The sequence below is a fragment of the Schistocerca nitens genome, chromosome 6, assembly GCF_023898315.1.
Source record: "Schistocerca nitens isolate TAMUIC-IGC-003100 chromosome 6, iqSchNite1.1, whole genome shotgun sequence".
NCBI lineage: Eukaryota > Metazoa > Arthropoda > Insecta > Orthoptera > Acrididae > Schistocerca > Schistocerca nitens.
This window is the reverse complement of record NC_064619.1, coordinates 677,502,272-677,746,064: the sequence shown is the minus strand read 5'-3', so window position 1 is coordinate 677,746,064 and position 243,793 is coordinate 677,502,272. Positions and strand designations below refer to the sequence as shown.

Genomic DNA, 243,793 nt, shown 5'->3' with positions numbered 1-243,793 from the left:
ACATTGCTATCCACCCTATCCAAAAGATCATTTATGTAGATAGAAAACAACAGCGGACCTACCACGCTTCCCTGGGGCACTCCAGATGATACCCTCACCATAGAGGACACTTGCCGATCGGAAATCGTAATTCTATACGAAATCGTGTTGATCGGTACTTTAGTGAGAATGAGTTGCTGACACTGATAATAGCGTGCCTCCTCACACCTCCCTGCCACCGCGGACGTACAAGTCCTAAATACTTGACTGTCCCCTATGTGCTCCGCGGATGTTTTCGTGGCTTTTCACTAGCTTCTACCCGCGACCTCGTTCCGTAGTATGAACCAACACTGAAAATTATCCTACGCGATCATTTTATGGGTATGAAAGTATCCTATGTCCTACCCAAGCTGTATACTATCCATGCGCAAAATTTCATCCAAATCTAGCCAGCCGTTTTTGAGTGAAAACGTAAGAAACAATCACATTTATAATAGTCTTAGGAAGTACGATTAAATGGTGATGCTGAGGGAATTAGATTAGGAAATGAGACACTTAAAGTAGTAAATGAGTTTTGCTATTTGGGGAGCAAAATAACTGATGATGGTCGAAGTAGAGAGGATATAAAATGTAGACTGGCAATGGCAAGGAAAGCGTTTCTGAAGAAGAGAGATTTGTTAACATCGAGTATAGATTTAAGTGTCAGGAAGTCGTCTCTGAAAGTATTTGTATGGAGTGTAGCCATGTATGGAAGTGAAACATGGATGGTAAATAGTTTGGACAAGAAGAGAATAGAAGCTTTCGAAATGTGGTGCTACAGAAGAATGCTGAGGATTAGATGGGTAGATCACATAACTAATGAGGAAGTATTGAATAGGATTGGGGAGAAGAGGAGTTTGTGGCACAACTTGACCAGAAGAAGGGATCGGTTGGTAGGACATGTTCTGAGGCATCAAGGGATCACCACTTTAGTATTGGAGGGCATCGTGGAGGGTAAAAATCGTAGGGGGAGACCAAGAGATGAATACACTAAGCAGATTCAGAAGGATGTAGGTTGCAGTAGGTGCTGGGAGATGAAGAAGCTTGCACAGGATAGAGTAGCATGGAGAGCTGCATCAAACCAGTCTGAGGACTGAAGACCACAACAACAACAACATTGAAGGCTTGATACGGTTGCTCATGAACCGGCTTCATGATGAGTTCTTGTGCTACCTTTGCTAGCTCTTGGTCCATATTCGCGAAAATACGGCTTAGTTTGTCACTGTCGCTGTTCACATTATATTGCTGGAAAATGTTCTCGGTTCTTATAAACAACTCTTTCGGTAATGTGGTCCAAAATTTCGGCAAACGTAATGTTGTAGTTGCACTTCCGGTTGCTGTAGCGGAATAGTTCATTTTTACGCTCGTATCTTCCCGTTGATCTGCCATCGTTGTGCTACACTGCTTTTTATTTGTGATTTGCACTGTATTCTTTTCCGTTCGGGGACACCAATGTAGCCGCTAACTATTATCCGACGCACTTGCGTCGACTCCAAAAACCAGTTGTTTATTATTACGCTGATGAACACTTAAACTATGACAACCGGTTAATTACAAAGATAAACAACGGCGGTGAACTTCTTATCCGTCTCAACTATCGACTCCGGACTACTGTCACTGTAATACTGAAATCACTGCTATAATACGTCGCCACAATGTCATTAGTCAAAGGCGACGAGTTGTATCCCATTCTTCAGTTGCCCCGAGTAACCTTACTGTGTTTTTCAAGAAACGTTCAAGAATATAACTGACATAATATGTAATGATGACACTCGCTCCACTCCCGAATTTGTGGCAGGGAAAAAACGTATATTCAACGGTAAATTTATCTCTGGTAGGGCGGCAATGGTAGTTGTCGGTGGTTGCTAGGCAACGTGAACCCGCAAACAGAACGCTATTCAGTGAGCGAAGTCAATGTTTTGGTAGATATCTTGTGAATGTTGTTATTGCTACAACGCCAGTAACGTGCGTGTTACACATTTTAGATTTTAATTGGTGAAGAGTCATAAATAATGAATTCTGTAAATACACATCATGGCATACCAAACGGTCGGCCCAGTGTTGGAATATCAAATTCAGCGCGAGTGTCAAGCGTCGCCAGAAGTGGTGTGGGGAGACAGAGAAAAGGTACGATTGATTGAAAATCTGTTCAACTGCATTTTTTAATCTGTTGAGAATTTTGATTTTGCAGTGATTAACCACTTGGTAGGAAGGACGTAAGAGTTTGTTCTCCCACGTTTTGTTCTCACCAGTTTTCATGTTATAGTTCCAGATTGCCCGTTAATTGAAAGTCGTAATTGGTTAATACATCTACATTACGCACGAAAGGAATTCGGGATATGTAAAATATTAATCCAAGAAGAACTCGAGAAGAGCAAAGGATTCTCTGAATTCGCAAACTATATGCAGGTATCAACAAACAGTTATTTTCATAGTTGTAGATTTTGCAGATCGAGATTATCGTATACACATTCAAAATGTTATGTGCAGAATATTCAATTTTACAACTTATAATAACATGACAAACATGAATTAAAAATGTATTTACGCCTTGTAGGGTTTAATACTGAGGCACGAAGGAAGAATCCAAGATTCCCTCGAGTATTTTCAAACATGTCATGCCATTAATCCCATGAACGTGGACAACATCAAGCAGGTTGCAAGATCTCTGTAAGTAATATTTTGAAGCATTTGAATGATATAACTCTTTTTATTCTAGATTTCATTTCATAGTATCTACTACAAATTAATTACTTACTTGCCTTCGTACATAAAGTTGTGTTACTTACTGCATGTATTGAATGGTACATTATTAACAGAAAATAGTCCATTTTCAAATGTGTAATTATTTATTTTCAATTAGCCCACACATTTATTCATCCAGGTATCATCGTACAATGATATATGATTTATAAATTATAGAGTGCAGCAATCAGTCGTCCTTTTTTATATTTTATTATGCAAATCCAGATTTCGGCTAGTAGCTGGCCATTCTCAATGCACTATTTTCTAACCTCAATGCATGTACGTCCCTGTTGTTCGGGTGTCAGTCTAAAAAATGACAACTGATTGCTGCACTCTGTAATTTATAAGTCACATAACACTCGCTGAGTGCACCCACTTTCCGAATGGAAGGTGACCTGATATTAGATTTGTAACCAAAATACAATTAGATTAGATTACATTCAGTTTTCATTCCATAGACCTTTATGAGATAATTCTCGTGGGTGTGGAACAAGTCAGAAAGTATAAAAAACATAAAACATTTGAGTATAATACTGACTACCCTGATCATTTGTCAGGTGATGGTGAAAATAGGTAAATACATTACAGTAAACTGGATCTTCTTTAATAAACTGTCAGAATGAAATGTAATTATGCACTTTTAATAAATTTATCATACACGAAATATGTAATTATTACTGTTGTGGCCCAATACTGTCAAAACTGAAATGTAACAAACTTTTTACTGAAGCTGGTCTAACACTCCCTGTTAAGATATTCATCTATTGAGTAGTGGGGGTTTGCTTATCAAAAAGTCTTTTAAATTCTGTTTAAACTGTGCATTACCTGAAACCAAAATTTTAATGGTTGCTGGCAATTTATTGAAAATATGTTTTCCTGAGTAGTGGACTCCCTTTTGGACCAAGGTAAGTGATTTTAGATTTTTTTTTTTTTTTAGATTGTTCTTATCCTCTGGTATTGATACTATGTATTGGACTATTGGGTGGAAATAGAGATAATTTAGTTGCAAAAAATTTCATTTAGAAATAAATATACTGAGAAGCAGTGGTTAGGATATGAAGTTCCTTGAACAGGTGTCTACATGATGTTCTTGAATTTGCACCACAAATGAGTCTTATTACACGCTAAAAGCTTTTGCTCGGTTTGTCGGGTTACCCCAGGATATGCCCCTGTATGATAGAATAGAATGAAAATAAATTGCAAAAGAAAGTACATATACACCAGATATAGGGGCCTAAGTATGCTTTTATGAGGAAAGAAGAGATAGTCAGCTGTGACTCTGATGAAGGAACCATCCTTGCACTTGTCTGAAATGATTTTGGACTTAAATCAGGATGACTAGACTGACAGAGCAAGATACTTTCTCCAGAATATGAGGTCAAGGTATTAACAGCTGCACTGCCTCATTCGATTGGTCCCTTTTGTACAAAGTACTTTCATATAAACACTGTTTGCCCTTCATCACTGCAGACATCAGAAACGTCTGCTGATGATTTCAGAACCATGAACTTGCTGCGCTGTGCCCCTGCACTAACTCCAGTCCATAGGGAAAACTGATTCCAGGCTTGTAAACATGCCACTACACTATTCCCCATACATGTCTTCATATGCTCACCTCAGACTGACATCCCCCTTCCCTACACTATTCCCCATACATGTCTTCATATGCTCACCTCAGACTGACATCCCCCTTCCCCTCCACGATGAGTGTGATGCTGGACGTGGGACAATGACAAGACAATACTATCATGCATTATAGATCTTTTCACATGATTGTATTGCAATAGCGTTACAGTATCATAGTGTGATAAGGAGGTTTTGTTAACCCTCCGTTATTAACCACTATTCTGAATCATATAAGTAATCTTCTTGCTAAAACATTACATACAAAGAACACTTTAGCTGCCTTTTTAAACAGGTGTATCTTAGTAATCTTTTCATCTGCTTGGACACTTTATTATACAGCTTTATTCCATGATAGAATATACCATTTTGAGATTTTTGTTTGTTTTTCCTTGGTAATTGTAAGTCCAGACTGGCTCTTGCTCCATGAGTACTCTTAATGAAATACTTAGCAATATTTTCTCTAACATGCATAACAGATTGGAAGATGTACTCACATGGCACAGTATGTGTACCAGTACCCACATTTTTAAAAAGGACTTTACAATGGGTCCATCTACTACTTCTGATTATTATGTTGTTATTCTTTTGGCCCTTTTCTGCATTTTAAAAACTGTATCCATCTTTTGTGTCTTCGATCCCCAGAAAAGAATCCCATAGCCAAGATTTTAGAGTACAAAAGTATGCTACCACAAAACATTTGCTGTTAAAAACTGAACATGCTGGCGACTTTTTTTTTCCTACCCTCTTCGTGTGTTTGTCCCATGTTAATTGACAATCAGTATTCATCCCTAAAAATTTTTGTTACGCTATCAGTAAATTTATTAACTATGCGTAGCGCAACAGAAGTGTGTTCTCTCTATAATTCTGAAGTGCATACTGTTTGTTTTATTTATGTCCACTGCCAGTTTATTACACACTAACCAATCGTAAACAGCCATGAAGGTTTCATTTTCTTTCTTTCGTAGCAGTTGAATGCCTATAATGTTGTTGTCACCAGGAGAGAGAACTTGTCCTTAATTATAGGTTATGGGGAGTTACTAAGAGATTACGGAAGTTAACATTTTACAATTTGAAGCTTTAAAAAGTTGGAAAAGGTACTGTGTACATTTCACTCACCTATGCTACTAAAATGTTTTATAGGTTGTAATGGTTTCCTTCCTGTGTACATAGTAAACTTGTCTGTGAATGATTTTGTCTCCATATCTTCCTAAGTGATGACAAAAAATTTTCATTGTGCACATGTCTGCTTAGAAGTTAGGAATAAAACTGCTTTCAGATCAAATCACATCGCAAGTTCAAGGCATTAATGTGTAAGCTGTTGTGGTTTTTCTAATCAGGTGATGTCACAAGATACACAGTTCACCTATTTATCCATACTAAATAATAAACAGCACACTGATGCTTTCATAGTAATGCCCTTCTCCTTTAAAAAAAAAATTGAGCTGGGAGTAAATTTCATCTGACTGATGAAAGATTTGATAATTTTGTGTGGTTGGCAGTTTTATTTGTCTTTTTACAATTTAGGTACATTATTTACGTGGTGTTTGCTGCTTAGGATTACTTTAACTTAGTTTTTTGTCAAAAAGGCAAGGAATTATAATTTTTTTGTTCCTTCGGCAACTATTAAGTTTCTGAAAAGACAAGCCTGATACAAATGAATGCAAAATTAAACAGTGCAAATGATATTTGGAGTGAAATTGGGGTAAAAATGAAAGTAAAAGATGATTGCAGTAATAGGGTACTGCAAAAGTAGGCCTAAGTACTGTAGCAAATTCAGATACTTATATTGGGAAGCACCAGAGTGTTAATACAGTGGATGGCAGAGTAACAAAACAATTTACAGCTGGACTGGGAAGGGCACCCTCCAAATTTGCCGTGTGGTTACTGACAGCCTCTTCTCAAGCTTGACAGCTATGTGCTGGGAAAGTTATTTATATATATTCAAAACAGATTTGAAACCAATACACTACCCTATGTTTATGTGTTTCTTGTCTGACTTATTTTACTAAAAATTTATGACCACTGGATGTGTGAACTCTTTCTACTTTTTGCACATTGTTTTCCAAGTAAGAGTGGAAGCGCTTGTACTATATTCCTCTTATGCCTCGTGATCCCACTTTGTTTAGTAATATTTTATGGTCAACTGTATCAGAAGTCTTGAACAAGTCAAGGACTATGCCTGTAACACAGCCATTCTTATCAAGAGCTTCAAGTACCAGTTTTGTGAAATCTGTAGTGGCCAGCAGGTGTATTTCACCACTTTTGAAACCACACTGTGCAAAAAGTTGTTTTTGTTCATGCAACTATTTAGTCTTTCCTTAATGACTGATTCAGTTATTGCTGTGAATACAACCATAGTGAAACTGGCCTGTATTTTCAATACCCTCAGCATTATCTTTGTTTAGTAAGGGCACAACTCGTAGGCACACTGGAGAAATACCCGACTAAAGGGCTCATTTTTTATGTTTGTTACTGGGGATTTTATGCTGTCTATGTACAACTTCAGAACAGAGAGTGAAACCTCATCTGCGCCTGCTTACTTCTTATTTTTTAATTTCTGCAGTGTCTTCCTGGTTTTAAGCTCTATTGTGGCCTGATCATCTTTTGTGAAATCCTTGCACATAGGCCCCCATTTTCTGTCGCATGATTCAGCCCAGCACTTGACTTGAAATGGCTGGTGATAGGATACTCCTCCCATAACTTCTCCTGTGCCATCACTGGTACCTACCAGCAGTGCTCTCTTCTTCCGTACTGTGTTACCCTGATTGATGCTTTTTGTGGTTTTACTAATTTGGTGATGGTTATTTTGAGTAGTATCTGCTTCCTCATCCTTCCTATTGGTGTGCAGAGTCTGCTGTACATTTTCTTCTACTACACCATCTTGATGTTCCTTTCCGCTCAACTCCGACAGATGGAATGTGTTGCTAGTAGACACAACAAAATTGTCAGACTGTGTCCTCCTCCTGTTAGCCTTCCTACCACCTGCCAGCATGTCTTTTATTTTTTCCTTTCTTGTTGCTTCATCATTTACAACTCTGACAGTCTTTCAGGGACATATTTTTTCAGACATTCAGTTTCATTATTCTTTTGTTCCAAATCTCCTCACATGAAGACATCAAACCCGATGTTACTGTATTTCTTCTGTCTCATTAACTGTATTTTTTATAATGTGATCTCAAGCCGAGATGATACCACCAGGATGAGGACAGTAACTTGTCTTGAATGCCAGAGATTAACAACTATTAAAACAGTTTGTATAAATTAAATATTCTGTCAAATCTTAATTTTTGTGACATAGGTAACCCACAGAAACTTGCCATGTGTAAAGTGAAATTCATGTTCCTACTTTTTGTGTGAGACCATTCATTTTTGGAGATCGAATGACACATTTTTTATGTCATATTGGAGAGTAATGTTGCATTCCCAAATCCTCTGTGACCTTCTTTCCACCATCATCAATATCTGTCTTCTCACTTCTATCTTATCCCCACCCTCCATATTTACCAGCACTTGAGATACTACACTCGAATAAGGGAGAAATGGAGTTCGAATCCTCAACTGGCTACCTGGATTGAAGATTTTGTGGTTTTGCTAATTTGCTGATGGGTATTTTGAGCAGGGCTCTGTGAATTCACTTCCTCATCCTTCTCCAATACAAACTTGGGCACCAAATTTAATGGCCATGTTTTTGATGCAGTGTGAAACAGTATAGTCTTCTCCTTTCTTCTCTCCATATTTGTTTTTCCCTCTCTTGTATTGAACATAGATTTCCCTGTGTCCTCTAGGGCTGATGTAAATATTCTGCCACTCATTTCTATCAGAAAACAAGCTTGAGAAAACTTGCACTACAACAGTTGAACCTGTTGTAAATGACCCAGCATACAAAGAGGTAATCAGCAGTTTGAAGGAAAAAAAAAAAAAAAAACTGAAAACCACAAAGCAGCAGGAACAGATGGAATACCAAGGAAATGCTGAAATATAATGATCATAAAATTCATGAGAAAGTATTTCATCTTATTCTTAAAATTTGGCAAGATGAAAAAAATACCTGATGATTGGAAGGAATCAATCATTGTCCTTGTACACAAAAAAGCAGATAAACATAATTGCAGGAATGTCCCTATTAGTCATAGCTTACAAAGTACTGTCAGATGTAATGTAGCAAAGACTCGTCGCCTATACCAAGGATATAATAGGTGACTCCTAGAATGGTTTTTGGAAAAATAGATCAAAATAGAAAGCATATTATACATCAAACTTGACAATGGGAATATAACAAGAGCATCTGTTCGTTGTGTGTTCATAACTTTCAGATAGCATACAATTCACTGCACAGAGAAATGGTATGGGAAATCATGGCAGAATATGGAATCCCCAAGAAACTCATCATCTTAGTCCAAGTGTGTTTGGAGAAGGCAGTAAGCTGGGTGACACACTGTGACTCCAGTTATTTTGAGAACAAAACTGGGCTGAAGCAAGGTGATGCTTTAACCCTATTTACCTTCAAAAATGTCATAGGAATTGTGGTAAGATAAACCAAATGAGCAACAAATGAAAACATCACAGATAAACACCCAAATATACTGATGTATGCAGATGAGATAATTTTAAGAGGAAATAACAGTGGTGAAATTGACACACTGTTCAAGAAGCTAAATAATACTGCCCTGAAAGTAGATTTAAAACCTAATGGGGGGGGGGGGGGGGGGGGGAATACAAGATCCAGAGTGAAATTTTCACTGTGCACTGATATGAAATTTCCTGTCAGATTAAAACTGTGTGCCAGAGTGAAACTTGAACTCAGGACTTAAGCCTTTTGTGGACAGGTGCTGTACCAATTGAGCTATCCAAGGATGTCTCATGACCTGTCATCACAACTTTACTTCTGCAAATACCTCATCTGCTACCTGAATCCAAACTTCACAGAAACTCTCCTCTTCACAGATATCACACTAACAATTTAAAAGAATCTGGCTGTGATTTCAGTCACAACTAGAAGTTGTAAGTCTATGAAGTTTGGAATGTAAGAGTTGGGGTACTGTCAGAAATAGAGCTGTGAGGATGGGTTGTGAGATGTGCTTGGGTAGCTCAGTCAGTAAACAATTGTACGCAAAAGGCAAAGGTTCCACTTTGAGTTCGGTCCAGCACACAGTTTTAGTCTTCCAGGAAGTTTCAGAACACAAGATCATACTAGGGGAAAATATGACTGCAGGACAGTGTGATAATCTTTGCATAGAAAACTACACTTTCAAGAACACTCCCAACCTCAAACACCTTAGTGTAATTATAAGTGATTGCAATAGAAGACAAGTTGAATACCAAACCAGACTACAGACTGCAAAGTTTACTTTTCCCTCCAATAACTTCTATCCTCCAAACTCTGGACCAGGAAAATCAAGCTGGAACTCTACAACACCATCACCTGGCCAGCACTGCAATACAGATCCAGAACACAGGGCATGACCAAAAGCAAGGAGCACCAGCTCTCAGTCTTCGAAAATATAGTGTTCCAAAAATGTTTGGGCCGGCATTTGACTAAGCAACATGAAGATGGGTTTGGAGATTCAACAAAGAAATAATTAAGCTAGTCAACCAACCCATGGTAGTGAAAATCTCCAAAGCAAGATGACATTTGCAAAGGGCAGGCCATGTTGTCAGAATGGAGAAAGGCAGAATAGTGTGTCAGATATATGTTAAGAAGGTGGAAGCTGAAGACCCCCTGGAAGACCAAGAAGCAGATGGCGAGATGAGGTGACTGCAGAATGCTGGGTTTCACTGAGTGGGAGGAGGTAGCATAAGAACTGGAGGCAGATTGTGTCAGTGCAGGATCATCGCGTCCCAAAGAAACAAACAAAGTGAGTGTTTTCTGTGAGACATATTCCTTAGTGGTGATTTTCATGCTACTAATACACTACTTATTTTCCTTGCAACTTGACACTGATGACTTACACACTCAAATGTCTCTCCTTGTTAGCTAGGGGGAAAAACATTCCTGGACATAATACTTTAATTTGATTCCTGTTGCATATTTTTTTAGCATTTTCATTTAACCATACAACTGTGTGGTGTTTATACTGATTGTTAGAATCCTAGCACTTCCTCAAAACTGAAAATGAAGTACTGATTTATGTGTGTGAAATTTAGAAAATGAAGTGAATAACTGAAGAAGGGAGAGAACTAAATAGGTAAAAAATTAAGGATAGCTTACCTACTGACTTGTACTAGCCAAACAAACCACAGTCAGTTCTTGGCCTCACTCATTCCAGCCTTCCATACCTTCTTGTCAGCTGCATCTTCATCTCCCAGACCCAGTATCTGGATGTCTGCCATGGCATTATCCTTCCATTTCATTGTCAGTCATCCTAATGGTCTCGTTCCTTCGGCTTATCCATCCATCACTGCCTTTATTACTATGTTCTCTCCTCTACACTTCACATGTCCATACTCCTGGGTCTTTTGGTTTTCACACTTGCTATGATGCCAGGTAGTGTGTATAATTGTCTGGGTTCTTTGCTTTTCCTTGTTCTGCACTGTTCATTTTCTTTCACTTGTCCATATATTTTTCTCAGTACTTTATTTTCAAAAGTGATGAGCTTTTTCTCTGCTTTTTTCAGGATCCATGCCTTGCTTGCTTAGTACACTATTGCTTTGATGATGGTCTGATATATTCTTATTTTTGCCTGCCTAGATAGTAACTTAGATCTTATAATGTTGTGTATTGCTCCTAGACATCTTCCCCTGGCTTGAATTTTCGAGCTAGCGACTGTGGCTGAGCAGTTCTAGGCACTTCAGTCCGGAACCGTGCTGCTGCTACGGTTGCCGGTTCGAATCCTGCCTCGGGCATGGATGTGTGTGATGTCCTTAGGTTAGTTAGGTTTAGGTAGTTCTAAGTCTAGGGGACTGATGACCTCCAATGTTAAATCCCATAGTGCTTAGAGCCATTTGAACCATTTTTTGAATTCTCGTTACGATCTTAGGCAACTGAGACTTCAGTCATGTGTGTGTGAGTTATAATTGCATGTGTGGTGCCACAGCCAGACACCACACGTGCTAGGTGGTAGCTTAAATCGGCCGCAGTCCTGTAGTACATGTCGGACCCGCGTGTCGCCACTGTGTGATCGCAAACCTAGCGCCACCACGAGGCAGGTCTCGAGAGACTGACTCGAACTCAGCCCAGTTGTACGGACGACAGAGCTAGCGACTAGACGTACGAAGCCTTTCTCTCTCATTAGCCGAGAGACAGAATAGCCTTCAGCTAAGTTAATGGCTACGAACTAGCAAGGCGCCATTAGCCTTACAGTGATTGTAATTAGAGTCTCACTTGTGTTCACCATAGAGATGTACAAGAAGAAATTAAAGATAAGTATATGAGAAACTCCGTTCTTTTCTTCATAGCATTAATTACGTATCCTGTTCCAGTACTTCACGCCCGTCTGCGTTAGTCTAGCGTGCCTTAAGCCACCTCTATCTACAAGGTGTTGGCCCAGCTGCCGACACATCAGCATGAGTATACAGGGTGTTACAAAAAGGTATGGCCAAACTTTCAGGAAACATTCCTCACACACAAAGAAAGAAAATATGTTATGTGGACATGTGTCTGGAAACGCTTACTTTCCATGTTAGAGTTCATTTTATTACTTCTCTTCAAATCACATTAATCATGGAATAGAAACACACGGCAACAGAACGTACCAGCGTGACTTCAAACACTTTGTTACAAGAAATGAATTCGCAGAAGTGTACCTGTGGAGGCCAATCAGCTGCTGATAGTGCCTGCACACGCTGTACATGGTACGGAAACAACTGGTTCTCCCGTAGCACTCTCCATACAGTGACATGGTCAACATTACCTTGTACAGCAGCAACTTCTCTGACGCTGACATTAGGGTTATCGTCAACTGCACGAAGAATTGCCTCGTCCATTGCAGGTGTCCTCGTCGTTCTAGGTCTTCTCCAGTCGCGAGTCATAGGCTGGAATGTTCCGTGCTCCCTAAGACGCCGATCAGTTGCTTCGAACGTCTTCTTGTCGGGACACCTTCGTTCCGGAAATCTGTCTCGATGCAAACGTACCGCGCCACGGCTATTGCGCCGTGCTAATCCATACATCAAATGGGCATCTGCCAACTCCGCATTTGTAAACATTGCACTGACTGCAAAACCACATTCGTGATGAACACTAACCTGTTGATGCTACGTACTGATGTGCTTGATGCTAGTACTGTAGAGCAATGAGTCGCATGTCAACACAAGCACCGAAGTCAACATTACCTTCCTTCAATTGGGCCAACTGGCGGTGAATCGAAGAAGTACAGTACATACTGACGAAACTAAAATGAGCTCTAACATGGAAATTAAGTGTTTCCAGACACATGTCCACATAACATCTTTTCTTTATTTGTGTGTGAGGAATGTTTCCTGAAAGTTTGGCTGTACCTTTTTGTAACAACCTGTATATGTGTGTGATGCTGTCTAATTCTGACAAAGGCCTTACTGTCCGAAAGCTATCATTTGTGACAGTCTTTTCGTTGTGCCTATCTGTGACTCAGCATCTCTGCTATATGGTGAGTAGCAACTTTCCTTCTCGCAATATTGTTTTCGCTCTTCTGCGTTGGTTAAGTTTCTGATTGAAACTTCCTGGCAGATTAAAACTGTGTGATGGACCGAGACTCAAACTCGGGACCTTTGCCTTTTGCGGGCAAGTGCTGGCAGAAGTAAAGCTGTGAGGACGGGACTTGAGTCGTGCTTGGGTAGCTCAGTCGGTAGAGCACTTGCCCGCGAAAGGCAAAGGTCCCGAGTTTGAGTCTCGGTCCAGCACACAGTTTTAATCTGCCAGGAAGTTTCATATCAGCGCACACTCCGCTGCAGAATGAAAATCTCATTCAGGTTTCTGATTGTTAGATGGTTTGGTCCTAACTGAGCTCTTCTTCCTATTACAATGAACTTTGTTTTATTTTCATTGATACTTAGACCTATTTTCTTAGCTTCTTCCATCAATACAGTTTCCAGTTTCTCCATGTCTTCCATGCTCCTTCCTATCGCCAAAATATTATCTATGAAAGTCAGAACATTTATTTTTTCCCCTATGATGACTCCTGCACTTTCTTGTATTACTCTCCTCAGGATGCTGTTGAGTGCAAAATTGAACATCTCCCTGTCTCACTCCTGTTTTTACCTCAAATGTTTCTGAGAAGTCCCCCTGTACTTTCACTCTACACTTTGATTCTATTACACACACTTTAGTTAGATTTGTCGGCATGTCCGTATCCCACACTTTGCCATTATCCTCCACATCTCCTATCTTACTGCACTGTCATATGCTTTGTTGAAGTTATAAACATACAGAAGGTATCCTGATCAGTTCTTATCTAGTATTTGTCTTAGTGTGAATGTTTGGTTGGCTGTTGACTTACCCTTTTGAAACTCCGCTTGTGCTGTGTCTAATATTTCTTCAGTGTATGCGTTGAGCTTGTTCAGTATAATTCTTGGGGTTATTTTATAGCACATGAATGATAGAGATATCCCTCTATAGTTCTATGTCAATATTTTGTCTCTCTTCTTGTATATGTGAAATACAGCAGCAGTTTTCCATTCCTCTGGCATTACTTCTTTCCTCCACTCCTCTTTTATGAGTTCGGCTAACCATTCCTATGTCTTGTCTCCCCCTTCTTTGGTGAGCTTTGCTGATATCATTCTGTGCTTGAGGCCTTCCCATTTCAGTCTTTTTACTGCCTCATTCCCCTTCATCAGAGTTGGCTCTTCGACTAGTGGTTGTACGTTCTGGTTGTTTTCTGCCCTGTTTTCATTCTTGTAGGTGTGTACCAGATTGTTCAGTAGTTCTTTGAAGTATCTTCTCCAGTTCTCTAGATTCCCTTCATTTGTAGTGATCAGTTTCCCATTCTCATCCTTCATTATTACAGGCTTATCTCTGTACTCCTTTCTATAGCTTCTCATTGTCCTGTAAAACTATTTACTATTTTTCTGGCTGTAATCCTCCTCTACCTTCTCTATCTGTTTATTTATGAGTGATGTTTTCTCTCGGGTGATTGCTCTGCTCATTTATCTCATGGCTGTCCTGTATTTTATTTGGTTTTCATAGTTATTATTGCTCATCATTGCCTGTGTGGCTGTCTTCCTGGCCTGAACAGCTTTTCTACATGTTTCATTGAACCATGGTTTGCGCTTAATATTGCTATTATTGTTATCTCCTAATAGTTCCTGTGCTGTCTCCTTCTTGTTCCATTTTGTACTGATATCTTCATCTTCTTTCATATTGCTTTCATTCCATGACCATGTGAATCCATTTGTAACCTTAATCTTAAACAGTTTATTCACTTGGTATTCTTTTGGCCTACTCCCATATACTCTTTGGGCTCTTTTGCCACAGTTGCTCTTACTTCGTTCATCTTTATAAGCACAGGAGAATGTTCTAATCCTATCTCAGCCCATCTCATTGTCCTAACATCAGTTACTACCTTTTTATGTTTTTTCTCTATCAACATGTGGTCTATTTAGTTCCTAGTTAGATCATCTGGTGAGGTCAATGTTTCTACACTCCTGGAAATTGAAATAAGAACACCGTGAATTCATTGTCCCAGGAAGGGGAAACTTTATTGACACATTCCTGGGGTCAGATACATCACATGATCACACTGACAGAACCACAGGCACATAGACACAGGCAACAGAGCATGCACAATGTCGGCACTAGTACAGTGTATATCCACCCTTCGCAGCAATGCAGGCTGCTATTCTCCCATGGAGATGATCGTAGAGATGCTGGATGTAGTCCTGTGGAACGGCTTGCCATGCCATTTCCACCTGGCGCCTCAGTTGGACCAGCGTTCGTGCTGGACGTGCAGACCGCGTGAGACGACGCTTCATCCAGTCCCATACATGCTCAATGGGGGACAGATCCGGAGATCTTGCTGGCCAGGGTAGTTGACTTACACCTTCTAGAGCACGTTGGGTGGCACGGGATACATGCGGACGTGCATTGTCCTGTTGGAACAGCAAGTTCCCTTGCCGGTCTAGGAATGGTAGAATGATGGGTTCGATGATGGTTTGGATGTACCGTGCACTATTCAGTGTCCCCTCGACGATCACCAGTGGTGTACGGCCAGTGTAGGAGATCGCTCCCCACACCATGATGCCGGGTGTTGGCCCTGTGTGCCTCGGTCGTATGCAGTCCTGATTGTGGCGCTCACCTGCACGGCGCCAAACACGCATACGACCATCATTGGCACCAAGGCAGAAGCGACTCTCATCGCTGAAGATGACACGTCTCCATTCGTCCCTCCATTCACGCCTGTCGCGACACCACTGGAGGCGGGCTGCACGATGTTGGGGCGTGAGCGGAAGACGGCCTAACGGTGTGCGGGACCGTAGCCCAGCTTCATGGAGACGGTTGCGAATGGTCCTCGCCAATACCCCAGGAGCAACAGTGTCCCTAATTTGCTGGGAAGTGGCGGTGCGGTCCCCTACGGCACTGCGTAGGATCCTACGGTCTTGGTGTGCATCCGTGCGTCGCTGCGGTCCGGTCCCAGGTCGACGGGCACGTGCACCTTCCGCCGACCACTGGCGACAACATCGATGTACTGTGGAGACCTCATGCCCCACGTGTTGAGCAATTCGGCGGTACGTCCACCCGGCCTCCCGCATGCCCACTATACGCCCTCGCTCAAAGTCCGTCAACTGCACATACGGTTCACGTCCACGCTGTCGCGGGCCATCTACCAGTGTTAAAGACTGCGATGGAGCTCCGTATGCCACGGCAAACTGGCTGACACTGACGGCGGCGGTGCACAAATGCTGCGCAGCTAGCGCCATTCGACGGCCAACACCGCGGTTCCTGGTGTGTCTGCTGTGCCGTGCGTGTGATCATTGCTTGTACAGCCCTCTCGCAGTGTCCGGAGCAAGTATGGTGGGTCTGACACACCGGTGTCAATGTGTTCTTTTTTCCATTTCCAGGAGTGTATATGTATGTCTCTATGGGGAAATGATGTACTGACTATTTGCATGTTTCTGGCTGTGGTGAAGTTGATGAGGCTTGTATCATCATGAAATAGAATGTACAAGCTTAACATGCATATATATGGTTACCATTGATGTTCTTACCCAATTTTGGCATTTAAATCTTCCGGCACAATTCTGATTTCGTACTGTGATAATCTGGAGCACATCTGGTGTAAGGTATCATAGAATTCATCTTTTATGTCTTCCTTCTTGTCCTCAGTTGGGGTGTGGACATATACTAATGAGATGTTTCTGTATTTACCTTTGATTCTGTGTCCTATATTCATAAGCTTGGGTTGTTTGCCGTAACATTCATTCCAGTCCGAGGCTGGGTGTGAGCGTAGAGGAACACTCCAGTTTTTTTACAATGTTGAATGGTTAGTCCAACGATTAACCTTCCCACTTTATCTGGACTTGGGACTGGATGGAAGGCTATCTTCCTCCCAGATGTTGTTAATTAGGAATAGCATGGCAGTAAAAAGAAAAATAAATGAAAGGATTGTGCTAGAATTTTTAGTATAAAAATTATCTGTAAAACTGTAAATTTAATAAGGAAAGTAATGGCAGAATGTAAATAATTTGGAATTAAAAGAGGCCACTCACTGAATAGCAGCAGTGTGAAGTCATTGCCAGATATACATAAAAGAGAAAGAAAACATTCTAGAATAAATCGTTTGTCAAGTGAGAGAGTATGTTCACCCCTCCCCCACTCTCTCTCTCTCTCTCTCTCTCTCTCTCTCTCTCTCTCTCCTGTGGCCTTGTGTCCTTACCCCAGAAGCTAGCAGGTTTTCTTTCACTTTTGTGTGTATGTGAAATATACTGAAATGTCTTTCTAATGTTGCAATATTATGAGAGGAAAGAATTGTTTCTCTAATTGCACTCTATAATATATGTCTATTGATGGAAGTTCCAGTATATTAACATTACAGTGTTATAGAAAGGAAATGAGAATCATGTTGCAGATGAGATTGGTACTTGCATATATATATATATCAGTTTTCATTTTGTGAGGTATCTGCTTGAAATTGTGTGATAAATATGAGGTTATTTAATTATTTTAATTATCTATTGCACTCTATTGAAAAAACACATTTCCATTCAAAATCAACTGAAGCTGCACAGAATGATTGCTTATTTGCTGTGTTGTCAAACTAGTAGGCACAGCAGTGCCCGTTGTCAGTACAATCAAAATATAGTAGTTTTTATTTTGTATTAATGTTGATTTTGTGGTATTCCAATAATCGTTTTAAGGTAGTTCATTTTTGTCTTCTATAACTTTTGATGCTGCTGAACATAGGTACTTGTCCTGGCAATTGTTTGATAATATTATGAATAACATTAATTTTGTGCAGCTTTAGTTTACCATGAATCAATACATTACATTTTAGCAGTATCAGATGCAAAAGATATGCCATTGTCATGTGTAACTAATTTGATTATTGTATGCCATACATGACTCTTATTCCCTTTGACTGTTATGTTCTTGTATGTGAACACTCAAAGTATGTATTAGATAAATGTGAAAAAAACGTCTCATGGCAATTTCAGATATGTTTTACAAAAAAATTTCTGGTAACTGTGCTACACCCAGCCTTTAAACTGTATGTTTATATATACTCATTCATTGTGTAATTTAATGTAAACATTCCAATCATAGGTATCTACTTGGAAGGCACAGATTGGCCTTAGAGGCGTACCGAGAAGCAGAAAGTCTTGTTCTCAAGCCTGAATGGGATATTTATCATAACTTAGGTATTCCTTAGAAAAAAAGCCTTTCCAGTTTTCGTCTCAATTGCTGGTTTCACTATTTTGCTAGCACATTTTTGCTTGAAATATGCTGAGAAAATTACAGTACAGATTTTTATGAATTATTTTAATTACTTTCTTGCACTTCTTTGTTTGCTACTGTTTTTGCAGTGATATACAAGTATATACTGAAACCTTTCAAACTTAACAGCAAAGAGTACAAAGAGCACCACACTGCATGTTTGCACTGTAGTATGGCATGAAGTTCCTTACAATACGTTTTCATTTTGAAAATGTGCCATAATTTTAAGTGTACATAGCTGAAATATGTGCATTGTGAATAGCAATACAAAAGGGAAAAATAAAAGCTGCAATGTTAACTATTGAAACTGAAAGTTATTTTCACTTTTAAAAACCTCTCTACCTAATATACTGATTGGGCTACAGTCGCATTTCTTTTTATCTTCCATAGATGTAGCCCCCTTTTGTTTATTCATTGTGCGTATGCCATTCAGTACACTTTGCTTTGTATTAAGGTGTAACAAAAGTTCTTCCTTTGTATTCCTGTGCCTGAATTTGAATTCCGTAAACCCTATTTGGTTATGAGCCCAGTCAAAATTTCATCACAGAAGTTTCTTCATCTTGCTTTGCTGTTTGACTATGAGGAGCATTACCTTCTCCATTGTGCCTTAATTATGTATAAAATAACTGTAACATATACATATTCTGTATTTTGAGTTCACGCAAAGGTTTCAGTGAAACAAGCTCATCCATATTTAGGGTCATTCCATCTTAAATCAATACAGAAAAGTACAGTTTTCAACCTGACCATTCCCTGTTTTTATCAAGTTTGGTGTGTTCATTGCACAAGAGGAGAGAATGAAAAATGTCCAATTTCAGAATTATAGCACAAGTATGACAAAAGTAATGGCTGCCTGGAGTTCTAAAAATACGTGGAGTATTCAAGTAACACCGCTGACAAAGGCAGCTGCAACTTGTGTTCTAATAGAGATAGAACTGTGAATCAGATAATTCTAATTTCAAGTGATATCAATCATGGTCATATCCAAATTGTGTACTTATTTAAGATCAGTTACTTTAACCTTATCACGAAGCATGTCACCTTCAAAATTTCTGGAAAAAATGTATTTGTTTTTCATCTTATACCACACAACATAGTAAAAAGTCAAGTTGGGATGACATTTGGCTTAGGAGATATAAATTAGTATCTACGGCTGTGTGATACAATAAAGCAGTGTAAATCGAATGCAAACTGCATTAAATGACGTAAAGTAACGAAAAACATGTTAACTGTTAAAAAGATGGTGTGATAGCAACACACAGTCAGGTAGCAATAGTAATGCACCAACAGCAATCATTTGTGATACGCAAAGTGAAAATGTGGATGCTTGATGTGGTTAATGGCATAACTACAGACCACAAAATGTGTGTTAGAAGTAGAAAAAAACACACCAAAGCAAGGGCTTGTAGCCTCAGATGTTGATTTAGTTGCATTAAATGACAGTCTGGGATTCATTGGTGAGTCACTGGTGGAAATAAAAAGACAAAGAGAATACATATGTGCAGATAATGTTCGAGAAAGTGTCTGAAGTATTCCAGAAAAAAAGAGGAGGAGGATGAAACAACTATGGAATCTAAAATTATAATGCAATTGAAACAGAAATTCAAAACCAGCACCACAAGTGGGGGAGAAGATCCAAATATTGACACTTTTTCTGGAAAGTTGGAGCATTTGAAGGATTGAAAATGAATTTGGAGCCTCAAACCATTTAGGAAATGGTTTACATCTGATACTGATTGTAATGCATACAAACACTGTCTTGTTAAGGTCATTTGCAATCTTGCACAGCAAAAGCGTTCTATGCCAACATGTGAGAACTGCCCACGTACACATTCTTCCTTTCTTTAGGAGTGTTGTATGATGATAATGGACTTGATGATATAACATACAAACCATGGATTTGTACGGATAGAATAACTTTCCAGATTGATCTATTTTCTGTGGAAGTCTTCTTGGAAAACATGTTGAAAAATTGAAAAAAAAACTCCTGCTGCACTACTTTACAGTCATTCAACCGTCCAAATTTCTGAAACACCTGGAAGAGATGTTTTGTGACAATGAAAATTTTTTACGTGTGGCTCTGCAGAGAATTATGCATTTGTCCTGCAGGATGAGCTCCAGGGGTCTCACTGGAGCAATGCACAGGGCGATTTGTTGTTTATTATACACATGCAGAAAACTGATCGCATTTCATTTATGAGGTCTGTCCAAAAAATCCTGGAACCTTTTTAATTTAGTAGCAGTGGTGTGTTGGATTGGAGTGAAATGTGGTTGGCATTGTGGCACATGCGAAATTGTGCATGCCAATTGAAGAATGACTGTCTGAGAGATTACAGAAGAATGTAACATGTCAGATGGATCATGTCATGAAATACTGACACAGCATCATGCAATGCATCATTTGGATAGCAAGTTCATCCCATGGTTCATAAGTGAGGACCAGAAAGACCTTCACGTTGCAACCTGTGAGGAGCTATTGGATCACGCAAATGAGAACAAGATGTTTGTTAAGAGAATCATAACTGGTGATTCTTTGTCATGAATTTGTGCTACAGGGACAAACCGTTAATCGATGGTACTGTCGGTACATATTGTGACACCTGTGAGAAAAAATTGTGAGAAGAAAACGGCCTGAAATGTGGTGAGACAATTCATGGTTCTTGCATCGTGATAACACGCCCGCACATTCATCCCTGTTTGTGCATTTCTATTGTACAAAAAACGAAATCTGATTAACTTCATGATGTACCATTTCCATAGAACAACCCAAGTAGTTTTATTACTTCTCAGATGGCACTGTAGCCTATACAGACGCCACAAAAAATTTGCAAACATACCTTTTCATCAAAGTGATTTCAATAACTGTGCATAGTGGCTAAGGACCATATAACTGTCGCTGGTACCATCAGGAGACTTGCTCCCCATACCAGTCTGCAGTGCATTTCAAACTCTCAGATAATAACACCCAGACAGTTATTTGAGTGGTGTTTCAACAACATTGCAGTGTGTCACTTTTATGAAACTGAAATTGAGTATGATGAAGCATCTCTCCTTCAAGAGCGGTTATAGCTCAGATTTGCACAGTTGCAGGTACTTTACTCACAAGTTACAATGAGTTATTCCCACTGCCCATAACAAAATCCAAATGAATATTTTCCCCAATTCATCATACACCAGAAATGAATATTTGACACAGATACAAGACTCATACCTTGGTGATATCACTAGGTTTGCTGTATGCATGTACAAAGATCAGTGCTGTCTTGGATGTGTTTTAATGTTAATGAGGATACCAGTTAGTTTCCTACATCCTCAAGACTGTTTACTTTTATTTGTATACCCCAAGAAATCTGAATCTTTACTGTGGACAAGGAAGGCATTCGTACAAAGGTTGATGTGAGAACTGCAACAGACCAAATGTTCACCAAGAACTGCATTAACAGTGTTATATCTTGCTTCCCAGTATTGAGGCATGGTAAGTCCTGATGATACATTCGTCATTTCATTTGTTTATTTGAACCTGTTTGCCATACATTCCACATGTTTTGCTAGGATGGTTATATCATGTTTTCCATCACTAAAGCTCAGATGTTGTAATCTGTTATCTTGCACATTGCAAATGCTTGCTATTGTTGTATTTGTATTGCTACCTTACTGTGCATTGCTATTGCACCATCTTTTTAACAGTTAACATTTTTTTCAGTATTTATGTCATTTTATTGCAGTCTGCATTCAATCTGTATTGTTTTATTCTATCACATAACTGTAGATTTTAATTTATATCTCCTAAACTAAATGCCATCCCAACTTGATTTTTACTATGTTGTATAGTATAAAATGAAGAAGTAAATATATTTTTTCAGAAATTTTGAATGTGATGTATTTTGAGACATTCAGGGTGAAGGTCTAGGTCACTGACCTTTATTATGTACATTGTTTGAATATGGCTATGATGGATATCATTTGAAAGCTTGTTCCTAGCCTTTTCCAAAATTACATTCATGGTCCCATCTCTGTTAGAACAGAAGTGGCAGGCATTTTTGTTAGCAGTGTTTATTGAATTTTCCACACATTTTAAGAACTTCATGCATGTCTCTGACCTCTGCAGCCAGAATGCAGCTCTCACATTGAATGAAAGCAGCAATCTGGAATGGTGCAGGGACGGGGGAGGTGTAGCTGGTTGTTGGTTGGGTGGGGGCGAAGAGGAGAGAGAAGAACGCTGTTTGGCAGAGTGTACAGGGACAAGGTGGAGCAGGACAAGGCTGCCAAGTGCAACATCTGGCGGCTGTAGGGGTGTGAGGGGGTAGGGAGGGGAAGGGGAATGGGGTCCAAAAAAGAGGAGCAGCGAAGGGGAAAAGATTGGTGGATGTGTTGGACACATTATCCTTGTTCCTCCACAACCTCAACACCTTCTCTCCCATCTGCTTCATCTGGTCCTCCTCTAACCAGCAAGCCACCTACCTGGACATTACCTCCTCCTCTCTGATCGCTCCATCCACACGTCTGTCCTTATTAAATCCATCATCCACCAACAGTATTTGCATTTTGACAGGCGCCATCCCTTTCTCACCAAAAACTCCCTCCCATACAGCCCTGCCAAAGTAGGATGATGTGTCTGTGGTGAAAAGAATTCCGTTGCTCAATACACTGAGGGCCTTATAAAGGCCTTCATAAACAGGCACAATCCCGTAGACAAACAAATTTTCCATGCCATATCCCGGCACACCCCAAATCCACCCAACACCCCTCCTCCCACCGCCCCCAGGAACCAACAACAAAGAACATGTTGTATAACCCGGGACAACTGTGAGATCCAGGAAAAAACCTGGGAATTTTTTCATCCAGGAGAAAACCAGGAAAAACTGGGAATTTTTTAGAATTTTGAGAATTTTTCATTGTTTTAGTTTTCAGTTAAATTTTGTAATTTTAACTGGTAAGAACTAATACTCTAACAAAGGATATTACTGTATCTCACTACAGCAGAATAATACTGCAGCAACAAAACATGAACAAGAGGAAAAAAAGAACTTAAATTGCAAAGGAAATGCGCCATATACAGCTGCAAAACACAGTGCTCATACAAGCATCTGCCAACAGCAAAATGTGTCAAAGGCTTTAGGAAGTCTGTGCAGTGCTTCATAACAACAAATTGCCTCCGATGAGCATGATGTCACAACTGTTTACATTAGATTCATTTGAGTAGTTGCGAGCGAACTCATGCGCATGCGCAGTTGAGTCGCGTTTGAGTAGTACCTTCTCCCACTTCTTAGCTACAGAAGTGTGGTGTTATAGATGTATAAGCAGTAGCAGCAAGCAGTCAGATGCTACCTGGAGAAGTTTTGCTGCAAGATTCATGCACGCGCAACAGTCCCGGATCAAGGGGCGGGGGACCAAACAGGGGTATCTGTCCTGGGGGGGGGACCAAATTCATATTCTTGAAGAAAAAAAACCTTGTTACACAAAGCGCCTAGCGTCCAGTGCACATGGTCTATCAATTATTCATACGATTTTGAAATGCACCCCTGTTGGACTTTGAACATTTTTGAACACATTCTAAGTTGATTTCTGAATGAATCATAAGTTGATTTTTGAATGTGTCGCATCTAGAAATAAACTTTCCTGCAGACAAAAGGGGACAGGGCTATTTGAGCTAAGTGGAATAAAGCCAAATGGGTGAATGCTAACTGCTGTTTATGTGGTTCACTGAGTTTGCGAATGATCAGTATTGTTATAATTACTAGCAAAATCTATAGATTCAGTCTATCAGAGTGGAAGTAAATGACCAACAGGGATAACAGGTTCGAAAGATTACGTGTTATCTTCTCGATGTATCCAAGAAAATGAAATTTTGACACCAAATTTTTGGCCGGACTGCTAAACTAGTAAGGGCCAGTTGTACAGTCCCGAACTAGCATCCACTTAAGTTCTGTTCTGGGAGTAGCACTGAAAACGCGTTGTGATAAACCCTGACCGGAGAATAAATGGGGATAACTTAAGTGTTGACTGTGGCAGGATTAGTGAAGTCAACCGGAGAAAGTTTTGACACTGGCAGGAATAGTCACAGAATTAGTGATGACAAGATTGTTTGTTAGAACGAGAAAGGAGAGGAAACGAGGACATCACACAAATTATGGAAGAATATGACTGTTCCAAATTTATATAAAAATTTTATACTACTACTTTTCGATCTCATGCTTGAGAAGCTGCAGCATATGAATGAAATGTGAAACTATTTCCTAATATAAAGCTTTTTGCTTGTAGTAGGCCTAATAGGCATTTGATATTGGTACTTCGTGAATTATATTCTGTCGTGTTATAAAAATGACCATTTGTGCCAAAACAATCTTGTTTATTTGGTGTGCGTTACAATTACTGCAATATTAGGCAGGCCTATTTCGTTTTATCTAGCAAACAGTGACAAACTACATGTAATCAAATCGAGAAACCATACCAGTCTTTGGTACTATTTTTTCAGTATTAGACGATGACATTTCATTTTTTGATGTAGCAAAAAGTTTTACAAAGTTTACACCATGTAAAGCTGTAGCAATATTAGAAAGAAAAAAAAAATGGTAGGACTTAAGGATTGAATAAATCTGTACTGTCTTGCTTGTCTTGTCTTTACTGGTTTTATGTGTGCTATATTTAATTTTATGTCACACAAAACAGCAAGTTATTAGCTAATAGGTAATAAAGAGTGCAAATTTTCTGAAGAGTTCTTGCTCTCCCAATTACAAGTAATACCATCCAGTATTAATTGCAAGGGATTTTCTTTTCTTTTTTTTTTAAAAAAAAAGAAAGAAAAAAAGCAAAGAAAAGAAAAGGGCAGGAGTCAAACTAGCTGACTGGGAGCAGGAGAGACACCACAGGAAATTTTAATTTCTACTGTCCTGAATATAGTTTGATGGCATCCATTACAAAATATTACACGTTTGAATTCCACAGAGCGAAATACAGTGACATAAGATAGAAGAATACTTTGTGAAGAAGCATGGCACTGCACCTAGGCCCACTTAAGACCAAATAACATGTCTTACGTTTCCTCGAACACATATGCTTTATGTATCAGATTCTTCAGAAAGATGTGCGCTACGAAATGAACATATTTTTGAAAAGTCGATTTTTTTTAAAATTTTTGGCGTCCTACCTCAAACGCTTGAGGGAGGGATCATAGATATGGGGCTGATGCAGAGGACAGTCTTAGTTCTAGTGGGGAGGTGGGTGGTCTCCACATTACCCGTGTTTACGTTTAGTGATTTTGCTGCTTCCTCTCCGTTTATTGTTCTCTCGTCAAATGAAAACAAAACGGATTTCTGTGGTCAGGAGCTTTCAAGTGAATTAAAATACATTCATATAATTATGGAAGGCTAAAATATGTTATTAGTTTGAGATTTTATTTTATTTACATCTTTCTGATAGTCAAGCAATAATCGCCTTGTAGAACAATGAAGTTATTTTTGTCAGTTTTCTAAAGAAATTTGGCTTTTATTAATCTTTTCTGCTGAGGCATTTGAAACAAAGTGTTTAATTCCACACTATTGGCCTGTTTTAACTGTTCACTGTACGTTTTTGTCTTCTAACATGTATAGCACTATGCCATAATAAAGAACTAAACACGAGACAATACACTACTGGTACTCCAAGAAAATTTATTCCCGTATCTAGACATACAAATGTGCACTTTAAGCCAAAATATGCTTTTTAGTATGGTTCACGAAATTCCGATGCTCTTTTAGTATCATCTAATGTTTTGTTTCTTTTATGAGATAATGTAAGATCTTTTAATGTTTTAACGTACCAACATATGGGGTTCCTGTGTCATCATAGCTACGCAATCGCGGTGACGCCAGTTATGTGGCGCTCTCCGGCAACTGCTGAAATGAACATATTTCTAACAGGTCGCAGGAAAATATTGCGAATGGTTATTTGAGAAAAGCTTTACTTAAAGTAAATTACCTTTCCTGCAAGGCGGACAATGTGCAGGAATGTACGATGAAGTTTTCAAATCATAGAGTATTTGACTCTCATTTAAAAATCAACTCTTTGAGGATGACCATTTACAAGAATTTCAAACTCAAAAGGTCAGACATTTATGTCGTCATTAAAAATTTAACTGGCATGTTTCTGTGATGTGTCTTGAAGTGCAAAAAAATAAAAAAATAAATAAATAAAAAAATCAACATGTGTGAAAGCTTAGCTTCTCTTGCAGCTTATTAATTTTTGAAACCAATGTTATGTGTGAAAGCTTTTCTGTTCCTGTAACAACACTATGTATATTAATTTAAACCATTAACTTTTCCTATTTGTGTACTTAACAGTGATGTTGCTATTGGCTGACTACATCTTGTGTCCTATGCTCTGAATATCTTCTGTCATCAGCTGGTGAGATCACGTGACATGAGCTATGACTGGCTTACAAAAGCACATCACAATCTCGATTTCAATTCTTTGGAAAGTAACATGCGGTGTTCGGTGGAATTTGAATATATACTTTCGTAATATGAAAATATGCAGTGTACCTGTTGCTGTCCTTCAAAGATCTTTCCAAACGTGTTTTTTTCCCGAGTTTCATTTTCTAAAGTTCCAGGAAATTCTACGCCGGTGTATAAAACCATAACCATTCAAAGGATTGATGTGTTTTACAGTTCTGAGGAAAATTATACTGTCACTTAACAGGGAAAAAGTGTATTTTCACCCAGGAGAAAGTGTATTTTTAACCGGTAAATCTGGGATTTTTTTTTTTTTCCTTGTCTGTGTATACACCCTGAAAGGAGTGCCCCCTTTGTCACCCAATACCACCCCAAACTGGAACATCTGAACCACATCTTACATAAGGGCACTGATTGTCTGTCATCATGCGCTGATTTGAGGGACTTCCTTCCCAACTCCACAACATCCAAGTCCATCCCTGTGCCACTCTCAATCCCAATCCCTTGCCACAGGGATCATAAATATGTGGAAGACCCAGTTGCAAGACCTGCCTGATCCAACCGCCCAGCACTTCTTATTCGAGTCCTGCCATGGGCTTATTCTACACCATCAGAGGCTGGGCGACCTGTAAAAGCAGTCATGTCATATACCAGCTCTGCTGCAATCATTACACAGCTTTTTGTGTTTGTGTGACTACCAACTTAATTTCCACCAGGAAGAATGGCCAGTGACAAACTGTGGCTACCAGCAAAGTGGGCCACCCTGTGGCACAACATGCACCTGAACATAACATGCTTGATTTCAATTGCTGCTTCACAACCTGTGCCATCTGTATCCTCCCCTTCACCACTAGCTTTTATGGACTTCACAGATGGGAGTTATCCTTACAACACGTTCTCCACTCCCAAAATTAACCGTTTTTCAACTTACAGTAACCTACTATCTCCACATCCTCCACCCAACAGTTTCCACCCCCTCAGTCCTATCACCTCCTCCCAGTTCACATCCCCTCACCCTCATTGTGTGCTGCTACCCGCCAATGCACCGACTGGTCTTATCCCCCTTCTCTGCTCCTCTGGTTTTATGCTCTCCATACCTGACCCCCCACAGTCTCCCAACACTGTGCTTGCTAGCCTTGTCCTGCTGCCATCTACCGTAGTCCCTACACACTTCACCAGACAGCATTATTCTCTCCCCCATCTGTACTCTGCTGTCCCTATCCCTTCCCCACCCCACTCCGGATTGCTGCTTTTGTTCAATGCGAGAGTTGCATTCTGGCCACTGTGTGTGTGTGTGTGTGTGTGTGTGTGTGTGTGTGTGTGTGTGTATGAGTTATGCCTGCTTGTGTGAATGTGTGTGTATTTTCATTTCTGATGAAGGCTTTGGTCCCAAGTTCAATGTGTGACAGTCTTTTCATTATGTGTTCCTGCAACTTGACATGAAATATTTATGTTGTTAGCCTGTTCTCATTCATTTGGTAGAGGTACCCAATGAAGATTTATCTTTGCTTTGCCGTTACTTCTGATATTTTCATAGCTCTCCTTGTTACATTTTCCAACCATTTATAGTTTGTGTGGAAGCCACTATTTTTCTAGTAATCCAGCTTTCAAGTATTTCTATTCTGTCCAGCTTATAGTTCATCCTTAGCATTTACAGGCACTTAAATATGCTGGTCTTACTGCTGTGGTATAGTGTTTTAGTTTTGTTTTTCTGGATATGCATGTTTTGTGCAAGATATTTTTTGTCAAGTAATATAGTATACTCTTCCCATTTTGTTAGCTCTTACCTATTGCAAATTTTTCTAGTCCATCCTGCTGTATGTTTTGTCCAAGATATTACGAATGATGATGGAAATAGGATCACACTTGAGGAAGTGGAGAAAATGGTTAATAGATTGCAGTGCAATAAAGTGGCTGGGTTGGATGAAATTAAGTCGGAACTCATCAAATACAGTGGAATGTCAGGTCTTAAATGGCTACACAGGATAATTAAAATGGCGTGGGAGTTGGGACAGGTTCCATCAGACTGGACGAAAGCAGTAATCACACCAATCTTTAAACATGGAAACAGAAAAGATTGTAACAACTACAGAGGTATCTCTTTAATCAGCGTTGTGGGTAAAATCTTCTCAGGTATTGTTGAAAGGAAAGTGCAAGTGTTAGTTGAGGACAAATTGGATGAAAATCAGTGTGGGTTTAGGTCTCTTAGAGGTTGTCAGGACCAGATCTTTAGCTTACGGCAAATAATGGAGAAGTGTTAAGAGTGGAACAGGGAATTGTATCTATGCTTCATAGATCTAGAAAAGGCATGTGACCGGGTTCCTAGGAGGAAGTTATTGTCTGTTCTACGAGATTATGGAATAGTAGGCAAACTTGCAAGCAATTAAAGGTCTTTACATAGATAGTCAGGCAGCAGTTAGAGTTGACGGTAAATTGAGTTCATGGTTCAGAGTAGTTTCAGGGGTAAGACAAGGCTGCAACCTGTCTCCACTGTTGTTCATATTATTTATGGATCATATGTTGAAAGCAATAGACTGGCTGGGTGGGATTCAGATATGTGAACACAAAATAAGCAGTCTCGCATATGCGGATGACTTAATTGTGATGGCAGATTTGATTGAAAGTGTGCAAAGTAATATTTCAGCGCTAGACCAGAAATTTAAGGACTATGGTATGAAGATTGGCATCTCCAAAACGAAAGTAATGTCAGTGGGAAAGAGATATAAACGGATCGAGTGCCAAATAGGAGGAACAAAGTTAGAACAGGTGGACAGTTTCAAGTACTTAGGATGCATATTCTCACAGGATGGCAACATAGTGAAAGAACTGGAAGAGAGGTGTAGCAAAGCTAATGCAGTGAGCGCTCGGCTACGATCTACTCTCTTCTGCAAGAAGGAAGTCAGTACCAAGACTAAGTTATCTGTGCACCGTTCAGTCTTTCGACCAACTTCGTTGTATGGTAGCGAAAGCTGGGTGGATTCAGGTTACCTTATGAATAAGGTTGAGGTTACGGATATGAAAGTAGCTAGGATGATTGCAGGTACTAGTAGATGGGAACAATGGCAGGAGGGTGTGCACAATGAGGAAATCAAAGAAAAACTGGGAATGAACTCTATAGATGTAGCAGTCAGGGCGAACAGGCTTAGATGGTGGGGTCATGTTACACGCATGGGAGAAGAAAGGTTACCCAAGAGACTCATGGGTGCAGCAGTAGAGGGTAGGAGGAGTCGGGGTAGACCAAGGAGAAGGTACCTGGATTCGGTTAAGAATGATTTTGAAGTAATAGGCTTAACGTCAGAAGAGGCACCAATGTTAGCACTGAATAGGGGATCATGGAGGAATTTTACAAGGGGGACTATGCTCCAGACTGAACGCTGAAAGGCATAGTCAGTCTTAAATGATGATGATGATGATTTAAATTTACTAAATCATTCTATTTTATAAGTTTGTGTTTGTGTATTTTGGTGGATTTTTTGTATGAGTTTTGCTTTTCCAGTTGAATGTGTGACTTGTGAGACTAGTTCTACACTGTGTTCTTTGCAGAAGATGGATTTATTGATTTTTTTCCATTTTATTTGTTTATTTTTAAACATGTTCTGCTGGCAAGATATTACTGTTTAAAAGACATGTTTTATTTAATCTGTCATAGAAAGTAATGTGTAGAATAGCAACAACCTTAATTCTTATGTTTCATGTAGGCATGTGTCTCCTGCACCTAAATGAAAGGGTTAAAGCAAAAGAATGCATTTCGAAGGCCATTGATTTGAGCCGCCAAGAATGTTCCTACGTAGCACTTGCAAAAATATACCTGCTTGAGAACGATATTGGTGCTGCAGTTAATGTATATAATGCAGCATGCAGGTAAGCATTTCTTGTTGTTTATAACTAAGTATGATACAGGGAGAATGGTAAACATGTAAAATTTGGTGGGTATAAATTACTAATGAACATCTGTATCTTAAAAAATCTTGTAAATAGTAAGCATGTAGCCATATCTGCAAATGAATGTGTAATGTGAGTGTAAACTGACTTGTTCTACAGCATTACAATTCACCTTACAAATAGTCCATCGAACATGAAACAAACAAACTAACTAACTTATGAGGTGGTGGTTTGTACTAATTAATACACTCACCACAGCATTCCTCGGACAGCTGACAAGTCCTACAGTTCCAGAAATGCTCTGCCAAGCCTCTAGGCCATCACAATCTGTCCTCGGTCAAACTCAGATAGATTGCGTGCTTTCCCCTTTCTACACACAGACAGCATGCTCACTGATACTACGTGCACTGTGCATGTGTGTGACTAGCATTCATTCCTCGCCAGATGGTGCTGCTATCACCTGGGTGGGTTTATGTCGCTAGTAGGTTGGTGGTCGTAATGTTCTGGCTGATCAGTATAAGTAGATGGTGCTATAACTGAGTAATCAATTCAATCCCCCAAATTCCTCAACATGCAAACTAAACTTGCATCCCCAAAAAGAACCACAATCCACCACCTAAAAACTGATCCTGACCTTATAATCCTACCTGATGACAAAGGCTCCACCACTGGTGATTCGACCACAAAGATTTCCTGGCAGAAGGACTTCATCACCTGTCAGATTCATCCACCTACAATCCCTGCCACAGTGATCCCATCCCAGAAATCCAGCAGGATCTCCAGTCTCTCCTCAAATCCTTAGGCCCATCCCAGAACCTCTCCCCAGAGTCCATCTCTCTCCTCACCCCTGCTATTCCCTGCTTACCTCCTACATGCTTCCTAAAGTCTATAAACCCAGCCGTCCGGGACATCCCATTATGGCCAGTCACTGTGCCCCCACTGAGAGAATCTCTGCTCTTGTAGACAACACCTTCGGCCTATTATCCACAACCTATCTTACTATATAAAAGATATCAACCATTCCCTCCTCCAACTCTCCACAGTTTCTGTTCCTTTACCACACGGTGCCCTCATCATGACTATTGTGAGGCCTCCATTTACACTAACACTCCTAATGCCAATGGCCTTACAACTATTGAACTCTACTTTTCCAAACGCCTGATGAATTCCAAACTCACCACTCACCAGCTCCTTTGTAGTCACCATGACCAACTATATTCTCACCCACAATTACCTCTCCTTTGAAGACACTACCTACAAACAAATCTGGGGTATGACCATGGGCTCCCATATGGCACCATCTTGCGCCAACCTATTCATGGCCATCTAGAGGAATCTTTCCTAAACACCCAGCATCTGGATGAGGGTAAGGATGCCCTATCTACATTCCTCCAGAACCTCAACCTCTTCTTCCCCATTCATTTCACCTGGTCCTACTCAACCCACGAAGTCACCTTCCTCAATGTTTATCCCCATCTCAAAGATGGCTATATCGGTATCTCTGTCCATATCAAACCTACCAACTACCAGCAGTCTGTCCACTTTGACAGCTGCCTCCCACTCCATACAGCCTACACACCCATGGCCATCCCATCTGTAGCAACGAGCGGTCCCTCTCTAAATAAATCAAGGGTCTCACTGAGGCCTTTACAGATTGTAATTATCCTCCCAACCTTCTACAATCTTCCGTGCATTAGCTTTCCAGTTAGCCAACACCTCCCAAAGTCCCACCATTTGGCTACAGAGGAGCATTCCCCTTGTGACTCGGTACCACCCAGGTCTGGAGCAACTGAATTACATTCCCCACCAGGGTTTTGACTATTTCTTGTTGTGCCCTGAAATGAGAAATGTCTTACCCACTATCCTTCCCACCCCTGCCACAGTGGTATTCCACCGCTTGCTGAACCTACACAATGTCCTCGTCCATCCCTACACAACCCCTGCTCCCAACCCCTTGCCTCATGGCTCATATCCCTGTAATAGACCTAGATGCAAGACCTGTTCCATACATCCTCCCACCACCACCTATTCCAGTCGGGTCACAAACATTACCTATCCCATCAAAGTATGGGCTACCTGTGAAACCAGTCATGTGATCTACAAGCTAAGCTGCAACCACCGTGCTGCACCCTATGTGGGCATGACAACCAACAAGCTGTCTGTCTGCGTGAATGGCCACTGACAAGCTGTGACCAAGAAACAACTGTACCACCCTGTTGCTGAGCACACTGCCCAACATGACCTTCATTTCAGTGACTTCTTCACAGCCTGTGCCATCTGAATCCTTCCCACCAGGACCAATTTTCTGAATTGCGCACATGAGAACTCTCCCTGCAGTATATCCTGTGTTCCTGTAACCCTCCTGGCCTCAGTCTTCGTTAGCCATTGTTCTTACCCATCTAGCCCCCTTCCCTGTTCCCTCTCCAGTGCTACACAGCTCTCTATTCCATCAATGCACCCAGTCTTTTTACTACTTCTCTTCTTTTCCACTACGCCCCCCCCCCCCCTCCCCCACTCACCATCTAACTTCCCAATTGCATTTAGCTGCCCTAGTCTCCACCTCATCCCTGCACGCTCCCAGCAGCACTGTGCTGTCCCCCACCTCTACCCAGCCATCTCTCCCCCTCTCCTTCCCAGCCTTCCTTGCTCCTACACAGTTGCCTCTCCCATAATGCACTGCTGCTTGCTGTCTGGCTCTATGGCTGCAGCTGCCTGAGACTGTGGTCATATGTGTGTAAGTTGTGTTTGCATAAGTGTGTGTGTTTTTTGTCTATTTTTGACAAAGGCCTTGTTGCCTGAAAACTAACATTCTGACAGTCTTTTTGTTGTGCATTTCTGCGATTCTGCATCTCCGCTATATGGTGAGTAACAACTATCCTTTTCATAATATTATTACAGTAATCAAACACATTTACTTATCTTTTGAGAGGCAGTCATGTGGAACACAACATGCATTTCCAGTCTCTGAATAAAGTCTTTTGTCAGCTCAGTACTAAACTATCTTTCTAGCTGCTCTGGTTCTTGTGGACCTAACTAGCTATGACATCGACAGCCTCTGTCCAGTGAAGCCGAGCTGTCGAACTGAGGAGACGATCTGCACTGACGAACTCACCTCTGAGCACTGCTGTTGACGTCCTTTATGTGAGTGCTGGAGAGGGCATTGTGTAGTGTAGTCTTCCCAGAGAGGGGAAGCGTGGCACCAGATTTGCATATACTGCCATGCTGGCACCACCACTCGGTGTCCACAGATATTATTGTTTATGCTGGCAAGCATCTGACAGCCAGTGCACGAGTGGTGTCATTTGATGACATGACAAAAACTGTAAAGGGGTGAAGTCCAGGGACCTTGGTCTTCAAGAGAAGTGACCATTACTGACAATTAATCTTCCGGGGAATGTTAGGTTTACATGATCTGTCACCTTACAACTAGAACATACAGAGACCTATATGCTGGAAGAACATACCCATCCTCCCAGTTGAACGAACTCCTTCCAATAAGTATATTATTCTAGAATACCAGGTACACCAAGATCGCTTGTAACAACCAATCTTGTCATCTCTGATATTTCAGAATAATGAAACACGTCAGATCACCCCCCAGCAGTTGACACAATGTCATCTTCCAATAATGATGGAAGCTCATTTTCAAGTAAGTCTGGGTAACAGGACCCTGTAAGGTGATGAGATAACACATCAAGTCCAATCTACAGGTTGCTTATCATCACACATAACACATTTACAGAGAAGTGTTCGCAGAAAATGTGTACCCATAAGCATTTGAGTTTTTTTCGGACCACAGATTTGAGTTAGAGTGTAATTGATACCATCATGGATGAAAGAGCAAACAGTATTAATTGGGCTATTCAACCATTTGCAACTAGCCAGTGACAAAATTCCAATTGTATACCTTCTCACTGTCAAAGGTACTGAATACACTGAAAATGATATGGGTGGACACCCCACATACATAATGTCCACTATATTCTTTTATATGTGTAGAAATTCTGCACATGCTTGTTGAAGGACTATGTTCTACCAACTAAATAATGTCTTATGCGTTATCAATGATTAGTTCATTTGAACTCTCAGATAAAACATGATGCAAGGTTGTGCATCAATCTGTCACAGTTTAGTGAAAATACAAGTAAACACTCTTGAATCTGATCAATCTAGATATAGTAGGGGTCAGTGAAGTGAAGTGGAAGGAAGACAAGGATTTCTGGTCAGATGAGTATCGGGTAATATCAACAGCAGCAGAAAATGGTATAACAGGTGTAGGATTCGTTATGAATAGGAAGGTAGGGCAGAGAGTTTGTTACTGTGAACAGTTCAGTGACCGGATTGTTCTAATCAGAATCGACAGCAGACCAACACCGACAACGATAGTTCAGGTATACATGCCGACGTCGCAAGCTGAAGATGAACAGATAGAGAAAGTGTATGAGGATATTGAAAGGGTAATGCAGTATGTAAAGGGGGACGAAAGTCTAAAAGTCATGGGCGACTGGAATGCAGTTGTAGGGGAAGGAGTAGAAGAAAAGGTTACAGGAGAATATGGGCTTGGGACTAGGAATGAAAGAGGAGAAAGACTAATTGAGTTCTGTAACAAGTTTCAGCTAGTAATAGCGAATATCCTGTTCAAGAATCACAAGAGGAGGAGGTATACTTGGAAAAGGCCGGGAGATACGGGAAGATTTCAGTTAGATTACATCATGGTCAGACAGAGATTCCGAAATCAGATACTGGATTGTAAGGCGTACCCAGGAGCAGATATAGACTCAGATCACAATATAGTAGTGACGAAGAGTAGGCTTAAGTTCAAGACATTAGTCAGGAAGAATCAATACACAAAGAAGTGGGATACAGAAGTACTAAGAAATGATGAGATACGTTTGAAGTTCTCTAATGCTATAGATACAGCAATAAGGAATAGCGCAGTAGGCAGTACAGTTGAAGAGGAATGGACATCTCTAAAAAGGGCCATCGCAGAAGTTGGGAAGGAAAACATAGGTACAAAGAAGGTAGCTGCGAAGAAACCATGGGTAACAGAAGAAATACTTCAGTTGATTGATGAAAGGAGGAAGTACAAACATGTTCCGGGAAAATCAGGAATACAGAAATACAAGTCGCTGAGGAATGAAATAAATAGGAAGTGCAGGGAAGCTAAGACGAAATGGCTGCAGGAAAAATGTGAAGACATCGAAAAAGATATGATTGTCGGAAGGACAGACTCAGCATACAGGAAAGTCAAAACAACCTTTGGTGACATTAAAAGCAATGGTGGTAACATTAAGAGTGCAACGGGAATTCCACTGTTAAATGCAGAGGAGAGAACAGAAAGGTGGAAAGAATACATTGAAAGCCTCTATGAGGGTGAAGATTTGTCTGATATGATAGAAGAAGAAACAGGAGTCGATTTAGAAGAGATAGGGGATGCAGTATTAGAATCGGAATTTAAAAGAGCTTTGGAGGACTTACGGTCAAATAAGGCAGAAGGGATAGATAACATTCCATCAGAATTTCTAAAATCATTGGGGGAAGTGGCAACAAAATGACTATTCACGTTGGTGTGTAGAATATATGAGTCTGGCGACATACCATCAGACTTTCGGAAAAGCATCATCCACACAATTCCGAAGACGGCAAGAGCTGACAAGTGCGAGAATTATCGCACAATCAGCTTAACAGCTCTTGCATCTAAGCTGCTTACAAGAATAATATATAGAAGAATGGAAAAGAAAATTGAGAATGTGCTAGGTGACGATCAGTTTGGCTTTAGGAAAAGGAAAGTGACAAGAGAGGCAATTCTGACGTTACGGCTAATAATGGAAGCAAGGCTAAAGAAAAATCAAGACACTTTCATACGATTTTTCGACCTGGAAAAAGCGTTCGACAATATAAAATGGTGCAAGCTGTTCGAGATTCTGAAAAAAAGTAGGGGTAAGCTATAGGGAGAGACGGGTCATATACAATATGTTCAACAACCAAGAGGGAATAATAAGAGTGGACGATCGAGAACGAAGTGCTCATATTAAGAAGGGTGTAAGACAAGGCTGTAGCCTTTCGCCCCTACTCTTCAATCTGTACATCGAGGAAGCAATGATGGAAATAAAAGAAAGGTTCAGGAATGGAATTAAAATACAAGGTGAAAGGATATCAATGATACGATTCACTGATGACATTGCTATCCTGAGTGAAAGTGAAGAAGAATTAAATGATATGCTGAACGGAATGAACAGCCTAATGAGTACACAATATGGTTTGAGAGTAAATCGGAGGAAGACAAAGGTAATGAGAAGTAGTAGAAATGAGAACAGCGAGAAACTTAACATCAGGATTGATGGTCACGAAGTCAGTGAAGTTAAGGAATTCTGCTACCTAGGCAGTAAAATAACCAATGACGGACGGAGCAAGGAGGACATCAAAAGCAGACTCGCTATGGCAAAAAAGGCATTTCTGGCCAAGAGAAGTCTACTAATATCAAATACCGGCCTTAATTTGAGGAAGAAATTTCTGAGGATGTATGTCTGGAGTACAATATCGTATGGTAGTGAAACATGGACTGTGGGAAAATCGGAACAGAAGAGAATAGAAGCATTTGAGATGTGGTGCTATAGACGAATGTTGAAAATTAGGTGGACTGATAAGGTAAGGAATGAGGAGGTTCTATGCAGAATCGGAGAGGAAAGGAATATGTGAAAAACACTGATAAGGAGAAGGGACAGGATGATAGGATATCTGCTAAGACATGAGGGAATTACTTCCATGGTTTTAGAGGGAGCTGTAGAGGAAGACAGAGATTGGAATACGTCAAGCAAATAATTGAGGACGTAGGTTGCAAGTGCTACTCTGAGATGAAGAGGTTAGCACAGGAAAGGAATTCGTGGTGGGCCGCATCAAACCAGTCAGTAGACTGATGACCAAAAAAAAAAAAAAAAAATACAATGGGAAAGTCTACATAGTCACATCAAACGTCAGAGGAGTTTCGTCCACCTTCGCTGTTTGGCTTAGTTCCATAACTGGTTTTCTTTCGATGTTGAATGATAAAGAGATGGAAAGATAATATTTTCTCTTCATACTCTTGTGGCATTTTTTGAGATATTTGGGTTTTTGTTCACATGCTAAGTCCATGACACTTCATAAACCTGTAACACCAACCAACTCCACCATTACAGTCTGTTAAGTTCCATTATGGTGCTAGCTTATAAACATGTATTTAAATCATTTCTGTATTAATTCCAATGCCATATAGACAGAGTCCTTGAATCCATGTCAATATTGTGGGGCGGCGGGTGGAATTAATTGTAGTGGCTTAAAATGTTTGTTTTGTGGAATGTAGAAACACTGCATTTCCCGGCCGATGCACCATATGTGGGGCGGCGGGTGGGAAAATATGTTGCTGTTATATGATTATGTTTGAATGTAGAAACACTTCATTTCCCGGCCGATTAACCATATGTGCGGTGGCGGGTGGAATTATTGTTGTTAAATGTTCCTATTATTTATGCTGTCTTTCGCCGTTCTCAACACTGGCTCTCTAACTACAATATTGGCAACCAGAAAGTGATTAGCAAAACGTGAAGCCTGTAATTAGAATTCCTAGTGCCCACTTCATCTGAGAATACACTTATAGTTACAGCTTATAGCTCTGAGGAATTAGGAGATTGTCCGGGATTTATAATCAAAAACGGTCGTGAAAAAAAAAAAGTTCTGTATTCTGAAAGTCACAGATGAAAACAAAAGAATCCACACAATCTAACTAACAGAGCAGTTCAGAGTCTAATGCGCTGATGCCACTATAATTGTCCAAATTAAATGTTTAAATGAATGCTCACCAAAATTTGATGATTAGGTTCATCAAACACCACGCTAAATAATGGTAGAAGGTTTGTCCCGCGGCTGCACGTGAAAATACGACATACGCAAACTGAAAATCGATAATTAAAGTCATCCCAGAATTAACACTTCACTCAAAATTGATTTCATGGTTACACGTACCCGAGTAACTTAATACGGCATCCGAGGCTGTTTCTAGCAATGATACCGACGCGACGCGATTCCCGACACAGATGGCGTGCTATTCAGCGTCTGGAGAGAACTGGGGCCTTCTTTCCTCACGCAGCGTTCTTATATATAAAGCCGCGGTGCGGACGGCTAAGGGAACGCCTGATCAAATCGGCTCCCCCCCTGCGGGTTCGGGGGTAAGAATAGGCCCGCGGTATTCCTGCCTGTCGTAAGAGGCGACTAAAAGGAGTCTCAAACTTTTCGGCCTTCTGTGATGGTCCCCTCTCAGGTTTGACCTCCATCTTTCTAAATTATTCCGAAGAGCGAGCCAATTGGGGAAGGGTGCCTTACATGGTGCACTGTATCCGTCGTGCATTGAGACCTTTAGCCGGCTTTTTCGTTGTTGCAACGGTGTCCCGCTCGTTGGCGAGGATACGTCCCTGGGTGCGATTACCACGCTGCACTCTGCAGTGTTGCTTTTAACTGCGACGACGACCTTGGACATTTTTGCACCTAAGATCCAGCACGGTAGCCAGTCCATTGTGGTGGGGCCGCCATGTACCCTATTGGTTGTAGCCCCCTGACAACACAGGGATCGCTCTACTGATGCCTGCGCCGTTAACTCCCCACGTATGCCAAGGAGTAGATGCCTATCCCCCTGGGGTATCGGGACACCCGGCAACGGCCATCCTGCCAGGTGGCCTTTGCTGTGGCTGGGTGGCGCCCGTGGGGAGAGCCCTTGGTCGGAGTAGGTGGCATCAGGGCGGATGACCCGCAATGAAGCGTGGTACATCGTCTCTCGCTGGTGGCCAGCCGCCAGCAGTCTCTAAGCGTTCTCGGGCTCACTTTAACGCTCAGAAGCACGATCCGAAAACGTTCCCGTCCCTGGCCTCACCGTGGGAGGAACGTAAATCTCAGGATGGCAGTAGCAGTTATTCGCCCCGATTCTTAGTTTGTACGAGAGCTGATGGGGAGTCTTTTCTCTCCACGAAGCCTCAGTTCTTCGTCGAGCATTTAGAGGACAAGTTTGGGGAGGTGGAGGGCTTGTCCAAAATACGCCCTGGATCGGTCCTGATACAAACGGCATCCTCTGCCCAGTCACGACGGTTACTTGCTTGTGACAAGTTGGGGGATGTTGCTGTTACGATCACACCGCATAAGAGTTTAAATATGGTCCAGGGAGTTATTTACCATAAGGACCTTCTTTTGCAGTCTGATGACGAGCTGCGCGCCAACTTAGAGCGCAGAGGTGTACATTTCGTCCGGCGCGTTCATCGGGGTCCGAAGGAAAATCAGATAGCTACTGGTGCCTTCATCTTGGCCTTCGAGGGTGATACGTTACCGGAAAAGGTCAAGGTGATGGTCTACCGATGTGACGTCAGGCCCTATATTCCTCGCCCGATGCGGTGCTTCAAGTGCTGGAAGTTCGGCCATATGTCTTCCCGCTGCACTTCCAGCCTCACTTGTCGAGATTGCGGACGCCCATCTCATCCCGATACTCCATGTGCCCCGCCTCCCATCTGTGTCAACTGCGGGGAGCACCATTCACCTTGTTCGCCAGACTGCAGAATCTTCCAGAAAGAACGCAAAATCATGGAATATAAGACCCTGGACCGACTGACTTATACTGAGGCCAAAAGGAAATACGACCGATTACATCCCGTGAGAATGACATCTTCCTACGCCGGTGCTACAACACCTGTGCTCGCCCCATCAGTTTCGCGACTTCCAGCCGGATCGATGAGTGGTACAAATCCTCCTGCCCCCTTGCCAGTGGGGGGCTCTACCCACCGGGTTGCTCCTGCGCCACCTACCTCAGGAGCAACGCCATCCCCCCCATCACGGACGTCCGTCCCTGCTTCTAAGCTGGAGAAGTGTCCAACTTCTCCGGCTTCTCACGCTCGCAAGGGGTCCCTTGGGTCCCTCCCTTCCCAGGTTTCCACCAGTGGGAAGGCTGACGACCGACAGTGGCGTAAGTGCCCACAATCAGCTGGTCGAAGGGCTTCACGATCCTCTTCAGTCCCAGAGACTGAATCGGTGAAGCCCTCCCAGCCAGTTAAACCCAAGGAGCAGCGTGAGAAATCCAAGAAGAAGAGCTCTAAGCCCAAGGAACTCACGGTGGCAGCCACCCCACCGCAACCTTCCAGCTCTGCGTCTGAGGACGAGGTGAAGATTCTGGCATCCGCTGAGTACCTCGATCTCGCCGGTCCCTCAGACGCCATGGATAGCACTAGCACGGGTGCTCGATCGGAGGCAGCAGGTGACCCAGCGGCCTAATCTGCCTTCCCAGTCCCGTCATGCCTTTCACAGACATGGAAAATACCATCCTCCAGTGGAACTGCAGCGGTTTCTTCCACCATCTCGCTGAGCTCCGGCAGCTTATCAGCCTTCACCCTTTCTTCTGCATTGCTCTTCAGGAAACTTGGTTTCCAGCGATGCGAACCCCCGCCCTCCAAGGCTATCGGGGTTATTATAAGAACCGAGCAGCTTATGAAAGGGTGTCTTGTGGCATCTGCATCTATGTCCTTAACTCTCTTCACACCGCGTCTGTCCCTCTACAAACAGCTTTAGAGGCTGTCGCTGTTAGGGTGTGGACGCCACAGGCTATTACCATCTGCAGTCTTTACCTTCCACCGGATGGTGATGTCGCGCAGCATGAGCTGGCTGCACTGCTAGCCCAATTGCCGTCACCTTTCTTCTTACTGGGCGACTTCAACGCCCATCACCCTCTGTGGGGTGGGTCAGTGGCAACAGGTCGAGGCGCCACCATTGAGCATTTATTGGAACAGCTCGATCTTTCACTCTTAAATGATGGTTCCTTCACACACTTCAGCGTGGCGCACGGCACGTACTCCGCCATCGACCTTTCGATCTGTAGCCCTCGCCTCTTACCGTCTGTCCAATGGAGTGTGCATGACGACCTGTGTGGCAGTGACCACTTTCCGATCCTTCTGTTACTGCCACAACGTCACTCTTCTGGGCACCCCAGCAGATGGGCTATGAATAAGGCTGACTGGGATTTGTTTTCCTCTACTGCCGCTATTGAGCCTCTCTCTAGTGATGACATTGATGCGGTGGTTCAATCGGTCACCACCGGCATCGTTACTGCCGCCGAATCTGCCATTCCCCGTTCTTCTGGGTCCCCTCGGCGGAGGGCTGTGCCTTGGTGGTCACCTGAGATCGCTGAAGCGATTAAAGATCGCCGGCGGGCTCTCCAGCGTCACAAGCGACATCCCTCCATAGACCACCTTACTGCCTTCAAACGGCTGCATGCGCGGGCCCGCCTCCTTATCCGCCAAGACAAGAAGGAGTGCTGGGAGCGGTATGTGTCCACCTTTGGCCTCCATGTCACTCCATCGCAGGTCTGGGCCAAGATTCGACGCGTCTACAGCTATCGGACCCCTGCCAGCGTCCCTGCGCTCTCACTGAATGGAGCAGTTTGTACTGTCTCCGACGTCATTGCAAACCGCTTAGCAGAGCATTTTGCTATGAGTTCCGCTTCTGCGAATTACCCCCAGGCCTTCCGCTCCATTAAAGAGCAGATGGAACGTCGGAGCCTTTATTTTCGCACAAACACTTCTGAATCCTACAGTGCTCCATTCAGTGAGTGGGAATTTCACAGTGCCCTTGCCGCTTGCCCTGATACCACTCCCGGGCCCGATCGCATCCACTGTCAGATGCTGAAACACCTTTCAGTGGACTGCAAGCGACGCCTCCTCGACCTTTACAACCGTCTCTGGGTCGAGGGTGAGTTTCCGTCGCAATGGCGGGAGAGCATTGTCATCCCCGTTTTGAAACCGGGCACGAGCCCTTTGGAGGTGGACAGCTACCGCCCCATTAGCCTCACCAATGTTCTTTGCAAGCTTCTTGAACGGATGGTGAGCCGGCGCTTGAATTGGGTACTGGAGTCTCGGGGCCTTCTGGCTCCGTCTCAGGGTGGGTTCCGTAAAGGCTGCTCCGCCGCCGACAATCTGGTGAGCCTGGAGTCGGCCATCCATACTGCCTTTGCCCGCCGTCAGCACCTGGTCGCTGTCTTTTTCGACATGCGGAAGGTGTACGATACGACATGGCGTCATCACATCCTTTCTACGCTTCATGGATTGGGTCTTCGGGGCCCTCTGCCGATTGTTATCCGCAATTTCCTGTCGTATCGTACCTTCTGCGTGCAAGTCGCAGCCTCATATAGTTCCTCCCACGTCCAGGAGAACGGCGTGCCGCAGGGTTCTGTTTTAAGTGTCTGCCTGTTTTTAATAGCCATTAACGGGCTCGCTGCGGCCGTGGGAAATTCTGTCTCCGCTTCCCTGTATGCTGACGACTTCTGCCTTTACTACAGCTCTACTGGCATTGCAGCTGTTGAACGTCAGCTACAGGGCGCTATCCGCAAGGTGCAGTCTTGGGCTGTCGCTCATGGGTTCCAGTTTTCGGCAGCCAAGACCCGCGTTATGCATTTCTGCCGGCGACGTACTGTCCACCCGGAGCCGCAGCTTTCTCTTAACGGCGAACTTCTTTCAGTGGTGGAATCACACAGGTTTTTGGGGGTGGTTTTTGATGCCCGGTTGACTTGGCTGCCTCATATCCGGCAGCTCAAACAGGCGTGTTGGCAGCATCTCAATGCTCTGCAATGTTTGAGCCACACCCGCTGGGGCGCCGACCGATCTACCCTGTTCCGGCTCTACCAGGCGTTAATCCAGTCTCGTCTGGATTATGGGAGCCTGGCTTATGGCTCAGCTTCCCCATCTGCATTGCGGGTGCTGGACCCAATCCTCCATAGCGGGATACGCCTTGCCACTGGTGCTTTCCGCACCAGCCCTGTGGACAGCATACTAGTGGAGGCAGGTGTCCCTCCACTGCGGTTACGACGCCAACAATTACTGGCTGCTTATGCTGCCCATGTTTTTAGCTTGGCCAGGCATCCAAATTACCGTGTCCTGTTCCCGCAGTCGGTCGTCCATCTGCCAGACCGTCGGCCCCGGTCGGGTTGTCCGATCGCCATACGCATCAAGGAGCTTCTCTCCGGGCTTGGGTTTTTCCCTGTTCCACCTCCTTTCCGGGCACCTCTGGGTACACCCCCGTGGTGTGTTCCTAGCCCTTGCCTTCGGTTTGACTTGGCACAGGGCTCGAAGGACTCAGTCCCTCCAGAGGCCTTCCGCCGCCGCTTTTATTCCAACCTGGCCACGTATCAGGGCTCTGGAATTGTTTACACTGACGGTTTGATGGTTACTGGTCGTGTCGGGTATGCGCTAACTCTAGGGGACCATTCCGAACAACGTTCCTTGCCGGATGGCTGCAGCGTTTACACTGCTGAGCTGGTCGCCATCTTTCGTGCCCTAGAGTATATCCGCTCCTGCTCAGGTGAGTCATCTGTAGCGATTCCCTGAGCGGTTTACGAGCCCTCGACCAGTGTTTTCCTCGTTCTCGTCTGGTGATGGCTATCCATGAGTCCCTGCATACTCTTGCGCGTTGCGGCCGCTCTGTGGTCTTTGTGTGGACCCCCGGTCACGTCGGTATCCCGGGCAATGAACGTGTTGACCGCCTGGCCAAACAGGCCACCAGTGAACCCACCCTGGACATTGGCCTCCCGGAGACTGATTTGCGGGCAGTCTTCCGCCGCGAAGTTCTCTCGCTTTGGGACACTGAATGGCGCAATCTGCCCACGCCAAACAAACTCCGTTCTCTCAAGGCGATGACGCATGTGTGGCAGTCATCCATGCGAGCCACTCGCAGAGATCAGTTGTTCTTTGTCGACTCCGCATTGGCCACACCCGACTGTCTCACAGTTATTTATTGCGTCGTGAGGACCCGCCTCTCTGTCGCTGTGGGGCGGTTTTGACGGTGGTGCACATTTTATTAACTTGTCCGCTTTTAACTGTGCTCAGGCAGACATTTGCACTGCCTGATACGCTCCCTGCCCTTTTACTAGATGACTCTGCCATGGTGGACTTAGTTTTGCATTTTATTCGGGCAGGGGTTTTTTATAGTTTAATCTGAGTGTTTGTTTTTTAGTGTTGTTTCTGGCTTTTAGCCTCTGATTTTAAACTGAGTTTTTAATGTGTTCTTGGTGGTTGGCTTTTCCTCTTTTTTTCTCTATGGTCGGCCAACCACCGTCACACTCTGTGTGTTTTAATTTGTTTTGTCTGATCTCTGTCGGAGTCTTTCTCGTCCTGTGTCGTCTGACGTCTTTCCTGCTGTTCGTTTTTTATTCTCTTTGGGCGGTTTTAATTTTTTGGAAAAAGGGACCGATGACCATCGCAGTCTGGTCCCTTTAATCCCACAAACCAACCAACCATCAAATCGGCTCACCCGACTAGCCGCTGGGCTAGTAATGCACCACATCAAGTTATTGAATAAATCATAGCTTCTTTTGCTGATGGCCGATGAAGCTCTCAATTTAAATGTGCATTCAGCACACAGGTAAGTAATCTTAATAAAAGTTTGACGTGGCTAAGTTAAATCTTTTGGGCGAGAGAATTAATTTAATTACACTGCACGCAGTAGACGAGCTCTGAACTGGCCCTTTGGAGATACGCTATTGCTATAGTTTTATAGTTATTCAACTGAAATTTCTCACATCTTTATGGTTATAGTGGATCTCCATTCTACTTAAATATAAACATCCTAGCCATATTTATTAGCCTACTTAATCTATCTTGCTTCCTTAAGTTTTAAGACGAAAACCAGAAAATCATGAATTTCCACTAAAATTTTAATTTGTGAAATCCAAAGTACTGTTTTTATTAAATTATTATGAAAGATGAATCTACATATAAATTTATAACTCTCTAGCTCTTTTCTGTTGCGCCAATGATTTTTACAGAAAAACGTCCCAATTTCGAAAATGGTTAAAGTTATCGAACTGATATTCAACACACATTAATTTAGTATTACTCCTGACATGCTAGAAATGTTTTAGGTTATTTGCTTGATTTTTAAAGTATTGCGCAACATTTATGACGTCGGAGCTAGTTACAGCGGACTGGGTGGAACACAACGGAAAGACTGATGTGAATTTACTACAGCGTGAGTAGGCTGCTTCCCTACAATATGTCACCTAGTTTTGGCCATTTTGCATTCAGTCCTCTATTTGTACATGTATTCTTCCTCCTTTCTTCTTCTTCTTCTTCTTCTTCTTCTTTTTCCTAGCCTGCCAAATTGTGAATAGTTTTTCCTGTTGGTGGAGGACCAAATTGTCCCTCAGCTGATCTGTTTCCAAGTTCTTCTGCATATGCTATTACTTTCAATTTATAGCCTGCATCATATGAATACCTTTTATTTTTTTCCATTACAAAACTAGCTACTAACAAAAATATTGTAGTGTTACCGATAACACAAATCACTTTCAATTCAAATTCACTGGCACCGTAGACTGCAATGACGCATTATAGGGTAGACAGTGTTCTGGGTTTGTGACAGTGGGGTGGGAGGAGATAGTGTTAGCAAGCTTGTGAATCCCTGCAACTTGTGTTGATGACATTGGTTTACTGTTGCTGTCAGTTGAATCCAATGTTGCCAGATTGAGATAGGTTTCCTGTGGCATCGAGTATATGGCCCTTGTAAGACTGACAGGAATTTTACATGAAACACTGGACATTTTTATATTAATTTCAAGCATAAGATGCACCTGAATTTTGGTGGCAATTTTCTAAAGAAAAAAGTGCGTCTTATGGTCCGTAAAATATAAGTAAAAGTCATTTACTTAACTCAAGGAGTTGCTGAACACAAATGCAGACCGATCCACAAATGCAGACAGATCCAAACTGAGTATCTAGAAGATTCCAGGTCCATAGCCAAGCCATAATGCACTAATCACTAAGAGAGAGGCTGAGTACTCACATACATAGTAGACACCATGCTGAAGGGGACTGATGATAGCTTGTGATGGCCTCTTATTCATTTTTATTATGGTGCTGCCTGCAATGGCCAAGGAGGACAAGTCCTTCGAGAGACCATTGGTTGGCAGCCATGGTTGCTGCATAGCTGCCTGTAATGGTGGTAATAGGAATGTCTGGTGCCAACTTATGTTTTACAAATTGAGACACTCAGCTTGGTGTCTGTGGCAGACAACACTACAGTGATCAGTGATCTTATTCCTTTTCCTGAACAGAAATAATTCACTTATCTCACTGAGTTCCTCAGAACTATTGCCTTCCCTGAAACATATAACATGGTTCAGCCTGGAAAAGCAGTTTAAAAGAAAGGATTCACTTATATGTTTCAATGGGGTGCATAAAATTTACTCTCTCATAGCTGAAAAGAGAGTTCATTCTATCTGGTCCGACTTAAGCTACTAAATAAAGCAAGGTCTTGGTTAAAGTCTGTACTACTTTAGCAGTCCACATACCACTTCCACGTCTGCCCTGATGTGAAAACATACAGTACTTGATCAAAGTTTTACTATTCATGTCATTCACACAGCATATTACCTAATTGGAAGTCAGCGTAAGTACGGTACTCATGGCCAGTTATCCAATTGACCATAACTTTAACCAGTCAATAAACAGCTTTAAATTCCACACAGTATTCTTCAGTGTAGTGCAGTGCTACACACTTCAACACTAGTCAGTAATCTAAAGTTTCTGAAATATGATTGGCTAGTATGTTAAACATCCCCCCCCCCAATGGATCATGGACCTTGCCATTGGTTGGGAGGCTTGCGTGCCTCAGCGATACAGATAGCCGTACCACACGTGCAACCACAACAGAGGGGAATCTATAGAGAGGCCAGACAAATGTGTGGTTCCTGAAGAGGGGCAGCAGCCTTTTCAGTAGTTGCAGGGGCAACAGTCTGGATGATTGACTGATCTGGCCTTGTAACATCAACCAAAATGGCCTTGCTGTGTTGGTACTGCAAATGGCTGAAAGCAAGGGGAAATTACATCTGTAATTTTTCCTGAGGACATGCAGCTCTACTGTATGGTCAAATATTCTGGAGATAAAATAGACTTTCATTTGGACCTTTGGGCGGGGACTACCCAGGAGGATGTTGTTATCAGGAGAAACAAAACTGGTTTTCTACAGATCGGAGTGTGGAATATCAGATCCCTTAATTGGGCAGGTAGGGTAGAATATTTAAAAAGGGAAATGGATAGGTTAAAATTAGATATAGTGGGAATTAGTGAAGTTTGGTGGCAGGAGGAACAGGACTTTTGGTCAGGTGAACACAGGGTATAAATACAAAATCAAATAGGAGTAATGCAGGAGTAGGTTTAATAATGAATAGAAAAAACAGGAACACAGATAAGCTATTATGAACAGCATAGTGAATGCATTATTGTAGCCATGACAGACACAAAGCCTACATCCACCTCAGTAGCACAAGTTTATATGCCAGCTAGCTCTGCAGATGGGGAGAGATTGAGGAAATGTATGATGAGATAAGAGGAATTATTCAGATAGTTAAAGGAAACAAAAATTTAATAGTCATGGGGGGGGGGGGGGGGACTGAAATTTCATAGTAGGAAAAGGAAGAGAAGGAAAAGTAGTAGGTGAATATGGACTGTGGGAAAGGAATGAAAGAGGATGCTACCTGGTAGAATTTTGCATAGAACATAATTTAATCATAGCTAAAACTTTGTTTAAGAATCATGAAAGAAGGTTGTATATGTGGAAGAGACCTGGAGACACCAGAAGGTTTCAGATTGATTATATAATGGTAAGACAGATTTCGGAACCAGGTTTTAAATTATAAGACATTTCCAGGGGCAGATGTGGCCTCTGACCACAATTTATGAACTGCAGATTAAAACTGAAGGAACTGCAAAAAGGCAGGGTTTTAAGGAAATGGGACCTGGATAAACTGAAAGAACCAGAGAGTTTCAGAGGAAACATTAGGGAATGATTTACAAGAACAGGGGAAAGGAACACAGTAGAAGAAGAATGGGTAGCTTTGAGAGAAGAAATAGTGAAGGCAGCAGAGGATCAAATAGGTAAAAAGAAGGTGGCTAGTAGAAATCCTTGGGTAACAAAAGAGATATTGAATTTAATTGGTGAAAGGAGAAGATGTGAAAATGCAAAAATGAATCAGGCAGAAGGGAATACAAATGTGTAACAAATGAGATTGACAGGAAGTGCAAAATGGCTAAGCAGGAATGGCTAGAGGACAAATGTAAGGATGTAGAAGCATATATCACTAGGGGTAAAATAGGTGTTACCTACAGAAAAACTAAAGAGACCTTTGAGAAAAAAGAACCACCTGTATGAATATCAAGAGCTTAAACAGATAACTGGTCCTAAGCAAAGAAGGGAAAACAGAAAGTTGAAAGGAGTATATAGAGAGTCTACACAAGGGAGATGTACTTGAGGACAATATTATGAAATTATGAAAATGGAAGAGGATGTAGATGAAGATGAGAAGGGAGATATGATACTGCGTGAAGAATTTGACAAAGCACTGAAAGACTTAAGTTGAAACAAGGCCCCAGTCATAGACACTATTCCGTTAGAGGTACTGATAGCCTTGGAAGAGCAAGCCATAACAAAACCCGTCCATCTGGTGAGCAAGATGTATGAGAAAGATGAAATACTCTCGGACTTCAAGAAGAATATAATAATTCCAGTTTAAAAGCAAGTGGGACAGGTGTGAAAATGACCAAACTATCAGTTCAATAACTCACTGTTGTAAAATACTAACATGAGTCCATGACAGAAGAATCGAAAAACTGGTTCAAGCCAACCTCAGGGAAGATCAGTTTGGGTTCAAGGTAAATGTAGGAACACATGATACAATACTGACCTTACAACTTCTCATAGAAATTAGGTTAAGAAAAGAAAAACCTATGCTTATAGCAGTCGTAGGCTTAGAAAAACCTTGTGACAATGTTGACTGGAGTACTCCCTTCCAAATTCTAAAGGTGGCAGGGTTAAAATACAGGGAGCAAAATCCTATTTATAATTTGTACAGAAACGAGATGGCAGTTATAACAGTCGAGGGGCATGAAAGGGAAGCAGTGGTTGAGAATGGAGTGAGTCAGGGTTATAACCTATTCCTGATGTTATTCAGTCTGTTTATTGGGCAAGCAGTAAAGGAAACAAAAGAAAAATTTGGAGTGGGAACTAAAGTCCAAGAAGAAGAAATAAAAACTTTGTGGTTTGCTGCTGACATTATTTTGTCAGAGACAGCAAAGGACTTGGAACAGCAGGAACAGAATAGACAGTGTCTTGAAAAGAGGATATAAGATGACCATCAACAAAAGCAAAACAAGGATAATGGAATGTAGTCGAATTAAATCAGGTGATGCTGAGGGAATTAGATTAGGAAACAAGACATTTAAAGTAGGAGATGAGCTTTCCTGTTTGGTAAGCAAAATAACTAATGACAGTTGAGGTTGGGAGAATATAAAATGTAGACTGGCAATGAGAAGAAAAGCTTTTCTGAAGAAGAGAAATTTGTTAACATCAAGTATAGATTTAAGTGTCAGGAAGTCTTTTCTGAAAGTATTTGTATGGAGTGTAGCCATGTATGGAAGTGGAACATGGACTATCAATAGCTTAGACAAGAAGAGAATAGAAGCGTTTAAAATGTGGTGCTACAGAAGAATGCTGAAGATTAGATGGGTAGATATATAACTGATGAGGAGGTACTAATTAGAATTTGGGAGAAGAGAAATTTGTTGCACGCCCTGTTTAGAAAAGGGGGATCGTTTGGCATTACACATTCTGAGGCATCAAGGGATCACCAGTATAGTACTGGAGGGCAGGGGGAGGGGGGAGTAAAAATCATGGAGGGATACCAAGAGATGAATATAGTAAGCAGATTCCTAAGAATGTAGGTTGCAGTAGTTACTCGGGGATGAAGAGGCTTGCAAGGATAGAGTAGCATGGAGAGCTGCATCAAACCACTCTTTGGATTGAAGACGACATACACACACACACACACACACACACACACACACACACACACACACACAGTATGCCATGCTGAATGTTAGCTCACTGGAAGAAATTACAATTTGCACTATAAGTACCAAAACTTCTAGAAACATCATTTACAGCAGATCTTAGTTTCTGAACTACTCAGTTTCTCAGCAAAATTCATATTAGGATATTTAATGCAAAACAACTAGAGCACTGAGAAGTATGTTGTCATGTTACTTAAGCTGAATCTGTACATCTAGCATATTCAAATGTCTCCTGCTTCCAAAATGCACATTCGTTCTCCTCTCCAATTGGCTGTAGCCAATCAGCTTTGTAGCTATTCTTGAACAACATGCAAAATTCCCTCCTTGATCAATCCTCAACATCAAATTTAATGTAGTCATATGCCATAATATGTATTTTTCAAAAAGCAAAGAAACTCAAACAAACCCCTCTTTACTTATATTAAGTACAGAAATAAATATTTAGTTTTCAAAATAGCTAAAGTGGCTATTTTACATTAAGCATTTCATGCCTTATATGTGACTGACTACATGATTACATAATTTGATTCATGGGCTCATTCATTAATTATTAACACCCCCTCATTCATTCTGACAGTGTAACAGATGAAAATAATAATGTCAAAATCAAACAATGGAAACTCCAGGTAGGAATATCAACAATGCAGGAAAAGACAGTTTGCTTCTTTTTGTACAGAAGACATGTAAGTTGCAGATAGGCACAATTAAAAGACACTTACATAAAGTTTTCGGCCACAGCCTTCATCAGTAAAAGAGAAATATCACACCATTCATGCTCACAAGCAAGCACATCTCATGCATATCTCAGCCCGAGATGCTGGAGTTGGTGGTTATGTATGCTTGCTAGCGTGTATAATGATATGTGTGTTGTTGTTGTTGTTGTTGTTTGTTTTTGTGTGTGTGTGTGTGTGTGTGTGTGTGTGTGTGTGTGTGTGTGTGTGCATGCAACTTAATGTTTTAATATAATATAGGGAAACATTCCACGTGGGAAAAATATATCTAAAAACAAAGATGATGTGACTTACCAAACGAAAGCGCTGGCAGGTCGATAGACACACAAACAAACACAAACATACACCCAAAATTCAAGCATTCGCAACAAACTGTTGCCTCATCAGGAAAGAGGGAAGGAGAGGGAAAGACGAAAGGATGTGGGTTTTAAGGGAGAGGGTAAGGAGTCATTCCAATCCCGGGAGCGGAAAGACTTACCTTAGGGGGGAAAAAGGACGGGTATACACTCACACACACACACACATATCCATCCACACATATACAGACACAAGCAGACATATTTAAAGACCATATGTCTGCTTGTGTCTGTATATGTGTGGATGGATATGTGTGTGTGTGCGAGTGTATACCCGTCCTTTTTTCCCCCTAAGGTAAGTCTTTCCGCTCCTGGGATTGGAATGACTCCTTACCCTCTCCGTTAAAACCCACATCCTTTCGTCTTTCCCTCTCCTTCCCTCTTTCCTGATGAGGCAACAGTTTGTTGCGAAAGCTTGAATTTTGTGTGTATGTTTGTGTTTCTATCGACCTGCCAGCGCTTTCGTTTGGTAAGTCACATCATCTTTGTTTTTAGATACAACTTTATGTTTTTCTTTACAGTAAGTAGCAGTCTGTCTTTTCCTACAGTGTTGTAAATAATAGTGACAGACAGCTGAAAATAATAATTACTGCTGGAAACTGACACCATGACAATAAATATAGTTTTATCAACATTAAATTCTGGGGATAGTTTATTTACTGCTGTCTGACACGCAGTTGTATGCCAGCCCAGGTAATCCTCCTCATTTCACATTCTGAGCTTGGGACCAGATGGCGATGCAATTATGAAATAAATTGCCTAAAAGTTAATGCTGCAGTTGGAATATCTGGAAGTGAGTGGATTTAGCTGTGAAGGAGTTCTTAGTGACATACTAATGTTTTGCAGATATGAGTACAGTACTTTTATTATCTAGCCTCTCAGATGCCATTACAAATGACTGAATTTTCTAATGAGAAGGGCAGAAAAGTACAGAGGACTAGCACCAATGTTATTTATTTCATTTATAATGATTTCAGTCAAGATCTAAGTGTTGTGATTTATGTTTTCTGAGTGCCTGTATTAAAATTTTCATTAAACAGTGTCATGGGGAATTCTGTTATTGATACTTAGATTTCAGAAACCCTCAGTATGTTTTGTAACTGTGATGTTTAATCTTGGCAAACATGTTTTGTCATTGCTTGTAACAATATAATTAATTTGCCGAAAAATTGTTAATTGTTTTTCAGCATATACCCAGAAAATTCTGACCTTGCTACAACTCTTGGTTTACTTTACATGAAACTTAGGGAGTATCAGAAAGCATTTGAGAAGTTGGGTTCCGCTTTAGCACATAACCCATCTTCAGCAAAGGCATTGTTGGCAATGGGTTCTATAATGCAGGTAACTACCGTAATTTGTATGATGTTCATGTTATTGGGCGAATCTCTTTTGTTTGGATGCAGTCTTTAGTGATCTGAGACGTAATTTTTTTTTTTTTTTTAAAAAACATTAACCTCACAATATCAGTATCATAATCTAACCATGTTCTATATATTTTAAATCAAACAACGGAAAATCCAGGATGGAATGTAACAATGTTAGGGAAAGGAAATTGCTACTCACCATATAGTGGAAATGCTGAGTTGCATATAGGCACAACAAAAAGACTGTTAACAATTAAAGCTTTCAGTCAACAAGGACTTTGTTGAAAATAGATCACACACACACACACACACACACACACACACACACACACACACACTCACTCACTAACACAAACACAACTCACTCACACATGACTGCAGCCTCTGTGTGGCTTCAGTTGGCTATATGCAACTCAGCATCGCTGCTACATGGTGAGTAGCAACTTTCCTTTTCATAATATTGTTATTCATATTGTAAAATTTTTAAAAAATGTTTATTGCTTTTAATGATTTCTTATACCAGATTCCACAACTATTTCAAATTTTTCAGAAAAACTTAACCCAAAAATTTAAGGATTAGTGGTGAGCCTGACTTTCAACAGCAAATGGCATATTCAAATTTTCAGATTCAGGACCTTTCTTACACATCTACATGCCTTTAAAAAGTATGTTGTGTCAATGACAGTTAATTAATTTTTTTAGCATAAAGCAATCCCCCACCCCTTCTTGGTAGTACATGTTATGCAAAATGCACTCATATTGCTAGGGTTAATGAACTCAGAAGAAAGATGAAACAGGAAAGATGAAGAAAAACAACTACTTTCATAAAGAAAATGAAAAATTTACAAATGCAAAATTAACACAGTAAAAGACAAAACTGCTGTATGGGTACTTGGATAGGGCCTTCCTGTGGAAATCCATGACGAAGGAGAGTGTTTTTGGAGTAGTAGTAGCAGGCTCCATTGTATTTGTTACTAGAGTGTCCCTCAAAACTATGTTGTTTAATTGTTTTGTGTGATATTGTAAGGCATAATCTGCAGACATTTGTCTTTGTTTTGTGAAATGTGTGGCTGTCAAGAAATATCAAGTAAATAATTGTACACACTAACAATTTTGCATATTGGAATTATATTTTTCTCGGATAAGAGATGGATGTTAAAGGAAACAAATACTCTTAACTGTAGCTAAGCATAAAATTGTAATGACAAAGAAATGCAAAGCAAATGATCGAAAATGGAATAAAGTAAAGGAAATAAAATAAGAGAAGCCTCAAAATGGTGCAGGCGTTTGTAGTATGAGATGCGCGAGTCTGGGCACCATGTAGGTCCCTGTTTCCAAACAGCCAACAAATGTTGTTGTGTACATTGTGTGATCACGGTCTGCAACTTACTGTTCTAAAGACAGATTGGTATTGGATGTCAAAGATACATTGTGTCGTGGAACAGCAATGTTCCATCAAATGGTGAGGTCGCCAGACAAAACATTAGTACCATGCCACATCACAGTGCAGAGTGCCAGACTGTGAAAGTGAGTTTATTAGTGGCCATTTATAATGCAAAAAGTTAATATGTAGTTTCTGCATTGAGGAATTAGCAGTGACAGTAGCTGAATTTATTTATGGCCAAATTCGTATTTGTAATACATATCCTTGACAAAAGTTACATGGTATGTGTTCTAACTGGGAACACAAGGAAACAAAGGTGTAAAAGAGATACAATTTCTTTGACCCTCATAAAGTCACTACCCACATCAGGTGTTGCTTGTGTAGTGCTGCACAGCAGACCTGGTGACGGCGGTCCTTGACTAAACTGCTTCTAGGGGCCACTTCGTGTAGTTGTGGGCACACTGTTTGAATGCCAGTGTGCACTCCATTTGTCATAGTGACCTGACTTATGTGTATGCTATGAACAGTAGGTGTAATAATTGGTGAGTTACTACACGTCTCCTTCCTTGTGGGGTGTAAGACCAGGTGTCACTGTCTATAATGCTGTGACTGAAGAGACATCTGTGGCATCTGTAGTGGTGCCAGGGGCAGGAAACAAAGGCACAAGAAGTTCCCGATCTGCCAGGACCAGCGAGTACAAATGAAAGTGCACAGGACCGGCAGCAGGGGGCAGGAGCCATATGGATGTCAAGAGTCTATGATAAGGGAACCTTGCACACAAAGCGATGATGATGGACTGCAGTGGAGAGTTTCTGGTGATAGAGACCCAGCTTCCATCCCTACTGACAGTGTTACCTGCTCAGCCCAGTGAGAGGCACTGGCGACAGGAAGCAAATTGTGCCATCGGTGCTGACGAATCCCTCACTGTCAGGGTAGACGGGCACAGCCAGGCCCATTCGACACCCAGAGTGCCCACGGCTGACAAAGAATGGGGCATCGGGCCCGAGGAGGGGATCTTGTGCCCATCTCAGGGAGCAGCTGGTTCCGATAGCATACATCGAGGATCTTTGGTGTGAACTGTGAGGATGAGGCGACCGTGCTGGCAGTGGATGAGGACTTGAATCTGGGGTGGGCACTGTCCAAATACCCTGGCATAGAGTGGTGTGCCAACTGTGATGTTGGCAAAACTGGTGCCACTGGGACATGCCTGCCTGGCAGCAAGAGGTTGAGTAGTGTCTGTGGCTGACAGCCATGCAGGAGCTCAGTGGGATTCCTGGCACCAATTGGTGTCGCTCTGTAAGAGCTTAAAAAATAAATGTGAGGGCCTTATTGGCTGGGAAATTTTCTACATATGTACACATCTGTTTCTTAAATGTTTGGACAAGGCATTCTGCCCCACCATTCGACTGCGATTGGAAAGATGGCACTGTGATGTGGCAAATGCCATTGTGTGTATGCAGGTACTCGAAGGATTGTGCCACAAACTGAGGACCATTGTCTGAAACTGTAATGCAAGGCAAGCCTTCTGTGTTGAATATCTTCACCAGGACCTTGACATGCATCTGCTGTCACAGACGAATGATGAATAACATAAGGAAAATGAGAAAAAGCATCAATTGCTAATAACCAGGGAGTGTCTAAAAAGGACTGGAAAAATGTTAGTGGATTTTTTCCTAGGGCTGTGTAGGGGCCATCCATGGCAAAAAAGCATTGCTTGGTAATGCCTGCTGACCCAAACACTTGCAGCAGGCTACAACAAAGTGTTCCACCTCTGGATTGCTACCCGACAGAAGCACATGGCAGCATGCTGACAGTTTTGTGTGAAAGAGCCCCTCATTGACCCTCGTGTAATAAACAGAGGGTCTCCTGCCACAGAGCAGCTGTAATCACAATGCAGGGAGTAAATCCTTTGATCGACGGGAAAATAACGCCATCCAAGAGGGAGGTTGTGGGATTGAAGGGACCAGACTGCTACAGTCATCGGTCTACAAGAGGGAGAGGTGGTGGTGCAACTCATAAAATTCCAAAGTGGGTTCAATGCCCAGCCCAATAGATAGTTGGACAACCTATGTTGTGTACTGCATATTACCTCCCGGAGCACTGGATCCTCCATTGTAGCAGAGCAGTATGGGAACTGGTGATGGGGAGCCATTCACCATGTGCCTCATCTCTGCATCTAGTTGAAAACCAAGCAGTCCCTCCTGGTCAGACGAGTGATCAGGGCGCATGGTGAGCAGGGAAAGAGCATCCATGTTTGCATGTTGTGATGTGGGACAAAAATGGATTTCGAAATTGTACCAGGATAAGAATAAAGTCTATCACTGCAGTGATAAGCAGCTTTGTCCAGTAAGAACACCAATAGGTTAAACAGAGAAACAAAGGGCTTATGGTCGACAATTAAATGAAATTTTTGCACCATACAACAACACATGAAATTTTTTTAAATCGTAGAGCAAGAGCAAGAGCTTCTTTTCCCCCCTGAGAATAATGTCACTGGGCCAATCTGAGTGTTTTCAACACAAAGGCAGTTGATTCAATGCCATCTGAATGGTGATGGGCCAGGACAACCCCTACCTTGTACTGGGATGTCTCTGTGGCCAGGTTGAAATTTTGCAGGACATTTTACAGTGTGAAGACTATCCTTAAGCCACACCAAAGCATGCTCACAGGGTGCACACTAAACAACAGGAGCACTTTTCCAAAGCAGTAGATACGAAGGGTGGGCGATAGTAGCTGCTCTGGGAATAAACTTGTGATAGTATGCCACTTTTCCCTCAGGGGCTGAGCATTCATTTGGTGGGTATGGATTTGGCAATCCCAGGATTCCTGAGGTGGGGACTGGTAAGTGCTGGCAGTCCTCTGTCGCCATGAGCTACGGACATGCTTCAGAGACCACTATATGGTGTGTCAGAGGGACGTTCTGTCTCATAGGCAATGGGCATCTTGGCTTGTCTGCCTGGACCATGAAGAAGGAAAAAACCTCTATAAAAAGCCCTAAATATCAAGGTATGAGGTGCATGGCTGTGGGGATGGAACATTTGTTAGTGGTAACCTGCCATTCTTCAGCTGTTAAAGCTTACTCAGACATGCAGGGCTCTGTCTGAGCAGACCTGTATTTCCCTAGCTGCTCATGTGACCAAGATAGAACCCTCAAAATTAAATTCTTTCACTCCCAGTTGAATGGGAATCGGCACCCAATCCAGCAATAGGGCTTATGTGGCCCATCCTCCTGACTCAGGGATCTTTCAGAGTACGTACGTTAATGGTAACAGAACACATGTTGCTGGTCAGAATGCATTTTATAATTGTTAAGAGGAAGGCATCTTCGACAAAGTTTCCCTTTTTACATTCAAAAAGGTTTACAGGGAATTGCAGTGAATTTAAAATCTGTCAAGTGATTGTGCACTGAAACACTTGGTAGAAACTTTTAATTTCCAACAAGTAAAAAAAAAACACCAGAAAGTCAATCAGACAATTGTGTTGTGGAATGCTGTTGGTAGTAACTGTTAGTTTCCAACAAGTAAAGAACTTCCAGAAAACTCAATACTTGGGGAGTATGCAATAGAAACTGAACTGCTCAATACCTTGAACTACAGCAAAGGTGTTGTGCCTTGGAGGGATCTGATTGAGATTCTGAGGCAAGAACTGAAAGCTGAGTGGGCCAAAGAAGGCATTGTTGACATGCCAAACATAATGAAAAGGGTGGATGGCAATCTGATCAGACCAGACTCATTTATACTACATTTAACAGCACAAAACTTCCAGACCATGTCATGATAGATTTCCTTTGCCTAAGCATGTGGCCTTATTTCTGCAACCCAGTGTACTGTTTCAAGTGCCAGTGCTTTGGGCACACTATTCTTAGTTGTAAAGGAGAAACCACTTGTTGCAACTATGGTAAGGCCACCCACAAAGGAGTTGGTTGTTCATCTCCTCCAAAGTGTGTCAGCAGCTCTGGGGATCACACAGTCTTGAGTAGAGACTGCTTGAAGAAAGGAAGAACCAGGAGATAAAAACAACAAAGTGCATCCCTTATAGAGAAACCAAAAAGATCTAGTAGGCCATGCAGCTACCCATTTTTGTTGCCTCCTTTGCTTCCATTCTCAAACAGCCAGTACAGAAAACCAATGCTGCTACACAAACCGATGTTTCTAGTGTCATCCCTAGTACCCGCATTTGTCAATGCACTTCTGTACTGCAGATTGCAGATTCAAGATGGTAGGATACCTGCCATCATCAGTACATGCCTCTATCATATAAGCTCCCTGATATTAAGGGAGATTCATGGCACTGAAGTAATCTATCTGGAGCTGAGTGGCTTAACCGTTGTTTCAGTCTACAAACCACTGAATATCCAGTGGCCACTCCAGTCTTACCCTCTGTACCTCAGCCATGTATATACGTAGGTGATTTCAACAGCTGTCATGCCACTTGAGGTTATAAAACGATGACGATAATGGAGAGCAACTAGTAGAACAGGTAGAAGGAAAAAAACTTAGTATTAGTTATGATGCCAAAGAAATGAAAACCTTTGGTTCTGCTAGGTGGCAGACTGGTACCAAACCTGACCTGTGCTTTCTCTCCACTGATTAAAACACACTTCCTTTGAGTCATACCAGAAAAGTCTTAAAAAGCTTCCAAAGAAGCCAGCACCACCCTACAATAATAAATACAGGGCTTTAGATACCTATAATAAATTCCACTAACAAGCAAAGATGGGTTCCAGGAAAGTTAACTGGGATCAGTACACTGGAGGTTGACAGCAACCTATGTTGGATAGCCCCAAAAGTAGAAAGCTACAAGAGATTTGTGGGAGTCATCATTGGTGCATCCAAATGCAATGTACCACGAGGGCTCAGGAAACATTACATCCCTTGCTGGGATGACACAACAAAAAACATATATGCAGAATACCAACAGACTGAAAACCCTAGAGCACTGAATGAAGCCAGAAAGTGGAAATGGATGGACTTGACTTCCAGTTTAAATTTCATTCGTTCAAGCAGAAAGGCATGCACATTATTAAGGAAACTTGGAACTGCAATGAATTTTTGCTGTCAGCAGCCAAAGAAAACACCACCAGAACTAGCATTACTCATCGGATCAAGAGCTAAGAAGGTCTCTATGGACACAACCACCAAAGAAAAGATAAAGAATGAACTGAATGAAGAAATAGCTACCTTCATGATAACACCACCTTACCAGGTTCCTTTAATGAAAGAGAGATAAATGAGGCTATCAACGCAGCAAAATTGTGGTAAGAAGCAGGACTGTATGGGATATTACATGAATTTATAAAACAGACTATGCTGGGGAACATGGAAGAACTTGGGTGAAGAGGTTCTACAGTGATGCACTCAAGTCTGGAAAAGTAGCTCAACAGTTCAGAATTGCACATAACACTAACAATCCTCAAGTGTGAAAAGCAAGTAGACGGCCCCTCAAGTTTCAACCCAGTTGCACTGCTAAGCACATCCTTCAAACTAATGGAGTGACTTATCCTTAGCAGAATTCAAGGAATAATAAATAATATAATTCCAGCATATCAGGCTGGCTTCAGAAGCCAGCACAGCTGCTATGAACAGGTTTTAGCCTTGAGTGCCTACATTGAGGCTCGATTCCAAAAGAAACTAAATACATTAATGGCCTTTGTTGATCTGTTAGCAGCATGTGATACTGTGTGGCTAGCTGGACTACTGGTGAAACTAAAAATCATCTCCCAAGCAGAAACTGACAAAACTTGCGGGCAGTATGTTAACCAACCATTACTTCATGGTTAGTGTTGGACAAAACAGAGTAAGTTATTTACCATAAAAAATTGGCTTCTCCAAGGACAGGTTCTCTTCAACCTGTGTACCAGTGATATGCCAAACACTACTAGCAAAAAGTTTTGCCATGCTGATGACCTCGCTATAGCCACACATACCAGCACACTTCTCCAAGAGTTTCCCTCTTGGGTGACCTTTTCAATCGACTCAACCTCATGTGCCTTAATGCTGGAGCACCCATGTTCCTTACAGGCTCCATGCATTCCTGTTCCCATTTGGACCTCCCACTCTGCACTGCCAAGCTTCCCCATTGTCTCAAGTGGTCCTTTCTCTCCTACACATACGTGAGCGACCATTTCCCATGTGCTATCCATTTGCTGACTCTTGCCCCACCAGCATGTAAATCCAATTGGCAGCTTTCTAAGGCTTACTGAAACCTTTACTCCTCCCTGGCGACCTTCGACGAACGTTTGCTCAGTTGTGATGACCAGGTAGATTACCTTATGAATGTTATCCTAATGACTGCAGGACATTCCATACCTCGAAACTTCATCTTTACCGTGTTGTGTCCTGGTCCCGTCATGAACTGAGGCATGCCGCGATGTGATTTGCATGCAGGAATGTGCTCTCCACGCTTTTAACCATCATCCTACTATGGTGAACGGTCTTTTTTTATAAACAGTTATGTGCATAGTGCCATTGAATTCTTCAGGAGAGCAAAAAAGCTAGCTGGATTTCATTTGCACATTCTTTTAGCAGTTTCAGTCTCTCTCCCGTCATGTGGGGCAACCTCCGTCAGCTCACTGGAACCAAGGTCCATTCCCCAATTTCTGGCCTGATCATAGCAGGTGATGTTATTGTGGAGCCTACTGCTATCTCCAACACCTTGGACCAATATTTTGCAGACATTTCAAGCTCCACCCACTATCACCACACCTTTCTCCCTCATAAATGAGTGGAGACTCTGGTGATATCCTTGTCCTCTCAGGTTTTGTGAATGCCACACTGCCGCCATTGCTATGAGGGAGCTAGACCATGCTCTTACTTCCCTCCGATCTTCCTCCCCAGGTCCAGACCATTTTCAAATTCAGATGTTGTAACACCTTTCACTTGCCGGCAAGTACTTTCTCCTTCATACAGTCACATTTGTGCCTCCCCAGGGGCTCGCCACTCTTTAGCGAGTTTGTGCTTGACTACCATGGGGCCCCAGCCTTTGCAGCATTTTTTTGCCTTGCGTGCTGCATGTCTATCCTCTTTTTTTTTTTTTTTTTCCCCCTTCCTTGGGGAACATGTCAGGGCTATTTTTGTAAATGTATTCTGCGCTTTCGGTAGTTAATATCATAATACTCTCCACTGTTTTTCATTCCTTTTTCCTTTCTTTGTTCACCTTCTCCTACTGTTCCTCCACTTTGGCATTTGAGGTTCCTCTTTTTCTTCTTTCTCCCTGCGCACTCCTGAAGGCTGGCCCACGAGTCTGATGCGTAACAAGTGACCGGGTAACGCATAATTCCCAGCCACAGGCCAACAGGTAGGGTTCGCACGTACCCCCTGGTACAGGCCAGGCCCAGGGAGGCTGGATTACTTGAGCTGATAAGTTCTCAAATTGCTGATTGGTCCCTCTGTCAGCTGTTTGGGAGGTGTGACCTGAGGTGTGAACAGTCACCTAAGGTGGGTGTGCCCTCTTCTGAAAAAGGCCCCCATTTGGAAGGAGCACACCATCTGGCAGTCATGGGGGATTTTCTCACAATGAACCAATCATCTTCACAGTCAATAGCTACGAAACATAAACGGAATGAGGCTAACTATTCAAAGATCCTCCTAGCTGCACCATGGTTCCTCATGGCTTCACATACTGAAGACGGTCAGTCCTTCACTACAGTAAATCAGTTTGTTATTCAGAAAGGTGTTGATGTAATTGCTGGCCCTGTGAAATCCTGTTCTCATTTACATAGTGGCACTTTGCTTTTGGAGACTACTTCAGATTTTCAAGCACTACAGCTGTTTGCACCTTCATTCCTCCATGGGTGTCCCGTTTGTATTGAGGACCATAAAACGCTGAATTCGTCCTGTGGTGTTATTTACACTAGGCTGCTCAATGGTCTGGCCGAGGCTGAAATCCGAATGTACCTCTCTAATTAGGGTATATAGCAATCCATCGGGTGATGAAAAAAGTAGATGCCTCCTTAGTACCCACACATACTCTCTTGCTCACCTTTGATAGACTGGTTCTTCCATCAAAGATCAAAGGAGGTTATGAAGTATCACAGTCAGACTGTATATTCTGAACCCGATGTGCTGCTACCAGGGTCATCGTTACAGCCACAATTGAGAGTCATGTTGACACCTGGTCAAATGTGTAACCTGTGGTAGCAGTGCTCACAAGGGTGATTGTCTGTCTCCTCCTCCCACTGCATCAACAGCAATGGCGACCATGCCGCCTCCTCTTGCAATTGCTCCATGTATCTCAATGAGCGGGCTGTCCAGGAGATCTGGATGAAGGAAAAAGTGCCTTATCCAGTCGCTCACAAGTTGTTGGCTCATTGGAAACCCTGTGTTCTACCATCTCACACCTACAGTACTGTTATTGCTACATTTCCTTCCACAAAGGATGTGGCCATGCAGACATGCAACCTCAAATTTAGCACCGTGGTTGTGAAGTCACTCAGCATCACGGTGGTGTCCCTGTCTCCTCCTCCAGCTGTTCAACACACCACCAAACTTTTGGCTCACAGTGTGAAGTCACCAGCTACACAATTGGCAAGTTGGAAAGAACAGAAGGAATATTCACATGAAGACTTCCTAAGTCCCTCCAGCTAACCAACATCTGAGTCTTTCTCTGCCAACTGGAAACACTCCAAGAAGTCAAACAAATGCAAATGGTCTTCTCCTTCACAGACTTGGAGAGCTTCTTCAATGGTATCACCACGTGATACCCTCGCCTGGCCAACCTCCATGTCGTTGGTGCGCATCATCAACTTTTTTTCTCCCCTGGCCTCTGCAGACCAACAGAAGGAGAATGCCGACACTTCTGTAGATATCATGGAGCAGGACCCTCCTGCCTCCGTGCCCTGCAGCAGCAACTCATTGAAGGCTGGCACTCGGCAGCTGCTGAGGTGACATCCCTTCATTTTTTCCTCGTCATGAATCTCCTCCAATGGAACATTCACAGTCTTCGATCCAACAAAGAGGATTTATGGCTGCTCTTAGAATCACAGTATCAACTTGTTCTCAGGAAAAAAAATTCTGTCCCATGACTGCTTTGAGCTGTCACATTTCTTCCCAGTTCATTTTGACCTTCCCCCTGAGGACGGCATTCCATCTGATGAGGGAGTCATGCTGCTCATAAGACATGATGTTCATAGTCATCCCTTCTCCCTGACTACCCACCTTCAAGCTGTTGCATACATTTTCCTTCCTCACTTGACCTTTTCCCTTTGTACCATTTACATCTCTCCGTCATACGATGTCATCAGGGCAGACTTCCTCCAGCTTATTGGGCAGCTACCTCACCCCTTTCTGCTGCTCGGCGACTTAAATGTGCTCCATCCCCTTAGGGGTTCTCCCAGAACCTATCATAGAGGTGCCCTCTTGGCTGATCTCCCCGATCAACTTAACCTCTTCTGCCTTGACACAGGAGCACTCATGTTCCTTTCAGACTCAGCGCACGTCTGTTCCCATTTGGACGTATCCTTCTGCACTGCCCAGCTTTGCCCATTGTCTTGAGTGGTCCGTTCTCTCTGACACATACACAAGTGGCCAATTCCCATATGCTATCCGTTTGCTGACTCCTTCCCCGCCAATGTGCACACCAAAATGGCAGCTTACTAAGGCTGACTACAGGTTTTACTCCTCCCTGGTGAAGGTCAACGAGCAACATTTCTGCAGTTGTGATGACCAGGTAGAATATTTTACAAATGTTATCCGTACCATCAGAGAATGTTCCATTTCTTGCACTTCCTCTTTACTACGCCGTGTTCTGGTCCTTTGAGGACTGAGGCACGCTGCAACACAATTCAAACACTGATGTGCTCACTGTGTTTTTAACCATCATCCTACGATGGCAAACTGTGTTCATTATAAACAGTATTGTGCACAGTGTTGTCACGTTCTTCGGGATAGCAAAAAAGCTAGCTGGATTTCATTCACTAGTTCTTTTAACAGTTACACTCCTTCTTCCATCATGTGGGCCAACTTCCGACGGCTCTCTGGGACCAAGATCCATTCCCCAATTTCTGGCCTGACAGTAGCAGATGATGTCATCGTGGACCTTATTGCTATCTCCAACACATTGGGTCGCCATTTTGCGGAGATTTTGAGCTCCTCCCACTGTTGTCCTGCCCTTCTCCATCAGAAACGAGGGGAGGAGGCTTGGGCAATATCATCCTCTTCTAAGAATCATGAGTGCTACAATGCTGCCTTTCCTATGAGGAAGCTAGATCGTGCTCTCACTTCATCCCGATTCTCCACCCCAGAGCCAGACGATGTTCACATTCAGATGCTGCAGGCAAGCACTTCCTGCTTAATACATACAACCATATATAGGCAGAGGGCATGTTTCCCAGATGATGGCATGAAGCCACTGTCATACCCATACCTAAACCTGGTAAGGACAAACATCTTCCTTGTAGCTACTGACCCATTTATCTCATCAGGTTTGTTTGCGAAGTGATGGAATGTATGATTTATGTCGAGCTGGTATGGTGGCTTGAGACTCGCAATTTACTAACCACTACAGTGTGGATTTCGAGTCCACCGTTCTGCAGTTGACCACTTTGTCAATTTGTCCACCCATGTCATGAATGGTTTTCTGTGGAAATCTCAGACTGTGGTCATGTTTTTCGGTTTGGAGAAAGCCTACAACACTTGCTAGAGGACTGGTATCTTTTGTACTCTCTACACGTGGGACTTCTGTTTTTCAGGAATTTTTAAAAGACCGAGTTTTCAAGGTATATGTGGGTTCTGCCTTGTTGGACACCTTTATCCTGGAAAATGGTGTGCCTCAGGGTTCTGTCCTGAGTGTTGTTCTCTTTGCTGTCGCCGTTAACCCTATAATGACCTGTCTCCCACTGGGCATCTACAGCTCTCTTTTCGTTGATGATTTTGCCATCTATTGCTGTTCTCCACAGATCTGTCTCATTGAGCGGCATCTTCAGCGGTGTCTTGATCATCTTTACTCATGGAGCATCAACAGTGGGTTTCGTTTCTCCACCGACAAAACTGTTTGTGTGAATTTCTGGTGGTGCAATTGGTTTCTTCCACCATCTATACGTCTTGGGTCTGTTGCTCTTCCGTTCATTGAAACTAAGAAATTCCTGGGCTCATGCTTGATAAGAAACTTTCATAGTCCTCCCACATGTCTTACGCAGCAGCCCACTATATGCAGTCCCTCAGTGTCCTAAGTGTCCTCAATGGTACTTCCTGATGTGCAGATCGCAGATCAAATCACCCTCCTCCATTTGTACCAGTCCCTTGTCCATTCGAAACTGTACTATGGGTGTTTCGTTTATGCATCTGGATGTCCGTCCCTTTTACGCCGCCTCAATACTATCCACCATCGTGGCATCTGTTTGGCCACTGGTGCCTTTTACACTAGCCCAGTTGAGAGTCTGTATTCAGAAGCTGCCAAACTATCACTGTCCTAGTTCCTTGACTTTCTCCTCAGCAGATATGCATGTGGCTTGTCTGCCATGCATAGCCACATATCCTATACCTCTTTCTTCAATGACTGCTTTGATCGTCAATATGGGGCACGTCCTTCTTCTCTGTTACCTCCTGGAATTTGCTTTCAGCTCTCTCTCAGGCAGCTTAACTTCACACTACTTTCAACTTTTCGGTGGGTGCAAACCTTTCACTGCCTTGGCTTTGTGTGTCAGCCTGTGTTCACTTTGGCCTTCATTCGCTTGCTAAGGACACCACTCCAGCCTCTCCCTTTTGCCTTCAGTTTCATGACCATCACATCGAACTGATGGCTCTTTCACATCTAACTGATGGCTCTTTGACTGACCGTGGTGTCAGGTGTGCCATTGTCATTGGCATTGACGTTTTTCAGTTTTGGTTTCGGAACATTGCTCAGTATTTACAGCAGAGCTCTTTGCCCTTTATTAGGCCATGCAGTACATCGGGTAACACAGGCTTTACAATTGTGTCATCTGCTCAGACTCACTCACTGCCCTTCAAAGCCTCTGTGTGCTGTACACTGTCCATCCCTTAGTGCAATGGGTCCAGGAAAGCTGTCACTTTCTCACTCTTGATGGAGCCACTATGATGTTCATGTGGGTTGCCAGTCATGTCAGTCTGACAGGAAATGAGGCTGCTGATGTTGCTGCCAATGCTGTAGTCCTTCTACATCAGCCCGCTAGTTCATACATTCCTGATGTTCTCCTTGTAGCCATCTGTCAGCAGGTGGTGTCACTTTGGCATCACCACTGGTCCTCCCTTCATGGTGACAAGGTCCGTGTTATTAAGTCTCTCCCAGCAGCTTGGACGACCTCCTCTTGACTGTGTCACCATGAGGAGATCATTTTAACTAGGCTGCGTATTGTGCATTGTCTTTTTAGCCATTGTCATTTGTTGAGTGGTGGTCCCCCACCACTCTGTGCACATTGCACTCAACTTTTGACAGTCCATCATTTCGTGATGGAATGCCCTTCCTTTAACCACTTACCTTTCATTTATGTTAGCCTTCTGAGTTATTGGCTGTTTTAGTGAATGACACATGAGCTGTCAACCACATTTTACTTTTTATTCGTCGTAGCAATATGGTGAAGGCCATTTAAATTTTAGTTCTGGACCTCCGTTTGTTTATGGCGTGGTTTATAGACCTTTCTCCCTGTTTTTAGCTGTCTTCACTTCTGTCGATTGAGATCGACATGTAGTCGTTTTGAACTCTTCTTTGTCTTGGTGTTCCACAGTTTTGACATGAGCACATATGAAACTAGTGGTTTTTGTGCCCTAAAACAAAACAAACAAATAAACAGTCGCATTTGTGCATATGGTACGTTTCCCAGATGCTGGCATGAAGCCACTGTAATACCCCTACTTAAGTCTAGTTAGGACAAACACCTTCCTTCTAGCTGCTGCCCTATCTCTCTCACCAGCTGTGTTTGCAAGGTGATGGAAAGTTTTATTCATGGTCAGCTGATATGGTGGCTCGAGTCTCACAATTTACTAGCCATTGCACGGTGTGGATTTTGAGTGCGCCATTCTGCAATGGACCATCTCATCACTTTGTCAGCCCATGTTATGAACAGTTTTCTGCAGAAATACCAGACTGTGGTTGTGTTTTTGGATATGGAGGAAGCCTACAACACCTGCTGGAGAACTGGTATCCTCCGTACTCTATACATGTTGGGCCTATACATGTGGGGCCTCCATGGCCACCTGTCGCATTTCCTTCAGGAATTTTTAAAGTACAGAGTTTTCTGGGTACGTGTGGGCTCAGCCTTCTTGAACACCTTTATCCAGGAGGAAAACTAGTGGTTTTTGTGCCCTAAAACAAAACATAATCTTCTTTGCTATAGCCATTGACCCTATCATGGACGGTTTCCCGCCAGGCATCTCTGGCTCCCTTTCCATTGATGACTTTGCGACCTGTTGCAGTATACCACAGACCTACCTCCTTGAGTGCCATCTTCAGCAATGTCTTGATCATCTTTACTCATGGAGCATCGACAATGACTTTTACTTTTCCACTGACAAAACCGTTTTATGAATTTCTGGCAGTGCAACAGGTTTCTACCACTGCCTTTACGCCTTGGACCTGTTGCTCTTCCATTCACTGAGCATATGAAACTCCTAGGGCTCATGCTGGACAGGAAAATTCTTGGTCCTCCTATGTGTCTTACCTGCCTCCACGCTGTACCTTGTCCCTCAGTGTCCTACGTGTTCTAAACGGTACTTCCTGGGGAGCGGATCAAACCACCACCCTCCTCCATTTGTACTGATCCCTTGTCCATTCAAAACTAGCCTATGTCTATTTCGTTTTTTCATCTTCACATCCATCCATCTTACACAGTCTTAACAAAATCCACCATTGTGGAACATGTTTGACCTCTGGTGCCCTTTACATTAGCCTCGTTGAGAGAGTATTCAGAAGCTGCTGAACTGCCACTGTCATATTGGTATGATGTCTTCCTCAGTGGATACACATGCTGTTTGTCAGCCATGCCCCACCACCCGTCCTACGCCTTCTTCTCTGATGCCTCCCTTGACTGCCCTTGACACAGTGGGGCAGGCTCTTCTTCTCTGTTACCTCCCAGAGTTCACTTTTGACTACTACTGCTTCAGAAACTTAACTTCACACTACCTTCCAAGTTCCCAGTGGGTGTGAACTGTTCACTGCCTTGATTTTATGTGGCAGCCCATGTTTATCTTGGACTTCATTCGCTTTCTATGGACACTACGCTGAATTTGATCTGTCACTGTAAGTTGATCCTTGCATGCAACTTAGTGATAGCACCTCTCTGTACATTGATGGCTTTAAGACTGGCTGTAGTGTCAGGCATGCCTTCATCATTGGCACTGACCATTTTCAGTGTAGGATTCCAGAACATTGCTTGATTTTTACAACAGAGCTCTTCACCCTCTGTCAGGCCACCCCCTATATCTGGTGACACAGGCTTTTCAATTTTCATATGCTCAAATTCTGTCAGTGCTTTTCAGAGCTCTGTGTGGTATACACAGTCCATCTCTTAGCACTGCAGGTGCAAGAAAGCTTCCACTTGCTTGCTGTTGAGGGAGCCACTGTGATGTTCAGGTGGGATCCTGGTCACGTCAGTCAGTCTGACAGGAAGTGAGGCTGCTGACTCTGCTGCCAAGGCTGCTGTCATCCTACCTTGGCCTGCTAGTTCTTCCAGTCCTTTGGATGAGTCCTACGTTGTTGTCTATTTGCAGGTGGTGTCACTTTGGGTTCATCACTGGTTTTCTCTCCATGGAATAAGCTCTGGGGAACTAAACCTCTCCCAGCAGCTTGGCCAACCTCCTCTCGGCCCTCTCATCACGAGCAGATCATTATAGCTAGTTTGCATATTGGGTACTGTCCTCCTAGCTATCACCATTTGTTAAGTGGTGATCCCCCACCACTTTCTGCTTATTGTCATCAACCTTTGAAGGTTCATCATTTTCTGACCAAATGCCTTTTTTTTCTTACCACTTATTTTCCAGTGTATAGGTGCTGTCTGAGCTATCAACTGTTTCAGCAAATGTCACGCTGGTTGTAGTCCACATTTTACTTTTTATCCATCATAGCAATATGGCGAAGGACATTTAATCTTTGGTTCAGGACCTCTGCTGTCTCTGAGGTGTATTTTGTGGACCTTTCTTCAAGGGGAAGTCTTTGTTTTTAGCTCATTGCTTCTATCGATTGGGCTTAATGTATAGTCGCTTATTTAACTTCTTTTACTTATTCGCGCTTTAAGGTTATGACATGGGCACTTATGACTTCAGTTATTTTTGTCCAATTAAAGAGAGAAAGAGAGAGAGAGAGAGAGAGAGAGAGAGAGAGAGAGATGCTGTTTTGATTCCGCGCCTAACAGGATCCAAAGGTAGGGTTCGACCAAGTTTATTTCTGAAAAGTATTGATGCCAAGAACAAGGACGGGCAGAGGGTTGAGTGTGATATGTGCCATGAAATAGTTTGTGCAACTTAACTCTCGGGCAAACAGATCTGAAAACTCAGAAGACAAGGGACCCATTTCATGAAAAGACATGTGGTCCAACACTAGATGCATCGCATCCACGATAGAAAAACTAAAGGAAGCAAAGGCACCTAACCCAAACAGATTTTCAGTGCTCACATCATTAACAATTATGTGTATAATGGAATGGACTACTGACTTGTAAACTGTGTCAGCTGTGGCTTGGCTGAGAATAATAGGAATCTGCTGTTGGTTATAGCTTGCCAAGTGACACTCGACACATGTCAGTGGTGGTGGGGACCCCAGCCTGGTGTACGTTTTTATGTTGAGTAGGAGCACTGGTGCCCCCACGTCAACTTCTAGGATTAATGGCTTATCCATCACCTGCGCTTCAATGAAAAATTTGAAAAATTGTTCTGGCCTGCAAACAATGGTGAATATAACAATGAAACATTATGAATATCATGCCCATTGATTCCTGCAGTGACTCTTTGGGGGGGGGGGGGGGCTTAAAGATTGACGTACCGTTGCTATGTGACCTTTTTTTGTTTGGGGCAAGATACCCAGTACTTGGGTCAAGCCACGAGCTCATGCTGTAGGAAACAAGGAGGACACAAAGAAAGTGGTGTTCACTGTTCCTGTTGCCGACAACATGTTTGTCCATATCAGCCCAATTGATTGGCTTGCACACTATCAACAATGGCAACATAACTCCAACCCTGTAACTGGCGGCCCACAGCATGGGAGACATTGAACGACTGTGCAATGTTCAAAACCTCTTGTAACATAGGATACTCAAACTGAAGGGCAAGTTGATGCACCTCCTTATCTGAGCCAGGATGAAAGATTGCATCTCTGATCATTGTGCACACATAACACTGAACTGGCATGACTGTGGCCATAAAGCTTGGTCACGTAAGCTTGATACAGTTTCTGTTTGTGACATTGTTAGAATTCACCACGTGCAGCAACCATATGCATATGCTTGTGGTAATAGGATAGGAAACAACACACAGTGCCAAAGAAAAGTGGCACTGTTTCTTATAGAAGAGGTAACTGGCACAGCAAGTGATACATATGAGGCGGTATCCACCATAAGGAAAGAGCCTCAAAGACCTCTGTGGCGGCACCTGAGTCTGTGTCAACATAGCTAACTACTGATCCAACACAGCTGTTGCAGAAGGGACTGGAATAAAGCCTCCATGGGAGAGTCGAATGGCAGAAAGACTACAGAATCTGAAACCTGCAAAAATTCTACCCTTGATGTAACTACTTGTGTTCTAATTAGTTACACAAGGAAACACATGAAAAAGAGGTACAATTTACTGGGTCACAGGATAACACCCATAAGAAAACAGTGAAAGTAGTTTACATTTCTCGAAGACATTAATAACTGAGGTCCTTGAGCCCCATGCACGCCCATATAAAGATGCTATCCACATTAGGTGTTGCTGGCATGGAGCTGTGTGTGCAGAGCAGACCTGGTATGGTGGTGAGTGACAGAGCTACCCCTGGTGACCACCTCAGGTAGTTGCAGGTACACCGTTTTGAGTGTTGGTGTGCACTATGCTGCTGGCTAAGCGGCTTGACTTACATCCGCTTTGGGCAGTAGGTATAGTAATCAGCGTGTTACTGCAGTATGTTCTACACAAGGCAAGGACCTGAGTGAGTGGAAGAAATATTGAACAAACCTTTCACAACTTCAGTATTTAATTGTTCAAGATAACATATGCATATAAACAGTATAACAATAATTAGAAGGCAGCACACACTTCCTTTACATATCATTTTCTTTTGTGGCAAATAACTTTAAGGGGGAAAAAAAAAAACTGAAATTCTATCCCTTAATGTAGCTAGCTCTTTCACTATTGAAACAAATTTTGTAATAAAAATGCTTTAGGATGACCATGTGCATTGTTGGATTTTTTGTTAGCCTGTGTATTGTGAATATTTCTCTTTCAAATATTGACTCCATCCCGTGGGAGAACACTTACAGGAAAACCATTGACACAATTGAGTCAAAATCTGAAACAGAATTGTCAGTGAAGTACAACACTTAGCACTGAAAGCACATTTGTTCAAGGCATCAATGTATAGATAGAACAGAACTGCCCCCGGGATGGAGAAAACTGCTGCTCATACAAAAATAGAATATTTTAGAGTAGCAAACATTACAAGCAGAAGAAATTTTGAGAATCTTCTAGAAATGGTAAATACTGAATAAAAAATATTTGCCGGTGATCAGATTTGAACTGGCAACATACAGCACACCAGACAGTGATGGTAACCACTGCTTCTCACTGTGTGCAGTACAGCTCATGGCAGTATCTAATTCTCATGCAACCTTCATATGAAAACAAAGAAAAAAATTAAATTAAGAAGCCCAAAAAACTCAACGTACTTGACTATAACGTAAGTGTAGTGAGATTAAGTTCAGTCACTCTCATTATACCACTGTTTGCTATGTTCCATGCCATTCTATTCCATTAATGTTTGTTGTGAGACCCACCATTTCAAATACATTGTGGGCTGTTTTGACATGAATGTCTAGGTCATAAACAAATGTTCAGTGGTAATCAGCTAAAGTTGATTCTTTAATTTGTCATACACACAAAGTTTGGACCTGTATCACTCATTTTCTCCCAAATAGATTTTTTCTGTGTTCACAATGTAAGCACTGACCAAGGTGGCACAGAAGTTAGTATAATGAACTCACATTCAGGAAGATGACGATTCAAATTCCAGTCAGGCCATCCAGACTTAGGTTTTCCATGATTTCTCCTAATTACTCAAGGCAAATGGCACGATGTTCCCTTTGAAAGTGGATGACTGAGTTTCTTTCTCATCTGTCCTTGATTTGAGCTTGTACTCTGTCTGTAATAACCTCATTGTTGACAGGATGTTAAACTCTGATGTTCCTTCCTTCCTTTTTCACAATTTAAATGCTGAGCTTTCAGTAAGAGTTAATGGTCACACACAGTCTATACTGATGATACTCAGTATGCGATAGAGTATACATTGCAACACAATAGTTACTTCTTTGATTCTGGCTTGACCATGTGATCAGTTTGGATTCTGTGCTCCTGAACCTGCACTGTGTAGCTACACTGGTACAGATCTCTACTGCAGGTTCTTGACTGCCATGATGCACCACCCATAACTGATCAGAATTTCTTCTGTTATTGTGTAACTGCTTTCTACTATACTGCTCCCCACCCCATTTTGAAGCATTTCCTATTCTGTTTCCATTACTTTGTCTCCTTCATAAAAATTTGCTTTGTGTCTCTTTTATCATTCTCATATTTTGCTTTTCTGCAGTTGACATTTTTTTAATGTTTATCCCTTATATCTGATAAATAAATCACATTCTATCTTCATTTGATTGGGTTTTCAAATCTCGTCTGATGCAGTCTCCAACAGTCAGTCTTTCTTTCTCATCCTGCCTGGTAAGTCTCCCCTGACCCAGGATTCTGGACAACTTTTCCGAACTCTGCCCCCTTTCCTAAACCAACTCTGCCCCTTTTCCTAAACCTCACCAGTCCTTTTCCTTCACCTCTCTTCCTTCCTCTTCAAGCCTTCTGCCAGAAGAAGGAGCGAGCCACTGGCTCCAAAAGATTGCCCACTTTAATACCCTTACGTGTGTGCTCCCCTGTGCTTTCTGAGTAGATTTTTTTATCTATCCAATACATTACATTTGCAAAAATTAATTGTTTATATTTGATGATAGCAAAGAAGGGAAAGCAGAAAGGTGGAAGGGGTATATAGAGGGTCTATACAAGGGCGATGTACTTGAGGACAATATTATGGAAATGGAAGAGGATGTAGATGAAGATGAAATGGGAGATACGATACTGCGTGAAGGGTTTGATAGAGCACTGAAAGACCTGAGTCGAAACAAGGCCGCGGGAGTAGACAACATTCCATTAGAAGTACTGACGGCCTTGGGAGAGCCAGTCCTGACAAAACTCTACCATCTGGTGAGCAAGATGTATGAGACAGGTGAAATACCCTCAGACTTCAACAAGAACATAATAATTCCAATCCCAAAGAAAACAGGTGTTGACAAATGTGAAAATTACCGAACTATCAGTTTAATAAGTCACAGCTGCAAAATACTAACGCGAATTCTTTACAGACAATTGGAAAAACTGGCAGAAGCCGACCTTGGGGAAGATCAGTTTGGATTCTGTAGAAATGTTGGAACACGTGAGGCAGTACTGACCTTACAACTTATCTTAGAAGGAAGATTAAGGAAAGGCAAACCTACGTTTCTAGTATTTGTAGACTTAGAGAAAGCTTTTGACAATGTTGACTGGAATACTCTCTTTCAAATTCTTATGGTGGCAGGGGAAAATACAGGGAGCGAAAGGCTATTTACAATTTGTACAGAAACTAGATGGCAGTTATAAAGAGTCGAGGGGCATGAAAGGGAAGCAGTGTTTGGGAAGGGAGTGAGACAGGGTTGTAGCCTCTCCTTGATGCTATTCAATCTGTATATTGACCAAGCAGTAAAGGAAACAAAAGATGAGTTCGGAGTAGGTATTAAAATCCATGGAGAAGAAGTAAAAACTTTGAGGTTTGCCGATGACATTGTAATTCTGTCAGAGACAGAAAAGGACTTGGAAGAGCTGTTGAACGGAATGGACAGTGTCTTGAAAGGAGGGTATAAGATGAACATCAACAAAAGCAAAATGAGGATAATGGAATGTAGTCGAATTAAGTTGGGTGATGCTGAGGGAATTAGATTAGGAAATGAGACACTTAAAGTAGTAAAGGAGTTTTGCTATTTGGGGAGCAAAATAACTGATGATGGTCGAAGTAGAGAGGATATAAAATGTAGACTGGCAATGGCAAGGAAAGCGTTTCTGAAGAAGAGAAATTTGTTAACATTGAGAATAGATTTAAGTGTCAGGAAGTCATTTCTGAAAGTATTTGTATGGAGTGTAGCCATGTATGGAAGTGGAACGTGGACGATAAATATTTTGGACAAGAAGAGAATAGAAGCTTTCAAAATGTGGTGCTACAGAATAATGCTGAAGATTAGCTGGATAGATCACATAACTAATGAGGAGGCATTGAATAGAATTGGGGAGAAGAGGAGTTTGTGGCACAACTTGATAAGAAGAAGAGACCGGTTGGTAGGACATGTTATGTGGCATCAGGGGATCACAAATTTAGCATTGGAGGGCAGTGTGGAGGGTAAAAATCGTAGAGGGAGACTAAGAGATGAATACACTAAGCAGATTCAGAAGGACGTAGGCTGCAGTAAGTACTGGGAGATGAAGAAGCTTGCACAGGATAGAGTAGCATGGAGAGCTGCATCAAATCAGTCTCAGGACTGAAGACCACAACAACAACAGCTTCATTCTTCAATCATTTTTATTATTCATGTAGTCTATAATGTGGCATACAGGCATAAGATCCAGTACATTCCTCTATGGAATTTAATGTTCATAGCAAATTTTTTGCTCATTGATTTTTGTTGTGTTAATGCAGCAAATTTCTGATATTGGTGTGGGAAGCTCAGTCAGTTGAGCATTGCCTGTGAAGGCAAGGTTATGTGGATTGGAGACCCAATCTGGCACACTGTTTTAGTCTGTCTGGAATTTCCAAAACTGTGCACACTCGATTGCAGAGTGGAAGACTCACTGTGTAATTATAAGATGCACTTTACATTTGATGTAAGGGTAGAGGTACGACTTATGTAAACAAGGGTAGTCTGCTATGGGAGCAGCAACATATTACAGCTTTCCTTGTGTCATTTGGTTGCTGATATTTCAGGCTATGTAGGACTGACAGCAACATATTTATCATATTTTTCTAACCAAAGGAATAAATACATTGATGGGTGAGAAGGCAATCATTCTTATCCAAATGAGAATAGCGTTGTGTGTGAATAGTAGACTCCATTGAGATGGCCTGATGATTACGAAAGTAATCTGTCCATCATCATCAAAACAATCAGGAACAGTTTCCACCATTGTTTTGGTCTGTTCAATATATTAACCTCACAATTTTCCTGTATTTTCTGAAGTGCTGTTCCACCACCAACCCGTTCCAGTCCTCTCCTTTTTTCTGAATTCTTGGTCTTTTGCCCTAGAGCTTCAGTTCATGCATTTTTCTTGAAATTCTATCGCATGTTATTCTCTTAACACATCCGTACTGCTTAAGACTTGCAGGTTCTATCCACTGTTTCTAAGTGTTTCTGTACCATCTCCCAGTTTCTTAATTTCGTTGAGTTCATCCTTGATACTCCCCCTCTGCTACTGTGAAATTTAATTTTATATGCCTGTATCTTGCTGAAGGAGATCAGATGTGGAAGTGACCACAAAAACTGAATATTTCTTTCATGCCCCACAAAAATAGCAATTTCCCCCACTTTCAAAAGTGTTGGTTTCTTAATATTTGCACTTTTACTTGCCTTAAAATGTGCGTAGCTTGTGGCCTCTTGCTGTAGTCACTTGCTCTTTTGGTTCAGTGATGCTTGGCAACCAGAAAAATGGATTTTTCTTGAGTTTTGTCAGTCACTTTGTCAGAAAGATTCCACATATATGTTGAAGAAAGCCGTGACAGATAACAGAGCTTATAAACACACTACTTTATTTTTTGTTGTCATGAATTAAGATTTGTAAAGATTGCTTTCTCCATTCCTGATAATATCAGACATTACTACATATGATGTCTGTGACTTTAGCTTTTCAGTTTTGTTTCCATGTTTGTGGTGTACAAAATAAAAAGAGTGAAGAAATTTAATATTAATCTTAAGTTCTGTAGCAATCAGTTTAAAACTGCAACAGTTACCAGGGATGCTGTGGAAGATTGATCTGTGCAACAAGAGAAATCGCCATGTAATAGTATCAAATGCAAACTTCCTTTTATGTGGAGACTCTTTTGGCCGTTACGTGTAGTTAAAGACAGACAATATTTTAACATTCAAATAAGAAAGCTGAAGTGAAAAGGTCATGTCCAGAAGTGAATCGGAACGAAGTAAAGACATTAATGGAACCACCTTTCAAGTGGAAAATGTATAAAATGGCCCCAGCCCCCTCCCCGTAAGAGGCAGTCATATTGTGAAAGTTAATAAAATATTGTTTATGGTAGTGTGTCATAAAACTTTCAGGAGTGTTAATTCCAATTGCTTTATTGTTACTCAAAAAGGCCTTACTTTCATTTGTTTCAGGACCATAAAGACTGTGAGGTAGCACTATCAAAATACAAAATTGCTACTCAGTATGCACCTGAATCAGCACCATTGTGGAGTAACATTGGAATGTGCTTTTTTGAAATGAAAAAGTTCATTGCAGTAAGTCATTGTGGTATTACAAATACAAAATGCAAGTTCAGTGTACTGTTCTGTTCTCATTTCTTGTCTTTTCTTCCTGCCCATTCATTGCATTTTGTACAACCTTCACAGAGCACAGACTAAACACCTCGACCTTGTCATCGTGTATTAATATTTTCATCATACCACCCTAATTTTGATTTTCTTTGATTTTCTGAGATCAAATACAGGTAATTTGAATAGCAGGTTGGTCCTTGCAGTGAAACAATGCCCAAGGTTTCCACTATCAAATGTCAGTTTGCATCTGTGCTTCATATTTAATGACCTTATTGCCAACGTGACATTATGTGGTAAAAGTTTTTCCATTGTTTTGTTGAATCTTCTTATTCTGTCAATGATCCCAATTCTAAATTATTTTCTCCATTCTCTTCTCAATTGTTTTTTGTCCCTTCTTATTTATTTAGTGTTATTTTTCGTCTCTGTCACCATCTTAAAAATCTTATTGGCTCCAGTATAAAGAGTACTACCCTTTTTTCCTCCTGCTTAATAATGTGTAACTAATTTCCATTGAGCACTATTTGTAATTTGGTTTGCCACTTCTTAACTCAGCACATTACTTTCTTTTTACAATTATGACTTATGTATTTTCAGGCCATCAGCTGCCTTAAGAGAGCAAATCACCTGTCTCCTTTTGATTGGAAAATATTATACAACCTTGGACTGGTTCATTTAGTGACACAGCAGTATGCATCAGCTTTTCATTACTTGTCTGCATCGATAAATCTCCACCATAGATATGGGAATGCATTTATGCTGCTTGCTCGTAAGTTTATTATACTGAATTAGTTATCAAAATATTCAATGAATTGTACACTATTTATAAAAAGCTAACTAGTGGCACACAGTGACATTGTTTCAAGGAATATGAATTGTTCAAACTGTATAATTTTGTCACAGAAAAGAAGGGGAATCTGAAATGTAGTGGAAAAATATTGGCCAGCTATGAGTAGGACTCCATACAAACTTTATTATGTATATATTATAAAATGGATAGATTGCCACTCACTATACAGTGGAGATGTTAAGTCGCAGACAGGCACAACAAAAAGTCTGTTTGTTTAGCTGTCTTTTTTTCTGTCTGCAACTCAGCATCTCCACTATGTGGTGAGTAGCAATCTATCCCTTTCATTGTATTGTAATTATGTATACAGACAGTTCATCCATCCTGGGAATTGAGGATACTGACAGTTTTTGCTTGTTATTGACATTCATACTGGCAAGATATTGGTCCTGAAAATTCAGTTTTTTGAGAATCTTTTAATTATAATTTTGAAATAAGACAACAAATGACAAAAAAATATTGTTTTATATGACATAATTACATATTTACACTTTTCAGATGTTTTTTCTTTACTTGCACTGTAAAACATTGCTGTTTCTGTAATATTGATTCTAGGCCAGTGGGAAGTACCCTATAGGTTTTGATGAGCAAATTTCTGGCTATCAAAGTATGTGACATAAATGGCCATATGTTGTGATTACGTTGACTTAGAAGCTTCAGCTTCAATTTTTTGCAACAACAAACGATGTGTGACAAATTTCAACTTGATTCAACTACTTGTTCCTGAGAAAATGGGTTTGTAAGAGTGATATAACTACTTATTCCTTAGAAAATGGGTTTGTAACAGTCTGACAGACAGATGGACGGAAAACAAAGTCATCATATAAGGGTTCCATTTTTACTGATTGAAGTACAGAGCCATAAAAAAGGCTAAAAAGCTAATAACAGACTTCTGTGGATCAGTATTTGCTCCCAAAAATTTTTATATATCCAAGAAACTAATACTTATGACAGGATAGCAAACAGGATTGTTTAAAAACTGACACAAATGGCAGCTTTTAGAACTAGAGATTTCTTCATTTGAGAAAACTGTGGAATTGGACTATTTGGGGATTAAGTGAAAAGTCATTTGATATCCTGTGTGAAGACACTGGAGTTCTTTCCAGCAGTGGTTCCTATTTTCTTAATTGACAGGAATCCTCGGCGTTTGCTTCGAATTACAGGCTTTAGCCTGGCAGTAAGGATCTCACTGTAATGTACACTGTATATTGTTGTGCCCCTTTCCCTATAATGTTCCAGTACTGGACCTTGTGCATCTCAAAAAACTTTAAGCATCAGTTTTTCAGGGGATGGTTGGGTCTTGCACTTTTTCTTGCACGGTGAATTTGGATGTTTCCATTCCATGTTCTGCCATTTACTCTCCGGCTTGTTATGATGGATCCATTTTTTGTCACTTGTCTATTTTTTATATTACAGGCAATCCTAGAACATTGGCTCATAGGACCTGTATAATGCCTGAAGCTGACAGCTTGCTTAACAAACTAATGTACCTGCAACTGGTATTCAAGAAACTTCAATATTCGTCACAACGTTTAAGAAAGTCTTTAAAGAAATAATGATAACACTGGGCAACACTCATTTTCTTGCCAAGGATATTTGAGTGGCTTTAGGATGGGTTAGTGGTGCTGAGGACGAATATAGCAACCATTTATGCAGTTTGGCTCTAGTTTTTGAGATAATGCACGATCTATTCAAAAAATTAGAAAAAATTGCTAATACTGAACTCGAGCGCTACAAACTACAATGAAAAAAGAAAATAATCTTTATAAATAGCATCTATGAAAACCTGATAGGCATTTGTCCACGTATAAAACATAATTGAAAAGTTTCTCTATAAGTATATCATTTTCCGTCCATGACGAACCGCTTCCTGCACGCTTTCCATTTATAGGTCTCTTCAGAACAGTCACGTTGCAGATTCCAGCAATAATCTGCCATCATATGCCTGTCCCATCTTCCTTTATATCTTTCCTCTATTCCTTTCATATCTTGATGGAACCGCTCTCCTTGTTCCTCACTGAAATCACCTTGATTACGAGGAAATCGATCCAAGTGGCTGTGAAGGAAGTGCAATTTTATGCTCATGTTAGCTCCTAAGTTTTGAAAGTTAGTGAGCATGTTTTTGACCAGTTCCTCGTAATTGGGAGCTTTATGATTGCCCAAAAAACATTTTACAACAGCGACAAAACTGTTCCAGGCCGATGCTTCAGTGACAGTCATGACACTTGTAAAATTGGTATCGTTGATGAGCCTGCGAATTTGAGGACCATCAAATATTCCTGCCTTAAGTTTTTCACTACTGAGTCCAGGGAACGTATTGCAGATGTATGTGAAGCAATTACCATTTCTGTCTAAAGCTTTGGTGAATTGCTTCATTAGTCCTAACTTAATATGTAATGGTGGAAGAACAATCTTGTCCCTACTAACCAGAGGTTCATTAATGATGTTTTCTTCACCAACAGCCATATGTTCCCTTGGAGGCCATGTTTTCTGCTTCCAATGTTCGTGCTTTGCCCTACTATCCCACATGCAGATAAAACATGGGTGCTTTGTGTATCCACTTTGTTGTCCAAGCAAGAAGTTCACCATTTTCAAATCAACACAAATCAACCACTGGTGCTGCATATACTGAATTTTCTGCAGAACCATCCTGATGTTAGCATATGCTTCACAAAGTTTTGTTGAGTGGGCAATTGGAATAGATGCGTAACGATTGCCATTGTGTAGGAGAACACATTTTAAACATCTAGTGGAACTGTCTATGAAGAGACGCCAGTCCTCTGGTCTATATTCCGGCAGCCCCAATTCAAGTAAAAGTCCAGGTATATTGCTGCAATACACTATAACCTCTTCTTGGTTGAAGTATGGAAGTAGGTTTTCTTCTCTCGTCCGGTAAGCTGTTATTTTAACACTTGGATGAAGACAGTTCTTTTCCTTAAGCCTGGATGCTAAGAGTTCTGATGCTTGCTTTGAAAGATTGAGTTCTCGTATCAAGTCACTGAGCTCCTTCTGGTCGAACTGCTGGGGTTGTGTCTCACGTCCTTCGTATTCCGAACCACTACTTGTACATTCCTCGCCGTGCACATCGTCATCTGATGATGTTAGCGTGGGTAATGTTGTGAAGGTTGGTACAGGAACATCGTTGCTGTGCACCACCGGTCTTCTTGCTGACTCCAAATCGGGATATTCCCACTTTCGTTTTTTGAACCTATTAAAACCTTTCACATTAACAATGCAAAAATAGCAATCATCTGTATGGTTCTTCTGCTCTCGCCATACCATAGGCACTCCGAAGTTTAAGCTTTTCCTTTTTCGTTTTGTCCACTGCCGTAAGCACTCCACACAGCATTTACAAACTTTATGGGGTGCCCACGCCTTGTCTTGATCTCCAAGTTTAATTCCGAAATATGCCAGATACGCTTCCTTCACAAAAGGAGTGATATTCTTCCTGTTCTTTTGAAGAACGTATTCACCACAAATGTAGCAGAACTCATCTGGATGGTTCACGCAAAGACGGCGTGAAGAACTCATGTTTTCCTAAAACAAAATTGCACAAATACTACATATTATACAGAACTTTCTTGTATTTGCATGTCAATCACATTCAACAAACATCATTAATTGTTTTGTGTGAAATGAATACTCACCTCTTATTTGCTACGTCACGATGAAAATGTTCTATCTCCTTGAAGCTGCACTGCACATGTGTGTGACTTTCGACCATCGCCATTTTTCTTGTTTACACTGAACGCTACCTATCGGCTGTTGCGGGGATTACCTCGGTCAACAAATGAATGTCGAGTACCGCCGAATTCAAATCTGCACAACCCTCAATATCTTCAACACACGCACCGCACAACAGGACTGAACACATGCTGACAGTGTGATGTTTGCATGATGTAATCCTCAACCACACAGATGCACTCCCTGAGCACAATTGTTTAATAAATATAGTACAATATCACTAATTAAAAAACAGGTAGCAAATACATTACACCATATATGGACCCTGCAGTCGATATTATCCACATGAAACTCTCATTTCCACAAATAACCTATATCTCAAAAACCAGAGCCAATTTGGAAAAAGTACAAATATACTCGGAATGAGTATCATAACAATATCCCATTTTCGTTCAAACTTCCCTGGCAACGAAAAAAAAATTTTATTTTGTAGAGCTGTGTAATCAACCATGGGAAAATGTTAAATAGTATTTCTTGCATGTGTAAGGAATGTTCCTTTAAAAGTGCTAGATTCATGAAAATGTTTGAACAGAGGTTCTCTTCAGCCAATTGACCAAGATGGAAACCTTTGTGAGGGCTGTGAAGGATGAATTTTTTGGTAAACGATAGGAATCTACAAAGTTTTGTGTGACTGTGTACAACAGACATCTAGCATACTAAAAGAATCAACAACATAGGAAAAGATATATTGCTACATATTGTAAAGAACACATGTCAAGTTGTGGACAGGCATGATTAAAAGACAATCACCTGTAGTTTTCGGTCACAGCCTTTGTCAGTAAGGAGGACACACACACAACATTCAGACTTCCACACAAACAAGCACACCTCATGCACTCACGACTGCCAACTCCAGCGTCTCTGGCCTCACACATCGTAACTTTAAATTACTTACCAGACTGCAGTGTAATATTTGGTGTCCCACAGAAGAAAGTAAGAACTGTCCAGTTACAATCTCATCATTAGCACCATAAAATTTTTGGCCTATAACCAATAAAATAGTTACTTTAATACCAATAAAATTTATATTGTAGCTCTTCACTCCACATCTTAATCAGGTTTCCAAGTTAATGTTACCCTGAATTGTCAATAATTATACAGAAATAGAAATTCCATTACTGATACTGAGCAGGTAGAAATGAAGAATCAGCTAAAAATCATTGTTTCTGAAGGCAAATTGCAGACATGAAAGGCTATTTTGCTGAATTTTAATATCTGGATGAGCTGGCAAATACAAAATCCAATCAAAATCACTGTGCTCGCATACTGATGGTAACATGTATTGTCACTCTTGCATTGTCTCATACTCATATAAATAAAAATAAATAAATAAAGTAACAACATCTTACTATACTTCAATACTGACACTGTCTTGCTCTGCTCATCTCACATTTCACTTGCCATATTTATTTCTGACACTCATCGTTTGTGTATTTATTTCAGATGCCAGACATTCATCGTGATTTATGAGTATAAATTAAATTAGTAGCCCAGTCAATAATTATATTCACACATTAACAAAATAATATTCTGCAGTGCAACTGTCTACACTCAGCCCAGAGCACATCCCAGCAACAATATTACTTGACAAGAACTTCCTCATTTCTTACGCTAATTACATGTTGGAACAATTTAGCTCACCTATACATTACTGAACAATGCACAGTTACAGGTATCAAGGAATTAACCCTTTGACTACTGTTGACAACTTAACTGAACTTGCTCTTCCTCTCCCCAGGTGCTGTTATTAAGTGGAGCCTCAGGGTTGTTCTTCAGCACTATTGACAAGTCAACTAAGACTCCCCCGGCTAACCCGTCAGTGTTGATGAGAGGCACCTGCGTTCTGTTGAGTTTAAGCATACAGCGAATTTCTATCCTGTATCTAAGTTTTATTTTGGTACTTTGTCTGTTGTGATCTCATTTTGTTCCATTCAGCTTAGGTTTATGTCTTATTGTTCATCAGAATTGCATCACAGTGTGTTTCTCATCATCTGTTCAACAAGGAAAACTGTGGTTGCACTGAGGCAGAGATTATGGAGATACAAAGAGCAACAGTGAGGATCAGTTATTCATTGTTGACAAAAGCAGTAACTCCTCCACAGATTCTGAAACTGACTATTCTGCACCATCTGTGTCAGCAAGGGTGAAACTACAGTCTTATGACTCAACTAGAGCTGTAATGATAGTTTTTATCAGTCCAAACAGTTTGAAAGTTTGGATTTTTTGGAGTGGGGTACCAAAATTGATTTGAAAACAGTTGAATGAGAAGTCCTCTTTAAATCTCTGTAGATTTCTAACATCAGTAACTTTGCAAAGAAGTTTCAAAGTTAGAAACTAATTTTTTTTACAACTTCAATAATGTTCATTTCAGTGGTGACAAATCTCAGATTGACTGAAAGAGACATGACAAGAAGCACTTCTGAATTAATTAGCACAGGGCAAGGCAGGCCACTTGCTTCATCCCAGCCCAATGAAGGTTACTTAGCACAGATAGGTGGATTGGCTGATTAGATTAGATTAGTACTTGTTCCATAGATCATGAATATGACACTTCCTAATGATGTGGAACATGTCAGTTTAATAAAAGGTGTCTATACAAGACATTACACTACACAAAATATTACATGACACTTAATATTTTTAATTTTTTTTCTTTTGTTTCTTTTTTTGTGGGGGTTGGGGAAATTACCCACTTACTATATCCAAAAATTCATCTAATGAGTAGAAGGAGTTACCATTAAGAAATTCTTTTAATTTCCTTTTAAATGCTATATGGCTATCTGTCAGACTTTTAATGCTATTAGGTAAGTGACCAAAGACTTTTGTGGCAGCATAATTTACCTCCTTCTGAGCCAAAGTTAGATTTAACCTTGAGTAGTGAAGATCATCCTTTCTCCTAGTGTTGTAGCCATGTACACTGCTATTACTTCTGAATTCATTCGTATTGTTAATATCAAATTTCATAAGTGATGATATATATTGTGAGGCTACAGTGAAGCTCTCGAGCTCTTTAAATAAGTGTCTGCAGAATGATATGGGATGAGCTCCAGCAATTATTCTGATTACACGCTTTTGTGCAATGAACACTCTTTTACTCAATGATGAATTACCCCAGAATATGATGCCATACGAAAGCAGAGAATGAAAATAGGCATGGTAAGCTAATTTACTGAGATGTATATCGCCGAAATTTGCAATGACCCTAATAGCATAAGTAGCTGAACTCAAATGTTTCAGCAGATCTTCAGTGTGGTTTTTCCAGTTCAACCCCTCATCAATGCATACACCTGGAAATTTTGAATATTCTACCTTAGCTACCGATTTCTGATCGAAGTCTATATTTATTAATGGTGTCATTCCATTTACTGTGTGGAACTGTATGTACTGTGTTTTGTCAAAGTTTATGAGAGCCCATTTGCAGAGAACCACTTAATGATTTTCTGAAACACATCGTGTACAATTTCACCAGTTAATTGTTGTATGTTGGGTGTGATAGCTATACTTGTATCATCGGCAAAAAGTACCAGCTTTGCATCTTCGTGAATACAGAATGGAAAGTCATTAATATATATTAAGAACAGTGCAGTGTTCATCTCAGCGTATAATGTACATGTGTGCACCAACCAACTCGGTAATATAACAATTTACACACTAGGGGATATAATTAAACATTCTTAACCCTTCACTATAACAGTTAAACACAATCACTGTTGTTCATACAAGGCACATAGCTTTCATCAAATTAGTTTTAAAATTGTATCCTGATCCTGCATAGTTAAAAAAATGGATGCCAGGAGTCACTATTATGCAGGCTTACATAAACATCAGATCCAAAGTTCTCCTATATTGATACCAGGTGGCAGTGTTATCTCAAAACCTCCATGACTGTGGGTGAACAAAGAATAGATTATCAGCAGTTTTATAAAGTTCAGAGGCATTTCTGTCACTGTAGCTGAATACTATGTTTCTCACAGCAACTGCATGAATTATGACTTTCAAATGTTTAGCATTTCCTCAGTTTTTAGGATGTTTTGGTAAAGGGAGCAATGTAAATGCCTCTGGAAGACAACATAACCCACTGGGATGATGACTTCCATTTTATACCATTCCTGGTGTCCACTAATGCCTTAACTCTAAAAACTATGGACAGACATTTTTGGAAGATCATTGTTTGGTATTCTGTGACTTGTCACCAGTTTTTATGGATATCCATCTCCTCATGAACAATGGCATGCTTGCACCTTATACTGAGCAGCAATATGGTTTTTGTAATAATAATAATAATAATAATAATAATAATAATAATAATAATAATAATACTTATGCTATACCAATATTGACCTATTCATTTGGAGTAGTGAAATGGAGTTACACAGAACTAGAAGCACTCAGTACACTTACATGATCACAATGCCACAAATGTAGAATACATCACATACATTCAGCAACAGAAAGATTCACATTAAGCAGAAAGGAAGGAGGAAGGGGATTTATCGACATAAAAAAACCTACATTATGGACAGGTACCGTATTTACTCGAATCTAAGCCGCACCTGAAAAATGAGACTCAAAATCAAGGACAAAAAATTTACCCGAATCTAAGCCGCACCTGAAATTTGAGACTCGACATTCAAGGGGAGAGAAAAGTATTAGGCCCCACCTCCAAATCGAAACAGAGTTGGTCCATTGTAATATGAGACACAATTTAGGTTGAATGACTGATGATACAGCTACAGTAGTCGTAAGCTTAGCAGTTAAGCTTTACCAGGTAGCCATTGCTATGTGTCAGGTGCTCCGTCCGTATTTATACGGGTACCCTTCCTTTTTCATGTGCTTCGTCTGGTTTGAATTGATTGCTTATTTTCTTTGATCTGATAAGTGCCATTCTCTTTGTTATAGTTGTTTACGTCACTCTAAGCTGAAAATGCATTACTGTACTGTGTCATGCATTGTTGATCGCATTCTGATAATGAGTGTTCATGGCATGTCGCCACTCGCGGCATGACTTGCTTTTGTGCGCGCTGCCACCGCTTACAATAAAAAAAAAGAGAGTTCTGAATGAGAGTTAAGCGAAAATTTTTCTCCGTTTGAAAATCTTTGCAGACGCCTCTTTAGTACATTACATTCTGCTCAGAAATTAGTCATGTTAGATTTAAAAATCTAGTGAATTACCGTGCTTCATTTCTGACTGTATCACTATTAGGCATAAGAATAATACGAATATAAACGTGACATGATATGTATATTCTTCCGCGTTTGCTTTTGTCTCACTCTACTGTCATAGTTTATTAGGCAGACAGGATTTAAATGATATAGCAGCAAACATGAAAGAATACATAGCAAAATGTTTATATTCATATTATCTTATGGTGAAGAGAATACTGCATGTGATTCACAATTCATAAAAGTTCCTATTAGCAACTATCTCTTCTCACAGGTAGGAAAAAATTCAGTTGGCCATATTGACAAACATCCCAAACAGTCTTGCCAGTCAGATTTTCGTAGTACAGTGAAATGCTGCTACATTCGAAAATGAAAAATACGGAATTTGTATTTACTTCGTTGGATAGTGTATGAACATGCAGTTTTCGAAACTCGGGGCGGAGAAAAAAGCTCGTCTTCCACTTTTTTTTTTTTAATTTATTTACTGACACAGAGGTTTTCGTGCTACATATATTCGACGGCAGAAGTTAGTTGTGGTGGCACCTACCAACATTTTTCAGAACTTCCGCTTACTTTGCACTCGATTCTAAGCCGCAGGTGGTTTTTTGGATTGCTAAAACTGGAAAAAAAAGTGCGACTTAGATTCGAGTAAATACGGTAGACAATTTAAGAAAATTCTTTATAGAACGAGCAGAAACTAGCAAAATACACAAAGCAATCACTCATATAAATATATCGGCTACACCATTGCAATTTCATAACCACTTCTACAACCCTTTAGATCACATAACATCAACAGATACAAAGAAAGTAAATTGGAAAAAGAAAACACTACATGGCAAGCACCCCTATCATCCAACACAACCGCACATCGATCAAGACGCATCCAACACATGGCTAAGAAAAGGCAATATATACAGTGAGATGGAAGGATTCATGATTGCAGTACAGGATCAAACAATAAACACCAGATATTACAGCAAGCATATTATTAAAGATCCCAATACCATAACAGATAACTGCAGACTTTGCAAGCAACAAATAGAAACAGTAGATCACATTACAAGCGGATGTACAATACTAGCAAATACAGAATACACCAGAAGACATGACAATGTAGCAAAAATAATACGTCAACAACTTGCCATACAACATAAACTAATAAAACAACACATTCCCACATACAAGTATGCACCACAAAATGTACTGGAGAATGATGAATACAAATTATACTGGAACAGAACCATTATAACAGATAAAACAACACCACATAACAAACCTGACATCATACTCACCAATAAAAAGAATAAATTAACACAACTAATCAAAATATCCATACCCAATATAACAAATATACAGAAGAAAACAGGAGAAAAAATTGAAAAATACGTCCAACTGGCTGAGGAAGTCAAGGACATGTGGCATCAGGATAAAATTGACATTATACCAATTATACTATCAACTACAGGAGTCATACCACACAATATCCACCAGTACATCAACGCAATACATCCAAACGTATATATACAACTACAGAAATCTGTAATTATTGATACATGTTCAATTACCCGAAAGTTCCTAAATGCAATGTAACACATAGCGTACAGTTAAAAGGAAGTCGCGCTTGATCAAGGTCCACGTCACTTTCCATTTTTAACCAGACATAATGTCTGAGAAAGGAAAGAAATAATAATAATAATAATAATAATAATTATTATTTATTATTTATTCTGTGTGTTTGTGCAGTTTCATGTATGATGCATTTCTTGCCTCTGATTGTTGCACTTTTTCTGTTGACTCTGTCATCTATGATGCACATGCTCTGATATTTTACTGTATATTTGTATATCACATAATTTTACAGTGTCATGTGATAAACAGTAATGAATTTACACTCATAAGTCTGTCACTGCCTCACCTTAACAATGACTTGAAGGTTTTCTATCAAAATATCATATGAAACGATGAGTTCCCAGTTGCATGCTCAAAAGTTAGTAACCCAGACAACTTGTTAAAAACAACTGTTATATTTACTTTGCATCAATATTAGTCAGTGAATAGTTTCAGCATCTTATGGGTACCCAACTACTTTCCATATTTTCAGAGCAATGGTGAGGTGAATGCTGCAACAGTTTCTGATGGTTTGAGAACAGATTACTAATATCATTAGAGAATGGGGACGAAACATGAAGAAGCCAAAATAACCTCACTACAGAGATTACTTTGCAATCCATCTACATGAACCTGTGTTCATTTACCATTATGTTCAGGGTTCCAACAATTTATTTTATTTCAAATAATCTTATGTTGAACAATATATGAAAGATAAAGGGCAAGAGGTGTTTTGTGCATAGAAATCCAGACGTGGTTTGCAAATATTGTAAATTACAGTGATAAGTGAAATAATGACATTATATCACACAGCTCAACAAGAATTATGTAATTTATGTGTCAGACTTACATGTAACAAGTGAGTAATTCTGTAGCATTGCAAATAATGTTCTTGTGGTCTTTAGTCCTGAGACTGGTTTGATGCAGCTCTCCATGCTACTCTATCCTGTGCAAGCTTCTTCATCTCCCAGTACTTACTGCAACCTACATCCTTCTGAATCTGCTTAGTGTATTCATCTCTTGGTCTCCCTCTACGATTTTTACCCTCCACGCTGCCCTCCAATGCTAAATTTGTGATTCCTTGATGCCTCAAAACATGTCCTACCAACCGATCCCTTCTTCTAGTCAAGTTGTGCCACAAACTTCTCTTCTCCCCAATCCTATTCAAAACCTCCTCATTAGTTACGTGATCTACCCACCTTATCTTCAGCATTCTTCTGTAGCACCACATTTCGAAAGCTTCTATTCTCTTCATGTCCAAACTAGTTATCGTCGATGTTTCACTTCCATACATGGCTACACTCCATACAAATACTTTCAGAAACAACTTCCTGACACTTAAATCTATACTCGATGTTAACAAATTTTTCTTCTTCAGAAACGATTTCCTTGCCATTGCCAGTCTACATTTTATATCCTCTCTACTTCGACCATCATCAGTTATTTTACTCCCTAAATAGCAAAACTCCTTTACTACTTTAAGTGTCTCATTTCTTAATCTAATTCCCTCAGCATCACTCGACTTAATTCGACTACATTCCATTATCCTCGTTTTGCTTTTGTTGATGTTCATCTTATATCCTCCTTTCAAGACACTGTCCATTCCGTTCAACTGCTCTTCCAAGTCCTTTGCTGTCTCTGACAGAATTACAATGTCATCGGCGAACCTCAAAGTTTTTATTTCTTCTCCATGAATTTTAATACCAACTCCGAATTTTTCTTTTGTTTCCTTAACTGCTTGCTCAATATACAGATTGAATAACATCGGGGAGAGGCTACAACCCTGTCTCACTCCATTCCCAACCACTGCTTCCCTTTCATGCCCCTCGACTCTTATAACTGCCATCTGGTTTCTGTACAAATTGTAAATAGCCTTTCGCTCCCTGTATTTTACCCCTGCCACCTTCAGAATTTGAAAGAGAGTAATCCAGTTAACATTGTCAAAAGCTTTCTCCAAGTCTACAAATGCTAGAAACGTAGGTTTGCCTTTTCTTAATCTTTCTTCTAAGATAAGTCGTAAGGTTAGTATTGCCTCACGTGTTCCAACATTTCTACGGAATCCAAACTGATCTTCCCCGAGGTCGGCTTCTACCAGTTTTTCCATTCGTCTGTAAAGAATTCGCGTTAGTATTTTGCAGCTGTGACTTATTAAACTGATAGTTCGGTAATTTTCACATTTGTCAACACCTGCTTTCTTTGGGATTGGAATTATTATATTCTTCTTGAAGTCTGAGGGTATTTCGCCTGTCTCATACATCTTGCTCACCAGATGGTAGAGTTTTGTCATGACTGTCTCTCCCAAGGCCATCAGTAGTTCTAATGGAATGTTGTCTACTCCAGGGGCCTTGTTTCGACTCAGGTCTTTCAGTGCTTTGTCAAACTCTTTACGCAGTATCTTATCTCCCATTTGTCTTCATCTACATCCTCTTCCATTTCCAGAATATTGTCCTCAAGTACATTGCCCTTATATAAACCCTCTATATACTGCTCTGCAGATGATGAAGAAATTGAAGAAATGTATGACGAGATAAAAGAAATTATTCAGGTGGTGAAGGGAGACGAAAATTTAATAGTCATGGGTGACTGGAATTCGTCAGTAGGAAAAAGGAGAGAAGGAAACATAGTAGGTGAATATGGATTGGAGGGAAGAAATGGAAGAGGAAGCCGCCTGGTAGAATTTTGCACAGAGCATAACTTAATCATAGCTAACACTTGGTTCAAGAATCATAAAAGAAGGTTGTATACCTGGAAGAATCCTGGAGATACTAAAAGGTATCAGATAGATTATATAATGGTAAGACAGAGATTTAGGAACCAGGTTTTAAATTGTAAGACATTTCCAGGTGCAGATGTGGATTCTGACCACAATCTATTGGTTATGAACTGCAGATTGAAACTGAAGAAACTGCAAAAAGGTGGGTATTTAAGGAGATGGGACCTAGATAAACTGACTAAACCAGGGGTTGTACAGAGTTTCAGGGAGAGCATAAGGGAACAATTGACAGGAATGGGGGAAAGAAATACAGTAGAAGAATGGGTTGCTCTGAGGGATGAAGTAGTGAAGGCAGCAGACGATCAAGTAGGTAAAAAGAAGAGGGCTAATAGAAATCCTTGGGTAACAGAAGAAATATTGAATTTAATTGATGAAAGGAGAAAATATAAAAATGCAGTAAATGAAGCAGGCAAAAAGAGATACAAACTTCTCAAAAATGAGATCGACAGGAAGTGCAAAATGGCTAAGCAGGGATGGCTAGTGGACAAATGTAAGGATGTAGAGGCTTCTCTCACTAGGGGTAAGATAGATACTGCCTACAGGAAAATTAAAGAGACCTTTGGAGAGAAGAGAACCACTTGTATGAATATCAAGAGCTCAGATGGCAACCCAGTTCTAAGAAAAGAAGGGAAGGCAGAAAGGTGGAAGGAGTATATAGAGGGTTTATACAAGGGCGATGTACTTGAGGACAATATTATGGAAATGGAAGAGGATGTAGACGAAGATGAAATGGGAGATAAGATACTGCGTGAAAAGTTTGACAGAGCACTGAAAGACCTGAGTCGAAACAAGGCCCCGGGAGTAGACAACATTCCATTAGAACTACTGATGGCCTTGGGAGAGCCAGTCCTGACAAAACTCTACCATCTGGTGAGCAAGATGTATGAGACAGGCGAAATACCCTCAGACTTCAAGAAGAATATAATAGTTCCAATCCCAAAGAAGGCAGGTGTTGACAGATGTGAAAATTACCGAACTATCAGTTTAATAAGTCACAGCTGCAAAATAGTAACGCGAATTCTTTACAGACGAATGGAAAAATTGATAGAAGCCGACCTCGGGGAAGATCAGTTTGGATTCCGTAGAAATGTTGGAACACGTGAGGCAATACTAACCTTACGACTTATCTTAGAAGAAAGATTAAGAAAAGGCAAACCTACGTTTCTAGCATTTGTAGACTTGGAGAAAGCTTTTGACAATGTTGACTGGAATACTCTCTTTCAAATTCTGAAGGTGGCAGGGGTAAAATACAGGGAGCGAAAGGCTATTTACAATTTGTACAGAAACCAGATGGCAGTTATAAGAGTCGAGGGGCATGAAAGGGAAGCAGTGGTTGGGAAAGGAGTGAGACAGGGTTGTAGCCTCTCCCCGATGTTATTCAATCTGTATATTGAACAAGCAGTAAAGGAAACAAAAGAAAAATTCGGAGTAGGTATTAAAATTCATGGAGAAGAAGTAAAAACTTTGAGGTTTGCCGATGACATTGTAATTCTGTCAGAGACAGGAAAGGACTTGGAAGAGCAGTTGAACGGAATGGACAGTGCCTTGAAAGAAGGATATAAGATGAACATCAACAAAAGCAAAACGAGGATAATGGAATGTAGTCAAATTAAATCGGGTGATATTAGATTAGGAAATGAGACACTTAAAGTAGTAAAGGAGTTTTGATATTTAGGGAGTAAAATAACTGATGATGGTCGAAGTAGAGAGGATATAAAATGTAGACTGGCAATGGCAAGGAAATCGTTTCTGAAGAAGAGAAATTTGTTAACATCGGGTATAGATTTAAGTGTCAGGATGTCGTTTCTGAAAGTATTTGTATGGAGTGTAGCCTTGTATGGAAGTGAAACATGGACGATAACTAGTTTGGACAAGAAGAGAATAGAAGCTTTCAAAATGTGGTGCTACAGAATAATGCTGAAGATTAGCTGGATAGATCACGTAACTAATGAGGAGGTATTGAATAGGATTGGGGAGAAGAGAAGTTTGTGGCACAACTTGACCAGAAGAAGGGATCGGTTGGTAGGACATGTTTTGAGGCATCAAGGGATCACAAATTTAGCATTGGAGGGCAGTGTGGAGGGTAAAAATCGTAGAGGTAGACCAAGAGATGAATACACTAAGCAGATTCAGAAGGATGTGGGCTGCAGTAGGTACTGGGAGATGAAGAAGCTTGCACAGGATAGAGTAGCATGGAGAGCTGCATCAAACCAGTCTCAGGACTGAAGACCACAACAACAACAACATATACTGCTTCCACTTTTCTGCCTTCCCTTCTTTGCTTAGAACTGGGTTGCCATCTGAGCTCTTGATATTCATACAAGTGGTTCTCTTCTCTCCAAAGGTCTCTTTAATTTTCCTGTAGGCAGTATCTATCTTACCCCTAGTGAGACAAGCCTCTACATCCTTACATTTGTCCTCTAGCCATCCCTGCTTAGCCATTTTGCACTTCCTGTCGATCTCATTTTTGAGACGTTTGTATTCCTTTTTGCCTGCTTCATTTACTGCATTTTTATATTTTCTCCTTTCATCAATAAAATGCAATATTTCTTCTGTTACCCAAGGATTTCTATTAGCCCTCTTCTTTTTACCTACTTGATCGTCTGCTGCCTTCACTACTTCATCCCTCAGAGCAACCCATTCTTCTACTGTATTTCTTTCCCCCATTCCTGTCAATTGTTCCCTTATGCTCTCCCTGAAACTCTGTACAACCCCTGGTTTAGTCAGTTTATCTAGGTCCCATCTCCTTAAATACCCACCTTTTTGCAGTTTCTTCAGTTTCAATCTGCAGTTCATAACCAATAGATTGTGGTCAGAATCCACATCTGCACCTGGAAATGTCTTACAATTTAAAACCTGGTTCCTAAATCTCTGTCTTACCATTATATAATCTATCTGATACCTTTTAGTATCTCCAGGATTCTTCCAGGTATACAACCTTCTTTTATGATTCTTGAACCAAGTGTTAGCTATGATTAAGTTATGCTCTGTGCAAAATTCTACAAGGCAGCTTCCTCTTTCATTTCTTCCCCCCAATCCATATTCACCTACTATGTTTCCTTCTCTCCCTTTTCCTACTGACGAATTCCAGTCACCCATGACTATTAAATTTTCGTCTCCCTTCACTACCTGAATAAATTCTTTTATCTCGTCATACATTTCATCTATTTCTTCATCATCTGCAGAGCTAGTTGGCATATAAACTTGTACTACTGTAGTGGGCGTGGGCTTCGTGTCTATCTTGGCCACAATAATGCGTTCACTCTGCTGTTTGTAGTAGCTAACCCGGACTCCTATTTTTTTATTCATTATTAAACCTACTCCTGCATTACCCCTATTTGATTTTGTATTTATAAACCTGTAATCACCAGACCAAAAGTCTTGTTCCTCCTGCCACCGAACTTCACTAATTCCCACTATATCTAACTTTAACCTATCCATTTCCCTTTTTAAATTTTCTAACCTCCCTGCCCGATTAAGGGATCTGACATTCCATGCTCCGATCCGTAGAACGCCAGTTTTCTTTCTCCTGATAACGACGCCCTCCTGAGTAGTCCCCGCCCGGAGATCCGAATGGGGGACTATTTTACCTCCGGAATATTTTACCCAAGAGGACGCCATCATCATTTAATCATATAGTAAAGCTGCATGTCCTCGGGAAAAAATACGGCTGTAGTTTCCCCTTGCTTTCAGCCGTTAGCAGTACCAGCACAGCAAGGCCGTTTTGGTTAATGTTACAAGGCCAGATCAGTCAATCATCCAGACTGTTGCCCCTGCAACTACTGAAAAGGCTGCTGCCCCTCTTCAGGAACCACATGTAAGAATTGTAATACTAACAATTAGTGCAATGAAGGTTTCTGTGATTTTAATACAAATTAGCCTCTAGATATTCATCAACTGAAAAAAAGGTGTACAAGTAAGTAAAAATATTCTTAACTTTGTTGCTAAATTACTTAGTTGTTTCTGATTCACTTTCCAAGAGTGGAGCTTTTCTTGACACAGGCCAATCTGGTGTAATGAAGGTTCATTTAGTCATAAACTTCAGTTATCAACAGCTGAACCAATCCATTATGTATCATCCCAAAATATATCACTCTCTGTATAAATTATGAGAAATGTGCAAGTTTCCTGCATAATGTGCTCAAATACATGGGGAAACCAGATGTATCCATTGAACAGAAAACAGAGTAAATTTTTATACCAATATTTAGAATTATTTTAATGGCACAAATGATTTCAGTCATGAAAGAGAGTAATTTCTATTCCATCATCTTTCAGGCATTCATCTGGCTTAAAATTATTTCTTCTTCCGATGTTTGGCTGAAAACATTACAGCCATCTTCAAAATGAGTAGCTTGCTAGATTTAAACCACTTGACACAATACCCTGGAGTAAATGCGAGTGCTTGGGAGACAACACTGTCAGCACTGCAACAAGAGGATCAGTCATAGATAAAATTTTATGCATCTAAGACTAAAACACAGACCATCCATTTTAATAATCACAAGTGTGTGTGTGTGTGTGTGTGTGTGTGTGTTGTGTGTGTGTGTGTGTGTGTGTGCTCCACAGTGTTGTCAAGTGGTTTAAATTCTGCCAGCAATTCACCTGGAAGATGGCTGTAAGGTTATCAATCAAAATATTTGAAGAACAAATTATACTGTCCCAGATGCACACCCGAAAGATGTTGGAATGTTCTGTCGAGTGGGGAAAAGGCAAGAAATAATGCAAGTTCTATTAACAATGGAGAGAGAAAAACTAGTTTCTTCTGTGAGTTGTCCACAGCTTTTTAGGCCATTTCTCGCCACATCGTATCCAACCTTCTTGGTCCATGTATAAAGTCTTTCAAATTTCTTCATTGCATATCTCCTCCATGTGATTTTACCATTCTGCACAGGATCTCTGGTATGGAGGTTGCCAACATAGTACTATTTTCGGCCATATGCCCAAACCATTTTAAATTCCATTTTCCCTCTCTTCAGTGATGTACATGGCAGTTTTCATTCATTTCCTGATTTCTTTTTTTAGGATCTTCTCTTGCCTTCATACTCTATGACTTCTTCTCAAAAAACCAAGTTGCACAGTTTCAGGTCTTCTTGTATCTCGTTTCGTTATTTCTCAGGATTCCACTCCTTATAAAAAAGTTTTGTGTTCTTGATTCATAAAACCTTTTTCTTTTTGTTAATTTCATCTGGCCAGAAGATGTTTTTCAGATTATTGTTTGCTTGTTTAGCTCTGCCTTATTTCTTGCTTATGGGAAACTTAATCTGAGAGTACAACTCCTAGATTTTTATATTTTTTATATGCCTCAGTAGTTTTTCCATTTGTGATAATCTTGTTTTAGGAAAACGGATATTGTTAGTCCAGCTTTATTGTATGTTTCTAAAGTTTTGTCCATCATGTACTCTGTATCATAGTCCTCTGCAGTCAATATTAACTGATTATGAGTGAATAATAAATTCAGTAGGAAATCTCTGTATATATCAAGAACCATTCCTCCACACTTTCTGATCCATTCCTTAAGAACTTAATTCAGATAATGTTTAAACAATGTAAAGCTATTGCTTGCTCATATTACTTGGGAGATTTCATATTGTTATTACTGGATCACTGTTTAAACTTAATACATAAGTGTATACTCTGATACTGAGCGCTGCGGGTTTCGAATCCGCACCAGATGGCCTGGACCTCGATTACCACTAGAGGTCTCTGCAGCCGTTGCGCCGTAAGCCGTGGTTGCGCGCGCTTCTGGCCCGCGTATAACCTGAGGGCACCATGGTGGAGCACATGGTCCCAGCAGCCAATAGCGATGTACCGTATCCTGTGTATATGCACCTGCCTCTCGCTCAGCTAAGCAGTTTGATGTTCGTGTGAGTCTGTCGGCATCTCGGCTACAGACAGCGTGTTTACTGTACTTTGTTTTTGTTTACGAGTGGACATTGTAGATTCCTTTAGTTGTCGCTTATGACTGTTGCTTCTTGCGTGTTGTTGTCGTAAGGTCTTACTCGGTCGTCCGCTGTTGTTCATGTCCGTCCTTTCCCGTTCATATGTTTGTTGACGGGCCACTCCCGTTTGGTCCCACCTCAGTTCGTTCTTGGCAATCCCACGACTGGAACGGTCGCAGTTACAACATATACAACACTAAACAGTGATTCAGTTTTGTTTAGTCAATTGAATAGTAGCAAAATTTGAGTCTCAATTTGCTTGTTGGTACTTACTAGAAGATTTTTGGTGTTACTCCACATCATCATTTACAAACTCATACGTTTGCACTCCTACATATCAACTTAGCCTCAGGTATTCCGCCAGTAATTGTTATGTGCAGTTGAAACTATTTATGTTCTTCACCCAAGGAGTAATTTGTGATCCAGGTGAGAATCTTACATATGTGATAGTACATGCTGGTTTACTAAGGTTTGTGCTGATGTTGCAGAAATGTTGGAAATAAACTATTCTCATTATTGTGTGAAATATTTGTATTTGCTAAAATATGCTTAAATTTTTTTATATGTGCTTAAGCACAAAATTTTCCAAATGAAGATGACTCTACAGTTGAAACTGCAATTGTGACAAAGAAATAAAGCTAAAGCAGAAATTTTACCCTACAAAAAGCGTAAATTATTTGTTAATGTGATAATGGAAGAGCTTTGATGGAACATAAATAATCGGTTGATGGAATATGAATTACTTGTTAACTGTTTTAACAAAGCACTTTGTTGTCTGTTTGAAATACTGTATGAAATTATTATTACATTTAACTTAAAAAAAAAATCAGATGTGCCTCAAAGAACCACAGACAATTAATGGTTATCATTTATTTGGACTTGGACTTTGCATTAATATACCTGAAGTCCCACAGGTGATAAATTGCGGGTGTGAAAAAAATATATAAAAATGATAGTTTTTGTACTCCTGTTACAATATGACATTTCTTGAATTGTTTTGTGGTCCTCTCTTACTTATTCTAAAATTATTGCAGATGCTACCTACTTTTTCTTCACAAACTTAAGGACTCAATAAACATCCTTTTAAAAGCATTGACAAAATCTCTTTAACTGTTTGAGATCAGTTGTCTTAATACAGGCAAAATAATTTTCTCAAAACCAAAAAATGAGACTAAAACTGTACAAAAATATGTTCGAAGTCTAGTGGCACTGTGTTCAATCTGTGGATCATGTATCTGAGAGCAGCTTGTTTTTGAGACTGTGGGTGGTTTTAGGTTTGGTGTGGTATTGTGTCTATTGTGGTGGTTTTCTGTAAATACTGAATGAGTGTTGCCTATTTTTCTGTATGATATATTTAGGAAGTTTATTTGACCTGCTTCTTCCTCTGAAGTGATCTTCTCTTTTATGTAGTGTGTTTATCTCTGTGTGCAGTTGTTCTGTCTTCAAGTCTGGAGTATCTACTAAGCAGAGGATGTCATTTGTGTATCACCATCACTATAGTAGATTATATTTTCTTGGTAGAATTTTCTGAAATATAACATAGTGAAGACTTTCACTTGCCTTTCACACTAGTTATTTCACTTGTTGATTTAATTTAATGTTCCTTCTTAACACTAAGGATGTAAGGAATGTGATAGGGTATTGCAGTTCACAACTAGTGCTGCACCGTGTTCACAGTTAGTGCTGTACTGTGTCCTTTCTCTTATTTTTTCATATTATCTTACTTTATACTTATAAGTTCATTTAAAAAGTACATGCTACAATTTTCTCCGTTGGACAGTTACCTTGAAGAAACTGGGAGATCCAGACAATGCTCAAAAGGCTTTTGAACAGGCTGCACGCCTGGACCCAACAGATGCTTCCATACCTTTGAACTATGCCATATTTTTGGCTGCTAATGGAAGAAAGGAAGAAGCTGCAGCTCAACTGAAAAGCTTCCAAGATTTAGCACAGCAAGGAACAGTTAACCAGGAGGTGAGAATAATTAGTCTATGACAATATATGTCTCAGACATGGTTGCCAGATCCTTCTTTGTCTTTTTATGTTAGAACAGTTTTGCTATATTCATAGGCCAAACAGATAATTGTGGTGGAAATTAAGAAGACAGTGGGTGCTTATTCTGGAAGCATCTAAAAGAAAGTAGAATGAGGCAGAATTGGACAAAATCTTCCTTTAATCGATGCCTACAGTAGGAGTGTTGAGGATCTTGTAACTGAATACCACTATTAATTCACCCAAAACATTCATGGAAGCATAAAAGTGGTTTTACTGCAAAAGCTCTTTTAAGGTGACATATCATATGTTGATAGGTATCAACTTACACAGGCTTCACTGGGCAGCTCTAGAACAGAAATGTGGCAAAACAATAAAGAATAACCAGTAACATTTATTAAGAGTATGTCACAAAACAGCACTTATCTTTAGTACAATTGGTGTACAGCACTTGATATGCTATACTTAATACAGTGAAATCAGAATAAATTTATTGTCTTTTAGCAGCCCATAATAATGTCATTATAACTGAATGTAATATTGTAGACACTCACGATTGTCCCACTACTCTGTAAATAGCAACTGCTAAGTTGTAACATTGTCTTCTCAGTGGATCTCACAGAACTGCGCTCCATTGCATAATTGCAAGAGCAGTATTGAGCTGGCTGCGGTTACTGAACTGTCAGACTGCTCGATCGTAACTGTGAGTATCTGTAGTACATAGTGTTTTGTGTCTGGTGGAAAGATATCCATCTCTGCCAGTACAAGGCAGAACCAGTGTAGTCAGCACTCCCTTTGGCAGCTCTCCACATTATTGGCAGATGTGTGCAATGTGTAGGTGGACATGGCATGGAAGCAGAAAGTGATCTGAATTTGTCAGCGCCATCTGGAGGCTGCTTCTCGGAACCGAGAGGTGCCGGGTGAGTGGTTGTGCTTCTGTTGGTGGCACCCTCTTGTATTTGTTGTGTACCCTTAAACCTGACATGACAAAGAGATATTGTTTTTATGAGAATCCACAGTAAAACAAATTTGGGAAATTAATAAACCCAGTCTTTGGATAAATGTAGATGACTTCTTCTATGTGCATCCAGAGTTAGTACATTTCATATATGTGCAGGAAACAATGTATTGATGTGACCATAGAGTAAGAATATCTATGGAGTGAGCATTCAGAAGCGCAGAATGAAATTTTTGTTGCAAACACCTGAAAGTCACATGGCTGTAATGCTACTACAGGCAGATACCACTCAAATGCACTATGGGTTTTGTACACATGTTCATTGTCTGCAGCTGGTGATCAAGTAGTTAGCATCACTGCCTGTAGATCACAGGGTCCTGGGTTCGATTCCTGGCTGACTCAAATTTTCTTCACAACTGGGTGTTTGTATTGTCTTCATCACAAATATGTGCAAGTCTCTGAAGTGGCACCAGATAGAAAGACTTATACCAGGCCCAGGCAGCCAAACAACCCCAGAGGCTAGGTCCTAGCTATTAATGCCATATGGTCATTTCATAAGTATACTAATAATTTTTGTTTTATAACTGGAATGAACTCAATTTCTTAGACTTTTCTGGCGATTTTGTGACATCTTGTTGAATCGGGTGGATTGTTGGTGGTCTGCGTTTTTCTAACACAATATTTCGATTTCGTACCTTGGCGTCTTCATCAGGTGCTTTCTGCGACTGAACAACAGGCTGACCATGTCCCGTATTTATATCTGGACCATGTCTGGCGTTCCCTACACCATCCATTCCCACTGTGACCATGTCGGTTGGTCGCCAGATGTTCCATCTTCCGTCCGCGCCCACCTTCGCTGTTTTCCCTGGTGGCAGCCATTTCATGGCGTTTCGTACTAGGTCCGTGCCAGCCAGGCTCATTCCTCGCACTGTTGACAGGCTGCGTTTGTTGTTGGTGACTGTTCCGACTTTCTCCAGTGCCCCTGTCATTCTTCTGGTCTTGTGTTTTCTTCCATTGTTTTTGTAATAGGTCCAAGGCCGGGTTCCACACCATGCCGAGTTGGTATCCAGTTTCCCGGTTTATCAAGTTCTCTGCAATCTCGATTTCAATTGATTCAGTGATGACACTATCCCAAAATATGGGGGTCTGAGATAAGATCCTGGTTTTATCATAATTCATGGTGTGCTCAAGTTCCAAGCAGTGTTCTGCTACTGCTGATTTAGTGGCTTGTCATCGCCTGGTATCTCTTTGGTGCTCTTTACATCTTATGTCTACGGTCCTGGTGGTCTGGCCAATGTGAGACATACTGCATTCATATGGTATATGGGAGATACCAGGTTTTCACAATCCGAGATCATCCTTAACCATTCCAAGAAACACTTTGATGATCTTGTTTGTTGGGCAGAACACGCTCTTGATATTGTACTTTTTCATTATTCTGCTGATCTTAGCAGATATAGGTCCTGCTTATGATAGAAAGGCTACCGTCCTGGTCTCTTTATCTTGTTCTTCTCCCTCAGTATCAGGCCATGTGGAGGGGTTTAGCGCCTTGCAGATGTCCCTTGTTGAGTATCCATTGTCTGCGAACACTTGCTGTAGGTGTTCTAACTCTGCTGCAAAGCTGTCTGAGTTGGACAATGTTTTGGCTTGGTGAACAAGTGTTTTCAGCACCCCATTCTTCTGTGCTGGATCATGGCAGCTGTCAGCTTGTAGGTATAAGTCGGTATGTGTAGGTTTTCTATACACACTATGGCCTAATGTGCCATCTGTCTTCCTTTTCACCAGGACATCCAGGAAAGGAAGTTGACCATTATTTTCTAGTTCCATTGTGAACTTAATGCTGGGGTGTATCAAGTTCAGATGGTCAAGAAACTCATGCAGTTTTTTCCGACCATGTGGCCAGATGACAAACGTGTCATCAATGTACCTAAAGAAATAGGTCGGCTTGTAGGCAGCGGTCATAAGTGCCTCATCCTCGAATCTCTCCATAAACAGATTTGCAACTACCGGAGATAAGGAACTACCCATCGCCACTCCTTCAGTCTGTTCATAAAATTGACCTCCACATAGGAAAGAGGTCGAGGTTAAGACATGCTTGAAAAGGTCCAAGACAGATCCACCAAATTTTTCACTGATTAATCGAGTGTGTCCTGAAGTGGTATCCTAGTGAACAGAGACACAACATCAAAGCTGTCCATGATGTCTGTGTTAGAGATTAGTAGGTTTTTGAAACGTTCCACGAAGTCTGATGAGTTACAGATGTGGTGGACGCACTTTCCCACATACGGTGCTAACATCTTCTTAATGTGGGTGACTGTAGGATAGGTGGTTGCACCAATATTGCTTACAATAGGATGCAACGGTATACCCTCTTTATGGACCTTGAGCAATCCATGTAATCTAGGTGGTACTGGTGCCTTAGCTTTCAGTTACTTGACAACCTTCTCAGACCATCCTGTTTCCTTGACCAGAGCTCTGGTTTTCCTGTCTACTCTATTGGTGGGGTCATTCTCTAGTGGACTGTAAGCAGGTTCCTGTAAAAGCTGACTGATCTGCTCATAGTCGGTCTTCGACAGTACGACAGTAGAGTTCCCCTTGTCTGCTGGTAAGACCACTATGCTTTCATCTTCCCACAAACTCTTGCGGGCCATCCTCTCATCTCTTGAAATGTTTGTTTTGGGTGGTCTGGCTTTGGTGAGTGTCCTGTACATCTCTCTCCAAATCTCTTCTGCAACACTTGATGGTATTTCCACAGAGTTGATGAAGCTGGGGATTGGCAGGTTTCTAGGAGTGACTGCAAAGTTGAGGCCCCTTCCGAGCACTTTTAAGGTGGCATCTTCTAATGGGCAACTGCTCAAATTTACCACCTTGTGAGTATCATGTGCCTGTTGCACTTTTTTTATTCATGCTCTCAAATTTCGCCAGTTGTCGAGCTGTACCATTGTGTTTAATGTGTGTCATCAGCAACCATGTCATACCGTCCATCCTGTACCAGTCCTCTGGTACTAAGTTGTTTGCCAAATCCAGGTGTAGTCGAAGCAGATCCCTAGAGGTAACGTCCAGTCTATGCCGCATATCACGGATCCTTTCCCTTACCAGGCCCATACTGGCGCAATGCTGGATTCTGTTAGCAGCCTTAGATGTTATATGGTGTTTAGTTTTGGCAAAAAAAGACACCACATCATCTTCTCTGCACCTAAGCAGGAAACTGAGCACGCTCACCATCCTCTCTTTGCACTGTCGTAACTTCTCCAGTAACTTCATCTTCTTGCATATTTCCTCCCCGTAGAGTCTTGCAATGTAATTTCTTAGACTTTCCCGGTGATTTTGTGACATCTCGTTGAATCGGGTGTACTGCTGGTGGTCTGCGTTTTTCTAACACAATATTTCAGCATCGTATCTCGGCATAAAGGGGTACGCCATGAAACGGCCACCACTGGGGAAAACGGTGGAGGTGGGCGCGGACGGAAGATGGAACATCTGGCGACCAACCGACACGGTCACAGAGGGAGCGGATGGTGTACGGAATGTCAGACATGGTCCAGACATACATATGGGACACGGTCTCAGCCTGTCATTCAGTCACAGGAAGCACCTGATGAGGTCGCCAGAGGACAAATGTAAGGATGTAGAAGCTCATATCACTAGGGGTAAGATAGACATTGCCTACAGGAAAATTAAACAGGCCTTTGGAGAAAAGAGAACCAATTGTATGACTATCAAGTCATAAGCAAACAAAAGCAAGTGGAAAGGTGGAAGGAGTACATAGGGAGTCTACACAAGGGAGACGTACTTGAGAGCAATATTATGGAACTGGAAGAGGATGTAGATGAAGATGAGATGGGAGATATGATACTATGTGAATAATTTGACAGAGCACTGAAAGACCTAAGTTGAAACAAGGTCACAGGAATATACAACATTCCATTAGAACTACTGATAGCCTTGGGAGAGCCAGCCATGACAAAACTCTTCCAGCTGGTGAGCAAGATGTATGAGACAGGTGAAATAACCCACAGAAGAATATAATAATTCCAGTTACAAAGAAAGCAGGTGCTGACAGTTGTGAAAATTACTGAACTATCAGTTTAATAAGTCACGATTGCAAAATATTAACATGAATTCTTTACAGACAAATGGAAAAACTAGTACAAACCGACATCGGGGAAGATCAATTTGGATTCCTTAGAAATGTTGGAACACATGAGGCAATACTGACCCTACGACTTATCTTAGAAGACAGATTAAGGAAAGGCAAACCTATATTTCTAGCATTTCTAGACTTAGAGAAAGCTTTTGACAATGTTGACTGGAATACTCTCTTTCAAATTCTGAAGGTGGAAAGTGTAAAATACAGGGAGTGAAAGGTTATTTACAATTTGTACAGAAACCAAGTGGCCATTATAAGAGTCGAGGGGCATGAATGGAAAGCAGTGGTTGAGAAGGCAGTGAAACAGGATTGTAGCCTATCCCCCATGTTGTTCAATCTGTATATTGAGCAAGCAGTAAAAGAACCAAAAGAATAATTTGGACTAGAATTAAAATCCATGGAGAAGAAATAAAAACTTTGAGGTTTGCTGATGACACTGTAATTCTGTCACAGACAGCAAAGGACCTGGACAGCTCAACGGACTGGACAGTGTCTTGAAAGGAGGATATAAGATGAATGTCAACAAAAGCAAAATGAAGATAATGGAATGTAGTATCAGGCGATGATGAGGGAGTTAGATAAGGAAATAAGACAATTAAAGTAGTAAATGAGTTTTGCTATTTGGGGAGCAAAATAACTGATGATGGTCGAAGTAGAGAGGATGTAAAATGTAAACTGGCTATGGCAAGGAAAGCGTTTCTGAAGATGAGAAATTTGTTACCATCAAGTATAGATTTAAGTGCCTGGAAGTCCTTTCTGAAAGTATTTTGTTTGGAGTGTAGCCATGTATGGGAGTGAAACAAGGACTAAAAACAGTGTAGACAAGAAGAGAATATAAACTTTCAAAATTTGGTGCTACAGAAGAATGCTGAAGATTAGATGGATAGATCATGTAACTAATGAGGAGGTACTGAATAGAATTGGGGAGAAGAGGAGTTTGTGGCATAACTTGACTAAAAGAAGGCATCAGTTGGTAGGACACATTCTGAGGCATAAAGGGATCGCCAATTTAGTATTGAAGGGAAACATGGAGGGTAAAAATCATACGGGGAGACCATGAGATGAATACACTAAGCAGATTCAGAAAGTTTTAGGTTGCAGCTGTTATTTGGAGATGCAGAGGCTTGTAGAGGATAGAGTAGCATGGAGAGCTGCATCAAACCAGTATCTGGACTGATGACCATAACAAGAACAACAATAAAAAGGGTAAAAATGTTATTTAAAAAAAAAAAACCTACTTGAAAATTAAGGTGTGTCTTATAATCTGTAGCATATTATGGTCTATAAAATACTATATGTAACTTCATAAAAATACTGAATTTCCTGCAGAAGGTGACTGAAAAAGTGAGTCCTTTCTTCTGCTTACTTTCTTAACAAACATGTCAGAAATTGTATCAGTAATTGTTGTCCATTGTTGCTGTTAAAGATATTTATTGCTATTGGACACTTAATTGTCGTGAATGCTATCAGAACATCAGATATTTAAAGTTTACTGTTGCTAAATGTAAGTATTTTTCACTGATTATGTTTACAGCAAGCTCCCAATTACAAGGGATAATGTATATCTGAGACTGCAACAATCAGGATACTGAAAGCTGCTATTTACTGTATTTAGAGAACATGTTACATGCCATATTTGAAAGCTCACTGTATAAAACAAGATATAAAACCTAATGGGAACAGAAAAATCAGACTAGGATTCATTTCCGAAACACTCCAGCAGAGTATAGCCAACAGCAAACAGGTGGGTCAGGAACAGACGTCTCCCAGCACAAAAGCAAGTTGTAATATTACATATTCATATCGGTCGCCAGCCTAATTTGACATTCTTGTGTCAAGCAATATAATAAAGCAGAAGGCAGTGCTAAGACTAATCTAACCTTCCTTGACACACACACACACACACACACACACACACACACACACACACTATATCTATTTACACTACAACACAGTAACCTAACAATGCAGATAAATGCACTACCAACTTGGAAGTCAGACAAACAACTGGCCAATGACATAGCAAACAGTAACAACGTGTACCTTAAATGAACTAGATGCAGCAGTTTATAAAACTAATTGCCAACACACATGAAACTAATAGCAATACTAAACAGAGAAGAGCATAAAATGATTCTGACTTAGATCAAGGGATCATACTCAGTAATGATCATACTCTATAATTCCCATGCAATCATACTCTATAACATCATTGCTTAGTACAGGGTCTTTATGCCTGTGCATTAACCAACTTGCAATAGAATCACTAACACATTAAATATTTCTTTCTTACGATTAGTTTGAAGCAGTTAAACAGAAAGCAAATCTAACTACACTGGCTCTGAAGGAGCGTTTGCTTTGCTTCATTAACTAAGTAACATAGCACATGAGGGCCCTTAAACTTTCATGGTTTGAAGAACCATGCTCATTAACAAAACTACTCAAGTATGTGTGAGAAGTGGTAAATATTCTCATTAATAATTATTAAGTAAAGCACAACTAACTATAACTCTTTAAATAACAAATGTGTTTTGATAAGCACTCTTTTTAACCTACTCAAAGTATAGTTGGCTGTGCAAATATCAGCACAACATTACATTCAAGTTCAAACACTTTCTCATGAAATGAACCCTCATAAAACTGTAATTCTGATCAAAGTGCATAAATGCAACAATTAATAATCTTCTTCACTTCTAATCAATATTATTTTTCTTTAAACTAACAACTTAACTATTTTCAGGCAGCTTTTCAAGTAAGGCAAATTATTCAAGAAAATGACTGCAGATTGATTTTAAATTGTGCTGGAAGTGGTGTATTTCTCAAACTATAAAACTGAACTTTTAACACTATCACTCCACACATTAGGAAATAATCACAACTATTTTTACAGCTGTTGATTAAGTCTTTCCATAATAAATTAGGATACTTAAATTCACTAGGATAGGATTCCTGTCCAGGTTTGTGGTTTGGGATAATCATGGACCTTGCCGTTGGTGGGGAGGCTTGCGTGCCTCAGCGATACAGATAGCCGTACCGTAGGTACAACCACAACGGAGGGGTATCTGTTGAGAGGCCAGACAAACGTGTGGTTCCTGAAGAGGGGCAGCAGCCTTTTCAGTAGTTGCAAGGGCAACAGTATGGATGAGTGACTGATATGGCCTTGTAACATTGACCAAAACGGCCTTGCTGTGCTGGTACTGCGAACGGCTGAAAGCAAGGGGAAACTACGGCCGTAATTTTTCCCGAGGGCATGCAGCTTTACTGTATGATTAAATGATGATGGCGTCCTCTTGGGTAAAATATTCCGGAGGTAAAATAGTCCCCCATTCGGATCTCCGGGCGGGGACTACTCAAGAGGACGTCGTTATCAGGAGAAAGAAAACTGGCGTTCTATGGATCGGAGCGTGGAATGTCAGATCCCTTAATCGGGCAGGTAGGTTAGAAAATTTAAAAAGGGAAATGGATAGGTTAAAGTTAGATATAGTGGGAATTAGTGAAGTTCGGTGGCAGGAGGAACAAGACTTCTGGTCAGGTGACTACAGGGTTATAAACACAAAGTCAAATAGGGGTAATGCAGGAGTAGGTTTAATAATGAATAGGAAAATAGGAATGCGAGTAAGCTACTACAAACAGCATAGTGAACGAATTATTGTGGCCAAGATAGATACGAAGCCCACACCTACTACAGTAGTACAAGTTTATATGCCAACTAGCTCTGCAGATGATGAAGAAATTGATGAAATGTATGACGAGATAAAAGAAATTATTCAGGTAGTGAAGGGAGACGAAAATTTAATAGTGATGGGTGACTGGAATTCGTCAGTAGGAAAAGGGAGAGAAGGAAACGTAGTAGGTGAATATGGATTGGGGCTAAGAAATGAAAGAGGAAGCCGCCTGGTAGAATTTTGCACAGAGCATAACTTAATCATAGCTAACACTTGGTTTAAGAATCATGATAGAAGGTTGTATACATGGAAGAACCCTGGAGATACTAAAAGGTATCAGATAGATTATATAATGGTAAGACAGAGATTTAGGAACCAGGTTTTAAATTGTAAGACATTTCCAGGGGCAGATGTGGACTCTGACCACAATCTATTGGTTATGACCTGTAGATTAAAACTGAAGAAACTGCAAAAAGGTGGGAATTTAAGGAGATGGGACCTGGATAAACTGAAAGAACCAGAGGTTGTACAGAGTCTCAGGGAGAGCATAAGAGAACAATTGACAGGAATGGGGGAAAGAAATACAGTAGAAGAATGGGTTGCTCTGAGGGATGAAGTAGTGAAGGCAGCAGACGATCAAGTAGGTAAAAAGAAGAGGGCTAATAGGAATACAAATGTCTCAAAAATGAGATCGACAGGAAGTGCAAAATGGCTACGCAGGGATGGCTAGAGGACAAATGTAAGGATGTAGAGGCTTATCTCACTAGGGGTAAGATAAATACTGCCTACAGGAAAATTAAAGGGACCTTTGGAGATAGGAGAAAGACTTGTATGAACATCAAGAGCTCAGATGGAAACCCAGTTCTAAGCAAAGAAGGGAAAGCAGAAAGGTGGAAGGAGTACATAGAGGGTCTATACAAGGGCGATGTACTTGAGAACAATATTATGGAAATGGAAGAGGATGTAGATGAAGATGAAATGCGAGATACGATACTGCGTGAAGAGTTTGACAGAGCACTGAAAGACCTGAGTCGAAACAAGGCCCCGGGAGTAGACAACATTCCATTAGAACTACTGATGGCCTTGGGAGAGCCAGTCCTGACAAAACTCTACCATCTGGTGAGCAAGATGTATGAGACAGGCGAAATACCCTCAGACTTCAAGAAGAATATAATAATTCCAATCCCAAAGAAAACAGGTGTTGACAGATGTGAAAATTACCGAACAATCAGTTTAATAAGCCACAGCTGCAAAATACTAACACGAATTCTTTACAGACGAATGGAAAAACTAGTAGAAGCCGACCTCAGGGAAGATCAGTTTGGATTCCGTAGAAATACTGGAACACGTGAGGCAATACTGACCTTACGACTTATCTTAGAAGAAAGATTAAGGAAAGGCAAACCTACGTTTCTAGCATTTGTAGACTTAGAGAAAGCTTTTGACAATGTTGACTGGAATACTCTCTTTCAAATTCTAAAGGTGGCAGGGGTAAAATACATGGAGCTAAAGGCTATTTACAATTTGTACAGAAACCAGATGGCAGTTATAAGAGTCAAGGGGTATGAAAGGGAAGCAGTGGTTGGGAAGGGAGTAAGACAGGGTTGTAGCCTCTCCCCGATGTTATTCAATCTGTATATTGAGCAAGCAGTAAAGGAAACAAAAGAAAAATTCGGAGTAGGTATTAAACTCCATGGAGAAGAAATAAAAACTTTGAGGTTCGCCGATGACATTGTAATTCTGCCAGAGACAGCAAAGGACTTGGAAGAGCAGTTGAACGGAATGAATGGTGTCTTGAAGGGAGGATATAAGATGAACATCAACAAAAGCAAAACGAGGATAATGGAATGTAGTCGAATTAAATCGGGTGATATTAGATTAGGAAATGAGACACTTAAAGTAGTAAAGGAGTTTTGCTATTTGGGGAGCAAAATAACTGATGATGGTCGAAGTAGAGAGGATATAAAATGTAGACTGGCAATGGCAAGGAAAGCGTTTCTGAAGAAGAGAAATTTGTTAACATCGAGTATAGATTTAAGTGTCAGGAAGTCATTTCTGAAAGTATTTGTATGGAGTGTAGCCATGTATGGAAGTGAAACATGGACGGTTAATAGTTTGGACAAGAAGAGAATAGAAGCTTTTGAAATGTGGTGCTACAGAAGAATGCTGAAGATTAGATGGGTAGATCACATAACTAATGAGGAAGTATTGAATAGGATTGGGCAGAAGAGAAGTTTGTGGCACAACTTGACCAGAAGAAGGGATCGGTTGGTAGGACATGTTCTGAGACATCAAGGGATCACCAATTTAGTATTGGAGGGCAGCGTGGAGGGTAAAAATTGTAGGGGGAGACCAAGAGATGGAATACACTAAGCAGATTCAGAAGGATGTAGGTTGCAGTAGGTACTGGGAGATGAAGAAGCTTGCACAGGATAGAGTAGCATGGAGAGCTGCATCAAACCAGTCTCGGGACTGAAGACCACAACAACAACAGCTCTAACGTAGTAGGCGAGTGTCAGCAATATGTCTTGTGGTCTTATCGTTGTGTGTTTATCTTCTGCCGTTAGGTCAGACGATAGAAATGCCACTTGCACGCTTAGAGTAGCAGATTGACGGTGACCAACTTTAAATAGAACTTGATTAATTTTCACACACATTTATTAAAATAATAAAAAGCATAGACATTACGTAATTTGATTCTGGATGCTGTTTACAATTGACAATCTGAAGTTCCTTTGGTCCTGGTACGTTAATCTTATTCTCACATACCTCTGATACTGGACAAAGTGTATATTCATTTATCTTCATGGCTATGTGGAGGAATTTGATAACCTTATTAGGTGCAGACTGAAACTTGACTATAGACTAGTACGGACAAATGTAGACTGGTACAGACAGGTGCAGGTAAATGCAGACGCATACAGACTAATGCAAACTGACTGATCGGAGGTCTGTACACTCGTTATAATACCTCGCGTGTTCAGGTATCACTGCGCGAGTGTGATCCGCGAGGAGAAAAGGTTCTACGTTAGCAGCAATCTCATTGGCTGTGTTACATATTAATACGCAGATCGGCGGAAGCAGAATTTGGTCCGTCTCTAAGGCAGCGCCATCTCGTAGTGCGGAGATGGACGAGAGCTGCGCCTGCGCTGTTGTGCTTAGCGCGGCACGCTCTAGTGGGAAAGTTGTGTACGCGCTGACTACGTGGAACTATGTACACAACAATTCCCTAACTATGGAACAAGTCATTTACAGTACATTATATAACAATCATTCCAGTAATTACTTAAATCCACAAGCCCAGTCTAAACAACAATGTTCAAAAAATTCACATAACTGAAATATGTATTCTTAGTCAAAGAATTTCCATGACAGATATGTACAACACTCACAATAAATTGACATAGAAATATCGATACAGATACAAAATAGATCAAAAATAGGTGTTACAATGGTATTCAGTAGTAGTCTGTAAAAAAGAATTTAAGGTCAAAATTCTTCTGTTGCAATCCATTTAAAAAAGAAAATAATGCAAAAGTATAGAAGAATTTGAAGAATGTTGAGTGGATGCTAAAAAAAGTCCATGAAATGTGTTCGCTGTTGCAAATATGAACAACCATCAGCTGTATAATGGAATGGTGACAAAATGTGTGCCAGGTTGCAACTTGAACCCGGATTTCCCACTTATCGTGAGCAGTTGGCTTACCATTAGGCTATCTGAGCATGCCTCATGCCCAATCAACACAGGCATACATTGTCAACCACATGTCTACAACCTTCACTGGTAGATCCATTATGTACATTCCCATACAGGGAGACATTTTAATTGATAGTCGCTTGCTCGGTGTCGGTGGATAAGCTGGGCAAGTGACTTTCAACTTTTCTGGTACCATTTCTCATGGTCCCAACGTAGGTCCTGTACACGGCAACTGATCCTGCATACAAAACTGTGACTGTTTACATTTGTCACCCATCTTCTGTTCTGTTCACCATTCCTTAAACTAATTACTTAGTATTTGCAACACTGCTACTTTCCTGTATTTCTTTCTAGGTTTATGTATAACATGAAAATCAACTTTACTCAATTGTAATGCCCATCATGTCAATCTACTAGATGGATCCTTCAGCCTCCCCAACCATTTCAATGCTGCATGATCTGTTCGCACCCAAAACTTCTTTCCATAGAGAAAAACACTTGATGTAGGTGATTCAAACAATGGAAAATCCAGGATGGAATGTAACAATATCAGAGAAGGAAAGTTGCTGCTCACCATATAGCGGAGATGCTGAGTCGCGATAGGCACAATAAAAAGATTCACACACTCATAGCTTTTGGCCATTAAGGCATTTGTCAGCAGTAGACACACACACACACACACACACACACACACACACACACACACACACACACACACACTCACGCAAACGCAACTTGCACACACATCTGCAGCCTCAGAGAGCTGCAGTGTAGTTTCAGCTCTCTGAGACTGTAGACGTGTGTGCTAGTTGTGTTTGCATGAGTGTGTGTGTGTGTGTGTGTGTGTATGTGTGTCTACTGCTGACAAAGGCCTTAATGGCCAAAAGCTATGAGTGTGTGAATCTTTTTATTGTGCCTATCACGACTCAGCATCTCTGCTATATGGTGAGTAGCAACTTTCCTTCTCTGGTATTGATGTAGGTGATTCCATAGATATGGCTCAACATTACCATTGTGTGGTATTCTTTCTCGATGCATAGGCCACAGGATGTTCTGCATCTTCAGCCACCTTCCTCAGCACACACTGAGGTGGGGTTGGTTGCATTGCATGACTGAATGAATTCCTTATTTAAATTTGGAGACACTAAGACTGAACTCACTCTCAAAATTTCTTTCAGTTTCCCAAACTCGTGACAATCTTCCAACCATATAAATCTTGAACCTTCCTTCAGCAATTGTGTTAATGAATTGGCAATATCTGAAAGTCCATTTATGAACCTTCTATAATAATTCACAATGCCAAGGAACGATTGCAGTTCCTTCACTAACTTAGGTACAGGAAATTCACATGTAGCTGTAATTAACTTTAGGTCTGTCTTAACCCTATCCTTATTTACTATGCAACTAAAGTATGCCACCTATTCTAGTACAAAATTACACTACTCTGTACTCAGTGTTAAACTTATAGCCCTTAACGTCAAGAATACGTCTCTTAGGCATTGTATGTGCTGCTCCATGTTACTCACAAACATGATTATGTTATCAAGATACACCATGCACTTGTAAAATGTACACTTTCACATCAGGAAATATCACAATTAATAAAATGTTCTGGGCTCTTATGCTGTGGTCAAATGTATTTCACATTTAAACCTAATGTTTTGTCCCTATCTGCGGAGTACATTTTCAAGAGGGATTGTAGTTCCTTTGAATTCTGATTCACACCTGGCTCGCTGCTGAATGCAGCAAAATTTCGTTTACGTATGCTTCCACACAGTGGTGTGACATCACATGTCTTGAATACCTGAGTGCTGTTGGCTGCCCATCTGCTGTTTATAGCACCCCATGGTAGAAGACTGGTACACATCTTCTTCAGTAGTGGGATTCAAATGTCATTCAGTTTCATGTTATCCTTCGTGTTCAAACACCTGGGTTATTGTACAATCTCTATGACCTCTCCTATTACCTTTCATGGTATCTGCTTGTGGCTGCCAGTACTTGAGTCCTATCAAAATGAATGTGGTGATCTCCTGGCAGCAAAGCATGTTCAGCAACAGCTGATCTGTCAGTCTCCCCCCCCCCCCCCCTTCTGCAATTGCCCTTGTGCTCTTCTAGACATTTTTGACCATTCTTTTTATAGGATCCATGTACACCTAGTCACAACTACATGGAATCCTATAAATTCTTCTGCACATGCCTCATCTGTATCTGTCCACATATATAACACCTTTAATTGGTCAAAAAAAAAAAAAAAAAAAAAAAAACCCATTTAACTTGCAGTCCTGTTGACATGTCAAATTTCCTTGCATTCTACTGCTGATCTGACAGCTGCGCACAATTAATTGGAACCATCATACTTTCCTTGACATTTATGAAGGCAAGACTCTTAAAAATGCGTCAAGCGCCCTCTACTCAGCTTCATGTAAAATTAATTCATTCACCACAGCATTCTGTCCCACCCATACAAGCAACCATTGATCTTCATTATCCAGTCAACAATTTATTCCACTAATTCTCCATGCCTCTTTATTACCATGCCCTACTGTTGTCTAAAATGCCTGACACTGTTCTGATTTCTGTATGTTTAAATAACTGCCTTTCAAATTCTTCAACTGTTTCAGCTCCTTTGAGAGCCTCCGTATAAGCATTAACATTTGATTTTCCAATTAATTTTAATCTTGGTACCCTAAAAGACCATTTGTCCATCTGTCTCAAACTCCTAAGGGCCTCCACAAATGCTTGAACATACTCAGTTCACTTACCAGATAAAGGAACAGCTAAACTTGCAATTGACAAATCTATATTTCATGGTACTCCAAGTTGGCCACATAACTCCCTATTGCCAGATGTCAGTTGTGCTACCCTTTTCAAAAATATATGTACTGCCCCTGGTTCTGATACTCCTTGCAACTCTGACTCTGCCAATGCCTAGCCCTTCTCCATTCTCATTTTGGAATACCAGCAATTACAAAATGTACAAATTGAATTACATGAACTTAATTCTTACACCTAATCATCAGCCATTTATAATTCCTGCCACTGTCTAGCCATGTATCTGTAATGCTTAAACGGGAATCATACTACTGCTACTGACTGAACATGGCACTGAATGACCATCCAAGTTACACTGCGTATATCTGACAGGTACTAACCAATCATAACCCCATTACCTCTAAAGTGTGACAAATCCACCAGATCCTTACTTTTAACAAAATTTATGTTACAAAAAGCATTGTGGTCAAGTTTTTTTCCGTGACAAATACACTTTGATGAAAATTAAATTTCTTGACTCACTGTAAAGTAGGTTTAGACGTTGAGAAAGGTGATGACAGTAGTCTGATAGCAGTTGTAAGCAGACTCGTGGAGATGAGATTGGGGGAGAGGGACACCTCCCAGTGCCAATTAAACAGGCTGCAGTTCCAAATGCTTTATTATGGCACCCTGCCTTAGCCCAGTAAAGGAAGCAGCAGTGGCAGTCAGTGGCCTCGTGCATGTTGTTGTCCCACAAAGCTGTCAGAGTGCAGTGTCAGCTGGACAACAATGCACGACCCAAGTGTTTTTGCTTGGTTCATGAACTGTCCAGAACACGGCAGACCGGTAATTTAATGGCAGTAATACACTGCTGCCTAGTCAATGGCTGGCAGGCTGCCAGCCAGGGCCAATACTGGGCTATTGTGGCAGCATCTCCAAGTCCTGTGGTCTTTGAACACATTGCCCTGATCCTGAGTTGAACTGTGGCCCCCAAACAACATTCCAGGTGGCAGCAAAGTGATGATGATAGCGCTGTGATACTAACAGAAGAAATGGCTAGGTATTGAGCTGCTCTTGTTTGGGGTATACTATGCCTTGTGGATCGTGTACTAGACATTTCAGTGGCTCCTTGTGTGGAAAGGCTTGTGGCATCTACCACTTGTCTATTGCTGTGTCAACTGTTTCCACACCCTGCCAGGCCGGCTCGCCTCACAATGCTATGATGGCTGTGTTATATTTCGTAAAGCGTAACACCCGCACTTGACTGTGGCTGGTACTGCTGTAATTCACCTCCAACTTCGCACGTCTATGACCAAAAACGGCCTGTGCACTATGTTGAGGATGGGCAAGTGTATTGTAGGCAGTGTCTTTAGTAAACCTGTTGCATCTTCTTAGTGTTATGCCAGATTAGATTGTTACTTGTTCCATTGATCATGAGTACGACACTTCGTAATGATGTGGAACATTTCAGGTTAATAAAAGGTGTCTATACAGGATATTACATTACACAAAATATTACATGACACTTTTTTTGTGGGGGTTGGGGAAATTACCCACTTATTGTGAATGTATGCTTTCCCGGCGTATACAGCTGGCGAAGAGTTCTCGGGCTTCCAGCCAGGTGGCGGTGTCTTCAAACTGCGACGTTTCGACGAGAACTCTTCGCCAGCTGTATACGCCGGGAAAGCATACATTCACATTTACGACACCTCTACGGGGAGGAGATGCTCTGTAGCTTCAAGCTGCTGCAGAAAGAACGCAACAGGAAAGCCAAATTGCTCAGCTCATTGGCTTTCCTCCAACGTTGCCGAGACAAAAACATCTTGCCACGATTTGCGGAATTAAGACATCCTGTGAAAACGAAGAAAACCGAACGTATTTTACGGCGAGCAGGGATGGCGATTGTCAGGGAACGCATTCACTAGACACGGCAAGAACTGGACAAGAATGCACGCATCCTGATCGCATGTCACCTGAAAATGGCAGAAGCATTACCGGCACACACTTGGGATTGGGTTGACTGCAGCTCTCACGCCAACAGTGAGGTGCAGAAACGACATGTTGCCGCAAAACAGATCAACAAATTCGGCAGACTCTCTGGAGCTCAGTCGACCCAGAAGGTAACAAATAGCACCAGAGCTATTGTAAATTTGCAGATAAGGTGCTAGATGCAGCCACAACTTCTGTCCTCACGAAAGGGTTGAACTTTGCACCTGTACCAAGGACCATACCGAAATGGGACATCATCAGCAGCATAGAGGAAGCAATCCGGGGCCTACCCAAGGAGGAAGCTGAGCAGATCCGAAGGGAGACCTGCAGGATCATCGACAAGTCACGACTCCCTAAAGCTAACATTACTGCGCCGGAGCGAGAGGCTATCCGCGCACTGAGGGATGATGCTGACATCATGGTCCTCCCAGCAGACAAGGGAAATGCGACGGTGCTGATTCGCACAGTCGACTACCAACAGAAAATCTGCTCTGCTGCAAGACCCAGCCTACAGGAAACTCAACAAGGACCCTACATCGACGATGACCAGGAAAACCGTGGCGCTACTGAAGGACTCAGATCTACCAGAGGCAGTGCAGAAACGGCTGTATCCCAGAGCGCCAACGACACCGCGCCTGTATGGATTGCCCAAGATTCACAAAGATGGGGTGCCTCTACGGCCGATTCTGGACACTATCAACTCGCACAGTTATGGACTGGCCAAATACCTGGCGACACTATTGAAACCACTGGTGGGACACTGCAGTCATCACGTGAAAAACTCCGCGGATTTCGTTAGAATACTGAAGGACATCCGAATACAGAGTGATGACCTACTCGTGAGCTTCGACGTCACCTCCTTGTTCACGAGAGTACCTCTACAAGACGCCTTGGCGCTCCTTAATCAGCACTTCGAGCCTGAAACAGTGAAGCTCTTTGAATATGCACTTACGGCCACCTACTTCAAGTGCAATGGAGAGCATTATGAACAAGTGGATGGAGTGGCCATGGGATCTCCCCTTGCTCCAGGGATTGCGAATCTTTATATGGAACACTTTGAGGAGGTGGCACTACGAACTGCTCACCGTAAACCCAGGCACTTCTTCCACTATGTGGACGACACTTTCGTGATTTGGCAGCATGGCAGGCAGGCACTGGAGGAGTTTATGGACCACCTAAACGGCATACATGAAAATATCACCTTCACGATGGAAGTAGAAGAGAATGGCTGTATTCCATTCCTGGACATACTGATCAGGAAGAAAGCGGATGGCATGCTGGGCCATTCAGTATATAGAAAAAAGACGCACACAGACCTGTACCTCCATGCAACCAGCTGCCACCATCCGGCGCAACGCCAGTCAGTACTGACCACCTTGGTACATAGGGTGCATGTCATTTGTGACAAAGAAAGCCTCTCAGACGAATTACACCATCTAAGAGAGGTATTTCGGAAAAACGGGTACAGTGAAACACAGATTGACAGGGCCTTCAAGAGGAGACAGGCTGACAAATTTCAGGAAGAGGAAGAGGAAGTTAACAAGAGACTCGCCTTTCTTCCATATGTGGGGCCCACATCAGCCAAAATCGGGAGGCTATTAAGAAAATCTAACATAAATACCGTCTTCCGACCACCACCGAAGACGAAAGAGCTGCTGGGCTCAGCTAAAGACCCACTCAAACTAAACACACCTGGTGTATACAACTTTGCCTGCGAATGTGGTGTGCAGTACATTGGTCAAACGCAGCGCTGCATCTCTAAAAGGTGCAAGGAACACATCACGCATGTTCGACTTGGACAGATAGAGAAATCTGCTATAGCTGAACATAGCATCAAAGAAAACCACACCTTTGACTTCGAAAACACCAGGGTGCTGTGCCGAGCCGGGAGCTATTGGGATAGCGTCATTAAAGAATCAATAGAAATACGGGTCCACGAGAATCTTGTGAACAGGGACGAAGGCTATCAACTGAGCGTGGCCTGGAATCCAGCTTTAGCCGCAATATGCCAGGAACGCAACAAGAACAGTCCAGCTCACGAGACGCGATCAGAATGCTCTGACGGAGACACGAACGGCGCACCCGCTTCCCCCTCCACCTCGCCCGCCGGCTCCTCTGGACCCAGCCTCCCGCGGCCAGGTGGTGGGGGGCACACCGCAGGTATAAAGGGACTGGCATCTGCAAAGTCTCGGCACTTCGCCAGAAGATGATGAGTATGTCACTTGTCGAAACGTCGCAGTTTGAAGACACCGCCACCCGGCTGGAAGCCCGAGAACTCTTCGCTACCCACTTATTATACGCAAAAATTCATCTAATGAGTAGAAGGAGTTGCCAGTAAGAAATTCTTTCAATTTCCTTTTAAATGCAATATGGCTATCTGTCAGACTTTTGATGCTATTAGTTAAGTGACCAAAGACTTTTGTGGCAGCATAATTTACCCCCTTCTGAGCCAAAGTTAGATTTAACCTTGAGTAGTGAAGATCATCCTTTCTCCTAGTGTTGTAGCAATGTACACTGCTATTACTTTTGAATTCATTCGGATTGTTAATAACAAATTTCATAAGTGAATATATGTATTGTGAGGCTACAGTGAAGACCTCTAGCTCTTTAAATAAGTGTCTGCAGGATGATCTTGGATGAGCTCCAGCAATTATTCTGGTTACACGCTTTTGTGCAATGAACACTCTTTTACTCAATGATGAATTACCCCAGAATATGATGCCATACGAAAGCAGAGAATGAAAAAAGGTGTGGTAAGCTAATTTACTGAGATGTATATTGCTAAAATTTGCAATGACCCTAATAGCATAAGTAGCTGAACTCAAATGTTTCAGCAGATCCTCGGTGTGTGTTTCCCAGTTCAACCCCTCATCAATGTACACACCTAGAAATTTTGAAAATTCTACCTTAGCTACTGATTTCTTATCGAAGTCTATATTTATTAATGATGTCATTCCATTTGCTGTGTGGAACTGTATATATTGTGTTTTGTCAAAATTTAATGAGAGCCCATTTGCAGAGAACCACTTAATGATTTTCTGAAAGACATCGTTTACAATTTCACCAGTTAATTCTTGTCGGTTGGGTGTGATAGCTATACTTGTATCATCGGCAAAAAGTACCAGCTTTGCGTCTTCGTGAATATAGAATGGCAAGTCATTAATATATATTAAGAACAGCAGATGACCCAAGACCGAACCTTGCGGCACTCCATTCTTGATTGTTCCCCAGTTTGAGAAATCAGTTTTTTGCATATTATGTGAACTGTTTATTTCAACTTTCTGCACTCTTCCAGTTAGGTATGATTTAAACCATTTGAACACTGTCCCATTCATACCACAGTACTTGAGCTTATCTAGAAGTATTCCATGATTTACACAGTCAGAAGCCTGTGATAGATCACAAAAAATCCCAACGGGTGACTTCCGGTTACTCAGAGCTATTAATGTTTCATTAGTGAAAGTATATATAGCATTTTCCGTTGAGAAACTCTTCTGGAAACCAAACTGACATTTTGTTAAAACTTTATTTTTACAAAGGTGTGAAGCCACTCTACAATAAATTACTTTTTCAAGAATTTTGGATAAGGCAGTCAGAAGAGAGAATGGGCGGTAGTTGTTGACATCAGACGTATCTCCTTTTTTATGCAGTGGTTTAACAATGGCATACTTCAATCTATCTGGGAAAGTACCCTGCTTCAGAGAGCTACATATGTGGGTAAGAAGCCCACTTATTTCTTGGGAACAAGCTTTTATTATCCTGTGGGAAATGCTATCAATTCCTTGTTAGCTTTTATTCTTGAGAGAGTTTATTATCTTCCTAATTTCAGAAGGAGAGGTGGGTGGAATTTCAATTGTATCAAATGGTGTGGGTAAGGCCTCTTCCATTAACTGCCTTGCTTCTTCTAATGAACATTTAGATCCTATTTTCTCTGCAACATTTAAAAAATGATTATTCAAAATGTTTTCGACTTCCGGCTTGTTGTTTATCAAGTTTTCATTCACTTTGATAGTGATGCCGTCATCCTGTACTCTTGGTTGCCCTGTCTCACTTGTAATAATATTCCAAATTGTTTTGATTTTGTTATCAGAGGTATTAATCTCAGACGTGATGCACATGCTTCTGGACTTTTTAACAACCTTTCTTAATGTAGCACAGTAGTTTTTATAATATTTGGCTGTTTCTGGGTCATTACCCTTTCTTGTTGTTAGATACAGTTCCCTTTTGTGGTTGCAAGATATTTTTATTTCTTTAGTAAGCCAAGGTTTTTTGCATGGTTTCTTATAATTAGATTTAACTACTTTCTTGGGGAAACAGTTTTCAAATTCTCTTACAAGTGTATCATGAAATAAGTTATATTTTAAATTAGCATCGGGTTTCTTGTACACCTCATCCCAGTCTAACTGCTGAAGATTGTCTCTGAAATTTCTAGTTGTTGAGTCATTAATTGAATGCACAACTTTGGAGGGTAGTTTCGAATTACTGAATGGAGCTATGTCATATACTGTAACTAGCTGAGCATCATGGTTAGATAGGCTGTTCTCAACAGTACAAGAATTTGTGTTTTTAAACCTATCTTGGTCTATGAAAGTGTTATCTATCAACATGCTGCTGTCCTTTACTTCCCGAGTAGGAAAATTAATGACAGATGTCAAATTGAAAGAACCGAGCAAGACTTCCAGGTCATTCTTCCTATTACACTCTTTCAGTGAATCAACATTGAAGACCCCACAAATAATAATTTGCTCTCCCCTATCTGACAGATAGCACAACAAGGCATCCAAGTTTTCCAGGAATAAATGAAAGTTTCCTTAAGGGGCCTATATAGTGTTACAATTGTAAAAGAGCCCTCCTTCAGTTTAAGTTGACAGGCACATGCATCTATATGTTGCTTTAGACAAAACTTTTTAGTATCTAAGCTTTCTACACAGTGATAACTTTTGACATATATGGCAACTCCTCCTCTCACCTTATTCTCTCTACTCATATGTCCAGCTAGTTTATAACCACTGATATTTACCTTCTCCATATCAGACAGAATGTCTTCAGTTTGCCTTCCCCATAACGTTATCTGTGTTATTGTTCCAATTTAAAATGTTTGTAATTGTAATTCTTAAGTATTTAGTTAAATTGACACCCTTTGGATTTGTGCGATTTATCATTTAATCTAAATCTAATGGATTTATTGTAGTACTCATCTGGTGATCTTACATATTTCATTATTTAGGGTTCATTGCTACTTTTTGCACCATACAGATATCTTGTTTAAAGACAAGGAAACATTTACATACTGACTTTTCAAGAGATCAGATACCTGAATGAACATCCAATAGAATCAGAAAGGTACAGAATCTATAACGGAAAACCTGTTATAAATATAGCTCAAATGTGATGACTCTATGAAGCCATTGTAGTCAAAAAGAATATAATGGAATCCATCCACAGTTTTACATCACCATCAAAGAGGAATAGATGAGATGAGATGAGATGAAAAAATAACAGGTGAATGGAGGGAATCAATGGTAATCATCCATATACACAAATATAGAGATAATTGAAATCAGAAGAACTGAGGGGGAATTTCACAGCTAGTCACAACATACAAAATACTGTCATGTATTATATTGTGAAGACTCACATTCTTTACTGATGACATAACAGGGGACTACCAGAATGGTTTTTGAAAAATAGATCAACAATAGACAGCATATTCTGCATCAGGACCATCAATGAAACAGTATTGATATACAACAAGGACATTTATTACCCATTATAGACTTTTTAGAAAGCCAACGATTAAGTGCACAGAGAAACTTTATGGGAGATCATTGCAGAATACAGAATCTCTAAAAAACTTAGCATCCTGGTCAAAAGTTGTATGGAGAAGATGGTAAGCAGGGTGACATACTGCAGCTCAATAAAATTTTCTTGGGCTTCCAGGCGCGTCAGGTGGTTAAAATCCCACGAGCTTTCGACTGAGCTCTCCTCCGTCATTGTCAAGTGGTAAGACTGACTGCTGTGTCGCCGTGGCCGCGTCGTTATATAGCTGCACTGCTGGTTGTGACATCACTAGTGCTCTCTTCCTCACCATATATAGTAATGTTTTCGTCCCATGTCTGTCGCACCCGTTTTAACCTCACAATGGCCAAGCCCCTGGCTGTGCTGAGCTGCAAATCACCATCTTTGTTGATGGTGTTTTCAGAGGTTTTTATTTCAATAGCTTCTTTTATGACACTATCCCAAAATCCCTTCGTCCTCATAACGACAGATGTTTCGTCGAATAGAATTTGGTGTCCATTTTCTAAGGCGTGTTCTACCATGGCTGATTTTTCTAGATAGCGTAGGCGTAAGCACCTCTCATGTTCTGTCCGGCGTTGCTCCACAGTGCGTACTGTTTGGCCGACGTAGTAACAGCCATACCGACATGGTATCTTGTACACTACAGGCGTTCTAAGCCCTAGATCATCCTACAAAGGTCTCATGAGCTATCGAATTTTAGCCAATTCCTGAAGAGATATAACCTTTCATCGGTGTTCAGGCCCCCAACAAAAATTCGACAGCTCAAGTTACCAGAGAAACCCAGAAAATAAATGGACAACTTTTGGGAAACTTGACGATGCAGCAAAATTCCTCACCATGTTAAAATGTTGCTCAGTGAACTCATTGCCCAAGTCATTTGAGAAAATAAAAGTAGAACAATAGTGGGAGACTACTGAGGACATGTAAGAACCAATGATGATGGGGAAAGACTTGCCGCCTTCTGTAGATGATCCAACCTGCAGCTGAACATACTTCAAAGCCCTCCAAAGGAAAAAGAAAATGTGGAACACAGTGCTAAGAGAGTTACAGATTGACCGTGTTGCAATAATAGCACAGTACTGAAAAGAAATACTAAATTTCAAAAGTAAGTAAGAGTGCAACATTGACTCTAACCACAACCTCCCAGAGATTGAAGTAATATTTCAGCCAAACAGACCAATGTGAAAGACCAAATCTAGAATCAATAACTGAAGCAAGAGAAGATGGGAACCATGAAAACCTGTCTAGTATGGAGATGAACAGCTGTGAAGAAATCAAAGAAGCTTTAATGTAAGCATCCAATAGTTTCTAGGCTCTTCACAAAAACAGAAGCAAAGATGATGGAATGAGAAATCTGACAAAACACTTGAAGGAAAAATATCCTGAAATAGGTGGAACTTGAAGATGACTGAGGAAAACTGGAAAGACTTCAAGAATGAAAGAGAAGAAACAACCAAGATCATTAGAGCAGAGAATAGGAAAATCACAAAAGTAAAATGCTATTTATGGATTCTTCCATTATATCTTGGTAGAACATTTCCATATTTAAGGTTTAATATCAAGTACACTGTTTTTGCTCTACTGATTTTTGTTTATCTTGAACTAGTTTTTGGCTTATTAGGTCATCTTCAGGAAACAATTGACTAGCTCCTGAAAGTGACAGTGGTTCGATAACTCTTCATTTTAGATGAAGATACAATCACTTGCATATAGTGTTGTACATCAAACTTTTTTCTTAATGTTGAAATTACACTTTACACAATAGACAGTGTACAATGGACAATGTTAAGCACTGTAATTAGCTAAACTACACAATATTACAGGTTAAATGTTCTCCAGCCCTCGTCCCCCACCCCCGAGATACTGTTTAACACAGTACTCTTCATTTATGTCATGCAACAGACATGAGAAATCTGACAAAACACTTGAAGGAAAAATATCCTGAAATAGGTGGAACTTGAAGATGTTTTTCAACATCGTAAATTAAACTCTAGGCAATGGACAGTATTACACACAATAATTAGAATAAATAATCTTACATTATTACAGGATATATGGCTACAATGCCAAGGTCTGTGAGGTTGTGAAATTGGTTGAAAGCTACCTAACACAGTACTAGTAACTTATGTTGAGAAACAAAAATGTTTTACACTGTAAATAACATTGTTATGCAATGGGAAATACTGAATATAGTCCACTATTCAAATATAAAGTATTACGATCTATATTGTTCAAGATTGTGTGGAGAGGAATAGGAAATTCTGTTATGTTTTAATTTTGTGTAGCAGTATGTGTCATTGTGGTGGTTTGTGGGTACATGGTTGGTTGATAGCAACACATGAAGCTTGAAAGTGGCAATGTAGTCAATTGAAATTGAGCATTCAGAACCAGCTGGGGATTTTAAGCTAAATGATTGTTTATCTCAAGTGCTTCTAATAGTCTCTCTTTTCTTCCTCTGTTGCCTACATGTAGCAATACGCTGTGGATTTGGTATTTGTGTCCTTCCTTCAGCACATGATTGGCACAGGTGGAGTCTGACTTATGCAATCTCCAGCTGTGTTTGTGTACCATCAGCCTAGTTGTTATGTGCGCACATGTGCGACAGCGAGCAACAGCGACATCTGTTATTAGACATGTGTCCTAAATGAACAGCGGCGGCTCCACTTCCCTGTTTATGTGTTACAAGCAAGAGCTTGTTTGTGAAAGATTTTTCTCGGTGATGAAAATGAATAAATCAAGGTTTCGATGAAGCATAAGTGATGAAAATCTTCGCAACTGCTTGCGTTTGTCAATGAGTCGTGCTTTTGCGCACGATTTTAACTATATCATTTGTCATGACCAATGATAAATGTGTTCGGATTTATTCCTTTCATAATTAAAAATTACTGTTAACTAATTGTGCATTATTGCCTCATTCTGCTCCATGTTACATTATTATAAGGAAAATTGGTCATTAAACCGATTGTTCCAATGTATACTTGCATTTAGGGTTTTTTATTAATGTGTGAAGGGCTACGCTCAGCTGAAGTCGATAAAACATAACATTCATCTAATTGTCGGTTATTATGCAGATTTAAGACAGAACTGATGAAACATATTGCAATAATGGTACTGAAATAACAGGGCATCATCGAGAGGTCTGCGGTTTTCATTCTGTTCAAAGATCAGTGAGACAGAAATTATGTGGGTGTGTCAGGGCACTGAGAATTAGTTATAAGAGACCTTGCATTAGTTTAATGTTATTTGAAATCATGAATAAGGTTTGCCGGAAGTCGCTAAGTGCTCTCTTTCTTAAATACTAGCTCAAAAACATTACACGTATTTACGTGCCGTCAGTCAAGCTGCCTTAATAAAAACCCACGGTTGTTAACTGTATTGCTTGTTTTACTGGGTTAAACTGTTAACATAAAAGTAGACGTCTCAATGAGCAGTGACAGTAATGTTAAATACGCGAAATACCTTCCGATGGTTGGCTTGCAAGCTATGGAAAGAGCACTAGAATTCGCCGGGACAGAGTATCCCAGCAAGTGGATAAAGTGACATCTGTGCGTAGAAACATGCACTACATGAACGCTGACGTCTGCGGCGTGCACGCTGTGACCCGGAAGTTGCACATGTGCAGGAGCACCGCACACGTGCAGAATTTCTGGCCGGCCCTGGGTAAGACTTTTTCTTTGTTCTTTTTATGTAAAAAGTTGTTAATTAATTCAGGGGTAAAGCCATTGTTCAGTGTAGTACATTTAATTCTGTCTGATTCTGTTGGAAAATTCCGTTTTGACATTGGTATCTACATAAGATAATATACCATGAAATAGACGGCAGCATGTTTGTGTGATATTAAATCTTGGGAACATCAGGGTCTGTGTGTTTTCGTATTGTGAGTTTAAATGTTCAAGGAATGCATTCCCAATTGTCTTTTGGTTCCAGTCCACAGACACAGTACATCTTCTACATATCTGTACTAATATTTGATATTATCACTGAGAGGCTCATTATTTAGGAACTGTTTTTCGAAATGGTCCATGAAAGTTTCTGCTAAATGAGGACTGAGATGAGGCCCCACTGCAAAGCTAACTATCTGTTTGCATTGAGTACCTTCAAAATGAAAATAATTTGTTGTAAACATGTCTGGGTGATCAATTTTGTGTCTTCTACTTGTACAAGGTTGATACCTGCCCTGTATAGTAGTTCTGTCAAAATATCAAGGTGTTCTTTCACTTTCTATGCTTGTAAATAAGCTGCTAACATCAAAAGATACTAGTTTTATGCTATGTGGAATAGGGAGGTCTTTAATTTTGTTAACAATGCCCATGAAATTAATAATGCCAATCTTAGATTTAAATTTGTCTCAGTTTTGATGCAGAAATGTACTTCTTTGATAATTTTGTAGTTTGGTGTGGTGTATGTTGGCACAAAAGATCATAAAAGTGGGCCTTTCCTGTGTTGTTTACGAGATTCACATGCCACTGGGTTCATGTTGTTGAAATACTTAGCTTCATATTCACAAGTTACACTTTTGCAGGTCTTGGTTAAGTCTTTAATGTCTCTGTTGGTGGTTTTGGTGGGATCTTTGGTGTAGATATGGTAGCAATTGAGTGTGAGAAATTGTTTGACTTTCTTAACATAATTACTTTTATCTGCTTTTGTGATAATGTTGTCATTTTGAGTAATTTTCTTCGTTATGTTCTTCAGTGTGTTGTGGTCCACATATTGTGATGCAGGAGTGTCTAACTCAATCCATTTTTGTATATCATGACTTACTGTGTGCTTGGTTACAATTTCATTGTTTTCTACATCTTCCATTGTCTTTCCCGTCTATTTTTCACCACCCCCTCCCACCTCTGTTAGGTGCAATGCACTTATTCTCACTCTTATTAACTCATGCACGATGTTTTAGTAGTAATTTCTATCTTGCATATTACCCTTTTTTCCTCCTTTAAGCTCTCAGGCTTTCAAATCTTGTCTGATGCATCCCCCAACAATCAGTCTTTCCTTCTCATCCCGTATGGTAAGTCTCCCCTGAACCACAGTTCTGGTTCACTTTCCCAAAATCTACCCCTTTTCCTAGATCTCTCCATTCCTTTTCCTTCACCCTTCTTCCTTTCCCTTCAACCCTTCTGCCTAAAGAAGGAGCCACGGCCTACAAAAGCATCCAAATCACGACAATCTTTTATATGTGTGTTCTGCCACCGCTTGGTAAGTAGATTTTTGATCTACCCAATTAAATAATTTTATTAATATATAGTACAAAAGACAACAAAAGCTGTTTCAGATACATAATACAAAAAAAGAAATAATTTAAATTTATTTGAACAGATATTCATTTACCAAAGGAAATAATTTAAATTTATGTTAACAGATATTCATTTGCAGTATAATAGCACCTGTCGTGTAAATATGTTTTCAAAGCCACTTTGAATATTTGTGTTCCTTTTATTTCCTCGATGTGGTATTTCGAAGTAGTTTTTGGCTTATGAGACTATCTTCAGCTTTAGGGAATGAGTAGAAAAGTTATCTGAAACAGTTCTGTGGTGTCACCGCCAGACACCACACTTGCTAGCTGGTAGCCTTTAAATCGACCACGGTCCGTAAGTATACGTTGGACCCGCATGTCGCCACTATCAGTGATTGCAGACGGAGTGCCGCCACACGGCAGGTCTAGAGAGACTTCCTAGCACTCGCCCCAGTTGTACAGCCGACTTTGCTAGCGATGGTTCACTGACAAAATACGCTCTCATTTATCAAGTCGATAGTTTAGCATAGCCTTCAGCTACGTCATTTGCTGCAACCTAGCAAGGCGCCATTATCAGTTACTATTGATATTGTGAATCATGTACCGTCAAGAACGACGTTCATCATTAATGGATTAAAGTTAAGCGTTCCACCAGCTACGTCCATTTTTCTAAATTCTAATTTCCTTGTCCTGTTCCAGACCTCACGCCCGCCTGCGTGAGCTAAAACGTGTGCCTTTCGGCCTCCTCTAGTAACACGGTGTTGGCTCTCCTGCCAACCACAACAAGTTCTTTCCATGAAAGAAATGGAAGTGCTAGTAAAAGGTTTTAAATATGTTCCTCCCCATAAAACTTCTGAAAAACAATTCTATTTTTTAAAAGTTGATATAGAATGCAGTGTATACAATGACATTGCAACCAAACACATAGTGAGTCATGATATACAAAAGTGGCTTGAGTTAGACACTCCTACATCACAATATGTGGACCACAACACACGGAAGAACATAAAGAAGAAAATTACCCAGAATGACAACATTCTCACGAAAGCAGAAAAAAGTGATTATGCTAAGAAAGTGAAACAATTTCTCACACTCAGTTGCTACCATATCTACACCAAAGATCCCACCAAAACCACCAACAGAGAAATTAAAAACTTAACAAAGACCTGCAAAAGCGTAACTTGTGAATATGAAGCTAAGTATTTCAACAACATGAACCCAATGGCTCCTAAACTGGGTGAATCTCTTAAACAACACAAATAAAGGACAACCTTTATGACCTTTTGTGCCAACTTACACCACACCAAACTACAAAATTATCAAAGAAGTACATTTCTGTATCAAAACCAAGACAAAATTTAAATCAAAGATTGGAATTATTAATTTTATGGACATTGTTAACAAAATTAAAGACCTCCCTGTTCCACATAGCATAAAACTAGTATCTTAGTATCTTTTGATGTTAGCAGCTTGTTTACAAACATACCAGTTTAAGAATGCCTTGATTTTTGACAAAACTACTATAAAGGGCAGGTATCAACCTTTTACAAGTAGAAGGCACAAAACTGGTCACCCAGACATGTTTACAACAAATTATTTTCAATCTGACGCTGGTCAACACAAACTTTGCAGTGGGGCCTCCCCTCAGTCCTCTTTTAGCAGATATCTTCATGGACCGTTTCTAAAAACAGTTCTTACATAATGAGCCTCTCAGTGATAATATCAAATATTAGTACATATATGTAAGAGATGTACTGTGTCTGTGGTCTGGAACCAAAAGACAGTTGGGAACACATTCCTTGAACATCTGAACTCACAACACGAAAACACACAGTTCACTATGGAGATCGGTCCGCCCCTGGCAGCTGAGTGGTCAGCGCGACGGATTGTCATATCTAACAGCCCAGGTTCGATTCCCAGCTCGGTCGGAGATTTTTTCCACTCAGGGACTGGGTGTTACGTTGTCCTTATCATCCTCATTTCATCCCCATTGACACACAAGTCGCCAAAGTGGCGTCAACTCAAAAGACTCGCACCAGGGGAACAGTCTACCCGATGGGAGGCCCTAGCCACACGGCATTTCCATTTACTATTGAGATCGTTGAAAAATCCATTAATCTGTTAGATCTCCACCTAGATACCACTAAAAACACACAGTTCGGTAATTTACAGAAAACCTACCTCAACAGACTCTGTAATACACTCATGTTCACAATGTGCTGCCTTCTATTCCATGGTATATTGCCTTGCGTAGATACCAATGTCAAAACAGAATTTTCAAACAGAATCAGACACAATTAAATGTACTACATTGAACAATGGCTTTACCCCTGAATTAATTAACAACATTTTACATAAAAAGAACAAAGAAGAAAATGTTACCCTTTGCGTATGCCTCCTCTGCAGCAACAGTCATATCTAAAACCAACCAGTATACTATCCTATATTAAGCAAAGCTATCGGAAAGATTAGCCAAAATCCTCAAATCCTGCAATTAAAAAAACTTTATTTTGTGTAGGAGCACTAGAGTCCATAGCCTATTGAACAGCTGTACAGCGCAGGCACGGGCCTCACACACTGAATGCCTCCGAATGTCATGGCAACCTCGGCCGGCGTCCTCCCGAGAGATAGTTACGTGAGGCCGTGCTGCCAATCGTAACAGGACATGACAAGCGGACTCGGTTACGGCAGGCATATTACTCCGCCACTTGCCCTATATAGCCACATACACCGCCACACCTGGCCCTCTCGTGTTGGGCTTCCTACTTGCTACGTCGATGTCGCACCCAGGAACGACGCTACACTGTGCTACGACTGTTTACCATACCGGACTTGGACTCTGCAGCCGAGTCACTGCCCTTGATCAAGCACCAAGTTGTGTTAGTATTGTGGAACTGTTGGCAATAAACAGAATTTGGAACTCACACCAATCGTTATTTGTTGTTTCTCCAATTACAGATACAACATTATTAACAGTGGTGTTTACGAAATCACTTGCAGTGATTGCAACAAATTGTATATTGGTCACACAGGTAGGACCATAACAACTATGCTGATGGTACACAAACACAGCTGGAGATTGCATAAGGCAGACTCCACCTGTGCCAATCATGTGCTGAAGGAAGGACACAAATACCAAATCCACAGCGTAGTGCTACATTTAGGCAACAGAGGAAGAAAACTAAGCCTATTAGAAGCACTTGAGATAAACAATCATTTAGCTTAAAATCCCCAGCTGGTTCTGAATGCTCAATTTCAATTGACTACATTGCCACTTTCAAGCTTCATGTGTTGCTATCAACCAACCATGTACCCACAAACCACCACAATGACACAAACTGCTACACAAAATTAAAACATAACAGAATTTCATATTCCTCACCACACAATCTTCAACAATGTAGATTGAAATACTTTATATTTGAATAGTGGACTATGTTCAGTATTGCCCATTGCATAACATTGTTGTTTACAGTGTAAAACATTTTTGTTTCTCAACATAAGTTACTAGTACTGTGTTAGGTAGCTTTCAACCAATTTCACGATCTCACAGACTATGGCATTGTAGCCATATATCCCATAGTAATGTAAGATTATTTATTCCAATTATTGTGTATAATATTGTCCATTGCCTAGAGTTTAATTTACTGTGTTGAAAAACATGTCTGTTGCACAACATAAATGAAGAGTACTCGGTTTAACGGTATCTCGGGTTAAGAATCAAGTTTAATACACAACACTATACGCAAGAAATTGTATCTTCATCTACGATGTTCTATTACCTGGAACAACTGTCCTTTTCATATGTTAGTTCGAAAAACAAAAATGAGTGGAGGATAAACTGTGTACTTATTATTCAACCTTAAAAGAGTAATGTGTAAAAGGTGGAGGAAGAGTTCAAAAAGAAGAATGCGAGTGACTTTTACAGGACCTCCAGAGAGATACTACAAAGAAACCAGCCACCATGTCTGTGTTTTAGGCAAATGAGTGTTAGCATATTAAAATGACAAAGAGAACAGTCAGCTCTTGACTGTTTCATAGTGCTGTCAAACTGTGAAGAGCCTCTGTAAAGATGGGCTTCTCAGAAACAAATCCAGTGTAATTTAGACTCCAAACCTTGGTAAAATTAAGCATGTAATCACGGAACTCAAAAATAATAAAGCACAAGGTGAAGACAGCATTGCAGCAAAAATGTGGAAAATTGGAGAGGAAGTCGCTGCAGGTGGAATACATCGCCTTATAGAAGAAACATGGAAAACTGAAAAGATACTAAAAGACTGGAAATGTTGGTTTCCAAAAAGGCAGGTCATGGGTGGAACAGATATTCAACTTCAAGTCCTTTCTGAGAATTGAGCAATAAGAAGGAAGAATATAATAGTAATTTTTGATTCTAAAAGATTGTATGACTCAGTTGATGGTCAAACTTTTTTAGGGTTTCAGAGGAATTCTGACTATTGGAAAATGATGGAAACTGTAATACAAACCCTGAAAGACACCTTCCCAAAAGTTAAGTATTTTTTGAGAAATCTGAGAACCTTTGAAATAAAGACAGGGGTCAGGCAAGAGAAATATTAACCCCAAATTCTCTTCAGTATCATCCTGAAGAAAATAATGAAAATCTGGGAAGAACTCTGAAGTTGGGAGGAGTGAGTGAAATACTCCTTGGGAAGAAAGGAAACAACTTTGAAATCAGGTATTTAGCTTTTAGCAGTGACCTGGCCCTTTTAGATGGAAACTGGAAATCTTGCATGAATTCACTGGAAAAATAGGTCTAAAAGTCTCATGTGAAAAGGTGGAATTGTATGGAACATAGACAGCAGGGATAGAAATACTTGGAGGTAAAATATGGGAAGATTAAAAGACAGATTAATTTAAATACCTCAGAAAATGAATCCAACCCAGTGGACTGGATAGAAGTCAAAGTAAGAGCCAGAAAATTAGACCTTGCGTGACACTAACACAGAACAAGTACAACAAATGAACAATATCCTAAAGGCCAAAATCAGGCATTGTAATCCAATTATAAATTCAGAAGGCATTTATGTTTTTATGTGTCTGTTTATTTAGAATAAGGAACAGTCATGGAAGTACTTGAAAAGAAGGAAAGGAAGAGTCTGAGGAAAATTCCAGGACCCCAAAAGACTACTGGTGGAACTTCAAAGAATAGGAAAAAATGAAGAGATCCATAAGAACATCAAAAGGATTGTGGACTAAATGTGTAAACAACAGTTGAAATTTCATTGACCCCTAGCTAGAATGGACAAAAACCAACTTTTTAAACAGACCTTGTCATATCACACATTTAAAAGTTCACTTTTAAGTAGTGGCAGCTGGTGATCATGTGCTACAGCACACTATCATTTCACACTAAAATTGTGCCATTTCTCTTCAAGTGTAAGCTCTAAATCATGCTAAAATTATGCCAATTCGTTTCGAATGTGAGCTGGAAATCCCACTAAAATTATGCCATTTCTCTTCCAATGCGTGTTGGTATACAAATAAAATGGACAAAACCATGATTTGTGGTGCTGCCTCCACGATGACCAGTACCAGTATAACCAATATCGAGTACTGAAATGATGGTCAGCCACACTTATGATAAAGTCAGAGAAGGGATGCAGATGTCTGTTTTTAGTAACACATGCTCTGATCTTATATCATCCCTGCTGGCACTGAGGGTGCTGTGTTGCCCGCAGAACCAGGTCAATATTGTTTGTTGAAAATACATGAAAATTATTGTGAAAGTATAGAGTACAAGCAATTTTAGAGGAGCAGCTGACATATTGGTACTGTAGCCCAGTGGCTAAGGGCACCAACTGGCAGTTTGCTGGGTTAGGTTCGATTCCTAGTGCTACCATCATGTACTTTTTTAATTTCTTGTGGTGTTAAATGGTTATTATAAGATTTAAATATATTTAAACTGTGGTGTCACCGCTAGACACCACACTTGCTAGGTGGTAACTTAAATCGGCCGCGGTCCTTAGTACATGTCGGACCCGCGTGTCGCCACTGTGTAATCGCAAACCTAGCGCCACCACATGGCAGGTCACAAGACACGGACTAGACCTCGCCCCAGTTGTACGGACGACATTGCTTGCGACTAGACCTACCAAGCCTTCCTCTCAATTGCCGAGAGATAGACAGATAGAATAGCCTTCAGCTTAGTCCATAGCTACTACCTAGCAAGGCGCCATTTGTATCAGTGCTTATAGCTTCCTAATATTCAAGAGAGATGTATTCCAACAAGGGAATAAAAGATAAGTAACAAACATCTACGTACTTTTCTTCTTATTCATTAATAAGTCTCATGTTCCAGAACTTTAAGCCCGTCTGCGTTAGTTTAGCGTGCACCTAGCTACCTCATTGTGTCTAGGCTGTATGGTCTAGACACAACATAAACAGTTCAATTTATATATGCAAAATAAATATGTTCAATTTAGCTACAATTACTACCCTTATAAGTCAAAAGGCTATTATAGGGAGTGGTAAAAAAGAGCAAATATATGAGGAAATTTAGTCTTTAAGTCTATGGAAAGAGTTGTATATGTGGGTTTGATGTTCGCAATACACTTTTTTGTTTTCTTTGTTTATTTTCGGTAACACTGATATGTGTAGTACTGGGGAAGTGAAAGATCTATGACATATTAAAGCATTAATAATACTAATAATAATAATAAATAATGGAAATCATAGCAACATACTTGATCTATTGCATTATGTAAAACTAATATTGCAACAATTTTAAGTCATGACATAGTGCAACACAGTCTGTTTATTTTCGTAGTATTGTAGCACATTGGTAAAATTTTGCATGAACCGCCACTGCTTCAAAGTGGGTGGGAGAGGTGTAAAGAGATCCACAAGAAAGTGGCATTATACTAGAACTGATTGAAACTAAGAAGGATTCAGGAGCAAAATGCAGGGGGGGAGGGGGGGGGAGAATCATTTGAAGAAACCATTAAAAAAGAGGTCCACACATTACATTTTTAAGAAGGAGAAAAAGCGAAGAAGTGAGAGACTGAATAGGTTCCAGGAAGATAGGATAAGAGTAGCCAAGAAGCCTACCATGAGGTCCACAGTTGGCCGAATTCAGAATAAAGAAGGGGGATGACTGGCCATTGGGTTCATTGTAGTGGACATGTTGATGACTTACACTGCTTTGGCTATGAAACTGTATATGTACCTAGTACGGGTAACCATTATATTATGTGAGCTGAAAAATGTTGTCATGTACTAACACTTGATATATCCACTCAAAAGCCACATGTTACATCTTCACTCATGTGGTGTGGGAACTTACTGTCTGGATAATACTAGTATTGTTGTTGTTGTGGTCTTCAGTCCAAAGACTGGTATGATACAGCTCTCCATGCTACTCTATCCTGTGCAAGCCTCTTCATCACCAAATAACTACTGCAACCTACATCCTTCTGAATCTTAGTGTATTCATCTCTTGTTCTTCTTCTACGATACTATAATGCTTGTATTCAGTCAGCATTCTCTGTATTAACTTTGTGTGTTGGGAGTTACTATGAATATTAAAAGTTAATTCATTGCTAAATATTTCAGGTTGCCTTAGTGAATGAGATTTTAATTTCCAAGACACTCCTGTGTCTTCCAAGCTTCTGTACAAAGAGTGAGTGAGTGAGTGAGTGTGCAAATGTGCGCATAGCCACAGTTTTTTGTTGTCGGTGGTGGTGTAATATGTAATATATTTTAGTGTAAAAGTTGTGTGTGTGCTGTCTTTTACTGCTTTGTTTTTATATGCACAAATGTAAAGCATTTTAGGTGTTAATCATAGTAGAGTAAGATAATATGAGACTGAGTGAAAGACCAAGTAGCTGTTGTTTCTAAACAAATTATGAGAAGGTGCTGTTGATTGAGAGGAAATAAGTGTTGAAAGTAGTGGTTGTATAAAACATGTTAAAGGACACAGGTGCTGCTAATTTTGCTGTTCCAACAAAACAATTGAAACCTTTAATAAGTGACAGGTGGTTGTTAGTTTTGTGGTAGGTCTCAGTCAATGACAAGGACGGGGAGGGGGAGGGAGAGAGAGAGAGAGAGAGAGAGAGAGAGAGAGAGAGAGAGAAAGAGAGAGAGCGTGTTGGTATGTATCTGTTGTGATGTTTGATGTTGGAAAAAATTAAATGGCTCAGATAATAAAGTGTGTTTGGTGTATCCATGCATTGTAGACAAATTCTTGTAGATGGAAAATTAAACTGTGATGCTTTAAAAGCTCCGATGTTATGTTTTTGACATTGGGGGAGGAATTTCTTCCATGCATCATGAAAGCCCTTCCATTTGTTTCCCATTAAACTGTATCTTCATTTAACATAAAGTCTTCTGCATATGGGACTGTGTCATAAAGCCTTTTGTGTATGGTACTCCGCCGTATTATAAATAACCGTCACCTGTGTTTCAGCTATGGTTGCAGTGGCCTCCTCTTGGGTCTACTGGTGTATTTTTTATGGTAAAGTCACGTATATTTTGTGTAGATTGCTCTGCTTTGCATGACATTGTGTCATAGTTCTAAAAACTAAAGATATTATTGGTTGCTACTGGTGGGAAACATCTCTTGTTATTAGTGCACCCTGTTAGGCTCTGATTGCTGGCAGTCAGGATGGTGCAAGGTTGAGTCTATCCTCTCTATTCATGCTGGGGTGTTTTAATATCTCAATGGCCTCTCATATCCTATATTTCACACTCCCTGGGTGTGTGATAAGTACGCAGGTTTCAAGAATTTTATTTTCTTGCGTCAGTCTTCTACTGTTTGGCCACTGCACATTTGTTGTGCTGCCAAAGTTGAATGTACCACTCATACTTCTATATGTTTGCTGCTGCAGGCTTGCTGGTTTTACTGATGTAGACTGCTCCAAACAAAAGAATGCACAAAAGACTGGACATCAACCAACTAAAGCTAGCAGCACACTTACCATATGTGAAGAATGTCATCAACAGAATTGGTAAACATCTGCATGAGTTGGTGTCCAGGCCATCCTCTACAACACCTGCAAGATTCAGAATGTATTAGGCTCAAACAAGGACAAGGTAAAGTGTCTGCAGATTGCAGGTCTGCACAATGTAGACTATGAGTGTGGAGAAATCTACATCGACAGAACTTTCAGATCTGTAGCAATACACTGGAGCATGAGCAGTACATTCAACTTGGACAGCACAACAAATCTGCAGTGAGCAAACACCATGAAGACTGTGCACGAAAATAAAATTCAACGAAATCTGCGTTCTGGGATGATAAAACACAGGATCAGAGAGGCCAGTGAGATATTAAAACACCCTAACAACATGAACAGAGAGGATGTACTCAGACATGCACCATCCTAGCTGTCAGACATCAGAGTTCAGCTGGCTGCACTAAGAACTTTAGACAGATTGTTATGAGCACTTAACTGCCACTGCATGGCCTTTGTCCAGCATGAGGAAAATGAGAGTCCATACGCCAGTTGTCAGTGTCTAACAATCATATCGCACTTTGTGAGGAACAATAGAAAACAGCAGATATGCACTTCTTCTACCACAACCTATGATGAAATACCTTAGTTTTGTTTTGGACTGTGACCTTATTTTATGTTCAACACACCATTTTTGCCAAAATATAAGGTGCTGTACAACAAGAATACACTGGCTGACCCAGAAATGACCAAAACGTTGGTGATAGTTATTTACAATAAAAGGCGATTCCATAGCCCAAAGGCTTATGTTAACTGATTCTGGCTGTGGAAGCTTATGCAGTTATATCTTTCTTCATTTGTATGTCCTGAAACAGAGAAAAAGAGGGACATTGGGAACATTAACTAGGAAAGTTTGTATGTAAGTTGCACTGCTTCATACATGAGCAGTGGAAAGGCTGGAATAATGTTTGGTTACTGCATGGTAGTGTAAGGATAGATTAAATCCTAGATAATACTGAGAGATAAGAAATTCATTATTCTTCTTTGTTTACAGATGCTTGAGGTTGCAAGCAAAATGTTGGAAACACTTTCTGTAGAAAGTGCTGCTTCCTTATCAGACAATAAGCCTGCTGATGTCTGTACACCCACACCTGATTACCCCCATATGGGTCCTGATGAAGTCTGAACAATTGTAACAAATTAAAATTTAATTAGTTGGTGTAATAACAATTAGGTGGCTTTTATATTTTGTACATTCTGTGAGATGAAATTAAAGTATAAGTTATTATGAGAAGGATGATTCTGTTTTTTTTTTTTTTCCCCTGTCAGCTGTTGCACAGCTATGTACATTATCATCTAAACTCTGACTTTGATCAAGATAGGAGATATAAACGTTAAGTATTATTGTACAGAAACATTAATATAATGTAGGTTAGCTGCAAAAAAAAAAAAAAAAAAAGAAGAGGGGAGATGTAGTTTATTTCAGCCTTTAGTGAAGTGTACAATTTTATGTTGGCTTGTGTCAAGCAAGGAACAGTCTTTGCACAACCTTGAAATCTTATCCAGATCAGAACGAATACTTGCACAGCTTCTTCCAGACAGTACTTCACTGTAGATAAATGATCATCTGCAAAACACCAGAAGTTACATCTGTATCTACACTCCTGGAAATGGAAAAAAGAACACATTGACACCGGTGTGTCAGACCCACCATACTTGCTCCGGACACTGCGAGAGGGCTGTACAAGCAATGATCACACGCACGGCACAGCGGACACACCAGGAACCGCGGTGTTGGCCGTCGAATGGCGCTAGCTGCGCAGCATTTGTGCACCGCCGCCGTCAGTGTCAGCCAGTTTGTCGTGGCATACGGAGCTCCATCGCAGTCTTTAACACTGGTAGCATGCCGCGACAGCGTGGACGTGAACCGTATGTGCAGTTGACGGACTTTGAGCGAGGGCGTATAGTGGGCATGCGGGAGGCCGGGTGGACGTACCGCCGAATTGCTCAACACGTGGGGCGTGAGGTCTCCACAGTACATCGATGTTGTCGCCAGTGGTCGGCGGAAGGTGCACGTGCCCGTCGACCTGGGACCGGACCGCAGCGACGCACGGATGCACGCCAAGAGTGTAGGATCCTACGCAGTGCCGTAGGGGACCGCACCGCCACTTCCCAGCAAATTAGGGACACTGTTGCTCCTGGGGTATCGGCGAGGACCATTCGCAACCGTCTCCATGAAGCTGGGCTACGGTCCCGCACACCGTTAGGCCGTCTTCCGCTCACGCCCCAACATCGTGCAGCCCGCCTCCAGTGGTGTCGCGACAGGCGTGAATGGAGGGACGAATGGAGACGTGTCGTCTTCAGCGATGAGAGTCGCTTCTGCCTTGGTGCCAATGATGGTCGTATGCGTGTTTGGCGCCGTGCAGGTGAGCGCCACAATCAGGACTGCATACGACCGAGGCACACAGGGCCAACACCCGGCATCATGGTGTGGGGAGCGATCTCCTACACTGGCCGTACACCACTGGTGATCGCCGAGGGGACACTGAATAGTGCACGGTACATCCAAACCGTCATCGAACCCATCGTTCTACCATTCCTAGACCGGCAAGGGAACTTGCTTTTCCAACAGGACAATGCACGTCCGCATGTATCCCGTGCCACCCAACGTGCTCTAGAAGGTGTAAGTCAACTACCCTGGCCAGCAAGATCTCCGGATCTGTCCCCCATTGAGCATGTTTGGGACTGGATGAAGCGTCGTCTCACGCGGTCTGCACGTCCAGCACGAACGCTGGTCAAACTGAGGCGCCAGGTGGAAATGGCATGGCAAGCCGTTCCACAGGACTACATCCAGCATCTCTACGATCGTCTCCATGGGAGAATAGCAGCCTGCATTGCTGCGAAAGGTGGATATACACTGTACTAGTGCCGACATTGTGCATGCTCTGCTGCCTGTGTCTATGTGCCTGTGGTTCTGTCAGTGTGATCATGTGATGTATCTGACCCCAGGAATGTGTCAATAAAGTTTCCCCTTCCTGGGACAATGAATTCACAGTGTTCTTATTTCAATTTCCAGGAGTGTATTAAACGAACATGTAGAAAACACGCTAGACACTCCCTACCAAGAAGTCCTCATTCAATAACCAAGTCATGAAATTTATTTGATTCCCCATTCGCTCATACTTTACTTAACAAATGTTGTAGTGAGACAAGTGCTTTTTGAAGATCAGGAAATATTACACTCAGTTAATCTCCTTGATCTATGGATTTCAGGTTGTCACATGGGAAAAGTATTGACACCAGTGATATTGGATGGTAATTTTGTGGATCATTTCTCCTATCCTTGTTCTAAAAAAGCTGACCTGTGATTTCTCCCAGCTACTCATCATAATAGTTTGTTTGAGCGATGTATGGTGTATTATGGTCAAAAGAGGGTCTAATTAAACCTCAAATTCTGTATAGAATCTAATAGACATCAACTACGATTCTGTGTATGCGTCACATAGTAGCACATTGGTAATGTCATGTTTAGTTGCAGGGTAATGTGCAATACAGGACCTAGCCTATTTAGCCTCTTCACTCTCTGGTGGTCTTCCCACCTTCACATGCCCCACTGATAAGCTCTGCACTTCTTAACATCAAATGGTAGACTGTTCCAGGTCTTAGGGGGATTACGACCCTTCGTATTATCCTCTTATGGTTGGGACAAATCAGCAAGAAAGCCCATTAAGTGGTTCATCTGTTGAGGTGCCACCCTAATTATCTCAAATCCTGGTTGGCCAACCGACCCACTTTTGGCAGCTGGTGAGATCACTTGCACAGATGTGATGAGTGCCTGTGCTCCTTCTCACCGAGAGTGGACTGGAGATCATCTGCCACCATACCCATCCTGTGGTGGCCAACCTGGCATCCAGACACAGAGACAGGGCATGTGCATTACCTGAGGTGTAGCTGCTCCTTTGCAAAGCTTCATAGATCAGCACTTCCTGCTCTTGTTTCCTAATAGGAGACTTTAAGGGGTGAAGAGACAAAGGAGACACACAGTCGGCACGGCAAGACTTTGACATCACAGTGGAGCATCATCTCTGAACATCTGAAGGAATTTACAACCATTTGGAGCAGAGGACAGTGTGTTTCCACCAGAGGACAGCATAACACAACCTACACAACCTGCTGACACTGCCATTTGTGGAGCATCTAGCAGGGCTTCCTGCTTGTGCCCCATGTTTCTCAGCTTTGGACAACGTTATCAGTCTATGCTGGGGACCCACCTTCACCCTCTTAGGCCTAGTCCACATGTGCTATAGGCAGTAGGCTTGAGGAAGGAGGTGAAGACCTGGCCACCTCAGTGTTCTCGAAGCTGCCATGAGAGGTGGATGTGGTACTGATCATAGTTTACCAGAGTCGTCGTTGCCTTCAGGAGGAATCATGGGAGCTGTGTATATTGACTTCTAGATAACACCCAATACTCTGGGGCTTGTGGACTTCCAAGTGGACCTCTTCACCAAGAAGCTAATCTCTATTTCTGGCTCAATCAGACCCTCAGGAGATCCGCATTTGTTTGCTGGGTACAAGTTTTGTGAACTCAGGTTTCCTGAAGTGGGGGCTAGTAAGTGCCACCAGTCCTCTGTTGTCGTAGGCTCTGTTTGCAAGGCAGAGGAATATTGTGTACCCCAGGGAACAGATATCTCGGCTTGACTGCCTCGATTGTGAGAATGGGACAAAGCTCTCTGTCTCGAGATATGTTGTTCACTGACGATACACATCACTGTTGAGGTTGAACAGTCATTTAGTGGGCAACATTTGGGGAAAGTGCATCACCTCAATGGTGTAAGGCTTACTCAGGCAAGTGGGTCTTACTTCCCTAGCTGCTCATGAAACCAAGATGGAATCCTTGAGATCTTCTCCTCCTCCCAGCATGATGGCTGTACCAGTTGGGAGTACTCACACCTATTCATCCAAACAAATGAGGGAGGCTAGTCCTTCTGATAGTCAACATGTGTTTGGTAATGGGGCTGAAGCAATCATAATCAGAATGTTTTTTAAGTGATCAAGAGGAAGAAGGGGGTGTTTGAAAACCCCGTCTATATTCATAAAGGCTTAGAAGGGTGTGTTGGCACCTTAAAGTCTATCAAGTGATTGTGAAATAGTTATTTACTGGTGTAAACTAACAGTGCAAGCAGGTGGAACTACTTAGGAAGTCATAAAAATTTGCTGATTGTGACATAATTGTTGAGTTGCATAACTCAGTTAACTCCAGCAATGGTGTAGTCACACACCATGACATTAGGGAAACGGATGTAACAGAGCTGAAACAAGAGTGGGTATTAAAGAGAATAATGGACGTGGAGCAAAGGACATAGGAATAATGGAGAAACTGAGACTGGTGAAGTGACCTGTGGCAGTGTGGAGAGGAAGGCCATGAAGCTGGGACTCAGTATCCGTCTCCAGCTGTCTGTTTTAACTGCTCTGAGAGTAACCCAGTCTGGAGCCAAAACTGCTGTGTTCTTTGCTGAGAAACGCAAAATTCAAGAAATAGGCAGCTACGACAGAAGAGGCCAGCAATGTTCTCGCATTGAGCTTCAGGAAGGCATCCCAAAGGAAAATGCCTCAGAATTACCACTTTCCTCAAAGCAGAGTGCCTCTCAATACCCTCTTTCCCCCTCACCCTTGAGGGAAAAGATCTCAGCATTCAGGTCGAAAGCTGTCCCAGGCATCATCAAACATCATTCTCATGTGTCTGACTCATGATGAGGACATCGTGTATTTTGATGCCTCATCTTCAGACCCCTCATTTTAAGCAGATTGATGTACCTGTACTTGGATGCTACAATGTACCTGTACTTGTATGCCATCACCCATGCAGGAAAGACGAGGTTACTGGTGACAGGGCAAAAGATGGCGTAGCAGTATTTGTCAAGGTCACTTTCCACTCCTCAGCTGTGCCCTTAACCACAACACTACAAGTGGTTGCTCTTTGGATACTGGCCCATGTTGCACTCATGGTGTGTTCTGTGTACCTGCTGCTCCATGAGCCCAATGACAGTGAGATCCACACACATCATCTTGACGAACTAGTCTGTCCCTTCTCCTTATAGGGTATTTTAAAACACTCAGTGCACTATGTGGTTCTAACACCACTTGCCTCAAGAGTCAGATACTTGAGGATCTAACATGCAGTGCAGGTATTACATTGATGAACAGGTGTCAAGGTATACATTTTAAGACCACTAAAGGTTGATCTACAGCCATAGACCTCTCCTCCTGCTTGCCTGTCCTTGCAGACACTGCTCAATGGGGAGTGGACGACAACCTTCATGGCCACTACCCTGTCTGGATTCATCTGCCCAATGGAGCAGATCCCAAAAGGAAGCTGCTGACCCAGTTCTTCAGAAAGGCCAACTGGATGATTTACAGGCAGTTAGTTGTTTTTGAGTAATGCAACGGTGTCCAGAACTGGGTGGATCGCATTACAGCTGTGAAACATCCCACTGGTGCATCCATCCCAAAGTTAGTGGGGATGTCTAGGAGACAATGTGTCCCTTGATGGAATGATTGTTGTTCTGCATCAAGGACAGGAGTGCAGCTATGTGCAGATTCAGTCTGTGTCCTATGGATGCGAATCTTGCAACCTTTCAAATGGCACATCCAAAGGCGAAGAAAGTAATTTGGGAGAGTATGCTCTTGGTAAGACTCCCTGAACTCCATCAGTCAGCATCATTTATTCTGACAGTCAATCTTTCAAAGTTGCCAGACTGTATTGGAGCAGGATTTCTCTGCCTCAAAGTATGATCATATGCCTCAAATCCAATGTGCTACTTGAACTGCCAATGCTTCGGTCACACCAGTATTGGTTGTAATGGTCAGGCTACATGTGGCTGATGTGGCAGCCCAGCACATGAACAGGGTTTCCAGTGCACTGCACCACCCAGGTGTGTTAATTGTTCCCAGACCCATCCTGTTGGGAGCAGGGATTGTCCTGTCTATGCTGAAGAAAAGAAGATTCAGGAAATAAAAGTCACCCAATGTATATCGTACTCTGATGCAAAGAACGCATTTATGACCACTCAGCCTCCAATTTTCATCAAGTCTTTCATCTCGGTGTTGGTGCAGCCCATACAGGTCAGTGTTGGCACCCAGACTATGACTGTTGAGCAGTGCACATCTACTCGTAACTGTAAATGTTGCTGCCAGTCTGCACTGGTGGTCCCTATCGCTGAAGCATTGAATGTTTCTGAACATAATGTCTGCATAGTCAGCAAACCTTAACAGCTGACATTGGAAGAGATTCAGCTGGGAACGAAGGCCAAATGGCTGAAGTGGTCGCTTCGAAGCTGTCTGACCATGTTACCTTGCTGTTGTCTGATGCATCTGAGGAAGATCATACCATCACTGGTAAGGACATCAAAGTTTGCCTGAGGGTACCATTGAGTCCTCAAGTGACCCCCCCCCCCTCTCCCTGCCAGTCAGAGTGAACCTCCATTGTTAAAATGGCTTCCATACTGCAATGGAAAATCAATGGGATCAGGACTCATGTGGAGGAACTGAAACTCCTAGCACACACGTGCCCCTTGTGCTTGTGTTCACAAGAAACACATTACAGATGACCCTGTGCTACAGGGTTATGCGCTATACCACAAGGATGATGTATTGAGGGAAAGAGCCAAGGGAGGGGTTGCAGTGATTGTCAATAATGCACACTGCTCCTCTGCTCTCCCCCTGGCTACATACCTACAAGCAGTTGAAGTTGAAATTTGTGCCTGTCAGAGGATTACTGTTTGCTTGCTGTACTTACTTACACTAGATGTACACTCTGAAGCATTCACAGCTCTTTTGGAACAACCATTTCTCCACCTGGGAGACTTCAGTGCCCATCATGTGTTGTGGGGATTCACCTCTACTTGCCCTCGGGGTCAGGTCTCGGAGAGCCTCATGATGTCTCATGAGCTGTGCATCCTCAACATAGGTGCTCACAATCATTTCTGTACTGCTACTGGGTCATTCTCAGCCACTGACCTCTCTCCTCTCCCGTCATTGCAGACTCTGTTCAGTGGGAGGTCACTGATGACCTTCATTCCAGTGACCATTTTTCACTCTGTATCCACCTACTTGATGGAGCACTACCTGAAGAGAAGCCACCAAAATGGATAGTCAGCAAGGCTAAATGGAAGCTCATCAGCCAGCTGGCTGTGTTCAAACATTCAGCATCCATGGGTGAGTGGACCACATCACACGAGTGATCCATCATGTCACTGACCTATCCATCCAGAAGTCCTCAGGCCATCATAGAATGCAACCTGTACCTTGGTGGACAGATGAGTGCTGCTTACAATCCAGAACAGGTGTGTGATTCTTCAACATTTTAAATGCCAATCAACAGCAGACAACCTAAGGGCCTTTCGAGCCACGAGGACCAAAGCTTGATGCGCCATTAGGAAGAGTAAGAAACAGTCATGGCAAGTGTTCCTGAACTCCATCAATTGTTTCAATTCCTCTACAGAAGTATGGGAAGCCATCTGGACGATTTTGTGTGAACACAGTCATTTACTAATCACAGCAGTGCTGAAAGAGGGGTGTCTCCAAACAATATCTGGAAACATCGCTCAGATGCTGGCCAAGCATTTTGCAAAAACTACTGCCAATGTAAGCCAGGATCCAGCATTTTGTCTCAACCACATGACTGTAGAGAGGGGTAAATTGGATTCCAGATCCAACAGTTCTGAGGCCTACAACATGCCTTTTTCTCCATGTAGGAGTTAAAATCTGTACTGACTGATACTTGAGACACTGCACCCAGTCACAACCAAATCTGGTACTGCATGCTTCAACATCTGCCAGCATGACAAAGGAAATCCTCCTAGCATGTCTTAATCACATATGGTGGACAGGCAACTTTCCCAACTCGTGGAAGGGGGGCCAATTCTGATACCTCTCCTCAAACCAGGAAAAAACTGCACACGTCCCACTACTTATTGGAGTATCGCCTTAGGAAAGACCATGGAGTGAATGGTTAACTGTTGTCTAGTATGGTTGTTAGAGACCAGGCAACTTGTTAGCCACTCTCAGTGTGAAGTACAGAGATTTCAGTCCACTGTCGACAACCTGACGCTACTAGAGATGGCTATTCAGCAGGCTTTCCTACATAAGAATCACTGTATTGCCATATTCTTTGATATCAGTAAGGCGTGTGATACTGCTTTGAGACACTGTATTCTCACACAACTGCATCAGTGGGGCTTTCATGGCCACCTCCCCATCTTTTATACAGTCTTTCCTGTCTAAGCGGTTTTTTAGGACCTGACTTGCTGACACACTGTCAGATTGATTTGAGCAGGCAACTGGTGTCCCTCAGGGCATATTTTGTGTGTTACCCTCTTTGCCGTAGCCATAAACAGTATAATGTTTAAGGTAAGGAGTCCTGCACTGTACTCCTTATTTATGGACAATTTTGCTGTTTTCTTTTCCTCCTACAGTGTTGCAACAGCAAGCTGCCAGTTGCAACTTACAGTCCAGTGGTTAGAGGAGTGGGCTGCAAAGATTGGTTTCCAGTTTTCTGTGGACAAGTGTGTGTGTTTCATTTTAATCATTCTCGTCAAATTTTTAATTTACTTGGTGTCAGTGAGGTTTCTGGGCCTCATTTAGGACTCCAAATTGTCATGGTAGCCATACCTAAGAGACCTGAAAGCCAGAACCTTGAAGGCACTGAATATCTTGAAAGTGCCTTATCCACAGGTCTTGAGGAGTGAACAGGGCATGCCCCCTCCAGTTTTGTAGGGTTTTCATGCATTCACAGCTACATTATTGGTGCATGGTGTATGGGTCAGTGAGGCCCTCTTATTTGAAGATTATCGATGCTATCCACCATGAGAGGACTCGGCTGGCCACAGGTGCTTGTAAGAGCAGTCCTGTACTCAGCCTGTGTGCTGAGGTGGGGGAACTGCCACTTATCATCCAGTGGTAGCCTCTCATAGTGCATCAGGCATATAAGATCCTGTTGCTCATCCATCTCTGGACTGCCTTTTCTCGAACTGTTCTCGAGCCACAATACTGTTTGGGATACACGTGCAGTGTGTGCTGGAGTCACTCAGTGTGGAGCCAGTATGACCCCAAATCCTGGGTTTTAACCATCTGCTGCCCTGGTTACCGGAGAGGCCCAGAGTGATTTTAGATTTGATGCGGCATGGGAGACATTTCCCTCCCCCCCCTTTTTTTTTCTTCAATGCGATATTTTCTGACATTTTATCTGAGCACCACGACTACGTCACTGTTCATACAGATGAGTCAAAACAGGGGGATTCAATTGGTTGCTCTGTTGTTTCCCTGGATGGTGTCCTCGAGCTCTGACTACCTTAAGTCTTTACTATGCAGAATTGTATGCAATCTTACGGGCACTGGAGCTGGCGCGATATTCTTCCAGTGCTAAATTTCTTGTCTGTTCTGATTCTCTGAGTGCCCTTCACTCTCTGAAATGTTTGTACTCAGCAGATAAAGTAGTCCACACTATCCATGATGCCCTGCTCCACCTACAACAACTGGGCAAGGAGGTGTCTTTCTGCTGGGTACTAGGACACCTGGGCATTGTGGGAAATGAAAGGGATCTAACAGCCAAGTAAACATGCCTTGCTCCTCAGGTATTTCAGTGTGCCATCCCTCTGCATGCTATGACCTTGCTTTCAAGTTCCAAAGTCGTGTGTCAAGTGGGAGGATGAGTGGCTGGAAGTGAATGACAATAAGCTCCATGTCTTGAAGCTCACAACTAGGCAATGACATACCTCCTTCCAGCCATGTCAACGGGATGAGATTCCCCTCACTCACCTTTGCACAGGTCACAGCCCTATGATGCATGACTGCTTGTTCCGGTGAGAGGACTCTGCAGTGTGTGGTGCTTGTGGCGTACAGATCACTGTGCGCCACATTTTATTAGACTGCATTTTGTTTTCTGACCAGTGGGCCGTGGCTGATTTGCCAACAGATCGGCAGCCTAATTGAGGTAAAAATCAAACAAATGTGGTTAGACTTTTAAAGTTTTGTTAATTGTCCAACATTTTTACCAAAATTGTATGGAGATGGTTTCAATATGTTTACAGGGTGAGTGTCTCACCCATATTTTGTTAAGTGATCAGCCAGTGGCATTTTCCTGTGCCTTTTTCCCTGTGCCTTCCTTTTAACCCCTTTGTCATTTTATTCGTGTTTAAGTCTCCTGTATAGCATCTTTTATTATTTCCCACTGTCCTAATGTGTATGATCACATTTTATTAATTTTTTTCCGTGTTCGTTTCTTTTAACTTGTGCAAGGGTGGTGATGACCTCGCCATTGAGTGCCCATAAGCACCAAATTCACACACACTGAACTCCATCAGTAGGTCCACATCCACAAGTAAAGTATGGGAAGCCATCAGAAGGATCTCAGGGTGCAACTCAGGATGGCCAATAGCAGCAGTGCAAGTGCAGGGGTCTCTCCTAACATTGCCAACCTCAGTAGTTATCATAGCATTAGCCTGATAAGCTAAGGAGGAAAGACACTAGAGTGCATAGCCTGCTGGCACCTGATGTGGGTTCTCAAAACCAGATCCCTACTACTGGGGAAAAAAACTCACTGATGCAGCTGCCAAGGAGGCTTGCTCTCTTCTACCTCCTGCTGACTGTTCAGTCTCCATGCAGACTGTCATCTCATTTTTGTGCAGGGAGGACATGCATTGGTTTGAGGCTCAGTGATTGGAAGTGAGGAATAATAAAATACATTCCACGTGTGATGGTGTGAAGTAGTAGCCTTTACATGGCTTACAGTGGGACAAGTGGCTTCCTCTTACATCAATATATCATAGATGCAGGACACAACTATTGATATGACATATTTTACATGAGTGTGTTTTGTATGATGACATTGGGGTTGATGTGGGTCTCCCGCATGACTTGCCTTCTGTTTTAAATGATAATGAGGCAAATGTTGTTCATGTTTTAAGATTTTGTGTGGTGTTTTGAATTCTTGCCAAAATATGGGGTGTGATATTTTAATGCCACAGTCACTATTTACAAGATGTCATCCAGCCACAGTCATCTATTCCCCCCTTTAACCATGTCTTTACTGGTATTTTAGCCATGATTTTATCTAGTTATTGTGTTGTGTGTCGTTGAGATTTTACTACAGGCTTTTCTGAAGCTCACCTTATCAAGGTTGCCTTTCAATTCTTGTGGGGGAATGCAACTTTGTTTCCTGTTTTACTCTCATTTTTAATAGACTTTCGCCATGCTCATCAGTGCATTATTAATGCAAGGATGCTGATGACCTTGCTATTTAGTGCCCTCAGTCATAAATCATCACCATCAGTGGCTCCATCAGTGGTCATCTCCTGCTGCAATCGAAGCCAGTCAACTTTGACAGCATCTGGAGGCCAGTCACAACTGAAGAGGTTGCAGCTTCCTTGCCATCCAGAGGGTTTGCCATTTTGGCCCTTATAGCGTCACACTGATGCAGCTCCATTGCCTGCCACATGAGATACTGGAGCAGAGCTTAAATGTATTCCTTCTAGAGAGGATGCCTCCCTCCTCCATGCCCAAACCACACTGCTACCCAACAAGGCTGCCTCGACATCACTTCATTGACTTTCACCCCAGTACAGTTTGTTTTGTGCTTGCTACAGTCTTTCAAAAGGCGCTGACAACTCGTATTTTTGCACGCATGTATGTGCTGTGGATGAGTGTCACCGGGCATTTGTCGCTCGGTATGGGATGATGGAGAACACATTTATCTTGGATCATGCTCTTTCCAATGCTCTCAGTTCATGCCAATCTGTCACTGAACTTTTCCGAAGCATTTGACTCACTGGACCATGTCACCCATCACCCAGCATTTAGAGTGCATGGCCTGCATGAGGATCGAGTGAGGTGGCACAGTGGTTAGCACACTGAACTCCCATTTGGGAGTATATGGTTCAAACCCATGTCTGGCCATCCTGACTTACGTTTTCCATGATTTCCCTAAATCGCTTCAGGCAACCGGGATGGTTCCTTTGAAAAGGCACAGCTGACTTCCTTCCCCATTCTTCCGTAATCAGATGGGACCAATGACCTCACTGTTTGGTCCCAACCAGCAACCAACCTGCCTGAAGAATTAACAGAATACATTGAGGGGAGCTATGAGAGCAGCGCAATGGAAATAGTGGGCAGTGCTGGTGAGTCCATGTTTCCAGTTGGGTACATCAGGGTGATCCCTTCTCTCCCTTCCAGTTTAACTTGGCTGTAGATACTGTTTTAGGCCTGTGCTGTCACACATCTGAGCCCAGATACTCAGCTGCAGAATAACTGCTGCAGCCTTTGCTGATGACATTCTATTCTTCACTTTGAGAAGAGAAAATCTGCAATCCCTGACTGACACTGCCGTTACAGCTCTCTAACACCTGGGTTGCACATTAATGCTCAGAAGTTTTTCCTCCCTCATGCAGCTGGCCTCTGGCCTTGAGAAAATGTTGAAGGTGGACAACACCATCATCACCATCACTTGGGGGACTGATGACCTTCGCTGTTTAGTCCCCCTTAAACATCCCAACAACCACCACCATCACCATCACTGCTGGCCACACCACCGTTCCAACCTTGCAAGCAGAGGAGGCCTTACATACCTGGGGTTGCGGTTCTCCTCCCCTCAGTCGTGCCTGTTTCTTCAAAGATGCTGCTTCAAGAGGTAGTTCACACACATGCCACCTAATAGGCCACACCACATGGCAACAGGTACATTGTTGTCTCTGCAATGATGTACCTATTTTTATGTTATGTTTGTTGCTAGTTTCTAACTTTAGGCGTTGTTATTAAAATTGTGCCTGTCACTTTTACTGATTTCTATAATAATCCAACATTTCAAAGCAGTCAAAGTTTTACAAATAAACATTACCCAATTAAAAAAATTAAAAACCAACTGATTTAGCACTGTTGCTGTGGCAAACTGGTATATCATTCTTTACTGTGATATTAGTAAGAAATGAAAAAAGGCCGTGTTGTAACCAAGACCTCACAAACAGTCAAATACCCCAGTTCCCCAGAACTAAAATACTGATATCAGTTTTAACTGGTCAGTTTTTCCCATCCCAACTAAGGACTGTTAATGCTGGCACTGTAGCAAAATATATGAATAATTTAACTTCAAGAATTCATGATGAACAGAGTGTTCATTACCGCAATAGGAACTAGCTTTTTCTCATGCTGGTGATATTTATTCATTAGCCTGTCTATTCCACAACACGTTATTGGGCTGTATAACTATTACCCTTTACAATATTTCTGTTGTCGCAGCAATAAAATCCTGATGCTATCCAGCATTGCACTCTATATCGATCAGCACAACCTTTTCAAATGAACTCTTGGGTAGTGAGGAACGACTGTCCAAGTCTCCACAACTGTTCAGCTCTAGGGAGCTGTTTAGCAACACACTTTCACATTACAGTCGAGTTGGCAAATAAATTGCCAGCATCAGTCACAGCACCATGAATGTTAGCAACAACACAGAGTACATGTTGTACCCACCTGTTTATATGGACTGATTCAATGGGAAAATGCCACCCGCATCATCACTGAGTGAGTTGATGTGTGACTGTCACCCCTCTGTGGACCATACTTGGGTGGACTGGAAAGGTGACCGATCTGCTGTGCACTTTAAAGGCAGAATCTACCTAATGCATGAAACCACCACTGTGAATGACAACCAGATGGTGATGCAATGAACTGATCCAGTTACCTTCCATGATATGTTATGCATCAGTGAAACCCCATTACACTCATGACAAAGTTAATCTCAGTGCACATGTGATGACCCAAAATAATACTACCACAATATCAGGGTCATATTCAGTGATTTGTGTTCATTACATAAACATTCATGTTGGATGTCAATGATTTTTGTGTTCATTGTCATGTATTTTGTTCCATTTCTTTGCTGTCTTGTGTCTTACCAATTAACTGTTGATTTGACAAGTTTATACACACTCGTTCTTAAGAATGTCATGCTCACACAAAGATTTGTTCTAAATTTGATTGGCATTCTCACAGTACTCATACCGTATTTTCACAGAAACTATTTAGTAAGTTGAAATATTATGCTGTAATGTGCAAAATGTCATTTAGTTTCAAGGCAGCTGTTCAAGTATTTACAAACATGGCTAAATTTAAACATAGCATTGTAAGGTTGATATTTTATGTTTTTTCAATGTTACTCAACTTGTGTTCTGTGTGTCATTGATTATAAAAGTAATGTATTTTTATAAACAGCTCTTGTGAATCTGTGTCGTCATGACATCCATAAGATGTTTCAGTATTTGCAAAACATGACTAATATCTACATATTTTCTAGATGACATGTATTGTCCATATAATTTGAATTAATATAGATATTTTTTAGTTATGTCATATGAGTCAATCTCGTATCACAAATCTTTTCATCCTTTAATGAAATGAATGAACAGGGAACCACATTTGATGAAAGGCTGAGCAACAGATTTAGTTTTATAACATAATTTGGCTATGACCTTAATAATGAGATTCTTGAGTTCGATCAGCTGCATGCACAGCTTCACTTTTTGGTGGTCAAAAAGCACCCCCTATCATAGGCGCAAACTACTCTCTCCACACCTTGCAGCAGCCTCCTGACTCTTAAAAAGTGACATGGCACAGGTCTCTGCTGGTGCCTCAACCACTGTGGGCTTGACTGAAGGATTGGAAATGCTGTTTCTGCGATCGGCAAGGTGAAATTGCTGCTGGGCCCACGATCATTTGCCAGCAAACAACATTAGCCAGCTTAAAATGCCTCCATGAACAAACCAAAACCAGGACAACCACTGTTAACAGCTTGTTTTAGTACGCTCCTAATCGTGCAGCACAATTAATATGAAATTACCAGTGCCTTACTAACATGTGCTTACTAAACTGTGATTTTTAAAGTGCAACGAATTCAAGTCTAAATGACTTGCTATATATGAATATAATAGAGGGAAACATTCCACGTGGGAAAAATATATCTAAAAACAAAGATGATGTGACTTACCAAACAAAAGTGCTGGCAGGTTGATAGACACACAAACAAACACAAACATACACACAAAATTCAAGCTTTCGCAACCAACGGTTGCTTCATCAGGAAAGAGGGAAGGAGAGGGAAAGACGAAAGGATGTGGGTTTTAAGGGAGAGGGTAAGGAGTCATTCCAATCCTGGGAGTGGAAAGACTTACCTTAGGGGGAAAAAAGGACAGGTATACACTCGCGCGTGCACACACACACACACACACACACACACACACACACACACACACACACACACACACACATCCATCCGCACATACACAGACACAAGCAGACATATTATCCTTTGGAATTCTTAAGTTCAAGATCCATAGGTAGGCCCATAAGTTCTTCATGTTATCAATTCCATATTGTACAGTAATTACAGCATGCATCTGAAAGGAGAGTCCAGATCTTAATTAACTTTCTGTGTCAAGGTAAACATTTTTACACACACGGAATTTTGTACTGTATAATTGAAAACATATTGAATAGGATTGGGGAGAAGAGAAGTTTGTGGCACAATTTGACTAGAAGAAGGGATCGGTTGGTAGGACATGTTTTGAGGCATCAAGGAATCACAAATTTAGCATTGGAGGGCAGCGTGGAGGGTAAAAATCGTAGAGGGAGACCAAGAGGTGAATACACTAAGCAGATTCAGAAGGATGTAGGCTGCAGTAAGTACTGGGAGATGAAGAAGCTTGCACAGGATAGAGTAGCATGGAGAGCTGCATCAAACCAGTCTCAGGACTGAAGACCACAACAACAACAACAACAACGAAAACATCATCACCTAAGTGAGGCCAGATGGCATCCCATAGGTGATAGAGTGTAATTGCCAGATCTGTTTCTCTGCCATGGCTACCAGCCATCGTTTCACACCCATTGCTGTCCAGAATCTCTGCTGAGAATGCCAGTTCTGAAGATATCATCCACCACAATTAATTCGGAATATTAAAGAAAATAGGGTATGAAAAACCAAACTAATATTCCAGTACCTGACCCACTTAGACACTCACTGTGGCATTAGTAAACAAGACAATACAAAAAAATCAGCACCAAAAAACCCATAATTCGACTATAATTTGTCTGCCATGACGTGCAAGATTGGGAGGAGAAAGACTCAAATGTACCAATGCCTCTGATTTTAAAATATGTTTTCTACAATACAAAATCATGAATATAACTCACCCTTACAGACAGATCAGTGGTCTTTGGACATTTGTTGTTGTTGTTGTTGTGGTGTTCAGTCCAGAGACTGGTTTGATGCAACTCTCCATGCTACTCTATCCTGTGCAAGCTTCTTCATCTCAAAGTACCTACTGCAACCTACATCCTTCTGAATCTGCTTAGTGTATTCCTCACTTGGTCTCCCTCTACGATTTTTACCCTCCACACTGCCTCCAGTACTAAATTGGTGATCCCTTGATGCCTCGGAATATGCCCTACCAACCAATCCCTTCTTCTAGTCAAGTTGTGCCACAAACTCCTCTTCTCCCCAATTCTATTCAGTACCTCATTAGTGATGTGATCTACTCATCTAATCTTCAGCATTATTCTGTAGCACCACATTTCAAAAGCTTCTATTCTCTTTTTGTCTAAACTATTTATCGTCCACATTTCACTTCCATACATGGCTACACTCCATACGAATACTTTCAGAAAAGACATCCTGACACTTAAATCTATACTCGATGTTAACAAATTTCTCTTCTTCAGAAACGCTTTCCATGCCATTGCCAGTCTACATTTTATATCCTCTCTACTTCGACCATCATCAGTTACTTTGCTCCCCAAATAGCATAACTCATTTACTACTTTAAGGATCTCATTTCCTACTCTAATTCCCACAGCATCACCCGATTTAATTCGACTACATTCCATTATTCTTGTTTTGCTTTTGTTGATGTTCATCTTATATCCACCTTTCAAGACACAGTCCATCCGTTCAGCTGCTCTTCCAGGTCCTTTGCTGTCCCTGACAGAATTACAATGTCATTGGTGAACCTCAAAGTTTTTATTTCTTCTCCATGGGTTTTAATTCCAACTCCAAATTTTTCTTTTGTTTCCTTTACTGCTTGCTCAATATACAGATTGAATAACATCGGGGATAGGCTACAACCCTGTCTTACTCCCTTCCCAACCACTGCTTCCCTTTCACGCCCCTCGACTCTTATAACTGCCACCTGGTTTCTGTACAAATTGTAAATAGCCTTTCCCTCCCTGTGTTTTACCCCTGCCACCTTCGGAATTTGAAAGAGAGTATCCCAGTCAACATTGTCAAAAGCTTTCTCTAAGTCTACAAATGCTAGAAACATAGGCTTGCCTTTCCTTAATCTATTTTCTAAGATAAGTCGTAAGGTCAGTATTGCCTCACGTGTTCCAACATTTCTATGGAATCCAAACTGATCTTCCCCGAGGTCAACTTCTACCAGTTTTTCCATTCGTCTGTAAAGAATTCATGTTAATATTTTGCAGCCGTGGCTTATTAAACTGATAGTTCGATAATTTTCACATCTGTCAATAACTGCTTTCTTTGGGATTGAAATTATTATATTCTTCTTGAAGGCTGACGGTATTTCGCCGGTCTCATACATCTTGCTCACTAGATGGTAGAGTTTTGTTAGGTCTGGCTCTCCCAAGGCTGTCAGTAGTTCTAATGGAATGTTGTCTACTCCCGGGGCCTTGTCTTTACTTAGGTCTTTCAGTGCTCTGTCAAACTCTTCAGACAGTATCATATCTCCTATTTCGTCTTCATCTACATTCTCTTCCATGTCTATAATATTGTCCTCAAGAACATCACTCTTGTTTAGACCCTCTATATACTCCTTCCACCTTTCTGCTTTCCCTTCTTTGCTTAGAACTGGGTTTCTATATGAGCTCTTGATATTCATGCAAGTGGTTCTCTTTTCTCCAAAGGTCTCTTTAATTTTCCTGTAGGCAGTATCTATCTTATCACTAGTGATATGTGCCTCTACATCCTTACATTTGTCCTCTAGCTACCCCTGCTTAGCCATTTTGCACTTCCTGTCGATCTCATTTTTGAGACATTTGTATTCCTTTTTGCCTGCTTCATTTACTGCATTTTTATATTTTCTCCTTTCATCAATTAAATTCAATATCTCTTCTGTTACCCAAGGATTTCTATTAGCCCTCATCTTTTTACCTACTTGATCCTCTGCTACCTTCACTATTTCATCTCTCAAAGCTACCCATTCTTCTTCTACTGTATTTCTTTCCCCCATTCTTGTCAATCGTTCCCTAATGCTCTCCCTGAAGCTCTCTACAATGTCTGGTTCTTTCAGTTTATCCAGGTCCCATCTCCTCAAATTCCCACCTTTTTGCAGTTTTTTCAGTTTTCATCTACAGTTCACAATCAATAGATTGTGGTCAGAGTCCACATCTCCCCCTGTAAATGTCTTACAATTTAAAACCTGGTTCCTGAATCTTTGTCTTACCATTATATAATCTATCTGATACCTTGTAGTATGTCCAGGGTTCTTCCATGTATACAACCTTCTTTCATGATTCTTGAACCAAGTGTTAGCTATGATTAAGTTATACTGTGTGCAAAATTCTACCAGGCGGCTTCCTCTTTCATTTCTTTCCCCCATTCCATATTCACCTACTACATTTCCTTCTCTTCCTTTTCCTACTGTTGAGTTCCAGTCATCCATGACTATTAAATTTTCATCTCTCTTCACTATCTGAATAATTTCTTTTATCTCATCATACATTCGAAATATTTTCAGTTCGAAGTATTTTCACTGGGGGGAATGCAGTGGGGAAGCCAGTGGGCATTCTGGTGAGATCCTCTCCTGGAACTGCAGGTTATGTAGCAAGAGTAAGTTGATAGAGGAGCAGGAGCGTAAGATCTGTGCCCTTCGGGTGCAGTTGAAAAACGCACAAGAGGAGCTAAATAGGATGAGGAGGGAGAAGGGGGTTAGGGAATGGGAGCTGGCTGTTGGCAAGAGATCTGCTAGGAGAAGAAGATTTTCAGATAGTTTTACTATTGGTGTTTACAATAGATGTGACCAACTGTCAGAGTCTAGTGGAGAGGAATCTCTAGTAGCTGTAGATGTAGGAAGTATGCAGCAGACCTCAGTAGTTACGGTGGATAGAACAGTTGCAAAGTCGAAGAGGAGGAAGAAGGTTCTGCTGTTAGGTAGTTCTCGTGGCAGAGGTTTAGGCCAGCAGTTGCAGGAAGTGCTGGGGAGTGAGTACCAGGTCACCAGCATTGTGAAGCCTAATGCAGGATTGGCTCAGGTGACTGCTAACATAGGGGGGCTATGTAGGAATTTTACTAAAGAGGATCAGGTAGTGATTGTGGGTGGGGCTGGTAATAGTATTGGTAGGGATGGGGAGTATGAGATAGATGGTGACCTGGAAAAGATAGCCACTCAGACTGGTAACACGAATGTGCATTTCGTGGAACTGTTTCAGCGTCACGATGGGCCTCATCTTAATACAGCCATCAGGCGTAATAACATGAGACTTGGGGGTGCGCTGATGACAGAAAGCATGGGTCACATTTCAGTAGTGTCGGTGGAGTGTATCAGCAGGACGGGTTTCACTAGACATGGCCTGCACCTCAACAGGTATGGGAAGGGGAGGTTGGCAAAGCTTATGGGTGACAGCATAGGTGAGGTTGGTGGGATCACTCATGGGAAAATTCCTGCGGTAGTGGGTGATAGAGCTGCACCTTTTTTAGATTGAAGTCAGCTGATAGGTATTCCTGCTTAAGGGAAGTCTCTCTAAGAAAGGAACCACTTTTGACAAAGCTTAGGTATCCGAGTAATGAGGGAATTAGTATATTTCATCAAAATATACAAGGTATTAGAGATGAAGTTAGTGAACTGATTATAGATGTTGATTCTGAAATTATTGGTATATCTGAACACTTCTTAAATAAGGAGATAATTCAGAGGCTTCCTTTACCAGGATACAGGTTGGCTGGCAGCTTTTCGAGGAGCTCTTTGCGGTGTGGGGGAGTAGCCATGTATGTGAAAAACGGCATCCCATTTGAGTCAGTTGATGTTTCAAAGTATTGCACTGAAAAGGTGTTTGAATGTTGTGCAGGTGTGGTTAAATTTAATGGAGCTAAACTTCTAACTGTTGTTATTTATAGATCCCCAGACTCCGATTTCACAACATTTTTGCTAAAGCTAGAGGAGGTTCTTGGTTCACTTTATAGGAAATACAAAAAGTTAGTTATATGTGGTGACTTCAATATTAATTGTGTAAGTGATTGTGCAAGGAAGAGGATGCTGGTAGACCTGCTTAATTCATATAATCTTATGCAAACCGTATTCTTTCCAGCGAGAGTGCAAGGGAACAGCAGAACAACCATATACAACATTTTTGTTCATTCCTCATTACTAGAAGGGCATTCTGTTAGCAAAAAGGTGAATGGCCTTTCAGATCATGATGCACAAATTTTAACTCTAAAAGATTTTTGTGCTGCAACACGTGTTAAATATAGTCATCAGCTGTTTAGGAAAGCTGATCCAGTTGCTGTAGAGACCTTTGTAAACCTTATCAAGGAACAAGAGTGGCAAGATGTTTATAGTGCTGATACAGTAGATGTTAAATATAATGCTTTTCTTATAACACTCCTGTCTGCCACTGCTATACCATAACCTCAAAACTGGAGGTAATTTGCAAATAAAAATTATTTTTTTGGAGTAATAATGGTATAAAGCAACAGAGCAGTGTTACCCCCTGAGAGGAATTTTGTTATGTTGACCGTGTTGTACCTAACGGAGGTGGCTTATCAGAAGTGAAAATCAGAATTACGTAAATATTTGAACAGTACGAACAAAATTTTGCCTATCTGCACTGTTCAACTGATAAAGAAAACGGTCGCCAGCCTAACTAGGCAAGAGAATGATTAACATTCTCGTTTAAGAAAATAGTTATTAGTAATTTTAACGAATAAACACAACCTATACTTTGTCACACGTGAGTGCAATGAACTCTGACACATACATATGTTTACGGTAAGATTGAAACTAACAGTTAGAGCAGCAGAAACTAATTGCAAAATTATAACAGATACCGAAACTCACTATTACTTTCAGGCTTTAAAGAAATTATGGTTTTTATAATTAGTGGTATTTCCGTTACTTGTTACCGAGCATTAACACAATAGACAAACTGTGGATGCTTTTATACTATTAATATGCACTTCTAATACACAAGAGAGACAAACACTTAACAAAATGAGTATATAACGTTTCACAACTGGAGCTTTCTACTTTTACTACAGTGAGACACAAAATTAACATATATGTAAGATACTGACTCACCTTCTGCGATTTACAAGCAGTAATGTGATCATTTACTAAGCAAAACTTTATAAGCCCCAGTCTTAAGAACTTTTAATTTGAAGTTGGCAACAACACATTAATAAGCAGTTTTACTAGGAAAATTATTTTCAGCAAGCATCATTATCTTTAACTCACTCTCTTGCCACATTAACTTTAACTTTCTCTTTACTATGTTCAAGAGGCATTAATAAAAAAAAAAAAAAAAAAAAAAAACAAAAAAAAAAAAAAAAACTGGTCTTTAATGTTCTTTCAGTACGGACACTCAGTAATCACTTTAGTTCAAACGGAGAGGAACCTGAGAGGTGTTATGATAAGGAAAAAATCAAGGTAGGTACTTAAATTCAGATATAAATTACCTTATTTTTGAGCACACTAACACATCCATTAAGCTGATCCTTCACTGTACATCATTGTAGTATTCCGATGCAATGATTGCGCAATGTGGTGGCAACTGCAGGTAGAATTGCTGGACTCTGTCATTTCTTGGTGGCGATGATAGATACAAATTCCAGAATAGTTCCAGCTATTTATCCATCCATCCGAGGCATTGGAAAGTAGCAGAAAAAGCCTTTCTCGGAACCAGCACAATATGCATCTTTTACATGGCAGTGCACAGTATGGTAGTTTGTCCCCGACTCGTAGCTTGTCCCCGACTGACTCTTGTTCCACCTTTTCTACCTAGCCAACCACATTTTGCGCGCGTTACACAGTACCGTTCCCAAGGGGAACCACTACAACTCTTATACACAGAATACTAAGAGCCCTAAGTGAGGATCAGCAGTTTACATAACAGCAAACAAACATTTTACATAAAACAGAAAATTCGCACATATTGACATTTCTACAAAAAATTATCCACACAGAAATTAGAATTATATACAGTAAGTTTTGTTCCCTCCAAATGGGACAAAGAATTTAAATGACAGATACACTACTTTGCATAGAACCAAACCATGACATCAAAGTTTGTACAAAGAAAGAAGTATACAAGTTTGTGTTATGTATTCAATCAAACACATTTACAGATACTCAACGATGTGATTTTAAATAAAACAAAAGCAAAATAAATCAGAGTATTAGAGCTATGGTGTTACATTCTCAAGAATTTTCTCGTACTCTTTGAAAGTTGCTTTCCATTAGAACGTTCAAAACAGGCAGCCTGTGTGGCTGACTAGAGGGATAAGAATATCTTGTAGAACAAAGTGGCAATTATATCAAAACATTAGAAACAGTCAAAATCTAAATGCAGCAGCCCATTACAAACAGTATTGTAAGGTGCTTAAAAATGTTATTAGGAAGGCAAAAAGTATGTGGTATGCAGATAGAATAGCTAAGTCTCAGGATAAAATTAAAACCATATGGTCAGTCATAAAGGAAGTGGCTGGTCTGCAGAGACAGGTCGAGGATATAGAATCAGTCGCATAGTGGGAATGTCCGTGTTACTGATAAGTCGCATATATGTACAGTTTTTAATAATCACTTTCTGAATATAGCAGGTGAACTAAATGGAAACCTAGTCCCAACAGGGAATCATATAGCCCTCTTAAAAAAAAGTGTTCCGAGACTTTTACCTGAAATGCTCCTCCATGATACTGACAAGAGGGAGATTGAGTTAATAATTAAATCACTAAAGACCAAGAACTCTCATGGATATGACGGGGTATCTAGCAGAATACTGAAGTATTGTTCTATGTATGTTAGCCCAGTACTTAGCCACATCTGTAACTTTTCCTTTAGGAGTGGTCGGTTTCCTGACCGATTAAAGTACTCGGTAGTGAAGCCACTTTATAAAAAGGGAAACATTGATAATGTTGACAATTTTAGACCTATTTCTATGCCATCAGTGTTTGCTAAAGTTATCGAGAAGGTTGTATATACAAGGTTACTGGAGCATTTAAATTCACATAATTTGCTGTCAAATGTTCAGTTTGGTTTTAGAAATGGTTTAACAACTGAAAATGATATATTCTCTTTTCTCTGTGAGGTTTTTGACGGATTAAATAAAAGGTTGTGATCGCTAGGTGTTTTCTTTGATTTAACGAAGGCTTTTGACTGTGTTGACCACAAAATATTACTGCAGAAGTTGGACCATTATGGAGTAAGGGGAGTAGCTTACAATTGGTTCACCTCTTACTTTAAGAACAGAAAGCAGAAGGCAATTCTCCGCAATACTGAGAGTGGTAGTGATGTTCAGTCCCAATGGGGCACTGTTAAGTGGGGTGTTCCCCAAGGGTTGGTGCTGGGGCGACTGCTGTTTCTTATTTATATAAATGATATGCCTTCTAGTATTACAGGTGATTCGAAAATATTTCTGTTTGCTGATGACACCAGCTTGGTAGTGAAGGATCTTGTGTGTAATATTGAAACAATATCAAATAATGCAGTTCATGAAATAAGTTCATGGATTGTGGAAAATAATCTGATGCTAAATCACAGTAACACTCAGTTTTTACAGTTTCTAACTCACAATTCAACAAGAACCGATATTTTGATCAGACAGAATGGGCATATTATAAGCGAGACGGAACAGTTCAAGTTCCTAGGCGTTCGGATAGATAGTAAGCTGTTGTGGAAAGCCCATGTCCAGGGTCTTGTTCAGAAACTAAATGCTGCTTTATTTATCATTAGAACAGTATCTGAAATAAGTGACACTTCAACACGAAAAGTAGTCTACTTCGCATATTTTCGTAAGCTTATGTCGCATGGTATTATTTTTTGGGGTAATTCTTCTGATTCAAAAAGGGTATTTTTGGCTCAAAAATGGGCTGTTCGAGTTATATGTGGTGTAAGTTCGAGAACCTCTTGTCGACCCCTATTCAATATTCTGGGAATTCTGACATTGCCCTCACAGTATATATTTTCTTTAATGTTGTTTGTTGTTAGCAATATTAGCCTATTCCCAAGAGTTAGCAGCTTTCACTCAGTTAATACTAGGCAGAAATCCAATCTGCATGTGGAATGCACTTCCTTGACTCTTGTGCAGAAAGGAGTGCACTATTCTGCTGCATCCATTTTCAATAAGCTACCACAAGAACTCAAAAATCTTAGCAGTAGCCCAAACTCTTTTAAGTCTAAACTGAAGAGTTTCCTCATGGCTCACGCCTTCTATTCTGTCGAGGAGCTCCTGGAAAAGCTAAAAAATTAAGCAAATTCCAGTGTTACTTTGTTGATTTTCTTTATTTAAACTTACTACTTGTCACCTGAATATGTTTTTTTATATTTAATTTTATCTGTTTCTAATATTGTGTTATAATTTCATGTATTGACTCGTTCCATGACCATGGAGACTTCTCCTTAATTTGGTCCCACGGAACAATAAATAAATAAATAAATAAATAAAAAATAAATTTCATCAATCTCTTCGTCATCTGCAGAGCTAGTTGGCATATAAACTTGTACTACTGTGGTAGGCATGGGATTCGTATCTATCTTGGCCACAATAATGTGTTCACTATGCTGTTTGTAATAGCTTACCTGCATTCCTATTTTTTATTCATGATTAAACCTACTCCTGCATTACCTCTATTTGATTTTGTGTTTATAACCCTGTATTCACCTGACCAGAAGCATTCACCTGACCAGAAGCCTTGTTCCTCCTGCCACTGAACTTCACTAATTCCCACTATATCTAACTTTAACCTATCCATTTCCTTTTTTAAATGTTCTAACCTACCTGCCCTATTAAGGGATCTGACATTCCACAGTCTGATACATAGAATGCCAGTTGTCTTTCTCCTGATAACAATGTCCTCCTGAGTAGTCCCTGCCCGGAGATCCGAATGGGGGACTATTTTACCTCCAGAATATTTTACCCAAGAGGACGTCATCATCATTTAGCCATACAGTAAAGCTGCATGCCTTCGGGAAAAATTATGGCTGTAGTTTCCTCTAGCTTTCAGCCGTTTGCAGTACCAGCACAGCAAGGCCGTTTTGGTTAGTGTTACAAGGCCAGATCAGTCAATCATGCAGACTGTTGCTCCTGCAATTACTGAAAAGGCTGCTGCCCCTCTTCAGGAACCAAGGTTTGTCTGGCCTCTCAACAGATACCCCTCCATTGTGGTTGCACCTACGGTACGGCCATCTGTATAGCTGTGGCACGCAAGCCTCCCAACCAAACACAGTAATAGTTCTTTTTTACAGAGTTGGCTAATGGCAGCAGTAAACAGAAGAGAGGTGGACACTTGAAATGAATTTTTAGGATGTGAATGCTACCTCCCTGAAAGACACAAAAGAGGCATACACAGATAAGCAGTACTGTACAGCAGCTTGAGATCACAAATTTGGATTTTCATTGCACAACTGGAAATTTATAAATTTGTAACAGGAGAAATGTGATAATTATAAATAATACATTAAGAAGCACAAATGTATCATTCCATAAAGCTAATAATCACTGACAACTGTATTTCTTGACTAACATTCGAAGCATTGTAAATGTCTAGAGGACCATTTACAACTACGTATTTCAGAGATGGCATCTAAGGAACACATTGTGTTGTGTTGTGTTGAGGTCTCCAGTCCGAAGACTGGTTTGATGCAGCTCGCTATTCTACTCTATCATGTGTAAGGCTCTTCATCTTTGAGCAACTGCTGCTACTTGCATCCATTCTTCTGTAACACCACATTTCAAAAGCCTCTATTCCCTTCTTGTCAGAACTGTGTACTGTCTGTTTCACTTCCATACAATGCTATACTCCAGACAAATACCTTCAGAAAAGACTTCCTAACATTTGAATGTATATTCAATATTAACGAATATCTCTTCTTCAGAAATGTTTTTCTTGCCATTGTCAGTCCACATTTTATATCCTCTACTTCAGCCATTACTGTACTGCTTAAATAGCAAAACTCATATACTGGTTTCAGTATATCATTCCGTAATCTAATTCCCTCAGCATAGCCTGATCTAATTGCCTACATTCCTTTAGTATTATTTTACTGTTGTTGATGTCCATCTTACAACCTCTTTTCAAGATACTATCCACTCCATGCAACTGCTCGTAAAAGTCCTTTTCTGTCTCTGACAGAATTATGATGTTGTTGGCAAACCTCGATATTTGTATTTCTTCTCCAAATTCTTCTTTGGTTTCCTCTACTGCTTGCTCAATGTACAGACAGAACAACATTGCAGGTAGGCTACAACCCAGTCTCACTTCCTTGCCAACCAGTGCCTCCCCTTCACACCCTTCGACTCTTACAACTGTCATTTGGTTTCAGTACAAGTTGTATATAATCTTTTGCGTCCCGTATTTTACTCCCTGCTACCTTCACAAATTACAATAAAGTATTCCAGTCAATATTACCAAAAGTTTTCTCTGAGTCTACAAATGCTATACACATATAATTGCCTTTCCTTAATTTATCTTCTAAGAGAAGTCACAGGATCAGTATTACCTCACGTGTTGCTATGTATGTTAGAAATCCAAACTCATCTTCCCTGTGGTAGACTTCTGCGAGTTTTTCCATTCTTCTGAAAGTGATTTTGTGTCAGTATTTTGCGACCATGACTTATAAAACTGACAGTTCAGTGATATTGACACCTGTTAGCACTGCTTTCTTTGGAATTGGAATTATTACACTCTTCTTGAAGTGCGAGTGTATTTCACCAACATGAGTAACTTACAAGTACAGCATCTCAGCTTAAATCAATTAATCAAGCCAAGCCCTCCAGTCCTGATTGTATACCAGTCACGTTCCTGTCAGCATATACTGATACAATAGCTGCACATTTAACAATACAATAGCTGCACATTTAACAATCATATACAACCAATCACTCGTTGACTGACTAGAAAGTTGCACAACTCACACTAATATCCAAGAAATGAAACAGGACTAATCTGCTGAAATAGACTCCAGCAATTTGTAGTAGAATTTTAGAACACATACCGTGTTCAAAAATTGTGAGTTACCTCGAAGAAAACAATTTACTGACAAACACCCAACATGAATTCAGAAAATACCTTTCTTGTGCAGCACGGCTAGTTCTTTATTCTGACGAAGTAATGAGTGCTATTACCAGGGGATATCAAATTGTTCCATTTTTTTCCCAGAAAGCTTCCAGAGGTCACAGTTCATGGTAACTGATGGTAAGTCATTGAGTAAAACAGAAATACTATCTGGCGTTTCTCATGGAAGTGTTACAAGCCTTCTGCTGCTCCCGATCTACATAAATGATTTAGGAGACATTCTGAGTAGCACTCTTAGATTGTTTGCAGCTGATGCTGTAATTTACTCTCATGTAATGTCATCAGATGATCAAATGGAATCACAAAATGATTTTAGACAATATATTTGTATGGTGAAATTGACTCTAAATCATGAAAAATGTTGTATCATCTACATGAATACCAAAAGAATTCCCATTTATTCCAGCTACATGACAAATCACAGAACTCTAAAGGCTGTAAACTCAACTAAATACCTAGGGATTAAAGATATGAATAACGTAAGTTGGAACAATGTGATAGATAATGGTGCTGGTTAAGCAAAGCAAAGTCTACGATTATTGGCGTAACACTAAGAAAATATAACAGTCCTACTTAAGAGACTGCCTACACTGCACTTATACGTCCTCATCGGGAGTATTGCTGTACGTTGGGGGATCTGCATCTGATAGGATCGATGGGGGAAATAGTTCGGAGGCGAGCAGCTCATTCCGTATTGTTGCCAAACAACAACAGATATGATACATGGATTGGGGCACCAATCATTAAAACACAGGCGTTTTTTGTTGCGACAAGACGTCCTGAAGAGATTTCAATCACCAGCTTTCTCCTCGGTGTGTAAACATTTTTTTAGCACCCACCTAAATGGGAGGAATGGCCATCATGATAAAATAAAAGAAATCAGAGCTCGCAGAGAAAGATTGAAGTGTTCACTTTTCCTGTGTGCTTTTCGAGAGTGAAACAGAGAAATTTTTAACAAGGAAAAATCGCCAACAGCCATATGTCTTGAAAAGTTTTTTATTTAGACAAGCAGTTTCGGCATCTCAATAATGCCATCTTCGGACCCCATATGCACTTCATGTATCGACAATCAGATGTATGTATACTAGCATACTATGAGTATGTGGATACTCTGAATTCATTAATTGAGTGTTTCCTTCGAAGACTTGACAATATGAAGTGCATATGGAGCCTGAAGATAGGTGTCGAAACTGGTTGTAGAAATAAAATAACTTCTCAAAATGTACAGGTGTTCGGCGATTTTCCTTGGTAAATATTTGACTAGCCGCTGTCCCCCATCCACAATGGGTCAACAGAAACAGTAGAGAAATAGCTTGAAAGTGGTTCAGTGAACCCTCTACCAGGCACTTAATTGTGAATTGTGCAATAATTTTGTAGATGTAGGCATAGATGTAGACTCACAGATCTTGCACCCCAGGTGGAATAATTTTGTCATGGCTTATTCTGCCAAAGATATGACCGGTTCTGTCATCGAGTGTAGAAAATAAGGACTGGTGGTAACAAAATCGATCCTAAAAGAACCCATGTCACTTTAACTTGTATGTGGTGAGCGATTTCAATTAAATATCCATATTCAGATTAGAATGTCTGTGTGGGAAGTATCATTATGTTAGGTACGCCTGAATTGTGTAAACTGCAGTCGAAACCAGTACCAATTGTAAATAAAATCAGCTTGGGCAGAATTAAATAATATTTTTACTAATTGTTATGACAGTTTCTGCCATGTCATCAGATATATATGATATAAAAAGTCAGCCGGCCTTGTGGCCGAGCGGTTCTAGGCGCTTGAGTCTGGAACCGTGCGACCGCTACGGTCGCAGTTTCGATTCCTGCCTCAGGCATGGATGTGTGTGATGTCCTTAGGTTAGTTAGGTTTAAGTAGTTCTAAGTTCTAAGGGACTGATGACCTCAGATGTTAAGTCCCATAGTGCTCAGAGGCATTTGAACCATAAAAAGTCAACGAAAAGTATTACTTTTTCACACAGTATTTCCAATTGACTTTAAACTTTCAAGAGAACTGACAAGGAAGGAAACGTAGGCCCTAATCTTCAAGGCAGTATGAAATTTCGGCATTGTGCACATGGTCTAGATGTAAGGTGGGTTTCCTTGTAGTTGTTGGTACTACTTTTTATTTTGCACAAGTTTTTGTAAGCGTGCTGTCGAGACTATCAGAAAGTAAATTAGGCGGTTAAGAGGGGCGGCAGAAAACTCACGACGTCGTGCTGTACAGTGTGTGATGGTGGTGCAGGCGTGACCCAGCGGTCCACCTACTGTGCGCGTGGAGGGTGACAGTTTTCCTGAACCCGTTGCACTAAGGGATGGGCAGTGTACAACGCACAGGGGCTTTGAAGGCTGCTGAGAGAGTCTGAGCAGATGACAATTGAAAAGCCTGTGTCACTGGATGTACTCTGTGGCCTGATACAGCTCTGCTGTAAATAGTGAGCAGTGTGCCAGAAGCCGATACCGAAAATCGTCGCCGGCCGGTGTGGCCGAGCGGTTCTAGGCGCTTCAGTCTGGAACCGCACGACCACTACGGTCACAGGTTCGAATCCTGCCTCTGGCATGGATGTGTGTGATGTCCTTAGGTTAGTTAGATTTAAGTAGTTCTAAGTCCTAGGTGGCTGATGACCTCAGATGTTGAGTCCCATAGTGCTCAGAACCATTTTGAACCGAAAATCGTCGGCGCCAATGACGAAGGCACACCCAACACCATGAACAGTCTGAAAGCCATCAGTGTACATCAGTGTGTCTTCCATCTGAAGGTAGCGAAACTGAAGGCGATAGAGTGAGGCTGGAGTAGTATCCTTTGGAAGGAATGAAGGCCAAGGCAAACAAGGGCCGCCACGTGAACCCAAGGTGGTGAAGGGTTAACATCCACTGGGATAGTTGCAGGCAGCTTCAAGTTAAGCTGCCAGAACAATATCTGAATGCGAATTCCAGAGGGTAGCTGAGAAGAGGGACGTGCCCCATACTGATGATCAAAGGAGTCATCAAAGAAGGAGGCAGAGGGTGGGTAGCCACGTTTGGCAGACATATGACATGCTGAGGACAAAGTCATAGCATTAGGACAGCAATAGTTCAGTAGCTTCTTCATAAACACTGTCAACTGGGCTAGTGTAAAAGGCACCAGTGGACAAATGGATTCCATGATGGTGGATAGTATTGAGATGGAATAAGAGAGACGGATGTGCAGATGCATAAACAAAGCACCCATAATCTAGTTTCGAATGAACAAGGGACCGGTAGAAAATGGAGGAGGATGGTTTGATCTGCACTGTAGGAAGTACCATTGAGGACACCAAGGACACTGAGAGACCGTGTACAGTGTGCTGCCAGGTATGACCATGAGAGGACCAAGAGAGTTTCCTATCGAGCATGAGCCCCGGGAATTTCGTAGTTTCAACGAATGGAAGAGCAACAGGCCCAAGATGTAAAGATGGTGGAAGAAACCAATTTTGCCGCCAGAAATTCATACAGTGGGTTTTGTCAGTGGAAAAACGAAAGCCATTGTCGATGCTCCATGAGTGAACACGATCGAGACATCGCTGAAGATGCTGCTCAATGAGACAAGTCCGTGGAGAACAGCAATAGAGGGCAAAATCGTCAACAAGAAGGGAGTTGGAGATGCCCAGTGGGAGACATCCTTTGGAAGGATTAATGGCGCCAGCAAAGAGGACGACGCTCAGTATGGAACCCTGAGGCACACCATTTTGTTGGAAGAAGGTGTCTGACAAGGCAGAAACCACACAGACCATGAAAACTCAGTCTTTTAAAAATTCCTCAAGGAAATGGGGCATGCAGCCACATAAACCCCACGTGTAGAGAGTATGGAGGATACCAGTCCTCCAGCAAGTGTTGTAGGCTTTCTCCAAACCGAAAAACAAGGCCACAGTCTGAGATTTCCACAGAAAGCCATTCATGACATGAGTGGACAAAGTGACAAGATGGTCAACTACAGAAAGGCGTGCTCAAAATCCAGCCAGGCATGAATCATATGTTCCATCACCTTGCAAACACAGCTGGTGAGAGACATGAGGAGGTAGCTAGACGGAAGATATTTTTCCTTACCAGGCTTAGGTATGGGTATGGCAGTGGCTTCACGCCAGTATCTGGGAAACGTGCCCTCTGACCAGATGCAGTTGTACATATTAAGCAGAAAATGCTTGCCTGCAAGAGAAAGGTGCTACAACATCTGAATGTGAACATTGTCTGGCCTTGGGGGCGGAGGATGGAGGTGAAGTGAGAGCATAATCTAACTCCCTCATAGTAAAGGTGGCATTTCTAAGACGATAAGGTTATCGCCCGAGCCTCCTCCACTTTTTATACTGAATGCAGTTTGCCATCGTTAGATGATGTTTAAAAATGCGAAGAGCTTGCCTCCACGCACGAATTGCGCCGTGGCATACCTCAGTCCACCAAGGGACCAGGGAATGGCGTGATAAAGAGGAAGTGTGGGGAATGAAACGTTCTGCAGTGGTAAGGATAACATTATTAAGATAGTCCACCAGGTCATCACAACTGAGGAAATCGTATTTGTCGAAGGTCGCCAGAGAGGAGTAAGCCAACCAGTCAGCCTTAGTAAGCTACCATTTGGGTGTGCACACAGGTGGGGTCGGAGTTAGCAAACGGGTAGACATGGGAAATGCTCGCTAGAGTATGTGTACGAAAGAACAGACCACTCGAGACGATGGGCAAGTTGGGCAGTACAGAGGGATAGATCCAAATGGGAATAGGTATGTGAGGACTCTGAAAGGAATGTGGGTGCTCCTGTGTTAAGGCAGAAGAGGTTCAGTTGATTAAGAAGGTCAGCCGAGAGAACATCTGTCTGACAGGTTCTAGGAGAACCCCAAAGGGGATGGTGGGCATTGAAGTCACCAAGCTGCAGAAATGGGCGAGGTAGCTGCCCAATAAACTGGAAGAAGTCTGCCCTGGTAACATGGAATGATGGACAGATGTAAATGGTACAAAGGGAAAACGTTAGGTGAGGAAGGAAAAGGTGAACTGCAACAGCTAACAGCTTGAGGACGGGTAGTCAGGGATGTGGGTTGACTATGAACATCATCCTGTATGAGCATCATGCCACAAGATGGAATGCCGACCTCAGGGGGAATGTCAAAATGGACTGGGAAGAAATGTGAAAGCTCAAAGCGGTCGTGAGCGCAATTTTGTTTCCTGAAGGCAGAGTACAAGTGGATGCTACAATTCTAAAAGCATCCGTAAATCACTGCACTGACACTCTTATTTGGGAAGAAGCACTATTATTCACCGGCTGAAATTATTCGTCTTAGGTGATATGTTTGCATTGCTGGATGGTTGCAGTCATAGTTTGCACGTATGCCAATAGCGTCTCTGGTTCCTGACTGGTCATCAGGCTTGGTTATCAGTGCACTTAATCTGAGTAAGTATGCTCGAATTCCCCATGTTTGCATCATCAAGACATATTAAGTATGGATACATGAAACAAAGACGTATTTTAGAACCAACATAATGAATTACATGTCCCAGAGACTGGATTGTTTCTTCTAACTCTACTGGGTATGCCTAAGTGGCCAAAATTCAAAAATTTTAATTAACTGCTACCTTCTTGAATTAGTGAATTCTTTTCAACTAATTAATATATAATAAACAATTCTAAAGTTACAATGCAAATGGTTCAAATGGCTCTGAGCACTATGGGACTTAACATTTATGGTCATCAGTCCCCTAGAACTTAGAACTACTTAAACCTAACTAACGTAAGGACATCACACAACACCCAGTCATCACGAGGCAGAGAAAATCCCTGACCCTGCCGGGAATCGAACCCGGGAACCCGGGCGCGGGAAGCGAGAACGCTACCGCACGACCACGAGCTGCGGACAGTTACAATGCAGTCCATTAATTCCATTAATTCTCTAAAATTATCATTTTTAATAACTTAATTCTTTAACTGATTCTGTAATGAGAACTATTAACAACTGGTATTAATTTTTTTAGGTTTATATTGTTGGTTTATCTATACTTCATAAAGAGTCGCTATGTTTACCAGTGTTGCAGTCGTGACGTGTTCTGCTTACGTCACACCTGCCCCGTCACATTGATCATCTGGATTGGCTGTTTCAGCCGCCAGCATAGTATGCTCATGCAATAGCTTCACACTTAATTGTATACAACCACATGCTCGATGAGAGATCTACGAGTATACCAAAAAACTGGAAAGTTGCACAGGTCACACTAATGCACAAGAAACGCACTAGGAGTAATCCACTAAATTGCAGGCCTATATCGTTAACGTCGATATGCAGCAGGATTTTGGAACATGTATTGCTTTCGAATATTATGAATTACCTTGAAGAGAACGGTCTGTTGGCACATAGTCAACAGTGTTTTAGAAAAAGTTCTTGGGAGACACAGCTAGCTCTTTACTCACACCAAGTACTGGGTGCTATCGACAATGGATTTCGAATTGATGCTCTATTTCTAGATTTCCAGAAGGCTTTTGATATCGTAAGAAACTAGCGGTTTGTTATCAAATTGCATGGGTATGGAATATCTTCTCGGTTGTATGACTGGATTCGTGGTTTCCTGTCAGAGAGGTCACAGTTCGTAGTAATTGATGGAAAGTCATCGAGAAAAACAGGAGTGATTTCTGACGTTCCCCAAGGTGGTGTTATAGGGCCTCTGTTGTTCCTTATCTACATAAACAATTTTAGGAGACAATCTGAGCAGTAGTCTTAAGTTGTTCGCAAATGACTCTGTCGTTTACCGCCGAGAAAAGTCATCAGAAGATCAAAGGAAATTGCAAAACGATTTAGATAAGATATCGGTATAGTGCGAAAATTGGCAGTTCACCCTAAATAATGAAAAGTGTGAGGTCATTAACATGAGTGCTAACAGGAATCCGTTAAATTTCGGTTCCACGATAAATCAGTCTAATCTAAAGGCCGTAAATTGCGCTAAATTCCTACGAACAACGTAAATTGGAACGAACGCATAGGAAATGTTGTGGAGAGGGTAAACCAAAGACTGCGTTTTATTGGGAGGACACTTAGAAAAATGTAACAGATCTGCCAAAGAGACTGCCTAACTACGCTTGTCTGTCCTCTTTTGGAGTATGCGGGATTGTTACCAGATAGGATTAACGGAGTGCATCGAGAAAGATCAAAGAAGAACAGCACGTTTTGTACTATCGAGAATTAGGGAGAGAGTGTCACAGACAAATGCAGGATGTGGGGTGGACATAATTAAAACCAGGCGTTTTTCGTGGAATTTCAATCACCAAATTTCTCCTCCGAATTAGAAGATATTTTGTTGGCGCCGGCGTACAAAGGGAGGAACGATCGTTATTATAAAATAAGGGAAAACGAGGCTCGGACGGAAAGATACAGCAGTTTTTTTTCCACGCTCTGTTGGAGAGTGTAATAATAGAGAATTAGTGTGAAGGTGGTTCAATGAATCTTCTGCCAGACACTTAAATGTTATTTTCGGAGCAGGCACGTAGATGAAGATAATCCTGAATTATGGAAACATTTGGATATTAAAAAATTTGCTACTGAGAGTGAACAATAAATGAGAATTACCTTAATTAACAATACAGTTGCTGACTCTCACGAGACGAATATGTCTGCGGTAGTAAGAACTACGTTTACTATTGTAATATTAATGTGTTATCATATTATAAGGAAGTCACAAATACAATCTGAGTTTAACGTATCTTAATATACATTACCTGACAGAGAAAGTAAAGCACCAAAAGACATTAAGTCCGTCCGTGTATACGCCATCGGCGGTTACGCAAATGATTAGCTTTGCAATTCTCTGTGGCAGGTAGCGCGTTTAGCGTTCTGATCAGTCCTAATAAAGTACGCAAGGGGCGTAAATACCATCAGATACTGAATGATCACTATGAAGACACAGAGATACCGCCTAGTTGTGTCAGGCAGCGTTATCAGCAACTGACAGATTTTGAAAAGGGTCTCGTAGTGGGTCTATATTTGGCCAGCTAGCAGAATCGTACAACTTTCAGATTTGTGGTCCGTTTAGATGTGACAGTGGCCTGATTTTGGACTCGTGACACATGAGGGCAGGACTAATCGTCGTCAGGTCTCTGGCTGACCAAGTCTAACCATGACAAGTGAGGAACGCCATGCTGTGGACCAGCCACATCGTGACCCTTTCACCTGTCATCCGAGAACGAGTAATGGGCTCCCTGCAAAGCTCTCCATCATCCAGCACTACTGGTCAGAGACTGTCACCAACTGGACTACCCAATCACCGTCTCATGCGTAGGTTAACATTAAGACAACAGAGACGATGGATGCACTGGGAGTGTTACTGTGACTGGGAAGCATGGACTGCTCATAAATAGCGACGCATCTTGCTCAGCAATCTACATCTACATCCATACTCCGCAAGCCACCTGACGGTGTGTGGCGGAGGGTACCTTGAGTACTTCTATCGGTTCTCCCTTCTATTCCAGTCTCGTATTGTTCGTGGAAAGAAGGATTGTCGGTATGCCTCTGTGTGGGCTCGAATCTCTCTGATTTTATCCTCATGGTCTCTTCGCGAGATATACGTAGGAGGGAGCAATATACTGCTTGATTCCTCGGTGAAGGTATGTTCTCGAAACTTCAACAAAAGCCCGTAGCGAGCTACTGAGCATCTCTCCTGCAGAGTCTTCCACTGGAATTTATCTATCATCTACGTACTAAATGATCCTGTAACGAAGGGCGCTGTTCTCCGTTGGATCTTCACAATTTCTTCTATCAACCCTATCTGGTACAGATCCCATACTGCTGAGCAGTATTCAAGCAGTGGGCGAACAAGCGTACTGTAACCTACTTCCTTTGTTTTCGGATTGCATTTCCTTAGGATTCTTCCAATGAATCCCAGTCTGGCATCTGCTTTACCGACGATCAACTTTATATGATCATTCCATTTTAAATCACTCCTCATGCGTACTCCCAGATAATTTATGGAATTAACTGCTTCCAGTTGCTGACCTGCTATATTGTAGCTAAATGATATGGGATCTTTCTTTCTATGTATTCGCAGCACATTAGAATTGTCTACATTGAGATTTAATTGCCATTCCCTGCACCATGCGTCAATTCGCTACAGATCCTCCTGCATTTCACTACAATTTTCCATTGTTAAAACCTGTCAATATACCACAGCATCAACCGCAAAAAGCCTCAGTGAACTTCCGATGTCATCCACAAGGTCATTTATGTATATTGTGAATAGCAACGGTCCTACGACACAACCGTGCGGCACACCTGAAATCACTCTTACTTCGGAAGACTTCCGTCCATTGAGAATGACATGCTGCGTTCTGTTATCTAGGAATTCTTCAATCCAATCACACAATTGGTCTAATAGTCCATATGCTTTTACTTTGTTCATTAAACGACTGTGGGGAACTGTATCGAACGTCTTGCGGAAGTCAAGAAACACGGCACCTACATGGGAACCCGTGGAACATAAGCCGTGTTCCAAAATTCTACAACTGATCGACGTTATAGATATAGGTCCATAGTTCTGCACATCCGTTAGACGTCCCTTCTTGAAAACGGGGATGACCTGTGCCATTTTCCAATCCTTTGGAACGATACGTTCTTCTAGAGACCTACGGTACACCGCAGCAAGAAGGGGGGCAAGTTCCTTCGCGTACTCTGTGTAAAATAGAACTGTTATCCCATCAGGTCCAGCGGCCTTTCCTCTTTTGAGAGATTTTAATTGTTTCTCTATCCCTCTGTCGTCTCTTTCGATATCTACCATTTTGTCATCTGTGCGACAATCTAGAGAAGGAACTACTTTACAGTCTTCCTCTGTGAAGAGCGGTTCTAGGCGCTTGAGTCTGGAACCGCGCGACTGCTACGGTCGCAGGTTCGAATCCTGCCTCGGGCATGGATGTGTGTGATGTCCTTAGGTTAGTTAGGTTTAAGTAGTTCTAAGTTCTACGGGACTGATGACCTCAGATGTTAAGTCCCATAGCGCTCAGAGCCATTTTCCTCTGTGAAACAGCTTTGGAAAAAGACATTTAGTATTTCGGCCTTTAGTCTGTCATCCTCTGTTTCAGTACCATTTTGGTCACAGAGTGTCTGGACATTTTGTTTTGATCCACCTACTGCTTTGACATAAGACCGAAATTTCTTAGGATTTTCTGCCAAGTCAGTACATAAAACTTTACTTTCGAATTCATTGAACGCCTCTCGCATAGCCCTCCTCACATTACATTTCGCTTTGCGTAATTTTTGTTTGTTTGCAAGGCGTTGGCTATGATTTTGTTTGCTGTGAAGTTCCCTTTGCTTCCGCAGCAGTTTTCTAGCGCGGTTGTTGTACCTCTGTGGCTCTTTTCCATCTCTTACGATCTTGCTTGGCACATACTCATCTAACGCATATTGTACGATGGTTTTGAACTTTGTCCACTGATTCTCAACACTATCTGTATTTGAGATAAAACTTTTGTGTTGAACCGTCAGGTACTCCGAAATCTATTTTCGGCTGAAATCATCGATGCAGTAACCGCTTTATGATCGCTGATTCCCTGTTCTGCGTTAACTGTTTCAAATAGTTCGGGTCTGTTTGTCAACAGAAGGTCTAATATGTTATCGCCAAGAGTCGGTTCTCTGTTTAACTGCTCAAGGTAGTTTTCAGATAAAGCACTTAAAAAAATTTCACTGGATTCTTTGTCCCTGCCACGAGATATATCTCGTAAATTAAAATCTCCACCCAGAACTATAAGGTGGTGGGGAAATCTACTCGAAATATTTTCCAAATTATCCTTCAGGTGCTCAGCCACAACAGCTGCTGAGCCAGGGGGCCTATAGAGACATCCAGTTACCATGTCTGAGCCTGCTTTAACCATGACCTTCACCCAAATTATTTCAGATTTCGGATCTCCGTCAATTTTCTTCGATACTATTGCACTTCGTATCGCTATAAACACGCCTCCCCGTTCACTGTCCAGCCTGTCTCTGCGGTATACATTCCAATCTGAGTATAGAATTTCATTACTGTTTACATCTAGTTCCAGCCAACTTTCTGTCCCTAGTACTATGTGGGCATTGTGACCGTTTATTAATGAGAGCAGTTCGGGAACCTTTCTATAGACGCTCCTGCAGTTTACTATTACCACATTAATATTGTTATTCCCTGTTGTATTTTGCTTACTCCTACCTTGTCGCGTCTCAGGAGGTGTCTTGTCGGGCCTAAGGAGGGAATTCTCTAACCTAAAAAACCCACATGTGCACTCCACATGTACTCCGCTACCCTTTTAGCCGCTTCGTGCGTGTAGTGCACGTCTGACCTATTCAAGGGGATCCTACATTTCTCCACCCGATAGCGGAGGTCGAGAAATTTGCACCCCAGATCTCCGCAGAATCGTCTGAGCATCTAGTTTAAGCCTTCCACCCGGCTCCAAACCAGAGGACCGCGATCGGTTCTGGGAACGACGCTACATATTGTTAGCTCTGATTCCACCCCGCGAGCGAGGCTTTCCGCCTTCACCAACTCCGCCAACCGCCTGTATGAACTGAGGATGACCGCTGAACCTAGACGGCAGGAGTCATTGGTGCCGACATGAGCAACCGCACCCGGTACCCGCGAAGATGTCTCGACAGCAGGGACCGTGGGTGAAGCATGTAACACCTGGGGTGTACCATGCGACGCACCAGACTCTCCACTGCCGCTACATTCCGAGGCAGCAGCCTGAAGACGGCTGACCGCGGCCATCAACACGTTCAGCTGTTCGCAAACAGTGTCCAGCTCCTCCTGCGTCCGTACACAGCAGTCACACATCCTATCCATCCGAAAAAATCAATTTACTGTAGAGAGTTAATCAACTTTTAAGTAGACTGCTAATTCACTAAAGGCGGCTGATAGTTGACTAAACTGTGGTTACTAGACACTTCTTGCAGAAAACAATGAAAATAGCACTACCTGTCTCTGGACTGTATTGAAAACAAACACTAGCACTACTGGCACTATGGCTGACTAAAGGGACTCTCTCTGACTCTATTCAAAACAAACACAAAATCTATGGAACACTATTACTAGCTCTCGAAAATTAAAGCTTCCTAAAAGGAAAAACACATGGAAGAGGAAGTGACAAGTAAGAAAAATGCAGTTAATACTTAAATTAACGTAGCTCGCTGCACAGCAGACGTGAAGCAGACTGCAGTTACGACGACACTGACAGTTCATCACGTTCTGCACTGCCTTGAATGACCGTTGTCAATGAGTATTGTGGCGACACAGGAAGAGGTTTCATTCTTCCAATGTTTTAGGCAGGTGCAGTTGTGTTACTGTGGCTTCAAGGTCGTCGGATATAACTCCAGTTTATGGCCGGTAGTTGATTTAAACAACTCTTATTGCATAATAGTACATCACCCACATCCTCCATCCTCAGGTATTTCATAGGACGGTAGAGTCGTGTCATATTTCAACATGACAATGCCTGTCTACACATGGCACGTCTCTCTATGGCCTGTCTGCTTGATATTGAGGTACTCTCATGGCTAGAAAGGTCCCAGATGTGCCCCCGATAGAATATATGTGATGGAAAATAAGTGGGCCCAGCTGTGGCGCCAACTCCGTTGCATCAAGGTCATACATGGTGCAAGTCGTATTGCCAAGTTCTTTATAAATCTGATTCTGTTTTGTAATCATAGAAATAACGTTACACAGCCTCCTTAAGTTTCATCGCATTTGCTCCTCCAGCAGTATCTGAATGAGAGATCTGGCTCAAAGAGCACATTGATTAAAAATTCCGGGATATAAACAAAGATTTTAATTTCGTTGTATCCCCCAAACAACAATTTATCTATACCCGCTAAACGAAATTTTCATTTAACAAAAAAATAAATTATTTATTTAAAATTTAATATTCTAAAAACTAAATTTAAAAGAAAGAAATAAAAATTCTACAATTTATTCAAATTCAATAACATGAATCGATCGATTTTTATTTTTTTTATTTTTTTACCTTGATGTACAAAATTCAATCCAACAATATTCTCTAATTTCTCATTTCTAATTCTTAAACTCCTCGCCGGCTCCGAGCCACGTCCCTGTTGAACGAAACGGCCTGGCACTTCAGGCACACCAAGGGAGAGATGGTACAAGGGTGGATCGACGCATCGCGAGCGAACCGAAAGGTCAGTCTAACAGAACAGTCGTCATACTCCGTCTTGTTTTCGTGGCCCATATCGATAGCAGCGCCCCAAGCGGCCAGCGAGCGATACTCTGAATACGGTCTCACATCAGTACGAATACTAACATTTGTACTTATCTGCAGCACAATTTTTACAATAGGGCGTCTATTTAGTGCAGTGGTTCCTAACCTTTTTGACACAAGTACCCCCTGAGAGCAATCACATATCTGCTAGTACCCATCAGCATTAGCAACTAACTAAATTTTAGGACGAAATAATCATCTTGGGATTGAGTCTCTTTTATCTGCGTTCGCTTTAACAATGCATTTGTGTTTGGATGGTGTTCACCTTTACCAAACCACAGTTTTGTTTTTTATACCAAACATGTTTCACTGCTGTTGCAGCATCATCAGTGAGCTTTTATTTTATGGCTTTTACCACATGGTGTGGTTTTGATGAAGTGGTAAAAAGCCATAAAATAAAAGCCCACTGATGATGCTGCAACTGCAGTGAAACATGTTTGGGATAAAAATCATAATTGTGATTTGCTAAAGGCGGACCCCATCCAAAAAACATATGTATTTAGGATGAAATAGATGTTTCGTTGAACAGTTTTACTTTTAAAATGATAATGGATAAACAGTATTAAGATTTTGTAGGTTTCCTAATAAACCACAAAATAGTGAGTCAATGAGATAATTGATAGAACATTTTTATAGAATCTTGAAGCAACTGTCAGAGTATCACGAGTGTTACTTTAAGTCCTCAGAAAAGAAAGCGGACGTGTTTTCTCTGCACCAGTCCTCTCTCTAGCAGCATCGCCATTTAAAATCAACTATGCGTGTGTACTATACATAGTTGGTAAATCACTTCATTACCGGACTCTTTACTTCCGAAATGGAAGCGATTAGAAGACTTCAGGCTGACAATGCTTAGTAATAATAATAACAATAATAATAATAATAATAATAAGAGTGTAGGGCTTACAGCAATATAATGGCCATCACACAGTCATTGCTCTGTAGTCAATTAGTTCGTTTAGCTGCTGCCAAGTGAATAATGAAGCCGTTTATAATTTATTGCAGAACTACCGACGACAGCCGGCCGGAGTGACCTAGCGGTTCTAGACGCTACAGTCTAGAACCACGCGACCGCTAAGGTCGCAGGTTCGAATCCTGCCTCGGGCATGGATGTGTGTGATGTCCTTAGGTTAGTTAGGTTTAAGTAGTTCTAAGTTCTAGGGGACTGATGAAGTCAGCAGTTAAGTTCCATAGTGCTCAGAGCCAACTATCGACGACTCAGGGAAGATTTTTCATGAGCTATGTAAGCATATTTTATGTATATATCTCAATTTTACTGTCGTAGATGCATAGTATAAAGCACAAAATATGTGTGTAGCAGTCTAGTGGATGGACTAGGTGAGGACAATGACGTTCATAAATTCGTTTCAGAAGCTGTAGCCTTCACCATGTTGTGTCAAGGGCCAATGCTAGTAGCTGAAAAACAACGTAATCACCGGTGACTTATGTAATTAGTTTTTGTTGCTGTTGTTGTTGCGGCACGATGCAAGGCATCCCAGATGTGCTCAATAACGTTCATGTCTGGGGAGTTTGGTGGCCAGCAGAAGTGTTTAAACTCAGAAGAGTGGCCCTGGAGCCACTCTGTAGCAATTCTGAACGTATGGAGTGTCACATTGTCCTTCCGGAATTCCTCAAGTCAGTCGGAATGCACAATGGACATGAATGGACTCAGGTGATCAGACAGGATGCTTACGTGTGTGTCACTTGTCAGTAATATCTAGAGCTATCACTCCAAAAGCACACGCCCCACACCATTACAGAGCCTCCACCAGCTTGAACAGTCCCCTGCTGACATGCAGGGTGCATGGATTCATGAGGCTGTCTCCATACCCGTACATCTCCATCTGGTCGATACAATTTGAAACGAGACTCGTCCGACCAGGCAACCTGTTTCCAGTCATCGACAGTCCAATGTCAGTGTTGATGGGCCCAGACGAGGGGTAAAGCTTGTGTTCTGCATTCATCGAGGGTACACGAGTGGGCTTTGGACTGCGAAAGCCCATATCGATGATGTTTCGTTGAATGGTTCGCATGCTGACACTTACTGATGGCTCAGCACTGAAATCTGCAGCAATTTGATTCTGAAATTGCTGATAAAGACTGTTGCGCTTTCGGTACGAAACAGAACTCACAAATGACGACAGGCATTGAAATGGTGCATCTGTAAGAGCACCGATGCGCGAGACATACAGCTACCACCATCATATATTAGCGAAAGATCTTGCTGAGAATCCGAGAAAATTCTGGTCCTATGTAACATCTCGCAACTGGGCTATGACTTCTATCCAGGAACTTAGTGACCAGTCTAGTTTGGCAACATAAGTCAACAAAGGGAAAGCCGAAGTTTTAAACCTAGCTTTTAAGAAATCATTCACGTAGGAGGATCGTACAAACATATCGTCGTCTGTCCGCTGCACATGTTCCCGTATAGGGGACAGGGTAATAGTAGCCTTCACTGGAGTACAGAAGCAACTGAAAGGGTTGAAAACAGAAGTCACAAGGTCTGTATGGAATTCCATTCTACGGCATTTGCCCGTTACTTAACTTGCACTCGAATTTCTCGCCCATTACAAAGTGTAAAGCAATTGGAAAGAAACGGAGGTCACTCCTTTATATATGAAGGGTAAGAGAACGGACCAATAAAATTACAGACCAAAATTCTTAATATCGGTTTTCTGCAGAATTGATGAACGTATTCTGAGTCGAATATGATAAATTTACTTGAAACGGAGCGTCTTCTGTTCCCAAATCTGCTCGAATTTAGAAAGCATCGCAAGTGCAAAGCTCACTTTGCCCTTTTCTCACGTGATATACTGCAAACCATGGATGAGGGGCGACAGACAGATTCCATATTCCTAGATTTCTGGAGACTGTTTGACGCAATGTCCCAAAGTAAACCGTTAACGAAGGTACGAAGACACGGAGAATGCGAGAATGACTCCAAGGCTTCTTAAATAACAAAACTCAGTATGTTGTCCTCGACGGCGAGTGCTCATCACAGACGAAGTTACCGTTTGGAGTTGTCGAGGGAAGTGTGACAGAACCGCTGTTGTTATCTATATACATAAATGATTTGGCGGACAGGGTGGGCAGCAATCTCCGGTTGTTTGCTGATGATGCTGTGGTGTACGGTAAGCTGTCGTCGTTTAGTGACTGTATGAAGATACAAGACGACTTAGACAAAATTTCTAGTTGGTACCATGAATGGCAGCTTGGTCTAAATATAGAAAAATGTAAGGAAATCCAGACGACTAGGAAAACAATCCCGTAATGTTCGAATACAGCATTAGTAGTGGACTGCCTCACATAGTCGCGTCGATTAAATATCTCGAAGTAACATTGGAAACCCGAAATGGAACGAGAACGGAAGGACAATAACAGGGAAGGCTAGGGATCGAAATAGGTTTATTGGGAGGATTTTAGGAAAGAGTAGTTCATTTGTAAAGGGGACCACGTACAGAACACTAGTACTACTCATTCTTCAATACTGCTCAAGTGTTTGGAATTTGCAACAGGTCGGATTAGAGGAATACATCGAAGCATTTTCGAGGCGAGCCGCCAGATTTACTACTGGTAAGTTCGATTAACTGAAGTGCATCTTGAACTCAAATGGGAACGCGACTGAGAAAATTTAGGGAAATGGATTTTCTAACTGACTGCAGACCGATTCTACTGCCGCCAACGTACATTTCCCGTAAAGCCTATAAAGACAAGATGAAGGAGGGCTTGTACACACGCATATGAGAGAGTGCCTTTTATCCTTCGCACTATTTGCGAGTTGAATGGGAAAGGAAATGGGAAGTAGAGGTATACAAGGTACTCTCCGCCACTCACGATGTCGCTACTTGTAAAGAATATACTGCATGCAGGTGTTCGTAGTAGGCCTAACAGAGACCCAGGGCTGTATGCGAGAGCAGTACGGTGCAACTCGAGCCGAACCTCAACACCCAAGGTCAAAGTCTCCCTCCAGCTCCAAATTGTTCCAATCAGTCCACACATTGTTTGGAAAAAAGTTACACCATTTTAAGCGTCAGGTTTGGTGGGAGGAGTGAAGTTGGTAAAGAAGTACCATATAGATAAATAATCTACATCAAAATGCGAACAAAAATGGTCCCATGCATAATCTTGCTAAAGTGAACAGTTTTAGAGTTATGGGGGGGGGGGGGGTAGATTTTGTGGGATAAATATGTCATTATCACTAAGGAAACTAATTTTTCTATACAGGATAGTGTTTTATAAAAGCAAATTGTGATTTTAGTGGCCGGTGGTACGTTAGTGATAAGCCCTTGAAGGAACGACAACCTCACCACCTTCTCAAGGGGCGCTACTTTTTAAGGGAAAAGAGGCTTCCACAGGCCTAGGCCATATAAACCTGTGGTACGGAGAAACCCACTCTGAACCTTCTCTGGACAATGCCGCATCAAGAATGAATATCTATCCAAAATTTTTAATGTTTAATTTTAAACTATAAAAATATTATCTGTATAATAATTATGATATACAATTATATCATTTTTAATCATATTATCCTTAAAATTACAAATTTTGGAGGTTTTTCTTTAGAAAATAGGCATATTTGGCTGGATGTTGTAACTGAATTTTATTAAAATTTTCGAACTACATAAACTGAGTTCAGTAGTAATATTGAATAAAAATGTAGGGACAACCTTCACTGCCCTCCAAACATCGGGAATGATTCCTACTGCTAAGCTAACCCTGAATAACATGTTTCAGGAGAGCTAGAAAATTTCCATCTGTGCCAGGTGACTTGAACGGTTGAAAATTGGATTTTATTAAAGTCCATACACTCCTTGGCCGATTCCCAGTCCTCTCATCGAGTGCCTGAGAACCATTGTCTCTCTGGGATCACATTCTGGTCTGTGTTGTCCGGCAGAGCATATTGAGGAAAGTGAGTTTTGAGGAGCAGTTTCAGTAAGTATCATGTTCTGTCTTTGTATATTCCTCATCCTCCTTCCTCATTGTACCTCCTGGGTTGATTAGTACTCTAGCGAGGATTCTGTGAAGTCTAGCTTGGGCAGCTGTGCTTTCCACATCTTCACAGAATGCCTTCCAGGATGTCTTCTTTGCTTGTCTGATTTCAAGGTTGTAGTTGACAAGGGCCTCACGATATATAGCCCATTGTCCTTTACGTCTCGCAATGTTAAACAGTGTCTGTATCTGTTTTCTTTGAATTTCCAAGTTATTATTCCACCAAGGCACGCTCCTATCTGTGCACTTCTTAGTGACTGTGCAGTTGTCCTGATATGAGGTCACTATGGCAGAGGTAACAGCCTCTGCTACTTCCTCAAACTCTACTGGATTCCTTATCGAGATTTTAATTTCCGATAAGCCTAAGTCAAGGTCCCTCCTATATGTCTCCCAGTCTGTTTTCCTGGGATTACTGTGGGTCATGACACTATGAGGGAAAGTAATTCCTGGGGAGCTGCAGGACGTACTGTTGTAATTGATCTGAGGTGTTTGCCAATCTTCTTTCACCCGCACTCGATCGCATTCTTCTTCTCATTCAGCCCCTGCTGCCAGTACGCTGATTGGGGGGGGGGGGGGGGGGGCGATGCAGTTAACTTGAACAATAAACAATGAATGTATAGACTGAAACTTCCTGGCAGACAAGACTAGTAAGCTCATGTCATCATCACCAACTTATCAAGCTTCAACTCCTTTCTTCGCTTCATCAATCGCTATTGAAACTTAATAAGTTAGCATCACCCGATGCTTGATGAATTGTGAGCCACCTCTTTGCATGTGCACTGCAAGGAGAGAAATAAGGCCGATTTTGTTCTTAGCGTTAGCTAGAAATTCGCTTTAATTGATATTTACATGGACTGAGTCTTCTGCTTTCACTTCAGTGTTAGTGGTAGAACGTGATCTGGGTACGTGTTCTTCATCTTTTGTATTTCCTTGCTTGTATCCATCAAAAACAACAGTTGTTTGCCCATAACGACTAATTATGTTTTCTCTGTATAGCTCTCAAATCTATCAGAAGACAGCTGGGCGTTGCCAAACAACAGGATAAAGGAGGTGACTCCATCAATGATGTAGAACACTTTCTCTGAATCTGGGATGATCGATGATTCATTTCAGTCTGGAACCAATACAGTCCCCATTGAAGATTTCCTTCGCTTCCTCATTCGTCGAACAAGGATGAAGGTTGAGCACATAATTCAACTTCAAATATTTCTTCAAGCCTCTCATCAGTCTGTACTGTGCACACCCTCCGATGTAAGAGAGTGTTAGGGTTCACACATGCAGTGTTGTTGTTAATTGTCATGGACGTGGTTACAGAGGCTAGAAACTTAACAGCTTTTCAAGTGTATCTCATTGAATGTTTTGTTCTCAATCTGTTTCAAGGTTAGTGTTCCAGTTTCAAACGCTTCATCACAGTTTATGTTTTCATCTGCTTCAACCCTTGCTGACAAGGAAGAGAGTTCGGGTGTTTGAGAAAACAGATTGTGTTCCTCAAACCAAGAAATAAAAGTTTGCAAGTCCTTACAGCTTCTTTTCTGCCTTGCCTCTCGTATCTCCACGTGCTGTTCTGAAGAGACGCTGCACACACCTGCGTATTCTTCCATTGCTTCACACACCTGAGTACAAACTGGCATGGAGTTGATTCAAGTTGCAATAGTTGCCGCTGTTATTCCTCTGCCTCCAGTCAATGCACCAATGCTACTCAAGGATGTCATCGAAACCTGTTCAACGGTAATGTCACCCCAGACTCCAGACCAAAGCTTTTCAGAACGTCGGATGGTCAAATAACCACAATTAACAAACAAATCGTTTCTGGGCTCATTGAGTTGAGAAGTTCCAGCGAATGTTGTAGGTAAACTTGTGCAGATTTAGCGTAGTTTAACTGACCAAACGCATGGAAAATGGGGAGCATTTGATGGACACAGTGAAGGTGGAGGAGAAAGCCCGCACTCCTCTCGGCTCTAATATACGTTCGAACGAGTTCAACCATTTCCGTGAATCGAATCCACAGTCTTTGTGTTCGTTCTGATTCTTCTGAACTTTGAAGTTGGTTTTCCAAAATTTCTACAAAACTGCTCACTGCAGCTGCCTTCGTAAATTCTTCAGAAGATGTATTACTATGCTTGAAAGTTGAATAGACAAAATTAAGCTAATCTTTAACCACACGAAAGAGAGCTTCAACAGTTTTCAAAAATATAGCAATTAGTGCCTCTTCGACTAGGAAGAGAGCACGAATAAACATCGTGTCCGCTTTCACGTTCATCATTTGTTGAACACTGTTTTTGGTATAGACAGGACTGTACAACTCCTCCAAATCATTTCCTACCATGATGAATCCAAAGACAGAAAAGACATTAACAAGTGAGAAACTCCTAGTCGAATGAAAAGTGACTTCAAAAGGCTGTCATCACGTGCTGTACCTACTGTTTCACGAGCTTTAGCGTACAAAGGCTGATCAAAAGTCATCATTGTTATTCTTTGTCCATTGCTGGTCCCTTTTGTAGCAGGTTGAAGAACAGCCGTATAAATGGTTGACGGATGTGAAGGAGCCAAGTTGATGAACGGAAGAGGGAGTGCAGCGGAAGTTTGGAACTCTCTCGTCGCATATAGCATTTCCATACAGCCACTACAATCAGGTTTACATTCTTCTGGGCCTTCCAACCAGGTACCATTCAACAAAAACAAATTAAGTGTTCTACCATGTTCATATGACAGCGATTTTATTTTCAGGCAAGCCATTTTTGTAGAAATTATTTTACAATCGCCAGATGTACTTGGGGCTCTGTAAGTTTGCAATCAAACAGGCCTCGTTTTTAAACAGTATGAGCAGTAACATACTTTCGAGGTACATTGTCCTCTACCTAAACATCGGTTTTAGGTGTTATACAAGCAGTTCCATCCATGACGTGAAACGTGTCACGGCTCCCCATAGTGCGGACATTGTAGTCTCCATTATCGAAAACAAACTGCACGTATCCGTTCTCAATGTTTATATGTAGGTGTATTAGAGTAACTGTACCTAATTATCTGATTTCATAGCGGACATGAACATAAAGATTACTTATCGATAATGCAGTGTCTGCAAATGATTTTTTTCTCACAAAAGCCAGTGCTCATTACTCAGATTTTAGATGCTTTTGTTTCAGCTCTTATTCTAACCACACAAACGATGAACTACTAAAGTTAGTTTGTTATTGATTATATGTGACAGAATGACTTCAGTGAAATTTTTGTTCTTAGTTTGGGGTATCAAAATACATGAAATTGCTTTTCTTCGAAGGTGTAGAAAGACCGGTTCCATAATTACAGAACTGATACCGAAAGTTAAATTTCCCGCATCTGGTATGAATTTTTTTTTTCCAAGCATGTTCTCTGCATTCGTATTTCTGATTTCCCCACACATTCTCAGTCAGAATTAGAATGGATGGTAGTAGCTACACATATATGTCATATTTATAAACTTATTTGAAATATTCATTGTATTTAATTATAATAATTTCATAGAAAGGAAATACTTAGTATGTACTACACTACAGTGCCCATTAGCGAGTGTACTGCATTTCTCCTCATTTACGGATAAGAAATGTCGTTAGGGTAAAGTAAAAACGTCACTGAAATCGCAAGGCGCGTTGTGTTTTAGGAAGGCGATAGGCGCAGAGCAAACCAGTCGGTGGATGTCCGTATCGTCCTTGTGGCAGGTCTGGCACAACGACGTTGTTGCGAGATGCGTGTTGTGCTGGCGTTACGGTGTCGGGTACTTGTAGTTCACACGATAAGGCCATGTAGTCCGCGCCGACGTCGATAAATTGGGGACTGTATTCAAATCACAGTCAACTGTAGGAGATTTGCTTTCGACCACGATCCGTCGCTGCCGGAACATGAGTGTACAATGCGCATTCCGAGAGAGAGAGAGAGAGAGAGAGAGAGAGAGAAGACAGAGAGAGAGAGAAAGAGAGAGAGCCTGAACCATATTGTGAGGTGCAGCTGTTGTGCGACGATGTAGAATTCCGTAGGAGTAGCAAGTGGCGGAGGAGACCGCTTAAGAGTTGACGGCAGCGGCTTATACAGTGGAAGGTGGCGATTGGGAGACGCCAATGAGTGCAGCTCCCGGCAGATTCGCGACGTGGTCTGCAGCTGCTGGCTGGCGAACCTCGGTGGAGTCCTGGCCGCTCGCAGCCTACTGTGTCTGTTGGCAGCGGCAAGTGACAAGCGGCGCCGCTAAGGGCCAGTTCACCGGCGGTTGTAAAAAGACATGTTACTACATGATGCAGCACTTCTATATTCTACAAATAGTTGTCTTTAGAAACAGCTACTAATTTCATAAAAATGCCCTGAAGTCACAATCCTTGTGTCGTGAAGAGCTTGTTCCAGCCACTGTTCTCAGTGGATAATGCTTTGACCAGTAAGTAGTCATATACAACGCCCCAGTAGACTGGAGTTCGCTAACAGTACACACGCTGTTTGACTCTTTGTGCAATGCTCTTCGCGAGACGCTACAGAGGCGCGGCACAAAGAGAACTTCACTCACACGATTCAGAGTATAGGCTTTATAGGATTTGCAGTTGGCAAATTGCTTACCTCCTTTTCAATGTTTTAAAGGAAACTAATGGAGACTTTGGACTGGGAATTTGAGGATCTCCTTTTAAAGCACTAAATGTTCTTGTGGCTGCATCGAAATCTGATGAAACTACCGTCCGACCAAATCGATACATTTGACAGAGGTTTCTTCCGCAGGGTGGGAAAATATTGTATTATAGTTAGATTCGTGGGGTGATAAGTATGAAAGAACAATTTTGAGTTCTGCACGTGAGCATATGGAACTTGTTCATGTGGAGATCCCAGTACCTTGATGCGTCGGGTAAAGCTGTTGGACTCGGATGGCTTTCGAAGTTTGAACAACTTTGTGAGAACATTTTCATACTGTATCTAATACTGCTGAATGACTATGATGTACATCTCCACTTGAGAAGCAATATTATCAAGCTCAATCACTACCACATAATCAGTTTCATTCACCAAGGATCGCCAATGTGGAACACATCATTATACCTACAAGATGACCTCCACAATTTGACACTCCTGCTTAATTTTGTATAATATTCACTGCTTGTTGAGTGAATCAGGTGAAGAAATTTCATTCATGTTACGTTTCTCGCGTAGCGATACGTTATGTTTTATACATTTCTTTACAGATTGTCATTATTGTAATGGTTTTTTAACATAAAATTTTATTTTCAAGTAACAAAATAAATGTTTGTGAAATTGTAGACTAAAAACAAAGAAATAAATGAACTTAAAATATAAAATTAGAATTTGAAACACAAAACATAGCTAATAAAAAGAAATAAACAGAATGATAATGGACGTTTTCGTTTTTCAAGTAGGTGTCGAAAATATTTCGACAGTGCATTATTTACAACTTATTTTCAAAAATGGCATTTCTGGGACGAGCTTCATTACATGTCGATGGATGTCGTGTGAGAGCTTCTGTACTTTATGTTGTAACGAAAGCCTTCATTTTGCAGTATTAACAAGGTATTGTCGTGGTAAGGTAATTTACAAAACTTCAATTTTAACAAAAATTGATTATACCGGCTTGAAGAATGTTAATTACATTTCAACAATTATATGAACACATTTCTTTTATATTTTGTGATTTTGAAGATATTCCCTCTAATCCTAAAATGACTCTTTAACTTTTGGGTTTGTTTATACCCCTTAAAAGTGAAAATGACCCAAAACGAGACAATAACTATACCATTATTTGCACCCTATGTATCCACCAAGTTTCATCAAAAATCTTAGAATGTTCCCTTGTGAGTATTTCTGCTGTTGAAGAGAGTAAACAATGTTCTTACTATGTTAAACCTCGTCTGATATCAAAGTCATTCTAACAGTACAGAAAACCCCCTCAGACCAATTAATTTCCACAAACATGTCAAGTATCACAACACTGTTTTCACATTTAACACATCTGGAAAAGACATTCTAGTTATGCAAAAATTAAAGTCTTTATGTTGAGTATAATAATGCTTAAGTCAAATATTACTCTGTTATTAACCACACATATTCATCATACTGGTACCTAAAATGACAGTAAACTCTAGAGTCTACTCTTTCCATGCCTAATCACAAGTGCTTTAAGAAAAATAGCACAGTAAACCTTATAAATTAGGTGTAAAAGATGTAAACTATAATATCACGATACAGTTCTAGGCATGCAGTGAAAGAAATTAGGCATTCTCGGCGTACACTTGGTGTAACAGACTATTTTTCAGCACCATTGTAGGAGAGGCAGAGATGACGTGTCTTAGGAAACATAAATCGATGGCAGTTATTGCACATGACTGGATATAGTCGGGGCTAGTTAGGAAACAAACTTTTGAAATCGGAATTATGGCTCCATAAAATGTTTGTAAGAGGGACTAAGGCTCTCCAGATGTGGAAGTATTTAATTTTAATCCAGTGTTCTTGCAAAGTGTACGAAGTCACTTTAGTCAGCTGTAGTGCCAGTAGTCTTAGTGTCGTCGTAACTGCCGTCTGCTCCACCTCTGCTGTGCAGCAAGCTACGTAAAGTTAAGTATTAACTGTGTTTTTCTTACGTGTCACTTCTTTTTCCGTGTGTTTATGCTTTTAGGAAGCTTTAATTTTCCAATACTAGTAATAGTGTTCCATAGATCAAGAGACAGTTAGTGCGTATTTTCATTGTTTCCAACAAGAAGTGTCTAGTAACCACAGTTTAGTTAGGTATCAGCCGCCTTTAGTGAATTAGCAGTCTAGTTAAAAGTTGATTAACTCTCTGCAGTAAGTTGTTGATTTCTTCGGATGGATAGGATGTGTGACTGCTGTGTACGGACGCAGGAGGAGCTGGCCACTGTTCGCGAACAGCTAAACGTGCTGATGGCCACGGTCAGCCGTCTTAGGCTGCTGCCTCGGAGTGTAGCGGCAGTGGGGAGTCTGGTGCGTCGCATGGTACACCCCAGGTGTTACATGCTTCACCCACTGTCTCTGCTGTCGAGACATCTTCGCGTGTACCGGGTCCGGTTGCTCATGTTGGCACCAATGACTCCTGCCGTCTAGGTTCAGAGGTCATCCTCAGTTCATACAGGCGGTTGGCGGAGTTGGTGAAGGCGGAAAGCCTCGCTCGCAACCTGAGCTTACAATTTGTAGTGTCGTTCCCAGAACCGATCGCGGTCCTCTGGTTTGGAGCTGAGTGGAAGGCTTAAACTAGAGGCTCAGACGATTCTGCGGAGATCTGGAGTGCAAATTTCTCTCTATCGGGTGGAGAAATGTAGGGTCCCCCTGAATAGCTCAGGCGCGCACTACACGCACGAAGCGGCTACAAGGGTAGCGGAGTACTTGTGGAGTGTACATGTGGGTTTTTAAGTTACAGAATTCCCTCCCTAGGCCCGACAAGACGCCTCCTGAGACGCGACAAGGTAGCAGTAGGTAAAAAGCAACAGGGAATGAAAATATTAATGTGGTAATAGTAAACTGCAGGAGCGTCTATGGAAACGTCCCAGAACTGCTCTCATTAATAAACGGTCACAATGCCCACATAGTACTAGGGACGGAAAGTTGGCTGAAACCAGATGTAAACAGTAATGAAATTCTAAACTCAGATTGGAATGTATACCGCAGAGACAGACTGGACAGTGAAGGGGGAGGCGTGTTTATAGCGATAAAAAGTACATTTGTATCGAAGGGTGGCGTGTTTATAGCGATAAAAAGTGCAATAGTATCGAAGGAAATTGATGGAGATCCGAAATGTGAAATAATTTGGATGAAGGTCACGGTTAAAGCAGGCTCAAACATGGTAACTGGATGTCTCTATAGGCCCCCTGGCTCAGCAGCTGTTGTGGCAGAGCGCCTGAAGGAAAATTTGAAAAATATTTCGAGTAGATTCCCCGACCATGTTATAGCTCTGGGTGGACATTTTAATTTGCCAGCTCTAGACTGGGAGACTCAAACGTCTATATCTCGTGGCAGGGACAAAGAATCCAGTGAAATTCTTTTAAGAGCATTATCTGAAAACTACCTTGAGCAGTTAAACAGAGAACCGACTCGTGGCGATAAAATATTAGACCTTCTGGTGACAAACAGACCCGAACTATTTGAAACAGTTAACGCAGAACAGAGAATCAGCGATCATAAAGCGGTTAATGCATCGATGATTTCAGCCGTAAATAGAAATATTAGAAAAGGTAGGAAGATTTTTCTGTTTAGCAAAAGTGACAAAAAGCAGATTTCAGAGTACTTGACAGCTCAACACAAAAGTTTTATCTCAAGTACAGATAGTGTTGAGGATCGGTGGACAAAGTTCAAAACCATCGTACAATATGCATTAGATGAGTATGTGCCAAGAAAGATGGTAAGACATGGAAAAGAGCCACCATGTTACAACAACAGAGTTAGAAAACTGTTGCGAAAGCAAAGGGAACTTCACAGCAAACATAATGTAGAGAAGTGTGAGGTGATGCGAATACAAAGAAATAAAGATCCTTTATCATTTAGCTACAATATAACAGGTCAGCAACTGGAAGGAGTTACTTCCATAAATTATCTGGGAGTAGGCATTAGGAGTGATTTAAAATGGAATGACCATATAAAATTAATCGTCGGTAAAGCAGATGCCAGACTGAGATTCATTGGAAGAATCCTAAGGAAATGCAGTCCGAAAACAAAGGAAGTACGTTACAGTACACTTGTTTGAACACTGCTTGAATACTTCCCACCGGTGTGGGATCCGTACCAGATAGAGTTGATAGAAGAAATTGAGAAGATCCAACAGAGAGCAGCGCGCTTCGTTTCAGGATCATTTAGTAATCGCGAAAGCGTTACGGAGATGATAGATAATCTCCAGTGGAAGACTCTGCAAGAGAGACGCTCAGTAGCTTGGTACGAGCTTTTGTTGAAGTTTCGAGAACATATCTTCACCGAGGAGTCAAGCAGTATATTGCTCTCTCCTACGTGTACTCGCGAAGAGACCATGAGAATAAAATCAGAGAGATTAGAGCCCACACAGAGACATACCGACAATCTTTCTTTCCAGGAACAATACGAGACTGGAATAGAAGGGAGAACCGATAGAGATACTCAAGGTACCCTCCGCCACACACCGTCAGGTGGCTTGCGTGGTATGGATGTAGATGTAATTGTAGAAATCTTTCATATTTTGAGAAATAATGCAGTTCCATCTTGAGCTAATTGTCGTAGTGATCTGGAGTTATGCTTTTACGATGAACAGCTTCCATGTGTGTGTGTGTGTGTGTGTGTGTGTGTGTGTGTGTGTGTGTGTGCGTGCTTTACTACTCGATAAACTATAAATAATTTTATAGATGATTTTGGTTCTGAAATATCAGATCTCTGATTTTCTTTGTCATGTTATATCTCTGTCACCCACCTATGACATGTGTGCATAAACAAAGCAGTTGTTCTCCATTTTAGGTAATATATCACAGTAAAGCACCTTGTTCCTTTCTTCTTACATCAGTGTTTGTGTGTGCTGTGTGAATGTGTGGTGTTTTCATTACATGTTTGTGTTGATTATAGGAAATGCTGTCTGTAAATGTGTTTCTTTGAGACATCGCCTCGACTCGGTATAATCTTTTATAATAATCGCAATCTGCAGTATGATCTATTATCTTCATTCTTCCTAAATTGGAGCTATTACTCAATGAGTTGGCTCAATTATACATTCAAAAATGCGTATTTTTTGTGCTCAAATAGTACTTATCTTGGTTAGGATAATTTCGATGTTGTAGGCCTAACTTAGAACGTGAACTGTCTGTTACTTTTCACAAACGACATGTATTTTGGCATGGAAATAGTATACTTACGATTCACAATAATGATTTGGCAATCCGTATGACAAATACATGTGGGTAATAACAGTGTGATAATTAATTTAGACATTGTGATACACGTTGTCAACACTGCACTTCTTGCACTGCTGGCATGTTTCTTGCAGTCATTCTATATGTGAAAAAATATAATGATACATGGAAGCATCCCAGATGTGGAAAATAATTAGTTTTAGGAGTTCACTATAATGTTTGACTGTCTTTGATATCAGAAGAGATTTGGCATGGTGGTGACACTGCTTACTCTTGTCGACAAGTGCAATATAAGTTCTAGCGCCTATGTGTGTCTTGTAAAGATGCATGCATTTCATGTTGTGCTGACAGGATGTGCGAGTTGTGGATACGAGGAAGAATACTTCCTCAGTGGTTCAATAATCTCGAAATATCGAAGCATATTTTACATCGTAAACTGGATAAAACTTCATGTGTACTACTCTCAGACTAGCTGAGGCGTTTAAAATGCATAGTCATCTGTTTACTCTTGCCGCTGATTTCCTACCCAACTTTCGAAATGTGACAGGAATTTAGATTTGGGAAGTAATTAATTTGTGCGTTAGTTCAGTCTTTGCAAATACGCAAGTGCTGCTTTAAGTAACGTTTGTGGAAAATATGGCAAAAAAAAATTCAGAGCATTTCTATACCTCTGAGCACCCTTGGAAGTACTATGGAATACTGCAAGTTACACATTTTACGTAAATTTTAGATAAATATGTAGCTATCTATTATTTATAATTAATACTCTCATTGCACATTCTGGAATATAAGACCTGTATTTTCATATAATTTGCGCCATCACGATTTTAAAATTTGTGTGCTTGACAACTTCGTTTTCTTACTGAAACATTTCCTCCTACTGAACAATTCAGTTACCGTAAAAAACGATTAGAGTAAGAAACAAATATTAAGAGGTTTAAGTCCTAAATCAGCGTGCGTAATGCCTAATTTTCAAGGTATACTAAATAAATTATACCGATCCTCACGTCAGTTGCTACGTATAATCTCTGTCTCCGAACATTTATAGCGTGGTCGACGTCCACAGTTCTCACGACCTGGTAGTTTTTTGTTTTTAATTTTTACTTTCTGGCTGGCCACCTCAGCCATAAGTTAAGTGTAATGGAGGAAACCTGTGTTCGCCACCTGTCTGCGAATCCTGTAAACACCGTTCTTTATAGAATGAGATCTTCACTCAGCAGCGGCGTGTGCGCTGATATGAAATTGACGCTATGAGGACAGGTCATGAGTCATGCTTGGGTGGCTCAGATGATAGAGCAGCTGCTCACAAAAGACAAAAGTCCCGATTTCGAGTCTCAGTGTGGCACACAGTGTTAATCAGCCAGGAAGTTTCACTGTACTTTATGTTTTAGTATTCCAGTTGCTTGTGTATACGTTGAGGCAGAGACTGGGGACCAGCACAGCATTCGCCTAAACGAGCGTGAATAACCGCCTAAGAACCTCACTGAGGCTGGGCAGTGAATCAAACCAACATCTGTAAGTCCAGCGTATGGCATGCATTCGTGTCTGGTCCAGCTCCCTGCCTTGCGAACTAGCTCGCCACACGTGGAAACTGTACGAGCACATCTGTAGTTCTGCTGATGTGGAATCCACATTACACTCACGTTGATTTAGTGCAAGTACACTGTTTCAATCCGGTGTTCTTACTCAATGTCTGCTGCTAAAGTTCGCTATGATTTCTTTTAGGTCAATGATACAAAAATATTAATTCAGTGTCTATCGCTGTTCTTCTTATGATACAAACACTGCCTATAAACTACTTTAATTTACTTTAGTATTTCAGTTAATGTGACATTTAAAACGTCAACAGCTCTGCGTTGAAAAGATCGGCCTCGGTATTTTTGTAACAGATCTGACACAGATTCAAGGAATCTAGATACTTAAGATGTTCGTCCTCTGTTGGTGCAAAGTGTTTGATATTTACGAGGAAGTAGTGGTTACATGGATTTTTTTTAAATTTTATATCAAAATGTATTCACTATTTCACGTCCTTTCTCTATTTTGTGTTATAGGACTGGTAACTCGACTACGATAATTACATTTCAAGATTTTTTCCTGTTTCCTCTTTTAAAAGATGGATCTCACACTACTAAACTCATTATCTATGAACCACTACAGTTTATAAGAGGAAGTATACTAATATGTATTTGCTTACGTTATTTCATGCTATGCATTATAAATTACGCCCATCACAACAATTACTCTGCGGAATTCAGGATGAGGCTGGCAACAGATAATTTAACCGTTTAACTGAAAGGTTTTTACTACCATTACGGAGACTAAAGTTTTCTCCTTGAAATAAAACAGTTTCAGTTGAAAATCTGAATGTGACGCAACGATTAAGTCTTTGATGTAACACCACATTATATTTCTAGTGTACTGTGCCTAGTGTATACGAATTTCTGTTTATATTATTGTCCTACTCACCACTGCTTGCGTAGCTGAAACGTTCACAATACGTTACCTCTGCAGCTTCTTCGCTGACGGCATCTTCGTGCAGCCCTTCCACCCACCTGCAGCGGTCCCGGGCGCTCCCAAAATGCCTCAGCACCCAGGCCGACACCAGCTCTTGCTTCTCCTTCGTGTAGGATTCCTGCAACAGAAAAAGACAGTCATATTAATTCAGAATTACTTTCCCCGTTAATAAAACGTATACCTATCCCAACAAAGACCTTTCCCGTTCTTCTGTTATTTATCTCGTCTACACTTCCGTCCTGCAACAGATGAAGACACTGCAGTCAGTATAGGGTTAACGAAACGCTAGATCCGTTTAAATAGAAATTTCTCTCTATGCTGAGTATTAGATCATTGTTGTAAATGGTGGTGTGAATGACGAAAGTACAGAGAACGCGAGCTACAAGTGGTTTGTCCCTGATTATGTTACAAAGTTTCAGGAGTGATGGAAACGGATATATATATTAATCCGACGCATGGGACCATCGTCCAGAAACGACAGAGTCTAAATTTGCAAGCGAAAATCGTTCTGATACCTCAGACAGTGGATCACTTCTACTGGAAATTCTTTGCTTTTAATATTTTGGGGGTAGGTAGTTTGAACCAAAACAACAAAAATATCCAGTAAACAAGGGCTCTAAAATACATACGTAATTAGCTATTAGTTGTTGTTCAGTAGAAGACAGGTATTCCACAGTAGCAAAAGTTAACAACTGCTCATAGCTCTTCAGGTTTGCACTTTAGAGTCCATTTTTAATGAACCATTTTTTTACTTATCGATTCTACTTTCTTCGCAAGTACGGACAACGAAGAGCCTGTTGCAGAAAGGCGACTGTCAGAGACACCAGAATAATTTTCGCTTATAACTTTCGACTCGCTCGTTTACTGGACATGGCCCCCTACCTCACGCTGATAATTTACCCTTTTCTGTCAATCCCGAGAGTTTGTAGCATCATTATGAAATCATCCTGTAGACTGTATATTATTCTCCAATTATGACTTTACCGATAAGTACAATTTGTACACTGCTTGGTGAATATGTTATGTACTTTGTTTGTTATTCAACACTTCAGCATTTATGGTTCTGATTGTTAATATATGAAATGTTGAATGACAGACAAAGTATGTTTATTTTAACCCATCTTCATGCATCTGTAACTAATCGAAATGGACAGTACCCACACAGTCTTTTATCAACGTATGTTCATCTACAATGTGTGTATCAACGCGTCACGTAAAACGAGAAAGGCATGACACTTGCGAGATTTTACGTTGATTACGCATCTCTCATTATCCTTTGACGACTGTTGTGTGTGTATCAACGTACTACACTCCTGGAAATGGAAAAAAGAACACATTGACACCGGTGTGTCAGACCCACCATACTTGCTCCGGACACTGCGAGAGGGCAATGATCACACGCACGGCACAGCGGACACACCAGGAACCGCGGTGTTGGCCGTCGAATGGCGCTAGCTGCGCAGCATTTGTGCACCGCCGCCGTCAGTGTCAGCCAGTTTGCCGTGGCATACGGAGCTCCATCGCAGTCTTTAACACTGGTAGCATGCCGCGACAGCGTGGACGTGAACCGTATGTGCAGTTGACGGACTTTGAGCGAGGGCGTATAGTGGGCATGCGGGAGGCCGGGTGGACGTACCGCCGAATTGCTCAACACGTGGGGCGTGAGGTCTCCACAGTACATCGATGTTGTCGCCAGTGGTCGGCGGAAGGTGCACGTGCCCGTCGACCTGGGACCGGACAGCAGCGACGCACGGATGCACGCCAAGACCGTAGGATCCTACGCAGTGCCGTAGGGGACCGCACCGCCACTTCCCAGCAAATTAGGGACACTGTTGCTCCTGGGGTATCGGCGAGGACCATTCGCAACCGTCTCCATGAACCTGGGCTACGGTCCCGCACACCGTTAGGCCGTCTTCCGCTCTCGCCCCAACATCGTGCAGCCCGCCTCCAGTGGTGTCGCGACAGGCGTGAATGGAGGGACGAATGGAGACGTGTCGTCTTCAGCGATGAGAGTCGCTTCTGCCTTGGTGCCAATGATGGTCGTATGCGTGTTTGGCGCCGTGCAGGTGAGCGCCACAATCAGGACTGCATACGACCGAGGCACACAGGGCCAACACCCGGCATCATGGTGTGGGAGCGATCTCCTACACTGGCCGTACACCACTGGTGATCGTCGAGGGGACACTGAATAGTGCACGGTACATCCAAACCGTCATCGAACCCATCGTTCTACCATTCCTAGACCGGCAAGGGAACTTGCTGTTCCAACAGGACAATGCACGTCCGCATGTATCCCGTGCCACCCAACGTGCTCTAGAAGGTGTAAGTCAACTACCCTGGCCAGCAAGATCTCCGGATCTGTCCCCCATTGAGCATGTTTGGGACTGGATGAAGCGTCGTCTCACGCGGTCTGCAAGTCCAGCACGAACGCTGGTCCAACTGAGGCGCCAGGTGGAAATGGCATGGCAAGCCGTTCCACAGGACTACATCCAGCATCTCTACGATCGTCTCCATGGGAGAATAGCAGCCTGCATTGCTGCGAAAGGTGGATATACACTGTACTAGTGCCGACATTGTGCATGCTCTGTTGCCTGTGTCTATGTGCCTGTGGTTCTGTCAGTGTGATCATGTGATGTATCTGACCCCAGGAATGTGTCAATAAAGTTTCCCCTTCTGGGACAATGAATTCACGGTGTTCTTATTTCAATTTCCAGGAGTGTATATAGAGGAATACAGACAGGAATTTTTCAGGTTGTATCCTGGTGTGTAACATTCCAGTCCGTCGTTATGTGCAGGAAATAGCAACATCTAACTCAAATCAATCTGTTCTAAAAATGCAGAATTTCTGGTTGACATATGAGAACACACCAATTTGAATGTTATCAGCCAACAGCTAATGCAGGTACAATTTGACCTATGTGATACGATACCCAGAGGGTTTATTGTGGCCAGCGGGCTTCATGACTTGGAATAACGTAGAGGTAACTGCAACAGCTTACAACCAAGACAAATCTCTGAAGACCGTGGACATGAGCAGGAAATTGTAGCCATTTTAAATTTCATTGGTGAGGGACATGTCCCAGCTAAAAATATCAAAGGCATATTCCTAATCCCCGTGTAACAGGAAACAGTCGGTGATTTTCCTGACGAGTATTACAAATAGACAGCACATAGTAAGCTCAGAGGTTAATTAGTTACAAAACTAAGTATCCAACCTATCAAAATTTTTTCTAAGAAAATGTCATATTTTCTAGAAATAAATTACAAATTATTCCTATTCCCCATTTCCAAGCAAGTATTTCGAAAAACTGACCTTAATTTCAAAGCATATTGCAGTCTGAAAACCCTTCCTAAACATTTCCAGATGGGGAACCTAATGATTCACTACCAGTCAGCTTCCATTTGACTGAAGAAATCTGGGCTGTGGATACTACCTCAAAGTATCCACATTACTCTCTGTGCTAGAGAATGAAAAATATAAAGAGATGATAATTTCAAATTTTCACTTTGTACCACTTCCTTAATCGCAGAATATCATTTCTTTTAGAGGTAGAACCAAGGTTACATCGTGACTCATAGATTACACTACGTAGGCAGACTGAGTTACTATTTACAGCTAGTCTTATTTAAATTAAGCTTCCCTAGGCTTCTGTTGTGATGAGTACAATTAATCGTATATTACAATTTTCCGTCAGGTCAGAAATGATGCCAAGTTCTCTCTATCATTACTCAGTTAACTACTAATCAAAATAATGAAATGGCTAGTGGACAAGTAGTAGCATCTTACATGGCTTTACAAAGATTTTGTAAGTTCTGTACATGTTTCTTTCAATACATACCGGGATTTTATTGGCAGGGCTCACTTCCCTAGCCTGACTGCCAGGTGTCGGCGCTTCTTCAGGATGAACTCTGAAATAAATTAAATATTCTTAGTTTTATTTATTCATAAATTTAAAATCGTTTTTACACAAATTATTCATACAAGGAATTACACATGTAGCAGCCATGGAAAACTGTTATATACTTATGATTACTTTAATTTGATTAAAACACATATATTATTATCTCACACAAATAACCGAAATTCTTTGATACTTGAGTTATTGGTTCAATATGGATTTTGCACATTCTTCATATCCATTCTTTGAACATGATTGAGCTATTTCCCTACAATCAGAATTCTGAAGAATGACAATGAATACTCAAGTCCCAGCACACAGCTTCAGAACACAAATTTGGATAAGCCGAAAAGCCCCTCCCCCACTCCCTCCAACCCTAGAGGTCACTGTGTGGGGCTGTAATTATAGCATATTCACGAATTCAGCTGCGCCACATGGTAAGTTCCACGCTGAAGAATCTGAACACGTGGCACAACAGGCCGGACTCACCTGCTGGTCCTCCTGGACCTGCGGCCTCGGGGCAGCCTAATGCAGAGGCAGCAGGCCAGCAGCCGCCGCAGCAGGCCGCGGCTGGTCTTGGCCTCCCTCACCTCCTCCTCCTCTTTGCCACCCTCTGCCTCAACCACATCGCGGTGCTGCTGCGGCGGCTGCTGTCGGGATGTTTCGCCTCCACCTTGCCTCTCTTGCACCTTACCTGCTGCCACGTTTGATATTACATATGTGAGCGTGTATCTCGGGGACGGCTCAGACTGCACGTCATGTTGGTAGCAGTGGCCTGTGAAATAAAAGTTCACCATCAGTCTAAACAACATCTATCTGCAAAAGCTCACTGTCATCTACTGCTACAAACTAATAATGTGTCACAATTGCAGTATGTACATAGACAGCTATAATACTTATCATTACTGCTCTTGCATGTCAGAAAAGGTGAATACATCTTATAGTACTTACTGCTACCCAACGTTGTCAACACTGTTAGTGGACAAATAATAATGAAGTTAGCACCCTCTGTAAACAGAAATTTATTTGATGTGATAAATAGTTATGAACTTATCTAGTGTTTAAGAAGTACGAAACACCTTTGATGACCATCACAGAGGGCTGTGTTATGCCCATTACCAGTACAGTATTTAGTGGAAATATGACTCACACTACGGTGGTTCTAAACTGGAGAGCTATGAAGCTCTCCTCAGCGTTTGCTGTAACTCTGTTACTACCACATGGATTTAGTTGAAAGTTCCATCGGGAGAGAGTTCACTCACTGACAGACGCAATTAATGGAATCTGTCCTTGCTACTTAGCTATCAGGCTAATGAAGAGACCATAACCAGTAAAAAATTCATACCCTTAAACGTGACCTTTCCTAGCATCACTCCTAATACAAATGATCGGTACAGTGCTTTTTGCTGCAAGACTAGCAGAACCGATCATCCTTAGCAAATATCACAGAATCCCCAGATCATGTTACGTATGAAGCAAACTACAACACAGTAACAGAGACGTTGCAACGCTAATTTGATTTCGTGTTTACTATAGCAGACGCTGATGGGATATGGAAACAAGTTGCTGATATCAAACGCAACCTCTGTAACAAAGCCACTTCATCAAAACCGTTACACTACTTCAGTCCTTACTACTTGTATCCTCAGCACACAAAAAGGTACTCACGGTATTTGAACAAGACCTCCACGTCTTGCTCCAGGACAGGTCGTAGAGGTGGAACAGCCCTACACTCTGCATCAGCACTCATCACCTGTAACAGATATTGGAATGCAATGAGTAATGGGTATTACGCTAAACTGCAAGACACGGAATTTTATGAATAGCAGCAAATGTTTGTAAGACGCTCGGCAAAAACGTTTGATCGATATGCAATACTGCAATCACTCCAATTAAGTGATATTAGGACAAAACGATATGTGATGTTGTTAATGTGAAAAAAAGTAAGAACCCTAGCTTGCGTAGATGTACTAAGGAATTGCTTTAGCTATATTTTGTAAATCATGACGATAGCTTCCGTACAGGGCATGTCAGTGGAATGGACCTACATTCGCCAGAAGTACTTACGACCTGGAACAGAGAGACAGAATGCAATGAGTGTGGGGTATTATGCTATATCAAAAGCGACGGTATTTTCTCAACAGTAGTCAACGTTTTGTAAAACTCACATCAAAATTTTTGTCAACGTTCAGTTCAGTAATTATTATAAAAAAAGCATTTTAACACATACCATCATTAATAAGAACAAGATAAAGCGTTCTTGCACCGATGTGTTAAGTGAAACTTTTAAGATTATTCCGTAAATTACGTATAAAGCACTTCAAACGAATGATTAGTACTCATATGTCTAGTTATGTACCTACCTCCTATTAGTTTACTAAATAATATCACGGAGAAGGATTTTCTGAAGTGACGTTATATATTTTATTTCTGTGCCTGCAGAGCTGCAAATTATGTATTAGTGTCCAATGTGTATAAAGAAACGCAACAGGACCACAAATCTATTTGAAGATGCACTTGTTAATTGCGGTCGAATATTTAAATACGGTTTGCAAAAGTCTAGTACAAGGCTACTTTTTATTCGAATTATTTTACGAACCAGAATTACAAAAAATCGAAGCACGCAATCACCCACACTCGGTCGTATGAATTACAACCTACTGCTTTCCTAACCGTGTCATTTTGTAACATTTCAATACAACGCAATTAAAGACAGAGAAGTGTTTTATTGAAAGTGAGCAGCAGGTGAGGACGACGATCAACAAGGGGGAACCTCAGTCGCCGTGCTGTCTTTTACTATGTTGCAAATTAAATGGCGAGGACTGCAAATAATATTAAATTACGTGACATACGTTGCCATTAATAATAATCGACATTTCTTCTCATCTTCGTTGAATTTTCTTGTGTTTTGATTATAAAAGTATTTCAAAATTCAAACGAATTCAAGGTTTCTAATCGAGATTGTCTACCGACACCAATTTGTGTGGTGCATCACAAAGTTTGTGTTTCTAGCGTATGCAACCTGAAAAGGAATGTTCTTTTGAATGAACAAAAATGGAATGGACAGTGTGTTGAAAGGAGGACATAATGTAAACATCAACAAAAGCAAAACGAATATAATGGAATGTAGTCGAATTAAATCAGGTAATGCTGACGGTATTAGATTATAAAATGAGGCACTGAAAGTAGTAGATAAGTTTTTCTATTCGGGCAGTAAAATTTCTGATGATGGTCGAGATAGAGAGGATATAAAATGTAGATTGGAAATGGCAAGGAAAATGCTTTTGAAGAAGAGAAATTTGTTAACAACGGGTGTAAATTTAAGTGTCAGGACGTCTGTTCTGAAAGTATTTGCATGGAGTGTAGCCATGTATGGAAGTGAAACATGGACGATGAACCGTTTAGACAGGAAGAGAATATGAGGTTTTGAAATGTGGTGCTACAGAAGAATACTGAAGATTAGATGGGTGGATCACGTAAATAATGAGAAGGTACTGGATAGAATTGGGGAGAAGACCAAGTTTAACACCTGAGGGAAGCAAGAGGGGTAATAATCGTAGAGATGAATACACTAAGCAGAGTCAGAGAAATGCAGGTTGCAGTAGTTACTCAGAGATGATTACAGTTGCACAGGATATAGTAGTATGGAGAGCTGCATCAAAGCAGTCTTTATACGGAACACCAGAACAACAACTACAAAAATTTTCGCTACTTGGTTTACCATTCCGTAAAACAATTTAATATACAAACAATTACAATGTGCTACTAATAATAAGTGTGGCGTTGAGATTTATTCTGAGGAAACAAGACACTTAAGTTGAATGCCACTCCGCTCATAAACAAGAATCATTATTCGCGTCACGATAATACACTCAAACCCATCACCTGCTGACAAGAAAAACAGACATCGGTCCCGGTAACGTGGTGGGACTTTAATACGATATAGCCGAGTGACAGTTAATTATTAGTGTTAACTGTGGAGGTGCTTAGAGCTACTGTATCTTTGGTTCGGTTAAGTCAATAGTAAATACGAAATTTGTGGATGCCGGTCAGGAAGAACATGAACTCGCACTACCTACCACACGCACTTTGAATTCAGACATACTGGTGCATGTAATACATCGATTTTCACCACAAGCAGAGAGGCCTACTGTAGCAAGCGCAATTCTACATCTTTGCTTTGCTCTTGTAATAAGTAATATCACTGCTTCCAACGCTGAACGTCACAGACAGCGTTACATCTATAGCAACTCGAACTGAGTTTTATATGGATGCTAACTTTAGTATATCTGTTCCCCATACATGTAATTACTGCAGCTCCGCACTTCATTTAATACTGCATGGGGCGTGTTCTTTACCTTTCCATACCGACGCAAGTGCACGTATTACTCCTGCTTATTCACGTCCGGAAAAGCAGCTGCAACACTGCTGGTTCGCTCAGCCATTGTGAACCAACCGAAGAGAGATGTCCCTGCAGCTAGAAACCTAGCGATAGTCAAACGTAATCAACTGTTTTATGTTCGAGTTCGCAACTGCGAATCAATCTCGTGTAATAACATTTCTGTTTTCAACAGAAATTCGTGTTGTAATACATCGAGATGAGGAAAATTAGGGCGTCTTTATTATAACGCAAGCATCCTGGTTTCATGATGGCTCTTTTCACAACTATTGGATAGCAGTTACACGAGGTGTATTACTCTGATATACTTCATACTCGACTGTTACCTAAAGTCAGGATTCTTCAGGCTAGGTGAAGTGGAACTGTACCGATAAAATTTCGGAGGTTTGACAGGGACATTTTTTCATCATTTTGGTATCAGTGATCTACGAGCTCTGGTAGCTTTTCACCGATTAGTTGCATTTCGTTTGCTTTCCTACTCCCATTCCTGTTTGTATCTGTACTGCACGGAAATTATATGCGCAACATTGCAAGTGCCCACTGTACGTGTTGCGTGTCTTGTTTGGAAACAACTTTGTACCATTTATTTATCGTACTTCTGTCGATAATTATAAGCCCTCTAGACTCTTATTCCTCAATGTTGTATTCAGTACGGTTCAGTAATTTTCTGCCTCGGTTTAGATTTGCGACAATGTCACACTGATACACAGCAGTGCGAATAAGTTTACTGACGAAGAACAGGCCGACTTTCCTCTCGTGTTTGGGCTGGCTGAGTGCGGTGGCAGACTGCCACAACAGTTCTATGCTGACTGTTCCCGCAGCCACAGGAGACACATGACTGTACTCTAGCATTGTCTGAGAGTTTTTGCGTTACACTCTTTGGATTCGTATCTCTTGTTGATTGCGTATCAGAGCGTATTTACTCTTGTGAAGATACTTCAACGAAATATCGGTAAATGTGGTGAAAAGTTGAATAAATCATCATTATAATATTATTCTGCACCGGAGGGCTGGTGACCACGAAACCCTTATACTGAAATACTGAAAAACTGCCCACAAGAATTTCAGAAGTTCGGATTCGCTCCGTATTTTGGGTCTCATGTCTTGACTGCTTTACATTGAACATAGGTAATTCAAATTGCTGCTGACAAGAAAGTAAAATATATTCACACTGTCACCTTAGACCACATCACCTGTACGATGGTTGTCTTGTAATTTTGAAAGTTACCTTAGTTCCTGTTGTTGAATACAAGTGCTCGCTCCATAGGCTGACTCACACCTTAACGGTCATTATTAGACACGCGATGAAAGATACTAAAATTAGTACTATGTGATACGAAATAAATAGCCGGTAATGCGATAAACACGTTGACCGGTAATTCGATAAACACGTGATGTCACTTTAAACTCAATTGGTAATTTGTGGATCTATCTTAATGAAAACGTATTCGCTTACTACCCCCAAAGTTAGTTTCAGAGGTAACTCATGAACACCTGCGGTATTTCTGTTCCTGCACATTTTCTAGTCCTTCCATGTTACTATGCTGTTAAATTGTTGCGCTTTCCTTAGCAACATCAACATATCTTGAAGGTCGACATACAAGTTTAGGGGTATGGGACGAAGGTGTCTGCTGCAGTGATTAGTGTTTCAGCTCTAGATATATTTACGATTGAAACCGGTAAATAAATATATAAATTTAGCGACTCAGACGGGGTTTTCTATCATGATACAGCCGTTACGCTTATCCCACGACATTATGCTCTGTTTTACGCAAAATATTTGTCACGAAAACGGACAACTAAAAGTAACATTAGACACTCGAATGCACAGCAAAAATTTCAAATTTTTATTAATTACGTAAAATTCGCGAATGACAATGAAGTTACAGTGGGGAAGACAGTTTCCTGGCCCAACGTGCAACATAACTGCATAGATGTAAGCGAGATATGAATGATGGGAAAACTTCTAGGCAACAACAGAAAGCAGGAGAAGACGAACACATGTCAAATACTGGCCTTGCGAAGTTCAGGAGAAAATATTAGCTCTGTCTGAGATAAGAGAGGATAGGGTTAAGATGGAAATGAGTTTCAACTGATCATATACTATCCCGCCGATTATATCTAAATACACGATACTGAATATAATTACTGATTAATTTTCACGTATATCAAACAAAAAAAAAATCCCATAAACATCTCAAGTAATATACATCTGTTATAAACATAGAATGAAATGGATATTTTGTGCAGATTTTTTCCTTGTAAATAAAACAACTGGTTTATAAAGGATTTTGACTTATTTGCACAGCCTACATCATAGACGGTATAACTGTTGAGAAAGGTAATTCACGCAAATCAGACAACACTAGTTCATGTAGAACAAATACTGAAAGGAAAACGAAAATCCGAAAACAAAAGAGGCTGAACACTATTTTCTGTTATTTTCAGAAGGTGAATACGTTCCGTCACCTAACTTTAGATTTATAGCTGAGTTTAAGACTGCTTTGCATGCTTTTCCTGTATCATAGCTGTCTGTGAATTTGCAGTTATAACGTTTCTAGGTATATAACGAAAATAATGACATTCCGAACAAAGTATCCAGTAAGACAAAAATCTGTTTTAGATAATTAATTTTTAGAACAAATGTTTCAAGTCTGTTACTTACACTAGACACATGCAGGTGGGGTATACTAAGTCCATCCCAGTGGGTATGGGGTGTGACAGGAAGGACATCTGGCCATCGCCAAATATATGGTAACAACGCCGACACCGCGCTAAAGTGGGACAAAGGCCCAAAGGAAATTAATGATGATGGATGATGGTGATTACTTTGTTACACTATGCAAATGAAACTTTGGAGACCGCAAAAAGAAAGAACAGAGACGTGTTTGGAAATGAAGGAACATAATTAAATATTTTCAACATGGAAATCAAATGAATCGTGCAAAATCGACACAAAACCTCATGAGAATGAGACATTCCACAGAAAATCATGAACTACAATTCGAATGGGAAAAGAGTTGTTCGAGGACTTCGAAAAATATTGAAATGATTCTGTTTGTTAAGTTTGGAACGGCCAATAGCCTAATTCTTACAAGAAAGATGATAATGTGATCTGTATCCATTGGCGTAACGCGTTTTTGTTTTATCGTTATTGGGTAAAGGGGATGGTGAGATCACATTCCTGAGTATGGTTACAAAGTTAATGTTAAGTTTGTGCTTATGGGTACCCAACCAATTACTTTCAGACTTGATCGTATGGCCCATTTTTGGATGTACCATCTTCTTGTGTATCTATAAAACTGAAGTTAAGAAATACTTTTAGTGTTTCATTTATTCCTAACTCATATTTGCTGCGAACATTGTAATATTACTGATGTTAGGCAAATTATATTACAACCGGTGTCTGCTGGCATAAACATGAACAAAGATTACAAACCACATACGCAACGGTAGTTTGACGTGTGAGATGCGCAAGAAAAGGTAAAGGTGCACTTACCCCGTATACGGCCTTTATACTGGAAGAGTTCCCGTGAAAAAAGGTGGGAAGTGGACACGGCGAATAACTAATCGGATGTGGATAAAGACCGACACTGCTTCTTCGTAATTTCCTGTGTTTCATAAACGAAGTTGATGGATATTTTCTTTCACTCGGTGCAATTTTTAGCCACAGTTTCGGAAATGGATATATAGCCGGAAAAAACGCGAAGAGATTGATTTTCAACTGCTACCGTGTACTATCACCAGACTGGCCACGACATACATCAACGAATTACCAACAGGAACGTACAACGGATGAGTTGCACGCGCTATAAGTCCACGTCAGTTCAACAAATTATTAATGAAACTCAAAATAGATACAAAATGGAAGCTACAGTGATTAAATCCTTGCATTCCGAAACGTGTATCAAGAATTAGGGAATTTTGATAGTCATACGCAACGTCTTTTACATGCCGTCTGTTTACGAACTGCATAGCACAAAAAACCACGCAAATCTACCCGCATTTCAAGCAAAGAAATAACGACTACACCGTGTTTCAGTATCTTTGTCTTTCATAATCAGTAATATCGTTGGATGTAACTTCCAACGTCGCTGAGTCCGTTTTAAAGTCGTTTTATGTAAGAGGAGCGGTGCACACTGCATCCGAATTCTGTAGCTTCCAATATGTGCACTTTCCACTGCTACGGATCTTACCTGAAACCGTGTGCAACATATCACTTACCTTTCCGTACTCGTGCCAAGGCACGTAGTACGGCTTCCGCTTCGCCTCGGGCACAGCGACAGGAACACTTCCGACGCGCTCCGCCATCTTGAAGCAAATGAAAGGGTGCGTTTCCGCGGATATGATCTTAGCGATCGTCAACTGTCATTCATTGTTGCGTGTGCCGTCTCTTCTGCAATATCGATCGATGTTATTGTTTCTGGAGGATTAAAGGCGAGCCGTCACACGGACTGCATGCCCACGAATAGCGCATGTAATCATTTCAGAGTGTTAAACCGGAGTAGAGATTCTCGCACGTGACATGCTAAACCCTCATACTTCCACTCAGGAAGTATTTAAGGCTTCTTTTACGCTGTTTGTCTGAGTAGTTTATGGGAATAACTAACCACATCCGTTAGCAAAATGTGAGCTTTGTCGTTAATTGACATCCAAATATAATATGTGTGTCGAAAATTGAACGTAACTTTGAAGTAAGTAGGGTCGATCTAAAATCGTTACCACTATCCGAGAAATTATTAGTTGTCTTCTTGCCGACGCGTTAAACAGCAAGTAATATTTAATAGAACCATATATATAAATGGCTTTCTATCCGATCTTTACATTTAATGAAAATAGTTTCTGGATAACTGAAACTGTTCATTCGAAAACTTATTTTTTTGGTTGTAACCACGTATTTTATCTCACTTATTTGACGTTTTTCCTTTGAGAATGGTATATGTCTACATCATCACCTAGAAAGAGACGTCATGGCTTACGAATAGTTTGAGGTAAAGCCATGAAACTTAGTTTTTGAAATGATTTTCACTCAAAACAGTAAGTGACCAGAAAGAGGTATCAAATAAATTATATATGTAATTCAAATTCTGAGTAAAAAGTAACAATAATTCCACTTTTCCTTTCACATGGGAAACGTACCGTACTCTAAAATTTCTACTAATCATTCTACAAACGACGACCTAGAGGTGAACATAATAAGTACAACCATTCCCGTTAGAATATCCAGTTCGGACATTAAGCTGAATGGTTGTAATGCACAACAGAGTCGGTTAAAGGTGGTTGTATTGCTAATGTAAACACAGATTTTTGACTATACAAAGGCAAATCACTGCTGCTGCCAGGCAAAACACCAAGTGCAAAGTTTTCATAACAAATTGTGCTGTCGCCCTGCAGGAGAAGTGGAAATACGAATGAAACGGTAATCCTTTGTGATTGGTGTTTAATGTCGCACCACACGCGTAAAAGTTTTTTGAGTACTCCGTGTGCCGAGTTATGGAAAATTGTCTTGTTTAAATAATAACCTTCCCACAAGTTTCGTACCAGATTAGTATCCAGAAAAGCGTTGGCAATTGTACAGCGCCGCTCCTTGTTGATGCAACTTATTTAAATTACAGGTGGACAGTAGCTGTGATAACATAGTTGGCCTGTCAGTCAGTCAGTTTCTGTTACTGAATGAATTTGTCCACGTGATTAGCGGTTTTCATACACTACCAAGATGTGTCTTACCCACTACCAATTCACGTCTTTCACATATTTATCGTTAGATCTACAGTGATTATGCAAATCTGGGTAAGGAAAATAAACTGGAGTGACTCAGACTGTTTTTCATTCTGATGCCCATTTCTTACTATACGCTGTAGCCGTTCGGGACAACTTTTTATATAAATTCTCTAGGAACGTCATCATTTACATTGAAGGTATCGTTACGTGTTTTCTGTTGTTATCTTCGCCAGTTGCCCAATTAACTGAACCAGCATGCTTTGAAAGAGCAATTCCATGAAAAAAAAAGAGTGGCCATGAGGCATAGCACTTCATAACACGCCTATATTAAGTAAGAAACGGGAGCGGGCAGCAGCTTTCAACAGCGAGTCATGGTTATCGTTACGTCTGTGGTCGAAAGGCATCAGCTTCTTACGCACCATGAAATTATCTGGTAGTTAAAACATAATTTCGAAACAAAACTGTGGTTATTATGCTTTTTACGACTGTCATTAATTATTCCTGATTTGTTTAATAATTTTAAACCACTCAGCATGCAAGATACGGGCAATCATAGAGGGTGGGTTTATTGGTAATTGGGAGTGTTGTGTCTAGTTCATACAGCATAGACACAATGAGGTAGCTAGGTGCACGCTAAACTAACGCAGACGGGCTTGAAGTTCTGGAACATGAGACTTGTTAATGAATAAGAAGAAAAGTACGTAGATGGTTGTTACTTAACTTTTATTCTCTTGTTGGAATACATCTCTCTTGAATATTAGTAAGCTATAAGCACTGATACAAATGGCGCCTTGCTAGGTCGTAGCTATGGACTAAGCTGAAGGCTATTCTATCCGTCTCTCGGCAAATGAGAGGAAGACTTGGTAGGTCTAGTCGCAAGCAATGTCGTCCGTACAACTGGGGCGAGGTCTATTCCGTGTCTTGTGACCTGCCATGTGGTGGCGCTAGGATTGCGATTACACAGTGGCGACACGCGGGTCCGACATGTACTACAGGACCGCGGCCGATTTAAGTTACCACCTAGCAAGTGTGGTGTCTAGCGGTGACACCACAGGGAGCTCCAACGTTATGCGCATTATGGGGCCCCTTAGGTACTTGCGTGTCTAGAAGGGAAAGAAAACCATTGTGCAGTTCGTGTGCATACTGGGTGGAGTCATTCCAGGTGTGGAAATGGTCCTCCCGGATGCCATGAAAGGCACAGGGTGCAGCCAACTGCAGGTGGTTGCTCACGTCGGTACCAATGATGTGTGTCATTTTGGATCAGAAAAGATTCTCTCTGGTTTCGAGCGGCTAACAGAAGTTGTAAAGGCTGCCAGTCTTGCTTGCAAGATGAAAGCGGAGCTGACCATTAGCAGAATAGTCGACAGGATCGATCGCGGAATGTGGTACAGAGCCGAGTTGAGGGTCTAAATCAGAGGCTCAGACGGTTCCGCTACCGTGTAGGCAGCAGATCCTCGACTTGCGCCAAAGGTTGAATGCGTTTCGGGTTCAGCTGAATAGGTCAGGTGTCCACTATGCGCAGGAGGCGGCTACACGGGTAGCTGGGGCTGTGTGGCGTGGACGGGGCGGTTTTTTACGTTAGAGGCTCTCGGAAAAACACAAAAAGGGCTTCAATCACAAAGGGTGCAGGCCGAACACAGGAAGAACGTAGATACAGGAACCATTGGTATAACAGTTGTAGATTGTCGTACCTGTGTTGGGAAAATACCAGAGCTCCAAGCGCTAATTGAAACCACTGATGCTCAAATCGCTATAGGCACTGAAAGCTGGCTAAAGTCGGAGATAAGCTCAGCGGAAATTTCTGTGAAGAAACTAACGGTGTTCCGAAAGGATAGGCTAAACACGGTTGGCGGTGGCGTGATTGTTCCTGTTAGAAGTAGTTTAACTTGTCGCGAAATTGAAGTAGATACTTCCTGTGCGTTAGCATGGGCAGAGGTCATTGTTGGCAATCGGAATAAAATAATAATAGGATCCTCTTATCGACCTCCCAATTTAGATGATACAGTGGCCGAAAGGTTCAAAGAAAACTTGAGTTTGATTTCAAACACGCACCCAAGTGATACGGTAACAGTTGGTGATGACTCTAATTTACCCTCAATATATTGGCGAGATTCCGGAGGTGCACATAAAATATCATCCGAAATTGTGCTAAACGCATTCTCTGAAAATTATTTCGAACAGTTAGCTCATGAGCCCACGCGAATAGTAAACGGTTGTGAAAACACACCTGTCCTCTTAGCAACAAATAATTCTGAGTTAACAACGAGCATCAAACCCGATTCAAGGATTAGCGAACACAGGGTTGCCATAGCAAGATTGAATATTGTAATCGGTTAATCCTAAAAAAAAAAAGGCGAAAACTTTACCTATTCAAAAAACCAGATAGTAATTCACTTGACGCCTTCCTGAGAGACAATTTCCACTCATTCCAAATTAATAATATAAGTGTAGACCAGATGTGGCTTGAATTTAAAGGAATAGTATTGGTTGCAATTGAGAGATTACTATGATATAAATTAACAAGCCGGCCGCTGGTGGCCGAGCGGTTCTGGCGCTACAGTCTGGAACCGCGCGACCGCTACGGTCGCAGGTTCGAATCCTGCCTCGGGCATGGATGTGTGTGTTGTCCTTAGGTTAGTTAGGTTTAAGTAGTTCTAAGTTCTAGGGGACTTATGACCTCAGCAGTTGAGTCCCATAGTGCTCAGAGCCATTTGAACCATTTTTAAATTAACAAACGACGGAGCTAATCCTCCTTGGTACACAAAACGAGTTAGAATACTGCTGCAGAAACAACGCAACAAACATGCTAAATTAAACAGTTGCAAATTACCCAAGATTGGCGATCTTTTACAGAAGCTCGAAATTTAGTGCGGGCTTCAATGCGAGATTCTTATAACAGTTTCCTCAAAGAATCTTTGTGTCGAAACCAGGCAGAAAATACAAAGAGATTCTGGTCGTATGTGAAGTATGTTAGCGGCAAGAAACAATCAATGCCTTCTCTGCACGATAGCAATGGAGATTCTATTGAAGACAGTGCTGCCAAAGCAGAGTTACTAAACCCAGCCTTCCGAAATGCCTTCCCAAAAGAAGACGAAGTAAATATTCCAGAATTCGAATCGAGATCAGCTGTCAACATGAATTACGTAGAAATAAATATCCTCGGAGTAGTGAAGCAACTTAAATCAATTAATAAAAGCAAGACTTCTCGTCCAGTCTGTATACCAGTGAGGTTCCTATTGGAGTATTCTGATGCAATAGCTCCATACTTAACAATCATATACAACCGTTCGCTCGACGAAAGATCCGTACCCAAATACTGCAAAGTTGCACAGGTCACACCAATAATCAAGAAAGGTAGTATGAGTAATCCACTAAATTAGAGGCCCATATCGTTAACGTCGATATGCAGCAGGATTTAGGATCATATAGTGTGTTCAAACATGATGAATTACATCGAAAAAACACTGACTGTTGATACACAGTCAACATCGCTCCTGTGAAACACAACTAGCTCTTTTTCACATAAAGTGCTACTAACAAGGGGTTTCACATAGATTCCGTATTTCTGGATTTCCGGAAGGCTTTTGACACTGTACCACACAAGCGGCTTGTAGTGAAATTTGGTGCTTATGGAATATCGTCTCAGTTATGTGAATGGATTTGTGATTTCCTGCCAGAATGGTCACAGTTTGTAGTAACTGACAGAAAGTCACCGAATAAAACAGAAGTTATTTCTGGCGATCCCCAAGGTACTGTTATAGGCTCTTTGCTGTTCCTTATCTATATAAACGATTTGGGAGACAACCTGAGGAGCTGTCTTAGGTTGTATTATGGCGAAATATGGGAGAGAGTGTCACAGAAATGATACAGGATTTGGCCTTGACATCATTTAAAGAAAGGTGTTTTCCGTTGCGGCGGAAACTTCTCACGAAATTCCAATCACCAACTTTCTCCTTCGAATGCGAAAATATTTTGTTGACACCGACCTACGTAGGGAGAAACGATCACCACGATAAAATAAGGGATATCATAGCTCGTACGAAAAGATATAGGTGTTCTTTCTTTCTGCGCGCTATACGAGATTGGAATAATAGAGAATTCTGAAGGTGGTTCGATAAAACCTCTGCCAGACACTTAAATGTGATTTGCAGAGTATCCATGTAGATGTAGATGTAGATGCAGAATAATGGTGTGAATGGGAAGTAAGATATTAAATGTTTATTATTATGCTTATTGACGAAGTACACATAAGCGTGAGAGCTGTGATTGTACAGAAAAAGTAAATTATTGCCTCAAAGATATATTCTAATGTACAACAAACCATTTTATGGAATTGGGAAAACAAGAAATACATTTTGAAAATTCTGTTATTTAACCCTCTGTTAGAGAGGTGGATACTATAATACCAACAAAAAGGGGGGCTGGGGGATGCATTACGTTGTTGTAGGTGTGTGAGCGCTCGGATGTAAGGAGTTTATATAGTTTGAAACGGAAATGAGGGAAAGAAAACAGACGGACTAAAGTACATGGTAAAATGGATATCACAATGACAGCTTCGAAGTATACCATCACAGTTGAGATCAACGTAAATCAGTTCAGAGTTGCATTAATTAAACGCTAGTGACGATTCGGCATTGCAGTCTACTCGACAATTAAAATTTCATGGATATAAGGGAGAACATGACACAGAAAAATTAATACAAGCTGACCTACTCTCTCTTTCTTTCCAAGCATTAATCCCGACTTGCAGGGTCTGCTGTTTTGCTACATCTCATCCATTTCTCCCTGTCGTTGACATCGTGCATGTCTCCCTTGGCGTTGTCAGTCCATCTCTTTGCCGGTCTTCCTCGCAGTCTTGTTCCTCCTGATGTAGGGCGCTGTTTTTGTGACTGAGTTGTCTTGCTTCCTCATGAGACATACAAAGCATTAATTCCTTGTACACTACATTCAATACATTCTCCCAAAATGCAAAAATAGCATACAAAGAACACATGTTGAACAAGTATAGTTTATGAGAATACAACCCTTCTACCAGCACTCTGGCCCAGTAGCTATGTCATGTACAAGATGTGTAAGAAAAGTAATGAGAGTTATTTTTTCTATCATAGTTTTAATTTTTTTCAAACAACAATACTGTCCACTCCAAAGTAGTTCCCTTCAGGAGGTTCACTCCGGTGGAGTCGATGGCAGTGTTGGTATCAGACTTGAAGGACCTCAGTTGGCAGGTCCTTTAACATGTCTGTCACACTCTTTTGAATGTTCTTCAGTGATCTAAAATGAGGTTGTTTCCAGATATTTTTCATTTTCGAGAAAAAAAAGTGGCAGAGACTCAAATCAGGTGAACATTGGGGCTATGGAACAACACAATTCCGTTTGAGGTCAATAAATTCGTGATGGATGCGACCACTTGAAGTGGAGTGTTGTCACAATGCAGTATCCACCTGCCTGTAATGTCCGGCCTCACTGGAATCACCCTTTTCCTGGCTTTTAAAGGACATCTTTGTAAAACTCTTGCTTGACGGTTTTGTCGTGGAGAAAAAATCTCACAAGGGCCCACACACGTTCGATGTTTTGGTCAGATTTTGAAGTTGAAGTCTCTCTCTGAGCACAATTCTTCTTCAACGTTTTGTCGGCCTTCCTATATCTATTTGCGACAGTGAAAAACTTGCGCTCTTGATAGTAATGTTTCCTAAGGACCAGTTTCTAGTGACCTAAGGTCACACACGCTGATTCCCCAATTCAACATCAAACTTGATGGCATAACGTTGCTCTAAATTCCGCTGTTCCGTTTTCGTAACAGACAATAAAAACGCCACATGACTGATGGCGTCTCAGAAGTCACATAATGGATGTACGGAGGTGAAAACTCAGACTGAGTATCAGGAAGGGATGAAAGCACTGGTCTGCACAAGAAGAAAAACACTGCGTTACCAGATCGCTCGCATTGTTGCGCGTCTAGATACTTTTCTCACACGCCTCGTGCATTTCACGTATTCTTTTCTGCCCTCTCTGTTTTTGCACCTCTGTCTGTCTGTCTTGTCTTGCCCCCTCTCCTGGGCAGAACGAGCATTGTACTTGCTTAACGCTGAGTGCAATACGTTTCACATACTCTATGAATCTGAAGAAGTAGTATTAAATATCAATCGATCTTTTTCATACTTGGTATACCAACTTCTATCGATTACGCAACCATACTGTTACAAGTTTATATCAAAAACTTCCATACTTTCGGAGATGTAAAATTTTACCTAATTCACACAATAACCGTGCTGGCATTGTGAATCCGTATTACGCTTCAAATGGCACTAAGCACTATGGGACTTGACATCTGCGGTCATCAGTGCGCTAGACTTAGGTTAGTTAGGTTTAAGTAGTTCTAAGGACATCAAACACATCCATGCCCGAGGCAGGATTCGAACCTGCGACCGTAGCGGCCGCGTGGTTCCACACTGAAGTGCCTAGAACCAGTCGACCACAACGGCCGGCCCCGTATTAGGGACTGTAACGTATTCATCTGTAGTATTCATTGAAACTTCAAACAAGAGTATGGGCTTGCATAACCTAATTTTATGGAATTTATCTAGTTTCATTACCACAGGTTCCTGACGTAATTAGGAGTACGTTGGAAAATTATTATTTCATTGTATTTTGGTGGTGTGAGTGCTTTGGAGAGACAGGGAGTAAATGAAGGACATACGTAAAGTGAGAATGTAACATTTTACTAAAAGTATGTAAATACATGAGTGAGAATGTTGCTGCGGAATAGGGCAATTTGTGACGTGTGTCCGAGTGAGCTTGATTTTCTATAAGGCAGCCAGAAATGGCAAAGAGTATTAAATTTATTAGTAATGTGTTTTGTGGGAAGGAATCGCATTTTGTTTTCACTAAATTTAATTTAATTTTGCAATTACGACATTTCTAGTCTAAATTACTTGTGCTAATCTGACTGGCTGACATTAGAAATACGTCCGGTATAGAAGTGCTGGGGATGATCTGATTGGCTGCTTCACATACTAGCCGAATAGAGTTTAGCATTTCCCGCGCGTTTGAGCAGGATCGTAAAGGCCCTGTGTATACGTTGGCTCATGAAATTATTGCCATGATAATACTGGTGAGAACCGCGGTTCGTGACCGATAATAGGATTTCCCCAAGTGCACTGTGTGCTGGAGCAATTACATAGTTTGGAGTTCATTCTGAGCCTTACTTAATTGTATGTGGGCAGGTTGCGTGTTCATTGGTATATTGATGACATAAATCGACTGACTGCTGATTCGTTGCTAAAGTCAGGGTAGAAGGCGGATTAGGTGACTCACCAGGTCAAGATGACACCATAGGTGATGCGAGACTATTTCATGGAAGAATTTGTTGGAAGTTTGTAAAGTGGAAGCTATTCATATGCTCCACGTAATTAATGGACGGTGTTTTTTGGGGGATGGTGGTGAGGTTGCGGCCCTGTTCGATTTTAGAAGACCAAAGCACTGTTACAGGTGACAGGAAGTCGACTTTGACAAAGAGACCAATAATGCTGAATAATATGCAGAGATCCCCGTAACAGCGAAAGTCTTTCTGGAACTATTTATCAATAATTTTTTCACACCGTACATTCTGTTATGCATTTTAGGACTGCCGAGTGGTCCAACGGAGTCAGAGTAGATTATTGGGGTGTCGGTAGATTTTGCTAGCCATTGCCTGAGGAGGCTGAGTTGTTGTGTGCTCGTTTATAATTTCAAGTAGTTAATGTCAGGGTCCGAAGAGGTGATGGCGATCTTTTTTTTATAAATGGAGTTCTGTGTAGAGAAATGTTTGGAGGACACTCGTGACAAATCTTTGGTAAGCACCCCGCAGTAGTGTTTGTTTCTATTGAATAAACCCGTGGTTACTTGTTGGAACGAAATAAAGTTCTTATCCTAATATTAGAGTATAGATCCCTAGCTACACATATGTTACCCATGAAATAAACCAGGTAAAGAATGAAAAGTCTCAGTAAGACAAAGCACTGAAGAAACTTACGATTTAACAGTAGGAGGAAGAATTGTTATAAAATAACTGGAAGCTTCTTTCTACAAAAACATTTATTTTCCTCAACAACAGACAAATAAGTTACGTTTGCAACTGGACTCATATTATCATTAAAAAAATTGGCAGAAACAACATGAGTCCTGGATTGTATGGTGATGTCAGTTTCTGTTATATAGCAGTGATATTCGTGTACTGATAAGTTTCAAGTGTATGAAACTGTATTGAAATGTGATTTCTGATCACGAATAGATTGAAATACTCCGTAAGTTTCATGAGTTCGAAAGTAAGAGCACGCATAATGGATACCTTCCGCGGCTGATCGAGAAAGAAGGCGTGGTGCACAAAGGACCCCGGAAAAAATTATCGATATCGCGTGGTAATTGCAGAGGCCGAGACTGTCAAAGTGTGCAAACCGGAATTTTGCAGCCTTGTAGGCACTGAAAATGAACGTGTGCGACGATTTTTGTTATTGTGTGAAAAACAATGTTGAACCCTATGACAGAGGGGATGTGCTACTGCAAGCAATGCGGCACCCCAGACCTGCAGATAACTGAGAAGCATATTAAACCATCCCCTATGAATATTACGCATAACTCTACCGAAGAAGTGTGTTACTTAGGTGCTGAGTTGTTTGTAAAAACTATTTGTGAAATGCTCATAAAGCTACATTTGCACGTCATATGAAATATATTTCAGGGGTTTCATCGAATGTTTTAATTATGCTCTGAGCAGCCACTAACCGAATTTGATGTTCTTTTGAGTCACTTGCAGCGAAAACTGAGAGGCAATCGTTCAACGATATAGCATATTCTGCAGCTACGAGGAATTAATGGTGCATAAAAAAAGTAGTAGGAAAATTCAATTAAAAGATGGATGCAATAAAGAAGATGTGTGCAGAAAATGAGCATGTGGTGTCATTGTGTTTCTGTTACATGCAGTATCTGCAGATTCCTGAGCCCACAGTGCAGGAAGTATTTAATTTGCGTCGACTTAACGTTAATGCATTCTGTGTTACATACCTAAAAAGCAACAGATCCAAGCTATATCTGTACCATGAAGATACAGCTGACAAAGGACCTAACGAAATATGTTCCTTTTTGGTTGATTACATTAGGACAGTGCATAATAAATGTGTTTCTGAATAGCACGTGTTCTCTGACGTGTCCCCAGCATAATACAAGAACAACTCAGTGATGAAGCTAATGCTTTGAAATTCCGGCACATTCAAAGGTGTGTTCCAGCGTTCTGCTGTGCGTGGTCATGTAGTTTTGGCATGTCATCGTAAACCTGCTTGCGTAAAACGGGTGATGGGAAAACAAGACAGAATATACTCCTTGTAGGGTTATGTCGGAAAGATGGTCACATGGTCCAAAAATCAAAATATTCAAGTATAGCTTGTTAACACAGAAGGGATTTTGGTTTACAACAAATCGTTGCCCAAATTTTATGAGCAATACTGTTTGTCTGATGACAGTTACGTAAACTGTATGGACCAGAACTGTACAGTTTAATTCACAGGGCCCTCATTTATGAGGTTCCATCACAGTTTATGAGGGAAATTGGGTGTTACTATCATAGTGATGGTCTCAAAAAACTTCTTTGCGACTCTCGTTATAGGCACAACCAAAGTTGCCTTCATAAATGGCACATAAAAATATAGCCCCAATCAATGTCAAAAAGCTGAAAGACATAGGACAACTACTGTTGTACATTCCTGAAGGGCGCAAAGCCTTTTATCTGGAACTGGCTCAGTGGCCTCTGTAGACATTCCTGCATATGATTTTCGTTTCGGCAACTCAGAACACCGCATCGCTGTAAGCATTACATTCAAGTATCTCAAATACTTTTTTACTATTAGGGTGGTTGTTGTTTTATTCCCGAGTGATTAGACTTTGGTTACTGACACAGAAATAGTAATGCTTTATTTTCTTTACTTCCGAGTGGTACCAACAGTACACGTGAAGTGACGTGTGTATTGATTCTGACCCTTGAAAGAAAGACTGCTAACGAATCGCTAAGATTTGCATTAAATGGATAGTAATCTTAAAGTTCAGAGAGGTAATAAGTGAACTAGTCCTTAATTTTTTTTACTGTGAATATAGAGCAGGTACTGTCTCATGCAACTATGTTACTGTATTCTGCTTAAAATGTACACCTAGGACAGGGTTTAATAAAAGCATAAATAACCTACATCCTGAATCGTGATATATACAGTCAGTCCATTGCGCGAATAGTCTGCTGATTTGTCTTGAGCTAGGACTATTCCCTGCTTCATAATATTCTGAGCTGTGTATCTTGCTGAGTGTGACAGGCTACCGAGAAACAATTCACCTGGGGCTAAAAGAATAGTTGGAGGTAACCCATTTGTCCTCTACTAAATATAAAGGTTTTGAGTGACTGTTGGAAGTAAATAGTCGCTAGTCATATGGCCTTTGCGGTTCGGGAAAGCATTTACCTTAGTTGCAGTCCATCTGGACAGCAGAGGGTTTTTCCGTTTCGTCTACGGTATAGAATACGCAGCGAAATTTAGCAGCTACACAAAAAGCTGTTTCTTTCCAGAAACAGGGTACAAACTAATCGTTCAGTACTTGTAGTGTGAGAATAGTATAGTTGTCTGTTATGAGGACATATCACAGCAGTAAGGAATAGTACAGGTGTCCGTAGACAATGTGGTCCAGGATCTACTGTTGAGTGTACATAGTAAAGTTGGTACATTCTGAGGGTGTTAGGTGACAGAAAAAACATTTTTTATGAAAATGATATAGAACATACATGAAGGAGACAGTGGATCTATTCACAGTGGAACGTTCGATATAATTAAATAAAAGAAAAGCATATTGGTTTGATTAGTTATTGTACTTCAAATGAGACATAGTCGAGTACAGATAAGGCGTAACGAGGATGCACCCTGATTGTACTTCATGCTGTGCCTCTGCTGACTTCATTGCGCCTACCAACGGCGACCTATTTGTAGCCACCTCGAAAGGTTCCGGAGAATGGAGAACAAATAACGTTAAGTAATAAAACAAGAGTTACTAGTTTATCTGATTAGATGAATGTTTTTGGGATTGTTGTCAAGACAGCTATTCCTTTCAATTGCGAATCGAGTTAAGCACTGTAGGGAGTTATTTTGTACCAAGTGATAACCCAAGCAGACTGTGACTTGTTTAAGTGTGGTTACGAGAATTTAACGCTCGTGAAGTAAAGTTCGGATATTTAAAGGAAATACTAGGGTATCTTTTAAAATGACAGAGCAGTATCCACTATTCTTAGCAGAAATTCTAGAGGAGATTAAACAGTTTCGTAAGAAGACAAGGAAGAGACTAAACAGTTCCGTGGGGAGACAAAACAGAGTATTGAAAATTTGTCACAAGGTCAACAATGTTTCAAGGAATGAGTTAGTTAGAGCAAAACAGGACTTAAGAAGTTTTACCATAATCCTGAGTTTACAGATGTTAGTACAAAAATAGGAAATCTTGAGGAAAAATTAAATGAAGCAAAAGAAGAACACGAAACGTATATTAGTCCCTCGCTTCAGGATGTGACTGACCAGATTAGTAGCAACTACGTTAAAGTAAATTCCGAGATTAATAAGTTAAGTATTACTGTATAAGATTGCATAACTAAGGCACACAGATATGTAGTAGAGAATGTGAAAAATGCTAACCTTTTAGTATCTGAAGGCAGTTTTAACCGGAATAAAATCAGCACTAAGCGAAAACCTGATGGTGGTAATCGGAGTTGTGTGTCTTCCACTCCATGTAGTAGTACTGATAGTGTGCTGATAGTGGATCGAAGGAAATCTGAGAAGGATAATTGGGATTTTCACGCAGTAAGTCTCAGTGCAGTGAGTATGTTCGCGTAGTGGAACTAATACTGGTAATGAGAGACAGTAGTAACCATTTTCCTACATTCGACCCTATTGGTTGTGTGCGTCTCTTAACATTTCTTAAAGCGTTTACAGGTGTTCTTCCAGAGACATGGGGTAATAATATAAGTGTGATGTTAAATTTAAATCTACTTTCAACTGTTCATCAATTTATTAAAGCTTTTAAAGCAAAGTATTCGTCATAGCGTATCCAACACAAACTAAGACTAGAGTAGTTTTGGCCCACAGAAATACGAGAGCTGGGGAGGCTACCGCAATTTTTATGAACTACCGTTCAAATGAAGTGAACGAATTGCATATCGTCGAGGAACTTGTTACTCGACTACCAGATGGTGTTAGAGAATGACTGAACATCAATTACATTATTTGAACTGATGTAAAGAGGAAACTGTACAGGGGGACTTCATTGGGTGTCTGTAAAGTTTAAGTATGGTTGGTTTCATGGCCGGCCACTGCCAGGTTATACTCGCTGTAGAATTGCGAAATTACGCGACTTTTCTATTTAACAGGCGAAATTATCAGTTTAAAATTCTACCATTTCGATTGAATTGTGTGTATCAGAGTTCATTCAATTATTAGATCTTTCCTTAGGAGATTAATTATTAAGTAAAGTATTTGTATATGTTGATTACGTATTAGTAGAATTTAGTATCTAATTTTATGAGAGTGGGAATGGAGTAAATATGAAATTGTCTGAAGAGTAAATGAAAATTGATTATTATTTGAAATGATGGAATGAGTGTATGCTACAAACGATCAGTATGTGTGAACAGAGAATATGATTTAATGTAGGATAAGTAAGAATTAGTTGTAAAGGAAATTTTCAAGATACATAAATGAGTGTAATCTGGGACAATAATGCAAAGTACGGATTCAGTACACCAGCAAAACTGATGGGTGCATATAGTCAACAGTTTCAACCGTGCACATAATTCCAATGTCACACAGCATCAAAATGTCTTTGACGCACTGGTGCTTTAACAAGTTTTGGGCACAACTGCATTGGCATAAATTTAAAACCGGAAGGAAGGGTTATGTTATGGGACCTTTTTTCCAGAACCACTCACATAATGTATGCTCATTCATAATGCAAGTCCCATTTGATTAGAATATTTAAGTTAAACGAAAAGCAGCATTACTAGTGATTGTCAGAACCTGTGTGACATAACTTACTGTTCTTTTACTCCTAGATCTAATTTTCATTTTGCTTATCTGGTAGAAATGAGACAACGTTGAAAGCATTCTGAATGGTGAGGAATAACAAGGACTGATGGGGTCAGTAGATTCAACCGCCCCATAGGCCCAATTCGTGGAGGGTTAACGATGTAGAGCCGTGTGACAGTAGCCAAACTGACCTCTGCCATCTCCTTGGTGTCGCACTAGAACGTCCAGCCACCTCATATACGAACAAAAATGGTTCAAATGGCTCTGAGCACTATGGGACTCAACTGCTGTGGTCATCAGTCCCCTAGAACTTAGAACTACTTAAACCTAACTAACCTAAGGACATCACACATATCCATGCCCGAGGCAGGATTCGAACCTGCGACCGTAGCAGTCGCACGGTTCCGGACTCCGCGCCTAGAACCGCGAGACCACCGCGGCCGGCTATACGAACACCGATAACATTTCCCGTAGAGTGAACTCCCGGTGAAAACATTTTACGACCTGAGAGTGGGGTGAGAGGGCTTCCTGTTAGTGGAAGATAACATCATTGTGATGAAAATATAGAAAACTAGCAGTTTTTCCAGAAAATACTCAAAGCTACAGATAAGTTTCTCAAGATGTGTTGGCCATCCGCAGTCCTGGGCCTCTGAGAAATTGTGAAGCACTGAACATTTTGTCTCATCTCTCAGTAAATATTTATGCATCACAAAATTCATCAGCAATGGCTAATGTAAATAAACTGTAAGTTAGAGACACAGGACGGTGACTGCAAGACTACCTCACTGGTCCCAGAGAGAGAGAGAGAGAGAGAGAGAGAGAGATAGAGAGAGAGAGAGAGAGAGAGAGAGAGAGACAGAGACGTGACATTTCTATAGAGAATGGTAGAACGAGGATGTAAGTTACTGTGTAACCACCTATAGGAAGGAGACTACTATCTTGTAGGGAGCTCTCTCTCTCTCTCTCTCTCTCTCTCTCTCTCTCTCTCTCTCTCTCAGAAGATCCAGTGTAATGCCAACCATAATTTAATAACAAATGCAGAACCTGCTAGTGCGAGGTTTCCCTTTGATCAACATTCGATCAGAAATCACTGAATCATCGGGAGTCTCTGCCTTCCATGGTGATAACTGCTGTCAGCCTATCATGCCATCTTGACTGACGAATAGCGGAATTAGCATATTTTTGGGCTTATCTTTACCTAGGCGCTAACGAAAGTCGTTGGTTCCATCAATGATTGTCCCTGCAGCAATCTCATCAGGTCCTGGAAGAGTGTCTCTAGCTGCAGACAAATCTTATTCCAGTTCCCTCATGGAGAATGGAAGATTGTAGTCTTCCTCATTATGCAAGAAGAAGCTGAACTTCCTCTGGCCGGCCGGAGTGGCCGTGCGGTTAAAGGCGCTGCAGTCTGGAACCGCGAGACCGCTACGGTCGCAGGTTCGAATCCTGCCTCGGGCATGGATGGTTGTGATGTCCTTAGGTTAGTCAGGTTTAACTAGTTCTAAGTTCTAGGGGACTAATGACCTCAGCTGTTGAGTCCCATAGTGCTCAGAGCCATTTGAACCATTTTTTGAACTTCCTCTCTGCAGTCTGATGGAACACCTGAAAAGCAGGAGCTTCTGTGGATGATGTAGTGGCAGTATGGAAGTGGTCTGCTAAAACCTGAGCCATGTCATCTGGCGTGGTCACCGAGAGCCCATTACTTGACAAGGCCGTAAGGAGATGTGTACTACCACTCTTGCCCGAAATCCGTCTTATTGATTCCCAACCTTGCACAGTGGAAGTGGACCGATTAATGGAAGTCGTTAATTTCCTTCAGGAAACCCTCTTCCATTCTTTTATCACTTGCCTCGCATGTGCTCTCGCAGATCTACTGCACAAAGATTTTCTGTAGTTGGGCAATGTCTGAAATTCCGCAGAGCTGTTCATCTGGCGCTGATGACAGTGGTCATTCCACCAAGGTACAGGCCATCGTCTGAGGTGGTTAGTAGAGACGGACTCTGCTGCAGCCTGTTGGATCTCACAAATGATATCGGCTACTGTCTTCTGTGCCCAATCCTTTTGTTCAGAAATAGCCTGTCGGTTGTACTGCAAGCAATTTGCCCTTGGTATCACCCATCTGCATGGTCTCCTGTCAGACACTATCCTAGTCGGCATATGGAGTCACACTGGGAAGTGGTTACTAGAATGTGAACCTGTACCCACTTCCTACTGAAATGAGTCTGCAATCGCTGGGGAACAAAAACGGAGGTCAATGGCTGAAAAAGACCCCGTAGCTACAGAAATGTGTGTCATCTGACCTGCGTTCAGAAGGCAGATAATCTCAGAATGGACGAGTCGCTCGAGCATCCGACCCCTGTAGCAGTTATTGGCTCTGAACACTATGGCACTTAACGTCTGTGATCATCAGTCCTCTAGAACTTAGAACTACTTAAACCTAACTAACCTAAGGACATCACACACATCCATGCCCGAGGCAGGATTCGAACCTGCGACCGGGGCGGTCACGCGGTTCCAGACTGAAGCGCCTTTAACCGCACGGCCACACCGGCCAGCCCCCTGTAGCAACTGATAGTCGAGCCCCACGGTACATTGTGTGCATTGAAGTCCCCCATAAGGCGGAATGGGCATGGGTGTGCCCAAAGAGTTCTGCCAGTGCTTCTGCATTCGAAGATTCATGAGTGGTAAGGTACAAAGAACACACTGTGATATAGAAGGGTGTGAGAACTTTCTCAGCAATTGCCTGTATGGTCGTGGTAAGAGGGACAGAAGAGAAGTGTCATATGGTACCAATGGAAACAGCCTCTCCACCTTTAGCCCTGTCTCCAGTAGTATCGTCCTTCCTATATGTGTGGTAACCCCGTAATGCAGGTGTGTAGGTGACTTTAAGATGCATTTCTTGTAAGGAGATGGGCAACAGTTTCTCTTGGACCTGGAGCTATACTTCTTCCAAATGTAAGCGATATCCATTCAGATTCCATTGCAACACGCAAGTCCCTGGGAAGCCAGTGTTTATCGATGGTTGTTCTTTCCTTTCTCCGTCAGAGGCGGTTATTTACCGTAGAGGTCAGGGAGAACGATAGCCGGCTTCCTGCTCTCTGCTTCTTCTGACTGGAAGTTCATATCATCAAGATCATAGTCCCCATCAGAGAGGGAGAGAGCTCGACGATCTGAAGGTTTAACTACCGATTTCTTGGTCTTGGAACTACTTTTTGAAGGACGTATATCTTTAGCGATGGGAGGTGGTGGTTACCTGGGTTGTGGGGACAGTTTAGTTGGCTTCTGATGTTGGGTAGTGGTATGTGGCCCATTGCTGATGGCTTCCGAACGACTTCAGTTTCAGGTGGAGCTTTCCACCCACAGGTACAATGGCAAGAGCATGTGTTCGTACTTGAATCTGTGGTCTGAGTTTGTGTGGAGACATCACACTTAAGGGCTGTTGCAAAAGAAGTAGCAAAAACCGAGTGTTGCACTGCTTTGAATTTTCCTTTCCTCGTTGTAACCTCACACTTTCTGCATCACATTGGGTGATCCCGAGAGCAGTTTACACATTTCGAAGTGCAGAAGAATTGCCTGATTCCTGAGCTGAGCCTCCACAATTACCACACGTAACCCTCCAATTACGTATGATTGAATTAATCACTGGTAAATGCTCCAAACCAATACAGGTGAGCTAGTAATTTACTTCTGTCAACGGGCCTTTTAAAGGACATTTAAACCTTGCTCTTTGAGCACCACGTAATTGTAACTTCAGTGTAGGCTACGTACAGGGCACTAAAAGTGAAACGTGTAATTAATTTAGATGCAGCAGGAAAGGCCAACAAGGCACCCAAATATTCATACTAACGGCCCACAATTGCATTGCCAGAACAGACTCCGTCTCGATAGCACCGCACTAAGCGGCCGTTAAGCAACACTCTGAATACGACACCGGATGAGTGAGGATACTAACGTTTATACTGCTCTGCAGCCCAGTTATTGCAACAGAGCGTCTATTTAGTGCAGTGGTTTCTGGGACAATTACCCCCTGAGAGCAATCACATATCTGCTAGTACCCTTCAGCATTAGCAACTAACCAAAATTTTAGAATGATACAAAATTTTCTTTGAACAGTTTTATTTTTAAAATGATAAAGAACAACATTTAAATTTTGTAGGTGTTCCATTAAACCAGAAAATATTGAGTCAATGAGATAACTGCTATAACATTTTTTAATAGAATGGTGGAGCAGCTGCCAGATCGTCACGAGTGCTACTTAAAGTCCTTCTCAGAGAAGAAAGCTAACTACTCGCATTGAGGGTAGTCACTTGTTACAAGACATGGTTTCTCTGCACCAGTCCTCTCCCTAGCAGCACATGGCTTCACCCACATACTGCACCCCCATTTATAATCATCTGTACATAGTTTGTAAATCACTTCACTGCTGGACTCTTTTACTTCGGAAATGAAAGCGATTAGCAGAATTCAGGCTGACAGTGTTTAGTAATAATAATACTAATAATAATAGGAGTAGAGTGTACGACTTACAGCAATATAATGGTCATATCCGTCTTTATTGTTGGGTTTCCAACTAGTTCGTTTAGCTGCTGCCAAATGAATAATGAAGCCTTTTATAGTTTATTGCGAAACTATCTACAAGTCGGAGGTTTTTCATGCGATATTTAAGCATATTTTAAGTATATATCTGAATTAATTTTACTCTCATAGATCATAGTCCCCATCAGAGAGGGAGAGAGCTCGACGATCTGAAGGTTTAACTACCGATTTCTTGGTCTTGGAACTACTTTTTGAAGGACGTATATCTTTAGCGATGGGAGGTGGTGGTTACCTGGGTTGTGGGGACAGTTTAGTTGGCTTCTGATGTTGGGTAGTGGTATGTGGCCCATTGCTGATGGCTTCCGAACGACTTCAGTTTCAGGTGGAGCTTTCCACCCACAGGTACAATGGCAAGAGCATGTGTTCGTACTTGAATCTGTGGTCTGAGTTTGTGTGGAGACATCACACTTAAGGGCTGTTGCAAAAGAAGTAGCAAAAACCGAGTGTTGCACTGCTTTGAATTTTCCTTTCCTCGTTGTAACCTCACACTTTCTGCATCACATTGGGTGATCCCGAGAGCAGTTTACACATTTCGAAGTGCAGAAGAATTGCCTGATTCCTGAGCTGAGCCTCCACAATTACCACACGTAACCCTCCAATTACACCCGAGAGTGGTATTTCCAAACCTTGACATTTGTAGCATCGTATTAGGTTAGAAACAAACAGGCGAACGCTAAGACGGATATAGCCTGCAAGGATTTGTTCAGGTAATTCAAGAGTACTAACCGTTAGATTGGATGCTGCCGATTTTTCCAATTTGCTATAGTTCTGCACTTCCGTGGCGCCCATATTTTTCCCTTCTTCACGTAACTCTGCGGGGTTCACCTCCATTAGATCGGAGCAGGTAACCACGCCCTTACTTAATTTAGAGTATTATGCAACTCAGACTCGATTGGGTAGTCACCTAAGGCCCTACATCCCGGAGCTTAGGTATTTTGGTTGAATTAGCAGTTTCAACTAGAAGTGTTCCATTACAATGTTGTTTGACACTCCTTAGTGACCGCGCAACATCTTCCAGTGCCTTTTGAACATAGAAATGTTTCCCTCAGTTTGCTAGATTACAATGACAGTGATATGACGCACTAATGCCCTGTTACTATGATTCTGAGACTTTTCGGGAGGACTGACCAGCCGCGCTCTGTGTGGTGAGTGGGTGTAGGTACTATCTGATGGTACATCCGTTCTGCCAGTAGCAGTAGCTTGATGAGACCGTTCCATAGGGATCCCACGAGATGCTAGGGAAACAACCATCAACCCAGGCAGAACCTGCGGATTCGTTGTCGTTTCACAGACAGGAAGTCTTGTGAAGTACTTTTGAACAAGTTTTCAGAAAATATGTCGAGCATCTAGTTCGAGAGTCCATACATAAAGGGAGTGTTTTAAATCTTGTAGCTATGAACAAATTTGACCTTGCCGACTGTGTCTGTATAGAGACATTGTGAAAGTCACGGTTGCAAGATACTAACAGGAATCTTTTACAGAAGAATGGAAAAACTGTTAGAAACCGACCTTGAGGAAGATCAGTTTGGATTCAGGAGTAAGGTAGGAATACACGAGGCAAAACAGACCCTATGACTTATCTTAAAAGAAGGTTAAGGAAAGGCAAGCCTACCTTTATTGCAGTTGTAGACTTAGAGAAAGATTTTGACAATGTTGACAGTAACACTCTTACAAATTGTGCAGGTGGTGGAGGTAAAATACAGGGAGAGAATGTCTATTTAGATTCCAGTTACAATTGAAAGGCATCAAAGGGAAACAGTGGTGGAGAAGGGGGTTGAGAGAGGGTTGTAGTCTATCCTCAGTGTTATCAATCTGCAAATTGAGCAACCAATAAATGAAAGAAAAAAAAATTGGAGTAGGAATTAAAATCCAGGGAGAAGAAATAAAAACTTTGAGGTTTGCTGATTACATTGTGATTCTGCCAGACAAAGCAAAGGACTTGGAAGAGCAGTTAACGGAATGGACAGTATCTTGAAAGGAGGATATAAGGTGGACATCAACAAGAAAAAACCAGGATAATGGGATGTAGTCCGATTAAATCAGGGGATACTGAGGGAATTAGATTACAAAATCAGACACTTGAAGTGGTAATTGAGTTTTGCTATTTGGGAAGCAAAATAACTGATGCAGATCGAAGTACGGAGGATACAAAATGTTCTGGCGTAAGCACAAGCGGCGGAACGAAGAACGCAAGAGAAGAGAAGGCGGTGGAACGAATTCGGCCAATGGTGCACTGATTAGGACCGCACCATGACAGGGGCGGCCTCTACAGGAGGAGAATATAAGAGCTGCTCCTGCCAGCCTTGGCCGCTCAGTATCGGCTCAGTATTCGGACAGGCCCAGTGGAGAAAGCTACGATAGCAGTTATTAGTGATCCACAAACTGTGTGTCAAACTTGCATGAACCTTCTATACAGCAAAGGACTCTGACTTATTTGCATGTCGTTCATCGCTTGCTACACAACTGTTACTTCAAAGTCGAGAGCTGTCAATTTGCTTTATTGAAATAAAACTACTAACGTTATTTACTTGAATTTCTGTATAGAATTCCGAGAACGCGTCATCCCTTAGCAACCTATACGCGACGAGTGGGTAGGACCCCACACAAAATTTACTTTGACAATGTAAAGAACACCGTTTCTGAAGAAGAGAAATTTGTTAACATCGAGTAAAGATTCAAGTATCAGGAAGTCTTTTATGAAAGTATATGTGTAGAGTGTGACCATATATTGAAGTGAAACACGGACGATAAACAGTTTAGAGAAGAAGAGAAGCTTTTGAAATGTGGTGATAGAGAAGAGTGCTGACGGTTAGATTGGTAGACATTGTAATTAACGAGGTACTGAATTGAATTAGGGAAATGAGAAATTTGTGGCACAATCTGACAAGAATAAGGGAACGGTTGGTAGAACACATTCTGAGGCATCAAGGGATCACCAATTTAGTCTTTGAGGGAAGCGTGGGGGAGGTAAAAATCGTAGAGGGAGACGAAGAGATGAATACCTTAAGCAGATTCAGAAGGATGTAGGTTGCGTAGATGAAGAGGCTTGCACAGTATAGAGCAGCATGGAGCGCTGCATGAAACCAGCCTTCTGGCTGAAGACCACTACAACAACACAACCAAGTGGGAACAATAGTAAGACAAGAAGTTCAGCAAACAATAAAACATGGAAGCTCAAGTATTAGGTAACTCCAGTATAAAGAATCAGATTTCAATTGCAAAATAATTAACATCTTGCTCCCAAAGTGTCGTTAATAGTAATGATAATGAACTTTCACTCACACTGTAAATTTGATTACAAAATTTGAAATCTACTTCCGTTACGGAAACTAACGCTGACAGCAATAAAAATTATGTGCACAAATAGGGTTAATAATAAGACAAGAAAATCTCTCTTAAAGTAGTGGATATTAAAATATAAAACAAATATTAAATAACTCGGGGATTAAAAATCGTGTTTCAGTTCCAAAATAGTTAACCCTGAGAGCTATAAAATGTTACGCCAAAATGTCGATAATAGTAACACCAAAAACTCATTTGAAACTGCAGTAATTAATGACGAAAAATTTTAACCGTTCATGCTAACAGACAATTTAACGTATCAAAATCATACCTCCAAAAAACTGACACTTGGCAGTTAGCCAGTCATACAATACGGCAACAGAATAACGAAGCGACTACCCGCAAGGTGTAGCCAAACACTTTGACAGCACGACACCTTTACTGCACCCGCGGTGGGAAAGGCCAGAAAGGTGCAAAGGTAGATCTACAAAACGGCCAAGATAATATAAATTACACAGAGACAACCCACGTAAGAACAGGTTACCACATGAGATGTTTTAAGATACAGAGCGGGCATAAACAAGCCCCAGAGCGGATCGCACACAAGCGTCAGTGGCGGACATGAGAGCACGCGAGAAGTGGGGAGAGCTGCCAGAACGCACAAGACAGGCAGATCCTCGTGAACTGCAAACAGTGCAGTCCGTCTAAACGATACAACGGTCGCCAAGCATCGTTAACTCATTCGGATTAGGGTCACTAGACGTCCGCATTTACGCGGACATGTCCTCATTTTGGACGTGAAATGTAGCGTCCGCATACATTTTTGGGATTACTCTTAACGTCCGCATTTTTTGGTTTTGGGAATGAAGATCTTTTGATTTTTGTTTTCATGTCGTATCGTCAACAATTTGTGTACTTTTTACTAGGGTCATTGAATTGCATCAGTTGTTATTAGCTTAAATTCGATCAGTTGCACTGAAACACTCGAAGGTATCGATTTGTATTGCATATAAATTACGTATCTTTCACCTTCAAGGTTGATGCTTCCACCATAGGTAGTATCTACGGTCAAAGCGTAGCTGTGATTGTCTACGTGCTGTTTGTTTTTGTGTGACACACGTGTTTTTAGCGAACTTGTTGATCATCCAGCTGCATCTTTACTTTCCATATTCATCATATTGGGTAAGTTTCGTGAATTTCAAAATATAGCTTATGGCACAGAATTATAGTTATGTTTTGTAAGTGAAGACTTTTTCATGGTTTAGCTGGACAATACGTTTTGATCATTCTTTGTTTAACTTTTGTTTGAGATAATTTCTCATCACGTCAGAGACGAAGTGTGCATTTACGGATAAACTCCGAGATAAATGTCCGAGCTTTCGTCCTGGAAGAGTTCAATGGGAAGCAGAATGTATCGTTTGTTGCTCAGGAACCTATGTATCTATAGCAAATCACGGCACCGGCGATCTGGAAGTGCACATCAAAACACAAAAACATATGAAGTGTGTTAGAGGTGCAAGTTCGTCAGGTAAAGTGAGTAATTTTGTCACAAAACCCTGTGCTGAACTGGACACCAAAGCAAGTGCTGCTGAAGGAACTTTTGCTTACCATACTGTGTTTCACCACAGTTGTTACAAATCCAGCGGACTGTTGAGAGAAATTTTCCATGACTCGACCATATCATCAAAAATCTCCTGTGGACGTACCAAAACTGAAGAAATAGTGAATTCATTTCTAGCACCTCATTCACTACAATACACCATGAAAGATATGGAGTGCATTCCTTTTGTTGGTGTCTCGACAGATGCTAGCAACCATGGGAATATTAAAATGATCCCCATTATAGTTCATTACTTTGATCACAGGAATGGAGGACTGCAAATTAAACTTCTAAAAATAGAAAGTAGACCAAATGAAACTGCAGAAACTATTTCAACATATATCACCGATATGCCTAACAAGTGTAAAATTAAGGAAAAATGTGTGGTGTTTGGTGCTGATAGTTGCAACACAATGTTTGGTGGCATTAAAAGAGGTGATGGAAATAATGTATTTGCTAATCTAAAGAGGGTACTTAACAAGGTATTGGTTGGAATGGGATGTCCTGCTCATGTTCTTAATAACTGCATTCAGCACGGAACTGACCTCCTTGAAATTGGCTTACAAGGATAAATAATGAAAATATATAATCATTTTTCGATATACACTATCCGTGTAGAGTCACTAAAGAAATTTCGTGATTTTGCCCAAATAGAGTACCAAAAACTTCTCAGCCATAGCAAGACTCGATGGCTATCACTATTTGCAGCCATTCAGAGACTTACAGAGATGTTTCCCGCTCTGAAATCCTTCTTTCTGCCACAAAACAAACCTCCAACAGTCCTAAAGAATTTTTTATGAACCCTATCTATGAGCTATATCTATGGCATATCCAATCATTAGTTGGCATTTTCCATAATTATATTAGTATCTCAGAAAAGAAAGAAAACTCCCTTATCGATGTCATGAATCTCCTGTATTCCCTTCGTGGTGTTCTTCAGCACAGAAAAGATGAAAATTTTATATCTTTGAGTGTGAAAGAAAGATTGTTTCAAATGGAAAATGATGGTTATGCTTTGAAGGTGAAGGATTTTAAGTGCCATGTTGGTACCCTCTATGAAGGATGTTTGGAATACCTGAATATGTGAATGACACCATTTTGTGAATTTTCTTGTTTTAAGTGGCTCGATTTTTCAGATTGTTGAATAAATATATTAAAATAGACGAAGAAAAGTGCTTTGATCAGTTTTCCAGTTTGAAAAAATTCATAGCCACATATGATAGAAAATCAGAACCGGCCCATAAGATGTGGTGCAAGTATGTTGAGTCGTGTAGCAGTAAGGAACAGTTTAGCGAGTTAATTAAAACCGCATAAGTCTTCCTCGCGTTGCCAGCCCATAAGGCTTGTGTGAAGAGGTTGTTCGCCTTAATAGAGGCACAGTGGACAAAGGAGAGAAATAGATCCACTATTGACACTGTAAAGGGGATTGCAAGGGTGAAATTTAATTTTAGAATTTTTTTTTTAAATATTTGAGAAAAGAAAAGGAACTTTTAAAAAAGATTCAGTCAACTGAAAAATTCACAGGTGTGTGAGATGTGTGTAATGTTTATATTTTTTTGTTATGTAATAAAATTAATAAATAGAAAGTGTCTTCTTTTTCATCCTAAAATATGGAAAATGTCCTCTTTTTAGTATTCCGAAATCTGGTAACCCTAATTCGGATGATATTCATTCAATTAAATGACACTTGATTTAAAGATATTACGTAATTCACTGTAATTTACCCTTGCATGGTATGATTGAATTAATCACTGGTAAATGCTCCAAACCAATACAGGTGAGCTAGTAATTTACTTCTGTCAACGGGCCTTTTAAAGGACATTTAAACCTTGCTCTTTGAGCACCACGTAATTGTAACTTCAGTGTAGGCTACGTACAGGGCACTAAAAGTGAAACGTGTAATTAATTTAGATGCAGCAGGAAAGGCCAACAAGGCACCCAAATATTCATACTAACGGCCCACAATTGCATTGCCAGAACAGACTCCGTCTCGATAGCACCGCACTAAGCGGCCGTTAAGCAACACTCTGAATACGACACCGGATGAGTGAGGATACTAACGTTTATACTGCTCTGCAGCCCAGTTATTGCAACAGAGCGTCTATTTAGTGCAGTGGTTTCTGGGACAATTACCCCCTGAGAGCAATCACATATCTGCTAGTACCCTTCAGCATTAGCAACTAACCAAAATTTTAGAATGATACAAAATTTTCTTTGAACAGTTTTATTTTTAAAATGATAAAGAACAACATTTAAATTTTGTAGGTGTTCCATTAAACCAGAAAATATTGAGTCAATGAGATAACTGCTATAACATTTTTTAATAGAATGGTGGAGCAGCTGCCAGATCGTCACGAGTGCTACTTAAAGTCCTTCTCAGAGAAGAAAGCTAACTACTCGCATTGAGGGTAGTCACTTGTTACAAGACATGGTTTCTCTGCACCAGTCCTCTCCCTAGCAGCACATGGCTTCACCCACATACTGCACCCCCATTTATAATCATCTGTACATAGTTTGTAAATCACTTCACTGCTGGACTCTTTTACTTCGGAAATGAAAGCGATTAGCAGAATTCAGGCTGACAGTGTTTAGTAATAATAATACTAATAATAATAGGAGTAGAGTGTACGACTTACAGCAATATAATGGTCATATCCGTCTTTATTGTTGGGTTTCCAACTAGTTCGTTTAGCTGCTGCCAAATGAATAATGAAGCCTTTTATAGTTTATTGCGAAACTATCTACAAGTCGGAGGTTTTTCATGCGATATTTAAGCATATTTTAAGTATATATCTGAATTAATTTTACTCGCATAGATGAATGGTATAAAACTCAAAGGATGTGTGAAGTGGATGGACTAGCTGAGGACAATGACATTGATAAATTCCTTTCAGAAGGTGTAGCCTTCACCATATTGAGCTAAGGGCCAATGTTAGTACGTCAAAAACTTTGTAATTAGTATTACAATCTTTTTAAATAGTGTGGCAGTACTTCCCATGGACAGTGATCGTGTGAGTGAGCCACTGTGAGTACCTCTTAAACCAGAGTACTTCAAATGATTCTTTTAAAGCAGTGCAAATCACAGGAGATCGTCAGCGAGTTTCAATAAAAGCTTACAGATTGTCCCAAAAGCGGAAGGGGACGACTGAACACCGCTAAATTTCTGTGAACGGAATAGGAAGCGAACTGCATTTACACGCCCAGACATCATGCCGCAAATCGTAAGGTGAGGGCCAGGACACTGGCTACTTTTAGTTTGTTGACAGAAAACACAACAATTACTGGGGAAGAAAATTCTGCAAGCTTTTGCTACATGCAGCACCAAAGAGTGAGATTTTCAGTTGTTACAGTGGCAACCCTGTAATTTTCCTCTCGCCTTGCGATAATTTGGAGAAGTATGTCAGAGCAGGTAGTCAGTAGTGCATTTTGGGGCGAGCACACATTAGCGGCGGTTCGTGTCTCGTTCGAAAGTCTCTCTGCGGCGCACTGCTGCAGCGTCACGCTCCTTTCACTGTTTCTGAGTGAGAATCGCGATTGCGTCTTCTATGCACTGCGTAGCTGACACTTTGCGAGTCTTTTTCGTGACTTTGTGACTGACTTTTATCGTTAGATCTCTCTCATACTGGGATCAAAACTCGAAGCCATCCAGTATATGTCGCTTTTGTGAGTTGAGCAGCCTTTGGGAGGCCATTTGCATGTAATTACGCTGATTCAGAAAAATCTTAACCTTCTACGCATATTGCAGTTTAAATTTTTGGATTAATGTAATCGTAAATCAATCCAGCCTCAACTTGAAAAATATTGATTGAGAGAAAATAAGTTAATTTTTTTTTATATGACTTTTCCTCACTCTATCAGCTCCTCGCACGAAGTTTTTATGAAACGACCCCTTCACTGAAAAATAAATATCGCGAGACGGCTCTAGCTCACTGAACTGCAGTCTCAATATGACGGTGTTTCCGATATGTTAGAGGTGTCATTACACCTTCTTTTAATTTTAAAGTTAGAAGGATACTTTATAATTATACGAACCGGATTAAATTTTATTTTGGCAATAACGAAACTTCACCTGCATTCGCATTTAGCAGCAGTAATAGTTATCAATTTAACATTTGTATTATTGTGTTGGATACTGCCCGAGCTAAGAATCGCTTGTTCCGTCGTTTGCGTGTTGAGTTCACGTGCGTGGCAGGCAGCTTGCAAAACGAAACCACTGCAGAACCTCAGTCGACTCGCACACAATACAACAGGCACGGCAAAGAGTCATAAACAATACAGTAGTAATAATAGAAATCACATCTTAAAAATAATTTAAATTCGTGACGAACACAATCGAACCCTTTTTTTTTTCATCCCTCAGAAATTTTCATTTTGTCCCTCAGGGGTAATTACCCTCAGTTTGGGAAACTTAACTACCATAAAAATTAACGAGAACTACAAAATCACACCATATTTGTCATTCTTTAGTTTCCTAAGGACCCTGGATGGTACGAAACGGTACATCACAGAACTGTTTATTTACGATTCTGTTGTACCGTACAGATATTTACCGAATAATGTTTTCCTTTAATAGCAAAAAATTGTTAGCAAATACCAGAAGACCTGACCCTTAACATAAAGACATTATATGTCTACCCTACAAAGTCGAATTTTGTACGCTACACTTCAGGCCAAATGAATGAATTTGGAACTGATTTCACCTACATTACTTAATGTACGAAATACGACACCGCAGCTGTAGCTTGAGATAAAACGCCACAGACGTGATAAAAAATCATCAAAAGCAATAGACCTGTTTCCCAATACAGAAGGAACCAGTTCTACACATGCTGCTAAATTGCCACAAACGGCAAGGAACATCAATACATTCGTGTTTGAAGTAAAAGTTACTAGATTTAAAAAATTATTCGTGCGTTAGAGAAACGAGTAAAGTTTAAGAATAGGCGAATTGTTTGACTCCATAAAATTGTTTAAGTGTCAAGGAAAGTATTTATGATAATAACAACAGGCAACATAAAAATATTGGCTTCACATGCTCGAAATACACATTTATATTCCCTTGCTTTTAGCGGAGTAAGCTGCAAATATGTACATACTTGAAAGTAGGCCTATATCTTCAAAAATAAGTTGTAGCTTATGTTACTGAATTAACTAATTCGGCTAGTTCCGTATGAGTTTCACCATAATTCATGTCTTACGGTAATTTACTAACGCAAGGAACGCACAATTATAACAACAGTTTCGTTAATCGAGTAGAAAATAATTAAAAACCAACATTATCCTCAAGAGACGCACCTGACTGCTTTCTCGCCGCTTGGAGCGCTAATGTTGCTGCAGCCGTCAAATGTTAACAACTTTCGCACCAGAGTGTTTCGTGGCTGTATTTAATAGACCGTGACGTGTATCAAGACGTAGAGGAATTGTGGGCAAAGCTTAAACTAATTGTAAATCGCGCCATGGTAAGTACCTGCCGAGTGGATTAGGGGAAGAAGAAACGCGGCACGGTTTAGTTCTAAAATTGTTGATAAAACAGAGGCTGTTGTACTTCAAAACAGAACGCGCAAATGATGACAAACAGTAAAATCGTGCATCTGTAAGAAGACCGATACATACAACTACCACCATCACCTAGCGAAAGATCTTCCCGAGAACCCGAGAAAATTCTAGTCCCAAGTAAAATCTCTCGACGGGCCTAAGACATCTGCCCATTCACTTTGTGACCAGTCTAGTGTGGCAACGTTGCCACGTAAGTCAATGAAAGGAATACCGAAGTTTTAAACCTAGCTTTTAAGAAATCATTGGCCCAGGAGGATCGTACAAACAAATCGTCGTCTGGCCGTCACACAAGTTCCCGTATAGAGAACAGATTAATTGGATTCACTGACGTGCAGAAGCAACTGCAAGGGTTGAAAACAAAGGAGTCACAAGGTCTGAAAGGAGTCCCAGTTCGATTTTACACAGAGTTCCTCCGGCATTTGCCCCTTACTTAACATGCGTTTATCGCCAATTTCTCACCCAGCGCATGGTCTCAAGCGACTGGAAACAAACGGATGTGACTCCTTTATATAAGAAGGGTGAAAGGACCCATAAAATTACAAATCAATATCCATAACATCCGTTCGCTACAGGAATCTTGAACGTATTCTCAGTCTAATACAATAAAATTACTTGAAAGGTAGCGTCGTCTGTTCACAAATCTGCTCGAATTTAGAAAGCATCGCAAGTGCAAAGCTCACGTTGCCCTTTTCTCATGTGATATACTGCAAACCATGGATGAGGGGCGACAGGCAGATCCCATATTCGTAGATTTCCGGTAACCATTTGACACAGTGCCCCGTTGCAAACTGTTAAAGAAGGTTCGAAGATACAGAGAATGCGAGAATAGCTCGAAGACTTCTTAGATAACAGAACTCAGTACGTTGTCCTCGATGGCGAGTGCTCATCACAGACAAGGGCACCGTTTGGAGTGCTCGAGGGAAGCGTGACAGGACCGCTGTTGTTATCTATATACATAAATGATTTGTCGGACAGGGTGGGCAGCAATCTCCGGTTGTTTGCTGATGATGCTGCGGTGTACGGTAAGCTGTCGTCGTTTAGTGACTGTATGAAGGTACAAGACGACGTAGACAAAATTTCCAGTTGGTGCCATGAATGGCAGCTTGCTCTAAATATAGAAAAATGTAGGGGAATCCAGATGACTAGGAAAACAATCCCGTAATGTTCGAATACAGCATTGGTAGTGTAGTGCCTGACATAGTCGCGTCGATTAAATATCTAGAAGTAACTTTGCAAACCTGAAATGGAACGAGAACGGAAGGACAATAACAGGGAAGGCTAACGATCGAAATAGGTTTGTGGGGAGGATTTTAGTAAAGAGTGGTTCACTTGTAAATGGGACCACGTACAGAACACTAGTACCACCCATTCTTCAATACTGCTCTAGTATTTGGAATTCGCAACAGGTCGGATTAGAGGGAGACATCCAAGCATTTTCGAGGCGAGTTGCTAGATTTATTACTGGTAGGTTCGATTCACTGAAGTACTTCTTGAATTCAAATGGGAAGGCGACTGAGAAAATTTAGGGAAACGGATTTTCTAACTGACTGCAGACCGATTCTACTGCCACCAACGTACATTTCCCGTAATGCTTATAAAGACAAGATGAAGGAGGGCTTGTACACAGGCATACGAGAGAGTGTCTTTTATCTCTCGCATTATTTGCAAGTTGAATGGGAAAGGAAATGGCAAGTAGAAGTATAGAAGCTACCCTCCGCCACTCACGATATCGCGACTTGTAGAGTATTTACTGCTTGTAGATGTTCGTAGTAGGTCTAACAGAGACCCAGGGCTGTACGTGGCAATAGTACGGTGCAATTAGACCCAAACCTCAACATCCAAAGTAAAAGCTTCCCTCCCGATCCAAATTGTTCTGTACAGTCCACATATTGTTTGGTAAAACGTTACACCATTTAAGCGTTGGGTTTTGGGGTGTGTGTGTGTGGGGGGGGGGGGGGGTGGAGATGTTGTTAAACTAGTAGTTGTATCAGTTTTTATTAAATATTTCGAAAACTATATAGTTAAGCGCGGAAAGTACCATATACTAATATAATCTACATTAAATTGCGAACAAAACTGGTTCAGTGCATAATCTTGCTGAAGTGAACCGTTCCAGAGGGTGTAAAAGTAGAAATGTTTCGTATTTTTTAGAATTTTGGAAGAAATATGACATTATCACTAAGTAAACTATTCTTTAATACAGGATTGTGTTTGTAAAAGCAAATTGTCATTTTAGTGGCCGGTGGTATGTTAGTGATAAGCCCTTGAAGGAACAACAACCTCTCCACCTTCTCAAGGCGCGCTACTTTTTAAGGGAAAAGAGGCTTCCACAGGCCTAGGCCATATAAACCTGTGGTACGGAGAAACCCACTCTGAACCTTCTCTGGACAATGCCGCATCAAGAATGAATACCTTTGCAACATAAAAGATTTTGAATTATAAAAATATTATCTGTATAATAATTATGGTACATAATTATATCATTTTGATTCATAATATTTTTAAAACTGCAGCTTTTGGAGGCTTTTCGTCAGAAAATAAGACATATTTGGGTGTATATTGCATCCCACTTTATTTAAATTTTTGAAGTTCATAAACTGAGTTCAGCAGTAATATCAAATAAAAAATGTTAAATGCGTCCTTAAATTAATGTAAAGTATTTCATCAGTATTCAGTCCTCATCTAGATCTTCATGTGTGATATTCGTGTCCCTCTTAACACATCCTAGGGCTGAACAACTACCACATATGCACTTTAGACCCCTTTTTCTGCACTTGCAGTTACTGGAGCATACGTCTTTGAGAGCGCACGCTACGAGGGACAGCAATTCCCACGCAGCTGCAGGACGTACTGTTGTAATTAGTCTCAGGTGTTCGCCAGTCTTCTTCCCCCCCCCCCCCCCCCCCCACCCTACTCGTGTGGATTCTTCTTCTCGTTCAGCCACTGATGCTCCTGGTGGTAGGCTCTAGGTGAATGCTGCCTGGAAGCTGCTGAAGTGGGGGGAATTGCAGCCAACTTGAACAATTAATGTATAGGCTGCATGCAGTAGCCTGCAAGTAACGTTGGTAGCCAAAGCATTGGTAGTGTTCTTGGCTCCAAATATCGCAAGAAGGAAATGCTTTTCAGTGTTAGAAACTGCACTGGGGTCAACTTTGGGGTCGTTGAAGACTAAAAGTTTCGTCTGAAGAGCATTGTTGCCTTGCACTTTCCTACATGGTGTAATTTTCCCCTTCTTGTAGATAGCTGATACAGTGTCACATCCTGTGAAGGCATACATGGCTGAGAGTACACCTTTCATATTCACAATGCCTCGCTGAATGTCAGAAGTAGCGTACACTTTTTGCTGCTGATTGCCTTTCTTTGCTACCACCATTTCAATTTCTTCTGTGATGGTGCGTGGACAGTCAACACGTCTGTGTCATCACCAGTTAAACAACCTTCAACTCCTTTCTCCGCTTCATCAATCGCTGTTAAAACTATTAATAAGTCATCATCATTCGATGATTGAACTGTGAACCACATCTTTGCAAGTGCACTATAAGGAGAGAAATAAACTTTCTACCTGTATCCTTTTTTATGTGCACTATTGCAGTTTTCAATTTCAAAATGTAGTATTACATGGTTATTGAGATATATGTTGTGTAAAGCAAACGAATCGCCTGGCTAGATGTGAGAGGGGGCCTAACGGACCACAGACTGCCAGATTAAATTAATGAGTGAATAAATAAATAAATAAATTAGAAATTAAAAATATTCATTGTTTCGAAGGGATGTAATCCTCCCAGTTACACAGTCGTACCATACGGCCTTAACTTGGCTCCTATACTATCTGACATTTCTTATAGACACTTTACGTCATTTAATAAGATAGACAAGATTTTGCAGATCTTAAGATTAATCGCGTCCTGCTCCAAGCTTTTCTGCCGAATTATCCAACCTAGGCATCTAAATTTTTTCGCGCGATTAATCTTCCCTTTATTTAAAATCTTCTGTTGTGGTCCACCACTGATATTTGTAATTTATTTTATCTTCTCAAAGGAGGTCAGTAATCCTACTTTCTCAGCTATCTCTGTTAGTTTATGAATCTTCGTGATTGGTGAATTAATGTTGTTGGAAAAAATGGCTAGATCATCAGCTGTGTTTGGGTTCTAGTCTGAATCATTATTCATTTCCATCGTCTTAGCTAATTCTCTTCCTCCATTCTCGAATGATTTTTTCCAAGATACAGTTAAAAAGGAGCGGGGAAACTTCATCGAGTTGTCTGATACCAGTTTTGGTTTTGAAAGGGGCCCGAGATGTTGAAACAAAATTCACTTTTGATCCAGTATCGATCAGAATCTGTTGAATCATCCACCCCAAATCCTTCCATAACATTCAACAGTTACTCACTGTCAACTGAGTCGTGCGCCTTTTTTATCAATGCATACTATCGCACGGCAGTACCTTCCAGACGTTTAGTACTTGATAATGTTTTTCAACTTGAAAATCTCCTCTAGGCAGAAACTTACTTTCCTGAAATTGGCCTGGTACTTATTAATCTATTTATAAAAATAAACGTCAATTCAGTTCTGGACTGTTTTGGAGAGCGTCTCCCATGGAACAGATACTAATATAATATCTCTTCAACTGCTGATAACCTTTTGAGCCACCATTTTTATGGAGTTGGTGGACTAGCATAGATAGGCACACAGAGGATACCCGACCACCTCTCTGTATCTCCTCAAACAACTCAGCTGGTATGTTCAGAGTGTCTTCATTGACCAGCTTCCGGGACTCTGCGACAATTGATTCCTTTCAAACTGCTGTATTATTACTTAGGGAGAACATGATCTTTTTAATTTAGATGTGTGGATGTGCGTTTGTCGCTATTTTTTCCCTGAAGCACGTGGTTGGGGGTTGTTACAATTTCAGATTAGATTTGAAAATTTGATTGAAATCCCTGAGATCGTTTTTTAGAATATCCTGATCAATACGTTTCATCTGTTGTTTCTAAAATAATGGCTTTGCAAGTCGGATCACAGGGGCTGCGTGTTTCCGACTTTTACAGAAGGAGTTAAAATCTTCATGTTCTTTCGGAGAGTTTCATTTTTTCAACGAATGTGTTCTGTGTGCGTAATTTTGGACCGAGGTCTCGTTGCATCATCTACGTTTGCGTTTGCGAAATTTCAAGCTTCTTGTATTGTCTATTGTATTGTACTGTCTGTCCAGTTCTGAGACTAAAATGTTAGTTGCTGACGGCACTCTCTCAATACTTGTTAACTGATTTTAAATTTTGCCACATCATTTCTGCATTTGTTCTTTCCAGCTGTTGGAGCCTTTCTGAGAAAAATGAAATTCATTTTAATCCTGGAGAGTTAATTATCTAAATGATACTTAGTACCTATCTGAACTTTAATATTCTTAATTTCCTTGATCGCAATCCCAGAATGGGGCATGTGGACGATTCTTCATCGTTCGAGTTTCCAAGTGGTTTCCGTGTCTCCTCTTTACTTAGTTTGTGTTTGATATTAACTGAAGACTAAAAGTTCGACACAGAAAAAAACAAATTCAAAATGTCTTGCTCCTTCTGTACCGGTTCATAATTTACTATTATTCCACGTCAGCTTACAGTCGTTGACAAAAATCTTAATATTCTTTGTAGTTATTTTCGTCTTCTCCTTCTCTAGGAGATCCCAAAATTGTTCTTGTTTCTCTGGACTATGGCTGTTGTTCTCATGCATGAGGTGGCCGCATGTACACTGAACAGGGTGTAGCCGCCTCCCGCAGCAAAGAGTGAGTCTTGAAAGTTATTTGATACGCTTGAAAAATTCACCACTGCGTTGATAAACGTCTTATTTACAGAGAAATCTGTTCCAAACGCTTATATATTCATGCTTATATTCACGGCTTCCTTTTTTTCATAGATCCTATACACTACAATTTCCATAACGCTTTCGTCCTGATAATGTGTATTTTGAAAACTAGGACTGTGATGTTTTGGTACTCCAACAAATTGTCAGTCCTTATTGTACACCAAATTTTCGCAATGATTTCACATTTGTGGTAGCGATGTAATATTCGTTTTTCTTTTTCAACTTAGTACTTCTGCCGCAGAGCATGCAGGTCCCTCCGACTTCCCTAACCATGTAGTTGCACGCCAACAGGACCCCAAGATATGCTTGCACTCCTAACAGTGATGGGTCTCTGTCCACAGTTGCCACGGGGTTAGTGGCTTCTTTTTGATGATTTTCGATTATGTCTGATTCTTAGAGATATGTGGGTCGGATTTGTTCCTTCCCAGTAGTAGATTCAAAGTATTAAGCAATGAAGCATGGAGTTAGTTTGCTATATACACCTTTGGTATGCATGGTCCTCTTCTGCTTTAAAAGTCATTGACTTTTTTCATCTATAATCTCGAAAAAGGATGGTTTCAAATTGGTACCAGATGGGGCATCTGGACCAACTTCTTTCTTATTTTTCTTTTTTTTTTGGGGGGGGGGAGGCGGGGCTTATAGGCAGGGTATAGTTTCGTAGTGTTGGGCACAGATTGTGGGATTGATTGT

The 243,793-nt window shown here is 41.1% G+C and overlaps 1 protein-coding gene across 1 annotated transcript; it reads left to right on the top strand.

Annotated features, from left to right (window-relative positions):
• The first annotated feature begins 1,691 nt into the window (after positions 1 to 1,691).
• On the top strand, positions 1,692 to 137,528 carry LOC126262458 (Bardet-Biedl syndrome 4 protein-like). Its single transcript, XM_049959114.1, has 10 exons — positions 1,692 to 2,145; positions 2,285 to 2,427; positions 2,576 to 2,688; positions 18,059 to 18,153; positions 30,357 to 30,519; positions 52,713 to 52,866; positions 76,856 to 76,978; positions 77,609 to 77,780; positions 98,872 to 99,065; positions 137,289 to 137,528. The coding sequence occupies exons 1-10, from the start codon at positions 2,031 to 2,033 to the stop codon at positions 137,418 to 137,420; spliced, it is 1,404 nt and encodes a 467-aa protein (XP_049815071.1). The 5' UTR covers positions 1,692 to 2,030; the 3' UTR covers positions 137,421 to 137,528.
• Positions 137,529 to 243,793: the final 106,265 nt, after the last annotated feature.

Bases quoted from the DNA above. Each gene is read 5' to 3' on its own strand.
- LOC126262458 (XM_049959114.1), top strand. From the start codon at position 2,031: ATGAATTCTGTAAATACACATCATGGCATACCAAACGGTCGGCCCAGT. The intron at 30,520-52,712 runs GTAAGCATTTCT...ATTGTTTTTCAG, and splicing joins GTATATAATGCAGCATGCAG to CATATACCCAGAAAATTCTG. The intron at 99,066-137,288 runs GTGAGAATAATT...CTTTGTTTACAG, and splicing joins AAGGAACAGTTAACCAGGAG to ATGCTTGAGGTTGCAAGCAA.